General features: G+C 41.6%; 1 protein-coding gene and 1 pseudogene across 1 annotated transcript; both read left to right on the top strand.

Moving 5' to 3' along the window:
• The first annotated feature begins 62496 nt into the window (after positions 1-62496).
• LOC124596876 lies at positions 62497-62614 on the top strand (annotated as a pseudogene).
• Positions 62615-74634: 12020 nt separating this feature from the next.
• On the top strand, positions 74635-264843 carry LOC124593895 (juvenile hormone acid O-methyltransferase-like). The gene is made up of 8 exons (XM_047132242.1): positions 74635-74750; positions 115553-115700; positions 165736-165916; positions 213109-213337; positions 217780-218000; positions 221765-221897; positions 238028-238175; positions 264659-264843. Exons 1-8 carry the CDS (start codon positions 74688-74690, stop codon positions 264841-264843), a joined length of 1308 nt encoding a protein of 435 aa, XP_046988198.1. The 5' UTR covers positions 74635-74687.
• Positions 264844-288358: the final 23515 nt, after the last annotated feature.

Raw genomic sequence — 288358 nt, 5'->3', positions numbered from 1 at the left:
CAAAAATTTGTGTGAGCACCTACTGATACGAATTTTATATTAGCATGTTGTTAGTTCATCACTTAAATAAGTTGATAATATCTCTTTATCCACTCCTAGCTTTCTTGGTGACCCTTTCACCTTTTGTGATCATTATTCCTGTAAAAGAATTGTGTTCACTAATCCCTCTGCTATTAATGACAGTTTCGAAAAGATTTGATCTGTTTGTAACTATGAAGTGTTGAGTATTTGTTTCACAAGTGGGTTGTCACACTAGGTATTCAAAACAAAGTTTTCAGTATTACTTTGCAAAACATATGCATAGTTTTTCCAGCTGATATTGGATAAGTCAGTCCACACCTAATATTACCATATGCTAGGGGTATCTCTGTGCTGTCAAGCTAGCCTACCTATAATTCTATGACCAATGTCTCTATATCTAGAGGTTATTAGGTTAATAACCTAAGCCAGCCACTGTGGCCGAGCGGTTCTAGGCGCTTCAGTCCGGAACCGCGCTGCTGCTACAGTTGCAGGTTCGAATCCTGCCTCGGGCATGGATGTGTGTGATGTCTTTAGGTTAGTTACGTTTAAGTAGTTCTAAGTCTAGGGGACTGATCACCTCAGACGTTAAGTCTCATAGTGCTTAGAGCCATTTGAACCATTTGTTAATAACCTAAGTCCACCAACCATAGTAACTATTGTCGTTATAAGTTCGTAATTGCTTTCGTCTTAGACTTCTCTTGATCTAATGATTCTGCTTGTTGCTATGAACAATCCTCCTCATGGAGAGTCTAATGCGTTTTTCAGGTATATACTAATGCACCAAAACTGTATGACTACCTGATTAATAACGTGCTGATTTACATTTGGAAGGCAATACAGCATCGATTCTAAGCAACATGAATTCGAGAAGTGGTTGGTATTTTTTGGAGGTACCTGATACCAGACAGCTAAACGCAAGTCACTTGGTTAGAGCAAATTGCAGGCCTGTGGTTACTGGCTTTGGTGCTGACGCCCAATACTGGCCAAGCCATCAATGTACATTCACTACCATGCTCCTCAAACCACTATAGCACGTTACTGGCACAGACCATTATCCCGCTGGAAGATGTTCTGGAAGGCACCAAGCATGGAGGGGTACAGGTGGTCTGCAATAATGTTCACATATTCCACAACTGTCTTGGTGTCTTAGATTACTGGCACGTGGACGTCCCATATAATATCAATCTGCCAACATCAGCTTACATGAGTGCTGTGGTACATGTTATGAGCAGCATTTCGCTTGGATGAAGGTGTACCCTGGCACGACTATCGATATGATGTGACAAGAAACATGATTCACTCAAGCAGGTGACACATTTCTATTTGTCAATGGTTCAGTTTCAATGATTCCATGCCCAACGCAATAAAAACTAATGATTTGTGGGAACACATACATGTCTGCTGCAGAGCACCGTTCCCAAGAATGTTGCTGAGCAGAAGACACGTTTCCATCGAACCACGATCCAAATTCGATGATCCCATACGCACTGCAGTCGTAAGTGACGATGTCGTTGAGTCAACATGGCAGTCTGTAGGAGTAGTCTGCTACAGATGTTCAGCATATCCCATGGTACAATGTATCTTCCACAGTGGTGACGCTCTGTTCCAAGATGACGGGGCCCCTGTTCAAGCAGCTTACATCGCCCAGTATTGGTTTTGTGAGTGTGAGGATAAATTTCCACACCTACCCCACACCACAGTCACCAGACCTCAGTATTATTGAGCTTTTGTGGTCTACTCTGGAGAGAAGAACGCCTGATCGCTATCCACCTCCATCATCGTTACCTGAACTTTCGACCATTTTGCAGAGCGAATGGCATGAGAGCCCCTTGACCATATATGACCTGTATTTCTCCTTTCCGAGACGACTGGCAGCTGTTTTGAATTCCAACGAATTTCCTACACCATACTGCGCATGACACCGTGCTCTGTTTGTGGTGTTTCCACGTTTTCGTCCAATCCTAAAGCTCGATCAGTATTAAACACCTTATTTCTCCCTCTTTCTGCCCGCTCCACGAAAGAGTATGATGCACCACAGTTGCCGTGATGTTTTCTGAACGTGTTCGGAAGAGGTTCCAGTGGCACCATCAACGGTTGGGAGACGCCGTTGCCAGAGGCTGTCCGGTAACATCAATCGACAACATGGTCACAGTGAGTCTGATCTCCTTCACCAGTTTGTGGGGAGCATATAAATTTTAGAATAAAATACTATGAACAGCTGAGGCACTGAAAGGGGAGAAACACACATCACATTTGCAAACCACCTTATACCCTGAAGAGCCAAAGAAACTGGTACACCTGCTCAATATGTTGTAGGGCCCTCGCGACCAGGCAGAAGTGCCGCAACACGACGTAGCTTGGACTCGACTAACGTCTGAAGTAGTGATGGAGGGAATTGACACCATGAATCCTCTAGGGCTGTCCATAAATCTGTAAGAGTACGAGAGGGTGGAGACCTCTTCGGAATAGCACGTTGCAAGGCATCCCAAATATGCTCAATAACGTTCATATCTGGGGAGTTTGAGGGCCAGCGGAAGTGTTTAAACTCAAAAGAGTGTTTCTCGAGCCACTCTGTAGCAATTTGGGACGTGTGGGGTGTCGCATTGTCCTGCTGGAATTGCCCAAGTCCGTCGGAATGGTTGGTTGGTTGGTTGGTTTGGGGAAGGAGACCAGACAGCGTGGTCATCGGTCTCATCGGATTAGGGAAGGATGGGGAAGGAAGTCGGCCGTGCCCTTTCAGAGGAACCATCCCGGCATTTGCCTGGAGCGATTTAGGGAAATCACGGAAAACCTAAATCAGGATGGCCGGACGCGGGATTGAACCGTCGTCCTCCCGAATGCGAGTCCAGTGTCTAACCACTGCGCCACCCCGCTCGGTGGCCCGTCGGAATGCACAATGGACATGAATAGATGCAGATGATCAGACAGGATGCTTACATACGTGTCACTCGTCAGAGTCATATCTGGACCTATCAAGGGCCCCATATCCCTCCAACTGCACATGCCCCACAACCTTACAGAGCCTCTAGCAGCTTGAACGGTCCACTACTGACATGGAAGGTCCATGGATTCATGAGGTTGTCACCATACCCATATACTTCCGTCTGCTCGATACAATTTGAAACGAGACTCGTCTGACCAGGTAACATATTTACAGTCATTAACAGTCCCATGTCGGTGTTGACGGGCCCAGGCGAGGCGTAAAGTTTTGTGTCGTGTAGTCATCAAGGGTACGCAGTAGGCCTTCGGTTCCGAAATCTCATATTGATTATGTTTCGTTGAATTTTGTTGCGGCGTAAATTGACGCTGGCACGCCAGTCGGGAACGACAGAGAAGATACGGCTGTGAGAAGAGGTCAGCCAATTGCATGCTGACCGACCTCCTTCCAGGACGACAACGCCACAGCAGCGGTCCCTATGTAGAGAGGACATAAGCGTCGTGCCTGACTGGTGACAGCCCACTTCAATAGCAGCTTCAACGTTAGCCACTTCGTTAACCAATGCATTGTAGCCTCTATCATTAGTGATCTCTATGTAGCACAGACTTTGTCTTTTCTGAAGGAGATCGATTATTTTGTATGTCGCCCTTTGCTTGCAACACATCTATCAGAGCTAAGTATTTCTACTTGTCTTGATATAATAAAACTCATTAATATGAGTTATTTGATTGTTTATCTAGCGAACCGAGTATGCAGGATTCCTAAATACAACAACATGGTGGCGAAGATGTCCAAATAACATGGTGCCAACGATATGAGAGTAATAACGTAACGACAACCTGTTAACTCAGCAGGGACACCAACAGCCACAGATTGTCTCTGTTTTCAGAATGGGATTTTCACTCTGCAGCGGAGTGTGCGCTGATAGGAAACTTCCAGGCAGATTAAAACTGTGTGCCGGCCGAGACTCGAACTCGGGACCTTTGCCTTTCGCGAGCAAGTGCTCTACCAACTGAGCTACCCAAGCACGCCTCACGCCCCGTCCTCACAGCTTCAATTCTGCCAGTACCTCGTCTCCTACCTTCCAAACTTTACAGAAGCTCGCCTGCGAACCTTGCAGAACTAGCACTCCTGAAAGAAAGGATATTGCGAAGACATGGCATAGCCACAGCCTGGAGGATGTTTCCAGAATGAGAATTTCGCTCTGCAGCGGAGTGTGCGCTGATATGAAACTTCCAGGCAGATTAAAACTGTGTGCCGGACCGAGACTCGAACTCTGGACTTTTGCCTTTCGCGGGCAAGTGCTCTACCAACTGAGCTACACAAGCACGACTCATGTCCCGTCCTCACAGCTTCACTTCTGCCAGTACCTCATCTCCTACCTTCCAAACTTTACAGAAGCTCTCCTGCGAACCTTGCAGATTGTGGGAGACGAGGTACTGGCAGAAGTGAAGCCGTGAGGACGGGGCGTGAGTCGTGCTTGGGTAGCTCAGTTGGTAAGTCCGGCTTTCGCCGTCGTGCAGTGCGGACGTGTTGTCGTTTCCGCCCGCGGAGCGCGCGCGCTCGCTGTTGTTTACATTTCAGCGGCCGTCACTTACGTGTCGCTTACGTGAACTAGAACCATGGCCAACCGTTTTCGAAAATCAAGATTACGATTCAGTTTCTGCAACGATTACGCACGCCCAAAGGCCTTGGAAGTGGAACGCTTCCTACGCGACGCTGCTAAGATCCCAGCTTCCGGCATCTTGGCCATTCATTTGTCCATACTAAGCAGTACGGTGTATGTCAAAGTCGTCAATGACGCGACATGTGAAAGAATACTTTGTGACACCAAACACGGACTACGCCTTTGCCACGCCGACGGTAATGTCGGTGCGGTCACTGTCGACCACGCAGGCTTATGAATGCGCACCATACGAGTTTTCGAACTCCCGTTCGAGCTCCCGGCGGAAGACGTTATCGCGACTTTCCGCCCCTATGGCACTCTACATGGCCACACTGCCGAACGCTGGGCGCAGTTCCAAATGTACCCCGTTCTTAAAGGTGTACGAAGGATCACCATCGATCTCCATCGCCACGTGCCACCTTACCTGCAAATTAGCGGGTGCCGCGCGGTTCTCATATACGACGGCCATCCCAAGACCTGTTCCGGGTGCAGCAAAGAAGGCCACCTCAGATCAAAGTGTCTTCAGCGACGAATCACCCAATTGCCAGCCGCTACCGTGGCACCTCCGGCTCCGACGACATTTTTACCGATCACCTACGTATCGGCGCTCTCTTCTCCTACCATCGGCCGCCGCCCGTCGGACCATGTACCGGTGACCCTTCCAGCTGCTACGGATACCGCCAGGGCCGAAACGTCGCGCTCAAAGCCTGACGCTACTCCGGCTACACTACCAACAGCGACGACTTCCGACCCCCACCCGCCCGATCATATGGACGCCCCTTCATTTGACGTTCCCACGACGGCCTTCCTCCCAGAGCGACGCGACTCCCTTCCGTCTTCCGACACAGAGGGACGAACCCGCAAACAACGTTCACCTAAGAGGCGCAAGAGGAGGCGCCTCACGGGTTCGGAACGAGACGGATCACCTCCCCCTGATGCTCCAGAGGACGTCCGACCCGACGAGACCTCAGAAAACCCGCACGACGATGCGAATGAGGACAACATGACGCCGACTGTGGCTGTGTCGGTCACTACTCTACTGGCTCGCCCAGGCCCTCCTGAACCAATGGACTCGACCATTGCGACTGTCGCCGAGACGTCCTCCGCCCCTACGACCGAAGTGGAAAGTATAACCACCACAACGACAGCGCCTTCAATGGCATGGAGTGAAGACGCCGATGAAGACTCGGACCACACACTGGGGAGAGAGTTACCCCAGACGGAAGCCTCGTTACGCCGCTGATAATGCCGTCAGGTGGCGCACGGGACGACTCGCCGTTGCCTTGCCCCTCTTCATCCTCCGCTGGTGGAGTTCCCCTCCACGGCGGGGTACGGCTCCAAACCTACCGAGTAGCGACGATCAACACCAACACCATTAGCTCACCCGTGAAACTTAAACTGCTGCGAGAGATGATATGGGCTTCGGACGTCGACATCGCACTACTACAAGAAGTACACTTGGTCACACTTCCAGACGTCGCGGGATATAACACTTATCCTTCTCCTGGTGACCAGCTGGGACGCGGCGTAGCCATCTACGCCCGAGAAGGCATTCCAGTGGCCGATATCACATACCTTCCATTTGCCAGAGGCATAGCCGTCTCCGTCATGGGGACGTGTATTGTCAACATTTACGCTCCGTCGGGCTCCACCCGCAGACGCGACAGGGCACTCTTCTATTCAGAGGAAATCGCTCCTTTGTTTCTTGGACGCTGCGACCATTACTTGCTTGGAGGTGATTTTAATTGTGTCTTGCGCCCTAAAGATCAAGTGCCCCACTACAACACCTGTCAAGAACTGCGTCTTGTCGTCCGAGATCTGTTGCTCCGCGACACTTGGGAAGTTCGGAACGGCGACGCGCCTGGACATACTTACCAGACGAGTCACTCCGCGAGCCGCCTTGAAAGGATTTATGTCTCTCGGAAACTCACACCTGCAGTCCGAGGTGCAGAACGTTGGCCCTTGGCCTTTTCGGACCACTGTGTCTACATCTGCAACATTCTCCTTCCCCGGCAAGTGGTCTGGCGTAGTCTTGCACCCTGGAAGCTAAACACCTCCCATCTTCATAATCCCGAACGTCTTCAACGTGTTACCGAGACATGGGCCACCTGCGAACGTCACTTACCTAAGTACTGCACGACCTTGACCTGGTGGCTGGAATGTGCCAAACCTGCAATTCGACGTACCTTGATTCAGTATGGCAAGGAAGTTGCTACGTGGCGCCGGCACACTACCGACTATTTCTACGCCGTTCTCCGCGACCTGGACGCCCAGCCGCCCACCCCGGGCACCCAGAGGGAACGCAGCAGAATTAAGGCGCAAATTGTTACTTTGACACGCCGTAGGCTGCAGGGGGCTATGGTGCGAACGCGATGTCAAGATTCGGCGGAACAAGAACATCCCACCATGCATCATATCGCCTCCGATAGGAAACATCGACGACAACGACTCATCACCGAGATCAACACCTGTCGCGGCCAGAACGTCACTTGCCAGGCCGAAATCGTCAGTGCCTTTGTCGACCACTACCGCACAATGTACCAGGAGGAGACTACCAACAACCACGCTGCGGAGTCTGTGTTACCACACGTAACTCGCACCCTCACCAGCGACGAAGTGGACGAGCTGATGGAGCCAATTACGCGTGCCGAAGCGCACGATGCAATCAACAAAGGTGCTCTGAATAAGTCACCTGGTGTCGACGGATTGCAGATAGAATTTTATCGCGCTTTCCTCACACTAATGGCGTCACGGTGGACGACGATGTTTCATGAACTGATGACGACGGGGAACGCCGTACCGCCGCCCTTTGTCACGGGAATTATTATACCCATCCACAAACCGACACCAGGTGTGACGACAGCACATTACCGTCTCCTGACTGTGCTTAACAAAGACTATAAAATTTTTACGCGCCTACTGGCAACGTGATCCCGCAAGGTCATGCCTAGCATTCTATTCTCGGAACAGACAACTCCGGGCGGCTCAGTTAATATACAAACGGCCACAGGAGAATGTCGCGATTTAATTGCACTGGCAGCGGCGTGCAGACTCCGCGCGGGGGTGGTTGCCATTGATTTTGACAGCGCATTCGACAGAGTGCAGCATCTTTTTCTGTTCTCAGTGATGAACCGCATGGCTTTTCCTCCAGCCTTTATCGACTTCAGCTGGAGCCTGTACGGCTCTGCTGAGTCGTTGATTCAGGTCAACGGCCGTGTGGCGGGACCAGTGGTGATCCGGTGTTCCGTACGGCAATGGTGCCCACTTTCGACCCTACTCTATGCCATAAACCTGGAGACACTCATCGGGAGTCTGACGAGCCACCTTTCTGGTCTCACTTTGCGACAGCACAGTTTTCGATGTCGTGCGTATGCGGACGACCTCCTCCTCTTGATCCGCTCACGGAGTGAAACACTAACGGTACTTGATTTGATATCAACGTACGGAACTCCAGCGGGCAGTAACATGAATGTGGCTAAATCCGCAGCGATGTCCATTGGACGCGGCCTCTCACACGACGACTCAGCACCTCTCCCGTGTGTACAAAAACTGCGATACCTTGGTATCATTTTCACCTCCACCGTGCGCCACTCCGCTGCCATCAATTTTCGGCGCGCACTCCAAACTATCCGCACGACGGTGCGACAAAACCTTCTCCACCGACTCGATTCTTTACAACGTGTCCAATACCTCAATCAACATGTGGCGTCCAGAATGGTCCACGTCGCACAGGTCCTCCCGCTGCCATCAACTATTGGACGCAACCTCCAGGCTGCCTTCGGATACTTTCTTACTGCCGGTATGCTCTTTAAGGTCCTCTACGACACGCTCACCCTTCCCCCGCGAGCGGGCGGCCTCGGCCTTGTCAATGTGCGACTCCGAGCGGCGTCCTTGTATATGTGCAACTCGGACAAGCAGTGGCACGGGGGCATCTTTCTTAAGCGCAGCTTGCTGGAAATTCTTGTGCTCGCGACCATAACGCCACCAGTACCAGTCGGACACATCAAGCACCACCTGACGCACATTTCAGATTTCATCGTCGACTTCAGTTATGCTCACACACACTTACAGACCACGCGGTCTCCTCGACCTACAGATTATTACAACCCACTGCTACGTTCCATATCCAGCAACAATATCGAACTCAGACGTCCGTCCAAGCGGTAGCCCACGATTTGGCGTCATATCCACCAGCCTTTTCTTCCCTCTAACGTCCGAGCAACATGGTATCAAGTCGCAAATGGAAAATTCGCCACAAATCAACGTCTTCATGCCATCGGACTAATGGACTCACCACTTTGTTCCATTTGCCACCTCATGGATGACGGTGTCCATCAACTGACTTGTGCTGCCACCAGTGACGTCTGGAAACTTGCTCGACAGTTCGTTGCCTGTTACCTCCGCATTCTGCCGGACTCGATTGGCCCATGGACTTTCCTCCATCCTGAGGATACTTATTTCCCCGCCACCAAAAATCATGCGCTTGTATGGGTCAAGGGATGGACGACCACCTACGTGTATAATAATGTCGACAAATCACGCCTTTACAAACCGCCCACAGTGAAGTCGAGCACCGACCGCGCTACCGCGCCTTCTTCGCCAATTACCTACACGCGATCTTTACGTCACCCCTGCTCAGCTGGATGTTGCCACACGCAGACAGCACTCCCGCCCACCCTGCTGACATCTGAGACTCCCTGCGCCACTTTCTATACTGTAACCCGCAGTGGAGTAGGCGCATGGACACGCGCCTCCTTTCTTTTATGCACTATACAGAACACACTGGTTTTTCCCCCACTCCACTGTATATTGCTTCACACCTCTTAGCTTACATCAGTATTATTATTCTTTTTTTCCTACATGTCGTTAAAACAAAAATTGCTCGCCTTGTACGAGTGTAATGCGTCGTGTTATTTCCGCCGGAGAGATGGCATTTCTGTTGTATTTAAGCTTGTACCAATTAAAGATATTTTGTTCATTTACCCTGTTCCTGGAAAATAAAAGAAACAAAAAAATACAATAAAATAAAATAAAAATAAATCAAAAAGCTGCTTTGAGGGAGTGATTCAGGGATGGGAGGGGGGGAGGCACCGCGGCCAGGCCTCGGGTTCCGACCCCTGCCCGCCTTGTCTCCACCTACTCATAACTTGAAACGTCCCCTTTTTAACAAATTATACACGACTGTGCTTAACCTGACACACAATATTTTTAGCGCAACGCAATCTGACTTTCAATAATCCTTACAAAAGAATGGCCCTGACTAACATTAAACTATACCGTCCAGAAATCACTTACCTCACAAAAATCTTCATTACTCGAACTACTGCAATACAGCGAGCGCCACTACTGCCAGATAAATAAAAGATTAAAACTACTGGAGGCACTAACTACTGATAGGGATAGTTAGCAAATGAAAGATATTAATAGAGAACGAACAATGTATTTACCTTGATATCATCATATATAAATATAGCAGTTCATGACAAATTACAAAACTCCGCCATCTCTCTCCCCACATCCACCACTGCTGGCGGCTCACCTCCAACTGCGCAACGCTACGCGCTGTTCACAGCCAGCTGCCTAACACTACAATGGCGAGTATTACAACAATGCAAAGCAGCCACAGACTGCACACAGCACAGCCAGTGATTTTCATACAGAGGTGGCGTTACCAATAAAAAACCTAAACAGCCTACTTACAAACTGACCACTCTTAAAAAAGAACCTCAAATAAAAAAAAAGTGGTCAGCGCGACCGAATTAAAAAAAAAAAGGTGCAATCGTCGTGCATAAAAAAAAAATGTTGGTAGAGCATTTGGCCCCGAAAGGCAAAGGTCCCGAGTTCGAGTCTCGGTCCGCCACACAGTTTTAATCTGCCACGAAGTTTCTGTCTCTGTTTTGTTTCATCGTTGGCTTTTGTGTTTTCCTTGTGCCTTAATTCTACCTTGCCTTTTCTTTGCAGGGGTGTGTTTACATGTTTTACCAATGTATCTTGTAGTGTTATTTTCTATTCAGTGTTTTTAGGTGGGCGTTGCAGAAATTTTCTTTGCTTGTGTGCCTACTTTTGTTGCTTGCATTGTGTTTTTATTGCATTTGGCTATTCCAAAATGAGCAACCGACCTGTCCCACCAACTGCTCAGGCACATCAGCTGCAAGCGAAATGTGAAACACAGCTAACATAGATGTTTCAGTTTCAGACGCAGCAGATTGTAACCCTCCTAAACACGGTACAGCAGTTACTGGCCAATTAAGTGCCAAACGCAGCACGACCAACCGACCAACAAGCAACAACTGTAGCTCCAAGTGCCATACCGCCTTTTCGCCAATTTAACGAAAAAGAAGAGGAATGGCTCGAGTGGTTGCAACGGTATGAAGCCGACATCATTGCTCGCAAAGTATCAGGTACTGTAAAACTACATTACTTTTTGTCAACGGTAGGAAGTGTAGTCTTTCACCTCATTCAGAAATTGTTCCCTAACGCCACTCTGAGTGAACTTCCCTGTGGTCAGGTTGTAGGTTCTCTAACTAACTATTATGACCAAGAGTGACTGTGGTGGCAGCTAGCCACCAATTCTTTTGTTGCAAGATAAGGTCAGAACTAACTTATCGCAAGTGGGTAACAGATTTGCAGGGTATGAAGTGCAAATTCAGATGCGCTTGTGGTGCTTTATATTCAGATGTTATGTTGCGTGATGCAATCGTGTACAATGAAACTGATGTCAATCTTAGAGAGCAGATTCTGAAACAGTCAGATCCATTATTTCATCACGTAGTGCAAATTCTAGATCAGTATGATTCGGGTGCCGTAGCGACCGATAAATTTGAGCAGCCGCCAGTTTATCGAGTTGAGTCTTCCCTTGCCCACGGCTGGACCAGTTGGTAGCAACAGCACGAGTACGCCAAGATGTGTAAACAGTTCTTTAAACAGGTGTGATACGTGTCACCAACCGGACACAATGGGAAGGACCAGGCCCCTTTGCTTTTTTATTTTATCACTCGTTTATTACATCAGAGAAATACACATTTTAAGACAAAATTTAACTACATGAAATATTACTCCCAGTAAAGGTTAACACAAGCAGTGACAAAAGTTGTCTTAAGGGTTTCGCCGGCCGGTGTGGCCGTGCCGTTCTAGGCGCGTCAGTCTGGAACCGCGGGACCGCTACGGTCACAGGTTCGAATCCTGCCTCGGGCATGGATGTGTGTGGTGTCCTTAGGTTAGTTAGGTTTAAATAGTTCTAAGTTCTAGGCGACTGATGACCTCAGCAGTTAAGTCCCATAGTGCTCAGAGCCATTTGAACCATTTTCTTAAGGGTTTCTGCTGGCAACAAATTTTAAGGAGGCAATCTAAGGTTTGTATCAATTTAGCTGAAACACGTAGCTAGTGATTGAATCACGACACAGACACTTCAACAATTTCGGTAACAAATAAATAGCGTGAATTTGTACTCACAGTAACCAACTAATCAACAGCCTTGCCATTGAATAAGTAGTAGGCCATCTGGAACGAATTAGCAACACTCCGCAGCTAGGGGCGTTAATACCAACAGTCTTTAAATGTCTTGCTCCCCATTAAATAAACAAACTTACAGTAATTAAATGAATAACAAACACACTACGCTCCACTCAAACTCTTCAGTGGAAACCAAGCCAAAATGAAGATTCCATTAACTGACTAGCACTGAAGTCACACTAAAGCTCATCTCTGTATTCCCAGACACACATGGGGCAAACTTATACAAGACAAGATTTTGAAGGGAGCACATCAGTAAAGCCGGTAGTGGAGCTAACTCGTGCCACTGAAAACTATGGTACTAGACCGGGGCACAAGGCGGTATACAATGAGGTTGCCTTAGTGCTATACTGCGCTCCAAAATATTAATTCAAATGGCCAATTCAAAATTAAGTACACATAAACCAGCATTAATTAACAAGGAGTGACACAAGGTCACTCGAAGGGATGACAACACTTAATTGAAAAGACAAATGGCGGAAGCGGCAGTAACATCAAACACCTTCTCCGAGTTTTAACCAGGAGTCACTTCCTGCTATACAAGTAAACATTTAACCATGCACAAGGAAGGAACCCCAAAGAGAAAATTCAAATAAAACCCCCAAAAGATTATAAAGGACAGGGAACCCCAACTATTTAAATTTAAAAGAATTAGCTCGCCCCAAAGGCAGTGTAAACGCGAAGGCCACCCTTCAGAGGCCACCAAAAGGTCCTTTTCTTTAAAGAAACACAAGGCTGCTTAACTTCTGCTGGCTTCTGCTGGACGTCCGGTATGGCTCGTGTAGTATACACCAGGCAGCAACCCAAGTTAGGCGGTCGCAAGGCACAGCGAGCAAAATCAGGAGAACAGAAAGGAAGGCATCCAGCACATATCCTCCATGCTGAACCGGCAGACCGTGTACAACCAACTCTACATATACGTGGTTGCTTCCCACCTCGTACCTCGCGGCGTCTCAGCAGGTAGCCCGAGCAAACGTCAGCTCCATTCGCCCCGCGAATGCGGAAAACAACAAGACAAGCAAAGATAAGAAGCATCGAAGGATCGATAATGGACATCCAAGAGACTGGCGCGCCAGTAACGAGCGCCACGGCTCAAGGTGGACACATCAGTGAACAGAGTTAAGTCATTTTCTCGTTTGCTATTCACGGCACAAACGCCATGATTGCCCGTCCAGACAGGCACAGTAATACGCTTGTGACAAGAAAGGTCACGTAAGTACAATCTGTATGTTTGCACTGGAACAAACATAATAATTCTGCACAATCACAAAAATCTAGTCACAAGGCCAAAGTAATCAGTGCAGTGAATTCAAAGCCTGCTGCAGGCATTAGCAAAACTGGCAAGCAGACAGTTCCTTCAGTGTTGCGTGTGAGTTGACCAGCATTTCGCTCTCATTTAAATATAGGGCCGAAAGAGTCAGCCTTCAGGAATTGTGAAACGAACCTGTCGTCCGGGACAGTGTGCCACAAAGAGTGCAGATTCGCCACGAGATGGGGAAATTCACAGGCGTCTATTGTGCTGAATGTGGCCTAGGTGCTTTAGTGTGCGAGCGAGACAGACGAGAACCTATGTGATATGGAAACCCCATAGAAGCTGTTTGTGGCCAGAAAGACGTATCAGTGTTACATATGGAGGACCAAAGATCAGCCATAAAGGGAAACATTTATGAAAACTATTTAATCCTGTAGTAATTCAGGGAATTATGCCACAGTGATGTTAATCTACCATCCATAAATTTTCGTGGTCATCCCAATAAAACTTGAATATTGATCATATCTACAATAGTTTAGTATTTACTGTTAAACTGAAATTAACAAGTTTTGTAACAAAGACCTGAATGCTAAAATCTGAACGCTTTGGTCGACCTTAACAATCGACATTTCATATAGAAGCGCATCATTAAAATGACGAATGTTATAAATATCAACTCTGTAACTTTATTTGTTTAAAAGAAATAGTGAATTTAAATTATCAATATATTCAGTTAAGCATCAGATCATCATTTCCTCCACACAAAACATGTTGAACGATGACAGCATGACACCTTATTGAATCATTAGGTAATAGAATATTTGTTGTAACGTTCAGTGCATAATCGTTACTTTTGTTCTTTATTTATTTACCAGAAAGCACATTGGTGCTAGGCTACTGGCCGTTACATTCAACCTTAAGAAAGATTTTGACGTTTATTATGTACTGGATATTATTGTTACTTTATTTCGAACGTGAAAGTGGTCAAGCTCTGATTATATGTTGAAATGTAAAATAATGTAGAATAAGCTGTAGCCAACCAGATGGACAGCTTCAGGAAAGGGAACTGCTCTACTCACCTGAGCGAGGATATTCGGCGCGCGGGAAAACGCGGCCGGAGACGGGCAGAGGGGGACAGTTCTGATTGAGGTGCGAAAGCGGACGGTCGGTCTTTAGGTAGCTAGGAAGTGAAACGACTTAGAAAATTTGGCGTTGTGTGGTATCGCGGGACTTTGTCTCTGATGGGTGAGCAGCCGCTCGCCTCGTGTGAACTCTAGCTTTTCGTGTAAACAACGAGGTGGAGATTGAACAGTTCTCGGGTATCCGACCGGGTAGCGTCGTAATTTCTCCACAATACTTCGGCATACGTACTCGCTGCCATCTTCAGGTGGTTCCTGACGAATGCTGTGCTGTTCCTCTCGGCGACCTATATATACTAGCCGTTACCCCCTGCACCGTTCCTTTCCTGGTGTCTTTGGTGCGGCCGGCGCGGCGGCTACTGGAGGTGGTGGGGGAAGCGGCGCCTGGGTCTGAACCGGGGTCTACAGTCTCCCTGCTGCCGCCATCAGGGGCGTCCTCGATCTCTGGGACCGCATCTTTCTCTCCAGGCTGAGTGCAGGGTTCCAAGCCCGAGTAAGTTGAAGGCCGCTGTCTTTATTGTGTCTGCCGAAATATTGTGGAGAAATTACGACGCTACCCGGTCGGATACCCGAGAACTGTTCGAATTGGAAATACGCCGGGAAAACTTCAGATCACATATCAAGTACCTCTACGGGGAGGAAATGCTACAACAGATGAAGATGCTGGACAAGCTGCGGAACTAGAAGGAGCGACTGCTGTACTCACTTGCGTTCCTGCTTAGATGCCGAGACGGTACTGTCGTGCCGCGCTTCGCCAAGATAACTCACCACATAAGGACTGCAGCGGCCAGGCGCATCATGAGACGAGCCAGCTTAGCGCTGGTAAGAGAGAGAATTCATTATACTCGCCGCTGCCTGGATGACACTCCGAAGAAGTTCTATCTCCCTTATCATGGGAATGGGCTAACGCTGCCACCTGGACACAAGCAGACGGTGTACGAAGAAAAGCTACGAGTAAGCAGACATCGAAACTTGAACGCCTTGCAGTTTGTCAGGAGACTACGCAAGAACTACCTAAGCGTACTGTCATCAACTTTACAGGAAGAACGATCAATGACGCAGCAATGTCGGTGCTCAAGAAAGGATTCAACTTCGCCCCAACCCCGACATCTCTATCGATTGTGGACATTATAAGCAGGCCACCTACACTCTGTCAGCCAATGAAGCAGAAGAAACGTGCTGTGCGCTCACCAGGGCCGCACCACTGAAACAGAACATCTCTAAGGAGGAGAGAGTAGCCATCCGCGAGTTACACAGCGATTCTGAGTAGGTGGTCTTGCCTGTTGACAAAGGCAATGCTACAGTACTGCTCCTGCACTCAAAATATAAGAGAAAAATGTACGCTCTTATCGATGACGCAGCGTACAGAAGGATAGAAGGAGACCCGACGAATCGCCTTCAAAGAAGATCCGTTGAACTTCTTCGCAGTATCTTTGATGGAAAAACTGTCAAGAAACTTCGACCACGAGCGGCTGCACCGCCACGACTGTATGGGCTATCAAAGGTCCACAAGGATGGGACACCTATGCGCCCAATAGTCAGCAACATAGGAGCAGCAACCTATGAACTGGGCCAACACCTGACGGGTCTCCTTAGTCCATTTGTGGGAAAATGCGAACACCACATCCGCAATTCCATCCACTTTCTGCAACATATACAAGAACTTCGGCTCCAGGATAGCGACCTGATAGTGAGCTACGACGTAGTGTCCCTCTTCACCAGGGTACCACTGAAAGACTCCATCGATCTGGTAAGCAAGAAATTCGGCAACAACCTAACAAGGCTCTTCGAGTTCGTGCTCGCCTCCACATACTTGCTGTTCGACGGAAATTATTATGAACAGACAGATGGCGTCGCCATGGGGGCCGGTTGTAGCCAACTTTTTATGGAGAATTTCGAGGAGAAGGCACTAGAACAAGCCAAACAAAAACCAACTTGTTTCTTCCGCTACGTGGATGACACCTTCGTTGTTTGGCCAAATGTACGGGACATCTTAAATGAATTTCTCGAACACCTCAACTCGCTGTACCCCAACATACAGTTCACGATAGAGGTGGAGCAGGATGGTGCCCAACCGTTTCTTGTCGTCCTGGTGGAACGGAAATCTGACGGGAAGCTGGGACATTGTGTATTCAGAGAACCTACACACACCGATTTGTGCCTAAATGCCTCCAGTTGCCACCACAACTCCCAGCGTGAAGGCGTTTTGCGCACACTTGTTCACAGGGCACGATCGATCTGCGATCAGGAGAGCCTTCCAACAGAGCTGCGGCACCTCGAGACAACGTTTCGGAAAAATGGGTACAACCAGAAGCAAATAAGACACGCATTCAGACAGACTGCGCCATGAGAACAAGAAGAAGAAACAGAAGAACACAAGTCATTGGTGTGCATTCCGTTTGTCGGAAACACCTCAAGAAAAATCGGTAGAATCCTGGGGAAACACAATGTGAAATGTGTATTCCGACCCCCTTGACTCTACTGGGTTCAGTGAAAGATGACGTAGGCCTTCGAAAACCAGGCGTTTATCAAATTCCCTGTCAGTGCGGAAAATCTAACATTGGGGAGACAGTCCGCACTGTAGAAGTACCGCGAACACAAGCGTCATACCGAATTATGCCAGGCCACCAAATCAGCCGTGGCTGACCATTGTATAAAGACTGGCCATACTGTGGACTATGAAAAAACAAAAATGCTCTGTCAATCCTCATACTTCTGGGACTTATTGTTTACAGAAGTAAGTTGAAGAATGATAACTGTTCGTGATCACAGCAAACAAAATTTGAAGAAAAGATTTATTTTCGCAGCGACCTTTGAAGGTACGTTATTATAAAGTGAAACGCTTCAGTGTCACTATGGCTTTTATTACTGTCGCAGAAAGACGGTATTAACATATATAGCTTGTGTAACTGCGACTGAGGAAGAAAGAGGCCGTAAAACAAAGAAGACAATATGTAAACTGATTAGAAATCCACCCACAGTCGTTCGAACTCTGTTCGTTCGGGCGTTGAGACTGAGATCGGTTGTAACAAGACCGCATACGTACTGGCGTATTTTTTTGAAAAGATCGGCCGTCTTCGGCCGATGTCGGTCGTGGGAGGAATGCAGTCTGTGCCAGTGCGACCGCAGCCCTAGGCTATACTTACACGTGATACGCTTTTCTGCCAATCCGATGTGAAGTCATTATGTGCCCCATTGTTGCCCGACGTCGTCCATCTGGCCTCGCTTAACATCCAATCGAGAAGCAGTTACAGTAGCCTATGTTGTGTTTGTACCAAGCTAGCGCCACTCGTTTGCAAATGACACAAAGTCCGAATAGACATCATCTTTCAGATGTAGAAACGCGCCTACCAACTTTAGTTTTCGTTGTACAACTCCTTCTTGCTATTGCGAGTTTTTTCCATCAGCGTGTGAGATGAAGAGAGAAACGTTCTATTACGTACTCGAGATTATTCGTGGTGATATTTGAAAAGGAAGGTAACGAACACTCGACACAACTACAAATAAATTCAGCAAAAGAGAAATATGTCATTTACACTTCAGTGACTGTCACTAAAGATACGCGCGACAGGCAAACACAAATTTTAGAATAAGATACTTTTAACAGCAGCTATAATGAAAAGTGGTAACACATGCACCACATTTGCAATCACCTCAAGTAAAAGAATGGCGACCTTGCTGGCGTAAAAACGCCAGTAAATAGCAACAGTAATTTGTAGACCGATAGTGCTCAGCTACCAAAACCCAAAAAACATCCAGTATGGTAACTTTAAGCGTAATATACGCCACTCTTTTCTCTTTAATGAATTATTTTTTGGGGTTATAATATACGCCTAAAATACCCGACTGTGATTTTGCCTACCAGTGGTTTCCAATAAAGCACCAATTTCAGTCCACAAATGCTGAGCTATATCCTGATTACGACAATTTATATTCTCAACATGACACAAATACGATCTTCCTTGGACTCAATTTATCAGTTTCTCACGATCCATATTTCGTGTGTGAGAACGTCGGGAGATTCGACCGAAGAAAGATATGAATTTCGTCGAATGTCGTCCGAATTCTGTACGTTCGGACGAGGAGACCGGCTGCATTTGGCCGCGCTCGCAGTGACGTACTGGTTTGAAAGATCGGCCGTCTTCGGGCAAAGTTGGTCGTTGCCGTAATCTGCCGGTGTCGGTGTCACCATGACCGCAGTCTCTCAGGCAGAACTTGAAGCGTCCGCGGGACACGTTCGCGACACGTGTCGTTCTGTTGCAGTAAACGAGCGCCCTGTTTTCGCAAACACAATGGGTAAGCACCACAAAATGAGAAACATGATTAAGAGGCAGTTAGGCGCCGCTCGTAAAACGCAGCGAGAAGCCAACTCCAGGCATGGAGGAAGTTAGCTGCAGCGGGCGGAGCAAGCACTAGGTGTTAAATGTAAACGTGGAACACGGAGTTGCAGCGGGATCTGACGGCAAAAGGATTACGACGTCGGAACCGACAGCACTTGGGAGATAGCACACATAAAGGTCAGAATACGGCATGGAGGTGAAAGAGGACATCATTTTAAATCTTTCGAAGAGGAAATTAATTTGATTAAATGATCTACACTGAAGAGCCAAAGAAACTGGTACGCCTGATTAATATCTTGTAGGGCCTTCGCGAGTACGCAGAAGTGCCGCAGCACGACGTGGCTTGGACTCGACTAATGTCTGAAGTAGTGCTGGAGGGAATTGACACCATGAATCCTCTGGAGTGTCCATAAATCCGTAAGAGTACGAGAGGGTGGAGATCTCTTCTGAATAGCACGTTGCAAGGCATCCCAGATATGCTCAATAATGTTCACGTCTGGGGAGTTTGGTGGCCAGCGAAAGTGTTTAAACCCAGAAGAGTGCTACTTGAGCCACTCTGTAGCAATTTGGGACGTGTGGGGTGTCGCATTGTCATGCTCGAATTTTCCAAGTCCGTCGGAATGCATAATGGACATGAAAAGATGCAGATGATCAGACAGGATGCTTACATACGTGTCACTCGTCAGAGTCATATCTAGACCTATCAAGGGTCCCATATCTCTCCAGCTGCACATGCCCCACATCCTTACAGAGCCTCTAGCAGCTTGAACAGGCCCCCACTGACATGCAGGGTCCATGGATTCATGAGGTTGTGTCCATATCCATACAAGTCCACTGCTCGATACAATTTGAAACGAGACTCGTCTGACCAGGTAAGATATTTACAGTCATCAACAGTCCAATGTCGGAGTTGACGGGCCCAGGCGGGGCGTAAAGTTTTGTGTCGTGCAGTCATCAAGGGTACACAGTGGGCCTTCGGCTCTGTAATCTCATATCGATGATGTTTTCTTTAATGGTTCGCACGCTGACACTTGTTGATGGCCCTGCACTGAAATCTGCTGCAGTTTGCTGAAGCGTTGCAAGTATGTCACGTTGAAAGATTCAAGAGTCGTGGTTGGTCCCGTTCTTGCTGAATCTTTTTCCGGTCGCAGCGATGTCAGAGATCTGATCTTTTACCAGATTCCTGATATTCACGGTACACTCTTGAAACGGTCGTGCAGGAAAAGCCCCACTTCATCGCTATCTCGGAGATGCAGTGTCCCAACACTCGTGCGCCGACTATAACACCACGTTCAAACTCTCTTAAATCTTGATAACCTGCCATTATAGCAGCAGTAACCGAACTAAGAACTGCGCCAGACAGTTGGTGTCTTATATAGGCGCTGCCGATTTCGGCATATCTCTGTATTTGAATACGCGTGCCTGTACCAGTTTCCTTAGCGCTTCAGTGTAAATTGTGAGACGAATGGCAAGTTACAAGTAAGAGCGCTGCATGTGGAAGGTAAAGGTTCGGGTTCTAATCCCGGTCCGACACACCGATTGCCGGCTGGTGTGGCCGTGAGGTTCTAGGCGCTTCAGTGTGGATCCGCGTGACCGCTACGGTCGCAGGTTCGAATCCTGCCTCGAGCATGGATGTGTGTGATGTCCTTAGGTTAGTTAGGTTAAGTAGTTCTAAGTTCTAGGGGACTGATGGCCACAGATCTTAAGTCCCACAGTGCTCAGAGCCATTTGAGCCATTTTGAACACACCGATTTAATTTGTCTGGAAGTTTCACTAACGTACGTTAGTTAATCCAAACTAAGTCACATTAAAATCGTATGTCAACGTGTCACTTTACAGTGCAAGAAGGGCGCTAGAGATAACATATTACACAGTGGGAGATCACTCGTAAATTTTAATGAGAGACGGAAAGTCTCACGTATAAGTAACTAACCTTGTTCATGTTTGATGACTGATGATGAATGTGTAATAAACGCAGATGTCGTCTAACAATGACGACACAAATAACAATGACTTATTCGGTGATAATTTGATTCAAGAATTTTAATTACGCAAAACTGTGAGATGTTAATATGTTAGTGACATAAGGAGACCAATGAGTAAGATTCCGCAAGAAAAATATTCTCAAGTACCCTATAAAATACTTATATTCTAAGTTAAACACTGAGCTTCAAGTTCTCAATGGCCACCTCGTTTGTTTTATATAATTTGGAGCATCATTGAAAGACAGGTCAAATGTTTCTCTAATTTGTATTATTTCTTACAATTCATTTCACAAATCATATTACCTTTTATTTTAAATTTTTTTTTATTTTCAAGTTTTGCTCATAAATCACGAAATAAAATATATTTCAGAGTCAATTGGTATTGTATTAAGAGTGAAAGCAAACTAGTTTCAATTTTTGCTGTCTTATACATTTTTGACACTTCATTTACGTAGGTGTTCGTTAAAAATTTCATGTTTTCCCTCAGATCACTAATTCTTTATTTTTTCATCAGTACTTTCAAGCAATTAAAACTTTTTTTTACAGAAATACATCTCACACTGGTCAATTTTGTACCACATTTGTCAGTTTCTCCTGAAATCACTAACAAAATTTTTCTTAATTAGCTGGGTTACTTTAATGTAATTTTTTTTTGCGCTAGACCTCACGCGCGTCAATGTGGTACCCAATTTATCAATTTGTCATCCATAATTTGGATATGAAAATTATGACAAAAATTTTCCCTCACCCAATCACTAATTGCTCTTGTTAATTATCATGATTAGTTTCAAGAATTAATTTCTTCCTTGTCAAACTAGACCTCACGCTGATCAATTTGATATCTCTGTTTTTCCATTTCCAAATTTCCGTTTCACAATGAAAATTCGGAGACTAATCCATTGTATAATTTTTACAGAACTCACAAAAATGTTTGAGAAATATTATTAATTTTCGGCAAAAATATACACGAGGAAATTATTCCAAGTATTCTGCGTAAAAGAAGGTATTAAAGTAGGTATCACGTTTAGTGTAGTAATAAAATTTACGCCATTTTTTATAGCTATGCGTAGGTTCATTAAATGGTTCAAATGTCTCTAAGCACTATGGGACTTAACATCTGAGGTCATCAGTCCCCTAGACTTAAAGCTACTCAAACCTAACCAACCTAAGGACATCACATACATCCATGCCTGAGGCAGGATTCGAACCTGCGACCGTAGCAGCAGCGCGGTTCCGGACTGAAGCGCCTAGAACCGCTCGGCCGTAGGTTCATTATCAGATATTAAATTATGGATCTCTTTGCGAAAAATCGTCTTTGAATTTTGCTCCACTTCCTATGATCAAAAGTATTATTTCTACCACCTGATATTAAACTTTGTTTTGTTGTAACTGTCTTTCATTGTTTCATCACAGTCTGGCAGACTTTGAAACTAAGAACGCCCCATTTAAGCTTTCAAGTTTGCCAGATTATGCTGAAACAGTAAAAAATAAATTGCAGCAAAATGAAGTTTAATAGCAGCTTTTTGATTGTATATTCAAATATGTCATCAAATCAATCACCAAGTGTGCAGCCAACAACATTTCTTTTAACACGTCTCATACAACGAAAAGTTAGAGATTGCACCGTTTGAGTGTTGCTGACTCGGTAACTTTTGAGGTGGGCGAGAGCGTCTAACGGGCCGGAGGGGTGGTGGGTACGTATAAAAAAACGCGGGCGCCCTCGATTCTTTCTGTGTCTATATCTGGGTCGCGGTCCACACGCCGTGGTCGGTGAGTTCTACGTTTGGTGCTTCGTCGTCACTTCAGGCACCGACAGCGTCTGTGGTCTAAGGCGCGGTTCATTCTAGGAAAACTCGTGATCAGGTGGGTCTTTACACTTCAAAGTTTTCTTACATTGTGGTGAGCAAATTGTACTTTTGAAAGGCTTCTCCGAAACAGCGTGTGGAATACTGGATATGATTTGAACAATATCGCAGTTAAAAACAGTTGAAATACAGTTTAGCATATACAGTCGCGATACACCTACGACAGCAGCGCACCAAGCGGACAGTCAGCTACACTGTTGAAGGAGATATCCGGTGAATTCAAGTTGTATCTATGACACTGACTTGTAACATGGTTTATACAAAAGGGAGCTTATGTAGCGCAACAAATTGCCGCAATAGCAAAAAGAGGATACCACATTTGTCATTCTTAAGTCTTGCAAGGACCCAGAAAGTGTGATACGGCAAATTACAGGGCTGTTCGAAGTCAATTCCCTTGAAACCTATAGACTTTTGTATCGTTCTTTTAAAGTATAAGAACGAATGTGAAAGGAAGGAAAGTGGAACGGAATGCAGAAAATACATTATGTGACGTAACAAATCAGCCACCGTAATTTAGGTAAGAAAGTTACATGTTCCGTAGACCATTGGAACGGCTCTTTTATCAAAATGATGTGGAAAGAGTCAGTTTACAGGATATGTACGCACGTCATTGTTGTTGTTGTTGTTGTTATTGTCGTGGTCTTCAGTCCTGAGACTGGTTTGATGCAGCTCTCCACGCTACTCTATCCTGTGCAAACTTCTTCGTCTCCCAGTACTTACTGCAACTTATATCCTTCTACATCTGCTTAGTGTATTCATCTCTTGGTCTCCCTCTCGAATTTTACCCTCCACGCTGCCCTTCAGTGCTAAATTTGTGATCCCTTGATGCCTCAGAACATGTCCTACCAATCGGTCCCTTCTTCTCGTCAAGTTGTGCCACAAACTCCTCTTCTCCCCAATTCTATTCAATATCTCCTCATTAGTTATGTAATCTACCCAGCTAATCTTCAGCATTCTTCTGTAACACTACCTTTCGAAAGCTTCTATTCTCTTCTCGTCCAAAATATTTATCGTCCATGTTTCTCTTTCATACATGGCTACACTCCACACAAATACTTTCAGAAACGACTTCCTGACACTTAAATCTATACTCGATGTTAACAAATTTCTCTTCTTCAGAAACGCTTTCCTTGCCATTGCCAGTCTACGTTTTATATCCTCCCTACTTCGACCATCATCAGTTATTTTGCTCCCCAAATAGCAAAACTGCTTTACTTCTTTAAGTGTCTCATTTCCTAATCTAATTCCCGCAGCATCACCCGACTTAATTCGACTACATTCCATTATCCTCGTTTTGCTTTTGTTGATGTTCATCTTTTATACGCCTTTCAAGACAGTGTCCATTCCGTTCAACTGCTCTTCCAAGTCCTTTGCTGTCTCTGACAGAATTACAATGTCATCGGCAAACCTCAAAGTTTTTATTTCTTCTCCTTTAGATTTTAACACCTACTCCGAATTTTTCTTTTGATTCTTTTACGTCATTAGTATTGACATTAATGAACATGCCATTTTCATTCCACTCATGCATTTATGCAACATAAAAGCCAGATCGTTTTTTTCCTGACAAACCTTCCATGGGATAAAAGACAGGATTACAGGTTACATTGATTTAAAATTTACTTTACTACCTGTCAGATATGTTAGTGTACAAATGATCAATAATTTTTGTTGCTGCATAATGAACTCCTATCTCAACCACTAACAGCTTCAGTAATGGCTAATAAAGGTATTTTTTCTCTAGTGTCGAAAGTACGGCCATCATATTCTTTTCAGATAACTGTGGTCGGTGTGCTGGCGTGCGCCTTCACCATCACACCAGTCAGTAGTAGCAAATATTGTATAGCAGGCGCTGAAATAAGCGCCCTTATGACAAGAGAAAACCAAAACAGCCCCAAGACTACGCGTCGATAACGCCCCCAGGGCAGCGTGCATATAGGCGACCGAGCTATCAATCAATCACAGTATCTCAGACGCCGTCACGGTAGCTCAGCGTGTTCGGTCAGAGGGTTTAGCAATCCTCTGTAATAAAGAAAACTGAGTGAACGAACAATAAAAAAGAAGAAAAAACGTACGTCGCGGCGGGAGTCAGTTCGCACTGTGATCTAGTCTTCCGCAGTGATAGTCGTCGCCTCACACCTTAGCGAGCAGTGAGTGAACTTCATTGTGTATAGTTGTGATATGGACACGGACAAGATTCAAGAATTAGTACATGTTATTTGATTGCTGTTAACTACAGAACTTCAGACTGGACATAATTGAAGTTAGTACACAATTGGTTCCTGTAATACAGTGTATTTTAACCACGTGTGCATTTTGTGTTGAAGTGAGAGGAAACCAGCCACCCACCTAGCATACCACCCTCTCCTCATGCAACCAGGAACCACAAAACATTACAAGAGGGCACAGCCACAACAGTGGGTTATTTACGACGAATTTCATTATCGAATATTTGTATTGTGATGGCGCAGTTAAAACGCCTAAATCCTTCAAGAGGTACTTATATGAAGACTGCGTGTGAACACCGTATATTATTCTTGCAGCTGTCTTCCGTGCAATCAATATTTCCTTTTAAATGTTCAGTTACCCCAGAAAATTATTCCGTAAGACATTACTGAGTGAAAGTAGTCAGAAAATGACAGGAGGCTGATTCCTTTGCTCCCAAAATTAGCAGTCATATGTAGAGCAAGTGTAGCTGAATGAGATATTGTGAGCAGCCAAGGAAAGAGCCAATGGAAAAAAACCTCTGCGATTTTTCGCTATCTCTGGTCGAATCAAAGGCAGTCCCCAGAATAACAATGGAAGTATAGTGTGAGACACGCAACAATTTGTTCACTAATTTGTCAACATTTGTTTTAAAATAAGTATTTGCCGATACTGAGCACTAATAAAGAATAAAACGAAACATAAGGATTCCGATTGTGATTGACTGCCTCAGTAATGATTTTTTTGTCTTTTGTTTGTTTTAATCAGGTAAGAGCGACGCTTTTTACGATTTCAGTGAAGTTGTTTTCCTGTAATCTAGCTTATTATCATTCTCCGAGAGATAATGACGTGGAAGGACAACGTAGTTTAGACTGTGTATAGGAAAGTTCTCATTTTCATAAAAAAGGGCTCTTACCGTGTCAACAGTACGAAAAGGGTCTACCGACCGGATGCCTTGGACAAGAACTCTTCGCCGGCCAAGAAGTTTCGCCGTTTTTAAACGTGGCACGATTACTGGACGCATGTGGAAAACTGTATCAACATTGAGTATTACCTCTTTACGTACTTTCGAATTCGAGCAGTAGGTTTGCTACTCACTTTGGATAAATTCGTCATACGTCTGTCGCCGTCATCATGGGCAGATTACTGACACTGAACACAGTGCAAAGCACGTTCAGTCAGAAAATGAGGAATCCGAGAACGTGTCTTCCGTCATCTCCCATAGTATAACAGCAACAAGTTTCAGACAGGTCGTATATCACGAAGGATGGAAAAAGTTGGTTTTAATTAAAGTGAAACTACTCGCCGAAATCCAACGACGCTTGGTAGGAATGGTAATGCATTAGTGCGGAACCTATTTACCTATTTGACAGGCCGTGACCTGAGTGAACAGAATGGTTATCGAGGATAGAGACAGTGCACTTTTAGTGAAACTGTTTTGTGTGAGCGGCGGCAGCTACAGTGCTGCGCTAAAAGAGTACCGCCGAATGAACGTTCTGAGGAGAGGTCAGGTGTCGTTAAATGTTTTAAAGAAGGTGAGAACGAAATTCAAAAACACAGGTGCACTTGGCGCGGTGCCTGGAAGAGGAAGGCGCCTTACCCCGGTGGAAGTTATCGACGGAGTTGCTGTTGCTGCAACCGACCGTTTAGAACTTGCCCTGCGTAGCGCTAGTGCGCGCGCAGTCTCCCGAGAATCATGCATCCCGTGGTCAACAGTACGGATATGAGTGCGTTCTGTTTACTAAACTGGTACCCCTACAAGATCCAGACGGTGGAGCACCAGAAAACCTCATGATCCGCGGCAAGGTTCTGAATTTGCTCTTCCGTTTCTGGCACGGATCGAAGTTGATGACATGTGGCCGGGCAATGTTCTATCGACTGGTTAGTTGGTTGTTTGGGGACGGAGACCAGACAGCGTGGTCATCGGTCTCATCGGATTAGGGAAGGATGGGGAAGGAAGTCGGCCGTGCCCTTTCAGAAGAACCATCCCGGCATTTGCCTGGAGTGATTTAGGGAAATCACTCTATGGACTGACGTGGGACATTTTACACTACAGGATGCAGTAAGTACACAGAACCACCGAATTTGGGGTACTGTTACACCGCGTGTTGTGCACAAAGAGCCATTACACTTGCCGAATGTGACTGTGTAGTGTGCATTCACAAGCACTTTCATTGTCAGTCAGTTCTTCTTTCGAGAAAATACACCCAGAAGACCTGTCAGGTGTACCGTGTCGTCTACACCTTATCGATACCTCCTTATACAGCATGTGATTCCTGCTTTGGAAGAGCGCAACTGTGTTGAAACCGCTGTTTTCATGGAATATGACGCAACTCCTCATTTCGTTCGCTCATTGAAAGATATGCTTAGTGAAGCTTCCAAGGTCGTGTTATCTCCCGAGGTTTTCCGGATGCATGGTCTGCAAGATCACCTGATCTGAATCCATGTGATCTTTCGTTTTGGGGATATGTAAATGAACGCGTGTTTACCAAGGACATGTTCGGCCTCGACCTGATCTGAAAGCCGTTATATAGGAACATGTTGCTGAGATTCCAATGGAGCAGCTCCGAGCAACTGTTGATCACGTCGTTTGACACATGCAGCATCTCGTCGACGTTCCCGGTGCTCGTACTGAACGAATTGTGTGGGCTGTGGTTAACTATAAAATCAACATTATGCCTTTCTCGCTTCCTTGATCTTTTCTGCACACGTCCCGTTCCTAATCCGTTACATATGGAAAAATTCCTGTACGTCTTTCTTGCATTTACAGTGCCAGATTTGCACTTGTTGGCCGAAATCACCAGTTGCTGCTGTGTAGAGCAGCAGATGCTCCTGAGCTGAATTTTTAGTTCAAAAATGGTTCAAATGGCTCTGAGCACTACGGAACTTAACTTCTGAGGTCATCAGTCCCCTAGAACTTAGAACTACTTAAACCTAACTAACCATGCCCGAGGCAGGATTCGAACCCGCGACCGTAGCGGTCTCGCGGTTCCAGACTGTAGCGCCTAGAACCGCTCGGCCACTCCGGGCGGCTGAATTTTTAGTTGCGGCGAACTACAATTAATGGGATTTCCCTGTTATGTAATGAATGAAATTGTCTCTCAAAATACTGTGGAAAAATGAAGGCAGCATATCACTTTTCCTCTTTGTACATGAGACCTCCGACATATCAGTGAAGGAATAAATATCCATATGCTTCAGATCTGTCTACAAAAATCTTCAAGTTGAAGTACAAGCTGTCGAGGGTGTTATAAGACGTTTATCCCTGTCGTGATCAGTATTATGATGGTGAGAGGAATGTCAGTGGACATTTAACAGGACTACAAAATAGAATTACTCAATTGGAGCCGAGAGCTATATTTGTTCATTGTTCGACGCATAATTTGAATTTGGTAGCGCAAGATGCAATGGAAGGTATTAGTTACGCGCAAGACTTTCTACAGTATTCGTAAACTCAAGTCAAGATATTCGCCAAAGAGGCTAGTGTTTCCCTCGCCACAAGAAGACAACGAAGACATTTTTGTAAAAATACATTTCCAGACTGATTTTGCAACCATTCTGTCCTGCAAGGTGTTGGGTGAGAGTACAATCAACAGAATCACTGGAAATCCATCATGACGTTCTCCTGGGTGTTTTTGAAGATCTGTCTGAAGAAAAAAGTCGGTGGTAAGGCTTGTGGACTGTTTTACACACCTACATCAACTCAGATTTCTTACTTTCCTGAAAATGTTAATTTCAGTTTCCGGCAGCAGTGAACCTACTTCTTTTCAGCAGCACGTATTTGTATTTGCAGATGATGCTGCCTTTTACCGTCTTGTAAAGTCATCAGATGACGAAATAGAATTGCAAAAAGATTAAGATAAGATATCTGTATTATGTGAAAAGTGCCAATTGACCCTGAATAAAGAAAAGTGTGAAGTTATTTTGAGTACTAAAAGAAATCCGCTAAATTTCGATAACGCGATATGTACCATAAACCTGAAGACTGTAAATTCAACTAAATCCATAGGGATTATAATTACAAAGAACCTAAATTGGAACGATCACAAAGGTAATGTTGTGGGTAGAGCAAACCAAAGACTGTGATTCATTGGCATAACAGGAGTTGCAACAGGTCTAACTAAAGAGACTGCTTACACCACGCGTTTCCGCACTATGCTGGAATACTGCCGTGCGGTGTGGGAGCCGCATCAGGTGAGACTGACGAATGACATCGAAAAAGTTCAAAGAAGGGTAGCTCGTTCTGTATAATCGCGAAGTAGCCGAGATAGTGCCACAGACATGATACGTGTATTTGAGTGGCAACCATTAAAACGAAGGCGTTTTTCGTTGTGACGGGATCTTCTCATGAAATTTCAATCAACAGTTTTCTCCTCCGATTGCGAAAACATTCTGTTGGTATCCACCTACATAGGGAGAAATGATCATCACGATAAAATAAGAGAAAACAGGGATCGCACAGGAAAATTTAAGTGCTCGTTTTTCCTTCGCGCCGTTCGGGAGTGAAACGGTAGAGAGACAGCATGAAGGTGGTTCACTGAACCGTCTGCGAGGCACTTTATTGTGAATAGCAGAGTAATCACGTAGATGTAGATGAATGACCCCTTCAAAGTAGTATCCTCCGGCAGCTATGCACTGGCGGAGTCGTTGTTTCCAGTCGTGCTAGCAGCGTTGAAAGGCTTCAACTGGCAGGACCTTTAACATCTCGGTCACATTGTATGGAATGTTCTACAGAGTCCGCAAATGACGTCCTTTTAAGACATGTTTAAATTTTTGGAAAAGAAGAACGTCACGAAGACTCAGATCAGTTGATGGGGGGGGGGGGAGGGGGGTTGTGGAACAACAGGAATGCCTTTTGAGGTTTAAAATTCCGTGATGAAAGCGGCCGTGTGTCATGAGGCGTTGCCATGACGCAGCATCCACTTGTCTGCAATGTCCGGCTTCACTCGATTCTCCCTGAGTCTTTCAGGGAAACACTTGGTTGACACTTTGTCCTGGATGTACAAATTCTTTTATACGGTGCTCCTATGGACAAAAAAGGAAATAAGCATTGTAATATCTTAGTCTTTCCCGGCGATTTTGTGGCATCTCGTTGAATCGGGTATACTGCCGGTGGTCTTCGTTTTTCTAATACAATGTTTCGAAGTCGTACCTCGGCGTCTTCATCAGGTGCTTCCTGTGACTGAACGACAGGCTGACAGTGTCCCGTATTTATGTATGGACGCTATCTGGCATTCCCTACGCCGTCCGTTCCCGCTGCGATCGTGTCGGTTGGTCGCCAGATGTTCCGTCTTCCGTCCTCGCCCGCTTCCGCTGTTTTCCCCGGTGGCGGCCGTTTCATGGCGTACCCTACTAGGTCCGCACCCGCCATGCGCGCTCCTAGCACTGTCGACAGGCTGAGTTCGCTGTTGGTGACTCTTCCGACTTTCTCCAGGTTCGCTCGCTCGCTCGCCACGGATCTTCAGTGGGGGTGGACTTCAACACGTGTGTGTATGGTGTGTCCAGTCCTGCGGCTTCTCCTCCAGAGTCTGAGTTGGTGAGACATAAGGACTTCGTGGTATGTTTGTCTTCTGGGCGATCCGTCAGTGAAGGTCGTCACTGGCTAACCGATCCGGTCGACTAGCAGGTCTGTTCGAAAGTGAATTTTCCTCCCAAGCGCCCGTATTTACGGATTGTGCGAAACTTGCGTCTTCTGGTAGAAGAGTTGCGCTGTCTCGCGGAAACGTTCGCGGAGTCGTTGTACTCCGGCCATCTGGTGTGCAACCGCCGAAGGGAAGTTGCGATCCACGTGGAGGGCAAGCCGGAGGGCTCGATTTTGTAGGGTCTGCAGCATTCCCCCACACCACCGCGGCTTACTCAAGGACAGGGCGGAGCAGCGCCTTGAAGAGAATCACCCTGAGGTGAGGAGGTAGCGTTGAGGTCGGGTTGAGGAGCGGATAAAGACGACTGAGTCTTCCTGATGCCTTTCGTCTGACATCTGCGATATGTTGGCGCCACGTAAGACGGCGGTCGAGCGTGACGCCCAGGTATCGTGCGGTGTCGCTCCATGGAACAGCACTGCCGGCGATTGGCGGTGGTCGGAGGTCCAAGGGGACGCGACGGCGGGTAACAATGAGGGATTGAGTCTTCGCTGCATTAAAGTGGAGGCGTCACCTGACCGCCCAACGGACGAGATCGTCGCATGCGAGCTGGAGCCTCTGCTGCAGAAGATGGGGCCCCATACTTCGGGCGAAGACAGCAGTATCAACCGCGTACAGAGCCAGCTGTACGCGGTCAGTCATCGGAGTATCCGCGGTGAAGAGGGTGTAGAGGATCGGCCCGAGGACCGACCCCTGTGGCACCCCTGCCCGGCTGCGGCAGTTGGTGACGTCCCAGTCTGGGCCCGCTCGTGGAACGTCCGATCTGCCAGGTAACTGCGGATGAGGTGAACATGGGGCACGGGGAGCCCCTGCACTAAGAGCTTGTACAGGAGATTTTCTCCTGGTGATCATCAGGTGTTCCGTCTTCCGTCCGCTCCCGCTTCCCCTGTTTTCCTCGGTGGCGGCCGTTTCATGGCGTTCCCTAAGTTCGCTCCCGCCAGGCGCGTTCCTCGCACTGTCAACAGGCTGCATTTGCTATTGATGACCATTCTGACATTCTACAGCACCCCTATCATTCTCCTGGTCTTGTGTTTTCTTCCGTTGTTTTTGTAATAGGTCTGAAGCCGGTTTCCACGCCGTGCTGAGTTGGTATGCAGCTTCCCGGTTTATCATGTTCTCTGTCATCTTGATTTCGATCGATTCAGTGATGACGCTATCCCAAAATTTGGGGATCTGATTTTATCATAATTCATGGTGTGCTCAAGTTCCAAGCAGTGACCTGCTATTGCCGATTTAGTGGCTTGTCGTACGTAGCAGCAGCGCGGTTCCGGACTGAAATGCCTCGAACCGCTCGGTCACGGCGGCCGGCGTAGCCAGGTATGCCTTTGGTGCTCTTTACATCTTATGTTCACGGTCCTGGTGGTCTCGCCAATGTAAGAGATACCGCATTCACATGGTATATGGTAGATATCAGATTTTCTCAATCCCAGACGATCCTTAACCTTTCCAAGAAGCGCCCTGATCTTGTTTGGTGGGCAGAACACACTCTTGACATTGTGCTTTCTCAGTATTCTGCTGATCTTAGCAGATATAGGTCCTGCACACGGTAGAAAGGCTATCCTCCTGGTTTCTTCTTCTTGTTCTTCTCCCTCAGTATCAGGTCATCTGGAGGGATGTAGCGCCTTGCGGATGTCCCTTGTTGAGTATCCGTAGTCTGCGAACACTTGTTGTAGGTGTTCTAACTCTGCTGCCAAGCTGAGTCGGACAGTGTTTTGGCTCGGTGAACATGTGTTCCCAGCACCCCGTTCTTTTGTGCCGGATGCTGCCAGCTGTCAGCCTGTAGGTGTAAGTCGGTGTGTGTAGGTTTTCTATACACACTATGGCCTAATGTGCCGTCTGTCTTCCTTTTCACCAGGACATCCAGGAAAGGAAGTTGACCATTATTTTCTAGTTCCATTGTGAACTTAATACTAGGGTGTCTCGAGTTCAGAAGATCAAGAAACTCGTGCAGTTTTTCCCAACAATGTGGGCAGATGACAAACGTGTCATCAACGTACGTAAAGAAACAGGTCGGCTTGTAGACAGTGGTCGTAAGTGCCTCATCCTCGAATCTCTCCATAAACAGATTTGCCATGACAGATTTTCCACTACCGGAGACAAGGGACTACTCATCGCCACTCCTTCAGTCTGTTCATAAAATTGGCCTCCACATAGATCGATGTTAAGATATGCAAACGCAGCCTGTCGACAGTGCTAGGAATGGCGTGCGCGCACATAGTAGGGTACGCCATGAAACGGCCGCCACCGGGGAAAACAGTGGAAGCGGGCGCGTACGGAAGACGGAACATACGGCGACCAACTGACACGGTCGCAGTGGGAGCGGACGGCGCAGGGAACGCCAGACACCGTCCAGACATAAATACGGGACACGGTCAGCCTGCCGTTCGAGGTGCGTGAAATACTGCGAGAATTCAAGCACCTTATACTGCAGCTTACTCAGATGATAGTACCTGCCCTGACTGCGGCCAACCGGGCCACCACCACACGTGCAACCCCTGCCCCACATCATGGCTAATACGCCAGTACTGGGGCTCAACGTTTGCATTTGGAATGCGAACAGTATTCGTGACCAAGCTGGCGAGTTTCGGCAGTTTCTGCGTGACGAGGCCGTGGACGTCTGCCTCGTCACCGAAACCTGGCTGAAACCAGGAGTGCAAGTGCGGGCGCCGAATTTCCCGTGCTACCACACCGACCGAGAGACGGAACGGCGGTGTATGTGAAGACATCGCTACGCCACCATCCGTTCCAGCTGCCTGAATTGACCACAGTCGAGGCCACTGGTGTTGTGGTCAACACCTCAGCGGGTCAGGTGAAGTTCGTGGCCGCGTATCGACAACGAGGGTGGCTGCTGCAACCGCGAGACTTCCACTCGCTGTTGTCGATGCGTGGCAACTTGTTCATCGGGGGCGACTTTAACGCCAAACACCCGAAGTGGAACTCTCGGGTGACGACCGCCAGCGGGAGGAGGCTACTGCGAGCGGCCCAGCTACACGACGCGACAGTGGTGGGGCCCTTTGACCCCACACACTATCCCAAACGCGGCCGCGCCGGCGTCTTGGACCTCGCTATCATCAAGAGTGCCGCACACGACGCCATCGCGACGACACGCGTGGCGCTACCATCCGATGACCTTCCTGTGATCTTCGATCTCGTCACTGACGGAATCGCAACACCGGAGGGCCGCAAGCAGTACCGCAACGTCGACTGGGACCACTTCCGGGACCACCTAGAAGAGACAGTCGCCGCCATGCCTGACCCAGAGGACGAGGGCGCCGATGCGGCCCTTGCCGCATTCACGCGTCTGACGCACGAAGCAACAGCAGCAGCAGCAACGCGCGCTCGTGAAGTTTTAGCGTCGGTTTTAGCGTACAAATAGCGCCTCCTACTCGAAAAACGGTGTACATCGACGGAAAAGTCTGATGTGAATACAGAGCTAAATAATATTGTCGTGTAATTTCAGAGAAATTTCAGAAATAACAACTAAGAAACGCTACTAACGTTTCTAGGAACAATTAACAAAAGCAATTGCCATATTTGAAGTATTACACTACTTGCCATTAAAATTGCTACACCAAGAACGAATGCAGATGATAAACGGGTATTCATTGGACAAATATATTACACTAGAACTGACATGTGATTACATTTTCATGCAATTTGGGTGCATAGATCCTGAGAAATCGGCACCCAGAACAACTACCTCTGGCCGTAATAACGGCCTTGATACACCTGGGCATTGAGTCAAACAGAGCTTCGATGGCGTTTACAGGTACAGCTGCCAATGCAGCTTCAAATTGATACCACAGTTCATCACGAGTAGTGACTGGCGTATTGTGATGAGCTAGTTGCTCGGCCACCATTCACCAGAGGTTTCAATTGGTGAGAGATCTGGAGAATGTGCTGGCCAGGGCAGCAGTCGAACATTTTCCGTATCCAGAAAGGCCATGCGGTCGTGCATTATCCGTCTGAAATGTAGGGTTTCGCAGGGTAGAGCCACGGGTCGTAACACGTCTGAAATGTAACGTCCACTGTTCAAAGTGGCGTCAGTGCGAACAAGAGGTGACCGAGACGTGTAACCAATGGCACCCAATACCATCACGCCAATATGGCGGTGACGAATACACGCTTCCAATGTGCGTTCACCGCAATGTCGCCAAACCCGGATGCGACCTTCATGATCCTGTAAACAGAACATGGATTCATCCGAAAAACTAACGTTTTGCCATTCGTGCACCCAGGTTCGTCGTTGAGTACACCATCGCATGTGCTCCTGTCTGTGATGCAGCGTCAGGAGTAACCGCAGGCATGGACTCCGAGCTGATAATCCATGCTGCTGCAAACGTCGTCGAACTGTTCGTGCAGATGGTTGTTGTCTTGCAAATGTTGACTCAGGGATCGAGACGTGTCTGCACGATCCGTTACAGCCATGCGGATAAGATGCCTGTCATCTCGACTGCTGGTGATACGAGGCCGTTGGGATCCAGCACAGCGTTCGGTATTACCTTCCTGAACCCGCCGATTCCATATTCTACTAACAGTCATTGGATCTCGACCAACGCGAGCAGCAATGTCGCGATACCATAAACCACAATCGCGATAGGCTACAGTCCGACTTTTATCAAAGTCGGAAACATGATGGTACGCATTTCTCCTCCTTACACGAGTGATCACAACAACGTTTCACCAGGCAACGCCGGTCAACTGCTGTTTGTGTATGAGACGTCGGTTGGAAACTTTCCTCATGTCAGCACGTTGTACGTGTCACCACCGGCGCCAGCCTTGTGTGAATGCTCTGAAAAGCTAATCATTTGCATATCACAGCATCTTCTTCCCGTCGGTTAAATTTCGCGCCCGTAGCACGTCATCTTCGTGGTGTAGCAATTTCAGTAGCCAGTAGTGTAGAGGTGGAAAGAAAGAAATTTCTCTTGTAATGACTCATAGGTGGTAACATACGGTAGGGGTTTTATTATAAAGGGTTGGTGAAATTTAAACGAAATTTCTGACAAAACAACAGTATAGTGTAGGGAAGTGACTGTAAAGGTTTCGGTAATTTCCAAGAATGATTGCCTATCGAAGTCACGGAGTCCAAGCGATACATATCGAACGTGTGATGGTAAATCGCTCATCCAACTCCGGTGATGAGTGTTGTGATCAATTATTTGTGATCGTCATTTTTATCTGTTTTCCGTCGTTCCCTTAGTTGCTCTAAATTACACACCTCGGCGAATTGTTTATAAGTTCCATCAGAATTTCTAAAATCATTGGGGGAAGTGGCAACAAAACGACTATTCACGTTGGTGTGTAGAATATATGAGTCTGACGATATACCATCTGACTTTCGGAAAAGCATCATCCACACAATTCCGAAGACGTCAAGAGCTGACAAGTGCGAGAATTATCGCACGATCAGCTTAACAGTTCATGCATCGAAGCTGCTTACAAGAATAATATACAGAAGAATGGAAAAGAAAATTGGGAATGCGCTAGGTGACGATCAGTTTGGCTTTAGGAAAAGTAAAGGGACGAGAGAGGCAATTCTGACGTTACGGCTAATAATGGAAGCAAGGCTAAAGAAAAATCAAGACACTTCCATAGGATTTGTCGACCTGGAAAAAGCGTTCGACAATATAAAATGGTGCAAGCTGTTCGAGATTCTGAAAAAGTAGGAGTAAGCTATAGGGAGAGACGGGTCATATACAATATGTACAACAACCAAGAGGGAATAATAAGAGTGGACGATCAAGAACGAAGTGCTCGTATTAAGAAGGGTGTAAGACAAGGCTGTAGCCTTTCGCCCCTACCCTTCAACCTGCACATCGAGGAAGCAACGATGGAAATAAAAGAAAGGTTCAGGAGTGGAATTAAAATACAAGGTGAAAGGATATGAATGATACGATTCGCTGATGACATTGCTATCCTGAGTGAAAGTGAAGAAGAATTAAATGATCTGCTGAACGGAATGAACAGTCTAATGAGTACACAGTATGGTTTGAGAGTAAATCGGAGAAAGACGAAGGTAATGAGAAGTAGTAGAAATGAGAACAGCGAGAAACTTAACATCAGGATTGATGGTCACGAAGTCAATGAAGTTAAGGAATTCTGCTACCTAGGCAGTAAAATAACCAATGACGGACGGAGCAAGGAGGACATCAAAAGCAGATTCGCTATGGCAAAAAAGGCATTTCTGGCCAAGAGAAGTCTACTAATATCAAATACCGGCCTTAATTTGAGGAATAAATTTCTGAGGATGTACGTCTGGAGTACAGCATTGTATGGTAGTGAAACATGGACTGTGGGAAAACCGGAACAGAAGAGAATCGAAGCATTTGAGATGTGATGCTATAGACGAATGTTGAAAATTAGGTGGACTGATAAGGTAAGGAATGAGGAGGTTCTACGCAGAATCGGAGAGGAAAGGAGAAGGGACAGGATGATAGGACATCTGCTAAGACATGAGGGAATGACTTCCATGATACTAGAGGGAGCTGTAGAGGGCAAAAACTGTAGAGGAAGACAGAGATTGGAATACGTCAAGCAAATAATTGAGGACGTAGGTTGCAAGTGCTGCTCTGAGATGAAGAGGTTAGCACAGGGAAGGAAAGGAATTCGTGGCGGGCCGTATCATACCAGTCAGTAGACTGATGACCAAAAAAAAAAAAAAAAGGAAACCCAGACTTTTATGTCGTTAGTGAGTAGGATGTCTGGTGTTCTTGACGTTTCTTCGGCGAATTCTCTCACATGGAAAAATCTAATTCCATGTTTTTATCCAGCGTAGGAATACTACCGGTCGAGGAAAAAAGGGACTGTTTTTTTTGTGGTTTTAGGGCGCACAACTACAATGGTCATTAGCGCACAGACTAAGTTAGGAACACACCGCGAGGCACAAGGTTAAAACAGCAACTGAAAGGGACAACACTATAAAAGACATATTAACAGGCATAGGATTAAAAAAACAGCATAATCAAATGACAGTTTGTCAAGTGGGTCATCCGCTGAAATGGCATCCAGAGTACATGGCAGGCCGAGATCAACGCGCAATGTATTAAAATTCGGACAAGACGTTAAAATGTGGCGTACCGTCAGCAACTTCCCACATGGGCAGAACGGCGCCGGCGCAGCCGTCAGCAGATGGCGATGGCTGAACCGGCAGTGTCCAATTCGTAACCGGGCCAAAACGTCCTCCTCCCACCGAGAAGGACGTGAAGAGGTCGTCCAAGCTGTGGGAAGAGGTTTCAAGGCCCGAAGCTTGTTGTCCGTAAGCGTAGCCCAAGCGGCATGCCACAGCGATAAAATGCGCTGACAAATGGCCCTGCTATAATCTGATGAAGGGACACAACAAGAAGCTGTCCGAGGCTGGAGGACCGCAGCCTTGGCCGCGCCATCTGCAGCTTCGTTCCCAGGGATACCGACATGGCCACGAACCCACATAAAGGTAACCGGAGAACCGTCGTCCGCCAGCTGCTGAAGAGAGCGTTGGATCTGGTGCACGAAAGGGTGAACCGGATACGGATCACTGAGGCTCTGGATGGCGCTCAGGGAATCTGAGCAGATGACATAAGCAGAATGTCAGTGGCGGCAGATGTAATGAACAGCCTGCTAGAGGGCAAATAGCTCAGCTGTGAAGACCGAACAATGGCCATGGAGCCGGTATTTGAAACTGTGTGCCCTGACAATAAAAGAACACCCGACACCGTCATTGGTCTTAGAGCCACCTGTATAAATGATGATCATATTAATGAACTTCGAACGTAGTTAGACAAAACGGGAGCGGTATACCGAAGCTGGGGTAACCTCCTTTAGGACAGAGCTGAGGTCAAGGTGAACGCGAACCTGAGCCTGGAGCCAAGGTGGCGTTTGGCTCTCGCCCACTCGAAAGGTTGCAGGGAGTGAAAAATCAAGGTGCTGAAGGAGGCGACGAAAGCGAACTTCAGGAGGTAGCAGGGCAGAGACATACAACCCGTATTGACGGTCGAGAGAGTCGTCAAAAAAGGAACGATAAGACGGGTGGTCGGGCATTGACAATAGCCGACAGGCATACCGACAAAGCAGTATATCGCGCCGGTAGGTTAGTGGCAATTCACCGGCTTCAGCATGAAAACTCTCGACGGGACTAGTATAGAACGCTCCGATCGCAAGACGTAAACCCCGATATTGTATAGAGTTGAGGCGGCGTAAGATGGACGGCCCTGCAGAGGAGTATACAAAGCTCCCATAATCCAGCTTTGAGCGGACGATCGACCGATATAGGCGAAGTAGGACAGAAGGGACTGTGTAGACTGTGGTGGTACGAAGTGTGTAAAACTTCGTATGAGCAGTTTCGATGCTGAAATACCGTTACAGTTTCATTACGTACTGTGTGGAAAACAAACGAGTATCAGGAAGAATACACGGTTCGACTCTTCCAAATTATCCATCCAGACCACCGTAATGACGACAACACCGACGACGAGTAAGGTAAGTCGTCTCCTTTACAATTACAAGTATTTTTGTAACGCTCTTCTTTTGTCGCCTGAGTCGCACGATAAATTTCCGACAGCACGTTCGATATTTATCGTTCGGACCCAGCGACTCCGGTAGGCAATTATTCTTGGAAATTACCCTTCGGAACGAAAACTTTAATTTCAGCCATTTTATAGGCAAAAAGTGATAAACATCAAAAGTAGGAAAACTTGCATAAAAGCGTTTAAATCAGTGACAACAAACCGTGTAGAAAGAAGATTCAATCAGATTTATAGTTTCTAAAACACAAAAGGATTGCATAAAGTCCATAGAGAAAATTCCAAAATTACGAAAAAGACAAACCGACGCTCCACGCTGAGTGACGGAGTAGCCTTCGCTGGGCGCAAATTGAGACGCGTATAGCGCGGGTGGCCCGGCGCAGCGCAGCGCGCTTGTTTGTAACTTCACAGGTTCAAATTGAACCGCGCAAATTGCCACGCGACGCGTTTGGGAGGCGAAACGCGCGTTAGCCAGGTCGCGCGGCGTTGAGGTCGTGGCACAGTTTCTCGCGACACGCGTCACGCGAGTACTGTGGGAGGGACATGGGGGGTAGCGAGAAGATACTCCTGCCATATGCTGACTTTGACATGACGCATATGGACATTGGAAGTATTGACCATCAGAAGAATACAGCCTTATGGGACACTGAATTTTATTGTCACTGAAGAGTGTTTCGTTTTTCGCCGTTTAAGCGTTCCACCTATTTTCGTTAGTACATAATTGTTTCCAGCTACCTATATCTGTATACTTTTTTGTTTAGTTTATTCTTTTGTCACGAACAGTGCACAGTTCAATAAGTGGTGAGCCATTACCTACTGGAATCGTATCTTCTGCCTCCACCATATTTGAGATCGTAAGAAGGTAAGAAGGGACAGACAATTCATCGTGAGGGTAGCGAATGAGGAAGTAAGGAATATTATAAAAACATGTGACCTAGAAGCAAGGGAGGAAACTAAAACAAGGTTATGTACTTGCTGCCTGTTATGCTGGCGTATCTCTGTTATCTGTTTCAAAAAGTCGAAAAGGCGTATTTTCCACAGGTATGACCCCTTTATGCTCCTGGTAAAAAGCGACCAACATATGAAGTACATAAGCTTCACTATCATTGTTTGGATATGGAGGTAATAAGAGACATTATACTACGTAAATGTGAGCGTCATATTTCCCCTGAAAGCTAGAAACAGTCGAGAAGCCCTCACGAAAAACGGTGTTTTAATCGTCTCGTCCTGACAAGAAAAAGCATTTCAGTGGTTGCATAAACAGTATCAGCAAAAATAAACTAATCATACAACAAGCTACAGACATGAGGTAGTGGTCGGTATTATTCCGAAAATACGAATATCCCGGACGAGTGCTGTGATTTGTTATATTTAATTTGTTGAAATATATTACTGACAAAGGCAGATCTACTTACATGACAATGTTTTTCAAACGACGTGAACTCTTCCTCTCACAAAGCACGCTTGGCTAGCTTCAGCATTGCTGCCGCGCGCATTATTCTCAGCTGCTTACGATACACTGACCATTCTGTTGTGCCACGTATCATTTGTTTACTTTTCTCAATAACAACTATCTTTTTCACGAATCACACACTGTCAGTTTGGCAAACCATAGATGAGTAAACAGTATCTGGCATGTGCCTGTCATTCCGCCTGAAGGGCAGTGGCGGATTCAAAAATTTTGCGCCCCTAGGCACAGCATATTATATGCGTCCCCCCTCCCCCTCCACAAAAAATGTTTTAAATAATAACTATTACCCGATCACTTCACAACTGTCGTTTTGGGTGGGAGCGCTGTGAGCTGTTTCCGTACTCTGCTATTCGTTGTTCTGAAGGACGCGCCAGCGGCCTAGTCGCGGTCAATCAAAATGTAATATGGTTCCTGAACTGTATTTGGTGTATGGCAGCGGATAAAACAAACTTATAACTGCATTGTGTTAACACAATCTTCTGTCGAAAGACAACAGAAACAGAAACAAGGAAAATAACTTTCCTTTTATGGCCTAAAAATTCAGCAGAGCGTGTAGGAGACAACGGATTTTTGTTATACATTCACTTTTAATATGTCCTTTTAAACGAAACCGTTGAAAATGAAAATAAAAAATTTGTGTTACGATCTAAAAATTGAGGCGAACGCGTCATACATTAGAAATTAATACGTACTTTTACATAGATGCGTGCAAAATTAAAAATAAACTGTCGTTTTACGGTCTTATAAGTTGAATGTGTAGAAGATAAAAAAAAAAAAAAAAAAACACGTTCGGTATTAATACGTGGATCTATGGGAAACAGTAAGAAATGAAATTGAAAGAGATTTCGGTAAACAAACTAATAACTAAATACAGATGAGCAAACACAGAACTTGATTGCTATTACATAATTTTACAGACCAGTGTGGAACAATCAAATTTGTTTTGTAATCTAATAAAAATGGTTCAAATGGCTCTGAGCACTATGGGACTTAACATCTGAGGTCATCAGTCCCCTAGAACGTAGAACTACTTAAACTTAACTAACCTAAGGACATCACACACATCCATGCCCGAGGCAGGATTTGAACCTGCGACCGTAGCAGTAGCGCAATTCCGGACTGAAGCGCCTAGAACCGCCCGTCCACATAGGCCGGCTATAATCTAATAGTAAAAGTGTAAAGCATTAGCGTCTGTGTAGCTAGATGCTGCATAATAAGTGTACAAAATACCTTTAATCCACGTGAGGGCTGAACAGTTTTGTACTGCTGCTACCACTCTCACCATAGTTCTTTCTAACGATGTTTATCGACAGAACTGACCTACGTTATTTATTAACACTTTTTCATATGAGCGTACTCTCCGATAACGTATATTTCCGTGATAAGTATACACCTCAGCAGACGCCAAGAATACGCATCAGTTGTGATATACTACGGTATCAGTATGACTTGACTGTACAGCGCCGAGCGGCCTGTGTCATTCGGGTATTTTTTAATATTGTCGGGCGGCTTGGTCACGTCTGCACGTAAACGAGATTTAGTTCCGCGTTCTGCCATCGGAAATTGTAAAATGAACAGGTAATACGTAGTTTGTAAATCCAATGAATGTGCTGTAAGTTATAGTAGAGTGGTAGAGCACTTGCCCACGAAAGGCAAAGGTCCCGAGTTCGAGTGTCGGTCCGGCACATAGTTTTAATCTGCCAGGAAGTTTCATATCAGCGCACACTCCGCTGCAGAGTGAAAATCTCATTCTGGAAACATTCCCTAGGCTGTGGCTAAGCCATGTCTCCGGAATATCCTTTCTTCCAGGAGTGCTAGTTCTGAAAGGTTCGCAGAAGAGCTTCTGTAAAGTTTGGAAGGTAGGAGACGAGGTACTGGCGGAATTGAAGCTGTGAGGACGGGTCGTGAGTCGTGCTTGGGTAGCACACATGGTAGTTTCATATCAGCGCGCACTCCGCTGCGGAGAGAAAATCTCATTCTGTTCTTAAGGTTACTGAAAACTGTGAAGGAGTCCAAGCGTGTTCTATAGCTTTCCTTCCTCCTCACTAATTCGGCGTACTGGGAGAAATGTTTCGACTCTAAATTTTTCCGTTCCAGTCAGAAAAACTTCTTCAGAGTCCGCTTCTTCGTCATCATGAAGTTTACGTTTTCCTCATCTTTTATAGGTGCATTCATAGCCTTTATCAGTCACAATATCTATGGATTTATTTTCATAATAGTCGAACATACCACGAATAGATGCAATAAATCCTACAAGTGATTCATATTATTCATGCACTATTTTAGTATCTATATTTACACTTTGTAATTTCAGGTTTACGCTATTAAATCTCTGGAGTATGCCCTTCCAAACAGTCATCACGAATATTGTTTCTAGTCTGCTGAGTTGATTCAATAAAGCTGAAGACTCATGTCGTAAGATTAGTTTTCCAAGCGTGTTATTGGCAAAATGTGCGAGGGGATTAATAACGCCCTCCCATTTTTCATATAGACTTACACACGCTTCCCCTCTTGCTGACCAATGTGTTTTTGATAAACTTTTTACCGTTTTGTTTCCTAATTTCATGAAAGAAAGAAGTTATCCCAGCACTGTGTAGAAGCAGAGAACAAATTATAAAGGTTTACCCTAGACTCAAAAATAAACATGCTTCCCGACAACAGCTTGCAGCATTAGTGCTGACTAAATTCAAAGAATGTGCTGCACACGACACATAATGTGCTTTTGGATTTCGTTCTTTAATGCCTGCCTGCAAACAAGTGTAGGTTCCTGAAATAACGAGTACAAATGAGGCCCTAACAGGAAAGCTGGGAAATCTGTAAGAGCCACCTGAAAAAGGATTTGTAATAAATCCGAAATAGGTAACGAACTGAGTCAACCAAAATCTATTAAGCCATACTCAGCGCCGACCGCTGTGGCCGGAACCGAGCGACTGCTACGGTCGCAGGTTCGAATACTGCCTCGGGCATGGATGTGTGTGATGTCCTTAGCTTAGTTGGGTTTAAGTAGTTCTAAGTTGTAGGGGCCTGAAGACCTCAGATGTTAAGTCCAATAGTTCTCAGATCCATTTGCACCATTTTGAAACCATATTTATGACAGGTAGCTATTTAAGTTATAAATCTTATAATTAATACGTCTTGCTTGATGCTGAAGCTTTACCACATAAACAATATACATTTACTAAGCGATAAAATGTTTTCCTTTCATTATTATGTAAGCGAGAAAAAGATCAGAAAAGGTTTGAAATAATGCTTAAATTTTGCTGGAAGTCGCTAAGACCTGTCAAATACTGATTATCGTCTTAGTAATTTGCTCTCCGTTACAAGAAAAGCTACTTCTTCACACACATCAGTGTTTATGGTGTCATCCAAGGAGCTCGAAAATTTGCTATTGTGCTGATCTTTGAACTATCCAGTATTATGACATCCAAGGTAATTAGGCGACCAAGGGACTTAATCTGCTCATGCCCAAAACGTAGAGATTTTTCCTGCTTTGGTTGGGGAAAGAATTAGATGATTCAGATGTATTCAGATTAGAATTGGGAGTTTAAAAAAATACCTGGGTGTAGTCTAAACTACACCAGGGAAACATAAGCTGGTGGACTCTAGTCCTAACTTCTATAGTCTGCTAGATAGACATCTATAACTGTGTTATAAACATCTCTTGTTTCTACAAGATTGCTCTTTCATTTTTGATGAATAAATGTGCGATTCGTTCAGCAAGCCACTCGTATGGAAAGTCTTTTTGCTGAGCAAAGTTAGATATGACCGTGTTAGGGAAGTCTGCTGTTACTACTTACATCACACTCCCTATGGTGGTTAAAAATCATTAGCAGATTTAGCATGGTAGCAAACCAGTGCTGCAATGGATTCCTCCCAGTTTCCAGAGCTCTAGGCATCACAAGTTTTACGCAAGGTCTGATGATATGTCAGGCAATGACTGTGCTCCGTGGAGTGAGATGTGGGAACATGTGAAATAACTAACCACTTAGAGCGATAGTGGGGAATAATAAGACAATATCAAGCAGGCATAGCTAGAATCTGCATTTATATTCAAGCATGGATTGCTTGTGGTGTTTCCATATATTTTTTTGCCCAAGCCCTGTGCCAAAGATCACTATATGCGGTGAGGTATGTCTGATATGGTTTTTCGCAGTCTGTCGACACTGAACATTAAAATGAAGTCACTGCCTGCATGAGAATGTGGTAATTGAATCAAGACACATGCTTGGCTAGCCTTTATAGTGTCAGAAGTCCCCAAAGGCTGGCTACATACCGCAACCTGCCAATGCCCGCACTTACCTCCCTAACGCTGTCCGCAGTTGATGTTAACTGAATTAAGACCCATGCAGCTGCATGTTGTGGCAAGTGGGTGGTGGCCACACTAGGCACCAGCCTGCCGGTGTGTGTGGAGTGTGCTCCAGACACTGGCTGGTCACACATAGGACACACACCGTGGACGCCAGCAGCATGTCGCTGTCGTCTTGCACGGCCAACCACACTGTCCGGCGGCAGCTGGACTCACAGCTCATTGTGTTTGTTATTAATAATAAAGGCGTTGTCATTTATAGCCTCCATACTTCCTGTAAGATCAGAATGGATTAGAGACACCTTCCAAAAATTGTTAAAACATGTATCTAGAGGCTATCAAGATGTCTTATTTGCGGTCTGTGGTGTATGTGGACAGTGGCTACAGTGGTTGTTCATGTGTAAATGCAATTGTTTTTTAAATAAAACAGCGGGATATCTAGCATTTTAAATTTGGAGCAAGCAGACTTAATTGGACAGAGGTGTACTTGATATGCTAAATAGAGTCACACGTTAGGTGCAGATGGCTTTCTGTACAGAAACAGTGAATTGCGGATCTCCACACTGTAAATTGTTTGGTACCTAGAGTGTGCTAAGTGAACCTGGTGCCTACATGGTGTGTGCTTTATTGTGTAACAAGAGTGAACTTTGTTTATAGCAGATACATGACTTCAGTATTAATAGACCATGTTATGTCACTTGGATTTTTTTTTAAATTGCCCATCATTTTAAACTTGGAATAACTTTTTATGGGCTGGTAGTGAAATTTAACATGTTTTAAAAACATCTGATAACCATGCAGGCTGCGCTCTTTCCTCCCTACAATAAGACAATGCATCAACTCCAGTCTTCAAATATCCATCTACTTTTGAAAGGAACCACCATTCCTAGGTCATAAATCATTAATAAATTCCACGATTTATGCTGATGTTGAATCTATGACATATAAAGTACGAGTGGTAGTGGAAAGCCGGCCGAAGTGGCCGCGCGGTTCTGGCGCTGCAGTCTGGAACCGCGAGACCGCTACGGTCGCAGGTTCGAATCCTGCCTCGGGCATGGATGTGTGTGATGTCTTTAGGTTAGTTAGGTTTAACTAGTTCTAAGTTCTAGGGGACTAATGACCTCAGCAGTTGAGTCCCATAGTGCTCAGAGCCATTTGAACCATTTTTTTTTGGTAGTGGAAATTTAGCGACTGCAGCCTTTCCCACCATTTTAAATCACCGAACTGATGTGGAGAAGTGGGGAGGAGGAAGGGGGGAATGGTTTGATAGCGACTTCACGTTCCGCTTTCTTTAGTGATGTCATAGTTACAACAGCCCATTGCTTGAAAATGGGGGGGGGGGCGGAGGGGGGACGAAAGACTAAGTGACAATGCACTTTTCAGGAGGAGTCGGACAAGGTATTACTTCTCCCCCCCCCCCCCCCCCTCCCCCACACATACCTTTCGCGTATTGACCACGAAGAGAAAATTCGAGAAATTAGAGCCAATATAGAGGCTTACCGACAATCATTCTTTCCACGCACTATTCACGAGTGGAACAGGTTGGAGGGATCAGATAGTGGTACCGAAAGTACCCTCCACCACACACCATCAGGTGGCTTGCGGAGTATAATGTAGATGTAGATGAGGTAACCTTGTAAGTGACAATTATTTAAACTAATTAAAGAGCGATGAATTGCGCCAACTCTCTATTTGCTCCAATAATAACAGCTTCTCGGATACACTAACTTCGCAATATGCTTTTGGGACATTATAGGGCATAAGTTAGTTTGGTACAGGTGAGGCTGTCACGGAGATAACGGAAAACGTCTTCTGGCATCTGTATCGCTCCCGTAGGGAGGCGATGACAGGTATATACCCTGGGCTAAAATTTTGGTTATAGTTATTACAAAAATTGCCTCCCGAGGTCGGGCCTGGCATGTGCGCTGCTACGGTGGGATCGACAAAATCCGCTTGTGACTCGGCCGCTCACGCTACATCGTTAACGCCGTACTGCGGCTGGCACTGCGGAGGCTGGTTGCCACCACTGCTACGGGAATTGTTTTGGTTGGTGTGGCTCTGTCTTGAATCTTCATTAATTAAGTCAATATAGTCAAGATAGATAGAAGATACTGCAAATTGTTTTTGGCTACTTGTACTAGCTTTTCCCGGATATTAAGCTGTAGTTTAGCTTTCAGAATGCGTAGGACGTCAGTGTATGTCACTGGCTCCTCCCAGAACCTCGTTTTATTTAAATATTTATCAAAATATTTTCGCAATGATCCAAATTTTGGATTATATTGCTCAGGGTTGAATAGGGCTTTTCTCAATCTCTCTTGAAAGCCATGTGACCAATACTTTGAAAGAAACGCGATTTCAAACTGTTCTAATGTATGACAAGTTTCTGACATTTCCATATTCCTTAACACTCCATCACCTTGAATGTAACCCATAACGTATTTTATCTTTTGCTGTTCCAACCATATTTTAGGCATTACATTTTTGAATGACTTTATAAATATTACCGGATGCACAGACTTCTTTTCAGGGATAAACACTTGAAAACTCCAGTGTTTTATAAGACTCTCTTCTTACAAAACTAATGACAAAATGGGTTCAGCTATCTGCTGTTTCTTTCTTCCATCACGATGTCGTTGGTTACCTAACATCTCATAATTTGGTGAACACACATGTACATTTGGGGTAGGATAGTCACTAATTGCACTATCACTCTTACCTGTGGGTATGTTGTCAAGCTCTTCTTCTCTGTCTTGGTATCGTTCATTCATTGTACTAAGTCTCCTGTTAAGTTGGCCGACTATTTGATTCTGCCAGCCTGGTAAGTCCTGTGTCAAAGTTTTCTGCATCTAGCTTATGTCAATTTGCTGTTTAACTGCAGATGTGTTTTGTGTAGTGTATACTTGTTCCATTGTGTTACTTATAGCTTTTTGTAGCTGTTTCTAGAGTACGGTTTATGTATGTGTCTTTTTCTTCTAGAAAATCCTCAAACTGCTATTTTTGTTGTTCTGTTATGTCCTCAACATGATTTGCAGCACACTGATTCTTTTTTTAATTTTTTTTTTTTGAGCTCGGTTTGCTGTACACTCATAGCATTGAAATTTTCAGTTAACTTATTTACTTATTTAAATATTCACGTACCACTTCTACTCGTATTACCTGAACTGCTTTTTTTTTGTTATCAGTCTACTGACTGGTTTGATGCGGCCCGCCACGAATTCCTCTCCTGTGCTAACCTCTTCATCTCAGAGTAGCACTTGCAACCTACGTCCTCAATTATTTCTACATCTACATCTACATCTACATCTACATTGATACTCCGCAAGCCACCCAACGGTGTGTGGCAGAGGGCACATTACGTGCCACTGTCATTACCTCCCTTTCCTGTTCCACTCGCGTACGGTTCGCGGGAAGAACGACTGCCGGAAAGCCTCCGTGCGCGCTCGAATCTCTCTAATTTTACATTCGTGATCTCCTCGGGAAGTATAAGTAGGGGGAAGCAATATATTCGATACCTCATCCAGAAACGCACCCTCTCGAAACCTGGCGAGCAAGCTACACCGCGATGCAGAGCGCCTCTCTTGCAGAGTCTGCCACTTGAGTTTATTAAACTTCTCCGTAACGCTATCACGGTTACCAAATAACCCAGTGACGAAACGCGCCGCTCTTCTTTGGATCTTTTCTATCTCCTCCGTCAACCCGACCTGGTACGGATCCCACACTGATGAGCAATACTCAAGTATAGGTCGAACGAGTGTTTTGTAAGCCACCTCCTTTGTTGATGGACTACATTTTCTAAGCACTCTCCCAATGAATCTCAACCTGGTACCCGCCTTACCAACAATTAGTTTTATATGATCATTCCACTTCAAATCGTTCCGTACGCATACTCCCAGATATTTTACAGAAGTAGCTGCTACCAGTGTTTGTTCCGCTATCATATAATCATACAATAAAGGGTCCTTCTTTCTATGTATTCGCTTGACGTATTCCAATCTCTGTCTTCCTCTACAGTTTTTGACCTCTACAGCTCCCTCTAGTATCATGGAAGTCATTCCCTCATGTCTTAGCAGATGTCCTATCATCCTGTCCCTTGTCCTTATCAGTGTTTTCCACATATTCCTTTCCTCTCCGATTCTGCGTAGAGCCTCCTCATTTCTTACCTTATCAGTCCACCTAATTTCCAACATTCGTCTATAGCATCACATCTCAAATATTCCGGTTTTCCCACAGTCCATGTTTCACTACCATACAATGCTTTACTCCAGACGTACATCCTCAGACATTTATTCCTCAAATTAAGGCCGGTATTTGATATTAGTAGACTTCTCTTGGCCAGAAATGCCTTTTTTGCCATAGCGAGTCTGCTTTTGATGTCCTCCTTGCTCCGTCCGTCATTGGTTATTTTACTGCCTAGGTAGCAGAATTCCTTAACTTCATTGACTTCGTGACCATCAATCCTGATGTTAAGTTTCTCGCTGTTCTCATTTCTACTACTTGTCATTACCTTCGTCTTCCTCCGATTTACTCTCAAACCATACTGTGTACTCATTAGACTGTTCATTCCGTTCAGAAAATCATTTAATTCTTCTTCACTTTCACTCAGGATAGCAAGAATCTCGAACAGCTTGCACCATTTTGTATTGTCGAACGCTTTTTCCAGGTCGACATATCCAATGAAAGTGTCTTGATTTTTCTTTAGCCTTGCTTCCATTATTAGCCGTAACGTCAGAATTGCCTGCCTCTCTCGTCCCTTTACTTTTCCTAAAACCAAACTGATCATCACCTAGCGCATTCTCAGTTTTCTTTTCCGTTCTTCTGTATATTATTCTTGTAAGCAGCTACGATGCATGAGCTGTTACGCTGATTGTGCGATAATTCTCGCACTTGTCAGCTCTTGCCGTCTTCGGAATTGTGTGGATGATGCTTTTCCGAAAGTCAGATGGTATATCGCCAGACTCATATATTCTACACGCCAAAGTGAATAGTCGTTTTGTTGCCAGCCGGCCGAAATGGCCGCGCGGTTCTGGGCGCTGCAGTTTGGAACCGCGAGGCCGCTACGGTCGCAGGTTCGAATCCTGCCTCGGGCATGGATGTGTGTGATGTCCTTAGGTTCGTTAGGTTTAAGTAGTTCTAAGTTCTAGGGGACTAATGACCTCAGAAGTTGAGTCCCATAGTGCTCAGAGGCACTTGAACAATTTTGTTGCCACTTCCCCCAATGATTTTAGAAATTCTGATGGAATGTTATCTATCCCTTCTGCCTTATTTGACCGTAAGTCCTCCAAAGCTCTTTTAAATTCCGATTCTAACACTGGATCCCCTATCTCTTCTAAATCGACTCCTGTTTCTTCTTCTATCACATCAGACGAATCTTCATCCTCATAGAGGCTTTCAATGTATTCTTTCCACCTATCTGCTCTCTCCTATTCATTTAACAGTGGAATTCCCGTTGCACTCTTAATGTTACCACCGTTGCTTTTAATGTCACCAAAGGCTGTTTTGACTTTCCTGTATGCTGAGTCTGTCCTTCCGACAATCATATCTTTTTCGATGTCTTCACATTTTTCCTGCAGCCATTTCGTCTTAGCTTCCCTGCACTTCCTATTTATTTCATTCCTCGGCGACTTGTATTTCTGTATTCCTGATTTTCCCGGAACATGTTTGTACTTCCTCCTTTCATCAATCAACTGAAGTATTTCTTCTGTTACCCATGGTTTCTTCGCAGCTACCTTCTTGGTACCTATGTTTTCCTTCCCAACTTCTGTGATGGCCCTTTTTAGAGATGTCAATTCCTCTTCAACTGTACTGCCTACTGCGCTATTCCTTATTGCTGTATCTATAGCGTCAGAGAACTTCAAACGTATCTCGTCATTCCTTAGTACTTCCGTATTCCACTTCTTTGCGTATTAATTCTTCCTGACTAATGTCTTGAACTTCAGCCTACTCTTCATCCTACTACGCACCTGGAAAAGCTGATTAGTCACTCTCTACTTTGGCTTTCCCTTGTTTACCCTAAATAGCTTGGTCTTACGTTATTTTATACAAGGATTCTACCTCTTCGTTTCTAATACTTCCCGACTCTTCTTGCTGTGGAAATATTCTAAGTTTAACTTTTTCTGGTGTTTGATCTACGTTTAGTTAGTTTGTCAAACATTGCATCCACTTCTTTTTGTGATTCATCTATCATTTTGCTCGCTGCTTTTACCTCTTTGCTAACAGTTTCTTTCTGTACATCCAGTTCTTTGTGTGATTCTTCCATTTTTCTTAACATTCTCTTCCGCCCTTCTATCAATCCCTCCGTCTTCAGTAACACCAGTTCCAACATCATTTAGATCGTCTTATTGCAGACGCAAGAAAAACAAAACGAACAGACAAACACGGAAGTGACACTCAGTTAATTCCGAAATTCATACTGAAAGACTGTCATATTTCGTCAAGATAGCATTAAAACAACGCTGCCTTCTCACTACACGGCGGTCTATGTGATGTAACAGGAACCCCTCGAACATTAATCTTACGAAAAGTGACCGTTTTATCTCCCATGACTATTAGATTTTCGTCCCCCTTTACATACTGCATTACTCTTTCAATATCCTCATACACTTTCTCTATCTGTTCATCTTCAGCTTGCGACGTCGGCACGTATACCTGAACTATCGTTGTCGGTGTTGGTGTGCTGTCGATTCTGATTAGAACAACCCGGTCACTGAACTGTTCGCAGTAACACACCCTTTGCCCTACCTTTCTATTCATAACGAATCCTACACCTCTTATACCATTTTCTGCTACTGTTGATATTACCCGATACTCATCTGACCAGAAATCCTTGTCTTCCTTCCACTTCACTTCACTGACCCCTACTATATCTAGATTGAGCCTTTGCATTTCCCTTTTCAGATTTTCTAGTTTCCCTACTACGTTCAAGCTTCTGACATTCCACGCCCCGACTTGTAGAACGTTATCCTTTCGTTGATTAATCGATCTTTTTCTCATGCTATCTATCTTTTTAGTGGTGCCAGCTATGTTGTCAGGGTATTGTGGATGCCAGTAAGGTTTCTTACATCACTGTCTATCTTGTTCATTGGAGTGGCTACACTCCCTATCTGTGTTGTGACAATGTCTACCTTTGTAGTGACGTTTCTCATCTGAGTTGTTACTTTTCCTAACAAGTATTTTGTGTCTGTTACTGATAGCATTGGGTTGTCAGGCTCAGTAAATAATGCAACGGAATATCTTAGACCAGAGCACACAAGCAATCTCAGTAAAATAGAACTGACACTTACTTCACCCCAAGAAATAGAATCCATCACGAAGTCCTTGAAATCAAAGCATTCTAGTGGTTATGATAACATATCAACAAAGTTAATAAAAGAGTGTTCATGTGAGCTTAGTCATATCTTAAGTTATTTGTGTAATCAATCACTTATCACAGGAACATTCGCGGACTGTCTTAAATATTGGTTGTTACAGCCAAGTAACTAGCTACTGTGTGAATGATGGATTTAATGAAAGCAGATGTAAGTATTAAACCAGTAAATATTAGAAGTTTAATTTTAATTCATGTACATAATTTTACTGTTTATTGACTGAGGATCATTAAAATTGATGAAACTAAAATTTTTCTATTTACATTTTTGTAATCTGTTTATCTGACATGTTCCACATCCAGGACGGTCCTCTGTTTTGTGGGTCTATGGAATGAATAATTAATCTAATCTAATATATCTGTGTATTAATTTGGGCTTTTGTCTGAACTACAAATTGTGACATGAAATCTGTCTGCATTACTCTAAACATCTGCATAACGACTGGCTCTACTGGACCTTGTACATTTGCGGAATCTGATACAGTTTCCACAGCTGAAATACAGGGCGATTCAAAAAGAATGCCACAACTTTAAAAATGTGTATTTAATGAAATAAACATGATATAACCTTCTGTTATACATCATTACAAAGAGTATTGAAAAAGGTTTTTTTCACGCAAAAACAAGTTCAGAGATGTTCAATATGGCCCCCTCCAGACACTCGAGCAATATCAACCCGATACTCCAACTCGTTCCACACTCTCTGTAGCATATCAGGCGTAACAGTTTGGATAGCTGCTGTTATTTCTCGTTTCAAATCATCAATGGTGGCTGGGAGAGGTGGCCGAAACACCATATCTTTAACATACCCCCATAAGAAAAAATCGCAGGGGGTAAGATCAGGGCTTCTTGGAGGCCAGTGATGAAGTGCTCTGTCACGGGCTGCCTGCCTTGAACCAATTTCAGACGATAAGGTTTCATAACTAACCTTTTTCGTAGGACTCTCCATACAGTTGATTGTGGAATTTGCAGCTCTCTGCTAGCTCTGCGAGTCGATTTTCCTGGGCTGTGAACAAATGCTTGCTGGATGCGTGCTACATTTTCATCACTCGTTCTCGGCCGTCCAGAACTTTTCCCTTTGCACAAACACCCATTCTCTGTAAACTGTTTATACCAACATTTAATACACCACCTATCAGGAGGTTCAACACCATACTTCGTTCGAAATGCACGCTGAACAACTGTCGTCGATTCACTTCTGCCGTACTCAACAACACAAAAAGCTTTCTGTTGAGCGGTCGCCATCTTAGCATCAACTGACGCTGACGCCTAGTCAACAGCGCCTCAAGCGAACAAATGTACAACTAAATGAAACTTTATAGTTCCATTAATTCGCCGACAGATAGTGCTTAGCTCTGCCTTTTGTCGTTGCAGAGTTTTAAATTCCTAAAGTTGTGGTATTCTTTTTGAATCACCCTGTATTATCGCCTGTCGCTTGCAACTGAGTATCACTAGCCGCTGCGACTGCGCTATCACTATCTGCAAAGTTTTCTACTTCTGTGTTGGGCATAGATTGAGAAACTGATTTCTCATGGGATGAGTTATCCATCGTTTTGGTTTGTGATCTTAATTTCGCCATAGCTGTGTATAGCCGTAAATCAGCGTGCAGCTGAACTTCACTACTATTGCAGCTCGTACTACATATAAACAAATCACAGATGACGTCGCGCTCGTTAGTCAAATTCAATGTAGTAAAATCTGTTTCTCGTGAAACAGAAGACTGGTAAGTGATTTCTACGCGCGCAGTAAATGAAGATGATCCACCGTCTCATAATATATCCTCGTGTAATAAAACTACTAAATTTTACGCAAATTCATAGCAAGAAATTCGGAAAAATTAATGCGTTCTACGCAGTGGGTGTCGGAAAAATGAAAAACTAGCTCACATTTACTGACAGTAGAAGCGTAATAGTGCTGTTATCCTTAACTTACGATCTCTCCTGCGTCGGACAGCTCTTTTGGTTGGTAAAAGTTAAATAAAATTCCCTTTTTCAAAATTTTCTCAGTTTAAATTCCTTTTAAATTTTGTTTGTGTACGCAGGACTAGTTAGTGATTTCCTCGTAATGTACACGGTTGGCGTAACATGCAACAAGAAGAAATTTATATAGCCACAACAATGGTTGAATAAAAATTACTTAAATACTTCAGTTGAATAGTTATTTATGAATTCTGCAATAGCAATGGTTATGGCATTCGGTCGCTATTTTTAAATTTTCCATTTGCTTCTGCTAATGATTATTGTTGTACATTTCGGCCAATCGACGCGGCAATTTGGGAACAGAAGGCTTTCCTACAAACCGCGTAATAAATTCCGCCGTTAAGCGGCGGTGAGATTAAGATATGGTACAAAAATTACTAAAATACGGCATCGAACTGGCTATAAGAATAAGAGAGGACGTACATTCGCGATGAAATGAGACCAAAAATAAAAAAATGATCCTATGTTTCTCAAATATTTATACTTGTTAGTTACGTGTCGCTATGTGAAACTCGCGATTCCAAGGTTGTGGAATTGCTGGACCGTCAATGAAAATCAGTGTCGATACGTTTTTATATGGTAATTATTCAGCATTTTGCTCACGTCACATTCTCATACGTCTTTACACGCACGGCCTGCCCTTGTGGCCTGTATAAAGAAAAGTTGGGGGAAAAATGCAATTATTTTATCTTTAAAGATATAGACTGGATTCGACTTTGTGAAAGGGAAATAGTTACACATTCCTGGTCGCGGCTTACCATGACCTAAGAACAAAATTAAATATGGTGGCCACAAAAGGAAGTAGATAAGTGCATTCACGTACCTCAGTTAATATGAAGCGTCGTGTCGAAGACCGGCGTCCAATCTTTTATGAAATTTTGGAAAGAACATTTCCAAGAAATAACTTCACGGGATTCCAAGGTTGTGGAATTGTTGGACTGTCAATGAAAAACAGTGTCGATACGTTTTTATATGGTAATTATTCAGCATTTTGCACAATTCACATTCTCATACGTCTTTACAATTGGACTGACAGATAACGAAAGACGGCTCTTCGCTGAGAAAAAAAAAACTGAAGGTGAAGTGGTTCACTCTTTTTCAACGTTATCTCTTCCTACAGCTTATATACATCTTTGAAAATAAATCTGCTTGAAAGTTATTATACTATTTACAGTCCGCCTGCTTAGCTGGGTGGTAACAAGCTCACCTCCCGTGCCAGTGGCCCGAGTTCAATTCCCGGCCGGGTTGGAGATATTCTCCGCTCAGGGAGTGGGTGCTGTGTTGTCCTCATCATTTCACCTTCATCACCGGCGCAAAAGTGGCCCAGTGTGGCGTCGGCTGAAATAAAACTTGCACATAGCGGCCGAACTTCTCCACATGGGGCCTCCCAGCCAACGATGCCATACACTCATTTCACTTCATATACTATTTACAGAAAAGAGAAACGGCAATAAATACAAATAAAAGAATGAATATTTACACAGTTCTTCTTCAATGACAAGACTGGTCTTTGCGGTGGGCAGGTACGTGTGAGTGTAAATGCTGGCGTAATCGGCGAGTTTGCAGAAATGAAAAAATGGGGAAGTCGGCGTGAAGTGTTCTAGACAAGTCCGATATGTGACGAAATCGAATGAAGAACCCATCAGACACCTTTTATCGTGCCACTTACATACAATGGTAATTTTATTACCATTGTTAGCAAACTGGTTATCGCCAGGCGTGAACGTGCATCGTTTTCCTTTCTATTCTTGCTCTAAAGGGAATAAGGAGGCTGCTAGCTGATTGATACACAGAATATCTATTAATAAATCAGTACTTAAATACACAGCTCTAAAACTGGCAGTGTATTTACAATGAGCTGCCGACATTTTTGTAGTCCGTCGAGTCGATATTTCTCAGTCGATATATCGATAGTGGAGCTGCCAGCGCATGTGCGTCCATCTAAGCGTCGAATGTCCTGCTCTTTGGGAGCACACGCCGAGGAAGATGGCAACACGTAGTGTAGACACTGTAGACCAGACATGGGCAACTTTTGATGCACTGTGGGCATGTTTCACGTACATATCTCGTGGGCCTACTCGTCACATGACACGACAGCAGCGCTCTTAGCGTATAAAGGCAGAGCTACAGCGTCCCTGTCGTTAATGTATATGGAATAACGCACCGCCATCTCTTTATTGAAACGCCACGTCAATAAATTATGTTTCAAAACAAATAGTTTTGGGGGTGCATTCACTGTACGTGATCAAGTGTTTACATTTCCTTACGCATAGTAAACATTATTTATTTACTTATGACGTTTCACAATAGCTGTCTGAAGAAATTCCTAACAAAATTCTGCAATGCCTCGCACTCTCTCCCACGAACTTCTTCCGCGCGCCAAATTGAAACCAAACGCTGGCCGGATTCGGTCCGCTGGCCGCCGGTTGCCCATCCGTGCTCTAGAGTGTAGATCATAGACGTATACAGGGTGTTACAAAAAAGTACTGCCAAACTTTCAGGAAACATTCCTCACACACAAAGAAAGAAAATATGTTACATGGACATGTGTCAGGAAACGCTTACTTTCCATGTTAGAGCTCATTTTATTACTTCTCTTCAAATTACATTAATCATGGAATGGAAACACACAGCAACAGAACGTGCCAGCGTGACTTCAAACACTTTGTTACGGGAAATGTTCAAAATGTCCTCCGTTAGCGAGGATACATGCATCCACCCTCCGTCGCAAGAAATCCCTGATGCTCTGATGCAGCCCTGGAGAATGGCGTATTGTATCACAGCCGACCCCAATACGAGCACGAACAGTCTCTACATTTGGTACCGGGGTTGCGTAGACAAGAGCATTCAAATGCCCTCATAAATGAAAGTCAAGAGGGTTGAGGTCAGGAGAGCGTGGAGGTCATGGAATTGGTGCGCCTCTACCAATTCATCGGTCACAGAATCTGTTGTTGAGAAGCGTACGAACACTTCGACTGAAATGTGCAGGAGCTCCATCGTGCATGAACCACATGTTGTGTCGTACTTGTAAAGGCACATGTTCTAGCAGCACAGGTAAAGTATCCCGTATGAAATCATTGAGCGTAGGTGGAAGAACATGGGGCCCAATTAAGACATCACCAACAATACCTGCCCAAACGTTCACAGAAAATCTGTATTGAGACGTGATTGCACAATTGCGTGCGGATTCTCGTCAGCCCACACATGTTGATTGTGAAAATTTACAATTTGATCACATACTGACGAAACTAAAATGAGCTCTAACATGGAAATTAAGCGTTCCAAGGACACATGTCCACATAACATCTTTTCTTTATTTGTGTGTGAGGAATGTTTCCTGAAAGTTTGGCAGTACCTTTTTGTAACACCCTGTATAGAACGTGTGCGACCCTACCTCTAACGTATCAAGTTTTGAAACTAAATGTAAGAAGTGTGATGCAGAGCAAAATGTGATGCAGAGCAAAATGCTTTATTTCTGCTATTGCTGACTGTAGGAAGTGGAGCCGACATTGACCGTTTTTCTCGTTCATGGCTGAAATAAAACACTGATTTTAAGAACTGAAGGACGTGTTGTCTTAGACTGACAGACTTGGGAGAATGTTTCCAGATGGATTTTCGCCCTGCAGGGGAGTGTACACTTACACGAAACTTCCTGGCTGATGAAAACCGTGCATCTCACCGGGACTGGAACCCAGTTCCTTTGCCTTTCGTGGGCAATTGCTCTACCTACTAAGCTACACAAGCACAATTCACGATCAGTCTCCACAGTTTTACTTTTGCCAGTACCTCATCTCACACTTCTTTCCAAACTTCACAGAAGCCACCAAATGGTAAGTGTGAAGAACAGGTGGAGAAGGGGGTAAGAGCGAGGGGGTTAGCTTCTACACTTCTCTCTCGAGTCACAGCTTTCGATGCTCCCTATGAAGGGACTCATACTATTGTGTTTAAGGGTGCTGTGGAATGACAAGGAGAAATAACACACAATAAAGTTAGTTTCGGTGTTGGAAAACAGGAGGCAGAGACCACAGTTTGTTTGCTTTCCTGATTAAGTCAAATCTCATCAATGTACATTTTTTGCCCCTATTTTCGTTTATTCTGGTCGATTAACCTTTGCAGTACCAAGGGGGTTTGAGGCGATAATTTGTATCCATCTTCTGAAAATATTGTAATGTAGTCAGGTAATTTACATTCAATAATTTTGCATAAAATATTCATCGTTTCTAATGTAGCATAAACCAGATTCCGTATTTATTTCAAATCTTTAAGTTAAACATAGCCCAAGAAACTGTTGTAGTAGCAGATGTAACGTTTCACAATGAAGGTCATATTCAGTATTTCCAGCTTCGCGACCATATGTACATATTAATATCTCTTTAAAAAGTATGTTGTGAATATGTCAATAATAATTAATGAAACATAAATTTTTAAAATTTTTTGTGGAGTTAATAAAGTAACCGACTACCCTTTAGTTGTACGCTTTATTGAAAGTTCACTGATATTGCTAAGTGTGTGCTAAAAGGTTCTAGAGCGTAGTTACATTCCAGTACCCGTTTAAAACTTATGTTGCTAATATGAGTCAACAACAGTTAACGAATTAATTTTTTTTTCTAGGATGGGCATAAGTATCCCCCTCCACAAATTGGTAATACCCGTTGTTGAAAATGCATTGCTATTGCTAGGGCGAATGTGCTGAATATCAAAATCGGCCGTGATTGAAGTTGTGTTGAGAGTACTACAAAGCGGATTGTACCAGCGGAAACAGCAGCTAACTTTACATAAGGGTGATGTGCTAGTTTTAATGGCCCTGCTGGTTATTTACTGAAATTGCGATATTATAGTAGTCAATTTTTAGTTAGGAACGAATTATTCAACGTACAGCCTCCTGCTATGGTTCATCTAATCAGCTCGAAAATGTGCATCTGCATATGTAATTTTATTTGCCCTATGCACATTATTTGGTCAAAAGCATATGGACACCCATATGTGATGTGAAATGGATCACCAAATATCACGAGAAGCGTACCTCCTAGTATAAATCCAGGTGGTGAGTATTGTGTTGTCAGCAGAGGATCAATAACAGCAGAATGGATCAGACAAGTGAACTCAGTGACGTTGGATGTCGACTGAGAAACAAATGAGTCACGTACTTTTCAACTCTTATAGGGCTGTACAAGAGGACTGCTGGTACTGCGACTGAAAAATGGAAACACAATGCAACATTCACAGCAAAACCACGACCACGCAAGCCTCATGTACTGACGGAGAAGCATTAGCTTGAGTCATTGTAGAAATTTGCATGAAATCAGCAGAAGGAATCACTCCTGAATTACAAAATGCTAGCAGCAGACCACCTAGCACAATTAGTTAAAAAGGATTGGGGGAAAATGGTCTCGCACATCCTCATGAACCACAAATTCATGTAGTCAATGTTGAGTACCTGAGAGGGATGGACAGTGGTTTACGCTAAGTGAGTGACTTGGAGCAATGAATCACGCTATACCCTATGGTAGTCCGATGGGGAGGTTTGGGTTTGGCAAACGCCCATAGAAAATTGCCTGCCATAGTATCTAATGTGAAGATTTATTTATTTATTTATTTATTGTTGAAGAGCTGCGAAGGAAGCACCTGGCTTGGCGTAGAAATTTGTTGAAGAGCTTTTAAGTTAGGAGGAAGTGGTATAATGGCATGAGGATGTTTTTCATGGTTGCGCTTGAGACCATAGTCTCGATCAGCAAGACAATCCAACCAAAAATAAAGCAGGATCTATTAGGCAGTGGTTTGTGGACAATAACATTCCTGACAACTGGCTGGTCTCCCCTGGGTCCTGACCTGAGCACAGTGGAACATCTTTGGGGTGAGTTTGTTCATCGGCTTCGCCCCACACGCCAACTTCTAACTTCCTTCTCCGGTTTCCCGATCTTGAGGAATAACGGACTGCCATTTCTCCCCAGACATTCAGACACCTCAGTGAAAATATCACCAGTGGATTACAAGCCGTCATGAGGGCGAATAGTGGACACAGCCCATGTTAGTGTCCACTAATAGCTGTCTGGATATGTTTGATCAGTTAGTGTAAAGGTATATAATTTGGAGTGCAACAACTAGTCATTACCGTAAGTACAGCTCGCGGCTACCAGAGGCTGCAGTGGAACACTACTACCTGGGCACAATTAACCGCCTATGTATAACACGAACACACAAACATGACAAATACTGGCGAACCCCTGTGGCACAACAAAATTAACGGGCACCACGAGGTGTAAAATAGTCGACCAATCGGCAACGCAGGGAAGCGGAACTGCACACTAAAAGCAAACAAACCTAGCTAAAGCCCTTATACCGTAATCGATTTACGACCAATTGACCACTTATATGACAGTCTTGGCCTGTCAAAGGGCCAGACACTGCAGTTGGCCCACGATACCTCGCAGGTGCCCAGCCCAGCGGTACCCCTTCTCGAACACTTCTTATGTCGACCAAAGCTATGACAACAGTACCGGGCATTGCACGAGACCCAAAACTAACAGCCACCCTATCTTCACATATTCTGTCACAGATAGCAAGCAATTCGCTACTGATCTTACTACCCGACCAAACAATCGCAGAAGTTTTTTGCCCTTGGCGCTTGCGTTGGCACATTTTCCCCTCTGCCCTTGAAACTACTGCCCTTGGCTCGTTTTACGTCCACCATCTATCTCCTCGATGCGACCGTGTTGGTGGGTAATCCTACCTACAGTAAAATAAATAAATCTCGTATGATTAGGGCCTCCCGTCGGGTAGACTGTTCGCCGGGTGCAAGTCTTTCGATTTGACGCCACTTCGGAGACTTGAGCGTCGATGGGGATGAAATGATGATGATTAGGACAACACAACACCTTGTCCCTGAGCGGAGAAAATCTCCGACCAAGCCGGGAATCGAACCCGCGCCATTAGGATTGACATTCTGTCGGGCTGACGACTCAGGTACGAGTGGCGGACTTACCAACAGTAGTTGTACGGGTAACGTCACAGGCCCACATTCCGTGAAGTCCTCTGGCAGTAATTAACAAATATGGAGGAGACAGTAGATTTTCTGAGATGGTCACCACGTCTTTGTGAGCGAGGACGGGCTCCACCCTTTGCGATGTTAAAAAGAAAATGCAGAGGATCTTGCGGTTTGGGACCACGAACTGTGTAGGATCCATGTCGGTTCGCACCATATTCCAGGCTGACACACCGTCTTATATTTGTGTGCTCTCAACGCTTGTAAATTTTTCAGTGTCCTAGTTCAGTCACCGAAAATAGTTAATGAGTTTTACTTTCCTCCCTCCTGTTATGAGAACTTGTGCTATTATTAAATAGTAATTGCTGGTTAGAACTTCGTAACTTTTTATGAGTGGCAACCCTCGGGAAATGAATTGATTAGTGGTTTAACGAACAGGCAGCGCTATTTACTGTCGCGAGTTAACGACACTCAAAAGTTGCACTCAGTTTGTAATTTACCTTTGATTTGTTATGATCTTTATCACCCCAGGATGCATAATGTGACAGTGGTGAGTACACTGTGTAGGGACTCTCGAGTCCGTCTACAGACTTTAGCTGCTACAAAAGATACACTGGGTGCTGAGTTGACAGCCTAGACTCACTATATGTGCCAGGAGCACGCAGTAGCGTGTGAAAACTTCAATAAAATTTTTAAAAAATGTTCGATAGTGTAAGCGTAGGCTTCTCCGCCCGCTGTCGCACTCAACAAAATTCTCTTGCGCTGTCGACAGCATTGTCAATACATAAAACTGTCCGACGTTTCGGCCGCTACTGCAAACGATCATCCTCAGGGCTTTGTACTGAGCTAGATTGTTGAATGAGAGAGACTGTAGACCTTATATAGCAGCAGAGGAAGCTGCTACACGTAATTTGATGGGGCGCTTGAGGATAGCAGAAGCGTTAGGCGTTCGTTATTGGTCTTTATATTATTCCTTGTAATTGGTGGGCAAAGACGTATCTCATTGGTGTTGAGATTACTTCTTGCCACTGGCGGAAACATGCGAATCAGAAACGGACGCTAGCTGTGACGTAGCACTGCTTATTCGTTGTCGGGTCCGGGCAGCGGCGTGCCCCAGCACAGTGCCCCGCTATCTTGTGTGAGTCGCTTTTCGCGCGCTGTCCGCTATCTAAGGTCTCTCTCTCACTCGGCAGTGTAGCTCAGCACGAAGCCCTCAGGAAGGCCGTTTGCAATAGCGGCCGAAACGTCGGACAATGCGATCAACAACTCAGCACAGTTTCATTGACAAACTTCAAGAGTATTAACAGAAAGGAATTTGTGTTGGCTACATAGATTTGTGCTGACAGCCTTGCCGCAGTGGTAACACCGGTTCCCGTCAGATCACTGAAGTTAAGCACTGTCGGACTGGGCTAGCACTTGGATGGGTGACCATCCGTTCTGCTGAGCGCTGTTGGCAAGCAGGGTGCACTCAGCCCTTGTGAGGCAAACTGAGGAGCTACTTGATTGAGAAGTAGTGGCTTCGGTCTCGGAAACCGACATACGGCCGCGAGAACTGTGTGCTGACCACATGCCCCTCCATATCCGCATCCAGTGACGCCTGTGGGGTAAGGATGACACGGCGGCCTGTCGGTACCGTTGGGCCTTCATGGCCTGTTCGGGAGGAGTTTAGTTTAATTTTTAAATAGATTTGTAGTCGCCTGCATTTCTATCACCACCCTAATGATGCATTGTTCTCTTACAGCTATTGTACTATATAACTCCCCCGGATGCGATAAAACACTTTCCGTTAAGGTTCGTGCTTTTATGTAGATTTTCCTGTCAAGTATCCTTCACTTAGACACTTACGCCGCCGATTTAATTTCTGACATTGTCTCATCTTCTCCAGCCACATGAAAAAAAGTGGGGGACAGATGTCATTTTTCTTCTGGTAAACGTGGAGCATAGTGGACGCAAAGATAACGCGCCATCATGTTTTTATAACAGATTTGCCAAAGTAAACGGTGGGTCACAATACACATTGGCGTGAACTGCGTTATTCATTTAACCCGTCGGTTTATTTTAAATTTTTATTTAAGAAACAATCAAAAGTTTTCTCTTCCGGCAGTCACAAAGAACGACCACAGATTATGCAAAGGTTGGAACTTAAATAGTGGCAACTATTTATTCACAACCGATACAAAATACTTACATGTTTGCACCTGTTACTGTCGTTCAAAGTAGTCACCAGTGGTGTGTAGAACCCGTTGCCAGCGATGAGGAAGACGTAGTATACCGTTAGCAGAGCCTGTTCTGTTGAGGGTGCGAATGGAGCGGTCTACTGCCTGCCGAATCTCTGGAACAGTTCTGAACCGAATGCCACGAAGTGGTTCTCTCATCTTCGGAATCAAATCAAAGTCACAAGAACGTAAGTTCGGGGAGTATGGTGGATGGTACAGTACTTCCCAATCCCATCGACCAAACAGAGCAGCCACAGATTGCGTTGTATGCGCACGTGCATTGTCGTGCAAAATGAAGGTTGGGTTGCGCAGAAAATGTCGACGCTTCTTTCACAAAGCTGGTCACAGCTGATGCTCCGAAACTAAAAGTAATACTGTGCACTGACGGTCTACCGTGGAGGAACGTAATGCGTTAGGATAACACCATCACACTCGTACACGAGAGTCACCGTAACTTTAGACCGCTCCATTCGCACCCTCAACAGAAAAGGCTCTGCTAACGGTATACTACGCCTTCCACATCGCTGGCAACCGGTTCTACACAACGCTGGTGACTACTTTGAGCGACAGTAACAGGTGCAAACATGTAACTCTTTTGTATCGGTTGTGAATAAATAGTTGCCACTGTTTAAGGTCTAACCCTCGTATGTGTCTATGCAGGAGCAACTTACATCCCACTTAGAACTGACACTAACAGATGCAGGCTCTCCCCACCACCAGATAACGAATGGCCAGACGCTTGGTGCCGTTTAGAGTGGAACCCTCGATGGAGCATTAACCACATTTTTATGAGACATGACATGATCAAGTTTGTGGAGTACCCTATCTTAATTTTCAATATAAAATTTGTCTAAATTTTCACGTTTATAAAAAAGGTGCTCTGTTTCGATTGCTAACTCATGATTTTCGTATTTAAAATAAACAGAAAAAATATTGTACTCTAAAAGTTCTACCTACTTACAATATTTACCATATAAAAAGAAAAGAAAATGGCAGGGAGCATAGCATCAAAATTTCGTTACAGTGAATAACTCGTCAAATGTAGTACAAACATGTACCATGTCATAAAAATCATTGTGCTTGTATGATGCTACTGTTTAACAAAGAGACAAACTCGCATCTGCTAGAAGGCACAACGGTGTGCACGGTCGCATGATTACAGTTATCGTATAGATAATCATACAAGAACACGGGAAAAGAACTTTGGAAGTTAAATTGTGTGCAGTTAAGGTTTATATGTTAACACGATTCTTTACGTTACCCGCAAGTGTTGTAGTCAATTGCAAACAAACCACGGCATCAGTTGCTACTTTGTTTTCTAATGCTAGCACCGGTTTCATCCAGCAGGGACGTTTTCCAAGTGAATATGAACGGCAAACAAACCACGGCATCAGTTGCAGCTTTGTTTTCTAATGCTAGAACCGGTTTCATCCAGCAGGGACGTTTTCCATGTGATTATGTATGCAGCGCCGTGGAGATTCGTAGACGCTGACCAGTCGTGGTGTTGAAAAAGGAAAACAGCAACTGGTACTGTAACCTGTTTGCAATTACTAATCAACTTGCCAAGAAACATGTAAACGTACTCGTTCAGTACACTGAGGTGTATATTATAATTTTCAGGCCGTGCATCACCAAAGACAAAATCAGTTTGCAACACTTACGCTAATCACATTACTGGCCTGAAGACGTGCAGAAGTCTTATTTTACGAAACACTCGAGTTATTTGCTATTACTAATGTATGAAAAGTGCACATCAAACGGTTCTAGGAGGGTTGACTGAAAAGTAATGTCTCCACATTCATAACTCTTCAACAGTTGGCAACATTTGTATGCGGCAGGTACTGGCTTGTTCCGTAACCTCTTCTCTACAGCTCCAGTTGGAGGGAAGCCTTGGCATTGAACGGTTGTGTTGTTACAGTGAAAAGTATGGAACCTTGCGGAGACGGTCAGTCAATGCAATTTAATCAAAGTGCAGTCACTGAATTCTTGACAGCTGAAGATGTCACCCAAAAGGAGATTCATCAGAGAATGAAAGCAGTTTATGGTGATTGTGTTGATGTGAGGTGGGAACATCTGACCTGCGTGACAAACAAAGTGTTGGACTTCCTGTGACAGCAACCACCGAGTTTCACAAGCAAAATGTTGACAGACTGATTCAGGACGATCGTCGTATCACTCAGAGAGAAATTAAAGCACAATCGGCATTTCACAAGAACATGTGGGTCACATTGATGCTGACACCTGCAATAAAAGCGCACATACTTGAAATTTCCCAGGAACTCCTCTCGCGTTACAAGAATGAAGGTGACGCTTTTCTCCATTCAGTTGTGACAGGAGACGAAACGTGGGTACACCATTACGACCCGGAAACGAAACGCAAAGAGTCGCCCCAGGAAAAGAAATTCAAGACGCAGCCCTCAGCTTGAAAAATCACGGCCAAAGTGTTCTGGGACGCAGACGGTGTTATCAATGTTGATTTCCTTGATCGTGGAACAACAATAAATTCAGAGCGTTACATCACAACGCTGCGAACTCTGAAATGACGGCTAACAAGGGCTCTAAAGGGAAAGGGTAATGTTTTCCTGCAGCATGACAATGCCAAACCGCACACTTAAGTGCCATTACAGCAGAACTTCAGAGACTAAATCTCAGCACCGTACGGCATCCTCCATACAGTCCAGATTTAGCACCGTCTGACTTCCATCCGTTCCCGATAGTGAAAGACGATCTGCGGAGACATCATTATGCTTCTGATGAAGACGTTGAGAGAACTGTGAGACTGTTGTTGCAGAAAATGAGTGTCGACTTCTTCCGTGACGGCTTCAGAAAACTTGTTAATCGTTGGCAGAAATGTATCCAATTGGCTGGTGATTATGTGGAAAAGTGAATATTGGTAATAAAAGATCATATTCTAAGGATTATTTCTGCGTTTGATTCACTAAAATATTCCCATCCAAACCCAATTAACGAAGATGAAGGCATTCTTTTCGTTCAACCCTCGTAGTAAGAAATTCAGGAATGAAGTAGGTGTGGGCCACCGATAAATCCCTTAGGATCCTCTTAAACTGAACTTTATTACCAGCTGAGGTCGTTATGACTGCTGGAAATTTATTGTTAATGTGTGTTTCTGGACCGAAGTAGGTGACTTTAAATTTTTTTGAAGATACTTAAAAACTGTTTCCATGGACTGAACTGTTGACTTGAAAATGAGATATATTATTTACCACAAATTTCATTAACGCATAAGTATGTGGGAAGCAGTGGTCAGTTTCCTTCGTCTTCCAGGAAACTGACTAATATTCCGTCTCTAATGACAAAAGGTTAACGTCCACCTTCCCATTAAACTGTATCTGATGTGGCGAAGATTTCTATAAAAAATATCTTTCTTCCAGGCATCAGCATCTTGTTCCTGGCTGTGATCGGTACAGACTTCTAACCAACTTGGCTGAGCAAGAAGTGTACACCAGCATGGATAAGCCGGACTTATACAACCTCGGGTGTGCTCCCCTCACGCTGCTAGCCGCCAAACAGGTTGACGAGCTGTGGCAGGTCCTCACGTGGCCGAGGCAGCCGCTGCCGGTGCTCGACATTGGCTGCGGGCCCGGTGACGTCGCCAGGAAGGTGGGTTCTTCACTTCCAGTCACGTTACTACTCCATCAGAGCAATCGACGACTAAGCAACTCCGATGTATTCTGAAAAGTACCGTCGCTCTTGGATATCTAGGACCATCGAGATAAGGAGGTATACAGAGTGTTCATTTTAACAGAAGTCACTGAAGTATTTCGAAACTACACATCGGACCAAAAAATGTTCAAATTCCAATTTGTTTGTCTCGGAGTGAGACATCCAATGATGCCACACTCAACCAGCCACCCAACCCTGTCCATGGCTGGCAAGGGCAACTTTGAAATCTTCAGTGGGAACCCCCGGTTTTTGTTGCAGTTTACGATTTTATGGCAAAATCTATATACTTTTGTCTGAAGCATTTCCTTCCTTTCGCCACAGGTGGCGCTGTAATCGGAGGAATAGAAATGGGTGCACTATCGCAATTTGTGACGTGATACTCAAAAGTCCTTGAATATCCAGTGGCATTTGGGACCCCACCTCCATGCTGCGACGTTAGGACAGGCCAGTATCTCCTAACTTTTAATTGGAAACCCCATTCGCAACGCTGTAGTCCTCCAACCCATCGAACAGGGGACTACTTGACGTGATACTGTGGCCATGGTTCGTGGTGAACACTACTCCACTTTTCCAATTCGAGTAGGTGTTCAAACGTAGTATCGTCAACTTCAGCACACTTAGTGATCCACTTTTCAGCTGACCGTAAAGAGGACAGAAGCATAGATGCAGGATTATCAGCATAGGTGTTTCCGATGCTGTCGACCATGTCTTCACGGCCTGTTGGCACTTGCTGATGCAATTTATCTTTTAAATATCCCCACAGGAAGAAATCCGGCGACATCAAATCCGGCGACCTAGCATACCAATTAATAGGGCCACTTCACCTGATCCATAGAACAGTGTAAGCAACGTTAATACCTCCGGTGTTTCAGTTGCGTAATGTGCCGGGAATCCGTCATACTGAAATCACATACGTTGTTGGACGTCCGGGGCAACGTCTTACAGTTTTTCCGATAGTTCCTCTTTGCGCCCCTTCAACATGCCGTTGATAAGATACGGACTAATGAGATTGTTCCCTATGACTCCACACCATACGTTAACTGACAAAGGACGTTGATGGTCAACTTGCTGCAACCAGTGGGGATTGTCTTCACTCCAGTAATGCATATTATCCCGGTAACGTAACCATTGTTTGTGAATGTAGACTCACTGGAAAATAGTATATGGGTAAAGAACTTGGGGGTCGGTTGCATTTGTTGACGTGGCCACTTACAAAACACTACTCCGTTATGGAAAACGGTGCCATGAAGTTCTTGATGCAGCGACATGTGGTGTGGATAATCCTTATGACAATGCAATATGGTGACAATACTACCTAAGGACATACCGGAATCGCGGTATAATTGCTTATCCGTGGACTGTGGCGCACTGCCGCTATTACAGCTATTTGAGTAGCTTCTCTTTCAAAAACAATTTTATATGCCAGATTACGAGTAAATGGTAGCTTTAACGCGTCGCTGCACAGATTGAGTAAATCAGATCATGTCAATGTTCAGTCCTCTCACAGAGAACTCATCACCACCAGCAACAAGGACTTTCATTTATCGCACCCATTTATGAATTTTAATAAAGAAAGCGATATGTAACATCCTATGTACAACAATAGATTTAAGACATTCTGTGGGGTTTCTATTTTACTTGCATATTCCTTGTTCATATCCTGATTTACAGAACCACCTCGTACGCAACAGGTGCACCAAACTTCAGATACCTATAATAATTAACAATATTATGAAAAGGATAGTTGTTACTCACCGTATACCGGAGCTAAGTCGCAGACAGCCACAACAAAAAGACTGTCAGAAAGTGAGCTTTCGGCTAACAAGGCATTCGTCGAAAATAAATACACACACACACACACACACTCCCGCAAACGCAACTCACGCACACATGATCACAGTTTCCGACTATTTTCGATGATGGCCTTATTGGTCGAAAGCACATTTTCTGACAGTCTTTTTGTTGTGCATATCTTCGACTCGGCACCTCCGCTATATAGTGAGTAACAATTATCCATTTCATAATACTGTTACGTTCTATCTTGAATTTTCCATTGTGTATTGAGCAACAGATCAACGTATCCTTTTCCAAAGCAAGAAAAACATGGTGCTCCCGATTACGCAGGGATTCTTCATGCAAGCTGTTAAAAAATTATCCCATAGTTTGAGTGGTAATAGTGTGGTCCAAACTAAGATAATAATATCCAGTAAACATGGGCTCCAAAATGCATCCATTAAGAGCTGTGACCACTTGTTCAGTATTAGAGATTTTTTTCACACGAGCCTATATGAACAAATGCTCATAGAACTTAAGGCATTCCTTTTGGAGCCCATGTATATTGGACTGTTTTCTTGTTTTAGTCCATACTGCAACCTCGCAATGCATAGTACGATTTTTTTAACATCCTGTATAGTGAAACATTGGCCTGTGCGTTCGGGACTCAAGCTGTGAGGGTTCCATACAAACTTAATTTTTATCCTGAACTGACGCGGCATGTACACCGAGAGATTTTTATTCAAGAAATACGTCGTGAAAGACTTCGTAGTCATATTGTATACAGATAGTTCATCCATCTTGGAAATCGAGAATCTCGGCGATTTTTGCCTGTTATCAACATTGATACTGGCAAAATATTGGTCCCAGGGATTCCAGTACCTTCGAGAATGTTTTAATTTCAAGTCTGGAGTCAGATAGCAAGCGAGAAAAAGACATTTTTTTCGTGTGATATAATAACAAATTAACAATTTACTGATTGTTTCCTTTTCTTGTACTGTGAAATCTTGCTTCTTGCCAAATTTCATGATTCTACGTCAACGGGAAAGAAGTATAGGTTTTGATGGATGAGTGTGCGAATGCCAAAAAATTTGACACAAATGGTCCTACTTTGGATTTCACTGACTTAGAAGCTTCATTGCTGCTGGTAAACCTTTCGGGGTATAATGTCGTGATCCACGAAATTGTTCTGCTCCTGGCGTTCCCTCCAGAATTGCGCTGGACATCTCCAGAGGTGTTGCTCCTCCGTTGAGACTTGAGTCGTGAAAGAGCAACGCCTCTAAAGACGTCCAGCGCAGTTCAGGGTAGAACGTCAGGAACAGAAGACGACAACATTATACCTCGAAGGATTTAACAGGAGTGTGTCATCCGGTCCTGAAAGCCTCCTTTCTGTCATTAGATGCTTCACTTTTTTACACCGTCAAGGGACAGTAGGCCTCAGTATGTGCCATAATGTGCGCTTGGTAGACCTTAGTATGTGACATAAACTGGAACTTGATATGTTTACCCGTTGTTGAGAAAAATGGTTTTTCACAGTAGGGTAGACAGACAGACAGAAAAGTAATCCAACAGGGGTTCCATTTTATCGACTGAAGAAGGGAACCCTAAAAAGAAACGAATTGTACGTACATTGTGTTTTCGACAGTTTATGGGCAGTGTTCTGACACAAAGACACACGAATCTGAAAACGAATACAGCTCCAACAAAGCTCAAACACATCCGATGTTCCGCACACACGCGTTAAACTCTTGCTGAGGGCATAGGCCCCACAACCACATCCCGTGTATTCAGGAGCCGGACACAACCGATGTAGTTCGCAAAATATGGGCGGGTTTTCAAATAGACACCGTTTGATGATGCGCCGCTTGAACTACCTGTTAGTTGTCGCAGGGTTGTCAGAAACAGTCTGAAAAGCTTGTAGGGGTGTTGCAAGGTAGGCTGTACTGAGGAATAATTGCTGAGAACAAAATTCATACATTGCGGCAAGTCCGATTTAATTAGCAATTCAAGCACTTCCACGAGGAAAAGTGCGGTAATGCACAGACATCTGTGAGTTAGCACTTCTTCAAATGCTCATCACCTGTTAAACTGTGCTTTTTCCGGAAGTTATAAATTTAAGCAAGGTGAGCAGAAGCTACGCCTGTGCTGTCTTTCAACGGCTTGTTTAGCTAACTTCAATAATAACAAAATTGGAAACAATTAATAATTATTTCTCAGAGCAACCTACCCTGCAACACCCTTACAAGCTTTTAAGACTGTTCCCGACAGCTTTGTACATCTTTCAGGCTTTAGCTGGCCCGGTGAGCTATGTTCCATGGCACATCGCGGCGAGCCACCCTAATGTACCAGGTCACGGCACACGAACTGGACGATCTGGAATCTGAACTGTACTCTCCATTCGACAACTGTGGCCTCTTCTATCAATTCCCTCTTTTCTCAATCCTCGACAAGTCTGGAAGTCGCACTCAGCACGCTGTTTATCGCTTTGTGTCCTCGAAGAAACGGAAGCGCCGATTAACTTTACCAGCTGTGTAGCTTAGAAGAGCAAATCAGAAAACATATTTCTGCACTGGCAGATTTTAGCTCCGCGGCTGCCACCGGGTACGAAGCTGGTGGCCTGCGACATCAGCACAAAGATGCTGGAGTTCTGCAGGCAGCACAACGCGCTGCCGGGCACCATCACGTACGAGCAGCTGGACGTGGTTCAGCCCGACCTGGAGAACTCCGCCGTGTGGCAGTACGCGCCCTTCGGCAAGGTGTTCTGTCTGCTGCTGCTGCATTGGGTGCCCGACAACAGGTGTGTGCTCAGTTTTTCGCCTTATCAACTACTGTGCAACAGCTCGCCTGTCTTACTTCTCCGACTGTAATACAAGAGGGGCTACACTCGATCACTCCAGCTATGGATTGCTGTTGTGGTACTTCCACCAGTAAGAAATACCATAACAATCAATCATACATTTTCTCCAACAATATTTTAAGTTTATCCATATTTATCTCTTTTGTTATTGATAAAACTAGGCTATGCAGGGCTTGTTGTCAGACTGCAAGAAGAATGTCTTATGTATTAAAACGGAGTCACAGAGCAGCATGTAACTACGAGTGCAAGTCAAAAGGTAAAGATCACTGTTCAAAATAGAAATAAACTATTTTATGTTCAGGGCAGCTGCAGCTGTTGAAATGTATGACGTTAGGAAGATGTCCGCTAACAGTAGGTGAAATTCTTGTTCATTAAAACTCAGTGGGTTTCGCTGCCTAAAGCCGCATCGTCAAGTGCAACATACGTTGTAAGAAGCAAAGTACAGTATCAGCAAATTTTGTGAATATTAAAATTAATAAAGGAATGTCTAAAATATAGCCACAACTTAAAAAGATTGCAGGAATATCCGTCGCTCCTAGTTAAAATTAACTGTTCTGTGAATATCGTCAATACTAGTGCGTGCTGTGTTCCTTAAAATTTGCCTGCATAAAGAAAGACGGAAGAAAATATTTTATAGTGAGTGGACGCTAAAAGTTTTTAAATAAGTCCGGATTGGCGTTGAAAAATTGTCACTGCTAACATGATTAGCCGCGACACTACGCAGATTACTGTGTGGAAAGCGTCAGGTGGCAGTGTCTTACCAGTGTGACAGCAGAGCAGGACAAAGCAAAAGCACGACCGACGAAGAGAGACTAGCTGGCTGGCGGAACGGAAGTTACCTATATGGATAGTGTGACGTCATGTACTGATGACTAGGAGCGGTAGGTCGATACCTTTACACACGAGAATAATAGACAATTTTATTAGGTACTAACATCTAGTTGTACAAACAGTCAAAATTAGCATGAATGATATGGTGCTTTAATTCCAATTGGTTATTCAACGTGAATTGTGCGTTTTCGTTTTTATATCTAAAAATGTCTACTCTTTCTAACATATTCAAAATGAGGCTTTTTTTCTTTCTTTTGGAATATTTTTAAATTTCTGAACGGCTTGTGATGCTGTGTCCCTCTTCGATAAGTGCGTTATTATTTTAGATAAGGTGTTCCTGAAATCTGTAATGGCCTACCGGTTTGTCCTATATATTTCTTACGGCAGTTATTGCATGTAATGCAGTATACGCCCGCCATTTTATGTTTATGTCCCACGGCTTTTTTCCTTGTGCCTGAGTTTTTTGCTTGTATCCGAAAATGTAGAATACGTAGAAGTAATGTTTTTACATCTCATACGTCTGCAAATTTTTTAGCGTACTGCACCCAGATATGGTATTCTAAAAAAAGAAAAATAGAGCGTCCCTTTGTCTCCTCAGCTGGTGTTTTGCTTTGTCCTTCACCGAGCTGCCCTGACTCACACCGGATGGACACTGCCACCTTATACTTTCCACATAGTAATCTGCATACTGCCGCGACTAATCGTGTTAGCAGTGACAATTTCTATCGCCAATCCAACCCCTTCTTGAAAACTTTTAGCGTCCGCTCACTATAAAATATTTTATTTTTTTATTTTTAGATGGAGACAGATTTTAAAGGATGGAGCACGCCTCTGCTCTCCCGTTAGAAACGACTTCCTTTTTCGAGAAGAGGGGATGGCACATGTTCGACTAGCCAACTGGTAGAAAAATAAAAGCTGCAAAGGCGTGCTATTTACTGAATATGTTCCTTCTGGATATGTAGAAAGAGCCACAAAAGTTCATCATTCGCTACAGGTTGTTCTGTAAGGTATCTTTGAACGAGAGACTACGGGGAGAGTAGTGTAGATCTAGAAGCTGCAAAACTACTTTGGAGGAAATAAAGTCCTTTGGTCTCTACGAGACATGAAAAAAATCTCATTCACGCTTTCAACTCAACGGAAAAAGAAGGAAAGGACACTATAGATGGGTACAGGGGAGAAGCTGCTGGTTTCATTAAAAATAAAACAACATATGCCGTTGTGGCTTCTCCCCCACCTCCCCCCGCCGTCCACAGTATCGGCATCTATTCGAGCTGTGTGATATAGCAGAAGAAAATGAAGACAACATGATCGTTATGAAGTAATATTAGGAAAGTTGTTGGACGTGAAAACGTATCCCTTTCATCGTGCCAGAATGAGAATGTCAAAGAAATCACAATGGGATGCAGTGACAGTAAAAAAAAAAATGCTATCGATAGCGCATTAGCTGCAAAATTCCGGAGCAGGGTCCTTCCCTGTCCCTAAGAGTCCATTAGAAGAACATGTGGCTTTAATACCGGGCTATGTACAACAATGGTATATTCGTATGATAAATTTAAAAACTCTTTCATTAATCGGTTGGAGGATAGACATCTTAAATTTTTAGAAAAACTGTTCTTTGCCCCTAAAAATTAGTAATTTTACAATTAGTCTATAATTTAACAACATTTGAAGCCACAGGAACAAAAAAGCTGTAGTCAGTAATTCTTTTTTTTTGGAATTAATGAAGTGCCATTCTGCTGGTTTTCAAATAGCACAAGGTATCAACAAAGAGCAAGGAATGGTTACATTGAAGACCTATAACGACACTGAATATACCGTTACATGTAATTTCATTTTTGTTCTCACATTTACAATGTTATCGTTCTCATAATGTGTTCGGCGTTGTGAACAGCAAGTTCAAGCCTGTTAATTTAACTTCGTTTGCATAATGTGAAATTAAAATCACCTTATTTTGTGTGGGTTTTTAGTATTATTGTCGTAAATTTTCACCACAAAATAGTTTTGTTGTAACTCGTTCATTTGATTCTTACAAAAATTCAGAAAGTCTTATGTATCCTCCACTGGGGCAACGCCACATAATACATTAATATTTTCACAGGCGCGCTGTCCAGAACATTCACAAGCTGTTGGTGCCTGGAGGAGAGGCTGTCTTCAGCATAATAGCTAACATGGTGTTTTACACAGCGTTTGAAGAAATGGCGAAAGACTCGCGTTGGGCGCGGTACATGCAGGTAACCCTTAGGTCTACCCGATATTCTCCTAAATCTTAGAAATACTTGGGAAATTATGTTTAATAATTCTAAAAATGCCCTACCTCAGGAGAAGTCAACTTGTTTAGCCTGCCACCCACTTTTGTTTCTGTGTTAGGTGTAAAATTTTCTAACCGTCCACCGATTACACAGTTAATATGATTTATGAAGTAGGGATAAGTTTACTTTACAAAATTTACAAAGCCAAGGTACATCAAGTTAAAACATACAATAGTCAGTCCCTTATTTTCCAAATTTTTCTTCAAAGCCTAATAAAAGTATTTTCAAAATCCCTACCGGCTACCGCCCACCACGAAAGCTGAAACGACCACTTGTGGGTGGGAGGGACCATGTTGGCCACCACTGCATTCTGCCTTTTCCTCAAACGAAACTAAAGTTACTAGCCACGGAGAATTTTCTTTTATAAATCTGAGGACTGTCGTACCCATTGCGATTGACTTTAAGATTCTCAGAGTTGTACAACGTTCTCGAGTACTCGACGTTTCGACCCCCTGCTGCGATCATCAACAGGAGTCTTCTGGTGTCCCGTGGTTAATGAGCAGGGCTAATCATAGCGCAGAGAGAGGCATCCGAGCACTCAGTCTTGCCGAGTTTCATGTACGATAAGAACCGGAAGATGCGGTATTACCGGCCAAGCTGATAACAATAAATTATACTGCACTATCCCTTGGAATATGGCTGAACTGGAATGCAATCACACTACTGTCTATGGCTCTACGTTGTCTAGGTGTCTGATTGCATCAGCCGGTTCTTGTTCAATTGATAATTCAAATGAACGCAGTTCCCTCAAACTGTACAAACAAATAAGTTACAATAAATTTTGTGGCCAATGCAAAGAGTTTGCAATAAATTTAAAAATTTATTTCGGCAGATCCCATAAACACTTTTTCCTGGTGCCTTTTGTCAGCTTCAACTGGTATTTAAAGCAAAATCGTGCACCAGATGTGCTTAAAAGGAAATGTGAAAGTCCATAGATCGTTTCGTGTACCTCCATACAACGTAGGTAACAATGTAAAATATCTAACTTGTGAGCGCTGATGCGTCAAGTAAGTCACTGTTCGACAGATACGAGGGCTTTTAGAAAAGTAATGCCTCCGAATTTTTAATTCTGTGCTCTATACTGGTAGAGGTACTAAAGGTCTGGCTTATTTCTCAGTCGACTGACGTAAGATGGTTTCGAATTGTAGCGTGTAAAATAGCGGTATGTACCGCAACTATGTCGGTGCGTAAGAAACAGTGTGTTGTAATGGAGTGTCTAACCGCAGACAACGTGCATCCAATTGAAATCCATAGAAGAATGAAAGCTATGTATGGTGATGATTGTATCGACATCACTAATGTCCGACGCGGGGCTGTTCGTGCTCGTAATGAAGCGAGTAAAAATCGTCGAAGGAGACCAAGAGGTGAATACAGTAAGTAGATTCAGAACCATGCAGCCTGCAGTATTTATTTGGTTATGAAGAGACTTGCACAGTATAGAATAGCATGGAGAGCTGCATCAAACCAGTCTTCGGACAGAAGGCCACAATAACAACAACCTCATTGTGAGTGACAGAGCACAATCTCTTTCCAAAGCTTAAAGAACAGCTTAGAAGACTTCGCTTTGATAGCGATGAAGCAGTGTAATTAGAGGTAAGGTTTTCGTTCCGTGGGAAAGTCAAGTAGTCTACAATGACTGATCAACAAACTGGCCTCTCGTTGGGGGAATGCCTTCGTCACCAAGGTGACTGCGTTGAGAAATAAGTCTATAGACATGAAAAATAATGAAGTGGATATTAATAAAGTTTGTTTTATTTAAAAAGTTTTGCGAGTTTTCGAATTAAAAAAGTTCGGAGTCATTCAAGTTCAGCACATCCTCGGAAATACGATTCTCGACTGAACTCAAGCCACAAACCTAGCGGGTATCCCGGGAGCAGTGATCAGTATTGAGGAATATGACAGGAGCGATCATTCGAAGCAACAATGCCCAGTAAGCAATGAATGTAAAATTCATGCTTTATGAGCTTTGAGCACCTGTTCATCTTCGATACTGTGAAACCAGTCGCACATCGACCATATAGTCTGCGACTTACGCAGAATCGTCACTGGAGAGTGGGACAAACTGGACCAGAGCAGGCTTGATAATCTCATCGAAGACGCATAAGCGAAGGTTTCAAGTCTGAACATATTAACGTCGGCCCAGGAATGCTGTGAAAAACCTCCAGTGGGAAGCAGAGGATTTTGTCCTTACATAAATGTCTGTGTGTTTGATTTGGTGATCTGAACACATCCCAAATGAAAACAATCGCATTCTTCAAGCCAATTTTTGTTTTCTGTCCCGTGAATTTCCAAATAAAAGGGCGATGCACAGCATTTGTTGTTGCGTATATTTTTCGAGAAAATAAATGCAGATGTTTCGAAGTGCTTGGGTGACAATTTGCCTATTCTTTCATTTCTCCAGAGAGTGGAGAATTCAGCGTACGTCCTTTGCCCAGAACATCTGCTATGAATTTCGCCTTGATCATTAATAATAAACTTTATCATCATTGCTTTTTCTCAGTTCTATTACAATATGTAGATTTTCTTTTAGTAAAACGGATTGCTCTTCATAACCTCACTTCGAGAGCCAAACTGCTGAGCAGACAGCTCTCACAACGCAAGCACTTTTGGCGCTGAGGTGTCTTCAAGAGCAACCACTCGTGACGGACGAGACTTGTTACATTAGTACAACGCCAGAGGTCCTGCAGTAGACTCACTTGTCACGAGTAGTCAATGGAGACAACAAAATCGTTCACGTAAAAGGGGCTTTAGACACACTCTGGCGAGACTTTCCAAATAACCAGTTCTTAGCAGCCGAATCTGCACTAGTATATCATTATGATTTCTACAGGGTGAGAATTATTGAACTATTTGAATAAAACGTAAATTAGGTACAAACTACGGCGTGCACACAATTTATTCAACATATGAACATCACTACAAAAATTCGGATTTAGATTACGACATGTTCGATATTGCAGCCGTCATTGGCGATGGTGTGGCGCAGACGAATAAGGAAATTCTGCATGACCCGCTGAAGTGTCGGAACAGCGGTGCTGTCGATGACCTCCTGAATGGCTGTTTGCAGCTCAGAGGTGGTTTTGGGGTTATTGCTGCAAACGTGTCATTAATATAGCCCCACAAAAAGATGTCGCATGTGTTCCGATCCAGAGGATATGGCGGCCAGTTGAGGCCCATGCAGTGGCTTCTGAGTACCTGTGAGCCATAATGTGTGTCCCCAAAGTGCTCTTCCAGAACATCAAACACTCTCTTGTTTCGATGGGGTCGAGCTCCGTCTCTCACGAACCATATCTTGTCGAAATGAGGGTCACTTTGTATAATGGAGATGGAATCATCTTCCAAAGCTGTCACGTGCCGTTCGGTAGTCACCGTGGCATCAACCATCAACGAATATCGAACCGACAATCCGTGACTGGACATTGTCCACCACAGAGTCACGTGCTGAGAGTGAAGAGACTTCTCGATCGCGAAATGCGGATTATCAGTCCCCCAAACGCGTTTATTTTGGTTACTGACGAACCCATCCAAATGAAGGTGGGCTTCGTTGCTAAGACAAACAACAATGCGCATGCTAATTCCCATCATGCTACGCAGCCAACAGTGCAGCAACAGTGCAGTTTCAACTTCCTAACGCAAACCATTCAGAGAAGCTATGACGATTTTATTTCATGTAGTTCAATAATTGCCCCCCCCCCCCCCCCCTGTATATCACTAAGGTCAGCTAAATTCTAATGCGCGCTTTTGCGCTGATTAATTCAAGATGTTACAATAAGATGTGAATGAAGTGTTTCTCGCTCTGGATATTTACACACTATCACAAGTAGACATAATTTAACTTTCTTTATTTGAACAAGTAAACTTCGAACACAAACAGTCACTGTTTCTGAAGCAGCGCAACAGAAGAAAATAAACGTTTTCCAGCGATTCTTCCTAGTATTGTGAAGGAAAGTTTCATCTCAAATAACTGTTCTTAAACGAAACCGGTATAGATTCTTGAGAGCTTAGATTACGTTCTCGTGAGCAATGAAAAGTCTGTCTTAGAAAACAAAGTGCGTATGCGAAGTTGTATCTCACGGGCAGTACGACTTGTCAACGGCGCGGAACACAAAGGCTCAGAGCGCAGGTCGCGGGTGACGTCCCATCTGAGGCTGTATCCAAATAGTGGTGTACTTTAGTCGCTGGCTGGCGAAGACAGAACTGGCTCTAGCCGGCTCCGTGCTGGGAGAAATACTCGCGCGGCGGAAGGTTATAATTTCCCTATTGGCTAGTGAAGCTGCAGGGAATGCAGCAACAGATACGTGTCTGGAGTGACGCCTGTTCTGCGCCCTCTAGCTGCTTACCGGGAGACCCTCTGTGGATTGAGCAAGATAGGCGGGAACCAGCATGACCGCAGGTGTTGGACTGACGATAACACGCTGAACAGAGATGCGTTGCGGGTTGGCGGCGAATCCGAGATAGACACCAGTTTACACGAAAGTTCTCCCATAAACGATAACAAATATAATTAGAATGACTGCACAGTCTCACTAAATTATTAAAACTGCCTAAAATTACTGCTAGGAAACCAAGAGGCGTATCATTCCAATGGTAAATTACGTCCTCTTTCTGCTAGCACAGACTTCTTGTAACTCATGCATCTGACTCCTTGATTGTTATTTTATAACGTTTCGTTAACAAGCTTTCTAAGATTTATCCGTTACCATTTTCTTCGCCTCAATGAATCTCTGTTAATTTTATATGCTACTGATACAATTATAATGAAATATTCGGCATGTGGAGTTCTTTAAGAGGATATATTATGGTTTTCTGAGCTTTTATGGTGCAGGAACACAAACACAAAAGTAAATCGCTTCGAATACGAGCATCACACATAATCAGATGACTAGTACACGGGCGTTCCAGCCACGTATATGTATGTGTCATGTAGTCCCATAAGTCCGCTTATTATCGAAAGTACGATCGCTTGGGATATCATGCAATATTTGTGACTGGAATGAAGATTTGTAGGTAGGGACGACGCACGTGCTACCTGGGACGGATGATCATCAACAGATTAAGAAATAAATAGAGCTGTGAACCAGGGACAAGACCTAGCTGTTCATATTTTAAAGTAACTACCTGGCAGAAAAATCTAATAGTAACTTCAGAAGTTATGCAGCTGTTGCAGTACCCCGTAACAAAATACTATCACAGAAAGGATTACAGATATCAGCCACATCTTTTTAAGAATTAATATTGAGAACTTGTTTCAAAAGTTCAGAGATGTAAAACAGTGCACCTCACGAATTGAAAAACGTGTTATCTTACGATTGCAGTATCAATGAGTCCCAACTGTAATGTTCTTGCACGAATATGTGGGTATCACAACTTCAAGGAGCACGAAATGGTATGACTGCATAGGTCAGTCATTTGTAAACTAGATGGCGGAATTCAGTTCATTGATAGGGTAATAGGAAAATGCAACCAGTCTACAGAGAAGTCTGTTTACGAAACTATTGTGTGACCCATCAGTAGTATAACTTGTGCCAGTTCGAGCACAACCTGCATTGTTGCCAGATTTCCCTCCCTTATGACAGTGTGCTCTTTTGCCAGGTATTCCCCTATCCCTACACCTCCACCTACTCCACCACCATCCCTTTTACCTCATATATGCCAATTGACAGGTCTATGACATCAGAATCCAAGATGGCAATCGAAGATGATGGACCTGGGAATACGAACACACTTGCTGGGTCACATTTCTTAGCTTGAAATTGGCGGGAAATGAAAAAAATCCTTGGTTTCTCCCACTCCTATGATATTACACTTCAGTTGCCCTACATTTAAGTCCATGTGTAATGTTATTAATCAACTGACGCCACTTCTGGGATAGGATAGGAGTTTTTATGCTTTTATTTACATAAATACCACGCTGTGGATGGCCTCTGCATGTCGGAAAGGCCGAAGTAGCAGGGTATACCGACACCGCCAGAGGGTTGGAGTGATGAGCACCAAACCCCACCCACTGGCTGGCTGATGACAGATGCCACACTCATACTACTGATTCAACTACCTAACGGAAAATGCAGAATAATAGCTCCAGTTTCCGCTACCAGCATGATATTGGCGATGGTGGAGCAGTCACAGCCGACCTAAGTTAAATTGTTCGGGAAATTTTGAAATGGAAGACGGTTACTTATACAAGAGCCGTTCAATAAGTATTGCATCACTTTTTTTCTGAAAACATGTTATTTTATTCAGGATTTCAATATACCGTATTATTCCTCTCTCTTTAGGCAACAAAACCCTATTTTCAGCGTAATCTCATTCAGTACAGTGGCTTTACGTCACCTTACTGGGAGGTCTGTATTCGTTGTTTTCAGAGCCAACGTCTTGCTGCATCAATAACCTCCGTATCAACCATGTACTGGTTCCTGCAGAGTACATGTTTCATTGGAAAAAACAAAGGGAAAGTGCGAGATTCGGGCTGTAGGGTTGATTAATACCTCAACAGGTAGACAAGTGTGTCAGCACTTCCGACAGAGACGCCCAGTTGTCCAGCGAGGTGTTTGCTTGTGAGCCGTCGATCACCTCGAGCGTGAGTGTTCGCATGTTTCAACACCGCAGAAGTAACAGCTGCGTGCAGGCTGCTGGCATGCGTTAGATCAGACAGATATACGTGACCATATTTCGATAATGATGGATGCCTTGCCCAGTGACTGACTGTGCGTTTGTTCACTGGCAGGATTAAGTAGACATTCTACAAGTGTCTATGAGTGTCTGCCATGCTCTGGTCTTCCACCAAAAGAAACTCTCTGCTGGGAACACACCTCTGTTACAGACGCCATTTTGAAGACTGTACATAGCGCCGCCACCGATGGGCGAGAATATTTCATGAAGTCCCACAACAAATTCCACATTTCTTTCCACCAAAAGTGACTGAGAAAAAAATGTGTTGGATTACGTGTTGAACAGCCACATTGAAAAATTGTGGGACTATTGGTCCTATGATTATATATCTAATTGAATTTTCGTAAAACTAAACCATGTTTATTTTTTAATTTCTGTTCCGGAATTCTTATTTTTGTTTCCCAATCTGTGCGACCGCTAAAACAGTCTTGACTGCATCTCATTTGTTTAAATACATTTTTTATTAATGTAAATGAAATACTTATTTCAATTGTGCAGTGAGTCATCTATTTTTGAAAAAAGATTAACCATTACTTACAACAATATTTCACTAATTGGCCTTTACTCAACATTTTTAACTACAATATTACATCGAAAAATAATGAATTATTTTGCCACACAGAAGCAACTTCCAATAGATGAGAATAGTTAAAAAAGTTAGAAAAATTTCTTCATTCGAAATATCCAAATATTCATATTAAGCCAGATGAAATTTTAAATAGAACTGTTACTGAGAGTAATGTAAAATTATGAATGGATATAAAAGAAGATAATATTGGAAGAGAGCTAGAATTTAATAATCAAATTATTGAAGCTAATAAAAAGACTGTTGCTAAAGATATTCCTAAAATTATTCCATTCGAATTAATTGATATAAATTTTAATTTGGTTGATGGAATGTTTGTTAAACATACTGATCGTTTTCGCAGAGAAACCAATATTATTGCTTCATTTAAACCAAATGCTTACTTTGGAAGACCAATAATTTATGAACCATATTATCCTGTAAATCTTCCTGTTCTAGATACCATTCAAGATTTGAAATTACTGTAAGTGATGAAAATGACAATTTGATTGATGTTAATTGTGCTTGTGCAACAGTTGTTCTTAAAATGTTTTAATAAATTTTATCCTTAATAAATCATGAACAAAATCGATTATCAGTTCTACTCATTCACTGCGAATGAGAAAAGTAAACATAATTTAAATGCACCCAACTAGGATACAGAGATTGAAATATATGTTCATGACTTCATTCAAATTATGCACAGTTATACATGAACTTAAGAATTGTTTTAGCTAACCCAGATAGATCAGAATCAGATAATCCAACATGTGATGGAAAATCCAATAAAAAATTAATCGATAAGTATGTGGCAAAACTGTTTGATTTTGTGAGCATAAAGAAAGGAAATGATATTTTATCTACAATCAAACATCCTTTTATTTCATCAGCAGCATTGTTATATTTGACTTCATGTGTTATGATAAAATAAGCTTATAAGGATAAACTAATAACGGAAAAATAAAGAGTATGAAAAATGAAGTACTTTATTCATTACTAATTCTTGGTGGATTTTTTATAGATTATAAAAAATTAGGTGGGAAGGAGATTTAACTGTAATTTTTACTAGGTCTTGTAGTTCTGAAGATGAAATTCTTAGATGGCCTGATTATAATGATGCTGGAGTTGAAACTAAAGATACACTTCCTAAGGAAGGAAAAATTCTAATAGAATCGATGGAAATTTGTGTAGTAATTGTTAAATATGAACCAACTCACAAGTTAGAACAATGAAAAAATATTCTGGAAAATCCATGAGTTCGGATATCTTTTCATGAAATAAAACTTGTAGCAGTTGCAGGATTGAGATGTAAGAAAAATTTCGAACTAGATATCACTAGTTACTAGAACTCTGGAGAATGTGATATAACTTATTTCGCATTTGTTACATTACAGACAAATCGTAAAAATAATCAGTTACTTGACTCTTCATTATTCGACCACGTTAACCTACCCTACAGAAAAAATGAAGAAACCTAATTTTCCCACAGGGAATGTGCAATACTAATCAACCAAATAGTTTTCTCAAAGTATACATTCCATTTCTCGATTTTAAACCACTTACACTACTCAAATCGGACACTGACATTTCTCCATATAACTTCATAAGAAACTGTCCTATCTATGCGATTAACATCATTCATAGAAAGAATATTGTAAGTTCACAGAAAACGAGTATGAAAGTTTGCTTGGAACGTTTAGTGAAAAATTTCTACAGATACACTTACTGAACGTTTTCAACTATATAAATGAATAAAAGATTAGAGAAAGTTTAAGAAATCTTTACATCATGTTTTCATTTCACTTTGAAATATTTTCAGAACGATAGAGATAATAAAAACTGAATAATGTTAATTAGAAAATGATTATTCATTGTATTTTTTTCTGAATAGTTCTTCTTATGTCGATGATTTTAGCATTTTGAATTTCCAAAATCGGTTAATATTTGCGTGAGATCGATGGACAGCACTGGCTGCAGGCCAAGCCTCCTTCAGTTGTCACTGGGAGCTTTCAACTCGTATATTATTCCGCAACGTGTGGCCTATAGATAAAGGTAATACTGACGTAGAGCAGTAATTTACGTCAGTGCAAACGAGGTCAAGCGTTTAGTGAATTTACGTCAGCATGACTTACGTAAAACATTCTCTCGTGCTGATATAAGCAGTTTATAACTTCATTCACAGATGGCGCTGATGGACTACACATTGAAAATAATAGTGGAACATGTTCCACTTTAAACACAAATTAATTATTTTACAATTGATTTCAGTATTTATACCATCATGTACAGTTGTGCTCACAAGTATCCGAACGACCTGAATTGCATTTCGCCTTATTCGCATGCAACCCACATAACGCAGCAGTCTAGCAGGTCCTCTAATCATTCCTCGGTACAGTCGTTTGACTATTGAAAATGGTTCCAACAAATCACCACTAGAAAACACTGCTCTGTATCGCAATAACTCAAGATGTAAAGTGAAACCAAGATACTACAAATGTCATTGAACCCTTTATCACAGATAAGACTGTCCTTAAGGCCTGTAAGCTCATATTTATTACAATAAATGACATACCTGAAATGCTACCACTCTCATTATTACTTCAGATAGGTAAAGCACGTAGTAAGTTCGTCCTATTCATGATTTCCTCTTCAAAGTAACATACCGTACTTATTGTTTAACACAAAATGACAACAAAGATTTAAGTTATTCACGAGCAGCTAGTTGAGAAAATGTATGAACTTCAAATGACAGGACGAACCGTCTCGTTCTGCATATGGATTCAAACCCAGGTCATGCAAACTAAACAAAGACTTCGTGACTGACGGAAACTAACAGTCATTCCTGACTAGGCATACAGAGAGCGATATACCTTGATTTTAGATAGTATCAGTTAGCAAATATCAACTTTAAATTACATAACGTAAACATTTTTAACGGACGCGAATTCCTACTCATCATCTATTTTCCTTTTTAACGAACTACGAGAGATGTTAAATATTGCTTCTTCACAAGTAACTTACTTGAAATGCCGTGAGGTAAAGCTTTGTGTGGGATAGGGATTCGAACCTAGAACCTAATCGGATTGTTATCGAAGCACAATCAACTGTGACATATCGGATTTTCTCGGCAGTAGCTAGATATTTTAATTGAAATGACTAGACGAAACATTAATTTTTTTCTTCCCAGGAAACCAACCTGGCACCTATCGCTGTTATATTCTACAGAAAACGAACGTTAAATATGGGTTTTTTACAACAGCAGCAACAGCAGAGGAATCTGCTGTTTTGAACAAACAACAAACTGTAGTCGATCTGTTTTGACATGAAGGGATCAAATTCCGAGTTAAGGGCGGTCTGAATTGCATCCCCAGTCAGAACCAATTTTATCGACATACAAAAGCTCAAATAAAATATGAAATAAGTGTCCTGTAATCCTACATGGCGTTTGTTCCGTCATTAGAAATAAATAATTAGTATAAGAAAGATTACTGCTGATAGAGTTTCTACATGACGCTACTCCTGACTTTATTGTGGTTCAATCTAACGTCTACTTGGTAGAGAAGGAATATCATGTTTAACGTGAATTGCAGACCACAATGCCATTATACCTTCTTCACTTGGCGTAGCCAGAAGACAACACAATCTGTCTCTACTTATCAAAACCCATAAGCAGAAGATGGAATCGAACCCAGACCAGAGGTATAGGTATAGGAGAAATGAAATAAAACTACCCATGATAACCTTACAACGAAACTCAGTTTCAATAAAACTGAGTATCTATACACAAGGGTGTCTTTATCTGCACGAATTAGTAAAATACTATTCACTTAGATTTCGATTGGGTTTGTGTTTGATTGGTATGCTGTGTCATACTCAAGTGGTATGCAAATGTGGTATTTCATAAATAAAGTTATGTATTCCTAGAAACCCAAAATTTGCTTGCCAGCGACGGAAAGTGGCGTTACCTGTTGTGCAGCATTGTACGTTTTTCACCATTGTACTATGAGCAGAAAGTATTTCCTTGCGATTTCCTTATCGATGTTTGATCTGACTGCTTGTAGCTCTTTCACAGAAGGGATAAAAACGTTAGAGTCAAGAGACTGAAACCGCAAACAATAACAGCCGCTTTTTTACAGCTCAGCACGTTATCATAGGGCTATGGAAGATGCATGTGTTTACGCTCCCTTTTACAAGGCCAATAGTGGCTAGAACTCATAAACCGCTATTTAAAGGACGAGATTAGTTGCGATTTTCACGTGCAACGACTTTCCTGGGCTTTCTCTTACCATCTGCTACGTGTTTGAATCTAAAATAAGGATTCAAATTTTTGTGCCTGAGCCACAATCGAACCCCACACATACCGTCCTTCTTTATAATTCACGAATACAACTTAAGTATCAATTGCTTAGTCACCAACAGTAAGATGTGTGCGTGTTTGACCAGAAATAACGACACCTAATGCGATTATTGGCAACACATGAACAGACATTAATAATGAACGTTAATTTTCACTACCAGGCCGGTGTGTACGTAATAGGGCTTGAAATGAAATTATGAATTTTTTTGTACTTCATCAGGATTCGGACCCACATTCTTACCTTTGGAGGAGATCTAGAGAAGATTGCAGTCTTGGGAAAAGGAACGAAATGATTGAACTATTCTGTTCCGAGAGATTCAGATCCTCGAAAGAGGAGATACGAATTCGAATCACAGTCCAGCACCAAATTTTTCAACGTCTCTAGTTCAATCGAGTGCCAGTAAAATAAGAGCCCTGTTCCTATAAATGCCTATCGGTTCAGCAAATAAAGCAAAATTTTCTAATGTAGGTAAGTTTACTGGTGACAGTATTTCTGTTTACCATGACTTCCGCCTATGTCATTTCCCAACGTAAAGCGCCTCCAACCACTTGGTAATGAAGGAACGTGATGTTTAATGCGGATTCCGGATTATAACGTCGTTCTCTTGATGCTACCAGTGGTAAAGTAAATCTGTTTGTTCCTCTTAAAAGTAAATGCCTGAACCCATGCGTTGCACCTGTCATAGTTCGTTCAGCCAGACCATTGTGGCCACATTGCCCAGCCCCAGCAGTGTGCTGTAACGGATGATGTGATTAGCTTATAAAATTAGTCGCTGTGGAAAAAATGCGAGTGTATTGAATGGTTAAGTAGAAGCAAGCTTCTGACGCGGAGATTATACTATTTTCATGTCAGCAGGATGTAAAGACTCTTCTAGGGATCATAGCCTCGATGTGAAGCCATTTTGAAATTTTCACTAATTCAGAAAATTTCTTGGTTCGAGAAAATCCACTGTGAAGTGTGAAGTTACCGGATAATTCGATTATTACCGTCATTATTACTATCATTTTCTTCATACCGCTGCTGGAACACATGTGCTTGAAGATAATTTAATGGCTTTTGGTCATTATAGAAGTAGCCGCCCAAGAAGAGGTTCTTTCCCTGTCTACGGAATCCTTTTCATGTTAATATCAAACATCAGCAATTACTCGTAGATTACATTAAAACTAAAGTAATTTATGAAGACGTTACTCGATAGCAAAAACGCGCTGCCTTTCTTCATTTACTTGCGCCTAGAAATGGCTGTCGAATACTGCGAAACTTAAATCCAAGGGATCTTACTGCCTTCCGATATACGTCGCTGTCAGTTCTTCCATATGATTTGGTCGACGTGACCTGTTACAAGTTGTATATGACAGAGACTGTTTTAGAAAATCAGTTGTTTTCCTTTGCAATAAACAGAAAGATTTTCATTCTAAGCTAACCAAGTTCAAAATTTAAGCAATATTAGTTCAAACTTAATATTCGCTTCTGTATTGTAGGAAAGTATTTCACAGTTGCAAACCCACATCCCACTCATTGACGTTACACTTAGTCGCTGACCATAAATTCTAGCTCAGAGTGACACTAGTTTAAGTAACCTAATGTAGCGAAGACTGTTTGCCAGTGCTCTCTCTCACCGGAAAATATGCAATTCACTGATTGGGCTCAGTACACTGTAACAGTAATTTCTGTGTGTATGCAATGCATACGGATTGTAGAATTTAGTGGTGTTCAGACTTCCACTTCTGTATACAATAAGCCTTACCTAAACGGGACCTTTATCATTACAGGCCCTGGGCAGTGCAACATCATACTGAAAATACTAATGTGCTTATACTGACGACCTCACTGTTCTTTTTAGCTGATTTTGTAATCATTTAACTAAAACAACATGACCTTGCAGTGGGAGACATTTTTCCCCCTTTTCCTTCTGTGAAATTTGTCAGCAAGCTTTTTGCTTTCCAACCAGCGAAATGAGAGTACGGCCAGTAAACGATTCACAAACCACGATTTAGTGCCTTTAAGACGGTTTCTTTAAACATTGTCGTAGCTGAAGGAATTTAGTTTCTTCGTAAATGGTCTTATGCAGCAACATTCACAGCTATCATAAATAGGAATAGGTCTTTGTCCAAGTATAAAGGTTCTAAAACGCAGCTTGTGTCAGGTTGATCTTTTCGTCTGATAGCACCGCTATCTACTACCTTTGTGTGTTATTTCTCGGTGTTCAAAAAGCAAAATATTATGCCTGCTCCCACGAGGTATTAGGACGAGGTCGCAAGAAGGCTAACGAATTATAATCAAAATGCACTGAGACGCCAATTTGGTGTTACGTCGACAGATATAGTTGGATATTATTGCCTGTATTACTGGCATCCAGTTGTCGTCTTCTCTTACCGAACTTTTCATATTAACCTGAACACAAGACACCGAGATAAATGTGTATATTCTCCGTGGCGAAACATCCCACATTTCAATCATCCTGATCCATTCATTACGTGTTTTGGCAGCAGTGAGTGATAGGAAATCTGTTGTGAGGTGACGAATAACAATAACAATGTTAGTAATAACAAATCCGTGATCAAGGGTGTTCACTGCATTACAGACAATAGTTAACGATTAACAAAGTAACCAAGAAAGGCTGAGTGTTTAATTGTCGCACGGCGTAGGTGCTCTAACCACTTTGTTACTGAATTCTGTTCTGATTGTTTGCAGAGAGAAAAGAAAGAACCCTGTATCCATACATTTCGCTAGTACAAAGAGATACTACCTATCAACTACCCTTGCTTTACATCACGAGACGAACATAGCGTCATCGAGCAGATATTTGAAATACATTTATATTTTCTCTCTCCGTCTCTCTGTCTCTCGCTCTCTTATTATTTTTCTTTTTATTTTCTGAGGAATGCTTTGAGAAGCGCGAGTAATAAGGAACTAGGCATATAATCTATTTACAGCTAATTTCATCAGGATGCATAACGCAAAAATACAACTTTTAAAATATTATTGCGTAATTCCAGTTATTGACAGTCTATTCGTGAGCTTGCTCGCATTCAGTGAGGCGAAACCTATCGCAGAAGCAAGCAAAACACAAATATTTCTTGCATCATGCGCAACACACAAACGATATCTCGCTGCACTGACGTGTTGTCCAGTATATTGCTCGGAAAATATATCTGATTCATGTTGCTAAATACAGCTCTATTAGATATCGATCAAGATGTGTACCTAGTGTATAAAAGTATACCTTGAAATACGCACAAAGGCACATAGAGCTATTCGATTGAAACATAGCCATGACCAAGATTGTAACTGGGCTCGACAGCATCGTCGTCTACCGCCTTGACAGCTCGAATGGTGACGGTGCTCGGACGGTTACTTACGTTAACTGGTATCAAAGCTACAGCATGAAAATACAAAAGTGTTAATAACCCGAAGATCATTAGCTTTGGAACCCATAGTAAAGTAAAACAGTCATCAGTCGGAAAATTGGTTTGTACACCACAGTACTTTAATAGGCACGGTCGTGTTGGAGGTTGTATGCCATTGCTTTCCTTCGACCTTTCAGTTGACTTACCTAGCCAGTCAATAGGGGAACCTACAGTTTAGAACCATAGTGCAACTCGGCATTTTTCACGTCAACAATCACTGCTGCCGCTGCGCGTAATGAATGGATCAGAATGACTGGAATGTGGTATGTTTCGTCACGGAGAATATGCACATTTCTCTCGGCGTCTTGTGTTCAGGGTAATATGAAAATCTCAGTAAGAGAAGAAGACAACGGGGTGCTGGCGATGCAGGCAATAATACTCAACTATTTCTGCCGAGTTAACAACATGACGACAGACTAATTGGCGTCTCAGTGTATTTTGACTATAATTCGTTAGTCTTCTTGCGACCTCGTTCTAATACCTCGTGGGAGTTGGCATAATATTTTGATTATTGAACACCGTGCAATAACACACAAAGATAGTAGATGGAAGTATAGAAAGAAACAATCAGACTCATTGGTGTGAATCCAGTTCATCATTAGAAGATTGAACAAGAGGGAAACATTACGAAAGCAATGAATATACTGCTTAGTATACATTATTTGTATAGATCTGAAGATGAAAAAGCGCAGATATGCACAGTGCCTGCATCTGTACTTTAGTTTCTGTCTTAATGGGCATGATTTTTAGTTTCTTCTCTTCTGAATTTTTAGATGAATTGATTATTACGTGGCACAGAATAATTAATTAACTGTGTTTCTTGTATCTTCCATTCACGCCAAAATTTTTCTGCATTCTCGTGCAATTCATGAAATTCTATTTGTATGTTCACAAGACTGCACATAGACGCAATCGATTTCGAGATGCAAAGTATTTGTTATCTTACTTTTCGTGACAGGTGGGCAAAGTTGATTTCCAGAGACTTTTTATTGTACTGAAATAATTTTTTGTCACAAAGTAACAAGGTAAGTGTTTCATTTGTATATATTTTGTGGGAAACTATAATCATGGTGGCAGATTACACACCTGAATGTTTCAAATAACTGGTAGGAGAAAACGCTGCATATTAACCGAACCCCACGCCTCATCTCCGTGTCCTCCTATGACACGAGCATGAGATTCTCCTCGCATACCACTACAGAGCTGTTCCTAGTACAGCTGAGAAATGGCAGCATCGTCACAAACATTTGGCAACACTGTCACAGTGCAATATCTTCAGCGTATGGTACTGAACTGACTCACTAAATTCACTTGATATTCCCTTTCCATTTGAATGACTCGTGTTATATAATCCTCATGTAAACTAATGCACTGAGACTAAAAATTCAATTTTTTGGCTAAAGAAGTGCTATTCATCACATAGTGACAACTTTTATTATCTTTCATGATGCGTTATGAGGTTGAGCGACCAATACCATGATGAGAATGGCGTGCTGGCAGCAGTGTGCCCATAGCCCTGTGGTACCGCCTTTGTCTGGTGTTGCAATGGCTCAATGAGTCGTCAGTTCTAACCATGGTAGGGGAGAGCGTATGCGAGCATCTTTTCTGATTTGTTTTATGGAGCTACGAATTTCCAAAAAAATGCTGTAACGAAATCAGAAGAATACCTTTACCCATCACGTCCTCTTGGTAGTTCGACTCAGTAAATTATGTTAATGGTGATAGATCTCGGCTTTCTGACTGCCAAGCTGCTTCACAATACAAGCGTCTCTGAAGAAATTCGAATCGACTGTCAACAATACGATTTTCCGTATTGTTCTTCACTTAAGACTCACCTGCCAGGATGATAAGTATGAAGGAAATGAATCTCTTTATTACTATAGGGCTTCTATGCTAAATTTCCACAGTAGCAATTAGCAACTCTCTGCAGACTTTGCTAACAGCGGCTCTAGGAATTTACTTTTTCTCCAGGTAGCTTCAAATATGGGCAATTTTGTCACCTTAAATACAAGTGAATATTTTAAATGTCACTTTTGTACAGCGTTCACTTCTTCATTAATGAATGTATGGACCTCAAAACAAGCAATTTGCCAGAGTAGCTGTAGAGCAGTTTCTGTAAGATATTGACACAATGTTTCGCATCCATTTACCATAGGGAATCAAAGAAAGAAACCAAACACATTACATTGCATTCACTTTCTGTGCCTTGACTAACACGCATGAATCCATGACAAAAATGGCTCTGAGCACTATGGGACTTAACAGCTATGGTCATCAGTCCCCTAGAACTTAGAACTACTTAAACCTAACTAACCTAAGGACATCACACAACACCCAGTCATCACGAGGCAGAGAAAATCCCTGACCCCGCCGGGAATCGAACCCGGGAGTCCGGGCGCGGGAAGCGAGAACGCTACCGCGCGACCACGAGCTGCGGACCCATGACAAGAATAAATAATTTGAAGAATCTCCTGTGAAAGGAAAAAGAACAGGATATGACACTTTAATTATAGTGCGCTGGTTCAAAAACAATGAAATTAATTTTGTGCCACATTGATGTATTGCATACTAGTGTAATAAAATACTCACAAAATAAAACCGGTTTTGTGTCTCCACTGCTATCGAGTGTGAAACACAAATCGTAGACAGATTCTATGGGTCACCACTCAACAACATTAAAGCATTTTACATCGTCGAGAGTGAGGAGTGGAGCAGACGTTGTTGGCAGAAGGCGAGGCAGCACAGTGCCTCAGCTCCTGCCAGTAGGCAGTAAACAGGTCCCAGAGAACTAGGACGCATGCGGTTTTCAGAGGCAGATGGTCGGCCAAGAAATCTCTAGCTAAAATATTGTTGAACCAAACTGTTATTACCAATGTGACAGAAACCGAAATATTTTGTAGATTCGCTTGAAATACACTCAGAGCTTCAGCACCGAGAGGAAAGGGGCGATAAGAATTTTGTTGATGTCCACTTTCGGTTGCCAGACCTCGTAGTAGCTAGTCTCGCGTTTTACCTCAAGACGGCGGTCGTAGACAAGAGTGATGTACTCAGACTGCAGTCAAGACTTCGTCCAGGAAGTGCCGCAGTCTACAATGTTGCCAGATCGAGCATATTGCCGGACATATAATTCTTAGGGGAGCACGACTGTATTGTCCACTTTACCTGAACAACTCGGCGGTCAGTTTTTTGTCTAAGGCTGTATCTACAGCTCATATTGCACAATGAAGACCCAGAAGAATTAAAAAAAAACTAAATTAGTTTATGAGAGCAACGGTAGCTACAGCGTTCGAAGTATTCATAGTATTGTATACATGTCAGTAAATGCCTTCCAATACCCACTTAAGGAAGACAACGAAACACAGTCTAGCTTCAATATTATAAATACGCCTCAGTTTTTGGATGAACTCAGACTTAGGTTGATAATCATTTTGAATATTTAGCAGTACTGTATCCATTGGTGTTAAACTCATTTTCAACCAACGGTTCCCACAGCTACAAGAACACTACCTGTGATACCTCTTATACAAAATACTTACGCAGTGCTATCAGATGAAAAGATCAACCTGACACATGCTGTGGGAATTTTGTTTAATAACCTTTGTACCTGAATAAAGAGATTTTCCTATTGTAGATATCTATGAACGTTGCTGCATAAGACGATTAACGAATAAAACTAAATTCCATCAGCTACGACAATGTTTGAAGAAATCGTCTTAACGGCACTAAATTGTGGTTTGTGAATCGTTTACTGGTCTTACTCTGCCGCATTTCGCTGGTTGGAAGGTAAAAAGCTGGCTGACAAATTTCACAGAAGGAAAAGGGGCAAAAATGTCTCCCACTGCAAGGTCATGTTGTTTTATTTAAACGATTACAAAATCAGCTAAAACGAACAGTGAGGTTGTCAGTATAAGCATATTATTGTTCTCAGTATGATGTTGCACTGCCCAGGCCGGCTGAAGTGGCCTTGCGGCTCTAGGCGCTGCAATCTGGAACCGCGAGACCGCTACGGTCGCAGGTTCGAATCCTTCCTCGGGCATGGATGTGTGTTATGTCCTTAGGTTAGTAAGGTTTAACTAGTTCTACGTTCTAGGGGACTAATGACCTCAGAAGTTGAGTACCATAATGCTCAGAGCCCTTTGTACCATTTTTTTGCAGTGCCCAGGGCCTGTAATGATAAAGGGCCTGTTTACATAGGGCATATTGTATACAGAACTGGAAGCCAGAACACCACTAATTTATACAATCCGTATGCATTGCATACACCCAGAAATTACTGTTACAGTATACTGAGCCCAATCAGTGAATTGCATATTTTCCGGGTGGAGAAAGAACAGTGGCAAACAGTCTTCGCTACATTAGGTTACTTAAACTGGTGTCACTCTGAGCTAGAATTTATGGTCAGCGACTAAGTGTAACTTCAATGAGTCGGATGTGGGTTTTGCAACTGTGAAATACTTCCCTACATTACAGAAGTGAATATTAAATTTGAACTAATATTGCGAAAATTTTGAACTTGGTTAGCTTAGAATGAAAATCTTTCTGTTTATTGCAAAGGAAAACTATTGATTTTCTGAAACACTCTCTGTCATATACAACTTGTCACATCGACCAAATCATATGGAAGAACTGACAGCGACGTATATCGGAAGGCAGTAATGGCTCTTAGTTTCGCAGTATTCGACAGCCATTTCTAGGTGCAAGTAAATGAAGAAAGGCAGCGCGTTTTTGCTATCGAGTAACGTCTTCATAAATTTAGTTTTAATGTAATCAACGAGTAATTGCTGATATTTGATATCAACATGAAAAGGATTCCGTAGACAGGGAACTACTTCTATAATGACCAAAAGCCATTAAATAATCTTCAAACACATGTGTTCCAGCAGCGGTATGAAGAAAATGATAGTAATAATGACGGTAATAATCGAATTATCCGGTAACTTCACACTTCACAGTGGATTTTCTCGAACTAAGACATTTGCTGAATTAGTGAAAATTTCAAAATGGCTTCACATCGAGGCTGTGATGCCTAGAAGAGTCTTTACATCCGGCTGACATGAGAATAGCATAATCTCCGCGTTAGAAGCTTGCTTCTACTTAACCATTCAATACACTCGCATTTTTCCCACAGTGACTAATTTTGTAAGCTAATCACATCATCCGTTACAGCACACTGCTGGGGCTGGGAAATGTGGCCACAATGGTCTGGCTGAACGAACTATGACAGGTGCAACGCATGGGTTCAGGCTTTTACTTTTAAGAGGAACAAACAGATTTACTTTACCACTGGTAGCATCAAGAGAACGACGTTATAATCCGGAATCCGCATTGAGCATCACGTTCCTTCATTACCAACTGGGTGGAGGCGCTTTACGTTGGGAAATGACATAGGCGGAAGTCATGGTAAACAGAAATACTGTCACCAGTAAACTTACTTACATTAGAAAATTTTGCTTTATTTTGATGAACCGATAGGCATTTATAGGAACAGGGCTCTTATTTTACTGGCACTCGATTGAACTAGAGACGTTGAAAAATTTGGTGCTGGACTGTGATTTCGAGGATCTGAATCTCTCGGAACAGAATAGTTCAATCATTTCGTTCCTTTTTTCCAAGACTGCAATCTTCTCTAGATCTCCTCTAAAGGTAAGAATGTGGGTCCGAATCCTGATCAAGTACAAAAAAATTCATAATTTCATTTCAAGCCCTATTACGTGCACACCGGCCTGGTAGTGAAAATTAACGTGCATTTTTAATGTCTGTTCATGTGTTGCCAACAATCGCAATAGGTGTCGTTATTTCTGGTCAAACACGCACACATCTTACTATTGGAGACTAAGCAATTGATACTTAAGTTGTATTCGTGAATTATAAAGAAGGAAGGTATGTGTGGAGTTCGATTGTGGCTCAGGCACAAAAATTTGAATCCTTATTTTAGATTCAAACACCTAGCAGATGGTAAGAGAAACCGATAATTAACATTTGATTTCTCTTAGTTAACAATCCGATTACGTGTTGGGTCCGTATCAACGTCACAGAACTTCACATAAAGCGCTTCATCTTTTAATGCATGCACACTTTGTCACTTCTGAATGGAGGTATATTATACATCTTTCGTGGTTAGTGAACAGAGACGAAAGGGTCTTGATAGTCCCAGTTTAAAACAAAAACTGTCGTCTTTTATTTTCAAGTTTAGGTTTCGTTACTGATATTGGCGAAATTTTCGGTAGTTCACGCCTTCTCATGGCTAGTCAGCAAAATGATATGATTAGATTTGATTAGATTAGTACTTGTTCCATAGATTATGAATACGACATTTCGTAATGATGTGGAACGTGTCATTTTATTGAAAGATTTCTTTTAATACCATGATTTAATTTATTTACAACAAGTATTTACTCTCTCTCATTCTTTTTTATTTTTCTCTCTCTCTCTCTTCTCTTCTCTCTCTTTCTGTCACACATACACACACACAATTTCTTTTTTTATTTTTCTTTGTTTGTTGCCCTCGACTATCGCCGAGGCACAAAAACGTCTGTCAACGAGTTTCTTAGTTTTGGGTACACTTGCGAAAGAAATATAAAAACAACTATAGAGTTACTGATTTATGTTGCTTAGTTTGCAGTCAGTTCTCAGTATTATTAGTAACTACGCTCCAGTCCGTAAACTTAGTTACAGAAATGTGAATCAGAAGGATTATGTTTTCCAGGCTGTAGCAGCCACGTCTTTGAGACGCCAGCTATGCTCACTTCTCAGCCCGCTGTAGGATCACATCGGTTCGTCTTCTTCCTGCTGGTAATGTAATTGAGATTTGGCAACAAGGCAACGTATGTTTGGCAACTCTGTGATCGACGATTTACTTCCTGGTGTGCACGGAATCAAGCCTCAAAGTTCACTTGATTTTTCCTGTCATTTAGATTGAATAATCTGAGTTATTATCGCTTGAGGTGTAACAAAAGATTGTAAATTTACGGTTTTCAGCCCAGGAAAGTCGTTGCACGTGAAAATCGCAACTAATCTCATCCTTTAAATAGCGGTTTATGAGTTCTAGCCACTATTGGCTCAAATGGCTCTGAGCACTATGGGACATAACATCTGAGGTCATGAGACCCCTAGAACTTAGAACTACTTAAACCTAACTAACCTAAGGACATCACACACACCCATGCCCGAGGCAGGATTCGAACCTGCGACCGTAGCGGTCGCGCGGTTCCAGACTGAAGCGCCTTTAACCACTATTGACCTTATAAAAGGAAGTGTAAACACATGCATCTTCCATAGCCCTGTGGTAACGCGCTGAGCTGTAAAAAAGCGGCTGCTATTGTTAGCGGTTTCAGTCTCTTGACTCTAACGTTTTTATCCCTTCTGTGAAAGAGCTACCAGCAGTCAGATCAAACATCGATGAGGAAATCGCAAGGAAATACTTTCTGCTCATAGTACAATGGCGAAAAACTTACAATGCTGCACAACAGGTAACGCCTCTTTCCGTTGCTGACAAGCAAATTTTGGGTTTCCAGGAATACATAACTTTATTTATGAAATACCGCATTTGCATACCAATTGAGTATGACACAGCATACCAATCAAACACAAACCCAATCGAAATCTAAGTGAATAGTATTTTACTAATTCGTGCAGATAAAGACACCCTTGTGTATAGATACTGAGTTTTATTGAAACAGAGTTTCGTTGTAAGGTTATCATGGGTAGTTTTATTTCATTTCTTATAATACAATGCACAATTTTCGTAAGGTTTCTTTTAGTGTTGTTAAAACAATACCAAACATGAGAGAGAAATTAATCATCAATGATATATGCGAATTCTCTGATGTTACCTATAACAGTCCGACAATGCACATGCAGTTAATTGATTACATGCATCTAGAAAACTTGTTCTGAATTAAAGCTGTCAAACAAGGTTTGATGAAGAATAAAATGCCATTACCACACGACAGTTAGTGTAGAAAATACCTTTCTTACGTATTTTTTCTCGATGTGGCCCGCGCGGGATTAGCCGAGCTGTCTAATTCGCTGCAGTCACGGACTGTGCGGCTGGTCCAGCCAGAGGTGTTTGTCCATAGGATAATTTAATTTAAGTAGTGTGTAAGCTTAGGGACTCATGAGCTTAGCAGTTAAGTCCCATAAGATTTCACACACATTTGAACATTTGGCACGATGCGTTCTCCCCATACATAATACAAAATTTTCGAGATGCGTCTACTGCCTGGCCGTCTATTAAACCTGAAAAGAACAAAATGTCGCAGAAGTTAGCTCTTTTTCCACATGTGACTACTTTGGGTTGAGAAGTGAAGGGAATTATGTTCAACGTTCCATTAGACTGATAACTTCTGAGAGACAGACAGTTACAATTTTTCTTATGCACTGCACGGCGTTTTCAACAAACAGATAGCGCAATAGAGTAGCTCAAGTGGAAAGGAACACTTCCTATTTAAATTTCTGCATCCTACACTGTTGGCAGTTCTGTGTAGGTGGCAGTTACGTGATTTTATTTCGATGATTAGAAAATAGAGTCGAATGTATGCACTGGGTAGCCGAGGCAGCTAGTTCATGGCGATTCGGTCAACCAAGTAATGGAATGTACTGAACATGCTTCAAACCACTACCGGGAGCCTGTGTGTTAGAATTCTCATCCAGTGTAACAGGACTCGAACCTGCAATCTTCGGATTTGAGGTTGTTCTGGACACGAATCTTGCATTGTGCAAATCTCGTAACAAAGTACTGGTTACGAAATGGTCGATACGTCAGCGAGAATATTAGTGTGAGGAATCCTAATTAGATTTGAGATTTGGCATTTATATTGAAAATTATTAAAATGAGTGAAGGCAACAATTACCAAAATTTGGTAGACTTGGATACGGAACAATCGGTCAAACAGTGGGAAACGCGCACCGCGGTACCCATTGTTCAGGGGCAGGCGGCTAGCATGAAAGACGCGACCGCCGAAACGCAACAAAGAGCAGAAATGGAATTCCAAACTTTAGAAAATGTTTCGGAATCGGAAGTGAAAATCAAATCTGAATCCTTTCATGGCGAATACGGGGGGACAATTAATGAGGCAGCCGCTACGGAAGTAAAACCGTTAGTTTCCGGGAATTTAACTGATTTATTGAATGTTTTGATTAACGAAATCAAGAGTCAATCGGCAGAAATTAAAGCTCAGGCTGCCAAGCAAGAAGCTCAGGCTGCCAAGCAAGAAGTTCAGGCTGCCAAGCAAGAAGCTCAGTCTGAAAATATTGAACGGAAGCTAGACAACCAGAACAAAGCTATTAATGTTGTTAACAACAATGTTGGAGTTGTTAATACAAAAGTTGATAAAATCAAAGAAGATATTGTTGTGATTAATACCGAAATCGGTAATCTTAAACAGGAAATGATAGGCGTTCAGGCGGAAATTGCGAGCATAAATGCTCGATTTTATTCCGAAATTAGCAGAATGCGAAAAGTGTAGGAGAAGCAGTTGCTCCGATCATCGAGAATAAGGTGACGGAACAAATTCAATTAGTGAAAAAAGAGGATCAAAAGAAGGTGGAAACTTTAAAGGCTTTAGTATCCGAAGTAGATACCAAAGTGACGAAGCAGGCTAATACCTGCGAAGGAAAAAAAGGGAAGTAGAAACGCTTGCGACAACCACTTGCAAAGTAATTACGAGAGTGTCGGAATTAGAAAAGAAACTTGACGAAAAACAGAGCTATCTGCCAATCTGTGCACATAGTTCGGAATTGTTGACGAAAGAGGAGCGGTTCGACCCCTTGAAAAAAGGTGGTATACACCCGACGGATTTCATTAAAAATTGTGAAAGAGTTTTACCCAGATCAAGGACTAATGAGAGAAAAATTAATGCGGTATTTGATGTGTTGGCTGGTGATGCCAAACGTTGGGGCTTAAACCTCAACATTACGAATCTGACTTTTGACAAGTTTAAAAATTTGTTTCTGGCTGAATACTGGTCAGAGCAAAACAGCAAAGTGTCTGGCGCGAATTTGTCGTATCGAGGCCTTTCGATGCAAATACGCGCGGCTCGATGAAGGAGTTTTGTGAGGGCTGGATCCGCAAGTTGGAATATTTGCGTGATCGCCGCACGGAATCCGAAATAGTCTGGGAACTCTACAAGAAGCTTCCAGATGATACAAAACGCTACATAGGAAGCAATTACAGGACAATCAACGATTTCCTGGAAAGAGTTGAGGGCGAGGACAATTGGCGCAATAATCGCGATAGTTGTAGAGGCCGTGGTAACAACAACGGGTACCACAGCTACCACGACAATGATAACTATGGGAATAATGCATACCGCAATCTTGGCAGCAATAACAATAGTGGTTCGAGCCGTAATGACAATCGGTACAATGCAAATAGTAACAGGAATTACGGAAACCAGTATCATACTAGCGTGATACGGGCTTCGCAGAATAGCAATAACGCCAGAGGGTGTGATCAGCCGCCTCAGCAGCATCCGGGGAGCGTTTCTGCTGGGACGAGACAGAGAAACCATTAGCCGCGCCGGTGAGGTGTCGTCGTTACGAAAATTCCGTATGGAATATTCAACGGTGGGAGAGTGTGCCAGTGTTAAGAGAAAGGAGTGCGCCCACAAGTAGTAGATCAGCTGTAGACACGACAGTAGAAAATACATTCACTGTCAGTGAGAACAATGTAAGTAGTGTTCCGGAAATAGATTATAAAGTGGCAGCTGTAACACCCACAGCAGAACTGGGGCATGTATGGGAGAAATGTTTATGGGGAGCGCGTACAGGATTTACCGCGTCTCGTCCCACAGGAAGATAGTGTTTGTGAAGTGATAGAAAGTTCTTGCCCTAACCGGCAGACTTTACCAGAAATAGTTGATGTTAATGGGGAGCACGAGCAAGATTCGTCGTGTTCCGTCCCGCAGGAGTTAGATGTTGAAGTAGGAACGGAAAGTTCTGGCCCTAACCGGCAGGCCTTACCGAAAGTTGTAGTGGTAGAAGTAGCCGACCCACCCGACGTAAATCTCCAGTTTAAACATTGCGAGAGTATTAAGGAGGATGATTACGAAAATTTTAGCGATAGCCGGACACGATTGGTAGAAAAGCACATAGATTACAGCGTGTATGAGGTTAGAGCTGACATTATACGGTCAGACGATAACAGTGTGGGTTGAGCAGATCTAGAGGAAGTAATTGCAGGTACTACTGGGCACATTCCTCCAGGTAGATTGGCAGATGAGATCAATCTGACCAAAGAGGAATTAACGAAGGTTACGATTAGCGAATTGATAGCAAAGCAACACTCACTAATTGACGAGTTACAGGAAAAGGTTTCGGTATTGGAGGCGAAGCTACAGACTAAGCCTCAGGACAAACGCGTTGAAATTAAAACTGTATGTGAACAGAGGCTGAAAAGGCCGCCAGATAAGCCGGATTTATGATCAAAGCCGGATGGTTTTTTCTGGAATGACCTGGATATAGACGAGGATTTACTGTGGGAAAATAAAGAAACAGTCGAGGACAAGTGTAGACAGATAGTAGTGCCTGTTAGTATGCACGACCTACAACTAAATGTGTTGATTGACACCGGTGCAGAATTGAGTGCTGTGTCTGGGAAAATATTTGAGTTACTGAAAGACAGACCGGGCATCGTAGTTATGCCGGGAACAGGAGTGAAAATTATCGGTGCTACTGGGAAGGCCAGTAAACCGGTCACAAAACAGATTTTTGTCAACTTCGAGACATGTGGGGCACGATTTGAACAAGAGTTTGTCGTCGTGCCAGACTTAACTACGGAAGTAATTATCGGGTTAGATTGGCTATTAAAGTACCGTGCAGTGATTAATTGCGAAAGTAAAACTTTGACATGTACGTCACAAGATAAAACAATAGTGGTTAGTTTTGACGAGGCAAGAGACGGTGTGCATAGGCAATACCAGCCTACACACGTTGTTAACTGTCCGGATGCTATTGACGTAGGTATGAATTTGAACTACTGCAACGTGAGGAATCTCGGCATCGACAATAGTGTAGAAAGTAAATTGCAAAGTATTGTAGATGGTTTGTCAAACGTAACACACGAACAAAGACGATGCCTGTATGAACTAATAATGAGGAATAAGAGTGTGTTTTCAGACAAACTGGGACTTGTGCAAGAGATAATCAAATTCCCTCCACGGATTGACATTAGTACTGGTGTGAAAAAAGATCGTTTGCGAGAAATAATGAAGCTAAAAGCCGATGCTCGCATACGTCGTCATGACGCTAAAGCGCGTTTTGCTAAGTTTGCAATCGGAGACTTAGTACTTGTAAAAGCCCATGAGAAATCGAGGGAGATAGACAATGAAATCTCTAAATTTAAGTTTGTTTGTAATGGACCATATAAAGACGTTGGTATACCTCACACAAATGCTTATTGCTTAGAGTATCCAAGCTCTGGAAAACTATTAGGTATACGAGCATTGTAGACTTGAAATTGTACCAACCTAGGATTGATTAATACCACAGAATGGGTAATTTGTACAGTATGTAAATATAGAGTGTAAGATTTAAACGATTTGCTAGATTGCCATGCTTTTGCCTGGCCAAGAGGACATTAAAGAAGTTGTAATTAATAAGTAATTAATTTTTACTTAATGATTTATGAGAGAGTGATTATTTACCAACTGAAAAATCCAAGCTGCTAGTTTGTTTTCAGCTGAGTCACAGTAGATTAAGGAATGTAAATATGATTTTGTAACTAGCTGTAAGATTTCATGAATGTGTGTTTTACTAGTCATTGCCGATGTATTTTGACGCAGTTTTAAGTTTCAGGCTAGTACAAGCGTGTAATGATGGACTGTGTGGAGTTATCCACTGTGATAGTATTAATGGACTCCTTGAGATTACTCGGGAGTGGGTTTTTCGGAAAGAATTCAGTGAAACGGACGTTCTGGAAATGCCGTTACACAGGCGAGTGAGATCAAGCGTGCCGCACAGGCGGGCGCAACAATACTGGCGAGGCGGAGTCGCTGTCGGCTCTTGTGCCGCTGTCGGCTCTTGTGCCGCTGTCGGCATTCTTTGTACTTGCGGGTAAGGAAGGCGGAGTTGTTTTTCTTCCCGGACAGCTGATGTGAAAGAATTCTGTTGTCAATATTTATGTTTTTGTCGATCTGCTGTATATTATTTTCTTGTTTAGCATTAAGTGGACTCTAATGACGAGAAAGTTAATTATGAAAAGGTTATATAAAATGTGTATTCTATGTAATTAATTATTAATTTGCGTATTTTGATATACCTGTTTTTTTATGACCATGTACTCTGTTTAAGAATTCCATTTCTTGTTACTGTTAGGAATTTTGATGTTTTTTGAATAGCTAAACCGTTTTCTATGTTTTCCATGAATTTTAATATGTTGTCAACCTGTCTTCTTTTGTGTAAGATGACAGAGTGGAATAAGATTAGGAGTGTCTCCACTCAAATATTATGGTCTAAAAATTGGTTTATGGTTAATTAGACGAATGCAAAATTTTGTTGATGTTTTGAGCATATGCATTTCCGTTGTTTCTTTTCACTCTGTTTAGGTTACACGAACATCCTCAGACAATGTGGGGCACGTGTAACGCCGGAAATGCATATCCTCCTATTTCCATCTGCTGCACTATACATTTTTTTTCTTATTTTGTTACCTGATAAAAATGGTTCAAATGGCTCTGAGCACTATGGGACTTAACATCTACGGTCATCAGTCCCCTAGAACTTAGAACTACTTAAACCTAACTAACCAAAGGACTGCACACAACACCCAGCCATCACGAGGCAGAGAAAATCCCTTACCCCACCGGGAATCGAACCCGGGAACCCGGGCATGGGAAGCGAGAGCGCTACCGCACGAGCACGAGCTGCGGGCTGTTACCTGAAGATACGACATTTCTGTGTCTTTATATATTGTAATTGATTTACTGATTATATATATATATATATATATATATATATATATATATATATATATATCCATTTATGTTGGTTTGCTTTGTGAATATTATTTGTATTTATACGCTGGGTCTGGCCTAGGGAAAACTATGCTATCGAACGAATACATCGATAGGTCGTGTGCAGAACCAAACTGTTAAGCATCTTTGGTAGTGTTAACTCTGTCGCGTGGACCGCGGGCAGAGGGGCAGTCTGGCTGGGGTGGTGCAGTGGAGCAGGTGTGTTGTGTGATGCTCCCGCGAGTTGCAGCGCTTTCGGGGTTGGGCAGCATGTAATTGCGCTCGACTTGCTATTATAGTTTCTGACACGGTGTGCGGACGGGAAGCATTAGCTGGCGCACATCAAGAGCCCGTTTCGCCTGGTGACCGTGTCGAGAAGAAGGCGCGCCAACATCCAGCTTCTGCAACAGCGACGGCCGACAATGAGTGACTGTCGCCACCTCCTCGATCGACGGCTTCAAACCTTCAATCAACTAACAAGGAAGACTGGAAGCACGTGAAGTTTTAGAACTGTATGGCAGCCTCAGCTTTTCAAACTGTTCCATTTTCATAACTGAATTACAACAACCTAGCATGAACCTTTGTTGCTCATTGTCCTAATTGCATTACCAAGCAAGGTTCCCTTCCTTTTCCGGAATGAACCCGAGTGTCGTTGAAATTCAAACGCCAGCATCACTCGATTTCACTGCTTTAATTTCAAAGTTCAGTTAAGGTATACATAGCTAGCTACAATATTTAGATTACACAAGCACAAATTAAGAGTGCGAGTTTTGTTACCGTATTTTAGTTTACCTGTGACTGCAGCTCAGCTTGGTACATACTAAGTTTTACTATTGTTAATTGTTCAGAATCATTTAATTCAAGTTCAAAGTTAAATCTCTTATTTCTAAATTGCGTAGATTCAAGTAGCTTTTGAAATGATTGATGAGGTAGTCCAAGACTAACCGTATTTTACTGAATTTCGATGTGAAGAAAGCTCAGTATTAACTTTCGATTTTCCGGTTTTGTTAATTCTTTTGCTAAATTAAGTCAGAGTGTAGCGAAATTTATTACTTCTGACAAACTTTCAGTTTTCACACTACACGTGTCAACCTTCAGTTTCCACGCTTCTAGTGCTAATTATATGTGTAATAACCTTTCTTTTTCAGTTACTATAGTAATTGTCCTTAGGACTGGCGACCGTAATTTCCCCCAAATCTCAAATATCTAATTACCGCTAGTTAATTGTTAACATAACGGCTGCACATTTACTTTCTTTATTAACTTTACCCCTTTTCAAAATTAATTTCCACCAGTTTCATTTGCAATTTTCCTTTCATTTAGATGTAACCCTTTACTCCCTCTTTACCGACAGATTAACTTCCCCCTCTCTTATAGACCTTAATGACAGTGAAAAATTAAACTGCGTGTACCTAATGGAAATTTGGGAAAAGCAATCGTCACCGAAGTTAATCTGTCGGTAAAGAGGGATGAAAGGGTTGCATCTAAATGAAAGGAAAATTGCAAATGAAACTGGTGGAAATTAATTTTGAAAAGGGGTAAAGTTAATAAAGAAAGTAAATGTGCAGCCGTTACGTTAACAATTAACTAGCGGTAATTAGATATTTGAGATTTAGGGGAAATTACGGTCGCCAGTCCTAAGGACAATTACTATAGTAACTGAAAAAGAAAGGTTATTACACATATAATTAGCACTAGAAGCGTGGAAACTGAAGGTTGACACGTGTAGTGTGTAAACTGAAAGTCTCTCAGAAGTAATAAATTTCGCTACACTCTGACTTAATTTAGCAAAAGAATTAATAAAACCGGAAAATCGAAAGTTAATTTAGTGACTGAAGTTAATAGTGGGCTTTCTTTCTAAAGCACATCGAAATTCAGTAAAATACGGTTAGTCTTGGACTACCTCATCAATCATTTCAAAAGCTACTTGAATCTACGCAATTTAGAAATAAGAGATTTAACTTTGAACTTGAATTAAATGATTCTGAACAATTAACAATAGTAAAATTTAGTACGTACCAAGCTGATCTGCAGTCACAGGTAAACTAAAATACGGTAACAAAACTCGCACTCTTAATTTGTGCTTGTGTAATCTAAATATTGTAGCTAGCTATGAATACCTTAACTGAACTTTGAAATTAATGCAGTAAAATCGAATGATGCAGGCGTTTGAATTTCAACGACACTCGGGTTCATTCCGGAAAAGGAAGGAACCTTGCTTGGTAATGCAATTGGGACAATGAGCAACAAAGGTTCATGCTAGGTTGCTGTAATTTAGTTAAGAAAATGGAACAGTTTGAAAAGCTGAGGTCTGCCATACAGTTCTAAAACTTTACGTGCTTCCAGTCTTCCTTGTTGGTTGATTGAAGGTTTGAAGCCGTCGATCGAGGAGGTGGCGACAGTCACTCATTGTCGGCCGTCGCTGTTGCAGAAGCTGGATGTTGGCGCGCCTTCTTCTCGACACGGTCACCAGGCGAAACGGGCTCTTGATGTGCGCCAGCTAATGCTTCCCGTCCGCGACACCGTGTCAGAAACTATAATAGCAAGTCGAGCGCAATTACATGTTGCCCAACCCCGAAAGCGCGGGAGCATCACACAACACACCTGCTCCACTGCACCACCCCAGCCAGACTGCCCCTCTGCCCGCGGTCCACGCGACAGAGTTAACACTACCAAAGATGCTTAACACTTTGGTTCTGCACACGACCTATCGATGTATTCGTTCGATAGCATAGTTTTCCCTAGGCCAGACCCAGCGTATAAATACAAATAATATTCACAAAACATATCAACATAAATGTATATGTATATATATATATATATATATATATATATATATATATATATATATAGTAAAACAATTACAATATATACAGACACGCAAATGTCATATCTTCAGGTAACAAAATAAGGAAAAAAATTTATATTGCAGCAGATGGAAATAGGAGGATATGAATTTCCGGCGTTACACCTGTACCTGTGGTCTGAGTTCAGTTCCAACTTCTGCTGATGAGTTTGATAAGGAGGGACAGATTCTCTTCTTGTGGTGTGAAATTCACATTAAACATGATGTTCTTTCTCTACCAAGTAGACGTTAAATTGAACCGTAATAACGTCAGGAGTCGCATCAAGTACAAACTCTATCAGCAGTAATCTATCTTATACTAGTTATTTATTTCTAGTAAGGAAACAAAAGCCATGTAGGGTCACAGGACACTTATTTCATATTTTATTTGAGCTTTTGTATGTCAATGAAATTGGTTCTGAACTGGGAATGCAACTCAGACTGCCCTTAACGCGGAATTTGATCCTTTCGTGACAATACAGCTCGACTACAATCTGTTGTTTGTTCAAAACAGCAGATTCCTCAACATCTCCACATATTGCGCGTGAATAGGTTCGAATCCTGGCTCGGCACTAAAGTTTCCATTATGTATTATCGAGCTCTAGCATGAGAACACCCATCTTCTGGTGGATAATAATTTAGATTTTGAATGTATTTTTATTCGTTGTCAACACTAACGATATCTGACGTTTTTGAGGCCCAGTGAGACACAGAACTATTTGCGAGGTCACTGTAAGTTCAAGGATGTTATTCCGAGCTGCAGGTTGAGAAAAATTCGGTAGCTGACGTCTCTTTGTGTGCAGTCAACAACAATATGTTTCAAATTGCTCTAAGCACTATGGAACTTAACATCTGAGGTCATCAGTCCCCTACAACTAGAACTACTTAAACCTAACTAACCTAAGGACATCACACACATCCATGCCTGAGGCAGGATTCGAACCTCCGACCGTAGCAGCAGCGCGGTTCCGGACTGAAGCACCTAGAACCGATCGGCTACAACGGCCGGCCAACTACGATATGTGTGGGGTTCGATTCCCAATCAGCACTGAACTCTTCGTCAGTTTCCGTCAGTCACGAAGTCTTCGCTTAGTATGCATGACCTGGGTTTGAATCCATATGCAGAACGAGACGGTTCGCCGTATCATGTGACGTTCATACACATTCTCAACTAGCTGCTCGTGAATAACTTAAATTTTTAATGTCATTTTATGTTAAACAATAAGTACGGTATGTTACTTTGAAGAGGAAATCATGAATACGACGTACTAATTACGTGCATTACCTATCTGACATAATAATGAGAGTGGTAGAATTCAGGTATGTCATTTATTGTAATAAATGTGTGCTTACAGGCATTAAGGACAGTCTTATCTGTGATAAGGGGTTCTCTGATATTTGTAATGCCTTGGTGTTACTTTATATTTTGAGTTATTGCGATACAGAGCAGTGTTTTCTAGTGGTGACTTGTTGGAGCCATTTTCAATAGTCAAACGACTGTACCAAGGAGCGATTAGAGGACCTGCTAGACAGCTGCGTTATGTGCGTTGCATGCGAATCAATCGAAATGCAATTCAGGTCGTTCGGATACTTTTGAGCACGACTGTACATTTCAAATGAAATACGAAAGTGTGAAGAAAATATTTTATTTACATCCAGAATAAACTGCTGAAAGTAATGCTTCTAGAACGTACGTTGTCACTCGAATACCATTTGTATATACAATCTTAGAGCCTTATTACTCTGTCAAACATCTAAACCAAGTATGAAGACTGAACGATTTTGGCCATTATCTCATAAAGGCATCAAAGCGTCATTTGTTGGAGGAGAGCTAGCTTCTATATAGTCTTCTGAATCGCAAACACATTTTTCCCAGGGACAGGCAGTGACTTGATCCCATTTTTTTCCTTAGCGCCAAATATGTGACCTCCGATTGCTTTCCTTAGTGTTCCAAACAAAAGAAAATGGTAGGGCGATAAGTCCAGACGGTAGGATAAGATATTCGAGTGTGCTCCACAACATTTCGTGAATTTTTGTTGATTTCGGGTAGCTGTGGACGGTCGAGCGTTGTCATAAAGCAGGATCACATCAAGGCTTGGAAAGACTGCCTTTCCTGACAAGACGCACGTTTTGTTCGGTAATAGTATGCACCGTTCGTGGTACGGAGGGCATGCAGAAAATCGATGAGACCTCCTTTAAAGTCTAGGCGCTACAGTCTGGAACCGCGCGACCGCTACGGTCGCAGATTCGAATCCTGCCTCGGGCATGGATGTGTGTTATGTCCTTAGGTTTAAGTAGTTCTAAGTTCTAGGGGACTTATGACCTCAGCTGTTGAGTCCCATAGTGCTCAGAGCCATTTGAACCATTTTTTAAAGTCAGAAAAGACAAATGGTTCAAATGGCTCTGAGCACTATGCGACTTAACTTCTGAGGTCATCAGTCGCCTAGAACTTAGAACTAATTAAACCTATCTAACCTAAGGACATCACACACATCCATGCCCGAGGCAGGATTCGAACCTGCAACCGTAGCGGTCGCCCGGTTCCAGACTGTAGCGCCTAGAACCGCAAGGCCACTTCGGCCGGCTCAGAAAAGACATGCGCAAGAATCTTAGACAGTCACACTGGTTCTCAGTCGGCGTTGGTGTGCTGTATTCTCAACTGTTTCTCGTCTTCTCAAAAACTGTACCATTTGTAGACTTGAATCTTCTTCAGGATGCTTTCACCGTCCGAACTGTGCCGCAAACATTTTCAAAATTTCGGACAGTTTTAGACCCTCCGTTCTGAGAAGCTTGATCATACAGGACACGTCGCTTAAATCCGGACAGACGAAGTGTTTAAAACCAAATTTATGAAAACAAAATATAGATGAAAACTAAAATCCTTTCACATATAATCAATGGTATCTTTCAAGAGTAACAGTACTTGATGCAACCTCCTTCAGCCGCAGCGACTGCCTCCAATCTTGCCCTGAAGCGACCGCAGATACTCTTTAAAACAGCGCCCTCCATATTCGCTAATGCTGCTTCGATAGCGGTGCGCGGAGATGCGACGTTAGGGTGCCACGTCTTATTCTTAACGTTTTTGACTGTGCTCCAAACACAGTAGTCTATGGGTTATGCGGGGCCCATAACTCTTTTGACCAGAACAAGTCAACGTCATGCGAGAACCAGTTTTGGACTAAATGGTTCGTATGAGATCCTCCCTTGCCATCCGATACATTATTCGCTCGCTGACAGTCAGTACTGACACCGGTTTACTCAGCGGTTGCCGCGGTTCCTCCGAAATCAGCGCCCCTCGCCGTTTCACCAGAACCTTCCCCAGAATTCTCCGAAGCATCGTAACCAGCAGATCTCGGATACCTGAAGAATCGAACTGTTTCAGTGGGCGAACGCCCATCGAGACGACTGTCGAAAATCGCGGCTCTTCGATTTACTCCGCACTCGTCCGTAACATCTCATTCGGCCACAACGTTCAGAACCTGTACACTGCCGAGGACAAACATTCTTATATGGAGTAACATTGCACGTTGGCTGTCATGTCTCTATGTCTACGTTGTGAGGAAAACGTCAGGTTGCTATACAGCGCTTAAAGGCCTGTGTCCTACAGACCAATGTAGTATTGCTCAGATGATTTTGCTTTAAAATTTGCATCTACAGTAGGTGGACCACTGTGTTCAACATCTTTTCAGTAGCTGGCAATAAGCCCTGCAGCTGACATCCAGTTAAGTTTTACACTTCGCTACTATTATGAAATGTAAGTCTTTTTTCATCATACATGTTTCTGATATTTTTGAGGCTTACTGTGCGACTTGATGCTTTGAATAAGTGTGCTTGATTCTCAGATGTGTTTGATTCATGATGGGTGCAGACAAGATGAACACGTTTCTGTGGCAACTGTGTTTTGGCTATGACTAAGGCAAGTTACTGCTTGTTTTAACAGCTGTGGTCCATTCAAGAAATAAAGTTTTATGGTGAAATTTTTAACAAGATCATAGCACATGTTTTTCCTTCAGTTTCTGAGTCAATGCATGTCTTTCCATAGAAAGATTAATATGCTTCTGTAATTTTTGTTTAATTTACCTGCATAATTTATATGTCGGCTGTTTATCATTTCAAACCTAGGAGAAATTTGAATTTCCAATAATTTTATTTAATTTGGGTTAAAGAATAAATATGCTTCCAGCATCTTAAAATTTCATAACAATTTTAATTTAGGTCACATTAGCTGTGATGCAGCTCCGTCACAAACAGTAGATCATTTTGTATTGGTATATATTATTCATATTGGTATTGTACACTGCCAATTTTCCAGCATTTTGGGCGTTCAGTATGAGATGGCATTACCATACTTTCGTCTACATTGGGTCTGAGAATTCCTTTAATGTAGGCTCAATAAATTCATGGTTGTCTCAATAAGAGCCCATATATGTGCAATATTCATGGCCAGCTTAAAATTTGTTATGCGCATTTTGTCACACTCGTCATGCTATGTCGTGCCACAAACCAGTTCATGCTACTCATTGACGGTTGTGATAACACAGATTACAGCAAATCTCTGTCATGTTGCATTATCTTCTACTAAACACACATTTCATTTCTTCTCATGTTTTCTTACTTGTATATTTGGTTGCGACGATGACGCAAAATACTTTGACTACTTGCTTAACGCAATACATCCGTGATTCTGCATGCCATGTAATTCGACAAGTCCTTAGTAGGTTTCCAGAGGTATCTGAAATAATATGTCTTCGCACAGATCATGCAGTTCTATGCTCTTGGTGGATTACCAGAGGTATATGACATAAGATATCTGTGCACCGATCATGCAGTTCCCATATATTATGCCGCTGGTAGGTTGCCAAAGATATCTGACCTAAGATGTCGATGCAGAGATCTCGCAGTTTCTGGAGGTATCTGACGTAAGATGTGTATGCTCAGGTCACACAGTTCCCATAAATTATGAGCTGGCAGTTTGCGGGTGCGGAGCTGGCGCCCTATGGATTCCCAGATGTGTTCCATTGGCTACAGATCAGGTGAACTTGGTGGCCAAGACATCAACGTGAGTTCATTATCATGCCCCTTAAACTACTGTAAGCATAATTCTGGTCTTGTGGCTCCGAAAATTTTGGTGCAAGAAACTATCGCCTTCAGAAAAAAAACATGAAGAATGAGGCATGGATTGATGCAGGTGGTACAAAATAATGTTCATTAGTCCAGAACTGTCGAATGCCTTCGATTAGCATCACAGGTCCCATGGAAACCCATATGAATATACCCCATACCACATAATTGCCTCCACTGGCCTACGTCTGTGGTGCAGTGCATGGTTGATGGTGTATCCGGACATGATCATATATCTGGTGTAACAGAAAAACGTGAATTATCTGGTCAAGCTTCACGTTTGCACTGAGCCACTGTCCATTCTCGACGATTCTGGTCTGTCAACAGATTCTGGTCTGTCAACAGATGAGATGGGTCAACTTAGGGACAAAATCCGGATCGTCTACTGCAGAGCCCCAAGTTCAATATCCTGCATGCTGTGCTCTGTAACACTTGTGCCTGTCCCAGCACTGTACTCTGCCCTCAGCTCTGCTACAGACCTCCATCTATTGTACATCACCAAGTGGGAAACCCCACCTCCAAGTCCTGTGATGTGGTGTGGACATGTAATACAACATCATCTACTTGTTCTTTTACTGACCTACAAGCACTTTCCATAGAAACTTGCGACAGTAGCACATCAACTGCCACCCAGCCCTGCTGTCTCTGGGATGTGGACTCTCCATTTTGTGGCCCAGATAGTTGCTGGAGTGACTCCCCCATTTGTGTCTGCTCCACTTATACAGGATGTAAAGAGTCTACATACAGACATTATTTTAATATGTAACTACTTCAGTGTGTTAGTTGGTTTTTCTCTGCATCTAATAATCTTCCTGCAAACAAATGACAATTTACTGCCTGATGTTTCCTGCATGGTCGTAACTGCATCATGTAGTGGACTACACCTGCCAGTATAGACAATCCATTTTGTCTCCAAACATCCACACTTCAATGCCTGAGCAGCTGCACAAACGAAAATAAACATCAATGACTTGCTTGTGTCACGTTTACTTGGAGATACTAATCAACCTAAAAACATGCTGCTTATAATACCTAAAATTATTAGTCTACAAATGAATTAAATACTGATGTAAAGTTTTTCAGTACACTGTCCTCAGTAATTGACAGAAACATCTGCATTTATACACCTAACATCCTGTATCCTTTTCTTACCTTGTCGCATGCACACAATATCACCAGGCGACCTTCAGTCTTGCGGTGGCCAGCGGTCATGTTTTGGCTCATCAGTGTATATATGATATTCTTGTCTCCACTAGACAGGTTGACAATAAAGTAAAACAATTTTTTAGTGTTGTTGATCTGGATTACCATCACAGCTTTTAACAGCTTATGTGTCTGTTGATATAGACCATGTCATACCTCACAATGCTTAAGGTTCCAGGTCACGATGGGTCATAACGAAATAAACCAAGGAATGATTGCCCATTTCTACATAGTATAGTGTTCTTTTGGAAGTTTCACTCTGTAGTCTATTTTTGCGATTCACATATATCATTTTGCACAGTTAGAAAGTGTACGAACCAATGAATCCACATATATATAATACATATATGTGTGTGTGTTTGCCGCATGACCTCCTAAACCACTGGAGCGGTTTCAACCACACTTGGTAAACATATTCTTTACTGTCAGGCAACAATAACTGTGAGGAAAAGAACCACCTACCTAAGATAGTTCAGCAGATATGACATCACAAAAATGAAATGCGTGGATAAACGCGGCATCATGCATGAAGTTTAAATTTTATTTCTTCTGTACTATTAACTGTATTCGCAATAACGTCCGCAGACGGTATCCACATACGCTGCTAAATGCACCTATAAAATTATTTCGTGACATCACACGTGGTTCAGGAGATATGACGTCATAAACACTGAAATTCGTGAAAAACTGCCTCATTGTGCTTGACGTTTAAACGTATTTCTCCTTTGCTACTAATTCTATTCTAATATATTTTCGAGACAATACCCATATACGTCACTGAATGTATCTAGTTAGATACATCATTGTACAACACATAGTTCAAGAGATTTGACTACATAAACACTAGGATGCGTGAGAAATTGCCTAATCATGCATAAACTTTTCATACGTTTGTTCTTTGCTATTGAGACACTCGTACAGTCGAGTCAGTTTGAGGAAATACCTTTGACAACTTTCAACTGCTAAGGGCAAACGACATAGGTGAAAACAGTAGCCATCTATAGAGCTATCAACAGGCATTGCAATAGAGACGTTTACAAAATAGCGTTGTAGACGCGCGAAGCGCCTGGGCCCAGTACGTTGAAACTGTACGGGATCGTTTCTTAATTAGGATACTGTAGTTATGCATTTGTAAATTACATATATTTCTTTATACGATTGTTTCATAACTTCGAAGCTGTTTTCACCAATACATGAAAATGAACTTTCTTCAATAGTTCACTACAAACACATTTTATTTTTTGTTTTCGTTTCTAATAGAAAATTGGGAAAATGGGTACGGTGTGAATGCCGGTTTTGTCAGTTAACACTGGTACAACACCTAACCTTTACATGCTATTAGTTGTATACCTCACTGTGGGAAGAGGAACTGTTGAAAGGTTCTTTTATTTTGTATACGTCTTTGCTATAAATCTCATTATAGTCCAACATGGGTTAATAACATGAAACAGATAAAATAAATTGGCTACGTGTGAGTAGGACTCACGTACTGAGGGTGGACTGCAAACTTAATTGCGTATATAGATAGTTTAAGCATTACGAGAACCAATGATATTGACGATTTTGGCCTATTATTGACATTGCTATTGACAAAATATGGTTGCAGGGACCCCAAGACTTTCAATAATGTTTTAGTTATAAATCTGAAGTCGAATATCAAATGACAAAAGAAATATTTTTCTTCGTGTTGTATAGTTACAGATTAACAGTTTCGGATTTTTCCTTTATTTGTACTGTGAAACCTTGCTTCTTTCCAAATTTCATGGTTCCAAGTCATCGGGAAATAATCTATAGGTTCCGATGAGTGAGATTTCCAGTATGAAAATATGTGATAAACGGCCGCATCTTTTCTCCGTATTCACTTACAAGCTTAAAATTTTTACACCGTGAAGGGACCATAGACTTCAGTATGTAACATAAATTTGAACTTGATACGCCAACCTGTTACAAAGGAAAGATGTATCAACAGACGGACAGACAAATAGACAGACGGATAAAAAAATAAAAAAATATCTTTTCATGTTACACAATTATTAGAAATTAAGAATTTTCGTTTTTTTTTCTTTGCTTGTACTGTGGAATCTTGTTTCTTGCCAAATTTCATGTTTCTAGGTCAACGGGAAGTACACTAGAGGTTTTGATAAGTGAATTTTGCGAATATGAAAATACGTAACATAAATGGCTGTATCTTTTGATTGCAGCGACTTAAAGCTTAAGGCTTGTACACCGCTGAGAGATCAGAAACCCTTAATAACTGACATAAATTTAACCTTGATACGTCGACTCGTTCCTGAGAAAATGTTCCTTAACAGTCGAAGAGATAGAGAGGCAACCGGACAACAAAACGGTATTGGCGCACTGAACCCTAGTATTAGTATCTGGAACATACAACAGAAGGATGCGTGTCAGCTATATTATTACGTTTCAGCAAGTATCCACAATTGATCCTGTTGTGTTGGTACCATTTATTAATTTAATGTCGAATCTGATAAGTATTATTGATCACCAAAAAATAAAGAGAATGTGACTTTTTTTCTGAAGACAAATCGTTTGCAAGCGTTGTAGTGGAGCGTCGATGTTCACGGATTTTGCCGTTCCTCTCAGGACGTGGAGGAGTTCGTATCTCCGTACCAGCACAGTGAGGACCCAGTGAGCGACTTCCGCCAGCTGCTGCAGAGCGAGGGCTACCAGGTGCTGCACTGTGACGTAGCGCCGCAGGTGCTCTTCTTCCCGAGTGAGATGCAGCGCAGAGGTGAGCAGCTCCTTTAGTGTCCCAGAAACAACTAGTTACACGTGTCTGGATGTAGCTAACACCCAAACCTCCAGATGTCAGACGCTCACATCTGTACCAAATGTTGTATGCCGATAGTGTGTCAAACAAAACTCCGATTTAGTTCGTACTATGTTCTGTCGTCGAGCAGAACGGCGTAAACGTAATTAAATGTAACACTAGAACTACGGGACACAAAAAGCAGTACTACGAGTAACTATCACGTATATTTCCCGTGGGGAAGTTGGTAGAGCGTTAGATTATCGTTCCAGGGATAATGGGTTCAGAGCCCAATGATATCAAATTTTTACTGTATTATGAGCGAAAGTGTTATATGGGACAACGTCATCTTTAGGACATGTAAAAGGGCCATTTGGAGTTTACAGCATTGTTCTCTTGGAAGTCTTCTTTCGCTTCGTTTCTTTGAAAGTAGTAAACCTATAGAGTGAATTTCTAATTTTACAGAATATACAACCAGAACTCAAAATAAAGAATCGTTGCATCACACGTGCAGAAGTAATAGTATTGATAATAATAATAATGATAAAAGCTGTAATAATAATAAAACTAATAGTAATAATAATAAAGAGTGTGATTCATTCAGGAACAAAGGCTTCACAATCCTGGCTGCGTACTAAGAGGTGTGTGAAGCAAATTGCTTTCGTTCACCAAGAACATTTGATGAATCTCACATCTGCGCATGCACCCTGTAGATTGCAGAATGAAAGCTTGTGTCTGAAACAGAACTTTGTTGAAGCTTTAAAGCCATTATCCACCGGTAATGGTGGGAATTAGGGAATCGTGGAGAACCCAACTGATTTTTTGTGACGGACTGCAGCTTAAGAAGATTTTTCCGTTGTTGCTGACTGATCTCTTCCGAAGAATCTCGAGCAGCATCAGACATTTTACGCGTCATATGCTCATACACTCTGAAGAAATGAAGATCGGACGGTTGATAAATAAAGATTGTGTTTGCTGGAAATACGTCAATTGCGATTTAGTTTCCTGGTAGGTTATTTTGTACGTGCTTCTCAAGAAAAACACTAGTGTCTTTGCAGGGCCCACAAGAAACCAATATTAGCAATAGTTTGTCCTATATAAATTTCACGCGTAAACACTCAACAAGAGTTGTGATCGGTGGGGTGCGAACGCGTGACCTTTGGTACGACGACCTCACGTTCTACCTACCCACCCACTCAAGATCTAGCAAACAATGGCTGATAGATAAACTTTTCCTGCGCTCCGTATTTCTGGTGTTATTTTTAATTACCGTTTACGCACTTAGCTCGAACTAAATCTGCGTTTTGGTTGATGCTCTATCGACATACAATATTTGGTACCGATCTGACTGTCTGACACCTGGAGGTTTGGGTGTCAACAGTAAAGGTTGATCAAAAATGTTAATCAAATGCCATTGTAGACAGCCTGCCTCACTAGTCGCTTATCTAGAGTGCATTCTTTGATGAGCATGGGTGTAGGTTAATCATAGAATGCTATTGGTGATGAACCCCTCAATGTGGTGTTATAATTACTTGACTTGTTGGACTGGCCTCAGGGGATGTCCTCAAGATGCTTGTCCTCAAGCTGCGATGGAGAAAAATTTTCTCGCTGCAAGATTGGCCTCTGTTGGTGATGAAGAGGTGAGCTGTCGTTAGGCCCGTAAGGAGAAAATTATTCTCGCAACTGTTCTGGACAACGTATTGTCACCCCGACAGTGCTACTGGTAGACCAGTTCCAGGACGAGCCTGTTGCAGGATCGACCCGACTACTCGTAGAAGGAATCATAGGGGCAGTTATTGAGCCCCATCTGTCCTCCCTCCATTGGGGATAAACAACAAAACACAATACCCAAATATCAAAACTCACAGGGAGGAATGGCGTGAGGGGTGAGCTGTACCAATTTACACAAAGGTTATACTTTTCGTTACACATTTATTTTCGAATACAAAAATGGCATTAACCTGAAGACAATCTTGATTAGGAAATTTTTGCTCTGTTTACAAATCACAATACTATCATGCACCTGGTAAACAAAGTCAGCTGCCACAATTACCAAAACATAAGCTCATTTAAACATTGTTGTAGTCGTCGTCATCGTGCCTAATCGAGGACCCTGAACTCTGTGTACTGTAGCTTATATAGCAGACTGCTTTTCCTATTTCATTCTTGGGTGTGCTTGTTGCATTGCTTACTTGTTGTTTTTCCTTTTTTTGCTCTTGTTGTTTTGGGCACTCGTAGCTACTCACGCAGCAGGTCCGTCCACATCGTTGTCGTTTGCCGTTGCACCTAGTTACGCAGGCCACTGACGAGACAGCAGATACTCTACAATTTTTATCCTGTCACTCCTGCTAAGCGAAAATATACCGATGTCAAAACACTCACAAACACACCAAAACACCATATGGCAGAACAACCTGCTCCCACATGACCACCTTCTCAGTAAGATGGTCACAATTCACTGTAACACTTCCACTGGTCTTGAGGAAAATCGAATTACGCGACCCGAGCTTGATGTTCGTGTTTTTTTATCTTCTGTGTGCTGGGGTGGTGGTGAAACTGGAGTGTCTTCCGGCAATTTAACGTCTTCGTTTAGCAAATATGCAGGTTTAAGTCGGTCGATGGAAATGTTTTTTACTTGGTCTTTCATTTTGAGTCCAAAAAAATTTGATGTTCTTTCCACGACTTCGTATGGGCCTTAATACGGTGGTTCTAACGATTTTTTAACTCTGTCAACCTTTACAAATACGTGTGTTAACGTGCTGAGGTCCTTGTATACAAATGGTGTCTGTTTTACTTTGTGAGCTATTTGCACAGGTTTCAGCCAGTTCCTATATTGTTTTAGTTCTGAAACAAACTGGGGTAAGTCTGAATCCCTTTTTGTTCCGTCTTCTTGAAAAAAATCACCAGGTATCCTGATGAGTGGATTGAAGATGATATGCAGTAGTTTGAGTTTGATTACAACCACATATTTTTGATAGTGCTTGAAATAGCTCAGAATTAAATTGTCTTCCACAATCGGTTACTATTGGTAAGGTGCACCAAATCTATAAATCCAACAACTGAAGAAAGCTTGAGCTACTGCTTCTGTTTGTACGAGTATATCCGAAGTGGTATTACCTCTGTCCAATTCGTAACTCTATCGATGCATGTTACGTATATTCATCAGAAGGAGGCATTGGCCCTATCAAATCAATATGAATTACTTTAAAACGTTCATCAGTGTCGGGAAAGTGTCCCATTGGTGAATGCATATGTCGTGGAACGTTGTCTTTTTGACAAGCATTACAAGCTTGTGACCAATTTGCAATGTCCTTTTTCATATTCATCCACACACATTTTGACGTCATCATTTTTACAGTTGTCTTGATACCTGGATGAGCCAAATTATGATAATGTTGAAAAATAACGTAACGGAATTGTTCAGGAATATAAGGTCGAATACTTTGTGTCGAGACATCACACCACAATTGCTTTCCTGTCTGAGTCAAACAGTATTTTAATTTAAGCGAAGTATTATTGCCAGGTTGCAGTTGATGAAGCACTTTATCCTTTTCTTGTGCTTGGGCTATCTCTTCATAGCTAATTGGAACCAATTCTTCAAGCCTTGAGAAGCTATCAGCCACAACATTTGCTTTACCAGAAATATGTCGCAAATATGTTGTAAGCTGTGAAATATTTTGGAGATAACGTAATTGGATTGATGTTGCTTTCTCATTCTTCTGCTTAAAAGCATATGTTAGAGCGGCACGATCAGTATAAATAATAAAGTATTTACCTTCTAACAAATATTTGAAATACTTGACAGCCATATATATACTAAATAGTTGTCTGTCATATATGGAACTTTTTTGAAAAGAATCCAATAGGTTTCCATTGTACATCTCGCCACTGTTGCAATACAGCACCAGCTGCAGGATCTGATGCAGCCATAAATAATGCGAGTTGGTTGTGCAAACCCGGAAATGTTAAAAACGTTGCATTTACGAGATCTTCTTTACATTTTTGGAACTGAGCAATTGCTTCTGCTGTCTAGTCAATATGTCTTCGGTCATTTTTAGTTGTTCGTTTTAGGTAATCATTCAACAAAGCTTGGTTTTCTGCAGCATGTTCTAAATGCTTGCGATCAAAATTGATGATTCTTAAAAATTTTCGAAGTTCGCTAACAGTTTCAGGTCGCTTGTAGTTCATCAGCACAGACATTTTTCCTGGATCCGGCTTCTCTCCTGCAGGTGTGATTAATTGTCCTAAGAATGTCAGTTCTTTCACTCCAGATACCGATTTTCCAACCTTTATTACCAGACCATACTGATTCAATTGTTTAAAGAGTAAATTTAGATGTTCAGTATCTTGTTCTGACGATTCTGATGCTATTAAAATATCATCCAGATATGGAAAGCAGAAATCCAGCTCTCTCACAACTTCATGTATAAACCTCTGAAATGTGCTACGTGCATTTCGAAGTCCGAAGGGCATATAATTAAATTCATACAGACCAAAAGGTGTAATAACCTCTGACTCTGGTTTGTCTAGGTCGGCTAACGAAATTTGATAAAGTAGGTCAATCTTGAAGAATACCTTCTTATTCTGCAGCACAAGATTTACCTCATCTGCTCGAGGGACTGGATACCGGTCTGGGAGAGTCCTATCATTAAGACGACGACAATCCCCACAAACTGGCCACTGACCATTTGACATCATAACAAGGTACAGTGGACTGGCCCATTGTGATTGTGATGGACGTATAATACCGTTATTCAACACAAACTGAAATTCTTACTTAGATATTTGCAATTTATGTGGGTCCAAACAACGAGCCTTACTATACACCAGTGGCCCATTATAAGTAGTGATGTAATGCTGTGCTTTATGCTTTAACACCTTTGGTACTATAGATGGTTTTGTTAGCTCAGGAAATTTTTGTAGCAGCTTTGAATACTGACATTTTGCATAGAGTGGGCTTACTGAATCGTTAGCATTCACAGTGGTTACCTTTGCTGAAATTTTTAACATATTAATGTTACCTACAGCTTATTATTTTTCAGATCTACGAGTAAACCAAAATGATGAAGAAAATCGGCTCCCAATAGTCCCTTTGATACATCTGGTACTATAAATAGGCATTCAAACTTACATTTAAGAACTAAATCAATGGTTAACAGCTTTGACCCGTAAGTTTTTATTTCAGAACCATTTGCGGCAGAGAGACTAAAGTCAGAGGGTTCAAGTTTTTTAGTTTTTGACACTGGTATAACATACAAATCTGCACCGGTATCTACCAGATAAGGTCGTCCATAAGTTCTGTCTTTAACAAATAATCGATATTGGCGGCTTACTGTGGGAACTGGAGTAGAACACTCAAACGCTTTTGACTCTACCCTTGCTTGTTTTCCTTGTTTTTCTATTGGCAAGACGGTACACACTTTTCAGGTTTACACCGTGAGCTAAATTTGAAGTGATAATAACAATATTTACCATTTGTTTTGAACTGTATTCTGTTTCTACTTCTGCTGCGCGATCTGGATCTATTTGTTTCTCGAAGCGTCTTAACTTCATTTCTAAGTCTTTATTTTTTACAAGAAGATCTTGGACTGATAAGGAGGTGGAAGGAACTGACTGGGCTGAGGTAATTTGATGCTCCTCAGCATATTGCATCTCCACTATACGATCGGCCATCTGCGCGATTTTGTCCGTCGTTCCTTGCGATATCACTAATATACTTCAACTATTACTTGAAAGTTTATCGAGCCACAATGTTTTTAAAGCGTTTTCCGACAAGTTGGTCCCAACACAGTTCCGCGTTTTTCGTAATAACTGCTAGGTTTCATATCGCCCAGTTCCAACCCGCTCAACAGTTGTTTTATTTTACGCTCCTCACTTTCCTTGAAAATAGTTAAGAGTCGTTCTTTTGCCAGCGAATATTTATTATCTTCATCTCTGGTTACCAGATCCCAGATGTTTTTGACATATTTCGGTTCAAACTGGGCCAACAGGTAATTTAACTTAGTTGCTTCCGTTGCTATAGCAGCGATTATAAACTGAGCTTCGGCTTGGTAAAACCAAATATCGGGCTTTTCTACCCAAAAGGGAGGACGCTTTACGCTTACCTTATTGATTTCCCGAGTACTCACGGGATTGCTCCCTCAAGTTCACTTCCTGTCGGCATTTTGAGTATTTTTATTAAATACTGTCTACGACGAATTCCAGCAGATTCCGCGTTGGACAATTCGCCCAATTCCCCGATAATTATGTTGCAGGTTTTATTTTTGTTTCCCCTCGCCGATCACGTCGGAGTCGCCATTTATTAGTGGTGTCTAACTAAGGTAAACACACACAAATAAGCTTATAACTTCTTTATTATATAATTTTATAAGACATGAATCAGCGGGTTACTTAGGCACAATACAAATAGCGAGCTTTGCGTGCATCCCATGCGCGATGCTAGCTGTTTTCACAAATTATTCAGCTGCCAAAATCATCGAGGATGGCCTCAGAACTCAGGCGGCATTGCTCGTCTAACATTAACAGATCTGCTCTCTGTACTTGTCCGGATTGGACAGGAAAGTCGGCCACTGGCCCATCAGGAAAGGCATACCGTACTGGCTACGCAGTATGATCAGGCATGGGTCTTTTGAGTCATCAGTCTTCTGAATGGTTTGATGCGGTCGGCCAAGATTTTCTCTCCTATGCCAACATCTTCATCTCAGAGTAGCACTTGCAACCTACGTCCTCAAATATATGCTGGCTGTATTCCGATCTCTGTCTTCCCTTACAGTTTTCGCCCTCTACAGTCCCCTTTAGTGCTACAGAAGTCAGTCCCTGATATCTTAACAGATATCCTATCACACTGTCCCTCCTTCTTCACAGTGTTTTCTACACGTTCCTTTCCTCTTGATACTGTGCAGAACCTCCTCTTCGAGCTTTACCAGTCCACCTAATGTTCAACATTCGTCTGTAGCACCACACCTAAAATGCTTCAATTCTCTTACTTCCCATTTTCCCACAGCCCATATTTCACTACCATACAATGCTGTGCTCCAAACGCATACTCTCAGAACTTTCTTCCTTAAATTAAGGCCTATGTTTGATACTAGTAGACTTGTCTTGGCCAGAAATGCCCTTTTTACCGGAGATAGTCCACTCTTGATATCCTCCTTGCTGCACCCGCCAGTGGTTATTTTGCTGCCTAGGTAACAGAATTCCTTAACTTCATCTGCTTCGTGACCATCAATCCGAATGTTAAGTTTCTCGCTGTTCTCGTTTCTGCTGCTTCTCATTACTTTCGCCTTTCTTTGATTTACACTCAAGCCATATTCCGTACTCGTTAGACTGTTCATTCCATTCAGCAGATCATGTAATACTTCTTCACTTTCACTCATGGTTGCAATGTCATCAGCGAATCGTATCACTGATACCCATTCACCCTGAATTTTAATTTCACTCCTGAACCTTTCTTTTATTTTGATCATTGGTTCTTCGATGTACAGATTGAACAGTAGGGGCGAAAGACTACATCTCTGTCTTGCACCCTATTTAATCTGGGAATTTCATTCTTGGTTGTCGGCTCTTATTATTCCCTCTTGGTTCTTGTAGATGTTGTACATTAACCGTCTTTCCCTATAGCTTATCCCTATTTTTCTCAGAATTTCTGACATCCTGCACCATTTTACATTGTCGAACTCTTTTTCTAGGTCGACATATCCTATGAACGTGTCTTTACTTTTCTTGTCTTGCTTTCATTATAAACCGCAATGTCAGAATTGCCTTTCTGATGCCTTTACCTTTGCTACAGCCAAAATGATCGCCATCTAACACATCCTCAGTTTTCTTTTCCATTCTTCTGTATACTACTCTTGACAGCAACTTGGATGCATGAGCTGTTAAGCTGACTGTGCGACAATTCTCGCACCTGTCACCTCTTGCAGTCTTCGGAATTGTGTAGATGATATTTTTCCGAAATTCGGACGGTATATTGCCAGACCCATACAATCTACTCAACAACGTGAATTGTCGTTTTGTTTCCTCTAATAATTTTAGAAACTCAGGTGGAATGTTATCGATGCCTTCTGCATTATTTGATCTTAAGTCCTCCAAAGAAATCTTAAGTTCTGATTCCAATACTGGAACACCTGTCTCTTCAAATCGACTCCTATTTCTTCTTCTATCACATCAGACAAATCTTCCCCCTTCTAGACGCCTTCTGTTTTACTTTTTCCACCTATACGCTCTCTACTCGGCATATAACAACTAAATTCCCGTTGCACTCTTAATGTTACCACCGTTGCTTTTAATTTCGCCGAAGGTTGTTTTGACTTTCCTGTATGCGGAGTCAATCATTTCTTTTTCGATTTCCTCACTTTTTCATGCAGCCAGTTCGACTTAACTTCCCTGCACTTCATATTTATTTCAGTTGTCAGCGACTTATATTTTTGTATTCCTGAATTTCCCTGAAATTTTTTGTACTTCCTTCTTTCATCGATCAGCTGAAGTATTTCTTCTGTTACCCATGATTTCTTTGCAGTTACCTTCTTTGCACCTATGTTTTTCCAGCTTCTGGGATTACCCTTTTTAGAGATGTCCATTCCTCTTCCACTGTACTGCCTACTGGACTATTCTTTATTGCTGTATCTACAGCGTTAGAGAACTTCAACCGTATCTCGTCATTTCTTAGTAATTCCGTATCCCACTTCTTTGCGTATTGATTCTTCATGACTAATCTTATAAACTTCGGCCTGCTCTTCATCACTACTACATTGTGATCTGACTCTACCTACATCTGCTTCTGGGTACGCCTTACAATCCAGAATCTGATTTCGAAATCTCTGTCTGACATTGATGTAATCTAACTGAAATCTTCCGGTATCACCTGGCCTTTTCCAAATATACCTCCTGCTCTTGTGAGTCTTGAACACAGTATCCGCCATTACTAACTGAAATTTATTACAGAATTCATTTAGCCTTCTCCTCCCATTCCTTGTCCCAAACCCATATTCTCCTGTAGCCTTTTCTTGTACACCTTCCCCAAAATTGTATTCGAGTCCCCCAAGACTATTAGGTTTCATCTACCATTGCGAATTTTAATTATCCTTTCAATACCTTAATGTATTTTCTTTGTCTCTTAATTTTCAAGTTGCGACAACGGCATGTATAGCTAATCTGTTAACTGTTCACCGTAACACATTGTCAGCGCTACCTTCCTGTTTACTTATTTATTTATTGTTCCGTGGGACCAAATTAAGGAGAAGTCTCCATGGTCATGGAACGAGTCAATACATGTAATTATAACACGATATTAGAAACAGATGAAATGAAATAAAAAAAACATATTCAGGTGACAAGTCATAAGTTTAAATGAAGAAAATCAACAATGTAACACTGGAATTTGCTTAATTTTTTAGCTCTTCCAGGAGCTCCTCGACAGAATAGAAGGAGTGAGCCACGAGGAAACTCTTCAGTTTAGACTTAAAAGAGTTTGGGCTACTGCTAAGATTTTTGAGTTCTTGTGGTAGTTTATTGAAAATTGATGCAGCAGAATACTGCACTCCTTTCTGCACAAGAGTCAAGGAAGTGCATTCCACATGCAGATTGAATTTCTGCCTAGTATTAACTGAGTGTAAGCTGCTAACTCCTGGGAATAGGCTAATATTGCTAACAACAAACGACATTAAAGAAAATATATACTGTGAGGGCAATGTCAGAATTCCCAGATTTTTGAATAGGGGTCGACAAGAGGTTTTCGAACTTACACCACATATAGCTCGAACAGCCCGTTTTTGAGCCAAAAATACCCTTTTTGAATCAGAAGAATTACCCCAAAAAATAATACCATATGACATAAGCGTATGAAAATATGCGAAGTAGACTACTTTTCGTGTTGAAATGTCACGTATTGTTCTACAAGATATTCTTATCCCTCTAGTCAGCAACCCAGGCTGCCTGTTTGTGCTAGTACCCTGTTTTAAACGTTCTAACGGAAAGCAACTTTCCAAGAGCATGAGAAAAGTCTTGAGAAAAGCATTATATTTATCGTCTACTGTATCAGCGCTATAAACATCTTGCCACTCTCGTTCCTTTATAAGGTTTACAGAGGTCTCTACAGCAACTGGATCAGCTTTCCTGAACAGCTGATGACTATATTTAACACGTGTTGCAGCACAAAAATCTTTTAAAGTTAAAATTTGTGCATCATGATCTGAAAGGCCATTTACCTTTTTGTTAACAGAATGCCCTTCTAGTAATGAGGAATGAACAAAAATGTTGTCTATGGTTGTTCTACTGTTCCCTTGCACTCTTGTTGGAAAGAATACGGTTTGCATAAGATTATATGAATTAAAGAGGTCTACCAGCATCCTCTTCCTTGCACAATCACTTATACAATTAATATTTAAGTCACCACATATAACTAAGTTTTTGTATTTCCTATAAAGTGAACCAAGAACCTCCTCTAGCTTTAGCAAAAATGTTGTGAAATCGGAGTCTGGGGATCTATAAATAACAACAGTTAGAAGTTTAGCTCCGTTAAATTTAACCACACCTGCACAACATTCAAACACCTTTTCAGTGCAGTACTTTGAAACATCAATTGACTCAAATGGGATGCCGTTTTTCACATACATGGCTACCCCCCACACCACAAAGGGCTCCTCGAAAAGCTGCCAGCCAACCTGTATCCTGGTAAAGGAAGCCTCTGAATTGTCTCCTTATTTAAGAAGTGTTCAGATATACCAATAATTTCAGAGTCGACATCTATAAGCAGTTCACTAACTTTATCTCTAATACCTTGTATATTTTGATGAAATATACTAATTCCCTCATTACTCGGATACCTAAGCTTTGTCAAAAGTGATTCCCTTGTTATAGAGGCTTCCCTTAAGCAGGAATACCTATCAGCTGACTTCAATCTAAAAAAGGTGCAGCTCTAACACCCACTACTGCAGGAATTTTCCCATGAGTGATCCCACCAACCCCACCTATGCTGTCAACTATAAGCTTTGCCATCCTCCCCTTCCCATACCTGTTGAGGTGCAGGCCATGTCTAGTGAAACCCGTCCTGCTGATAGACTCCACCGACACCACTGAAATGTGACCCATGCTTTCTGTCATCAGCGCACCCCCAAGTCTCATGTTATTACGCTGACAGCTGTATTAAGATGAGGCCGATCGTGACGCTGAAACAGTTCCACGAAATGCACATTCGTGTTGCCAGTCTGAGTGGCTATCTTTTCCAGGTCACCATCTATGTTATACTCCCCATGCCTATTAATATTATTACCAGCCCCATCCACAATCACAATCACCTGATCCTCTTTAGTAAAATCCCTACATAACCCCCCTATGTTAACAGTCACCTGAGCCAACCCTGCATTAGGCTTCACAATGCTGGTGACCTGGTACTCACTCCCCAGCACTTCCTGCAACTGCTGGCCTACACCTCTGCAATGAGAACTACCTAACAGCAGAACCTTCTTCTTCCTCTTCGACTTTGCAACTGTTCTAGGCACAGTAACTACTTAGGTCTGCTGCATACTTCCTACATCTACAGCTACTAGAGATTCCTCTCCACTAGACTCTGACAGTTGGTCATATCTATTGTAAGCACCAATAGTAAAACTATCTGAAAATCTTCTTCTCCTAGCAGATCTCTTGCCAACAGCCAGCTCCCATTCCCCAACCCCCTTCTCCCTCCCATCCTATCTATCTCCTCCTGTGCGTTTTTCAACTGCACCTGGGCACAGATCTTACGCTTCTGCTCCTCTATCAACTTACTCTTGCTACATAACCTGCAGTTCCAGGAGAGGATCTCACCAGAATGCCCACTGGCTTCCCCACTGCATTCCCCCCAGTGAAAATACTTCGAACAAGTCTCACACCGCAATCCACTACTTACGAACCTACGGCAAAGCCCACACTTCTCACTCATGGTAAAATTTTACTTTTTCTAAGTTCCGCTACTACGATAAGAAGATGTTAAAAACCTGACTACAATAATCACAAACTTACTCTACAAGGGAAGTAACTACTATTATTAACAGTATTAATAAACAACAAATGTGAATATAACAAAAGACTAATACAGAAAGAGAATCAAACGTCTAATGACACAGTAACGAAGCTGAAAACAGTTCCCAAAAGGTTCTTATGAAATTATTTCACTAGAAAACACCAAGAACACCGGTTGAAGACTACTAAAGTTCGTAAATAAACCACTATACAGAAACAATTAATTAGTACTTAGGTTTCGATGCGCCGCTACTGCTGCAACTGGTCAGCGCGGAATGTAAACACAGGCAAGAGGTTAAGTTGCTCGATACGAAACACTCACAACGAAACACTAATAACGAATCCTACTCCAATTATATCATTTTCTGCTGCTGTTGATATTACCCTATACTCATCTGACCTAGAATCCTTGTCTTATTTCCATTTCACTTCACTGACCCCTACTATATCTAGACTAAGCCTTTGCATTTCCCTTTTCAGATTTTATAGCTTCCCTATCACATTCAAGCTTCTGGCATTCCACACCCCGAGTCGTAGAACAGTATCCTTTCGTTGATTATTCAGCCTTTTGCTCATGAGCACCTCCCGGAGATCCAAATGGGGGACTATTCCGGAGTCTTTTGCCAATGGAAAGATCATCATGGATCTTTCTCAGTTACAGGCCACATGTCCTGTGGATCGACGATATGTGTCTTTAAGTTCCATTGCCTTCTGCATCCTCATGCCGTTGATCATTGCTGATTCTTCCGCCTTTGCAGGCACTTTCCCACCCCAAGGTCAAGAGAGTGCCCTGAATCTCTTTCCATTCCTCCGCCCTCTTTGACAAGGCCGTTGTCAGAGTGAGGGTAACCTCTTATGCCACAAGTCGTTGGCCGCCAATGCTGATTATTAATGAAAATTTGAGCGGTGGCGGGTTTCGAACTCAGGACCGAGGACGTTTTAGGTTATGAATCAAAGACGCAACCGCTAGACCACGAGAATTATCAGACGTCGGTAGCACCTCATAACTATTGCTATGTCGTACGGAGCCAGCCACGCGGTCTGTTCCGTCTGTCGCCTTCTGCTCAATGACATGCGAACAGACCACTGTCCACCAATCGCTCTCGAGTGATGATGAACAGGTCAGGTGTTGCATGTCAGCAGACACAGTAACAACCAGGTTACCAAGGTATTCCAACGGCACCACAGGTGTCACAGGTCTAATCACCAGTGCCATGATGTCTCCACAGCTTTGAGCGGCGCGCCAAAAGTCTGTCGACTGTGGCCAACACAGCGTCCAGCTGTTTATGGACTGCAGGCAGTTTTCTATGCTCCCGCTCACAAGATCTTACTGGGTAAAAGACTGAATACCCTCTCATAAAATACAAACAGAGCAGCGAGGAGTAACTGAAAGAGTACAGCAGACACCTGCAAAAGAGAAAATTATCCGACTGTGGCGCTTCTGGGCTGAAGAGCGCAATAACTCACTGAACGTATCTGCATAGCACATGGGCACACGACGTACTGAGGCTACCAACTGGCTGATCTAAACATGGCAGATTTACGTAAAGCTTGTCTAATTGACCTAAAGAACGTGATCGAAGCAGAATGAGCAGGAATCCAATGCGAAAGGTCTTCAATAAACCGTAAAATAAATCTATGGCACCCCATACGAAAAGATATTCGAAGAAACTTTTGTCGTAAGTAAAGTCAGCAAGCAAACATAAATCAGCTGTTCAGTCACACAGGGACTATAATGACATCAAAGCTGAAGATTACAGAGAGAAGATCAAATTACTGAATTCGGTCTTCCGAAAATGTTTCACCCCGCAAAATCATAATACTGACTTCAATCATAAGAACTTTCGGTCATCACACACACATCAAAATGGCAGATAAGATAATCGACCAGTGGGCACAGGTATTACAGCAAAATCTTCACACTGGCCATCATGTCACGGCACCATCACGCCGAGGTGTATTCACACTGTCCATCGTGCTATGTCATGTCATGTCACGACACATCAGTTCAAATCTCATGATATCAACTCTTGTGGCTGTCTTCATCTGTTTTCAGTCCATAACAAATAACGAAAAATAACCAATAATGAATAAAAAATAATTAATAACATAGCGCTAGAATAACAACTGATATCGACAGTGAAAACCACGACCTAATGGAAGCATGACGAAACGAAGTGTGGAGGCTGAGAGCAAGGTCGTGTATTGGGAAGAAAAGACCTGGGGTCACATGATTGGCAACAGACGATGACATCAACTGTTGAAACTTCGTATCGGAGAAACTTTGATGTTGCCATGATGTAACGTTATGTTACCAGTGTAAAAGCTACTAATTGAAGTTGAATGATTTCACATGACGTGCCATGACGGCAATGGTGAACTGGCCTAAAAGAGGTGTGCGAAATATGATATTTGGAAGTTGACAAATTACAAGACAACTTTCAAACACAATGTGAAAAGTCGACCTAAGTTCAAACAGTGTTAATGACTGTGGAATCAAGTGATTGCCTGATCTCATTAAGTATCCCCTAGACTGTCAATAATATTGGGCACTAATACTGTGCAACATATTGTCAGCTGGCTCCATACAATGAATCGATATTGCACAATACTGGTGTTAAATGTCGGATTGCAAACATGGCAGATCCTGATGCCAGCTCTTATTTGGCTCTTGGGCTGGCCTGCACTTGTGCAAGAAAACAGGTAGCCTAGATAAATAAATGAGTGGTATAAGAAGAGAGGAGAACTGACACATGTAAATTTACTGAGTTACTTGACTATAAGCGAGCCAAATGAGTATCGGAAATTTCTGAGGATAGATGCTCGCTCATTAGTTATATTGTTTCAGATGATGACGCCTATAATTCAGATTATATCTGACTAGTATTTATTTATTTACATCCGATTTTGAAAACAAGAAGTACACATAATTTTATTTAAATTTCGTTAAAAAATTTCTTGCCCTAGCAAAAATTTCAAGCCTCGCTTTTCAGTGCACTCTTAATTCTTTTCTGTTCTTTCATATAATTTGTCCACAATGAATTTAATTTCTTTGTTAAATGAAGCTTATCTGCTCCCAGATACGTTTCCCTATACTTCGACAACATCTAATCGAATTGCTTCGTTTTCTCATGGTGTTTGCTATATTCGTTTCATTTATGTTCGAATTTGACGAACAAAATATTTTTATATGTGTTGCCAGTGAGTTTATGTGTATAGACTTCTTTGTCTATTATATGTATTCTTAGGTATCTATGCTAGACGTTTGTGTTTTGTGATTTTATGTAGTATGCCTTTGCAAACTGGCAAAAGCACATTAAAAATAATAAATAAAAATCTCTGTTCCTGAACAGTATTCCTCTGGTAATATTATTTTACTGTGCAGGTATATAATCCAGTAGATTATGGGCCTACAAAGACTGAATTGAATAAGTTTGACCAGTAAATTGTGTTAAACTTAATATTGTTTGCGAGCAGTTTATAACGTAATATCGTATTGTAACTGAGCAATTAACTTCTGCCCAAATGAGGTGGATTGAGGCGCTATCTAAATATACAACTTGGAAGTTTCTAGCAGAAGCTTATCTGCAGTTGGACGACGCTTGGGATGTCGCTGATGGAATCTTAAAATCTACAGATTCAGATTTCCAGACCGAAAATCGTAAGGCAAAATCCAAATTAACTCTTCTAGTCGATCCTGTTAATTACTTTCACACAGAAAAGGCCAGCACGGCAAAGGAAGTATGGGACAATCTAACAAGAGCTTTTGAAGACGGAAGTTTGACTAGGAAAGTTAACTTGCAAAGAGAGATTATCACCACAAGTTTAGTCAGATGTAGAAATGTTGATGAATCAGTGAACAAAATCATCTCCACTATGAATCGTTTTAGAAATATTGGACTCGGCATTACTGATAAATGTATTGGTACCTTGTTACTAGAGGGACTACCTGTAAGTTCTCTCACATAATAATAGGCCTAGAGAGTTCAGGTAAATCAACTACAGGCGACAATGTATAAGTCACGGTATTAGAAGATGTTAAGAATGTACAAAAATATTCTGTCCCGGACAAAGGAACGGCTTCGTATCGAAAATACAAAAAGAAGAAACTTGTTCGATGTTATAAATGCAAAAAAAATGGGACATTTTGCATCGCACTGCATGGAAAAACAAGTACACAATAAAAAAGTCTTGTTTCAAAAGGAACAGAAAGGAAGGCAATCAGTAAAGGTAAGACACTGCTTATCGTTCTTATGGTAAAATTAGAAGTAAGAGTGCAGATTGGTGTCTTGATTCTGGAACGTCAATGCATATTACCAAAGACCAATGAGTTTTATGCGATGTTTCACCTAAAACACACATTATTGTTCCAACAATGGATGTTCCCAATTACAATGTGGATGGGTAGGAAAGACAAATTTTAATTTTAATGCTAAAGCACAATCACACGGTATTACAGCCCATAATGTACATTATATTAAGAATGTTGCTAAATATTTGCTTTCAGTTGGTGAAAAAGTGAATAAGGACTACAAGATAATTGTTTTTATTTAAATAGTTGAGTAACAATTGATCAGAGTGGCAGTGGGATAGCCACAGCTAGTAAATAAAAGGTTATTTATCAGTTAAATGTTCCTGAAGTTGGTAATAGTTATCCAATACATTCCACAAAAAGTGTTTTATGGCATAAAGGACTCGACGTCTTAATAGGAAAAGTATGGCCTTGTTAAAAGATATAGCAACAGGATTAAAGGAATACAAGTGTTTTAATTTGCGTTGTTAAATTTGTATACAATGAAATCAAGCCAGATTACAGTTTAAGTAATTAAAAATAGATCTACTGAGCTTTTACGGTTGATACACAGACCTCTTTGGGCCTATGGAAAAGGAATCTATGAGAGGCAGTTGTTATTTCCTTACCTTGATTGTTAATTTTATGAGATATATCCACGTTTATTTCCCTAGAACCAACTACAAAGAGAGCGAGATATTTGCCAGTTTCGGGTCATGGTGGTAAGAATATAAAAGTTATCAGGTAAGAAAATAGTACCGAATATGTCAATAAATAGTATAGACAACAACTGAGTGAACTGGAATGAGATATCAAACTGCAACTCGCTTTAGTTCTGATCATAACTAAGTAGCAATACAGGCTAACAGAAAAATTGTACAGAAAGCAAGAAACGTGATAAATGATGCAAAATTGCCAAAATGTTATTTGGCCGAAGCACTTTCAACTACAGCGTATCTAAATAATAAATCATCTATTAAAGAAGTACTAGACATGACACCATACGAAGTTTGGATTGGAATGAAACCTTCTCTAGATCATCTAAGAATTTTTAGAAACAAGACCATTGTACAAACTGCCAAAAACTTAGAAGAAAATGCGGCTCTAAATATGAAAAAATCCTTTTCGTTGGAAACTGTGAAGGTTCCATAGGTTATAGATTCATAAAGCCTGAAACCAAAAGGGTAATAACTGGCGGGGTTGTAGCATTCTTATAATCTGGTGAAATCGAAATGAATGGTAGAAAATTATTTGCATGTATTAATCCTGAAGCAGATGCCCAAGAACATGCAAGGCACCAGTAAGTTTAGAAGCGAAACCCCTTGAAGAAGTCCAGGAACAGTCTTATATGTTTATTGAAGATGAAATGGATAATGAGAACCTGGAAACTCCAACAGCAAAGGAAATAAATTTACAGCATTCAACATGTACAATGTAAGCTAAATTGTGTCCAGATTATGAGATGTACATGGCTTCTCAAACATGCAACAGTAAACCTCTTATAGTTGAAGAAGCCTTAGCCAGCCCCCATGCAGTTTATTTGAAGAAATATAGAACAGTAATTAGTCCTTTACATAAATAATATTTATGAATAAGTAGATGCACCACAAGGAAAGAAACCATTATAAGTGAGATGAATCTTCAGTATTAAAAATACTGAAGATGCAGTACGAAATTTTAAAGCTTGTTTGGTAGTTACAGGTATTTCTCAGGTAGAGGGCATAGATTATAAAGAAATATTCTCAACTGTAGTGAAATATGTTTCTTTAAGACATCTCTTGTGGCTTGCTGTAAAAGAAAACTTATTAATCCAACACATGGATGCATCTCAGTGGAGAAATGGAGGAAGAAATCTTTGTGCTTCCTCAAGAGGAAGCCAATAAAAATCTTCAAGAAAAGAATATAATTTATCATCTGGAAAGGATCATGTATGGTCTTAAAAAGGTTGGATAGTGTTGGAATCAGTGCTTATATAAAGCATAAACAGTCAGCATCTGATCCTTGTGTGTATCACAGAAAAAAACCTTGATTATCGCTATATGTGTTGATGATATCTTTATTTTGACAAGAAGTGAAACTTCAGTGAATAGTTTCAAGGGAAAACTTCAATCTGAAATTCATATGCATGATTTAGGTGAGGTGAAACAATATCTTGTTATGAAGATCATAAGAACTGACGATGAAGAAGAACTATTGACTGTCCAATCAATGTAGAGAAAGAGAATACTAGAAATATTTGGCCATGTAAGACAGTTTCCTCACACCTATGGAACAGAGGGTGGAGCCGAAGCGGGAATGTGTGGGATCGCCAGATACAAGTTACTGGTTCACTGGGCGCCGGCCGCTGTGGCTGAGCGGTTCTAGGCGTTTCAGTCTGGAATCGCGCTGCTGCTACGGTCGCTGGTTCGAATCCTGCCTCGGGCATGGGTGTGTGTGATGTCCTTAGGTTAGTTAGGCTTAAGTAGTTCTAAGTCTAGGGGACTGATGACCTCAGATGTTAAGTCCCATAGTGCTTAGAGCCATTTGAACCATTTTGCACTGGGGCAGTCTTATTGCCACACCAACACACTGTGCTCATGGTGTATGATGTGGTAGTGATGTGGCGAGACGGATGGCGCTGTATAAGTAATCCCCCATACGTTGTGGGGAACTCACGTTAAACTCGACCAGTGTGACCTGAGACAGGCAGAACTATACACCTGTATACTCGTCTACACTGGTCCGTTGCTCAACTCGCACTGCTCTCCGCTTTGTATTGAGCGCACCCATGTGCGCCGCACTGTTGCCAAAATTTAGCCTAACGGGTAATCTGTGGGTACGCTGGCGGCGAGCACAGCAAACTACGGCTGGCGCATTTCTCGGCGCGGCTGCCACAAAGTTGTTAGTAGCAGAAAAAGGTGAAATGCGTAAAAAGGAATTCCCTTATTTGGAGGCAGTAGGAAGTCTTTTATATTTAGCATAAACTTTCAGGCCAGATATTGGCTTTAATGCTAATACTGTGTGCAAATTTTGAAAAGACGTTAGAATGAAACAGTGGGTTGCGGTTAAAAGAACGCTAAGGTATTTAAAAGGAACTGTTGATTACCAAGTAAGTAATTGTAAGACAGGAAACTGGAATCTGGAATGTTATAGTGATGCAGACTTGGGAAAAGAACTGCATAACAGACATTCTACTGGAGGTAGCTGTTTCAAGTTGATGGGGCGATTAATCTCCTCGTCTTGCAAGAAATAAATAACAGTGGTTTTGAATACTGTTGAGGCTGTCTATATCATATTGTCTTTCACCATAGAAGAAGTGTTATGAAATCTAATAGGTGAAACTGAGCCACATACGATTTTTTAATCTACCAAAGTGTTTTCCGACAACATGGGAACTATCAAGCTAGTTCAGAAGCAAATAACAAGTTGCCATCCAAGCACATTGATATTAGGCACCATTTTATTAGGTATCCCTTAAAGCAGAAGGATATTACTCTGAGCTATTTGTGTACAGAGAAAATACTCTCTGATTTATTGACCAAGGCTCTCAGTAAGACAACTTCCAGAAATTGGAAAAACTGTATGGTTTAACAACGTAGAGTTCCATGTGCAGTGCTTTGAAACGGTGTAGTTTTCAAGATTATTGTCATCATCATCAGTGTTCTGCCTAAAAGCAGGTTTTCACATCGTAGTTCTCCAGGCTGTCCAGACTTCTGCCATCCTCTTCAGGTCTGCATAATTTACTCTTCCCTTTATTTCATTTATCATCTTATATCTCCTTCTTCTTCTCAGTCTTCTCCCACAAACCAATCCTTCAAAGCATCTACTAGCAAGCACTCCCTTCTCAATGAATGTCCCAACCAGTTCTTTTTCCTTTCTCTTACAGTCTTCGGCAGACATCTTCTCTCACCAACCCTTTCCAATATTCTTTCATTACTCACTCTTTCCATCCAGCTTATTCTCTCCATTCTCCTCCACATCCACATCTCAAATGCTTCTAACCTTTATTCATCCTCTCGTCTCAGTGTCCATGTTTCTGCCCCATATAGAGCCAACACTCCAGACAAAACATTTGCCAAGCCTTTTCCTTAGTCCTGATCTAATTCGCCACATAAGAGTCTCCTCTTTCTGTTGAATGCCTCCTTCGCTATGGCAATTCGAGTTTTCACCTCCTGGTGACATCTCAAGTCTTCACTTATTGTGCTTCCGAAATATTTAAATTCACTTACTTGGCTAATGGTAGATTGTCCTATTTTAATATTGGACAGTCTGCGTCTTGTACTTTGTTTTTGCTGTGTTTATTTGCATCCCATATTCCACACAAGCTTCATTCAGATCTTTGAGCATGTGATTCACTGTCCGCTCACTTTCTGCCACTAACACCATTTCATCAGCAAATCTTATACATTCTATTCTCTTTCCACCTATACGTATTCCTCTTTTCCCATCTAAGCTTTTCGCAACAATCTCTTCAAGGTATACGCTAAACAACAGTGGGGAAAGGCAACAACCATGTCTAACACCTCGTCCAATGCTGCTTCCTTCTGACATTTCATTTCCACTCCTTATCTTTACTTTCTGGTGTAAATATAGATTCTGTATCAGTCGTCTCTCTTTCCAATCTACTCCTTTCCTCTTCAAGATATCCTTCAGCTTGTTCCACTGAATTCTGTCAAAAGCCTTTTCTAAATCTATAAAAACAGCAAAGATTCTCTACCCTTTTCCATATGTCTTTCTCCTATAGTTCTTAGCAGGCCAATAGCATCTCTTGTTCCTTTTCCTCTTCTAAATCCGAACTGCTCCTCTGCAATCCCTCTATCCAGCTTGCTTTATAACCTTTTATTCAACACTCTCAGCAAGATCTTAGCTGCATGAGAAATTAGACTGATGGTCCAGTGCTCTTCACATTTCCCTCTCTCTCCATTTTCTCTATTTCCTCGCATTTCTGTTTCATCCATTTTTCTCTTGCTTCTTCAGTTTCTCTTCTTAATTCATTACTCAGTTTCCTGTACCTCTTTTTGCCTTCTTCAGTTTCTACACTTTTCCACTTTCTGCGCTCTTCCATCTTTTCCAACACATTTTCCATTCTTTCCTGGTGCTTTGGGATACTCTAATTCCTAGAACTTCTTTGGCAGAGTCCATGAGTCCTTCCCTCATTTTTATCCACTTGTCATTAACACTTTCATCAGCACTACCTCTTTGTCATTTTTCCATAAATCTGTTCTCCAAATCTGATACCTTTCCTACCTCTTTGAGTCTTTCTATGTTCAGTCTTTCCTTTGCTTTACCTCTCCAGACTTTTTTCAACTTCACTTGTATTTGTGGTCTGAATTTATATCTGCTCCTGGATAAGCTTTAGCATTCTTCAAGAAGTTCCTAAACCTTTTTGTATTAGGATGTAGTCCAGCTGATATATTTCCCTATTCAAATTTGATATCCATGTGTAACGTCTCCTTTTGTGGTGTTCAAATAATGTGTTATCCACTGCTAATGAATTTTCTTTACAGAAACTAATTAGTCATTCACCTCTCTCATTTCTTATTCGTAATCCAAATTTTCCTACTGTATCTTCATCTCTTCCTTCACCCACCACTGCCCACTGCATTCCAGTCCCCTATGATGATAATGCAGGCATTTCTATTTTCTTTCTCCATGAGTTCTTGTATTTTCTCATAATATTCTTCCACTTCCTCATCTCTGTGCTGGCTGGTTGGCACATATATACCTGTATTAATACCAAATCTTTTGAACTACCTTTCAGTCGTATCATCATCAGTCTTCCATCAATATATTGTACCTTCATTGCCTTATTTTTCAACTTTCGCCCTACCAATATTCCTACTCCGTTTTCACCACTCTTGATTTCCCCTGAGTAAAAGAGTTTATAATCTCCAGTTTCTATCTCTCCATTCTCTCCCCATCTCATTTCACGCAAACCTAGGGCATCTAATCTGTTCATTTCAATTTCCTGTTTTGCATTCTCTAGCTTTCCTTCTTGAAGAAGTGTCCTCACATTCCATGTTCCAGTCTGTATCTTTCCTCCTTTCACTGTCCCTTTCTTCCTTTCAAATATGTCTACTCTCAGTGTATTCCCCTCCTGGAGATCGGAATGAGGGGAAGTTTTAACTCCGGAATCTTTCACATGGAGAGACATACCATGTACTGCCTGGGAATGTAATGTGGTAGTTTCCCGTTACTTTCCACATAGGCAGTAGGATGCCCAGCCTAAAGTCAGCCGCTCAGCATGAGTCAGACGCTGTCTGTAGCCGCTCCTCTGGGGTTCAGTCGCTACTTATATTCTTTTTGTACCCAAAGAGAAAAGGTGCCTCTTCCACCAGCTCCGCCGTACCGAAGCCCATCTTCTCCGCCTTCGCTGCCGTTGAGGTCTTCACCGTATCCCTGGAAAGGGGCCCTCACAAGGTACTATCACCCGGGCCAGGTGAACCAAAGTTTTTTAACGAGGTGTTACTCCTCCCCCTCCTCCTTTCTCAACCGCTCTTGGGACCGGCTATGGCGGAATTAAGATTATTGTGAACACATAAAACTAGGGTGTTGAAATTTGGTGTACTAAGTATGTATTATGTGTACTGGCAGTGAGTTGGTGAGTATGGAACTCTTTGCCTAATGTTTGTACTCTTGGGTATGTATGTTAGATGTTCTGTGTTCCATTCTTTGTGTAGCATGTCTTTGTAACATACTAGGAATACATCAATTATAACAAAAGATATACTCCTAGGTTGTGTTTCTCCGTCAGTATTATTTTACTGTGTAAATGTGTAATGAAACAATTTGGTACTTTTTGAGGCTAGAAACCCCTAAATACTTTCAATAATAAATGTCTGTTCTTCTATTTCGAACCCATTTCCACTTCACGACACACCAAAGTGCGCAAATTAAACAGCTTAACAGACTGTGCTGACAAACATGTAATATTAGCCAGAGACTATGCATTCTAAACATTTTGCTTAAAATCTAATTTCAATAGATCCGTCAGTATACGTGCAATATGTTACATAACTTTCAGTTTTACCTACAGACAGCCAGTAATATTGCGCAATATGAAATATTGCATTGTTCTCTGACATTTAGTTCGCACGAGTATACCATGAAAATCTTGTTGAACAATATGGATGCAGGCACCTAGAAATATACTCATTTGCTTGAAACACACTGACATGCACAACCCTCAAATTTAGCGTAATATTGTGAATAAACCAATCCCAAACATATGTACACCAGCCGTCAAATCTGAATACTGTGTGGGCTATAGTTCTCGCCCAGTCAGAATAAAGCACACCTATAATAGGTGTGCGAGCACAGTGTAATGGGTTTGTTCAAATGGTTCAAATGGCTCTGAGCACTATGGGACTTAACATCTGTGGTCATCAGTCCCCTAGAACTTAGAACTACTTAAACCTGACTAACCTAAGGACATCACACACATCCAGCCTGAGGCAGGATTCGAACCTGCGACCGTAGCAGTCGCGCGGTTCCGGACTGAGTGCCTAGAAGCGCTAGACCACCGCGGCCGGCAATGGGTTTGTACATAAATTCATTTCATAAGGTTACTTATGTATTATGTCAGAAATAGGACTTTATAGAACGTGACGAATCCATTGAATGAATGGGAGCATGTGTGGCTATTATTTTACTAAATAGTAGAAAAATTATGGGGTGGGGAGTGGAGTGAACTCTACATTTATGTGTTCGTACCGTTGCAATGACAACATTGTCATAAAAATCAAATTAAGACAGTAGCGATCGCGTTTTCAGATTTTTTATTTGTTAGCAACGATTTTAGGCCCTTTCCTCGTACCATATTCAGGCTTTTTCTGGCAATATGGCTACTGGTGACGGCAGACGGAGCGAGATCCGTGGAAGTACGGTTGTCACAACCGTAATTCCATGTATCTCGCTCCGTCTGCCGCCACCAGCTGCCAATGACAAATATTATGACGGGAGCAAATCTTGCTTTAAAGAGAAACCAGATACGGTATTACACTACTTTTGCAACTAAGAGCCTTATTTACATATCAATATTTTTCAAAAATCTTGGCTTTGTGATTCTTCAATTTCTCCGGGCGTATTTCATGACGAAATAAATCTCGGGTAAACAGCCTGGTATGAGTGTGCATAGGACACAATATTTCGGCAATCGACCACGTTGCGCGAGTACATCAGCGCACCTGATGATGGCAACGTGGTCGATTGCCGAAATATTGTGTCCTATGCACAGTCATACCAGGCTGTTCACCCGATGTTTATTTCGTCATCTTGGCTTTGATTGCAGCTCACACCGTTGCAATGTACCAAGATAGTAGGCGAGTCTGGTATTGGACAGTAATTTGCTGAAAATATTTCGAGGTCCGTTATACATCAGTTGCAGGTAGAAATAGAACTTCGGTACTGGCGCAGCTGTCGGCGTGAGCTTGATGTTGTGGAACTGCAAGTCTAGATTATACACAATTTGAAACTTTCGGTACTAGCACTCTTACGGTCTACAAATGTCTATACACTGTCATACCCAGTGGAACTTGTGACACCCTTTCAGTTCAGTGACTTATATGACACAGTTTGAGGTTTACTCAGATAAAAGTACCGTCCTCAAAATGCTCAAACGAGGTACCATGCACACGCATTGTTCCACCAGTGGCCTATCGATTTGTGCCCAAATACTGTCTTAGTTTACTCAGGAATAAAAGCGCGACACACAGTTCACATAATATTACTCACTCTCTTTCTGCAGTTCCCATCAATACGCACACGTATTAATATAAATGATTTATCTATGACTTAACGCACGAAATCAAACGCACCAGCCATGCCAAATGTCAGCAGTCCGCGTCCTCATGTTACTAAGCGCCCTACTACTCGATTGTTCAGTCTCTACAGGGTGATTTTTTTTCCACCGTGTACAAACTCTAGGAATTGACCGATCAGAGGATCCTGAACAAATTAGGTCTAATGAACTTATGTCCGGAACTGCAGGTTTTCCATGCTACAGACCTTTTATTCAAGCGTACTTTGTTACAGAGACTGCGGTCTAGCACGCGCTGTACCATGCAGCCACAGCTACAGTATGCATGTTTTTCTACTGGAGGATGGTACAGTACTGTATCGTGCCCTAGAACCCCATTCCCGCCATAATAATTGGTAATGCTGTCACCGATTCACTTCTCTATGTGTCTCACTTTGTAGTGGATATGATACAGTGTTGTACACAATGGTTCCGGAATAGTGTTCACTTACGGAAAGGCAAATGACAACGGACGGGGGCCAGCAAGGTTGTATCAGGAGAGCTATCCTCATCGACAATAACCACAGCATTCAATATTTGCAACAGTGTTCCGCCATTTTTCTGAGACAGGGTCGATCATGAAACAGGAAATCATGAAGAACGTACCCGAAAAGTTCGGACACTAGACTTGGAAGAAAATATGATTAACACTGTGGAAGGCGACCGCCTTGTCAGTACCAGGCGGTTTGCCCGCAAGTACAGGGAAGGCCAAACGACCATGTGCAACATTCTCCATGACAGTTGTTATTTTCTTCAACACTTACAGCGTGTGCAGGGCTTACCAGCGACTGACTTTCCACATTGGGAGCAGTTTCGTCACTGGTTTCTTCACCAGGCAACCACGATTCTGGGATTTGTGTCGTCCATCCTGTTCACAGATGCGACCACCTTTACGTGGAGTGGAATGTTCAGTTTTCGTGTCAGTGATCTGTGGGATAATACGCAAACCCCCATGTTATGGTAACAGCGAATTATCAGCATCAGTGGAGCCAGAATGTGTGGACCGGGATAATTGGCGATCGTCTTTTGGGACCAGTCTTCTTTCTACATCGCCTGACAGGCCGGAACTACGTATCGGCGTTTCTTGCGGGTGGCTTTGCCTCCCGTGCTGGAAGAAGTGCCATTGATTATTCGAATGGTTATGTGCCTACCACGTGACGGATCTCCAGCCCACTTCGTCGTTAACGTCCGGACGCATCTCATTCGTGTGTTTTCTGGTCGATGGACCGGACGAGGGTGTCTAGATGCATGGCTTGCTCGTTCACCGGATCTCAAGCGGTGCAGTTTCTGGTTATGGGGCCATCTCAAAAGAATCGTTTACATAGAGGCCATTCCAGATATGCAGACAATGAAGCAGCGTATTCATCTGCCTTTGACACTGATCGGATGCAGCCTGGCAGAAATGAACGAGTGGGAGAAAACATGCTACGGCGCGTATATACACGCTTTGAGGCACACGGAAATCTTTTCCAACACATACTGTAACTGTGGCTGCATGGTGCAGCGTGCATTAGACCGCAGTCTCTGTAACAATGTACGATCGAATACACGGAAACCATGCATTTCCGGACACAAGTTCATTAGACCTTTTTTGTTCCACATCCTCTCATCGATCTGGCCATAACCATTGTACGCGGTGAAAAAAATCACCCTGTGTTGTCGAAAGTAGGCATTTTATGGCAAAGATATGAACACAAACAATGAAAAATTAATGTTCAGACAGAGGTAATACCTGAACATTTTGACATTTATTACTAAACACAATGAATAAAGCAAAACAATAAAGGGAAAAGTTATTTACGTAGACTCCTCGGAGTTATACCATCAAGGTATACCATCAAGGTATACTATTGTACTCATGAATTAGTTAATTTTTTAAAATTGTTTCGTTTTCCAATTAAGATGACATGTGTGACTTATTCTGTAAATTATCTATGGATGAGTAAACAACTAATTAACGGTGCCTCGATAGATAAAGTCTGAAGCATTGAACACACTGTAAAACATCCTTCTTTTGGGAACTATATTGTGACAAGGTGCTGCTTTCGATATATTAAACCATTACTCAAATATAATATTTGCGTGCTTTCTGATGTTTGATCATGACCTAATATTTGCCTTTCTATTTTATTAGATTTTCTGAAGTCGGTATGTCCATTCCTGAACCGCGTTCCAGAAGACCAGAAGGATAATTTGTTAGATGATTGGATACAGCGTTCGGAGAAACTGAATGGATTGTCAAAGGATGTTGGAAGCAGCGAAAAGCCGAAATACTACATCCACTTTAACATAATGGTGGCTGTGGCCAGAAAATTATAATTGGGAGTTTTACAGCACGGCTTGAACAAGAAACAATGTTTAATGGCAGAAATGATAATCTACGTAGGATTCCCCAGTTTGTCTTTTGTTAATAGAGAATTAAACTATAGATATTTATATGTACTTATCTTCCTATAAACTATGTGTTATGAGAAGCCTCTCAGATGTAAATGACATTATACGAGAGTCCTGATCTGGATAGTTTTGATGATACTTCTGTCAAATATATTCCAACTGTGCCAATGTTCCGTCTTTAATTAACAGGATGCCGACAATACTTTCCTTTGCTCCCTTAATTCGTTGGTTTCTCCCTCACTTCATCATCATGGTCATACATGATTCGTTTTTCATCCCTGTCGAAATGAATAACTACTAAATGTTTGCTGCTTTAGTGCAAACACCAAGAGAAGTATGAACAGAACTAATAAAGGTTTGTACATTTAGTAGTTCTTCATGTCGGGAAGGGTGGAGAAAGGAAGTGTATTGTGAAGAAAAGTTGTAATTTATGGCGTTAATGGTATTCGCTGAGAGATCCAGCTCAAATCATTACGAAAGGGGCTGCTATTGCATAATTCATTGTCATGCCAAATTTTGTAAAACCTGTAAATACCATCATGGCACAAGCAGTAAGTTTACCCATCTAACAGAGTGAAGTAACAGTGCGTGCTGAAAAGTAATGTCTCCGAAATTTTAATGTAAAAATTCTTAAAACTTTTTAAATAATCAAACTTTATGATCATTATGCATCTTTATTGTTTATGACTACGTATTTATTTCTCAAAGTAGTTACCCTGGCGACGAACACATTTCTCTCAGAGAGAGGCATGTTTGTTGATATCGTTCACTCAGTTGACGGGATCATGCTCTCACCTCGCGTTGCACGCTTCATCACTGTAAAACTTAGGTCCTCGAAGGTGTTCTTTAAGTTTTTGAAACTGCTGAAAATGGGTGGGGCCAAGTCGGGATTGTATAGATGATGGTCGATGGCGGTGAACCCAGGACGTCGGATTGTTGCAGATGACGCAGCGCTCGTGTGTGGTCTGGCATTGTTATGGTGAAGGAGAGGGTATTCTATACGTGGACGATCTCTTCGAATTGGTGCTTCACATTTTCTGAGGGTCTCGCAGTACATCGACATAGTTACGTAACACTTCGCCATGCTGCACACTGCAGTTCGCAGCCATCTAACGGCAGAGAGTTGCAACTTGCGTCAGCGAGCGGGAAAGTCGACCGATTAATACGCATGACATGTAACAAGCGATACTGGAAACAAAATAAAAAGATTCGGAGGCATTTCTTTTCAGCGCGCGCTCGTAATCAGACAGTGGTATTTGAAGGTAAAGGCTGATCAGAAAAGCAATCTTCACCGAAGCTGTTTGTTGCCCACTATTTAATATCGATGCGTTTTTAACGGTTTCAGAGTGGGCAGCAGTAGCATGAATTTATTCATATTTGTGAAGAAAGTGCCAATACGTGTTTACGTTGCTAAGCAAAAGCTGGAGAAGTGGCACAAAGCAAAATGACGACAGTCCTCTGCATTTACATTCTAGCAAATAATAGTAGGAGGGTAAGAGAAATAGTTTTCTGGTTGACACGCAGAAAGGTTTACCAACTCAAGGTTACAAAAGCAGGACAGTGCTTCACAAAAAGCAGAATATCTTTTTTTTTTAAAAAGGCTGACAGTTATTTATTTTATAATCAATAAACTGTTTGTATTTTACACACTGGGATAATAAACATGCTTTAATATCAGTATGAGGAGAAAATAATACGGGATACTTCGAATTAGTAGAAAACGCTCACATACAGCGACAGTACTCAGCCAAACTTCTCATTGAAACAGCACTTCTAAACACGACAGCATACAAAATTCTCCAACTTCAAAAGATTAGCTAACAAGCATTCGTATCAGAAAGTTAAAATATCGAGACAATGCTTAATAAATCAAAGATCTTGAATCGAGATAGCGCTCACGAATGCGTCATTTCTCCAAACAGTTGCACCTTTGATAACAAATCTTGTGAAAACCATACGGCAAAATGAGTGCAGCTTACCATTCAGTCTAATTACGAAACTCTGAAATTCGTTGGATGATGAAGTGCAACTTCGTTAGCAAAAATCTGGTCATTTTCTAAAAACAACTCTGGCCAGATTTTTTTTCTTTAAAGAAAAGAAGAAAAAAAGGGCATGACTGTAAAAGCTCCACCGTAGGTAACATTGGTAACTCTACAAACAGATGGCACTAATATGAAAGATTTATTTAGTTATTTTTACACAGGGTAAGTAGCAACAGAAGTGAAGCACCAACGTGATCCGTCCTTTTCAAGTAGTCTGGTGTGTCGTTCAATGGCTATCATATTATCATTTTGGACACTTCTTAGACTACAGAAATTGTAAACTGCGCCATATTTTACTAAATACTACAGTTCACTTAATTTGTAGGCAGATCCTTTGAAGGGGGACAACTTTCCAGCTTTTCACACCAGAAGTATTATGAAACCATGTGCCTACTGCCTTCGTTACTGCCACACAAAATTAATCACTGATGAGAATCATCTTCTGCAATAAAAAATGACTTGGTTTATTAGTATTAAAACGATATATTTCTCATTCACACTAATGTACACTCTAAGACAAGAGAAAAAGATGCACCACGAACGAATTATCCGAATGAGATGGAAATCGGTAGATCTGGTGTTCATGATAGACAAGCAAACAATTACAGCTTCAGCTTAATTGGGCGATTTATTTAAGTGAAAGAGCTCCATAAATTCAGTAAGCCAATAACGCATTGGTCCAACACTGAGACTTACGCAAGAAATTATTCGGCTTGGCATTGATTAATGGAGTTGTTGGATGTCCTACTGTCCAATTGGCGCGTTAGGTCGTCAGAATCCCTTCCCGTAATGCCCCAAACGTTCTCAACTGGGAAAAGATACGGCGACCCAGCTGAAAAGCAGGGTCTGACAAGCGCGAAGGCAAGCAGTCATCACACACACTGGTCGTGCGTGGGTGGGCATTATCGTGACGATATATAAGTCCAGGATGGCCCGCCATGAAGGGCGTAGATTATAGTCGACTTGCGCAGTGCTGAAAGGGGCCGCTCACTGATCATCAGGGTCCATTTCGCAGCAGGACACGTCACTGAACACAGTTCTACTCCAGTCAATGAGAATCCATAGTGGTGGATACCAACCTGACTCTCACCCACCTCACGTCGCGACAACCAGCAGTGACGGTCTGGGGCGCCATTTGTCTTCATAGCAGGACCCCGTTGGTTGTCAATCGTGGCATCCTAACAGCACAGCGGTGTAAGACGTAGCTCACGCCTCAGGCATTTGAAAATTAGTATATTCATTCAGTATGGAGAATTAATAAAAAAAAGTCTCTGTGAGATAGTTGCGGAGCTAGTTGAATGCTGTCCAAAAGCAAATACGAAAATAAATTAGACCGTTTTACAAGAAATGCAATAGACTTCGTAAATCAATTAACTATCGTGGATTAGATATGGGTCAACACTTCACGGCAGAAATAAAACGGCAACACTGTCCCTGCACCATAAAAAGTCAAGTCTGTATCTTCTGTTGGAAAGGTATTCGAGATGTAAAACGGTTTCTTTCTGACTACCTTATAAAGGATAAGATAGTACCTGTCAAATACTAGGTTCAAACATTTAGACCAACTGGCTGAAAAATTACGGAAGTAGTATGGTTATGAAAGGTCTGTCGCACAACCCAAGAGTTTACCATTAATCTGCACAGCAGTTGCTGAAAAAATCCAAAATGGCGACGGCAGAAAATTTCTTTAAAATCCAAGATGGCGCTGGTGATAAATTAAAAAAGTCCAAGATGACTGATACTTGGCACTGCTGGCGCCAGTCGCTTCTCAGTATCCGTTTGAGATGTCAGCTATTGACTCTGTACCGCGTGGCCGCGGTTTTCCTCTTTGATCGCTCTTCGTTTATTTAAACGCACGACGCTGTGGGGAGAGGGCTGGTTTTGGTCGGTTGGTTGGCGCTCCGGTATGCAGTGTGGTTGTCTACGGTCGCTCTTTGCGCATGCTCCGCCTCTTTCTGTCACGTGGGCAGTGGGGCTGCGGACGGAGGCGTGCGTGCGGTCGGCGAGTGTGTACTGCGTCGTGTGAGAGGTCTATGGGCCCGTCTTTGCTGCTAAACGATGTGAACTCGTGAAAGTGCCTTTCGTATATATCAGCCTGCAACCGCATTCGGTAAAGAATCAAATGGTGGGGATTATTCAGGTTTTTGAATGGTAGTTACCTGTGTGGACGAGGTTTCCTGTTTTGGACGCACTGAGATACAGGCAAGGAGTGTATATCTAAGTGCGTGTCTGCGCACTCCGAAATAACCACAGGTACGATATTCTGGGTGTCTACTGGTATTTAGCTAATGTGTTCAGAGGTAAACAAGCGGGGGTGTAATGGCGAAAAATTTATTGCATGTAGAGTCCTGTCGTATTGTAATTATTGAGTGTGTTTTAACGGAATATATATATATATATATATATATATATATTATAATTAATCGGCCCTGGGGTTATATTACGAGTGCCTGATTTAGCACTATGACCAACTTATTATATATTTGAGTATATCATCACTTCCTGCTCTGGCAGTAATAAGCGTGTCTGCACGTATTATTAATGACAAAGTAGTGCAGATATTTAAAGTGCTTGGCTTGGGGATCCCTTGTGGCCGTATTCCTGATTTGGAATTTTCTAATATTTTAGGGATTTTGTTATTCTAGATACTGCCCTGTTGCTGTGTGGTTTTATGTTGTTGTTCCAGTGGTATAATTAGCAGTGCGCGTCGTCCTTTATAGCTCTGGGGGACGATGCCTTGGCGGCGGTCAGTTTGAATTGTAATCGATACCGCGTTCGCCGTGTTTATCAGCAGACACCAGTTCTTCGGCTAATATGAGTTGAGTATTTTATTATTTGTTCCTGGTGACACTGAGGCGTCCGTCTTTCCTTTTTCACTGTTCTTTTCAGCTTTCATTCAGGCTCTATCTGAGTTGCAGTTTCCGTGCACCTCTGACGAGCCATTAGTTGTCACAGAATTTTTGTAATACTACTGTGTTTGTAATGTCTTACTGCTGTTATATCTTAAAAGGTGTCCTGCCTCTGTGGCAGTTTTTCTCAGTAAACCATTTATTGTTTGTATAGTTCTTAAGATTTATGTAAAAAGGATTCTAAAATTATTGGTTTGGTTTGTTTGGTGTGGGCTTTGACGCCCGTAGACATTTTGGCTGTTTAGTAATTTTTCAGTTTCTTGGGTAATTATGTATATTATTTTGGAGTAACAGCAGTCTGACATTGTCATGCAGTTGTAAAATAAAATCTGTTGGAAATTATAACCCAGTGTTTGTGTTTGATTGATAATTATTGGCTTGTCTTTATTGAGTTGAAGTATCTTTGAGCGTGTGTCCCACGTCACAGTGCCGTTGGACATAAAATCAAAAAAGGAAGGCGGCAGTGGTGGAAAATTCAAAATTGCAAGATGTGAAACTAACCCAGTTGTGCTAGTGGGCAATTAAAAAAATTAAATTTGCAAAATTTAAAAAGCCAAAATGTCGGAAGTATACCTGCTTTAGTTTGCAAGACTGCTGACGCTACAATCAAAGACGGCGATATGTTCGAAAGTATCTGAACGATTTGGATTTTATGCCACTTTCAAAGGCACTCGATTATACTAGGCAAAATGATTTTTGATTCTGTGTAAGTTTCATTGTGTTTGGAGTACTTTTTCATACTGATTTCAGATTTGTTATTAGTTTTTTTTGTAGTGTGTACAGCTTTTTCACAAGCCAAGTAAACTCATTTTCATTTAAATTTAAGATTCACAAAGAGAAATTTTATTGCAAGTCAGGAAAATTTTATTTTGATAATATGGAGTAGCTGGCTACACTTGTGGCGTGCATCTGACTGTTAGGGGGAAGCTTTAGTTGATTGTGGACATGCTACAGTGTCGTGAGACTACATTTGTGTTGTTAGATGTACTTTTCCAGTTTCTTGAATGAGTTTCAACAAGTGTTTGAATAACACAAACATGTATATCGTTGTTGTTGTTGTTGTATGGTTATTGTTGGACACAAAAAGAAAGAAGGATATAGAATATCATAACATTTCTTCGCCCTTACCACCAGTTATGCATTATGAATCTCTCCCTATTACAAACCTACATACGGTTTTTAAGAATTTGCGAGAGGAGAGCAGCTCCAAAAATGAATGCGATGATGGTGATGATTACAAGCCAGAAAAAGATTATGTACCACAATTATTTGGTTAAAACGATCTAAGTGATTTAACTCGTGACTTGACTCTGATAAGAGATCCTGCCAAACTATATGGGCGTAGACTGGAAGCAAAACACCTCCTATTACCTGGAGACTCATTCTCTTTGTACCGGAACAGACAAACAGATAGCTAAAAGATGTACTTTTACATAATGGAAATTTGTTTGGCTCAATTCCAGTTAGACACTCAGTGCACCATAAGGAGATTTACTGTGCCGTACTCGGCACTATTGCCTAGGTTTGCATTAGCAGCTCCAGGCCATTGGTTGGCTATACTGCCTAGTAGTTTGTGCTCTTACCTCTCTGTTGGCAGAAGTGGTTATTGGCAGTAGTCAAGACACAGATGAGATCAGTGAGTTGGTCGTTGGTCGGAACCAATAAGAAAGGCAGTCGCTTGTTCGCTCAAGAAGAGCTTATCCACCAGTACTCAATGTGGTTTGTTTATGGGGCCACCACTGAGTGATTGCTGCCCTGGAGTAATGTGAGCTCTAGGAATGGAGCAGCCTGAATTTAACGGCAGTGATCATAGCGCGTTTACTCAAGTTCGCAGTACGGAAGGAATCCATGTACGTTTCTGTTTGAAACAGGTACTTTGTCGTGGAGTGGCCATATCGCCATTTTCTAGTTACTATTTAAACGGATTGTGCACCGATAGAGTTTGAAAGTTGGACGTACATATCTTCGTTTGGGAAGTTGGCTGTTGATTCTGCTGTTGCGTGCATACACCAACTCTGAGTCTGAGGTATTATTATTGCGAGTAGTAGCGCGCGAACAGTTAGTTGTTGGTAGCAGTGGGATGCAGCCTGGCGTGGGGAGAAGCCGCGTGTCAGGAGAGGTTGCAGCCCGCCCTGACCGCGATGGTGGCGCCGGAGGAGAGCTCTGTATTAATCGAGGATTTTCGGTAATTTGCCTTTAGGCCGCTCCTTGTTGTTGCTTGCTTGTCCACTGCAGGGATGTTGTCATATTTGTGTGCGCATACATTGAATGAAATATTCGTATCTTTGTTGTGACCAGATACGTCATGAAAGACATTGTGGAATAATTAAAGTTTTTGGTAATACAACTGTTAAAGGAAAAGAAGGTCTGAGTAAAGTATGCAGGGTGTGAACCGTCAGTTTTCGGAATATAGCGAACTAAAATTTTTATTGATTCTTTTAATTTTTTACACCACTGAAGACTTATGACTAAACCACTCCTGTACATTTAATTTCTTTAAAAAAAGGGGAGTGGTTTCATCATTAGTGGTGGCCATGAGTTGCACTCTGCATGGATCGTAGTATTTCTTTTGAATTATTTTAGCATGTTGCTGGATGCAGAATATTCAAGCAATTGCAGCGGAAAGACGAGGTACGTTGTCTGTTGCATGCAGGAACATTAAAATATAATTCACTATTTTAAAAATTGCGGTCACATACAAAAGACTTAATTTTTCCTGGTGTAGCGCCAGCATCATCGGTCCCGTGTTCGAAAACTGCCACAGCTTAAATTTTGATTGACAATGACCGTTGACAAGTGAAGATTTCAGGCATAGGAAGTCACCCTCATTCTTCAAGCAGCAATTTTGAAACGTCCCCTTGGAAAAATTATAAATGACTGTGCTTAAACTGACACACAATATTTATAGCGCAACGCAGTCTGACTTTCAATAATCCCTACAAAAGACTGGCCCTGACTAACATTAACCTATACCTTCCACAAATCACTTACCTCACAAAAATCTTCGTTACTCGAACTACTGCAATACAGCGAGCGCCACTACTGCCAGCTAAATAAAAGATTCAAGCTACTGAAGGCACTAACTACTAATAGGCATAGTTAGCAAATGAAAGATTGTGATTGAGAACAAACAATGTATTTACCTTAATAGTGTTCAAAAGTCATAATATATATATATATAGCAGTTCATGACATCCAGTCTTACAAATGTACTGTCTCTGGTGGACACACGTCCAGATCATCCGCTCTCAAAACTCCGCCATTTCTCTCCCCACATCCACCACTGCTGGCGGCTCACCTCCAACTGCACAACGCTACAGGCTGTTAACAGCCAACTGCCCAACGCTACAATGGCGAGTATTACAACAATGCCAACCAGCCACAGACTGCACACAGCACAGCCAGTGATTTTCATACAGAGCGCTACGTGGCAGCGGCGTTACCAATATAAGAACCTAAACAGCCTACTTACATATCCCCAACCCTCCCCACAAAAAATTTTACAAATTTTTTTGGGCAGTGGCCAATAATGATTTGATAAAATTTTTCATAATTACAATAAAAAAGATATCAAATGCACACACTTATTGATACAATGCTGGTAGAAAGCTAAAATTTTCTCACAGTCCATAGAGACAGTCCTGATCATTCATTACAGTAAAATTGCAGTGTTTTTTTCTCAAAGTCTGAGCAGTAAAGGAGAATGCACACGGAAGTAGTGGATTTCCATGCAGTCTTGAAGTAGTGTTGTCGTTCCAACAGAAAGACAATGCTGACTCTTGACATGCAGACAGGTAATGGGCCACAACAGAGCAAACCCACAGCATAGTCAGTCGAAGTTTTGAAGAATATTGGTGGGTAGGTCATCACAGAGCGGACCCAATGTAGACCTGGTAGAGATTATTTTATTGGTGGGCCACCAGAGGCGCAGACCCACTGCAGTCCTTGTAGAAATAATGGAACTTGTGAGTCATCAAAGGTGTAGACCAACTGTAATCCGTGTAGAAATAATGGTATTGGTGGGTCATCAAAGATACAGACCCACTGTAGTCCTTGTAGAGATGGCCAGCAGCCATCTGTTGTGACTGTGCGGGTGCACAATCACCATTGAAGAGTCTTGCGGATAATATAGCAAGTCCATAACCACCACTTGAGCACTCACAAAGTTTTTGGAATTGTCCTTAGAACCAGCAATACTGTTATCCAGTCCCTTGCTGAATTATTAACACCTGTGCAAATACAAACAGTCCCTACTTCTCACATATTGTCCATATACTATGACCAACAGAAACATGTGCAGTGAAATGTAACTTACAAGTTACTTAATTTGATGAACTGGTGTCAATTACAATTTGATAATGTAAGAATACAATAACAAAGGTACAAAATACAGCATTAAAGAACATAACAATATAGATAAGATTTGTAGTAACACAGGCTTTACAAAAGAATAGAAATAAACATACACATCAGTGTTACAGGAATTATGACATAAGTAAATATATAAAATAATGAGAATAGTTTTCGAAACATTAATTTCACACATGAGCATTGAAACACAACAGAATTAATAATGTCTAAACAGCTTTACAAAGTAAATAACATATTATTAATGCAAATTATATTTGAGGATAACAGTATTTTTCATCATAGTGAATGTAGCTTAGTACTAGAAAAATTCTACAACATAAATCTTATTAGCTAAACACAAATACACAAGGGTACACAAACACATAGGGGGATAACACAATGGAAAGGACATGGTTCGTTTTCAGTGTAACATTTGGTACTGCAGTATTTTGCAAACAAAACCTTTTTTGTTCTTGGAGATCTCCTTTCGTTCATCATTATTCCCAAAAAGTCCTATCTATACCTCCTTTCTGTATTCTAACCATATTTCTTTCAAAATGATTGTTGTTCATTGTACAATATCCATTTTGGCCTAAATCTTTTTCATATAACTTCTCAATGCATTCTTTCCCTATTCTCCATAGTTAGGTTCTTATATAGTCTACCCCCTCTTAAGCTAACTTAAATCTACTGAACTCGTATATATATACTAAGGGACGAGGCAATGCAGCAGCACAAAACAATTAACACAAACAGCAATGACAAAAAAATGCAAATTGGCAAAGTTAGCAGCAGTAAATCTAAATTTGAAGAGCAAATGCAACATTATCACTAATATGAGCCAATGTGCAGCAAAAAGAAAAATAAATCTGTAGTAAAACTGGCTTCACAGAGTAATACAAAGTGAAGTTTAGTAGCACTATGCCTGGCAAGCAGCAGCAGCAAATACAATAACTTATACCTAAACATGACAAAGCTCAAGCAGAAAAAATAGTACACTAAAGACAACAATGCAGATAAGGGAAATGTCTGTTCACATCTTAATATCTATGTCATTAAAGTGGTGCACCACAAGAAGGTATTCTACCAAAAAAATTACCAAGTAGTTGAAAAGAAAATTCCGTATGCAATTCCTGGGAAGGGAAATGTCTTTTTGTGCTCCTTCATTTTTTTTTGAAGTAATCATAAAGTTATTATTTACTGGATCTGTAGGCATAAAATATTTACATTAGTACATCTATAAAATTTTATTTTAACCAATGCTGCAGTGGAGCTAGATACTACATATTAAACAAAATGAGCTATCTCTCAACTACAAAGACAATATATATAAAATGTTTCTCATCATTTCATTAGGCATTTTAGTAAATATCATAAATTACGAGCTCCACAGCGTAATCATATGTTTTCAAGTTTGAGCGTGTCGTATTTGCGATGCTTTCTACAAAGAAATATCAATAGCGAGGATAATGGCCTCCTTTTTTCTCCACCTGTGCCTCTGAAAGGCACACACTAATGGCTTTTTTCCAGGCGACTGTCGCGCAGCTGGGTGCCCACAACGCATTACGTGAAGGTGGTCACTTAACTTTCTTACCAAAATATTTACGACACCAGTTTGCACTACAGTGAAAGTATCATATAAAATTTCACAGGTCGAGAATTTGCGTTACAAATGTGTAGAAACAAAATCCTTTAAATATAATGGTGTCCAAAAAAATTTTATTGGCATTGTGATACATTCGTGCATTTACACACATTTCATAACTCTTTAAAGTACGATTCTTGGTTTCCATCATCCTTTTTCACAAGTCAGAGTCCCTAACCACTACTCCTTATTCCTTACCTTATTACACATATACATATTCATCAACACGTCTTCAAAATTTCATCATAATAAATACATAGCGTAATCAGATTCCTCATATAGCATCATCTCATTGATCATAAACATACCTCAACAGCATAATAAACATCATCGTCGTAATAATAACATCATAACAGATGAAACACATCTCAAAATAGTTGTAGCTTCTGAATATTTTAAAACCTAAAAAAAATTCTCTGCTCATTTCAAAAGTGTCATCTACCTCAAACGTACTTTAAAAATCATGATCCCATACCAAATACGACATTCTCATATTATCACAATGGTTCCGAAAAAATATGAACAGTACACAAAGTACAGACAAATACAATTTCATAAGTGTGAAGTTATCCAACGGTGTAATTACGTAAACATCTGTCACTGATGTAGTAAAATAAATGTTTGTCTCTCTGAGTTAAATAATCAGATAGCTGTGTAATTCTGTGTTAGAGAAACATGGTACCGATGTGTAAAGTTGTATAAGCAAATACCATATTAGCTAGGGCTCCTTATGCTTGCCAAACACGTGATACACAAAGTAAGCGTGTAGCCCCCTGAGGATTAATGTAATTATACCCTCAGGCGCTACAGATTACACCTATGGAATGAAATGTATCACGGAAAACTTTCTTTGTAATTCAAAAATCTTTAAAAATAAATGTTTTAAGTACAAAATTAATCACTCAAATGCGTGTCCTGTAGCGCAAAATTGTGCGTCTTGTTGCAATCTAATCTCTGTCATTACTTAAGGGTAAAAAATGTGCCAAGAGTCTTAATTATCGTCGTCCGTAAGCAAAGTTCTGTGGAAGTCAATGTACCTACCTCGTAATAAACAAAAGCAAAATGCTATGCGTATAGATATCGTAGTTATTACGTACAGTACCGTGATCAAGAAAGTACTACACTGTAATGTATTGTTGTGCTACAAAAAAGGCTGTCTTATTGTAGCTATACCACAAAGTAACTACTAAAACATGTTTTACTTCCCAGAAGAATTCAGAAAAACTGCGCAGATATAAAGCAGATACAGCACAAAAGCAACAATGTAAATTGTGTCACACATTATTAGCGTCGAGATATAATTGTGTAGCTGTCAAAGAAACCAAATGCTAAGTCATCTTTAATCCCACAGAAAGTACTTCAAATAAAGAACGTCTTTTCAAGTAAACCAAAATGTTGCACGAAAATCTCATTAGCAGTGCCGGTATATGTTCTAAGTATGTGAACCTTACAGTCGTTACGTGATCGTGCAACTAACAAGCAATAATGTACAAATAACAACACTCTGTCGTCTGTTCACATAACAATGCATTCGTAATTTCTGTTTGAATAAGTTCTCTTGGTTCTTGACTTGATATTTAACTTCAAACATTGCAGATTATCTTTCAATAAACGTTTTTACATGTGAAACATGGTGTAAACCTTTACTCTTCCTAGTACACAAAGTTTCAACTTCAATGCAATTATCATGTGGTATACGTCGGATTCTGTAAGGTCCATTGTAAACTAGAAAGAATTTGTGACTCAAGTGTTTCTTCTTATGTGACAATGAGTGAGTTTTAATGAGAACTTTCTGACCAATATACAGTTTCTTTGCATTTGTTTTACCGTGCAGTTTTCTCCTTTTGTCTGCAGCAGAATTTATATTTTTAATAGCCAAATCAATTATGTCTTTGTGTCGAAGTTTACGTGTATTCGGAAAAGGTACAAGCTCTCTGATTCTGTTCGGTGCTTCTTTATTCTTCAGTACAAGAATAGGCGGTAAAGCAGTGGAGTCATGAGGCATTTCATTCAGCACGTTTTGAAATAAGTGTAAATACCTGTCCCAATGCTGATGCTTTCTGTGACAATAAAGTCTGCAAAGCTTATTGATTTCTTTCATAATCCGTTCAGACGGGTTACAACGTGGTAAGTACAATGAAATAAAAACAGGTTTGATTGTATGGTTCCGAAGCATGCGTGACCAAACAGCAGATCTGAATTGCGGTCAGTTATCTGAAATGACTTTACGAACGTCTCCAACTCCACGTAAGAAATTTTTAAGAAAGGCATTGGATACAGACCGTCCAGTGGCTTTACGTAACGGAGTGAAATAAACAAATTTTGAAGTAAGTTCAACAGCGACTAGAACGTACGAAAATCCATTCGATGTACTGACAAGGGGTCCCAAGAGATCAACAGCAGCAAATTCTTTTAATTTAGAAGGAATGATAGGAAACATCGGAGCACGATGTGAAATAGACTTTTGACAAAGTTTACAAATAGACAAGACTCTTCGAATTCTCTTTTCCATGTCGTTAAAATAACAAGTCATCCGAAGAATATGATAACATTTTCGTGGACCAAAATGTGCGCAGCTGAAATGAATGTACCAAATGAGCTTATTAACAAAATCGTCTGGAATGCAAAGTACCCATAGCTTGTCATCAACAGTGCAGCGTCTGAAGAGTATGTTGTTTCTAACCAGATAATAATGCCGAATCTGAGTGTGTGTCTTTTCATGCCATTTACTTTTGATGTCTTTCCAAATCGGATCTTTATCTTGTTTATGAGCAATGTCCTTTAACGATGTGGTAATGAAGTTTTCAAAGGCGACTTTCTGAATGTAAAGAATACTGAAAATTTTCTCGGGGTTGCCTTCTGTGTTACTTTTCTCAAGCCCAGCCGGTGCGCGTGACAGTGCGTCTGCAACAATGTTCTCCTTGCCGGGAATGTAGACTATTGTGAAGTGGAATTTTTGCAGAAACAATGCCCAACGTTTTAACCTGTCATGATTTAACTTTAAAGACGTAAGAAATTGTAATGCACGATGATCACTGTATACTTTTACGTGCTTACCAGAAAGGAAGAAACGGAATTTGTTAAATGCCCAAACGATAGCAAAAGCTTCTAATTCAGTAACGGAATCATTTTTTTCAGATTTTGTTAGAACTCGGCTAGCAAAAGCAATGGTTTTCTGAACAATAGTGTCATTTTCTATGGCTTCTTGAAATAAATGGGCACCAAGACGGACATTAGAAGAATCCGTGCTAAGGCAGAAATCTTGTGACAGATCTGGATGAGCTAGTATTGGCGCGTTAAGTAGCGATTCTTTCAAAGAATTGAATTCCAACTGTGCTTGTTCGTCCCAGTTCCAAATAGTATTTTTTCCAGTGAGAGAACAAAGTTTTGGTGTCACTAGAATTTGCATATTCAGAAAACGACGGTAAAAATTTACGAGACCTAGAAAATTGCGGACTTGTTTTCTTGTGGATGGAACTGGAATGGCTCTGATTGCCTCTAACTTTTCAGGATCCGGCTGAATGCCTTCAGAAGAAATAATATGTCCCAAAAATCTCACCTTGGACCTACCGAATTCAGACTTTTCCAAGTTAACTGTAATTCCAGATTCTGCAAAAATACGTAACAAACTGTTGAGGATGCGGTTATGTTGTTCCCATGAGGCTTCTGCTATTAGAATATCATCCACATTTAAGGTGACGTGACGTTTTAAGAACTCAGGTAATACGGAATTTAGCCCGCGAATGAACGCTGCCGAAGAAATGTTGAAACCAAAAGGAAGTTTCCGAAATTGATAACAAACACCGAAACAAAGGAAAGCTCTGTATTTTCTACAGTCTGGATGAAGTTCGATCTGATAAAAGCTGGATCTGAGATCAATAGAGGACAACACTTTAACACCATTAAAATTTTGAAGAAGTTCTTCCACCGTTTGCGGCCTGTCTGTTTCAGGAATGATGATAGTATTGACTTGTCTCGAATCTAAGACAAGCCTGATCGATCCATTTTTCTTCTCAACAACATGTAACGGATCGTTGTATGAGCTTACTGCAGGCTCAATAATGCCCTCGTCAAGCATATATTGTATTTCTCTTCTAACACGGTCCCTACAATGTACCGGAATTACGTATGGTCTAACACAAAATTTAGTATGCTCACGATCACGAAATTGGTATTGAAATCCCTTGATTGTTCCTGTTTTGTGAGTAAAAACTGCGGAATGTGCTTGTAAAATCTCAAAAAGGTCCTGCCTATCAATGTCATTACAGTTCTCAGTTGTTTGAATTTTATTCTGAATTAAGTCATCAGTATCAAATACGCCGTCGATATCATCCCTGTCAGTACTTGAAGAGTGATTGTTAGTGTCAAGTTTCGTCGAAAACTCCGAACTGTTGTCTAACAGAAGGTAAAGCCGATTAATTTCTTCATCATGGTTTGAGAGACAATCTTCAAATTTCAAAGCTATTAACTTACCTTCTTTCTCTAAACTTATTTCAGCATCGTGAAAGTTTAAGATTGCTTTGTATTCATTCAAAAAGTCTACTCCCAATATAATTTCCGTCGACAATAATGGAACAATAAGAAAGTTCACAGAGTAGCTGTGACTGTGACAAAAGAATTCTACGTTGCTTTGTTGGCTTGCATCTACACTTTTTCCAAAAATTGAACCTTGTAATTTAATCTTACGTAAAGGAAGTGTGGGGCAATCGTTCGATTTGTTGCATTTGCTAAAAGCTGTTTCATTAATTACTGAAATGGGACTACCAGAGTCAAGTACTGCCGTAAATTTTACGTCATTTGCTGTAATGTGAATTACAGGATATGCAATGTTGTTATGTTTTACGTCGTGTTCCTGGAGTAAGATGTCCCTAATGTCTTCCATTTTTACCTAATTACTAGCAACGGCAGCTACGTCGTCAGCTTCATAAGTACGTTTTGTGGCTGCCAGCGGTGTAAGTCATTGCCTATTGTCTCTTTGTTGGCGCGCGTCGTTATTGGGATTTGGAGATCTAACTTCTACAAATTCACCTTGTCGAGAGGGCCCCACCCTGTTTGAATCCCGCCAGTTCGGATGGAATTCATGTCTGTCGTTTTGTCGGTAGTTTACATGGTTTCTTGTTTGTCGGTCATGTGGTGGAGAATTTCTCCCGGAATCATAACTGCGTGGTGGACCGTTGCGTCTGAAGTTATTCTGTCTCCCTTGATAACAATTATTTTGGTTCCCATATTGTCTGTTTCTCTGATTGTCTCTGTGACAGTCATTACTGCGGAGAGGTGATCTTTCCCTGTAATTATTACTACTCTGCCAACGGTTGTCATATGGGTGGTGTCTGTTTTGGTCACGATTTACGTTGTAAGAATAGACTTGTCGTGTCCAGTTATTATTTCTGTCGTCGCGGAATTGTGAAGGATGTGACCTATAATTGTTGTGTTCCTGTTTTCGCGTCCCGCGATTGTCAGTGTCAATTTCCAATTCTGGTAAGAGTCCCTGAAAAGCTTCAATGTCGTCTTTGCAACGTCCTGCCAAAATAATATGTCGTAAATGTTCCGGCAATTTGATTAAGTAAATGCGGATGAGTTCTGAGGGGCTGTAAGGGTTTGACAGGTACTGATTCCTGTGGCCGGCCGGGGTGGCCGAGCGGTTCTAGGCGCTGCAGCCTCGAACCGCGCGACAGCTACGGTCGCAGGTTCGAATCCTGACTCGGGCATGGATGTGTGTGATGTCCTTAGGTTAGTTAGGTTGAAGTAGTTCTAAGTTCTAGGGGACTGATGACCTCAGATGTTAAGTCCTACAGTGCTCAGAGCCATTTGAACCATTTTCTTTTTCTACGAATGATATTTACGAGTGCACCACAAGGTAAGAAACAATACGAGTGAGATGGGGATTGTACACTCCTTAACTATGGAGCACGTGATCCGATCGCGTAACGGCGATTAAACAATGGACGCGTGAACAGACCAAACCGATAACCGTCTTCCCACCCACTGTGCGCCGTGTACTTTGTGGTCGCGACGTAACGATACGGGTGGCGCTGTATAAAAGATCCAGATCGCGTTGTGGGGAACTCAGTTTAAGCTCGACACTTTGGTCCAGAGCTCGACGCTTTGGTTTGCGGCAAACAGAATTATACACATGGATACACGTCTATATTGGTCCGTTGCTCAGCTCACACTGGTCTCCACTTTGTCTTGTGGGAGCCCGTGCACTTCACACCATTCCCAAAATTGGGCCAAATGGTAAATCTGCGGGTGTGGTGGCGGGGGGCACCGATAGTTTGGGACGGCACTAGCTACAGTTCGCGCATTTCTCGGCACGGCTGCCACAAAGCTGTTAGTAGAAAACGAAGGTAGAATGTGGAAAAGCAATTCCCTTAGTTGCAGGCAGTGGCAATTCTTTTATAATCAGCTCAAACTTCCACGTCAAGTAGTGCCTTCACTACTAATATTGTGAAAAAAATTTGCTAAGACCCTAGAATTAAACGTTGGGTTGCAGTTAAAAGAAAATTTTTATATTTAAAAGGAACCGTTGTTTACCAATTAAGTAATTGTTAGACAGTGAACTAGAACCTGGAAAGTTATATTGATGCAGTCTGGGGAAAAGAACTGCATAACAGACATTCTATTACAGGCAGCTGTTTCAAGTTGATGGGAGGATTAATATCCTGGTCTTGCAAGAAATAACCAACAGTGGTTTTGATTACTGTTGAGGCTGACTATATGGCATTGTCTTTCACCATACCAGAAGTGTTATGATTAATAGCTCTAATAGGTGAAACTGAGCCACATACGATTATTGAGTCTACCAAAGTGTTTTCCGACAACAAGGGAACTGTCAAGCTAGCTCTGAAGCAAATAACAAGTGTACGATTCAAGCACATTGATATTGGGTACCATTTTACTAGGTATCGCCTAAAACAGAAGGATACGGCTATAAACTGTTTGTGTACGGAGGAAGCAGGTCTGATTTATTGACCAAGGCTCTCAGTAAAGACAAATTCAAGCTATTTGAAAAACTGTATGGTTTAACAACATAGAGTACAATGCGTAGTGCTCCGAAACGATGTAGTGTTCATGATTATTGTGAGCACATAAAACATTTGTTCAACGGGAAGTGTTGAATGTTCGTGCTCGAAATATGTGTTATGTGTGTCAGCATTGAGTTGACATGTATAGACTTCCTGGCCCAATGTATGTAGTCTTGGTATATATGCTAGATGTTATGTGTTCCATTCTTGTTGTAGCATGTCTTTGTAAATTACGGGGAATACATCAAATATAATAAAAAATATGTTCCTAAATAGCGTTTCTCCATCAATATTATTTTACTGTGTAAATGTGCAATGCAACAATTAAGTACTTTGTGAGACTGGAAACCACTAAATATTCTCAATAATAAATGTCCGTTCCTCTATTTCGAACCCATTTCCATTTCACAACACATCAAAATGCACAAAATAAACTCCGTAACAGACTGCTCTGACAGGCATTCAATATTAGCCAGCGCCATTAGCATAAGACATTTTACTTTTAATCTAATTTCAGTAGATCCGTCAGTGTGCCGTATAATATATTACACAACTTTCAATCTTACCTACAGACAGCCAATAACATTGGGCAATATGAAATATTGAGTCATTCTCTGACATTTAGTTCTCACAAGTATACCGTGAAAATGTTGTTGAATAATATGTATGCGTGCACCCAGAAATGTACTCATTTACGTGAAATACACTAATATGCACAACCCTTAAATTTAACATAATGTTGTAAACTAACTAACCTCAAACACATGTACACCAGCTGTCAGATTTGAATATTGCGAGGGCTGCAGTTCTCGACCGGTCAGAACAAAGCACACTTATAATAGGTGTGTCAGCACACAGTGTAATGGATTTGTAAATATGTTCATTTCATGAAGTTATCTATGTATTACGTCAGGAACATGACGCTATACAACTTGTTTAATCCACTGAATGAATGAGAGCAAGTATGGCTATTAATTTACTAAATAGTAAAAAAATTATAGTATGCGGAATGGAGCGAACAGTACATTTATGTGTTCGTACTGTTCCAATGACAACATTGTCTTAAAAATTAAATGAAAACAGTCCTGATCGCGTTTCCAGATTTTTCATTTGTTAGCAACAGATTTCGGTTCGTTCCTCAAACCATCTTTAGTCTCTTTCTGCCGTTATGGCTGCTGGTGACCGCAGACGGAGCGAGATCCGTGTAATTACGGTTCTTTAGCATTTTATACCGATCGCTATGCTCCATCTACAAAATGCTTTCTAAAATTTTGAAAACATTGTCGTAGATTGACCAAATATTATGACTGGAGCAAATTTTGTTTTAACGGGAAACCAGATTGACAAATAATTACGACAGGAGCAAATTCTGTTTTAAAGAGAAACCAGATACCGTACTACATTGAAACTTCCTGGCAGATTAAAACTGTGAGCCGGACCGAGACTCGAACTCGGGACCTTTGCCTTTTGGAAGGTAGGAGGCGAGGTACTGGCAGAAGTAAAGGTGTGAGGACGGGGCGTGAGTCGTGCTTGGGTAGCTCAGTTGGTGGAGCACTTGCTCGCGCAAGGCAAAGGTCCCGAGTTCGAGTCTCGGTCCGGCACACAGTTTTAATCTGCCAGGAAGTTTCATATCAGCGGACACTCCGCTGCAGAGTGAAAATCTCATTCTGGAAACATCCCCCAGGATGTGGCTAAGCCATGTTTCCGCAATATCCTTTCTTTCAGGAGAGCTAATTCTGCAGGGTTCGTAGGAGAGCTTCTGTAAAGTTTGGAAGGTAGGAGGCGAGGTACTGGCAGAAGTAAAGCTGTGAGGAGGGGTCGTGAGTCGTGCTTGGGTAGCTCGGTTGGTAGAGCACTTGCCCGCGAAAGGCAAAGGTCCCGACTTCGAGTCTCGGTCCGGCACACAGTTTTAATCTGCCAGGAAGTTTCATATCAGTGCACACTCCGCTGCAGAGTGAAAATCTCATACCGCACTACATTATTTATCCAGCTAAGAGCCTTATTAACGTAGCAGCCTTTTTCAAAAATCCTCCTTGTGACTGCAGCTCACACGGCTACAGTATTCCAAGATAGTATGGCGAGTCTGGTATTGGACGATAATATGCTGAAAATGTTTTTAGGTCCGGTATACATCTCAGGTAGAGACAGCACTCCGATACTGGCGCAGCTGTCGACGTGAGCTCGATGTCGTGGAATTGCAGGTCCAGAGTACGCATAAAATGAAACATGCGAACATATGTTCGTATATTCTTCTGCTCAGTGGAACTTGTGATACAATTTAAATTCAGTGACTTACACGACACAGTTTTAGATTTACTCACGTAAAAGTACAGTCTTCGAAACACTCAAACGAGGTACCGTGCACACACATTGTTCCACCAGTGACCTACCGATTTGTGCCATAAAACTGTCTCAGTTTATTCAAGAATAAAAGTGCGACACACAGTTCACATTATATTACTCGCTCTCTTTCTGCAGTTCCCATCAATGCGCTCACGTATTAATATAATTATCCGTGAGATAACGCACGAAAACCAACGCACCAGTCATGCCACGTGTCTGCAGTCCGCGTTCACATGTTACTCACCGCCCTACAACTCGTTTGTTCAGTCTCTACAGGGTCTTTTTTTTTTCACCATATACTGAGAGTACACTGAAAAAATGTCTAATGAACATACGTCCGAATGTGCATCGTTTCCGCGCTAGAGATCATTTATTCAACCATACTTTGATACAGAGACTGCGGTCTAATACGCGCTGCAATACCATGCAGCCACACTTGCAGTATGCATGGTTTTCTCCTAGAGGGTGGTACAGTTCCTCAGATGTCATGCCCTAGAACCCTCTCCTGCCATAGTAATTGGTAACGTTGTGTACGATTCACTTCTCTATGTGATTCATGTTGAAGTGGGTGTGACACAGTGTTGTACACAATTGTTCCGACATAGTGTTCACTTGCGGAAAGGCAAATGGCAAAGGTCGGGGGGGGGGGGGGGGGGGGGTGCATCAAGATTGTATCAGGAGAGCTATCCTCACCGACAGTAGCCAACAATATTTGCAACAGTGTATCGCCATTTGTCTGAGACAGTGTCGTTTCAGGAAACAGGAAACCATGAAGAACGTACCCGAAATGTTCGAACACCAGACTTGGAAGAAAATATGATTAACACATCAGGAAGGCGACCATACCATTCAGTTTGCCCGCCAGTAAGGGGTAAGCCAGACGACCGTGTGGAACTTTCTCTATATCAGTTGTTACTACCCTCATCACTTCAGACGTGTGCAGGGCGTTCTAGAGAGAGATTTTCCACATCGTGAGCAGTTTCGTCACTGGTTTCTTCACCAGGCAACCACGATTCTGGAATTTGTGTCGTCTGTCCTATTCACAGCTGAGACCACCTTTACGAGGAGTGATATGTTCAACTTACTTATCAGTGATCTGTGCTATAATATGCAGAACCCCCATGGTATGGTGACAGCGAATTATCAGCATCAGAGCAGCCCGAACGTGTGGGCCGGGATAATTGGCGATCGTCTTTTGACACCAGTCTTCCTTCAGCGTCGCCTAACGGGCCGGAACTATCGGCGTTTCCTGCGGGTGACTTTGCCTCCCTTACTGGAAGAGGTGCCATTGATGATTCGAAGGGTTACGTGGCGGCTACATGATGGTTCTCCAGCCTACTGGACGCATCCTAATCGTGTCTTGCCAGGTCGGTGGACCGAACGAGGGTGTCCAGTTGCATGGCCTCACGTTCACCGGATCTCAACCGGTTTTGTTTCTGGTTATGGGGCCATCTCAAAAGTATCCTGTACACAGAGTCAATCCAGACATGCAGACAAGGAAGGAGGATATTCATGCTGCTTTTGACACTGTTCGGATGCAGCCTGCCCCACGTGAACGTGTGAGACAGAGCACGCTACAGCGCGTACATACATGCCCTGAGGCGCTCGAAAATCATTTTCAACACATACTGTACCTATGGCTGCATGGTGCAGCGTGCATTAGACCGCAGTCTGTACAACAGTGTATGATCGAATACCCAGAAATCATGAATTTTCGGACATAAGTTCATTAGACCTTTTCTGTTCCGTATCCTCTCATCGATCAATCCATAGACTTTGTACACGGGGGAAAGAAATCACACTGTGTTGTCGAAAACGGGCAGTTTTATGGCATAGATAATTATAAACAGAAACAATGAAAAATTAATGTTCAGGTAGAACTACTATCTGAACGTCTTGACGTTTACTACTAAACACAATGAATAAAACAAAACAATAAAGGGAAAAATTAATTATGTAGGCTCCCTAGAGCTATACCTTCAGTTTTTTAAAATTGTTTTGTTTTTCTACTAAGATGACAAGTCTGACACGGTCTGTAAATGCTCTATGGATGAATAAACAACTAATTAACAGTGCCTCCATAGATAAAGTCTGATGCATTGAGCATACTGTAGAACATCCTTCTTTTGCGAACTTTATATTGAAAAATGCTGCATTCGATATCTTAAACCATTATTCAAATATAATATTTGTATGCTTTGTGATTTTTCATCGTAATCTAATATTTGTCTTTTTATTTTTTTAGATTTTCTGAAGTCAGTATGTCCATTCCTGGACCGAGTTCCGGTAGACCAGAAGGATAATTTCTTAGATGATTGGCTACAGCGTATGGAGAAATTGAATGGATTATCAAAGGTCGTTGGAAGCAGTGAAGAGCCGAAATACTACATCCACTTTAACATGATGGTGGCTATGGCCATAAAACTGTAATTGGGAGTTTTGCACCACCGCTTGAACAAGAAACAATATTTAATAACGAAAATGACAAACAACACAGAGCACAAACAGAATTCCCCGGCTAGTCTGTTGTTCACAGAGAATTAAACTATAGGCATTTATATGTAATTATCTTCCCGTAAACTATCTGTTTGGAAAAGCCTCTCAGGTGTAAATGGCACTATAAGAGTATCCTGATCTGTACGGTTTTGACGATACTCCTGTCAAAGATATTCCAACTGCAACAGAGGGACTACTAAAGGTTTGCACCTTTAGTCGTTCTTCATGTCGACAAGGGTGGCGAAAGGAAATGTATTGTTAAGAAGAGTTGTAATTTATACCTTCACTGGTATTCACTGAGAGATGCAGCTCAGATTATTACGAAAGGTGTTACTATCGCATAATTTATTCTCATGGCAAATTTTGTGAACCCTGCAATACCAAAAATGCCACAAGCAGAAAGTTTACCCCACAAATAGTGTGAACTAATAGGGCGTGCTGAAAAGTAATGTCTTCGATTTTCTATGTGAAAACTCCTACAACTTTTTAAATAATCCAACCTTATGATGATAATGCATCTTCATTGTTCATGCCTACATATTAATTTCTGAACGTAGGCACCCTGGCGAAGAACACATTTCTTCCAACGAGGGACAAGTTTGTTAATATCGTCACTGCAGAATGTTTGACTTAGTTGACGCAGCCACGCCCTCACCTCTGGTGGCAGCGCTTCATCCCTATCAAATTGAAGTCCTCAAAGGTGTTCGTTAAGGTTTTGAAACAGCTGAAAATTGGATGGAGCCAAGTCGACATTGAATCGAGGATGGTCGATGACGGTGAACCAAAGACGTCGGATTGTTGCAGATGTCGCAGCGCTCGTGTGTGGTCTGGCATTGTCGTGCTGAAGGACAGGGTGTTCGATATGCGGACAAACTCTTGGAATTCGCGCTTTCAGGTTTCTGAGTGTCTCGCAATGCACTGACACTGTTACGTAACACATCGCCATGCTGCATACTATAGTTTGGAGCCCTCTAGCGGCAGAGTGTTGCAACTTGTGTCAGAGATGCGGAAAAGTCTACCGGCTAATATCAGTGTCAGGTAACAGCCGACATCGAAAACAAAATGAAGAAAATTCGGAGGCATTACTTTTCAACCCGCCCTGGTAATCGGACAGTGTGGTATTTGAAGTTAAGGGCCGATCAGAAAAGCAATCTTCAGCGAAGCTCTTTGTTGCCCAATATTTGATATCTACGCATATCTAAATGTTTTCAGAGTGGGCAGTAGTGGCATGAATTTATTTAGCTTTGTGAAGAAAGTGCCACTAGAAGACTTTAAGTGTTTACATTTCTAAGCAGAATAAGCTGGAGAAGTGTCACAAAGGAAAATGACGTCAAACCTGTGCATTTACATTATCACAAATAATGTAAGGTACGAGGGCGAAAGAAATACTTTACTAAAACTTACTGGGCAGATTAAATATGTGTGCCGGACCGAGAATCGAACTTGGCGCCTTTGCCTTTCGCGGGCAAGTGCTCTACCAACTGAGCTACGCAAGCACGATTGATGATCCCTCCTCACAGCTTCAGTTCTGCCAGTACCTCGTATCCTACCTTGCATACACTCCTGGAAATGGAAAAAAGAACACATTGACACCGGTGTGTCAGACCCACCATACTTGCTCCGGACACTGCGAGAGGGCTGTACAAGCAATGATCACACGCACGGCACAGCGGACACACCAGGAACCGCGGTGTTGGCCGTCGAATGGCGCTAGCTGCGCAGCATTTGTGCACCGCCGCCGTCAGTGTCAGCCAGTTTGCCGTGGCATACGGAGCTCCATCGCAGTCTTTAACACTGGTAGCATGCCGCGACAGCGTGGACGTGAACCGTATGTGCAGTTGACGGACTTTGAGCGAGGGCGTATAGTGGGCATGCGGGAGGCCGGGTGGACATACCGCCGAATTGCTCAACACGTGGGGCGTGAGGTCTCCACAGTACATCGATGTTGTCGCCAGTGGTCGGCGAAAGGTGCACGTGCCCGTCGACCTGGGACCGGACCGCAGCGACGCACGGATGCACGCCAAGACCGTAGGATCCTACGCAGTGCCGTAGGGGACCGCACCGCCACTTCCCAGCAAATTAGGGACACTGTTGCTCCTGGGGTATCGGCGAGGACCATTCGCAACCGTCTCCATGAAGTTGGGCTACGGTCCCGCACACCGTTAGGCCGTCTTCCGCACACGCCACAACATCGTGCAGCCCGCCTCCAGTGGTGTCGCGACAGGCGTGAATGGAGGGACGAATGGAGACGTGTCGTCTTCAGCGATGAGAGTCGCTTCTGCCTTGGTGCCAATGATGGTCGTATGCGTGTTTGGCGCCGTGCAGGTGAGCGCCACAATCAGGACTGCATACGACCGAGGCACACAGGGCCAACACCCGGCATCATGGTGTGGGGAGCGATCTCCTACACTGGCCGTACACCACTGGTGATCGTCGAGGGGACACTGAATAGTGCACGGTACATCCAAACCGTCATCGAACCCATCGTTCTACCATTCCTAGACCGGCAAGGGAACTTGCTGTTCCAACAGGACAATGCACGTCCGCACGTATCCCGTGCCACCCAACGTGCTCTAGAAGGTGTAAGTCAACTACCCTGGCCAGCAAGATCTCCGGATCTGTCCCCCATTGAGCATGTTTGGGACTGGATGAAGCGTCGTCTCACGCGGTCTGCACGTCCAGAACGAACGCTGGTCCAACTGAGGCGCCAGGTGGAAATGGCATGGCAAGCCGTTCCACAGGACTACATCCAGCATCTCTACGATCGTCTCCATGGGAGAATAGCAGCCTGCATTGCTGCGAAAGGTGGATATACACTGTACTAGTGCCGACATTGTGCATGCTCTGTTGCCTGTGTCTATGTGCCTGTGGTTCTGTCAGTGTGATCATGTGATGTATCTGATCCCAGGAATGTGTCAGTAAAGTTTCCCCTACCTGGGACAATGAATTCACGGTGTTCTTATTTCAATTTCCAGGAGTGTACTTCACAGAAGCTCTTCTGTGAACCTTTCAGAACTAGCACTCCTGGTGGTGGTGGTGGTTAGTGTTTAACGTCCCGTCGACAACGAGGTCATTAGAGACGGAGCGCAAGCTCGGGTTAGGGAAGGATTGGGAAGGAAATCGGCCCTGCCCTTTCAAATGAACCATCCCGGCATTTGCCTGAAACGATTTAGGGAAATCACGGAAAACCTAAATCAGGATGGCCGGAGACGGGATTGAACCGTCGTCCTCCCGAATGCGAGTTCAGTGTGCTAACCACTGAGCCACCTCGCTCGGTAGCACTAGTGGAAGAAAGGATACTGCGGAGACATGTCTTAGCAACAGCCTAGGGAATGTCTCCAGAATAATATTTTCAATCTGCAGAAACAAGATTTTATAAAATGGATTAATGTGTTTAAATGATCTTTATCAAACCCCGAATGTCTTCCTGAACGTGGAGAGTCACTATATCTACCTCTACATCTACATCTACATGGATACTCTGAAAATCACATTTAAGTGTCTGGCAGAGGGTTCATCGAACCACTGTCACAATTCTCTATTATTAAGATCTCGTACAGCGCGTGGAAAGAGTGAACATATATATCTCTCCATACGAGCTCCGATTTCCCTTATTTTATCATGGTGTTCGTTTCTCCCTATCTAGGTCGGCGTCAACAAAATATTTTCGCTTTCGGAAGAGAAAGTTGGTGATTGGAATTTCGTGAGAAGATTTCTACGCAACGAAGACGCCTTTGTTTTAGTGCAGTCCATCCTAAATCCTGTATCATTTCAGTGACGCTATCTCCCCTATTTCGCGTTAGTACAAAAAATGCTGCTCTTCTTTGAACTTTTTTATGTACTCCGTCAGTCCTATCTGGTTATGATCCCATACCTCACAGCAGTAGTCTAAAAGAGGATGGACAAGCGTAGTGTAGGCAGATCTGTAACATTTTCTAAGTGTCCTGCCAATAAAACGCAGTCTTTGGTTAGCCTTCCCCATAACGTTTCCTATGTGTTCTTTCCAATTTAAGTTGTTTGTAATTGTAATTCCTAGGTACTTATTTGAATTTAGTGCCTTTAGATTTGACTGATTTATCGTGTAACCGAAGTTTAACGAATTCCTTTTAGCACTCATGTGCATGACCTCACACTTTTCGTTATTTAGGGTGAATTGTCAATTTATGCACCATTCAGATATCTTTTCTAAATAGTTTTGCAATTTGTTTTGACCCTCTGATGACTTTGCAAGTCGATAAACGACAGCGTCATCTGCAATATTCATTTAAGATCTCTGCCATCGATTCTGTATCATGTAGCCGTGGTTTTCCTCTTTGGTCGCTTTTCGGCTATTTAAGCACACGACGCTGTGGGGAGAGGGGTCATCTCCTCCAGCTGGCTGATGACACCGCCTTCCTAGCCCTTTATCCTAACCTCCAACTGTCCCAACGTACACTCCAAATTGACCAATTCACTGCTTGGTGCAACCAATGGTTCCTCTGTATCAACCCCTACAAGACCCAGGCGATCATCATAGGTCGAACCACCCGCTATTTCCATCCCCAAGATCTCTACCTCACCATTTATGGCCGTCGTATCCACCTCACTTCTACCCTCAAATATCTTGGCCTCAGCCTCAACCGCCACCTCACCTGGACTCCCCATCTCCTTACCGTCCAACACAAAGCTCACAACAGACTCCTTCTCCTGAAACTGCTGTCCGGCTGGACATGGGGTCTGCATCCTTCCACCATCCTTCACACCTACAAATCCTTGATCCACCCCATCCTCTGTTACGCCAGCGTGGCTTGGATTTCCGCCCCTCCCTGGTTCTATAAATCCATCCAAATCCTCGAACACCGTGCGCTCCACCTTGAATTCCGCATCGTCCTTCCATCCCCCATGAACATCCTCTACGACCTCATCTCCTTCCCTCACATTCTCCTTTCCCTTGAACACATCTGCACGCTATATATTGTCCACCACATTGATCCCCCTCACCCCCTCGTGTCTCCCTTCCTCTCCATCCCCAGCCCGTTGCTGTGCCTTTACCGCTGTGTCCCATTCTCTGTCCATCTCCACACCCTCCGCCTCCTTTCCTAACGCAACTTCAACCATCTACCCCTCCCGGATGATGAGGTTCGCCCTGACATGTACCCTTCCTACCAACTCTAACCCTATCTTCCTCCTTCCTCCTCCTCAGGGCTCCCTCTTCTCCCCCTCCCTTCTCGTGTCTTTCTCCTCCTACTCCCCCTCCCTCTCTTGTGCTCCCCTTCAGTGTCTCTGCACTCCCTCCTGCCTTGTCTTCCCTCTTCATCTCCTGCCCCACCAGTTTCCTGCCTCTTGGTGTAGCCCCTGACACCCCTACTCTTTTCATCCCGCCCCCTCCCCTGCTGCCCCATGCTCTGCCCTCCTTTTCCATCCTGTCTGGCCTCTCCCTCGGCAGGTCCCACCTGTCAGTTTTATTCTTCATCATATGTGCTCCAAGTGGGTTTAAAGTGTGTTGTTCTGGAGTGTTTTTAACACTGTGGCTGACTTTTAACCTGTGTGTTTGCCTTCAGTGTCTTCTTAGTGTTTTGAGAATTGCCAACTGTGTTTTTTAACTTTATGTCGACTTTTTTAATTGTCCCCCCATGAACGTCTCCATTTCAGTGTGTTTTTACCCCCATTATCTCCCCTTACTCTGTTTTATGTCCCCCTTTTTTATCGCCTTATATGTAACATTTTAGTCTCGTATTATTGTCATGTCACTCGGCTGAAAAGTGGCGGATTGTGCCGCTGACAGCCCTCCCCTACCCATATGGCGTAGGGGAATGAAATCACAATAAAGAAAAAAAGTGGGGAGAGGGCTGGTTTTGGTTGGTTGGTTGGCGCTCCGGTGTGCAGTCTGGTTGTCGACGGTCGGTCTTCGCGCGTTCTCTGCCTGTTTCTATCACGTGGGCAGTGGGGTTGCGGACGGAGACTTGCGTGCGGTCGGCGTGTGTGTATTGCGTGTTGTGAGAGGGCGATGTTCTCGTCTGTGCTGCTAAACGATGTGAAGATGTGAAAGTGCCTTTCGTATACATCAGCATGCAACCAGATGCGCTAAAGAATCAAACGGTGGGAATGATTCAGGTTCTTAGAGTTCTGCTGTATACATGTTTATTGAGTTTCGTGCTGTTTGCAGTTAAAGGATCTTATAGTGTTTGGACTCCCTTGTAGTCTGTTTCGTATTGACCACTGGTGCACAACGTATTGAACAGTGGTTACCTGTCTGAATGAGGTTTGCCTGTTTTGGTTTTATGTTGGTGTTTCCGTGGTATAATCAGCGGTGCGCGTCGTCTGTTGTAGCTGATCGTTTAACTGGGGGACGACGCCTTGACGGCGGCCAGTTTGAATTATAACCGATAGCGCGGTCGCCGTGTTTGCCAGTAGACACCAGTTCTTCGGTGAATCTAAGTTGAGTATTACGTTATTTGTTCCTGGTGACGCCGAGGCGTCCGTCTTTCCTTCTTCACCGTTCCTTTCAGCTTTCATTCAGGCTCGATCTGAGTTGTAGTTTCCGCAAACCGCTGATATGGTACTACTTGTCACTGAAATTTTGTAAAATATGAATGATGCCTTTCATTCTACTGTGTTTTTAATATCTTGTGTTTTTAATATCTTACTGCTGTTATATCTTAAAAAGGTGTCTTGCATCTGTGGGAGCGTTTGTCAGTAAACAATTTATTGTTTGTATAGTTCTTAAGATTTACGTAAACAGGATTCTAAAGTTACTGATTTGGTTTGTTTGGTGTGGGCTTTGATGCCCGTAGACATTTTGGCTTTTTAGTAATGTTTCAGTTTCTTGGGTAATTATGTATATTATTCTGGAGTAATAGCAGTCTGCTGTTGCCATGCAATTGTTAAATAAAATATGTTGGAAATTATAAGCCAGGGTGTGTGTTTCATTGATAATTAATGCCTTGTCTTTATTGGGTTGAAGTATCCTTGAGCGTGTGTCCCACGTCACAATGACGTTGATGGTGGAATCAAAAATTTAAGATGGCGTTGGCGGAAAACTAAAAATTAGAAGATGTGAAACTAACCCTGTTGTGCTATTGGGCAATTAAAAACAATTAAATTAGAAAAATTAAAGAATCCAAAAACGTTGGAAGTATACCAGTTATACCTTGCAAGACTGCTGACTCTACAGTCCAGGACGGCGCTATGTTCAAAAGTATCTGAACGATTTGGATTTTGTGCCGCATTCAAAGGCTCTCGATTATACAACCCAATATGATTTTTGATTCTGTGAAATTTTCACGGTTCTTGGAGAACTTTTTCGTACTGATTTCGGATCTGTTATTAATTTTTTTGTATCGTGTACAGCTTTTTCACAAGCGAAGTAAACTCATTTTTCATTTAGATTTATGTTTGACCAGGAGAAATGTTGTTGCAAGTAAGGAAAATTGTATTTTAATAACATGGAGTAGCTGGCTACACTTGTGACAACCATCTGACTGTTAGGGGGAAGCATTAATTGGTTGTGGACATGCTACAGTGTCGTGAGACTACATTTCTATTGAGAGATGTACTTTTCAAGTTTCTTAGAAATGAGTTTCAACAAGTGTTTGAATAACAGAAACGTATTCTATTATGTTTGTGTTAACTATGTAATTGGTAAGAAAAGACTGGTCATCAATAGTTTTGTGAAAAATGTCTTCTAAACAAACTTTTTTCGTATAAGGCTTGGCAATCAAGACAAAAGCTGAGCACAACACAATATGCGCAGTACATATGTTGAGGGACTGAGATTGTGGAATAATGTGAAGAGGAAATCAGTGATTTTTGCAATTCGCATAATGTAGAGGGAGTTGCAAAAAGATATATATCGTTGTTGTTGTTGTTGTTGTATGGTTATTGTTGGACACAAAAAGAAAGAAGAGTATAAAACATCCTAATATTTCTTCGCCCTTACGACCAGTTATGCATTGTGAATCTCTCCCTATTCCAAACCCACATACGATTCTTAAGAATTTGCGAGAGGAGAGCAGCTCCAAAAATGAATGCGATGATGGTGATGATTACAAGCTAGAAAAAGATTATGTACCACAATTATTTAGTTAAAACGATCTAAGTATTTAACTCGTGCCTTGACTCTGACAAGAGATCCTGCCAAACTGTACGGGCTTAGACTGGAAGCCAAACAGCTATTACCTGGAGACTCATTCTCTTTGTACGGGAACAGAGAAACAGAATAAGTAAAATTATTTATAGAAGAACATATGGCTGTTTGTTGTGACACGGAACGTTTATGATCCAAATCAGTGGAGGTTATTTATATTCTTGTCAAAACATAGCTGAAAGATGTACTTTTATGTAATGGAAATTAGTTTGGCTCAATACCAGTTGCACACTCAGTGTACCATAAGGAGATGAACTGTTCCGTATGCGGCACTATTGCCTAGATTTGCATTAGCAGCCCACGGCCATCGGGTACCTATACTGCCTACTGTTTTCTGCTCTTTCCTCTCTGGTGGCAGAGGTGGTTATTGGCAGCAGTCAAGACACAGACGAGATCAGTCATCTGGTCCTTGGTCGGAACCACTTGCTAGATCAAGAAGAGCTTTTCCACAAGCTCTCAATGTGGTTGTCTATGGGCCCACCGCACACACTGAGTGATTGCTGCCCTGGAATAGTGTGACTTCTGGGAATGGAGCAGCCTGGATTTAATGGCAGCTATTATAGCGCGTTTACTCGAGTTCGTAGTACGGAAGGAATCCGTGTATCCTTCTGTTTGAAACAGATACTTTGTCTTGGAGTGGCCATATCGCAATTTTCTAGTTACTATTTAAACGGATTGTGCACCGATAGAGTTTGAAAGTTGGACGTTCATAGCGTCTTTTGGAGAGTTGGCTATTGATTCTGCTGCTGCGTGCATACAGCAACTTTGAGATATTATTATTGCGAGTGGTAGCGAGTGAAGAGTTAGTTGTTGGTAGCAGTGGGACGCAGCCTGGCGTGGGGAGAAGCCGCGCGTCAGGAGAGGTTGCAGCCCGCCCTGACCGTGAAAAGATGGCGCCGGAGGAGAGCTCTGTATTAATCGAGGATTTCCGGTCATTTGCAATTTGGTGCGCCTAGTTGAGCGCTGAAGGCATTTTCTCAATTTTGTGTGTGCACACATTGAAAGTAATATTCATATCTTTGTTTTCACCAGATACGTAATTATTGATGTACGAAATTGTAGAATAATTGGTGTTTTCAAAATGTTCAAGGAAAAGAAAGGTCTGATTGAGGTTTGTCAGTGTGTGAATCGTCAGTTTTCGGAATATAGCGAATTAAAAGCTTTTATTGATTCTTTTAATTTTTTTCACCGCTTAAAAGGGTTGTTGACTAAACCACTCCTTACATTTAATTTCTATGAAAAAAGGGGAGTGGTTGCATCATTAGTTGTGAACATGCATTGCACTCTGCATGGATCGCAGTATTTCTTTTGAATTATTTTAGCATGTTGCTGGATGCAGAATATTCAAGCAGTTGCAGCGGAAAGACGAGGTAAGTTGTTTGTTGCGTGCAGGAACATTACAATATAACTGAATATTTTAAAAATTGAAGTCACATACAAAAGACTTAATTTTTCCTGGTGTAGCGGTAGCGTCATCGGTCCCGAGTTCGAAAACTGCCACAGCTTAAATATTGATTGATAATGACCGTTGACAGCTGAAGATTTCCAGCATAGGATGTCACCCTCATTCTTCCAGCAGCCATTTCAAAGAGGACGTAGGAACAGACAGAGAATCATGGCACTCTCTTGTCCTTGGGATGGGAAACTGCACCTAAGGGTGGAAGTATCAGCAATGAACAACGGCAAGAGGATACAGAAGGCAATGGAAACCATGCATTAAAGACACATAACGTGTATCCACGGGTCATCTGACCTGTAATTGAAAAGGTGTCATGATGATCTCGCTATTGGCAAAAGATTCCGGAATAGTCTCGATTCTGGAATAGTCTCGAATCTCCAGGAGCGGACTGCCAAAGAGAACGCGACAATAAGAAAAGATTGAATAACCAACGAAAGGATAACGTTCACGAGTTGGGGCGTGGAAAGTCAGAAGCTTGAACGAGGTAGGCAAGCTAGAACATCTGAAAAGGGAAATGCAAATGCTCAATCTAGATATAGCAAGGGCCAGTGAAGAGAAATGCAAAGAAGACAAGGATTTCTGGTCAGATGAGCATACGGTAATATAAACAGCAGCAGAAAATGGTATAACGTTGGTAGGATTCGTTATGACTAGCAAGGTAGGGCAGATAGTGTGTTACTGTGAACATTTCAGTGATAAGGTTGTTCTCATCACAATCGACGGCAAACCAACACCGATAACAATAGTTCAGGTATACATGCCGAGGTCACAAACTAAACACAAAGAGACAGAGAAAGTGTGTGATGATATTGAACGGGTAATACAGTACGTAAAGCGAGATGAAAATCTGATGGTCATGGGGGAGTGAAATGCAGCTGTAGGGGAATAAGTAGAAGAAAAGGTTACAGGAGAATGTGGGCTTGGGACAAGAAAAGAGAGAGGAGAAAGACTAATTGAGTTCTGTCATAAATTTCAGTTAGTAATAGCGAATACTCTGTTCAGGAACCACAAGTGGAGGGGGTATACTTCGAAAAGGGCGGGTGATACGCGAAGATTTCAGTTTGATTACATCATGGTGAGATAGAGATTCCGAAATCAGATACTGGATTGTAAGACGTACCCAGGAGCAGATATAGACTCAGATCGCAATATAGCAGTGATGGAGAGTAGGCTGAAGTTTAAGACATTAGTCAGGAAGAATCAATACGCAAGGAAGTGGGATACAGAAGTACTAAGGAATGATGTGCTACGCTTGAATTTCTCTAAGGCTATAGGTACTGCCATAAGGTATAGCTCAGTAGGCAGTACTGTTGAAGAGGAGTGGACATCTCTAAAAAAGGCAATCATAGAAGTTGGAAAGATAAACATAGGTACAAAGAGGATATCTGCGAAGAAACCATGGGTAACAGAAGAAGTACTTCAGTTGATCGATGAAAGACGGAAGTATAAAAATGTTCAGGTACATTCAGGAATACAGAAATACAATTCGCTGAGGAATGAGATACATAGGAAGCGCAGAGGAGGTAAGACGAAATGGCTGCAGGAAAAGAGTGAAGGAATCTAAAAAGAAAATAATTGACCGGACTGACTCGGACTATAGCAAAGTCAAAATAACCTTCAGTGAAATTAAAAGAGGAGTCGTAACGTTAGAAGTGAAACGGAAATTCGACTGTTAAATGTAGAGGAGAGAGCGGACAGGTGGAAAGAGTACATTGAAGGCTCTATGAGGGAGAAGATTTGTCTGATGTGATAGAAGAAGAAACTGGAGTCGATTGAGAAGAGATAGCGGATCCAATATTAGAATCAAAATTTAAAAGAGCTTTGGGGGAGCGGAGATCAAATAAGGCAGAAGGGATGGATAACATTCCATCAGAATTTCTATAATCATCATGGTAAGTGGTAACAAACCGACTATTCACGTGTAGAATGTATGAGTCTGGCGACATCAACACAATTCCGAGTACTGCAAGAGCTGACAAGTGCGAGAATTATCGCACCAACAACTTAACAGTTCATACATTCCGGTAACTGAGCAGAATAATATATGTAAGAATGAAAAGGAAAACTGAGGATGTGTTAGATGACGATCAGTTGCGGTTTATGATAGAAACAGGACTAAAGAAAAATCAAGACACGTTCGTAGGATTTGTAGACCTGAAAAAAGCGTTCGTCTATGTAAAATGGTGCAAGAAATTCGAAATTCCGAGAAAAATAGAGGTAAGCTATAGGGAAAGACTGGTAATATAAAGTATATAAAAGAGCCAAGAGGGAATACTAACAGTGCACGACCAAGAACGAAGTGTTCGGATTAAAAAACGTGTAAGGTAAGGATGTAGTTTTTCGCCCCTTCTGTTCAATCTGTACATCGAAGAAGCAATGATGGAAATAGAAGAAAGGTTCAACAGTGGGATTAAAATTCAAGGTGAAAGAACATAAATGATATGATTCGCTGATGACCTTGCTATCCTGATAGAAGGTGAAGAGGAGTTACATGTTCTGCTGAATGGAATGAACCATCTAATGAGAGTTTATGGTAACGATAGTAAAGTTTCGCTAGATAGCCTGGCAACTTCTGGAGAAAAAGTGCAGATAACGACAATATGGTCAGAGAGAGCTTTACACATTTTCGTGTGTGTGTTGCCATAATAATAATTTTTGATGTTGAAGCTATCACTAGCGCTACAATATTTATAATTTTTGATAATAACTTTCAAGTTATTTAAATTGCGTTAACAGATTCGGATATAAGCTAAGATGACTTAAATATGATACAGAATGAGAAAATTTGTCTGTACACTTGAAAGAAAAAGAGTAATTGTTTCGAAAAAATTGTAAATTTCAGAGAGTTTGCTTTAAAATAAATGTATTTAATTCTTTAAAGTTACAAATGCAGACTAGAAAAAGTAAAAACTGTGTATCATTTTCGTGGACTAAAATTCTTAGATATGATACGTAGTTCCAAAACATAATATAAATGTGATATTGTTATGTACACAGAAGAGGAAAATTGAGATCTTAAAAATGAGATAGAGAACCCACAAAACGATACATAAATGCAAATGGGATATTCCTATGGGGCGTATTTCTAGGAAATTTATGGCAAGAAATATATGTCTGACTGAACTACAGAAATGTCTATTTCTTTTTACTGTTTTAATGTGAGTACTATAACGTCATCCAGCAATGGATAGGAACTGTTTACAGTTGAACTGACTATACTGACAGTAATACAAAAATAGGAGATTCGCAAAAGATAATCACTGTTTTACATCAACAGGACCGTTAAACATGAAGCAGGTCCCTCGTATAATATGTTTACGACCCCTGTAGAAATATGAGAAATCGCCAGTTTCCGTATCAAATCAGTTTTATTAATAAGAGATATTTATTTTACTCTTTGTATGCTGTAGACATATCTGTATCTGTATGAATTCCTCTTTCCTCCTTGAAAGTTAGCCAAGATACAACGTCCTCCAACAATATGGTCTTGATCTGTCATTACAATAGGATCCAGTGTAGATTCTCCAAATGGGTTGACATTATCTACGCTGTCATCACTCTTGAAAGATATGTCAGAAACAGAATAAGTCTCCTTAGTTTCTTTTCTTTTTTGTGTACTTGTCGTAGCTTTGGTCCAAGCATAGCCTGGCGTAGTACAGCAACTCGACGTGGTATGGACTCAACAAGTCGTTAGAAGTACTCTACAGAAATACTGAACCGTACGAGGCCCAGTCGCCTATAATTCCTAAAAGTTCGCCGCTGCAGAATATTGTGCACGAACTGGCCTCTTGATTATGTCCCATAATATTCGATCGGATTCATGTCGGGCGATCTGGGCGGCCAAGTCATACGCTCGAACTGTTCAGAACGTTCTTAAAAACATTAGGGAACAATGGTGGCCCCGTGATATGGCGCTTTGTTACCCATAAAAACTCCATCGTTGTTTGGGAACATGAAGTACATGAATGGCTGCAAATGGTCTCCAAGCAGCTCATCGTAACCATGTTACAATCAGTGCTTGATTCAGTTTGACTAGAGGACCCAGTCCAATCCCTGTAAACACACGCCTCACCTTTATGGAGCCACAAACAGCTTGCACTGAGCTTTGTTGATGATTTGGGTCTGTATCACACTCAAACCCTACCATCAGCTCTTACCGACTGAAATCGGGGCTCACCTGATCAGCCCACGGTTTTCCAGTCGTCTGGGATGCAACGATTATGGTCACGAGCCCAGGAGAGGCGATGTTGTGCTGCTAGCAAAGAAACTGGCGCCGGTCTTCTGCTGCCAAATTTCATCGTACTGTCATAATGGATACGTTAGTCATTCGCCCCACATTGATTGTTAGCACTGACAGCTCTACACAAACGCCGCTGCTCTCGGTCGTTATGTGAAGGTTGTCTGTGACACCATTGTTCGTGGTAAGAGGTACTGCCTGAAATTTAGTATTCTAGCCACACTCTTGGCACTGTGGATCACGGAATGTTGAAATCCCTAATGATTTGGAATGTCCCATAGTCTAACTCCAACTACCATTCCGTGTTCAAAGCCCGTTAATTCCCACTGCGCGACAATAATCACGTCGAAAACCTTTTCACATGAAACAGGTGGGTACAAATGATAGCTCCGCCTACGGCTTGCCCTTTTATACCTTGTGTAATTTATACTATCGTCATCTGTATACGTGAATATCGCTATCCCATGACTTTTGTCACTTCCGTGTATTTTGGAATGAAGCGTATTATATTTAAGTATTATAGTGATTGCTTAACAATTATCTCATTATGACAAATCTGTAAATAATGAATAATCCAACCTACACAGCACAGTTATCTATGTAGCACAAATTTCGTTAATTGCGTAAATGTGGCAAGTATTTTAGAACTGTGTGCATATTTATTTTCACTATTTTAATTCAAAAGTGATGTTTCTGTTGAAAAAGCAAATTATGATTACCTATTCCTAAATTTTGGCTGTATAACTGACAGTAAGATGGTTTGTAGTAGGTATAGTTTTCTTATGAACAGACTCGATGTATCAGATAGTTGGAAAGTTTTGGCTGTATCATGTTTAGGGCACCTGACCCTACGTTGTGTCGTCTGGTTCTAATAGCGATAGACTTCGTGTGAGTGTGAGTTGTGGATGGACAGTTGTATGATTACTTACAACCATGTATGAATCGCACATATATTTTAAAGCTGTTCTGTAACTGAAGCTTTGCATGACGGCACGTTGTTCATGTGCAGCCAGCTTGTGAAACTTGCACAAAGTGTTGTTACACTCTCTTACCGCGGCAAGAATTCCTAGTTTAGTATTGGTACCACTCAGCTGTTTCAGGGTAGCCTTTGACCTTTCCTTATTTGTGTATTTACTAATGGACTGTGGCTACGGTACCAAGGCCTGTGTAACACATTGGGCTCCTTCCAATGAGAGCTTCGTGTTTATTGTAATTATTGCCTCATTCTTCTTAATTGAGTGATTATCAACAAAATGTAATCGAGTCCAGACCAGTCTGAACTTAAAGAACCTTATTGCCTCGTATGCTATGACACTGAAATGTTTTAACTAACGTTGTCTTAAGAGTCTTGTTGTATCTTGAATTTTGGAGCAAAACTATGTATTTAACTGCTGTCCTAAGTTCGCTGGACCAACATTTTGTTTAATGCTGCAATATTAAACGTGGTGCTAGAATTTAAATTAAAATTTTTTTGTAGTTATAATTTTTGGGGCTAATATTTTCATGGGCTTAATGACTCTACCTTGTTGTAAGTCCATACATATTATAAAAATGCAGTGTGTTTGTGTGTGTGTGTGTGTGTGTGTGTGTGTGTGTGTGTGTATGTGTATGTATGTATGTATGTAACTTTCACATTTCCTTCCAAGCCACCTAGATCAGTTTCAAACAAGTCTAGTACACGTAGCCCTTACTGTCAGGCAACAATCGCTGTGGGGGTAAGAACCAACTACCTATTATAGTTCTGGAGATAGGTAGGCACTGCGTAGGATCCTACGGTCTTGGCGTGCATCCGTGCGTCGCTGCGGTCCGGTCCCAGGTCGACGGGCACGTGCACCTTCCGCCGACCACTGGCGACAACATCGATGTACTGTGGAGACCTCACGCCCCACGTGTTGGGCAATTCGGCGGTACGTCCACCCGGCCTCCCGCATGCCCACTATACGCCCTCGCTCAAAGTCCGTCAACTGCACATACGGTTCACGTCCACGCTGTCGCGGCATGCTACCAGTGTTAAAGACTGCGATGGAGCTCCGTATGCCACGGCAAACTGGCTGACACTGACGGCGGCGGTGCACAAATGCTGCGCAGCTAGCGCCATTCGACGGCCAACACGGCGGTTCCTGGTGTGTCCGCTGTGCCGTGCGTGTGATCATTACTTGTACAGCCCTCTCGCAGTGTCCGGAGCAAATATGGTGGGTCTGACACACCGGTGTCAATGTGTTCTTTTTTCCATTTCCAGGAGTGTATTTTACTGGTAACTCAATCTATAGATGTCAGCCTTTTATTTATCCTTGGGCCTACCTGCTTCCCACAATATGAAAACCTCAAATCTGTGTTGAAGTACAGGAACTATGAGAAATATTTTGGCACAATATGTGGGGATTTGAAAGCAGTTCGCACGGTACTACGTCAACAATCCGGCTTCACAAAAATGCCTTATGTCATTTGTGAATGGGACAGCCAAGCGAAAAACAGGCTTTTGGATGCAACTAACTGCGGTGAAAGAAAAACCCTCCAATTGAATTCATAGAATGTAATAAATGAACTAGTTGTTCCACCAACCCAGATACAATGATCTTCCTTTCATATCACGCTTGGACTAACGAAACAGTTAACTAAAGCATTTCCAAGAAATGGTGACTGCATCATGTAACTGGTAACAAGATTTCCAAAAGTATCTTATGAGAAACATAAATAAGGGCTTCTTGTGGGGCCACAGATCAGAAATTTAATGAAAGATGATTTGTCTGAAAGTACAATGCATCCAGTGGAGAAAGGGCTTTGATTCTTTTTGAAGAAGTAGTGACCAATTTCGGGAGCGACAACAAACATCTAAATTACAAAACCACGGTTAAAACAATGTTGCCAGATTTGATGAAATTTGGGTGTAACATGAGTGTGAAGTTTCATTTTCTACCTTGACATACTGATTTTCTGCCCGCAAACCTGGGCACTGTCACTGAAGAACAAGTAGAACGGTTTCACCTCGGAAGGTGCAACGCAAACATTAAGCAAAACAGAGACAGCAGTTGCGAAGGGAGACAATCAGTGACGACAAGTTTTGCCCCTTGTCAGAAGGAACTTCATGCAGTGGAACCAGCGAAGCGAAATTAAATTGCCACACATGTGTTGTGCTTTGTAACAATTATTAGCTGGTTCAAATGGCTCTGAGCACTATGGGACTTAACATCTGAGGTCATCAGTCCCCTTATTATTAGCATTTTAAGTTAACATATGCTGTTATCTATTCTAACGCAGTGTGTAGTAATTATACACATGATACAAAATAAGTAATTTTAATGGAATAAAAACATCCCCTGTTAGAATAAAATGTGATTTCATCTAAAACATTAGATGTCATATGTACAAAAAGCTGACGTGGTACAGAAAAACAAAAATCAGAATGGAAAATATGTCAAATAACACCTTACAGTCGCAAAACATTCCTCTAAAAATGTTAAAGGCCAGTATAGTGCTATTAATTAAAAACAGATAAAAGTGTGACAATACTGGGGTAACTAGGGATTAAGGATCTAGCTTACACGTTGAACAACTCATGTGAACAAGCTTATTCCGATTAATACACCACACACTTAGTGTAAGATGAATTAAATTCACACACGCAAGCACAGGATTTCAGTTTTATACATTCTTCAGGCAGTGTTACGAAGACCACACTTTGGATGTTGCTCAGTAATGCTACACCTTACAAAGCATCATTTTAGGGGGAAGGAAGATTAGTTCTGCACTAGAAAAACGTGATCCAACTATACGAAACACATGTGGCTAAAATAACTTCCTAAGCAGACCTAAACGAGCTTCTGCCCAAACACGAACTGACCAGGCCTATAACAGTGCAAAACACATGTTACTTACAATACAAATCTCAGCATGCAAACATGCAAAAAAAATAGGCAGTCCGAATCACTGTTCTGTAACTGTCAGCAAATAGAACAGCTCAATTAATGTGCGATGCCTGTCACTTGACTGTGGACTCTCAAATTAACTGACAAATTGATATTGCCATGCCTAATTGTCATATAACAACATACAGCACATATTGCTAAAAATAACATGCTAAACAATTAGTTGATACTTCGTTTTTGGGTATACATGAGGCTGTGCACGAATATGATCTTTTAAGAAAGTCTGCGACATTTACTGATTGGAACTACGGCGCAGAGGGTTTCCAAAAGCATTTCAGCGTGTATTCCCTTTTCTTGCCCTAATCAACTGCTAAATAATACCGAGATGTAATCGTAACGAGAAAAATACGATGTGTAAACACACAAAATGATCAAAGAAAATGTTGGTCAAGGTTCCACACAGAGGAGAAAGTCTGTTCCATGTCTAAATTTTCTGTAACATGTAGGCATACTTGGACATATTTTAGTTGTGGTACACAAATCCGTTGCCTTGACTTTTCAGAAGTTTTTCAGTAACGCATCACCTCACAAAGCACGATGAATAAGGTTCATGTTCTACACTAGAAAAATATAATTGGTGTTACTGACTAACTAATATAGATTTTGTCACATTTGAACTAGAGCCTACCTGTGGTGGCATGGTCATCCACCAACGTTACATTTTTCGACACTTTAGCAGACGGAACCATACTAAAAAATGTTGCATTTTGATTATATAGTTAACAAAGTGTATCACTTAAACTACACATTTTCGTAGTACAGATACATGCCTTCATAATGTTCCAAATATGAGTTGTAAACACACAAAATGCCCACACCACCAAAGGCATTGGTGGAACAAACTTCCACACTGAGGTGAAAGTTTGGTATCTGAAAAGACGATCTTTGCATCAAACTAAAAGTGCTCATCATATACCTAATGATTTCTAGAACATACCACACATACAGGTTGCTTGTCACAGTATGTAAGTACAATTTCAGATCTCTAATGGTGAACCAAAATACGATCTTTGGACTAAAATAAAATGATTTATCAAAATGCCTAATATTTCGAGTACAAAATAAACATGGCATTCCCACCAAGCCTGATTGTTCTGTACTGTTAGAAAAATAGATGTGGCCCACTCAAAGCACTATTTATTTAACCTACAGGTTAAATGACACTTGTCGACGAACTTAGTACGATGTTGGTACACAACTTCAATAAAACCAAAACTGTGTGTATTATTTACCGAAATACATAAAAGTTTGTTCTATAACACGACAGAACACTTACAGGCGTTACTACTGATGTAACTTATAGATTAAAGCGCACTTGTCGACAAGAATAGTTTGACCTTCGCACAAAAGTAAACAATATTAGTCTAAGTCTAAACTGTCTGTTTTATTTTGTCAAAAATATATCTTAATTCGATTAAAATCGAAAAGTAAGTCAAAGAATACAGTGACCGCAATACATAATCATTAACTATATCTTGTTGTACAAAACACCTGTCATCTTCTGCTAATAATGCTGACATTCTTTATCACACGGTGAAGACTAAAAGACGCTTAAGTGAAACAGTGTAACGAACCAGTGTGATCTCACAATGGTAAGCCACATTTTCATATAGCTAGCTAGATCTCGTCATTTTTTAGTCTTACCATCAGATTATCGTGAATTTTGCCTACGTTATGGGGGCTGTTACATTGTTTCTCCCCTGATATATGGCTCTGCTGTTAAGTCACATTTTATAACAATATTTAGTAACTTTAACAACCTGATTATCAGGTGATAACAATAATTACTAACACATACCTCTTTCTTTTTTCTTCCCTGTGCAAAGATGAGCGTGTATCTCGAGATAGATATTATCTGCTATATCGATATGAAAGTGCAATAGCCGGCCAGAGTGGCCGAGCGGTTCTAGGCGCTACAGTCTGGAACTGCGCGACCGCTACTGTCGCAGGTTCGAATCCTGCTTCGGGCATGGATGTGTGTGATGTCCTTAGGTTAGTTAGGTTTAAGTAGTTCTAAGTTCTAGGGGACTGATGACCACAGCAGTCCCAAAGTGCTCAGAGCCATTTGAACCATTTTTAAAAGTGCAATATTAGTGCTGACTACCGGTCACTAGATAGTATCATCATCAGTTCAAGAGCTGCCAATATATGGGTCTCCCATCATCATGAAAAAAATAACTTACATCACAGAATAATTTTGTTAAATGAATATAAATGTTTTTTGCATTGAAATCGATACACAGTGAAGGCTGTAGTTATCATATCCATGGGTTCTGTCGCGTTAATCGATTACTGATCTTCTTTCACTAAATATTTCGTCTTGAGACTGATGGATGTTGTTCTTATTCAGAATTTGTTGCAAAAAAGTAATCTGTATTAGACATTCAACAAGATTTTATGGCTATTTATAGTAGCAACCAATTAATTATTTTTGTAATAGGAATTTATTTATTAAGCGAACTGTTTTATTCGTTCTGTGCAATGCCTAGTATCTGTACATAACTGGAAATGTGGTATGTGCTATCTAGCTCTGCATCAATAAGAAAAGGACACACAAGCATAGGTTTCTTTCTTGTTTGAAGAAAATAAACAAATTTTAACGATATTTAATTTATTCTGACTGAAAATACCTCAGAGATTAGTTATATTTATTACTTTTATTATCACACGACCGGTTTCAGGCTCTTATAAGCCCATCTTCAGGTGTCGTAACTTGGTGGTGTGACCCCGAGCGCCGCGGTAAAAGTGTACCACCTTGGCTCCTGGGAGTCACAGCACCACGTTACGACACCTGAAGATGGGCTTATAAGAGCCTGAAGCCGGTCGTGTGATAATAAAAGAACTTTACAACTGTAGCGGGATTTTCAGCCTCTGGTATAATGCTCAGTTGGGAATGTTCCACCAACAGAATTGTTTATAATTATTACCTTGTAATTGATATGAAGCCTCGGAATTGCTTTTGCATCAGATGCTAGTAAAAGTTTGTATGATCACTAAGCATAACCAAATTAACAGGGGAACATTTCATACTAGTGCAGTATTTGATCTAGTGTTCAATCAATAACATGATTTGCAGTCTGCATAGTAACACTCTAAGTACGACATATGTCCATATGAAGTTTTTGGTTTCAAATGAGAATTCCTGTAATATTCCTAAATGTTGACTATTCCTCCTGTGACACCCCGTACTATGTTGCGAATAAGGTGCTGAAATTCCTATTCTGTAATTTAATAATAAAAGGAGTTCATAATCGCTAAAGGGTTTTCGTCTTTACATCGCGAATACACAATTTGGTGAATAACTTGGAAAATAAAGGAACTAATTCAACAAGGTTATCAGAAGAACGTTTCCTTTCTAAAACAATAAGCTGTTAAAACTTCATGTTTGTGATTTTTGTATTTTGGTGGAACTCAAAATTACGAAAATACTACCTTTTAGTACCCCATTATATATTACTTCCTTTTTGTGTATGTTAAATGGCAATAATTCTAATGATGTGATATTGCGCGATTGTTGGTCGCTAAGCGTGGGCTACATTCATACACAGGCTCCAGGAAGAGCAAACAGTATGCAAAAAACACTATACTAATTTGCAAATTAGAATCTGTAGCAAATTCGTAGATCATATACAGATGCTCACTTTGTATCCTCTCATATTTTTTTAACTTCCAATTTCGATTGAGTAAACCTACTATTAGCTCAGAAATATATCTCATACTTATGAGCGATTTTTTTTTTCGTGCTGACCTCAGTAGAAAAGTTAAATGAAATTAATGTTAAGCCAAGGTTTGGGAACGTGATTGATGTTGTCCACACATTCTTACTTGTTACTGGTAGATGTGCCTACAATTAAGCACACGCCAGTAGTAGTTTCTGAACTTGTATAGATGTAATTGTATGGCTATTTACCTAGTGTTGACTAAAATCAATTCAGCTACGATGCTACATTTGTATAATTCTAATTACAGCTGAGGTAGCTGTAGTTAATAAATTTCACACTAATCAAAAATCGAAACTTTTCATTAAAAACATTTTCTTGTATTATTAATTAATAATTCATTGTGCTGTAAGTGCCAGGTATGATCGTCTCCTTAGCAGAAATTGTTTCCCTGAGCTGCTGAAGTCTGGCCCTTAGGCATGGTCTGAATGGAGTGGGGCAAGCAGCATGATTGTGATTTGCCCTGCAACAAGCAACGCAAACTTGGTTAGATGTAGTGTCCTTAATGCAAGCATTTTGGGGGGCATTTGCATTTAGCAATACCAGCGTCAAGCAGCGGGTGCACATGTGATGGAGCCCAATTTGTGTTTCTCGAGCGTTCAGGGAGCAATGAGCTATGTCCATTGAAAAAATTATCACAGTGGTACAATAAAGGCCAGAAATTTTGCAGCCTAGTCGCTGTCAATATAAAAATGGGTCGATTGTAAGCATTTAAGATTAACGTTAATAAACATTTTTATTGTGTCATACTGTTTTGACAAAAGTAATTCACAAACATGTCTCACACATTTCTTGCTACTAGTGACAAACTATTATTTCGTCTACCGAGATCGCTATGTTGAACATTACGAGACTGATGGATTATCTCAACCCACATCCTACCCATTGGCCTGTACAAAAAGGGAGCAATAAGACATTCTGGGATTCCAAAATCAAAAACTTTTACTGATGGAGAAAAGTTCAAGTGAAAATGAACCACATGAGAAATTAAAGCAAGAAGAGGGTCATATGTTTCTCATGAGTATTTCGTCTTCTGTGAAGAAGTTGTCTACAATACAGAAATTGCGTTTTCAGGGGAAAAAATCGATGAGTGGTTGACTGAAGCTGCGAGTGAGAATCTGACTGGTTATTCTTGTCTTCCCAGTCTATGACGGTATCAGACAAATTAGTCTTGATAATTTACACATCACACATTACTCAAATTACCTCTGTTGTGCCTGCCTTTAAACTATAAGATGTTATAAGCATTTGACATAAACATTTTCTGGGTTTGGTACCGCGTTGTAATGTGTAAAACTACTGCTGCAGGAGAAAAACCAACGTTTCGGCCACGGTTACAGCGGCTGTCGTCTGGATCTACTCGTGCGTTCTAGCTATGCAGAGTCCCTTATATTGTGTTGCTACTGTTCACTGCGCACGCCATTACGTCATAATTTTAAAAAGATAGTTCGTTACATTGGTCACTTAAGGAAGAAGGAGAGGGAACTTAATTTTAATAGGTTATTGCGGTGGAGGGAGAGCGTAACCCCTTTTGTGTATTGGCTCTTGTGTTATGTGCGATGATTGGTGGTCACCGTTGAATGAGAAGTTGGCTCCTATTTAGCAAATGCTGGACGTCTTCCCCGCGGCGGGAGTCACTCGCCGGTAGTGCTCGTTCCTCGTGTTGACAGGACGGTCTGTTGGGCTCGATCTACGAAACGAACTATTAAAATTATGACATAATGGCATGCGTAGTGAACAGTAACAACAAAACATAACGACACTGCATAGCTAGGACGCACCAGTAGACCCAGAAGACGGCTGCGGCAACCGTGGCCAAAACGGTAGTTTTTCTCCAGCAGCAGTGGTTTCATACGTTATGAAGCGGTACCACACCCAGAAAACTTTTATGTCGACTGACTCTGGCCGCGGAAACGTACGCAATTATATTACGAGCAATCGTTTAAACTATTTTCGTTAAAAATAAAATTGTGAAAAACCAACAAAAATTTCAGATCTACTTGTATCAAGGTAACTATAAGCTTTTCCTCTGGCAATATAGATGAATGGAAATTGGTGCAGGTACTCTCAAGTGTGCACCGAGCTTTTTCCAAATATAATCAAATGTAGGCTCAGATGTCCCCGTGTATTAATGGAATTTATTGGAATCTGATTGTAAACTGATTGTAAACTCAAGTACAACGTATTAAACTCTCCAAAAAATTCTCTCTGTTTCACTAGTATTCTTGGAAACTTCCTTACAGTAGATACATTTTCCATGATAGCTCTGTTACTGTTTTCCTGGTAAGTCCTTATAAGGTTCCCTGAATGCTTCCTGCGCTGGCCAGTCATGAGTCCTGTTCGGCATCTGACGTCAAGACCTACAGGGTGAGAACTCTCAGACAACCGCAGTTAACTGTCGAGCTGAAACTGAATGTCACGCGCCCCCAACCGACCTGCAGTCTGTCTCAGTCGATTATAAGGACATTATTTGGTAAAAAGTTTGATTCTCACACATCTCACAGCTTAATTCGTTAGCTTCATGTTGATCTGCCTATCGTTTCGTTAATGGTAGTTACTGTGATATATCCAGATAAACTAAACTACTGCATGAAACAATTAAACGGTCGCCAGTTCTCTAGGGCATTGAGTCCCCAGAATCTTAAGAAAGGTAATGTTGTTGTTGTGGTCTTCAGTCCTGAGACTGGTTTGATGCAGCTCTCCATGCTACTCTATCCTGTGCAAGCTTCTTCATCTCCCAGTACCTACTGCAACCTACATCCTTCTGAATCTGCTTAGTGTATTCAGCTCTTGGTCTCCGTCTACGATTTTTACCCTCCACGCTGCCCTCCAATGCTAAATTTGTGATCCCTTGATGCCTCAAAACATGTCCTACCAACCGATCCCTTCTTCTAGTCAAGTTGTGCCACAAACTTCTCCCCAATCCTATTCAATACCTCCTCATTAGTTACGTGATCTACCCACCTTATCCTCAGCATTCTTCTGTAGCACCACATTTCGAAAGCTTCTATTCTCTTCTTGTCCAAACTAGTTATCGTCCATGTTTCACTTCCATACATGGCTACACTGCATACAAATACTTTCAGAAACGACTTCCTGACACTTAAATCTATACTCGATGTTAACAAATTTCTCTTCTTCAGAAACGATTTCCTTGCCATTGCCAGTCTACATTTTATATCCTCTCTACTTCGACCATCATCAGTTATTTTACTCCCTAAATAGGAAAACTCCTTTATTACTTTAAGTGTCTCATTTCCTAATCTAATTCCCTCAGCATCACCCGATTTAATTTGACTACGTTCCATTATCCCTGTTTTGCTTTCGTTGATGTTCATCTTATATCCTCCTTTCAAGACACTGTCCATTCCATTCAACTGCTCTTCCAAGTCCTTTGCTGTCTCTGACAGAATTACAATGTCATCGGCGAACCTCAAAGTTTTTTCTTCTTCTCCATGAATTTTAATACCTACTCCAAATTTTTCTTTTGTTTCCTTTACTGCTTGGTCAATATACAGATTGAACAACATCGGGGAGAGGCTACAACCCTGTCTTACTCCCTTCCCAACCACTGCTTCCCTTTCATGTCCCTCGACTCTTATAACTGCCATCTGGTTTCTGTATAAATTGTAAATAGCCTTTCGCTCCCTGTATTTTACCCCTGCCACCTTTAGAATTTGAAAGAGAGTATTCCAGTCAACATTGTCAAAAGCCTTCTCTAAGTCCACAAATGCCAGAAACGTAGGTTTGCCTTTTCTTAATCTTTCTTCTAAGATAAGTCGTAAGGTTAGTATTGCCTCACGTGTTCCAACATTTCTGCGGAAACCAAACTGATCTTCTCCGAGGTCCGCTTCAATCAGTTTTTCCATTCGTCTGTAAAGAATTCGCGTTAGTATTTTACAGCTGTGACTTATTAAACTGATAGTTCTCACATTCCAGGATACTCAATGCAGTTGACACACTGTCCGCTAACGGATAACATATTACTAGGATCAACAACCCGAAGTCTACAGTTTGTAGAAGTCCTGACATGGTTGTCGAGACATATCAACGGTGGAAGGAGTAAAGAAAGGTAGTGAAGTTCTTCTGGTAAGAAATGAGAGCGTACATTTATAGGAAAAGATATGAGAGCAGCAGCAAAAATCAATTCTGTACACATGTCAGCTTCCTGTTGCATATCCCTACACGGCGGAGGGAGGGTCAGATGAATGTGTAGAGCTTTGCCAGACTTTGCGTTTCCACAAAGTGCATCCCTACATGAGTCTGCAGGAAAGCCCTCCGATGTTTCATTGCAGTACACTTATTTGTTCTCAGACTACGAGTTTCCAATCTATACCATTCGTTGACTCTCATTTAGGTACGAGGCAAGTGTTACTATACTTTTCATGAACTTTTTATCCAAAAATGCGTGTATGTAGATCATTGGTAAGGGGGGAATTCTTAGGATTTTTTAGTAGGTTGGTGTATATAACTCATACATATCCTCGTAAAAATCAAACAACGCATGGGTATGCCAGCAATATGACCATATACATACGGAAAACATGAAACAACAATCCGTAGCTGTGTTCTCACACATGCTGTCAAATGTAGATATTACTAAATTATAGTTGGTTCTCACAACCAATGTTATTCCTTAAATATTAAGAATAAGAATCAATGCGTTTATCAGATTTAACCCATTCCCTACAGTGTTCGGTAGAAGAGTGGGCTGAAGCCGCGAATACCACCTTCAGTAGTGTGAGAAGGCTGTACTCAAGATATGTGGAGTTACGACGAAATTTCTGTATTATCCCACACGAGCAAAACTACCTAACGTCAGACCAGGTCTTCTTTGTGCAAGAGGAATGGTACCAGAGCTGTGGTAATGCTACAATAAACAGCAATAAGACAGTTACATTTCCTTTGGCTGCTGATCGTGGTGCTTACTCCCTTGTAAGATGTTACGACTTCTTTGTGTGCAGTTTCGTGTAGCAGGGCGTGGGTTGTAGCTCAATGTATCAGCTATCGAAAATATTCAAGTCGGTTTTCTCTCACTCTGTTTCCTAGTGAGACATAGCTGTATCCATTAAAGCCGATACTAATACTAATAATAAGCGCAACTGAATCGGCAAATCTGATTCAGGGTACATACGTTGCCGACTCAGAACGGATTTTTTTTATATTTTAGGATTTTTATCTCATTATAAAATTTGTAATTTTCTGAATAAAATGATTATTTATATCTCAAACTTATAAACTCACATGCGAAGAATTTATATATATATATATATATATATAATCTACACCGATGGTGCTAAAATTTTTACGTGCATTACTTCAAGATCTAATAAAACCGGTATTTTCTTGTGTTGAAAGCTGTGGATTTCTGTGTTATAAAGGTTAAATTATGTGTTTCATTGGTAGCACTGTCAAAAACAGCATCGTGTCGTTTCGTAGTATAAACACGCGTTGTATGTCGAAGTGCTAACGTTTTTAAGAGGAAAAGTGACGAATATATTGGTAAATCTCTCAAAAAGTAAAGAATGACGCCAAAATGAAGTGTTTTTAAGAAACTTGGGTTTCATGGTAATAGATTTTCGAGTAAAGGGAATGAAAAACAAGTACGCCACCTTTGTCCTCCAGGACCTGATTCATGGTGCAATTACCGCAATGCCCACCTTGAAACAATTCATACAGCCATTATCATTCCATCCCAGCAGCAGTCATGGATATCATAAAACTTATTTACAGAGACCTGGAAAATCCTGGATTACTGAAGTGTCTGCATGGTGAGACTCAAAATCCCAATGAGTCGTTCAATAAACTTATATGGACTCCCTTACCAAAAAGTGTTTTTGTTGAAATAAAGACAATAAAGTGGGGGCTCAGTGATGTTGTTATTGCGTTTATTGATGGCAACATTAGTAGGGTGAAAGTGCTACAGCATGTGCGAATTAATGCTGGAGGAAACTGCATCAGACAACCTGAAAAGTAGACAAGATTTACATTTATAAAGCAGAGTATGCAGCACACTTGGCCACTAAGGAGTCCAGAAAGAAGAAAAAAAGAAAAAACTTGGAAAAAGATCAAGAGTATGATACACACTATGGTACAGGGTGCTTCTGAGTGACTAAAAATAAAAAATTAGCGTATATTAAGTGAATTACAGGCTTTCGAAACTTCAGAAGCCGTTCATGAGAATTTAAATTTTCTGTTGTATTTTTCACTTAATCTCAAAAATCACTTCGAATAGAGTATTCAAATTTTAGGGAGTAATAATATATATATATATATATATATATATATATATATATATATATATATATATATATACGTGCATTACTCACGTACATTACATCACGTATATTACATCAGTATATATATATATATATATATACTGAATCTACTGAACTAACAGAAGAACATAATGTTATGTACAACTAAAATTATATAGGATAACGTACAAAAAGGTACACAAAATTTTAACTGTGTAATTAAAAAATTGTATTTCCGAAAGCAGTGGCTGAAATGAAATTATTGTAGTTCAGTAAACTCAGAACATACAGTTTAATGTCCTGTAAAAGTTTCATGTCAATGGCAACAGGGGTTCCGGAAATACATTGAAGCCAAGTCATTAAATTTTACGTTGTCGGAATAGGGTGTTCCAACTCCCCTTAAAAAGACATATAAAAACCATTAATTTCATAAGATACAGACAGCAGTGTCCTGTCTTCGCTCTAGTTGGTTTTTAAGCTGCTCGAGCAGTGGTTATACACTGACGATGCCTTCCTAGGTCACCAGAGTAGTGCAAAAGGAAGTGGTCTTATCATTTTAAAGTTTGTCAAATTAGTGATTGGGGTAGGAAAATTGCAGAGTAACTGTCCGATGTCAGACAAATATATCGTGCATTGGAGTGTTAAGAGCGTTGCATTCCACATGATTAATACTTCAGAAACCATATGGCTTTAACAATATAGCATTTTTAGGTGCAGAACGTTGTAGCTACAGAAATGCGTGTTTATGCCCTGTAATCATTTCTCTCATGCTGGTACCTTCCTGGCAGTGACTCCTGACAGTGTAATAATACTTCATAATTGATAGCACAGTTGATATACATGAAATGTTTCAAACTCCGTCTGTCTGGAGCTCCATCGTGTATAAACTACACGTTTATTCTTAACCATCCGTTATATGATTGAAACACTCCCAGGTCTACTACACACCGATAAGAGGTGCTACCCTCCTCGATATGCACTGATCTGGAGACATCTTGTACATTTGGATGGATGCCGTGGGTAAGACTGATGCGGAACAGTCTTTACTGAATGGCAGTTACAGACACAGCTCGCCCTGTTTTTCACGAGACGTGGAATGTAGTAGGTGTCAACTGCAGATTCACAGGATAAAATTAAAACTACGTGGTCAGTTGTGAAGGAGGTGTCTGGTCAGTAGCACAAGGTCGACGATATAAAGTGAGTTCGCAATAAAAATATTTCTGTTACTGATAAATCATATATATGTATAGTATTTAACAATCTTTTCTGAGCATTGCTGGTGAATTAAATAAAAATTTAGTTTATACAGGAAATGATATAACTTTCTTGGCAAATGCCTTTCCGTGATTGCTGTCTGAAATACTGCTCTGTGATATAGACATGAGGGAGATTGAGTCAGTAATTAAATCACTGAAGACTAAGGACTCTGATGGTTATCATGGAGTGTCTAGCAGAATATTAAAGTACTGTGCTGCACATGTTAGCCCTGTATTTAGCCATATTTGTAATTTTTCCTTTAGGAGTAGTCAGTTTCCTGAGCGATTAAAGTACTCATTAGTAAAGCCGCTTTATAAAAAGGTAGAAAGGGATAATGCAGATAATTTTAGATCTATTTCTATGCCATCAGTGCCGGCCGATGTGGCCGAGCGGTTCTAGGGGCTTCAGTCTGGAACTGCGCGACCGCTACGGTCACAGGTTCGAATCCTGCCTCAGGCGTGGTTGTGTGTGATGTCCTTAGGTTAGTTAGGTTTAAGTAGTTCTAAATTCTGGGGGCTGATGACCTCAAATGTTAAATCCCATAGTGTTCAGAGCCATTTCAACCATTTTTTATGCCATCAGTGTTTGCAAAAGTTATTGAAAAGGCTTGTATGTAAGGATAATTGATCATTCTATATCACACGATTATGTATCAGATGTACAGTTCGGCATTAGAAGTCGTTTAACAACTGGAAATGCTATATTCTCTTTTCTCTGTGAGGTACTGGATGAGCTAAAAAAAAATGTTTCGAACGCTTGGAATATTTGTTGATTTTACTAAGGCATTTGATCGTGTTGATCACTAAATATTGTTCCAGAAATTGGGCCATTACGGAATACGGGAAGCAGCTCACAACGGGTTCACATCTTACTTTAGCAACAGGCAGAAAAAGGTCATTATTCACAATGTTGATAACGGCTGTGATGTAGGGGGTCTAAGTGGGGTACTGTCAAGTGGGGGATGCCCCAGGGATCAGTGTTGAGGCCACTCCTGTTCCTTATTTATATAAATGATATGCCCTCTGGTATTACACGTAACTCAAAAATTTTTCTGTTTGCTGATAACACTAGCTTGGTAGTAAGGGATGTTGTGTGCAACATTGGCTCGGTTTCAAATAGTGCAGTACATGACGTAATTTCATGGCTTGTAGAAAATAAAATAATGCTTAATCACAGTAAGACTCAGTTTTTAAAGTTTCTAACACACAAGTCAACAAAATCTGACGTTTTAATTTCACAGAACCGGCATATGATAAGTGAAAGTGAACAGTTCAAATTTCTAGGTTTCAGATAGATAGTAAGCTGTCGTGGAAAGCCCACGTTCAAGATCTTGTTGAAAGACTTAATACTGCCACTTTCACTATTCGAACGGTATCATAACTGAGTGATCATTCGACACGAAAATTAGTCTACTTCGCTTATTTTCATTCGCTTATGTCATATGGTATTATATTTAAAACGATATTTTTGGCTCAGAAACGAGCGGTTCAGGCAATAAGAGGTGTAAGTTCACTAATCTCTTGTCGACCCCTGTCCACGAGTCGGGGTATTTTAACATTGGCCTCTCTCAAAAAAAAAAAAAAAAAAAAAAAAAAAAAAAAAAAAAAAAAAAAAAAATATATATATATATATATATATATATATATATATATATATATATATTCCTTACTGTCATTTCTTGTTATCAATATTAGCTTATTCCCAAGAATAAGCAGTTTTCACTCAGTTAATATTCGGCAAAAATCAAACCTGTATTTGGATCGAATTTCCTTAACTCTTGTGCAAAAAGGTGTGCAATATACTGCTGCATCCATTTTCAATAAGCTACCACTCGAATTAAAAAATCTTAGCAGTAATCCACGCTCTTTCAAATCGAAACTGAAGAGTTTCCTCATGGGGCACTCCTTCTGTCGAGGAGTTCCTTGAAAAATTGAACTGATTCTTATTGTATTGTTGATTGCGTTTACTTAAACTTATGGACTGACGTTTTTCGGGTTCATGAACATTTATTTTCATCTGTTATTACTTTTAGTTGCAATTTCATGAACTGACACATTCCATGAGGTTGGAGATTTGTTTTTCAATTCGGTCCGACAGAATTTGATGTGTAAATAAATAAAAAATAAATTAATTAAATTGGCGACAGTGTTGCAGGGAGGATTCGTCAAGGAAAATGTGGGAGGGACCTGCCAATCTCCAATTTTATCCTACAAATGCGGGAAAACTCTGTGACACCCATCATACAGGGAAAGATGACCAGTCGTAACCATAAATTCTGCACTATGATCGATGTGGTGGAATATATAGATAATCCAACTGCATCGGTATGGAACACTGTCTAATATACTTTGGTGTATATGACCGAATGAATGTACAGCACAGTCATTTATTTGCAGTCACAATTCAGTATACGGTATTTGCATTGTAGTGGACGGGTGATTTAGCGATGATACAGAATCTGGTAATCATTCTACCGTGTGGCGTCGAATCTGTGGAACAAGTGGTATAGTCTGGTGTATGTGACTGAATGGACATACAGTACAGTCATCTATTTGTTTTCGCAATCTAGTATGCGGTGTATATGACCGAGTGGACGTACTGGACAGTCGTCTATCTGCATTCACAATCTGGTAAATGGTACATACAAAGTATTGGAGGGGTGATTTAGTGATGGTACAGAAACTGGGAAGCATTGTGCTGTATCACTGGCTGGAATTGAAATTACCGAACGATTGGTGAAACTGCAAGAATTCGCACACCGTCAACTGCAGTGTGTATTAGAGTACATCATCCCATATTGAACGACTTATGACAATCCAATCCATCCACTGATAAGCTTTTCATTGCCACATGATATTGAATGACACCATTTGGTTGAGATTTCCCCAAGGAACCGTACTGGCCCCATCACATTTTAATATATATACTAATGACCAGCCCGTCCCCCAAGGCACCGAAAGCTTCATACATGCAGATGATTGCGCCATTACCGCTCAAGCAGACAGCTTTGAAACTGTTGAACAGAATCTGTCAGAAGCCCTCTAACAACTTGCCACATACTATAAGGAGAACCATCTCAAACCCAACCCAGGGAAAACCCAAACCTGCGCCTTCCACCTAAAGAACAGACAATCTGCAAGAAGACTACAACTTAACTGGGAAGGAGTGCCCCTGGAACATTGCGAAACACCAAAATACTTAGGCGTCACCTTGGATAGAGCACTCACCTATAAAAAGCACTGCATGAACACTAAACATAAAGTAGCCGCGAGAAACAACATTGTGCGCAAACTAACGGGCACTACATGGGGGGCACAGCATGGAATAGTGAGAAACACAGCTCTTGCTTTGTGCTATTCAACAGCGGAGTACGCGTGCCCAATGTGGTACAATTCTAGCCACGCCAAGCAAGTGGACATACCGCTTAATGAATGCTGCCGCATCATCACAAGCTGTCTGAGACCAACCCCGACTGATAAATTGTACTGCCTGGCAGGCGTGGCCCCACCAGATATTAGAAGGAAAGTAGCGGGCAGGAAGGAAAAGATAAAGGCGTTGACCTCACCTGCCCACCCGCTATACAAACACCAGCCAGCCCGCTGTCGACTAAAATCTAGAAAAAGCTTCCTGCACACAGTAGAAAACATCGTCGGGACACCGCAGCAAGTGAGGCTGGCACTGTGGCGAGAAGAAAACGGGCACCTTGGGGAATGGTTAGTCCCAAACGAAGTACTCCCTCCCGGCCATATGGAAGGATGGACGACATGGAAATCTCTTAATATTCTGCGCTCTGGTGTTACACGATCCAGAGGGAATATGCGCAAATGGGGCCCTCTCAAATGAACCGGCGCTGTGTGACTGTGGACACACTCAAACCACCATCCACCTCACGCAGTGTGTGCTGTGCCCAAGCATCTGCACCATGAAGGATTTGATGAATGCCACCCTGGAAGCGCAGGACGTGGCCAGGTTCTGGTCCAAGACTTCATAAAATAAAAAACTACTTGACCCTGCTTACATATCTGCCGGCCGCGGTGGTCTAGCGGTTCTAGGCGCGCAGTCCGGAACCGCGCGGCTGGTACGGTCGCAGGTTCGAATCCTGCCTCGGGCATGGATATGTGTAATGTCCTTAGGTTAGTTAGGTTTAAGTAGTTCTAAGTTCTATGGGACTGATGACCACAGATGTTAAGTCCCATAGTGCTCAGAGCCATTTGAACCATTTTTATATATCTGTATACTTTTATACTCTTTTTGTATTTGTTATATACTTGATATGTATGTGTTAATAATTCTGATTTTATGTACGATGCTTCTGACAAGATTAAAAAAAAATTGGTTGAGATGGAAAGAGCCTTGGCGGAACACTGGATATCTGCTACTTGTCAGTGTGGAGCATAGTATTAAACGTTGGGTTCATCACCTTCCCAGTTATTTGGATGCGTTCCTCAATTCTGCAGACTAATCCTATTTTTGTATGCTACAATATCCTTCAGATGTTTTTTTTCACCAATAAGATAACAGTACCTTTTTTATTATTAGTGCCTCACATGTACTGTGAAAACACCTTCCAGCGAGGGTCAACACCAGAACAGTAATCATGTACATGACTGAAAAATGAGGGAAAAATGCTCTTCGAAACAGAACGCTGAGGCATTCACTATCCCATTACTGTGGAAGATGAGATTAACTGTACAGGGTACCACCTTCTGATAGCTGTTGCGAATGTTCTACAATCTCTTCCAGTTTTAACATGTTGCGATGTATTACCGACGTTTGTCATTGGGTAACATCACCTGTGCATTTTATTTCTACCAACCTGTATGTGGTGGTAGCTGCATAGTTACACCATGTGGTGTTCAGCTTTCTGTAAGAGCCAATGGATTGAAACGTAATGATGTCGGTTTAGCACGTGACACAGACCTTTAGGACATAACAGAAAAAGTGGCAGTGCACAAAGCTGTAATTGTATACTGCTTGGAACTGTTACAACAACAAAAAACACAAAACAATATACTAAATTGCTTATGAAGGAATAACAGAGGAACCCTCTCTCGTGATTGATAGTCTGTTGGATATGGTCTTCCTCTAGTATAGTTGAAAAACTTTGTGCAGATCTGCGCAAGAGACTTCGACCAATGCCCACCAGCTCCAGTGGAGTGATACGTATATATGTAATGTGCCTGGTGTCAACACAAAGATGATATTTGTTTTTTCATACATCAGGAGACAGAGAGATAAGGTAAAATCTTATAGGAGGTTCTATTATAAGGAGTCGTATAACTGATTAAAGTTTGCATGCATATAGGTCTCTCAAAACTACACCAATTTTGCTCATGAAACCAACAGAACTCCACTGTATCTATTCTCATGGAATCACAACTGTTTTTATTATTATCATCGCGACTGTGTGTTTAAAAATACGTCTTACCACAAGTCCTATGTTATTTCATACTCCATAATCTCTGATTATAAAGTAGACACCACCTTAATCATAGCTCGTTGTAGAACATCGAAATGATAGTGTTTTTCCCGACATGTGAGTATGTTGTGTGAAACAAGTTGACATGATCGAATTGCTGATAAAACTAGAACGCAAAAATCTGCTGCTATTGCAAATGATAGTTACTCTATGACAGAATCTTTACGGACAGGTCAGTAGAGCGCAGTTATGGAGTAAAAATGTCACATGTAAGCATGCAGACAGTATATACATTCGATGTATCGGAAGGGATAGACACAGTAAAATCTTATAGGAGTTTCTACTACAGTATAGGCTCTCATGAATTGTTTCTAAACGCCAGTGTGATATAACATTACACTGGCAAAACGGGTTCTGCCATAGTGTACAAAAGAGCACTGTACTCTTCAATTATAGCTTGTTATTGTCGAATGAAAAATGATTGTGTTTTCTCTGACGTGGAACAAATGGAGCGAAGGGCTGTATTCTGTAATGTTATTTCACGTGTCTGAAATGATTGTAATACACACACACATAAGTTTTTTTTTTTTTTTTTTTTACAGACACTAATTGGAACGTGAGGCTCTCAGGTTGTGTAATTTGTCGAGCAAGCTGAAAAACATTGCTTAACACAAATGTAGTTTCTTTGGAGTTTAAATTCTCGCTTTTTCTTTACTCCATTGGTGATTTCGATATAATTAGAACATTCTGCGGTAATCAGTAGTTATCGCAGCAACATAGTGGAAGCATTTTTCCCTCAGTTTTATGCAGGGTGCACATGTATAGGCCTCAGCAGTCTGGTCATCTATGATCGATGGCGGTGCTGTAGATTTTTTTCACTTCGTTAGGTGTCGCAAAATAATAAGATGCGTATTGTATCCTGCAGCAAACGTAAAAACTATATTGAGTGTGTTTTCCTTTTTAAAAGATGCTCGCATACAAGAAGTGCCTTGACATTAAATACTATTTTTACAGTGAAGCGTTTTCACGTTCAGAAAGGTAGCCACTTTCTGGGGTGGGCCTTCTTTGTGTGAGGCCACCAGGGCAGCTGCTCCACAACAGAAGGGGCAGTGTGAGGGGCAGTGCAGTGCAGCTACATTTTAGATGAACAAACAGTTTGTACTTGGGATGGTCCTGAGTTATCTCATACTGTTTAGTTGGCTTTACATCCTTTTGTGTTTGCGAAGGGCCGATGCCTAGACCATCACCTCAAGGCTGGGTGCAGCCAGCGACCAAGGAGAATGGCAGTTGAAAGCGCTTGTGAGTGTCCCCCACCTCGCAAAGGTGGAAGGAGGGGTGAGGGAGGTAGGGGAGTGAATTATGGGAGGTGGAAGTGCCTATAATTTTGCTAGTTCTTAGCTGTACTATGAGGAAAATGCATGTTCAACTGCCACCCCTCTGCCATCTTTAGGAACTACATTTTTCCCCATTGATTATGAGTGCTGGTTTTTCTTTTCGCGACCAATTCACTGTGTAATTAAAACAGTGAAGCGTTTTCCATCAGCTGCAGTAGCATGTATTGGCTTCGATTGCCTGGGCTGTAATGTGACTGTCGAGCAGGCATCTGTAGCGAACTCTGATGCCAAACAGCGATAGATACAGTCCTCAGCTGCAAGCTTACAAGTAATTCACTTATTAAACTCCTCTCTGTTGAGTGGTATTGTGAAATCTTTTCCCAGAGAGATAACATCAGTTGTATGGAAATGTTTGAGTCCTATTGCTATTTTCTGCATGACTTACGTAGTGCTATGCATATAGTTGTGTAATTAGGACTGATCTCTACGATTAATGATGTAATTAATACCAATCTGTAGTTCAATTTCCCAACCAAAATAAATAAAATACACTAACCTAACCTTCCTCTCCTGCATCTGGACAGTTTCCTTGTGTTGTGGGTGCACTTGGGCTTTCTGTCCAAAAGGACAAGAGTTCGAGTCCTGGAAATAGCAACATCATTTTGAATTTCAGACCACTTCCTTTGTGGGATGGGGGAGAGGTGGGATGTCAGGGTAGCGGTGGGAAAAACAAATTTCCACCAAATTTCGATATTCTCGCCATAATTCGAAATTGCCATCATATTTGCAATTCCCACCAATGGGAATGGGTGAGGGGGAGGCGTTGGGGAGCAATGTGCAGGCTGAGGGAAACACATGATGTCACCTGGGGATGTGGTGGATTTGGGGTGGGGGTATAGCTGGTAGTGGGTGGTGGGACTGTTATAGGGGTGGGTGTGGGAGTAATAATTGATCAACTGAATAAATTTACATATCAATTTGATATCAAAAGTGTCCTGGGAGCCTGAGTACCCTACTGCTCATATACTAGCATCTTAAGGGTCTTACAATTGCAGTTGCGGTAACCTGAATAAAGTGCCTGAAAGCAGCTGAGACGTCCTGCTAAACCCGCAGGGCAGGACAAGTAGTAGGAACTGTGGAAGGGAGCCAGAATGAGCGGCTGTAAGTTACTCTCCAAACATAACACTTTATGTAGTTATCCAAACATTACAGCGCAACTTCTAAGCTTGACTATCGACAGAAAACGCCTTTAATTCTAAAACGGCTGAAGGCCCATGAATTAAATACAACAACTATAAATATTTTTTTTGAGACAGAAGGCTCCAGGCTTTAACCTTAAGTAGCATTTAATCCCAAGTGATGTAAGACCTGATAAGTAAGAATCGAAAATTTTAAAGCGGCTGAAGGCCCATCATTTTAAGAACAATACAACTACGATAAATTCTCAACAGGCAGAAAGCCCACAGCTTTATCTTCCAAAGGATGATACTTGATAAGTAAGATCCATAAAACTTAAAGCGGCTGAAGGCCGGTGCTTTTAAAAACAACACACTACAATAAATTCTCAACAGGCAGAAAGCCCACAGCTTTATCTTCCAAAGGGTGATACTTGATAAGTAAGATCCTTAAAACTTAAAGCGGCTGATGGCCGATGCTTTAAAACAATATAGTAAATTTTCAACAGGCAAAAGGCCCAAGCTTTATCTTCAGACAATGTAAGACTTGCCCAATTTAGAAAAACTTACTTTTAAAACTGCTGAAGGCCTTTGATTTTAAAAACACAATTACAAGCATACGATTTCCAACCATCGGCTATGAACCATTAAAAATACACACTTAAACGAAAACAGGAAAGGCAGTATAGGCAACGGTGCTCATAAGTTTCCAGGGGGCTCGGTCTGCCCTTGAAATCGTAAAATTCGCTTAGGTGAGACAAGAAGTCGGCCCAACTATACTCTATCCGTCGGTAACACAACCAAGAGAAAGTCAGGGACCCACCGACAATACCACTTGCTAGCGACCGACCAGTATACGAGAATTCCAAAGCCAAAAAGTTACAGACATAGCCGCCCACAACCAAAAATACATTAAGCTGTCAAAAACTACACACCATGTTGGACAGTGACAACAGGTGAGGAAAGGACACTGCCTGAATTTACGTCAGCGACTTGGGCAGGTAATCGGAATGCTAACGGCCACAAGGCAGAAAATTCCGCTGGTGCACTTGAATTTCAAACCGACAAATGTAGTTAATTCCACCACACGGTGGCTAAATCTTCACTAACTCGAACACTCGCTGTTGCTCCCAGGAATACCACCAACAGCGAACCACCAACCAAGGGAACAACGTGAACAGACGTGGCTTCGGTAATTAAATCACCACTCAACTTTCATGCCCTGGGTCGGTGAGCCACGAACCTCGTAGCACTCGGAACAGCCCCCGCATGCTCCGACACTGCACAGAGACCGACAGCGGGCCCGGCCGAATGTGCCACGCAGACACTTGCTTGCTAATCCGCTCCAACCGACCGATTGGCTGCACACCGCCAATCCGGAACTATAAACACCAGACCGAAGATGGTATACGGTGCAAATATCGATACACACCGCTGCTGCCACACGTAAAAAGAGGAAGAACCACGGCATAACCGCAATAACCGCGGGAAACCAAACGCAGAGTAACAGCCAAGTTTTAAAGCAACGCATAAGCAGGGGTCAGCACGGCTCATCAACGACTTACTCGTAGACGGTAGTGTGAAACAAGCTGCAGCCATATGTCCACTCCTTCTGTCGTTAAGTATCTTTTAAGGAACAGGCCATACAGATACATAAAATGTGTACCTAACTCAATCGTCTGAATGTATTACAGTATAACAAACACGAGTATAATACTCCCGATGCCATAGTCAGTTAGTTCGATCAACGTCCCGTGTAAAGATCTTTTTGTGGCAGTTGCACCTGATGTAGGACAAATTAAAACTTTATTGAGCAACAAATATGTATGCTGAATTAAGGCCACTTTGTATGAAGTGTTCAGCCAATTTATAAGTATTTCACTATTAGTTCTTTAAATCACCAGAAGACGAAAGCCACTTCGTAATTACATTTACCAAAGAAAAACAAACAAACAAAACCTTAAAACAGCATTTTCTGTTAGGGAATAAAATTGTATAATAATTTCCACAGTGAAATTTAAAAAATTAGTAAAATACATAAGTTTATAAAGCCAGCTAACCATAAGTATAATACGAGGGTTGGAACTTAAATAGTGACAATTGTTTATTCAGAACCGATACAAATGAGTTACATGTTTGCACCTGTTACTGTCCTTCAAAGTAGTCACCAGCATTGTATAGAACCAGTTGCCAGCAATGTGGAAGTCGTAGTATACCGCTAGCAGAGCCTGTTCTGTTGATGGTGCGAATGGAGCGGTCTACTGCCTGTCAAATCTCTGGAACAGTTCTGAAGCGAGTGCCACGAAGTGGTTCCTTCATTTTCGGAATCAAGTCAAAGTCACAAGGACTTAAGTCCGGAGAGTATTGTGGATGGTACAGTACTTCCCAGTCCCATAGACCGAACAGAGCAGCCACAGCTTGCGCTGTATGCGCCCGCATAGATGCGAGGGTTGCGCAGAAAGTGTCGCCGCTTCTTTCGCAAAGCTGGTCGCAGGTGATGCTCCAAAAACGAACAGTAATACTGTGCATTGACGGTCTGCCGTGGAGGAACGTGATGCGTTAGGATAACACCATCACAGGCGTACACTAGAATAACCATAACTTTAGACCGCTCCATTCGCACCATCAACAGAACAGGCGCTGCTAACGGTACACTACGCCTTCCACATCACTGGCAACGGGTTCTACACAACGCTTGTGACTACTTTGAAGGACAGTAACAGGTGCAAACATGTAACTCTTTTGTATCGGTTGTGAATAAATAGTTGTCACTATTTAAGTTCCAACCCTCGCATCTATGGACCTACTAGTCCACTTTGCACTTAAATACAATGTTGAAGTATGTGATACCACTGAAGTCACAGTCCAAGATAGAGGCTGTTTGGCACTAAAAAAAAAAAAAAAAAAAATGCACGTGTTAGTGCGGGCTGCCTACATGGAGTAGCAAATCATCAACAATATAAATGGTGTCACCAAGCCACTCTTTCAGACTCCTTCTCTCCTGTAAAGCCAATTATAATCCAAAATAGCCGAACCACTTGTGCTATCGTGCAAAAATAAATTACAGATGGTAGAAGTAGCACAACTGTGTTTCGTACCATCTCCCCTCCTCCTCTCCAGGCAGTCACAGGGTAGTATTACAATGAGACAGTAAAATGTATTAAATTGCCGGCAAGTTCGAAGCTATGCATTAAGGAACTACATAAACTTTACTTGAATAGGTACCAAATTCAAGATATGCATTATTTCGGAGAAGGTCTAATGTAATTCTGTACACATACGTACCTCTGTTTTTAAGCAATGTGATATCAAAACTATCTGTAAAAATGGAGTCAACTTCCATTATTTTCATGGCAGTCATTGATTTTTGCATATACATACACATGTCTGTATTTCATCAACGTAATATTAAAATGATATGATAATTGGTATCATGTTCATAATTTCCATGAAAGTCAAAGATATTTACATAAAATGGTATAAGATATTTTACATAAAATGCTATATTTGCCTCTCGGTGTAGGGCACTGCTTAAAGAAATGGTGAGGGTAGCCATTTACAAATTCAGAATTGATCACTCTCCTTTTTTTTTAAAAAAAAGGAATGGGTAATTATTTAAAAAAAACGGATCGAGTAACCATTTAAAGAAATAGAATGGGTCATCAAAATGACTCTGAATCGTACCTCTAACGCGTCAAATTTTGAAACTAAATGTAAGAAGTGTGACACAGGGCGAAAAGCTGTGTTTCTGTCATTGCTGAGTGTAGGAAGTGGAGCCGACATTCACCGTTTTTCTCGTTTATGGCTGAAATCTAACACATATTTTAAGAATTGAAGGACATGTTGTATTACACATTAGACTGACAGACCTGGGGGAATGTTTCCAGATGGATTTTCACTCTGCAGCAGAGTGTACACTGATACGAAACTTCCCTGCTGATTAAAACCGTGCACCTCATTGGGACTGGAACCCAGTTTCTTTGCCTTTCGCAGGCAAATGCTCTACCTGCTAATCTACCCAAGCACAACTCACGACCAGTCTTCACAGTTTTACTTTCGCCAGTACCTCATCTCCCATACCTCATCTCCCACTTCTTTCCAAACTTCACAGATGCCGCCAGGTAGCAAGTGTGATGAACAGGGGGGAACGGGGAGGGGTTTAGCTGCTACACTACCCTGTCCAGCAACCACGTTCGCTGTTCCCTATGAAGGAATTCATAATAGTGTGTTTAAGGGCGCTGGCTGGCTTTACGGGAGTGACAAGGAGAGACACCACACAATAAATTCAGTTTCGGCCTTGGGAACGGGAGGCAGAGACCACGGTTGGTTTGCTTTCCAGATTAAAACAAATCTAATCAATCTACATTTTTTGTCATGTATTTCGTTAATTCTTGTCGATTAACCTTCGCGGTACCATGGGGGTTGGAGGCGGTAATTTGTATCTATGTTTTGAAAATACTGCAATGTAGTCAGGTAATTTCTATTCTAAAATTTTGCTTTAAATATTTATCGTTCCTAATGAACCCATATACCAGATTCCGTATTTGTTTTAAATCCTTCAGTTAAACGTGACCCACAAACTGTCGTAGCAGTAGATGTAATGTTTCACAATGAATCTCATATTCAGGATTTTCAGCTTCACGACCATATGCACAAATTAATATCTCTTTAAAAAGTATGTTGTGAATAAAAGTCAACTATAATTAATGAAATGTATATTTTTAAAATTTTTTGTCGAGGTCATAAAATAGCTCCGCACCCACTAGTTGTACACATTAAAAAGGGCATTGATTTTGCTAAGTATGTGCTAAAAAGTTCTACAACGTAGTTTTACATCAGTACCCTTACAAAAACTACGTTGTTAATATGAGTCAACAGCAGTTAATGAATTTTTAATTTTTTTTTTTTTTTTTTTTTTTTTTGTTTGTTGGCATAAGTATCCCCCTCCCGAAACTGGTAATAGCCGTTACTGAAAATGCATTGCTATTGCTAGGGCGAATGTGTTGAATATCAAAATCGACGATGATTGAAGTTGTGTTGAAAGTACTGGAAAGCGGATAGTATCAGCGGAGATAGCAGCTAACTTTACATATGGGTGATGTGCTCCTTTTATTGGGAACTACGAATTGTAGGCCTTGATGTTTAGTTACTGAAATTGCGATATTATAGTATTCAATTAATTTTTAGTTAGGAACGAGTTATTCAACGTACAGCATCCTGCAATGGTTCATTTAATCAGCTCGAAAACGTGCATCTGCATAAGTAACTTTATTTGATCAGAAGTATATGGAGACCTATATGAGATGTGGAGTTGATCACCAAATGTCACGAGAAGCGTACCCCCACCCCCCATCCCCAGTATAAATGCAGGTGGTGAGTATTGTGTTGTCAGTAGACGATAAACAACTGCAGAATGGATCAGACACGAGAACTCAGTGACACTGGATGTCGACTGCGGACTGCTGGTGCTGCAACTGAGAACTGGAAACGCGATGCAACATTTACAGCTAAACTAAGATCATGCGTGCCTCATGTACTAACGGAGAAGTATTACCTTGAGTGGTTGTAAAAAACTACATGAAATCGGAGGAAGGAATCACTCCTGAATTACAAAGTGCTAGTAACAGTTCACCTAGCACAATGACTGTGCATAGGGAGTTAAAAAGGAATGGGTTAAAATAACCTCGCAGGCCCTCATGAACCACAAATTCGTGTAGTCAATGCTGAGCACCTCTTGGGATGGACGGACTGCAGTTTACGCTAAATGAGTGACTCGGAGCAATGAGTCACGCTATACCCTGTGGCAGTCCGAAAGAAAGGTTTGGGTTTGGAAACGCCCAGAGAAAATTTCCTGCCATCATGTGTAATGCGAATATTTAAGTCTGGAGGAAGTGTTGTGATCGTACGGGGCTGTCCCTCGTGGTTAGGGCGTGTTCTGCTAATTGCGCTTAAGTCAATGCTAAATGCGGAACGATATGAACCAATTTTACAGCTCTTTTGACAGCACTATGTGTTCGATCAGCAAGCCAATGCAACCTGTAATGAAGTAGCATCTATCATGCAGTGGTTTGTGTACAATAATATTCCTGGTAATCGGCTGGTTCCCCGTGGGTCCTGACCTGAGCACAATGGAACATCTCTGGGGTGAGTTTGAACATCGGCTTCGCCCCACACTCCAGCGTTTAACTAACTTTTCCGGTTTCCCGATCTTGAGGAATAATCGACTGCCACTTCTCCGCAGACATTCAGACACCTCTGTGAAAGAGTCTCCAACGGAGTTCAAGCCGCCATAAGGGCGAATAGTGGACACAGCCCGTATTAGTGTCCACAATAGCTTGCTTGATCAGATTGTGTAAGGGTATAAAATTTAGAATGCAACGACTAGTCGTTACGGAAAGTACAGCTCGCGACTATATGAGGCCGACCAGAGGCTGCAGTGGAACACTACTACTTGGGGGCATTTAACTGCCTATGGATAACACTAACACATAAACATGACAAACACTGGTGAATCCCTGCAGCACAGCAAAATTAACTGGCACCGCCAGGTGTTAACTAGCCGACCAAGCGGCAACGCAGGGGAGCTGATCTGCACACTAAAACAAAATAAAACCCAACCACAGCCCTTACACCGTCATCGATTTACGAGCAGTCGACCACTTATATGACAGTCTTGGCCTGTCACAGAGCCAGACGCTGCAGCTGGCCCAGGATACCTCGCAGGTGCCCAGCCCCAGCGCTACCCCTTCTCGAACATTCTTTACGGCGACCTAAGCTATGACAACGGTGCCGGGCATTACACGATACCCAAAACTAAAGGCCACCCTATCCTCATATGTTCTGTCACAGATAGCAAGCAGCTCGCTACTGCTCTTATTATCCTACCAGACAATCGCAGACTCTTGACGCTTGCCTTGGCACATTTTTTCCCTCTGCCCTTGAAAACACTGCCCTTCTCTCGCTTTTCATCCAACATCTATCTCCTCGATGCGACCGTACTAGTGGATAATCTTGCCCAGCCCCATATTCCATGAAGTACTCGGTTAGTAACTGACAAATATGGAGGTGACAGTAGATTTTATGAGATGGTCACCACGTCATTGAGGGCGTAGACGGGCTCTACCCTTTGCGTAATAATAATAAAAAAAAAATGCATGGAACTTTCAGTTTGCGACCACGAACTGTGTAGGATCCAGTCGGTTCGCGTGGCCACTCAACAGCACATTCCCGGATGACACACTGTCTTAGATGTGTGTGCTCTCAGCGCCTGTAAATTTTTAAGTGTCCTAATTCAGTCTACGAAAATATTTAATGGGTTTAACTTTTCTCCCTCCGGTTATGAGAACTTGCGCTGTTATTAAGTAGTAATTGCTGGTTAGAACTTCGTAACTTTTCATGAGTCGCAACCCTCGGGAAATGGATTTATTAGTGGTTTAACGAAGAGGCAGCGCTTTTTACTGTCGTGAGTGAACGACACTCGAAAAATCTCGAATAATGCGCTTAATTTGTAATTTAACTTGACTGATTATGAGCTTTTTCACCCCAGGCGCATAATGTGACAGTGACGAGTACACTGAGGAGGGACTCTCGTGTTAGTCTAGAGACATTAACTGTTATGAAATACCCTGGGTGCTGAGCTGACAGTCTAGATTCACTATTTGTGCCAGTGGCATTCAGTAGCGTATGGACATTTTAATTAAAAAATTAAAAAAGAGTTCAATAGTGTAAGCTTAGGTTTCTGCGGCTGCTGTCACTCTCAATAAAATTCTCTTGCGCTGTGGACAGCATTGTCAATATATAAAACTGTGCGACGTTTCAGCCACTACTGCAAACGATCTTCCTCGTGGCTAGACTGTTGAATGTGAGAGACTTTAGATCTTATATAGCAGCGTAGGAAGCTGCCTTACGTAATTTGATGGGGCGCTTGAGGGCAGAAGGGGTGTTAGGCGTCCGTTATTGGTGGGTCCTTGTCATTGGTGGGTAGAGACGTATGTCACTGGTGTTCAGATTACGTCTTGCCATTGGTGGAAACAGGCGAATCAGAAACGGACGGTAGTTGTGACGTAGCACTGCGTACCCATTGTCAGGTGTGGGCAGCGGCGTGCCCGCGCTCAGTGTGCGGACGACCACCGCGGTGCCCCGCTCGCACGTGTAAGTCGCTTTGCGCGCTGTCTGCTATCTAATGTCTCTCTTATTAAGCAGTGTAGCTCAGCATAAAGCCCCGAGACAGGCCGTCTACAATAGTGGCCGAAACGTCGGACAGTTTATGTATTGACAATGCGGCCAACAATCCAGAACAGTTTGACTGACAAAGTTCAATAGTATTAACAGAAATGGGTTCGTCTTGGCTGCATAGATTTGTAGTCGCTTGCATTTCTGTCACCAGCCTAATGATATAGTGTTCTCTTACAGCTATTGTACTGCATCAGAAATCCCCAAGTTGCGATAAAACACCTTCCCTTAGGTTTCGTGCTTTTATGTAGCGTTTAATCTTCATATTTTCTTGTCAGGTATTCTTCACCAGCGATTAGAAGCTCGTGTGAGCGCCACATGGAAAAAAAAATGAGAGGCAGATGTTAATTTTCTTCTGGTGGACGCAATGCTAACGTGCCATCGTGTTTTTGTAACAAATTTGCCAAAGTAAATGGTGGGTCTCAGTACACGTTGGCGCGAACTGCGCTGTTCATTTAACCCGTCGAGTTACTTTAAATTTCCATTAAAGAAACAACCAAAAGCTTTCTTCCGACAGTCACAAGGAACGACCACAAATGATACTAGTCTATGTAGGAGCAACTTACATGCGACTTAGAACTAATACTTACGGATGCAGGTTCTCTCCTCCCCCGTCAACCCATCATCACCACCAGATAACGAATGGCCAGACACTTGATGACATTTAGGCTAGAACCCTCGAAGGGACGTTAACTACATTTCTATGAAACCTGACACGATCAAAGTTTCTGGAGTACTTTATCTTGATTTTTAATATAAAATTTGTCTTGGATCGCACATTCATAAAAAGATGCTCTGTCTCGATTGCTAACTCATGACTTTCATATTTAAAATAGACAGAAAAAATATTGTTCGCAAATACTTCTACGTACTTACAGTATTTACCCTATAAAAAGAAAAGAAAATGAATGAGCATAGCATCAGAGTTTCGTTACACTGAGTAACTCGTCAGATGTAATACAAACATGTACAGTGTCATAAAATTACTTTGCGGTCTATGATGCTACTATTTAAAATAGAGACAAATGCAAATCTGCTAGAGAGCAAAACGGCGTGCACGGTAGCATGATTAAAGTTATCGTATAAAAATCATACAAAAACACAGGAAAAAACTATTGGAAGTTAAATTACGTGCATTTAAGGATTAAATTTTAACACGAGTTTCTATGGTATCCGCATTTTGTAAACAATTGGAAACATACCACGGCATTAGTTTAACTATGTTTTTGAACGCTAAAACCGGTTTCATCCACCAGTGACGTTTTTCAAATGATTATGAACCCAGCGCCGTTGAGATACACAGAAAAAGGGAAACAGCAACTCGTATTCTAATCTGTATGCTATTAGTAACCAACTTGTCATGAAACATGTAAACGTACTCGTACGGTACACTGTGGTGTATATTATAATTTTCAGGCTGTTCTAACCGTGCACCACCAACGACAAAATCGGTTCACAACACTTACTTATACTGATCACATTACGGGTCTGGAGATGTACAGAAGTCTTATTTTACGAAAAGCTCGTGTTATTTGATGCTATTAATATATACAAAGTGTCCATCAAACGGTTCTAGTAAGAAATTCAGGAATGAAATAGAAGGAGTGGGTCACCAATAAACCCCTTAGGATCTTCTTCAACTGAACTTGTTATGGCTGCTGGAAATATATTGTTAAAGTGTGCTTCTGAATAATGGACACCTTTCTGGACCGGAGTAGGTGACCTTAAATTTTTGTAAAGATACTTAAAAATTGTTCCCATGGAGCGAGCTGTTGGTTTGAAAAATGAGGTATATTATTTACGATATTCATTAACGCGTAAATAGCTGGGAAGCAGTAGTCAGTTTCCTTCGGCCTTGTTTAAAAACCTCTTCCAGAAACTGACTAGTATTCCGTCTCTAACGGCAAACGGTTAACGTCCACCTTCCCATTAAACTGTATCCGATGTGGTGGGGGGTTTCTCTAAAACCGTTTTTCTTCCAGGCATCAGCATCTTGTTCCTGGCTGTGAGGAGGATAGACTTCTAACCAGCTTGGCTGAGCAAGAAGTGTACACCAGCATGGATAAGCCAGACTTGTACAACCTCGGGTGTGCTCCCCTCACGCTGCTGGCCGCCAAGCAGGTTGACGAGCTGTGGCCGGTCCTCACGTGGCCGAGGCAGCCGCTGCCGGTGCTCGACATTGGCTGCGGGCCCGGTGACGTCGCCAGGAAGGTGGGTTCTTCACTTCCAGTCACGTTACTACTCCATCAGAGAAATCGACGACTAAGCAACTCCGATGTATTCTGAAAAGTACCGTCGCTCTTGGATATCTAGGACCACCGAGAAAAGGAGGTACACAGAGTGTTCATTTTAACAGAAGACACTGTAGTATCTTGAAACTACACTTCGGACCAAAAAAAGTTCAAATTCCAATTTGCTTGCTCGGAGGGGGACACTCAGTGATATCAAACTCAACCCGCCACCCAACCCCGTGCGTGGCTGGTATGGGCGACTTTGAAATCTTCAATGGGAACGCCCGTTTTTTATTGCAGATTACGATTCTACGGCCAAATCTATATACTTTTGTCTGAAGCATTTCCTTCCTTTCGCCACAGATGACGCTGTAATCAGAGGAACACAAATGGGTACCCCATCCTAATTTATGATATGATACTCAGTGGCCCTTGAAAGGCATTGGGACCGCACCTCCATGCTGTGAAGTTGGGCCAGGCCAGTATTTCGTAACTTTTACTTGGAACCCCATTCGCTTCGTCGTATTCCTCCGACACATCGAACAGGGGAGTACTTGACGCGGCACTGTGGCCATGGCTCGCGACGAACTCTACTCTCCTTTTCCATTTCGAGTAAGTGTTCAAACGTAGTATCACCATCTCCAGTACACTTAATGATCCACTTTCCAAATGATCGTAAACAGGACAGAAGCATAGATGCGGGAATAGCAGCATCGCCGTTTCCGATGCTGTCGCCCATATCTTTACTGCCTGTTGGCACTTGCTGCTGCACTTCATCTTTTACACATCCCCAAAGGAAGAAATCCAGTGACATCAAATCCGGCGACCTAGCAGAACAATTAACAGGGCCACTTCTCCAGATCCACCGACCAGTGTAAACACGATTTAATAGCTCCGGTGCTCCAATTACATAATGCCCCGGGAACTGTCATGCTGAAACCACATACGTTGTCGAACGTCGGAAACAACGTCTTACAGTTGTACCGGTAGTTCCTGTTTGTGCCCCTTCAACGTACCGTCGATAAGATACGGACTAATGAGTTTGTTTCCTACGACGCCACAAGATATGTTAACCGACCAAGGACGCTGATGGTCAACTTGTTGTAACCAATGGGGATTGTATTCACTCCAGTAATGCATATTATCCCGGTTAAGGCAACCATGGTTTGTGAATGTAGACTCACTGGAAAATAGTTTCTCGGCAGATAACTTGGGGTCGATTGCATTTGTTGACGTGTCCATTTACAAACCACTACCCGGTTACGGAAATCGGCGCCATGCAATTCTTGATGCAGCGATTTGTAGTGTGGATAATCCTTAAGACGAAGCAATATTGTACATTACTACCTACGAACATATTCGAATCGCGGTGTAATTGCTTATCCGTGGGCTGTGGTGCACTGCCACTGTTACAGCTACTTCACTATCTTCTCCTTCAACAACAATTTGATATGCCAGACTACCAGTAAATGGTAGCTTTAATGCGCCGCTGCACATACTGAGTAAATGAGATAATGTCTGTCCATCCCGCTCACAGGTAACTCATCACCAGCAGCAACAAGGGCTTTACATTTATCACACCCATTCATGAATTTTAGTAAAGAAAGCTATACATACCGTCCTACGTACGACAATAGATTTTAGACTTGCTGTAGGATTTCTATTCTACTTGCATAATCCTTCTTCATCTCCTGATTTACAGTACGACCTGGTACGCAACAGGTGCACCAAATTTCGGGCACCTATAATAATTAACAAGAGAAGGATAGTTGCTAGTCACCATATAGCGGAGGTAGTGAGTTGCAGACAGCCACAACAAAAAGACTGTCAGAAAATGAGCTTTCGGCTAACAAGGCCTTCGTCGATAATAGACAACGCGCGCACACACACACACACACACACACACACACACACACACTGGCAACCCAACTCACACACACATGATCATAATCACCGACTATTTTCTTTGAAGGCCCTGTTGGCCGAAAGCTCATTTTCTGACAGTCTTTTTGTTGTGCCTATCTTCGATTCGGCACCTCCGCTATACAGTATCAACTATCTTCTTCACAGTACTGTTACTTTCTAACTGGAATTTTACATTGTGTAATATCTAACAGATCGATATATCCTTTTCGAAAGCAAGAAAAAACACGATGCTCACGATTAAGCATGGATTATTTATGCAAGGTGTTAAAAATTATCCCATAATTTGAGAGGCGATGCCAACGGCCTTGTCGCAGTGGTAACACCGGTTCCCGTCAGATCACCGAAGTTAAGCGCTTTCGGGCTGTGGTAACACTTGGATGGGTGACCATCCAGTCTGCCGAGCGCTGTTGGCAAGCGGGGTGCAATCAGCCCTTGTGAGGCTAAGTGAGGAGCTACTTGATTGAGGAGTAGCGGCGCCGGTCTCGTAAACCGACTTATGGCCCGGAGAGCGGTGTGCTGACCACGTGCCCCTCCATATCCTCATTCAGTGACGCCTGTGGGATGACGATGACACGGCGGCCGGTCGGTACCTTTGGGCCTTCCAAGGCCTGTGCGGACGGAGTTTTTTTTTAGAGGCGATAGTGTGGTCCAAACCAAGACAAAAATATCCAGTAAACATGGCTTCTAAAACGTATATATTAAGAGCTGTGACCATTTGTTCAGTGTAAAAATTTGTTTCACACGAGCCTATGTGAACAAATGCTCATAGCACTTAAGGTATATATTTTATAGCCCATGTATACTGGAGTTTTTTTTTCTTGTTTTAGTCCATATTGCCACCTTCCAATATACGGTACGATTTTTTAACTTCCAGTATAACGAAACATTGGCCTTTGTGTTTAGGTCTCGCGCTGTGAGGGTTCCATACAAACTTCATTATTTATACAGACAGTTCACCCATATCGGAAATCTAGAATCTCGACAACTTACCAACTTGCTATCAACAATGATACTGACAAAGTATTGGTCCCAGGAATTGCAAGGCGTTCGAAAATGTTTTAATTTCAAGTCTGAAGTCGGATTTCAAATGACAAAAAGATATTTTTTCGTGTGATACAATCACAAATTTACATAAACTGTGAAATCTTGCTTCATGCCAAAATTCATGATTCTAGGTGAACGGGAAGTAACTATAGTTTTGATGAGTGAGCTTTCGAGTGTCAAAATATGTCATAAATGGCCGTACCTCGTGACTTCACTGTCTTGGAAGCTTCACTTTCTTACTCCGTCAAGGGACAGTAGATATTAGCATGTGGCATAAATTTAAGCTTGATACGTTTACTCGTTCGAGAAAATGGGTTTTTGACAATTGGAGAGACAGATGGACTGACAATAAAGTAACCCAGCAGGGGTTCGATTTTTACCGACTGAAGTAAGGAACCTTAAAAAGAAACGAACTGTAAGTACACTGTGTTTTCATCAGTTTATGAACAATGTTCTGACACAAGGACACACAAATCTGGAAACGAATCCAGCTCAAACGCAGCCGATGTTCCTCACACCAGCGTTGAACGCTTGCTGAAGACGTGGACCCGACAAGCACACCCGACATATACAGGAGCCGGCCACAACCCATGGAGTTTCCACGATACCGGCGGGTTTTCAAACAGACATCGGTCGATGATGCGCCGCCTGAACTACCTTCCAGTTGACGCAGGCTCTACAGGGTGGTCATAAACAGTCTGGAAAGCTTGTAGGGGTGTTGCAGGGTAGGTTGTACTGAGATATAATTGTTGAGAACAAAATTCATACGTTGCGGCAAGTCCGATTTAATTAGCAATAGAAGCACTTGCACGGGCAAAAGTGCGGTAATGCACAGACACCTGTTAGTCCGTGAATTACCACTTCTTCAAATGCACATCACCAGCTAAAATGTGCCTTTTCCGGAAGTTATAAATTTAATCTAGGTGAGTAGAAGCTACATTTGTGCTGTCTGAGGAAACGAAGGAAGAACATATTTGGCAACAGCTACTCCGGTACACTGCTTGAATTCACGCGTTCAACTATTTGTCTAGCTAACTTCAATAATAACAAAATCAGAAACGATTAATAATAATTTCCCAGTGTAACCTACCCTGCAACATCCTTACAAGCTTTTCAGGCCGTTCCCGACCGCCCTGTACAGGCTTTAGTTGGCGCGGTGAGCTATGTTCCGCGGACAGCGCGGCGAGCCGCCCCCGTGTACCAGACCACGACACACGGACTGGACGCTCTGTAATCTGCACCGTGCTCTCCATTCGACAACTGTGGCCTCTTTCATCACCCTCCTCTTTTCTCAATATTCGACATGTCTGGAAATTGCACAGCACGGTTGTATCAATGATCTGCAATACCTGTGGATCGCTTTGCCTCTTCAAAGAAACGGAAGCACTGATTAACTTTATATGCTGTATAGCTTAGAAGAGCAAATCAGAAAGTATATTTCTGTACTGGCAGGTTTTAGCCCCGCGGCTGCCACCGGGTACGAAGCTGGTGGCCTGCGACATCAGCACAAAGATGCTGGAGTTCTGCAGGCAGCACAACGCGCTGCCAGGCACCATCACGTACGAGCAGCTGGACGTGGTTCAGCCCGACCTGGAGAACTCCGCCGTGTGGCAGTACGCGCCCTTCGGCAAGGTGTTCTGTTTGCTGCTGCTGCATTGGGTGCCCGACAACAGGTGTGTGCTCAGTTTGTCGCCCTATCCCATACCGTACAACAGCTGGCCTGCCTTATTTCTCCGATTGTAATGCAAGGGGGTTACACTTGATCACTCCAGCTATGGATTGCTGTTGTGGTACTTCCACGAGTAAGAAATACCATAACAATCAATCATACATTTTCTCCAATAATATTTTAAGTTTATCGATATGTATATCTTATGGTACGGACAAAACTAGATTATGTAAGGCTTGTTGTCAGACTGGCAGAAGAATGTGTTATGTATTAAAACGAAGTCACAGAGCACCATGCAACTACGAGGGCACGTCAAAGGGTAAAGAACACTGTTTAAAATAGAAATAAACTATTTTATATTCAGGCCAACCTCAGCTTTTGAAAGACATGACGTTAGGCAGAAGTCCGCTAACAGTTGGTTAAATTGATTTTCATTGAAGCACAATGGGTTTCTCTGCCTAAAGCCTCATCGTCAGGTGCAACATACGCGGTAAAAAGCAAAGTACAGCGTCACCATATAATGTGGATGTTAAAATTAGTAAACGAATGTCAAAAGTATAGTCACAACTTAAAAAGATTGCAGGCATACCGGTCGCTCCTAGTAAGGATTTACTATTCAGTGAATATCGTCATATGGCGTACCTTCATTTCTTAAAATTTGCCTGCATCGAAAAAGACGAAAGAAAATATTTTATAGTGAGTGGACGCTAAAAGTTTTTAAAAAAGGGACGGTTTAGCGTTAAAAAGTTGTCACTACTAACATGATTTGTCACGACACTACGCAGATTACTGTGTGGAAAGTGTCAGGTGACAGTGTCTTAGCAGTGTGACAGAAGGGCAGATCGGTGTAGGATAAAGCAAAAGCGCCCTGCATGACCGACAAGGAGAGACTAGCTGGCTGCCGGAACGGAAGCTATCCATGTGGACCGAGGCCCACTAGAAAGACAGGCCGCGGCGCGTACGTCACGAATGTAGGCGTGCGCTCGCTCGCTCGCTCAACTCAGCAGACGAAAACTACGTTTATACGTCTGTTAACTGGTAACTAAATGTGTACGTACTAACGAGAATTGCATCTTTTGCTGGAATCCGCTGTTATTGATTATTACTGTTATTAGTCCTACAACGATAGGAAGTCCACTACGGCTGTACTGGGGTACAATAAAATTAAAATCATGCCAAAATGATTATCAGTTGCATAAGGAACCACTTCTTGTATGAAATGAGGACTGTTAAGCAGAAGAGGCTAAATACGATAAACATTTATATCAAGTATTAGTCTTAAATTACATTTTGTTGTAGTACTGTTAATCAGTAGGACTTGGTTCAAATGGCTCTGAGCACTATGGGACTTAACATCTGTGGTCATCAGTCCCCTAGAACTTAGAACTACTTAAACTTAACTAACCTAAGGACATCACACACATCCATGCCCGAGGCAGGATTCGAAATCAGTAGGACTACATAATAGCAAATTCCAGTAGAAGATGCAATTCTCATTAGTGTGTTCACACCAAGCTGCAAGTTAACAGGTCTAGGAACGCATTTTGTCTGCTGAGCTGAGCGAGCGAGCGAGTTCAGGCCTACCTTCGTGACGTACGCGCTGCGGCCTGTCTTTCTCGTGGGCCTCGATGTGGACGGTGTGACGTCATGTACTCATGGCTAGGAGCGCTGGGTCGATGCCTTTACACACGAGAATAATACAGAATTTTATTACGTTCTAAAACTAAATCATACAAACAATCAAAATTAGACAGAATGATGTGGTGCTTTAATTTCAATTGGTTATTCAACGTGGATTGTGCGTTTTCGTTTACTCTCTCTAACATATTTAAAATGTGGCCTTTTTCTTTCTTATGGAATATTTTTAAATTTTCTGAAGGGCTTGTGATGTTGTGTCCCTCTTCGCTAAGTGCGCCGTTAATTTAACTCGTGGGTTATTTAAGATAAGGTGTTCCTGAAATCTTATTTGAAATGACCTACCGGTTTGTCCTTTATATTTATTACGGCAATCATTGCATGTAAAACAGTATCCAGCCGCTTCATTATATTTGTTTACCAGAGCTCATATATTGGCTCTGAGCACTATGGGACTTACCAGAGCTTTTTGCCTGGGTTTACTGCTTCTATCCGAAAATGTAAAACACGCTGAAGTAAAGTTTTACATCTCGTATGACTGCATTTTTTTCGCGTACTGCACCCAGATATGGTATTCTAAAAGAAATAGAGCGTTCCTTTGCCTTCTCGGGTGGTGTTTTGCTTTGCCCTTCACCGAGCTGGCCTAACTCACACCGGAAAGACACTGCCACCTTATAGTTTCCACATAGTAACTTGCGTACTGCCGCGACGTGTTAGAAGTGACGATATTTTATTGCCAATCCAGCCCCTTTTTGAAAACTTTTAGCGTCCGCTCATTAAAAAATGTTTTCTTTTCTCTTTTTAGATGAAGACAAATTTTAAAGTATGTAGCACACCTCTGGTCTCCCGTTAGAACCGACATTTTTTTTTTTTACCAGGAGAGGACATGGCACATGTTCGACAAGTCAACTGGAAGAAAAATAAAAGCTGCAAAGGCGTACTGTTTACTGAATATGTTCCTTCTTGATATGCATAAAAAACCACGAAAGTTCATGATTCGCTACAGGTTGTTCTGCAAGGCATCTTTGAACGAGAGACTACGGGGAGAGTAGTATAGATTTAGAAGCCGTAAAACTACTTTGGAGGAAATAAACCCCTCTGGTCTCTACGAGACATGAAAAAAATCTCATTCACGCTTTCAACTCAACGGAAAAAGAAGGAAAGGGCAATATAGATGGGTACAGGGGAGAAGCTGCTGGTTTCATTAAAAACAAAACGGCATATCCCGTTGTGGCTTCTCCCCCACATCCCCCTGCCGTCCACAGTATCGGCATCTATTCGAGCTATGTGATATAGCAGAAGAAAATGAAGACAACATGGTCGTTATGAAATAATATTAGGAAAGGTGTTGGACGCGAAAACGTATCCCTTTCATCGTGCCAGAATGAGAATTTCAAAAAAATCACAATTGGATGCAATGATAGTAAAAAAAATGCCGTCGATAGCGCCTTAGCTGCAAAATTCAGCAGAAGTGTCCTTCCCTGTCCCTTAGAGTCCGTTAGAAGAACATGTCGCTTTAATTCCAGGCTATGTACAACAATAGTATATTCGTAAGATAAATTTAAAAACTCTTTCATTAATCAGTTGGAGGATAGACATCTTACATTTTTAGAAAAACTGTTCTTTGCCCCTAAAAGGTTGTAATTTTACAATTAGTCTATAATTTAATGCAACATTTGAAGCCACAGGAACAAAAAAGCTGTAGTCAGTAATTTTTTTATGGAATTAATGAAGTGCAATTCTGAATTTTCACCAAGGTGTGCTCAATCTGCTGGTTTTCAAATAGCACAAGATATCAACAGAGAGCAAGGAATGGTTACATTGAAGACCTATAACGACACTGAATTTACCGTTACATGTAATTTCATTTTTGTGCTCACATTTACAATGTTATCGTTCTCATAATGTGTTCGGCGTTGTGAACAGCAAGTTCAAGCCTGTTAATTTAACTTCGTTTGCATAATGTGAAATTAAAATCACCTTATTTTGTGTGGGGTTTTAGTATTAGTGTTGTACATTTTCACCACAAAATAGTTTTGTTGTAATTCGTTCATTTGATTCTTACAAAAAATCAAAAAGTCTTATGTGTCCTCCACTGGGGCAACGCCTCCTAAGACATTAATATTTTCACAGGCGCGCTGTCCAGAACATTCAAAAGCTGTTGGTGCCTGGAGGAGAGGCTGTCTTCAGCATAATAGCTAACATGGTGTTTTACACAGCGTTTGAAGAAATGGCGAAAGACTCACGTTGGGCGCGGTACATGCAGGTAACCCTTAGGCCTACCCGATATTCTCCTAAATCTTAGAAATACTTGGGAAATTATGTTTAATAATTCTAAAAATGCCCTACCTCAGGAGAAGTCAACCTGTTTAGCCTGCCACCCACTTTTGTTTCTGTGTTAGTTGTAAAATTTTCTAACCGTCCACCGATTACACAGTAAATATGATTTATGAAGTAGGGATAAGTTTACTTTAGAAAATTTATAAAGCCGAGCTACATCAAGTTAAAACATACAATAGCCAGTCCTTTATTGTCAACCCCCTGCTACGATCATCAACAGGAGTCTTCTGGTGTCCCGTGGTTAATGAATAGGGCTAATTATAGGGCAGAGAGAGGCATCCGAGCACTCAGTCTTCCCGAGTTTCATGTACGATAAGAACCGGAAGATGCGGTATTACCGGTCAAGCTGATAACAATAAATTATACTGCACTATCCCTTGGAATATGGCTGAACTGGAATGCAATCACACTACTGTCTATGGCTCTACGTTGTCTAGGTGTCTGATTGCATCAGCCGGATCTTGTTCAATTGATAATTCACATGAACGCAGTTCCCTCGAACTGTACAAACAAATAAGTTACAATAAATTTTGTGGCCAATGCAAAGAGTTTGCAATAAATTTAAAAAATTTATTTCAGCAGATTCCATAAACACTTTTCCTGGTGCCTTTTGTCCGCCTCAACTGGTATTTAAAGCAAAATCATGCACCAGATGTGCTTAAAAGGAAATGTGAAAGTCCATAGATCGTCTCGTGTACCTCCATACAACGTAGGTAACAATGTAAAATTTCTAACTTGTGAGCGCTGATGCGCCAAGTAAGTCACTGTTCGAATGATACGAGGGCTTGTAGAAAAGCAATATCTCCGAATTTTTAATTCTGTTCTCTATACTGGTAGAGGTACTAAACGTCTGGCTTATTTCTCAGTCGACTGACGTAAGATGGTTTCGAATTGTAGCGTGTTAAATAGCGGTATGTACCGCAACTATGTCGGTGCGTAAGAAACAATGTGTTGTAATGGAGTGTCTAACCGCAGACAACGTGCATCCAATTGAAATCGATAGAAGAATGAAAGCTATGTGTGGTGATGATTGTATCGACATCACTAATGTCCGACGCTGGGCTGTTCGTGCTCTTAATGAAGGGAGTAAAAATCGTCGAAGGAGACCAAGAGATGAATACAGTAAGTAGATTCAGAACCATGTAGCCTGCAGTATTTATTTGGGTATGAAGAGACTTGCACATTGTAGAATAGCATGGAGAGCTGCATCAAAGCAGTCTTCGGACAGACGGCCACAATAACAACAACCTCATTGTGAGTGACAGAGCACAATCTCTTTCCAATCTTAAAGAACAGCTTAGAAGACTTCGCTTTAATAGCGATGAAGCAGTGTAATTAGAGGTAAGGTTTTGGTTCCGTCAGAAAGTGAAATATTCTACAATGGCTGATCAACAAACCGGACTCTAGCTGGGCGAATGTCTTCGTCACCAAGGTGGCTGCGTTGAGAAATAAGTCTATAGACATGAAAAATAATGAAGTAGATATTAATAAAGCTTGTTTAATTTAAAAAGTTTTGCGATTTTTCGAATTAAAAAAGTTCGGAGTCATTCAAGTTCAGCACATCCTCGCAAATACGATTCTCGACTGAACTCAAGCCACAAACCTAGCGGGTATCCCGGGAGCAGTGGTCAGTATTGAGGAATATGACAGGAACGATCATTCGAAGCAACAATGCCCAGTAAACATTGACTGTAAAATTCATGATTAATGAGCCTTGAGCACCTGTTCATCATCGATACTGTGAAACCAATCGCACATCGACAACGACCATATACTCTGCAACTTACGCAGAATCGTCACTGGAGAGTGGGACAAACTGGACCAGGGCTGGCTTGATAATCTCATCGAAGATACATAAGCAAAGGTTTAAAGTCTGAACATATTAACGTTGGCCCAGAAATGCTGTGAAAAACCTCTAGTGGGCAGCAGAGGATTTTGTCCTTACACAAATGTCTGTGTGTTTGATTTGGCGATCTGAATACATCCCAAATGAAAACAATCGCTTGCTTCAGGCCAATTTTTCTTTTCTGTCCCGTGAATTTCCAAATAAAAGGGCGATGCACAACATTTGTTGTTGCGTGTATTTTTTGAGGAAATAAATGCAGATGTCTCGAAGTGTTTGGGTGACAATTTGCCTATTGTTTCATTTCTCCAGAGAGTGGAGAATTCAGCATACGTCCTATGTCCAGAACATCTGCTATGAATTTCGCCTTGATCATTAATAATAAATTTTATCATCATTGCTTTTTCTCAATTCTATTACAATATGTAGATTTTATTTTAATAAAACGGATTGCTCTTCATAACCTCACTTCGAGAGCCAACTGCTGAGCAGACAGCTGTCACAACGCAAGCACTTTCGGCGCTGAGGTGTCATCAAGAGCAACCACTCGTGACAGACGAGACTTGTTACATTGGTACAACGCCAGAGGTCCTGCAGTAGACTCACTTGTCACGAGTAGTCAATGGAGACAACAAAATCGTTCACGTGAAAGGGGCTTTAGACGCAATCTGCCGAGACTTTCCAAAATAACCAGTTCTTAGCAGCCGAATCTGCACTAGTATATCATTACGATTTCTACAGGGTGAGAATTATTGAACTATTTGAATAAAACGTAAATTAGTTACAAACTACGGCGTGCACACAATTTATTCAACATATGAACGTCACTACAAATATTCGGATTTAGATTACGACATGTTCGATATTGCAGCCGTCATTGGCGATGGTGTGGCGCAGACGAATAACGAAATTCTGCATGACCCGCTTAAGTGTCGGAACAGCGATGCTGTCGATGACCTCCTTAATGGCTGTTTGCAGCTCAGAGATGGTTTTGGGGTTATTGCTGCAAACGTGTCATTAATATAGCCCCACAAAAAGATGTCGCATATGTTCCGATCCAGAGGATATGGCGGCCAGTTGAGGCCCATGCAGTGGCTTCTGAGTACCTGTGAGCCATAATGTGTGTCCCCAAAGTGCTCTTCCAGAACATCAAACACTCTCTTGTTTCGATGGGGTCGAGCTCCGTCTCTCACGAACCATATCTTGTCGAAATGAGGGTCACTTTGTATAATGGAGATGGAATCATCTTCCAAAACTGTCATGTGCCGTTCGGTAGTCACCGTGGCATCAACCATCAACGAATATCGAACCGACGATCCGTGATCGGACATTGCCCACCACAGAGTCACGTGCTGAGAGCGAAGAGACTTCTCGATCGCGAAATGCGGATTATCAGTCCCCCAAACGCGTTTATTTTGGTTACTGACGAACCCATCCAAATGACGGTGGGCTTCGTTGCTAAGCATGCTAATTCCCATCATGCTACGCAGCCAACAGTGCAGTAACAGTGCGGTCTGAACTTCCTAACGCAAACCATTCAGAGAAGCTATGACGATTTTATTTCATGTAGTTCAACATTTGCCCCCCCCCCCCCCCCCCCCCCTGTATATCACTAAGGTCAGCTAAATTCTAATGCGCGCTTTTGCGCTGATTAATTCAAGGTGTTACAATAAGATGTGAATGAAGTGTTTCTCACTCTGGATATTTCCACACTTTCACAAGTAGACATAATTTAACGTTGTTTATTTGAACAAGTAAACTTAGAACACAAACAGTCACTATTTCTGAAGCAGCGCAACAGAAGAAAATAAACGTTTTCCAACGATTCTTCCTAGTATGTGAAGGAATGTTTCATCAAAAATAACTGTTCTTAAACGAAACCGGTATAGATTCTTGAGAGCTTAGATTACGTTCTCGTGAGCAATGAAAAGTCTGTCTTAGAAAACAAAGTACGTCTGCAAAGTTGTATCTCACGGGCAGTACGACTTGTCCACGGCGCGGAACACAAAGGCTCAGAGCGCAGGTCGCGGGCGACGTCCCATCTGAGGCTGTGTCCAAATAGTGGTGGTACTTGAGTCGCTGGCTGGCGAAGACAGAACTTTCTCTAGCCGGCTCCGTGCTGGGAGAAATACTCGCGAGGCGGAAGGTTTTAATTTCCCTATTGGCTTTGCGAAGCTGCAGCGAATGCAGCTAGAGATACGTGTCTGGAGTGACACCTGTTCTGCGCCCTCTAGCTGCTTACCGGGAGACCCTCTGTGGATTGAGCAAGATACGGCGGGAACCAGCATGACCGCAGGTGTTGGACTGACGATAACCCGCTGAACAGAGATGCGTTGCGGGTTGGCGGCGTCGCAGGCGACTCTGAGATAGACACCAGTTTACACGAAAGTTCTCCCTTAAATGATAACAAATATAACTAGAATGACAGCACAGTATCACTAAATTATTGAAACTGCCTAAAATTACTACTAGGAAACCAAGTCCTTTTCTGCTAGCACAGACTTCTTGTAACTAATGCATCTGATTCCCTGATTTTTATATTATCATGTTTCGTTAACAAGCTTTCCAAGATTTATGCGTTACCATTTTCTTCGCCTCAATGAATCTCTTTTAATTTTATGTGCTACTGATACAATTATAATGAAATATTCAGCGTTTCGAGCTCTTTAAGAGGATATATTATGCTTCTCTGACCTTTTATGGTGCAGCAACACAAACACAAAAGTAAATCGTTCCGAATACAAGCAACGCACGTAATCAGATGACCAGTACATGGACGCACCAGCCACGCGTAAGTCTGACATTTCCGCGACGCTACCTATACCTGTCCATCGCGAGGTGACTTTTCTCTGCAGTGACAGCTTTAAGCGACTGTGCCACGCCCCCTCTACTACCAAGGGCGCCATGTTCGTTTCGGTCAGACGCTGCCGACTCATCGCTACTCGGGACAGCTTTTCGTGTGGCAGAGAATCCGTAACGTGTGCTACAACACTGCCTATCCTTTGCCATGCTTTGTGCAGTTTCTTGCAAAGTATGTGTGTATATGTCATGTAATCTCACAATTTCGCTTATTATCGAAAGAACTATCACTTAGGATATAATGTGATATTTGACATGACATCAGAATTGAATTCAAGATGGCGATCCAAGATGGTGGACCTGGGAATACGAACACACTTCCTAGGTCACTTTTCTTAACTTGAAAGTGGCGGGAAATCAAAAAAATCATTCCTTGCAAATGAGAAAAGTAAACATAATTTAAATGTACCCAACGAGGGTACAGGGATTGAAATAAATATTGATGACTTCATCCAAACTATGCACAATTTTTGGTGAGCTTAAGAACTGTTATAGCTAATCCAGATGAATCAGGATTGTATTATCCAATGTATGATGGAAAATCCAATAATAATGTAACAAAACTGTTTCGTTAAGTGACTGTAAAGGAAAGAAATAACATTTTATCTAGAATCGCACATTCTTTGATATTTACTATTAAAGACAGTCTTGATCACGATTTATTTATCAAGGTGACCGGTTTCGACCACAACTGTGGTCATCTTCTGACGTACAGGATGTATACAAAGCTTTAATTAGAGGGCTACATACATTAAAGAAGATACATAAAGTTATAAAGCTATAAAAAGATGAATTACTATTGAGTAGGATCCTCTTTCTGTTGGAGAATCAATACTGGAGAAACCAGTGCACGTGTTACGATACATAATGGAGGCTTCACTGACTTCAGACTGCATGATGTCATTACTAACCACTGAGTTATAAGTCGAATTACAATTTAAAATTTCTTAGTTAAAAGAACATTGTCAAGAACTAAAAATAAATACACACTATAAAATTAGCTTATTAAACAGCTATTGTCAATTAAGAAGTGTTAAAAATATTTAACCATGTAGGAAAAATGAACTTCGGTTTGGCTGTACATGGGTTGCCCTCTCAAGGCCTGTTAGTGAACCATTTGGAACCACTGGTTGCCATGGCGAAGTTGGACGCCGTTGCAAAGATGAGGCAGCAGGCTTCTTTCCACTGATAGTTGTTGTAAAGTCGATAGTCGAACTAGTGGTTGCCATAGTGAGGACAAACGCCAGTGCAAAGATGTGGCAGCAGGCTTCTCTCCAACGAAGTTGTTGTGAAAGTGGAATGGTGCGTCAGACGATGTATTATTGAGCAGCAACATGTCTTTATTGAAACGATTTTCAATGTGTAAGCTGCAATAATCTGTAGCTTATATGTATACTACATGCTGCACAGATACAATATGAAGTAGTTGTCCATATATATGAAATATTGTCTATGAAGTTGGTATGTAAATTATATGTGACAATTTTTAAAGGCATTGCTATTCCTCAAGTTATATTACAGTCTTATAAGCAAATAAAAATAATGAAAAAGGAAGGAAAATTATAAAATTATGAGCCATAGTGTCAAAAATAAAATGATGTGAATTAGCAATATGCAGTCTAAAATCATATAAGCAAAAATTCTAAAACAGATAGTCAGTCATAAAATAATATTTGGTGAATAAAATTACAATGTAAAGATAAAATATTTCCTAAAAGTCTTAATAATTTATTTAAAAAATTTTAAAAAACAAAGGACAGAAGAGTAAACATTCTAAAGAAGAACATCGAAAAGCTCAAAGAAATGTTTATCTTTGAACTGAAGTTGTTCGTTTAAAACATATAATGGATTACTTTTGTGAAGCGAAAAGATTTCAATTTCTTCTCAGGTATTTAGCAGTGGTCCTTTTGGCACAGTATGTAATATTTTCAAAGTGTTAGAAATGCAACCCTCTGAATTATTGTAACCATCAAGATGTTGACCAAATATTGATTTGGTACATGCAGTACCAGTAGTATGTTCTTTGAAACGTGTTAAAAAGTTATGGCCAGTTTGGCCAATATACTGTTTCTCACAGTCATTACATGTTATTTTGTAAACGCCTGACTTTTGGTATATATTTGAGTCTCCAATTGTGTGTTTCAGTTTCATCTGTAGGGGGTTATTAGTTTTAAATGCTATTGTCACGATTGTGTTCTTAAATAATTTATTTATTTTATCTGAAATAGGTCCCATGTATGTCTTTTTGTAAATCTCTTCTTGGAATTTGTAACAGCATCATTTGTTTCTTGTAAGTTTTGATATAACAGATCAATACCTGATGGGAATTATAATTGTTAGCAACTGCTATCTGTTTTGATGTATCAATCTCCTTCTGGATTGCATCATGTTGGAGAGGAAATTTCTGTATCCTATGTATCATAGTTTTAAAAAAATACCATTTTGTATCTTGATGGATGGCATGATTTAGCATTTATTATTACATCGGTTGATGCGGGTTTTCTATAAATAGAAATATTATGTTTTCCATTCTTATTTGTAATTGTGAGGTCCAGCAAATAATACTATTGTTACTTTTGTGTTCTACTGTAAATACAAGTTTTGGATGTAAATTATTTGAGTTGTTAGCGAAAGCATCAGTTTCTTCCTATAATTTAACTCCACAACTGAGCAATGCAATTATTAAACGTGTGATTGCTGACGTAAAGATTGCTGCAAAACATGCACAATTTAGTAAGTCTGAAATATGTGACATTGCATGTAAAACTAAAAATGTCATTACTAATGAAAAAGATAAAAACAGACATAATAATGAATTAAAACTCGTACAACAAATCAACCAGAAGTTAATAACTAATAAAGCTCTTGCAATCAAGGCAGATAAAGGAAATACTCTTGTCATTGTTAGTGAACATGATTATGTTTCTAAGACTTTACATCTTTTTAATGCTAATGGAACAGCTGAAGTTAATAAAGACCTGACTTCAAGATTTCAAACAAAAATTAAAAAGCTTATCGATGATAGTGACTCTTTACTTTCACCTAAAGATAAAATAACACTTAAAGTTGTGAAACTCACTTTACATAAGTTGAGATCACAAATCAAATTACACAAACCAATTTACCAATTCGTCCAATTGTTAATAATACCAACAGTCCCTCTTATCACCTGAACAAAAAGCTTAATCAAATCTTAAAATCCTTCTACATTTATGAAGAAAATTATAGTATTAAAAACAGTTTTGAATTAACTAAGTTAATTTATGATGTGCATATGCCAAAAAACGCAAGGTTCACATTGTTGGACATTACAAATATTTACACGAATATACCTATTCAAGAGACTATCTCTATTATTGATGATAACATATCACAAAATCATGAGCCCTGAAGAAATACTAGAATTCATCAAACTGTTAAGAATTACTCTAGATTTTAATTATTTTTCATTTAATAATAAAATATACATACAGGAAGATGGACTTGCAATGGGGAATTCCCTGGCTAGCACTATAGCAGATATCTTCGTCAATTATGTTGAAATTCAGTTTTTAAAAAATAATCCAGAAATAACAAATAAAATTATATACTACAAAAGATATGTTGACGACACACTGCTATTATGTAATGGCTCTAAGGAAGAAATTGATGCTTTAGCTAACAACTCAAATAATTTACATCCAAAACTAGTATTTACAGTAGAACACGAAAGTAACAATAGTATTAATTTGCTGGACCTCACAATTACAAATAAGAATGGAAAACATAATATTTCTATTTATAGAAAACCCACATCAACCGACATAATAATAAATGCTAAATCATGCCATCCATCAAGATACAAAATGACATTTTTTAAAACGATGATACATAGGATACTGAAATTTCCTCTCCAACATGATGCAATCCAGAAGGAAATTGATACATCAAAACAGATAGCAATTGCTAACAATTATAATTCCCATCAGGTATTGATCTGTTATATCAAAACTTACAAGAAACAAATGATGCTGTTACAAATTCCAAGAAGAGATTTACAAAAAGACATACATGGGACCTATTTCAGATAAAATAAATAAATTATTTAAGAACACAATCGTGACAATAGCATTTAAAACTAATAACCCCCTACAGATGAAACTGAAACACACAATTGGAGACTCAAATATATACCAAAAGTCAGGCATTTACAAAATAAAATGTAATGTCTGTGAGAAACAGTATATTGGCCAAACTGGCCATAGCTTTTTAACACGTTTCAGAGAACATACTACTGGTACTGCATGTACCAAATCAATATTTGGTCAACATCTTGATGGTTACAATAATTCAGAGGGTTGCATTTCTAACACTTTGAAAATATTACATACTGTGCCAAAAGGACCACTGCTAAATACCTGAGAAGAAATTGAAATCTTTTCACTTCACAAAAGTAATCCATTATATGTTTTAAACGAACAACTTCAGTTCAAAGATAAACATTTCTTTGAGCTTTTCGATGATCTTCTTTAGAATGTTTACTCTTCTATCCTTTGTTTTTTTTTAATTTTTAAAAAAATTATTAAGACTTTTAGGAAATTGGTGTACCAACTATTAAATATGAACCAACTTACGAGTTAGAACAACGAGAATATATTCTGAAAAAATCGAAATTTAAGCTATCTTTTTATGAAGTACAACTGCAGAAGTAGCAGGATTGAGTAGTAAGAACAATTTCGAACTAAATATCACATAACTGCAGAATTTTTGGCATATGTCGAATTTATTACATTTCAGACAAATTGTAAAAATAATCAGTTACTTCGCTCTTTGTTATTCGACCACGTTAAATGGAACAAATGAAATTTTACCACAGGAAATCTGGAATATTAACCTACCAAATAATATTCTCAAAGCATACAATCAATTTCTCGATTTTAAATGAGTTACACTACTTATATCAGATGCTGACATAATTCCACGTAATTTCATAACGAACTATCCTATCTATGTGATTAATGTGATGTGCAGAAATAATATTGTAAGTTCAAAGGAAAGGACTAGGAATCTTTGTGTGGATCTTTTAATGAACAAATCCCTTCAGATACTTCAACGTTTGTTGGAATGTATAGTAAGAAAAATTTAACATACAATGCTTCACACAGAATATTTACTGAAAGTTTTTAACTATATAAATGAATAAAAAATTAGAAAAAGTTAAAGAAATTTTAACATCATGTTTTCATTTCATTTTAAAATATTTTCAGGAAGATAAAGAAAACAAAACTGAAAAATTTAGTATGTTAATTAGAAAATGATTGCTCATTGTATTTCTTGTGTATAGCTCTTTTTATGTAGATTATATTAGCATTTTGAATTTTCAAAATCAATTAAGATTTGCGTGAGATCGATGGCTAAAGGACAAGTCTGCTTCAGCTGAACTACCAGTTTGCAACTCGTATTTTATCCGGTGGCAGGTGGCCTCTAGATAAAGATAATACTGACCTAGAGCAACAATTTCCGTCAGTGAAAGAAAGGTTGTGCACTGAGTGAACTTACGTAAACATTCTTTTCCTCTATTTGTAGTATGACTTACGTGAAACATTCTCTCGCGCCAATCTAAGGCAATTCAAAACTTCTTTCAGAGATGGCGCTGATGGACGATCCATTGAAAATAATAGCGGAACATGTTTTACTTAAAACATAAATTAATTGTTTTTAAAGTTGTCTTCAGTATTCATACTATCATTTACATGTTATTCACATTTCTTCACTTCAAATAAAACACGAAAATGTGAAGAAAATAACTTATTTTCATCCAAATTAACTGATGGAAGTAGTGCTTGTATAATGTATTTTGTCACTCGAATACCTAATATATATACCATTTTAGAGGATATTTACTGTGTCAAAGCTCTAAACCAAGTATGAAGGCTGAAGGATTTTGACCATTATCTCATGAAATCATCAAAGCGTCAGTGGTTAGAGAAGAACTAGCTATTTGGCAAAACTTTTTCTATTCTCGCTTCTGTACGATCTATCACCATGTAAAGGGCAAGTTTAAGACCCATCCCAAGGAGCGGGTGGTGTGTTTCATCCCGAAATAATGGAGCCCTCTGTTATCTCAGAAGCAAGATGCACTGACGTACGAGAGGTCAGAACCCGGAATCTCGGTTTATAGAACTAACACAGTGGAAGGTGTTCGCTAGCGAACGTTTTGCACTTTTTAAGAATGAAGCTAATTTTGTCCTATTAAATTTCATAATCTTTAAATGGACAATATCAAACAGCTACAGTAGTGTGGTGACTGTCTAGAAAAAAGAATATTAATGAATTTCATAAAGATAAGTAACGAAAAGATGGATTTGTAAAGAAAGTGCATCGAGACATCAGAAAATTAAAGTTACATGTGAATTTGGTAGAACTGTTGGTAAAACAAGAACACTAAAAAATCAAGTACAATCGACAGTTCATAAAAATCGTATGGCTGCTCAAGAAGAAAGAATTAGGAAAATTTTGAGCAAAGGATAGATTTCTTATATTCACCATAATTCATTACGTTTTATTTTCTTACGTTCACTTTTTATAAAGAAATATTAAATTTTATTTTCTTACATTTACGTTTTATATCAAATATTAAATTTTATTTCCTTGCTTTCACCTTTTGTATGAAAAAATAATAATTTGAAAATTATTGAACGTGATACGAAAAAATGTTCAGATTTATTAACTTTTCTAAGTAATTTAAAAGAAATTAAGTGATTTAGACCTGAAAAGTAGATGTTCTGTTAAGTTCTGTGTAAGTTCTAGTGAGCTAGCTCACGAGGAACGAATCAGCTAGTGAGCTAGAACTGAGATATAATCTACCAAAACGTCCTAATCTCATTGTCTATAGAAAATCTGACACCCACGCACATTGAACCACATGTGGAATATTTTTAAGCTACACTGAAGCGCCAAAGAAACTGGGAGAGGTATGAGTATTCAAATACAGAGAAATGTAAACAGGCAAAATACGGCGCAGCGGCCGGGAACGCCTACATAAGACAAAGAGTGTCTGGTGCAGTTGTTAGATCGGTTACTGCTACTACAATGGCAGGTTACAAAGATTTAAGTGAGTTTGAACGTGGTGTTATAGTCAGCCCAGGAGCGATGGGACGCAGCATATCCGCGGTAGCGATAAAGTGGGAATTTTCCCGTATGGCCATCACACGTGTGTACCGGGAACATCAGGAATCCAGTAAAACATTAAATCTCCGACATCGCCGCGGCCAGAAAAAGATCCTGCAATAATGGGATCAATGACGACTGAAGATAATCGTTCAGCATGACAGTCTTCCACAAATGTCTGCAGATTTCAATGCTGGGCCATCAGCAAGTGTCAGTATACTAACAATTTCCTCAAGTACCGTTGATGACTGCACAAGACAAAGCATTACGCCTTGCCTTGGCCCGACAACACCGAAATTGCAGTCTTGATTACTGGTAACATATTGGCTGGTCGGACGAGTCTCGTTTCAGATTGTGTCAAGCGGATGGACGTGTACGGCTATGGAGACAACCTCATGAATTCATGGACTCTGCATGTTAGCTGGGGACCGTTCAAACCGGTGGAGACTCTGTAATGGTGTTGGGCGTCTGCAGTTGGAATGATACGGGACCCCTGATACGTCTAGATATGACTCTGGCAGGTGACACGTACGTAAGCATCCTGTCTGATCACTTGCATCCATTCATGTCCATTGTGCATTCCGACGGACTTCGGCAACTCCAGCAGTTGTGTTCCACACCCCACACGTCCAGAATTGCTACAGAGTGGCTCCAGGAACACTCTTCTGAATTTAAACACTGACGCTGGCCACCAAACTCCGCGGACATGAACGTTTTGATCATAACTGAGACGCCTTGGAACGTGCTCAGAAGAGATCTCCAACCCCTCGCTCTCATACGGAATTATGGACAGCCCTGCAGGAATCATGGTGTCATCTCCCTCTATTATGGGAATCGATGATGATGCTGACTAGTTGTTCCTGTTATCGACACTGACATTAGCAAGATATATGTCTTACCTTCAAATTTGAAGTCGATAACGACAAAAGAAATATTTTTCTTCGTGTTATATAATTAAGGATTAATAATTTCGGATTTTTGCTTTAAGTGTACTGTGAAACCTTGGTTCTAAGTCAATGGGAAGTACCCTACAGGTTTTGGTGAGTGAAGTTTCGAGTATCAAAATATGCGATAATCGGCCATTTCTTTTGATAGTATTGACTTAGAAGCTTAAATTTTTACAATGCGAAGGGGCCATAGACCTTGAATATGATACGCCAACCTGTTACAGAGAAAGTTTGTCTTAAGGGACGGACAGACAAACAGACGGATGAAAAATGACCAAAAAATATTTTTTTGTGTTATAGTTTTACAAATTAAGCATTTTCGATTTTTTTTGCTTTGCAATTGTACTGTGAAACCTTGTTTCGAGCCAAATTTCATGATTCTAGGTCAACGGAAGTATCCTATAGTTCTTGATGAATGAGTTTTGCGAATATGGAAATATGTGACATACATAGCTGCATCGACTTATAACCTTACAATTTTTTTACCGTTTAGAGACCACAGCCCTCTCTGGCTGCTGAGGCAACACTGGGATAGCTGTGCGTAATGGGAGATGGGACTCTGTGGTGTGGGTAATGAGAAGCCTGGGGGCGGGGGGAGGGGGAGGGATAGCAGTGTGGAGTGGAGGACGCTAAAGTGCTACCTGTGGGAGCTCACAGGGACCATGGAGAGCGAGTAGGGCAGCTATGTGCAGCCGGGAGGTTAGACGGATGGTGGGGTGGGGGGTTAACGGGAAAGGAGACTAATAAAAAGACAGTGGGTACATTGGTGAATAGAGGTCTGTGTAGTGCTGGAATGGGAACAGGCAAGGGGCTAGAGAGTAGGACAAAGACTAACGACATACATAGCCAGGAGGGTTACAGGAACGTAGAATATACTGCAGGGAGAGTTCCCACCTGAGCAGTTCAGAAAAGCAGTTGCTGATGGGAAGGACCGAGGTGGTGCAGGCTGTGAAGCAACCATTGACATGAAGAAAGTTGTGCTGGCAGCATGCTCAGCAATGTGGTGGTCCAGATGTTTCTTGGCCACAGTTTGTCAGTGGCCGTTCATGCAGACAGACAGCTTGTTAGCAGTCACGCCCACATAAATGAAGAACAGTAATTGCAGCTTAGCTTTTGGATCACTTGACTGGTTTCACAGGTAGCACTGCCTTTGATGGACTAGAGTAGGTGATGGTGGAAGTGTGACGCTACAACGCAGTCCTTGCTATGAATTTTTTCGCTTACTTAACACATGAGCAAATGCCGGGATGGTTCCTTTGAAAGGGCACAACCGATTTCCTTCCCAATCCTTCCCTAACCCGAGCTTGCGCTCCGTCTCTAATGATCTCGTTGTCGACGGGACGTTAAACACTAACCCACATCACCACCACTTAACACATGAAACGGTTTGTATACGATGTATTGTCTAGCGTAAATATGTATTGTAAATACTATGTTTAAATTATGTAATATTTAACACTGGCAAGTCAGGGCATATTTAGTTAACGTTGAAGTCAGAGAGATTGTTTTGTCGTGCCGCTGGGCGCGGGAGCGCACCAGCGGGCAGTAGTAGCAGTGACGCCGTGCTCGGAGTAAGATGTACAGTCGAATGCTGCTATTCCTAGCTATGTTACATCTAACGGCTAGTGTGTGGATCTAAGTACGACGGGAAAGTAATGGTCGGCATATTTGGAAGCATGGCCGGGCAAGTCATTACGGATTAATGGGCATAGTGCTGAAGTAACGAGGGCTTAAATGTGAAGCGCACTGTGGGCCCAAGTCGCAACAGTAAAAGCCCACTGCCACATTGTGTCGCCGCTGTGGAGTTCCGTCGATCCACCGACAACGAGGGAAGTAAGATCTACATAGTTTTCGTAGGATTAAATTGTAGAAGGCTTGCCAGTGACTGTGCTTTTCTTCGAAGTTGAACAATTAATAACAAGATTTGTCTAATCGAAGTGTTGCATTCCACCCGACAATAACACCAAGTAGGTTCCTTCCGATCCTTATTTATCTAATTGATCCGAGTGTGTCACGCCATAATCAAGAGAAAATATGTTAATTATCAAATTATTAGCATACACGGTGAAGAGTAAATTTCAGACTGTTTTGAACGATTGGTTATCATGGTTAATTGTTGCACTTAATAAGCTTATGCGAACCGTAGTAACTTAATAACAGACTGAAGTAATAAAATTGATTATTAAGATTTATTTCCATGCATATTCAGCTTAAGTGGCCGGCCGGTGTGGCCGAGCGGTTCTAGGCGTTTCAGTCTGGAACCGCGCGACCGCCATGGTCGCAGGTTCGAATCCTGCCTCGGGCATGTGTGTGTGTGATGTCCTTAGGTTAGTTAGGTTTAAGTAGTTCATAAGTTCTAGGGGACTGATGACCTCAGATGTTAAGTCCCATAGTGCACAGAGCCATTTGAACCATTTTTTCAGCTGAAGTTAGTTCAAGGATATTTCATGAAATTATAAAGCTTATTCCACCTGACAATCGCCCAATTAATGAATTTTTATCATTAAAAACATAGTTAATCAATTATTGGCGATATATTTCATTATCAGTAGATCAAACTGTGCAAAGTACGTAATTTTAAAGACAGAATGACAGTCCATTATTCAAAATCTAGACAGATAATTATCTGTGTTGTCAGCATTGCACTTAGCTGACAAATTATGAACAAAATAACTATCAAAATACTTATTGAAAGTTGACCACTAATGTTTAAGTGTAGTTAGATTGTTATGACATTATTTTATATGACTACTGAGCCTGACACAGCACTCACGTAAAAGTTCACGTTCCACCTGCTGCGCTACAAACAGGTAAACTTTTATCTTTGACACAATTATTCACGTACTTAACAGTACTGTCGCTCATCAGTTGAGCTGGCGTCCGATTTTTTAATTGCTTTTACAACTTAATCATTTCTTTCGGTAAAATTTCCACTGGCAAAATTTATTTCCAAATTATTTCCATTATTTCATTTACCGATCGTTATTGAATGAAATTACTCATTCAGTAATGATCAAGTTATAACGTCTCCTGTTTCCCGTTGAATTATCATTATTTACTTCGGATTCGGATGCCTTATCCCGACATGGGTCAAAGTTCATAAGTCACGGTCATTGTTAACTTGTAATTTCGCAAATCCCGGGAGGCCATGAGGCATAGGGTTGGGAGCAGAATGTAATGTATTCTTTTCTGAAGACAAATCGTTTGCAAGCGTTGTAGTGGAGCGTCGATGTTCACGGATTTTGCCGTTCCTCTCAGGACGTGGAGGAGTTCGTTTCTCCGTACCAGCACAGTGAGGACCAAGTGAGCGACTTCCGCCAGCTGCTGCAGAGCGAGGGCTACCAGGTGCTGCGCTGTGACGTCGCGCCGCAGGTGCTCTTCTTCCCGAGTGAGATGCAGCGCAGAGGTGAGCAGCTCCTTTACCTTTAGTGTCAGCCAGTGTCTCACAAACAACGCTTTACATGTGCCTGGGTGCATCTAACGCCAAAACCTCCAGCTGTCCGACACTCAGACCTGTACCGATCGTTGTATGTCGATAGTGTGTCAACCAAAGCTACGATTTAGTTTGTACTATGTGCTGTCGTCCAGTAGAACGACGTAAACGTTAATTAAAAGCAACATGAGAACTACGGAGCACACAAAAAGCACTACGATCAGTAAATATCAGGTATAGTTTCCGTGGGGAAGTTGGTAGAGCAATAGATCGTTGTACTAAGCATACTGGGTTTAAAACCCAATGACTGCAATTTTTCTTTACTATATTACGAGTGAAAGTGTTATATGGAACTACGTCATGTTTATAGAACTGTGCACTTTGCAGTCTGTTTTCGCTTCGTTCCATTGAAAGCACGTAGTAAACCTACAGAGTACATTTGCAATTTCACAATATACAACCAGAACAAAAAGGAAGAAACAGTTGCATCACATGTGCAGAAGTAATAATAATAATAATGGTCACAATAATAAAAGTCATAGCCGTAATAATAAAGAGCGTGATCCATTCAGGAATTAAGGCTTCACAGTACTGGCTGCTTAAGAAGAAGGGTATGAAGAAAATTACTTTTGTTCACCAAGCACATTTGATAAGAGCTTACATTTGTGCATCCACCCTGAAGATTGCCGAATGAAAGATTGTGTCTGAAACAGAACTTTGTCGAAGTTTTAAAGCCATTATCCACCGGTGACGGTGAGAATTATGCAAATGTGGAGAACCAAACTGACTGTATGTGACGGGCTGCAGCTTAAGAAGATTTTTCCGTTGTTGCTGACTAATCTCTTCCGAAGAATCTCGAGCACCATCAGACATTTTACGCGTCATATGCTTGTACACTCTGAAGAAATGAAGATCGGACGGTTGATAAATGAAGGTTGTGTTTGCTGGAATTACGTGAATTGCGATTTTGTTTCCTGGTAGGTTATTTTGTGCGTGCTTGTCACGAAGAACACTAATGTCTTCGTGGGGTCCATACGAATCCAGTATTAGCAGAAGTTTCTCCCATATAAATTTCACGCTTAAGCACATAAAAGGATTTTCAATCAGAGGGGTGCTGTGGGGCGACGGGTGGAAGTTATTTGTTTTACAAATGTGATGAAGAATGTAGAAATTATTGCAGTGTTCCCGGCCGTTTTAACCATATGTGGGGCGGCTGGTGGAATTTATGTATATATTTATATATAATGTTTTGTGATGTAGAAACACTGAATTTCCCTGCCGTTTAACCATATGTGGGGCTGCGGGTGGAATTATGTTGTTTAAAATGTTCCTATTATTTATGCTGTCGTTTTGCCGCTCTCAACACTGGCTCTCTAACTACAATTTTGGCAACCAGAATGTGATTAGCAAAACGTGAAGCCTGTAATTAGAATTCCTAGTGCCCACTTCATCTGAGAAATACACTTATAGCTACAGCTTATAGCTCTGAGGAATTAGGAATTTGTCTGGGATTCATAATCAAAAACGATCGTGAAAAAAAAAAAAACGTTCTCTATATTCTGAAAGTCACAGATGAAAAAAAAAAAAAAAAAAAAAGAATCCACACAATCTAACAGAGCAGTGCAGAGTCTAATGCGCTGATGCAACTATAACTGTCCAAATTAAATGTTTAAGTGAATGCTCGCCATAATTTGATGATTAGGTTCATGAAACGCCACGCTAAATAATGGTAGAATGTCTGTCCCGCGGCGGCACGTGAAAATACGACATACAGGTACGCAAACTGAAGATAGATAATTAAAGTCATCCCAGAATTAACACTTCCCTCGAAAATGATTTCATGGTTACGCGTATCGCGAGTAACTTAATACGGCATCCGAAGCGGTTTATAGCAATGATACCTACGCGACGCGACTGCCGACACAGATGGTGTGCTATTCAGCGTCTGGAGAGAACTGGGGCCTTGCTTCTTCGCGTGGATCTGCACGGAGATAACTTGTCCTCCGATGTGTGATGGAGTTCGCAGCAGTTATTGCTTTGCCTCCCATGCATGCCGATGTAATGCGTCTTCACATGTAGGTTGTCTTCTTGAGTGTCTCCTCAGCACAGTTCTGCAGTGAGCTATGCAGCGAGCAGGTGTGGCCAGCGGGTGGTGACGCTGCGCGGCAGTTTGCGGCCCAGCGTCCGGATTTGGGCGTTGTGTGACCGCCTGCACGTTCGTAAAATGTGCGGGCGGTCGCTGTTAGAGGTCACGGAGCAGAGGTACTTCCGCGATGTCGTGAAGATAAGCGGTGGGGAAATCGTAAGGCAGGTGTAAGGCCAGCCGAAGGATGCGATTCTGCAGTGTCTCCAGCTTCTTCAGGTTCGTGTCGGCGGCGTTCCCCCAGACGACGGCGGCGTATTGGAGTACAGGGCGGAGCAGCGCCTTGTAGAGAGTGATGCCCAGCTGCGGTGGTAGTTGGGAACCGGGTTTCAGCACCGGGTACAGGATGCGGAGCCTGTTCCGCACTTTGGTCTTCACTTCGCGGATGTGCGGAACCCACGTGAGTCGGCGGTCGATGGTGACGCCGAGGTAACGCGCCGTTGGACGCCACGGGACAGGGCTGCCACCGACGGTGAGCGGTTGCAGACCTGCAGGAATGAGTCGCCTGGTGACGATCAGGAACTGCGTCTTGACCCCATTGAATTGTAGACGCCACTTGACGGCCCAGGCTGCCAGGGTGTCAACGGCGAGCTGCAGACGTCGGCGCATGACGGTGGCAATGAGGCTCCTCGTATATAGAGCCGTGTCATCCGCGTACAGGGCGAGCCGCACACGGTCGATCTTCGGCGCATCAGAAGTGTACAGCGTGTACAGGAGTGGCCCCAACACCGAGCCCTGTGGCACACCGGCATTGATGTGGCGGACAGAGGACAAGCCATGCGCGGCCCGCACATGGAAAGTCCTATCGGCAAGATAGGAACGGATGAGACGGACGTGCGACGTCGGGACCCTAAGTTCAAAAAGTTTGAATAAGAGGCCGCAGTGCCACACACTGTCGAAAACACGCGACACGTCCAGGAACACCGCGCCGAAGAACTCGCGATGCTCGAGGGCAACGAACGCATCTTCCACTAGCCGAAGGAGTTGGTGAACTGCCGAGTGGCCCTGCGAAAGCCGAACTGCTCTTCGGGCAGGAGGCCTTCCTCGTCAACGTGGCGCTGCAGCCGCCTGATGTACACCCTTTCAAAGACCTTGGAGACGGCCGGCAGTAAACTAATAGGTCTGTAGTTCGCAGGCTGACGCAGATCCTTCCCCATCTTCGGAATCGCCACGATCTCTGCGTGCTTCCAGGACTGAGGAAAACTGCAGGACCGGAGGATTACATTAAAGACGTCGGCAACTTCTGGAGTAGAGCGTTGGAAACTTCGTCTGGGCCCGCAGCTTTCCTGGGGTTCAGGGCACGCAGGATGGACGACACCTCCTCCGCCGTCGACTCTTCAATGACGTCATCGTCGTCGCGTGCCTCCAAGTAGCGTGGGAGCCGGTCAGCAACCAGGTCGTCGTGGACAGCGTCGGTGGGGTCTTCGATCGGCGTAAACGCAGCCTCAAAGACGTCTGCGAGGGCATCAGCCTTCGAAGCTGGTTCGCAGACAGCCTGACCATGGACCAGCAGCGGAGGGATACGTTGCGTGCGGCGTAGGAAAAGCTTCGTCGTCTGCCAGGCCGTGCCGTCGTCAAGACAGAGGGTGGCGACCTTGTTATTCCAGTCGCAATTGCGATGGTTGTCAATGGCAGCCCGAATGTCCCGACGCATCCTGTTGAGGAGGCGCTTGGTGTCGGCAGTTCTTGTCCTCTGCCACTCCCGGTATACCCGGTTCTTCGCAGTGATGGCCGCAAGGATGTCCGGCGGCAGCTGTCGGGAGTAGTCAGGTGGAGTGCGAGGTCGGGGCGGCGTTGCTATATTGGCAGCGTCGATCGTGGTGGCCGCGAAGTGCAGAAGTGCTGCGATCGCTCCAGCTTCCGCAGGGGGCGTCGCGGCGGCGAGTGAGTCCGTCACGGCTGCTTGAAACCTGTCCCAGTCGATGCCAGCGAGTGAGATGCCTCTCCTGGCCTGTTGGAGGGCGTCTAGGTCGATGTCAAAAACCACTGGGACATGATCAGAAGACAGTGCCGTCCTCGTCGTGGCGGTGATCCGATGAGGGATGCCCTTGACGACCGCTATGTCGATTACATCCGGGAGGCCACGGGCAGGGAAGATTGTCGGATCGTACGGCCCAACCACAAGTGCATGGTGACGTTCCACTACCAGGAGCAGGCAGCGGCCAGCGGCATTGGTGATCCTGGAGTTCCAGGAGACATGTTTACTATTGAAGTCCCCGGCGACGAACACCTGCAGCCTCAAGGAGAGCAGAGCATCGATGTCAGCAGGGTCCAGTGGACGAGACGGCGGTCGATAGGCAGCGACGAACGTGATGGCGGCCGCCGAGGTGTGAACGACGACACCAGTGACCTCCAGCGTTGCCAGTGGCGGAAGTTGTATCACATGGTGACGAATGCCATTGCGGACGTAAACGGCTGTCCCACCACCCGCCGTCAGTCGATCGGTGCGATAGCTGGAGTAGTTGGCCGCCCTGACGTCGACCCCAGGCTTCAGGTGGGACGCCTGATCAAATCGGCTCTCCCAACTAGCCGCTGGGCTAGTAAAGCACCACTTTAAGTTACTGAATAAATCATAGCTTCTTTTGCTGATGGCAGATGAAGCTCTCAATTTAAATGCGCATTCAGCACACAGATAAGTAATCATAATAACAGTCTGACGTGGCTAAGTAAAATATTTTTGGCGAGAGAATTAATTTAATTACATTACACGCAGTAGACGAGCTGTGAACTTGCCCTTCGGAGATACGCTACCGCTATAGTTTTATAGTTATTCAATTGAAACTTCTCACATCCTTATGATTATAGCGGATCTCCCTTCTACTTAAATTTAAAAATCCTAGCCTTATTTATTCGCCTACTTAATCAATCTTGCTTCCTTATTTTTTAAGACAAAAACCAGAAATCATGAATTTCCACTAAAATTTTAATTTGTGAAATCCAAAGTACTGTTTCTATTAAATTATTATGAAAGAGGAATCTAAATATAAATTTTTAAATCTCTAGCTCTTTTCTGTTGCGCCAATGATTTTTACAGAAAAACATCCAAATTTCGAAAATGGTTAAAGTTATTGAACTGACATTCAACACATATTGATTTAGTATTACTCCTGACATGCTAGAACCGTTTCAGGTTATTTACTTGATTTTTAAAGTATTGCGCAACATTTATGGTGTCAGATCTAGTTACAGCGGACTGGCTGGCACGCAATGGAAAGACTGAGTAGGCTGCTTCCCTACAGTGCGATCCCGGGACCTATGGTAAGACGACCTCACACTATACCAACACACCCCGAGATCCACAAAACAATCGCTCACAGATACGCTTTTCCAGTGCTCCGTAGTGTTACTTTTAATTACCGTTTACGCATCTTCCACCAGATGACAGCAAGTAGCTCGAACTAAATCGGTGTTTTGGTTGATGCTCTATCGACATACAATATGTGGTACCGATCTAAGTGTGTGACATCTTGGAGGTTTAGGTGAAAGCAGCAAAAGTTTGCCCAAACTATAAATCAAATGCCTTTACAGACCCCCTGCCTCTCTAGTCGCTAATCGCTTATCTAGTGTGCATTCCTTGCTCAGTATGTGTGCAGGTTAAACATTAGAATGTTATTCCTGATGAACCCGTCGATGTGATGTTACAACTACCCGGACTTGGTAGACTGGCCTCAGGGAATATGAACATACTTGCCCTCCAGCTGCTGTGGAGAAACTTTCTCTCGCAGCAAGATTGTCCTCAGTTGAGGTGGAGATGAGGTGTCCTCAGGGTTCTGTGGAGAAAATTATTCTCGCATCAGTTCCGGACAATGTCTCGTCAGCCCGGCAGTGTTGTTGGTGGCCCAGTTCCAGGACGAGCTGGTTGCAGGTTTGACCCAACTTCTCGTAGAACGAGCCATAGGAGCAGATGTGGAGAGTGTTTCATAGTGTCGTTGTTGGTTGGTTTTCTTGTCATAGGGAGAAACTTCAATTTAAATTAGATATTGAGTGCCAGTTGTCCTCCCTCCATTAGAGGTAAACAACATAACTCACAGAGAGGAATGGTGTGATTGTGGGAGGGGGGGGGGGGGGATAAGATTTAATGTCTGCAGAATTAAAGTCTGCTGCAAGTCAAGACACAGTTATCAAAACACAAGGTCATTTAAACATTGTTGTCGGCATCGTGTTGTCGTTGTGCCTTCTCGGGGATTCTGACCTACGCGTACTGTAGCTTATAGCAGACTGACTGCCTTACCTATTTCATTTTTGGATGTGCTGGTTCTTGTTGTTCTCTTCGCGTAGGTCATCTTGTTGCACCTCTTGCTTGTTTTTCTTGCTGTTGCTGCGTGTGGTGCTCGTAAATAATGAAGCAGAAGGTCCGACCGCCTCATAGTCGTTCGCCGGTGCACCTGGTTGCTCAGGCTACTGACGAGACAGTTTTCCGAGTTACGCGCTAACGCGCAAAATTTCCTCGCAAATTGCCCGAACCGATCTCTTAGCATCGGAATTCAGGCAATCATGTGAAGCTGTCCGTCAGTATTTATTAGTTCAGACATTTAGGACAATATTCAACAATTCTGTAAAACATCTTGTTCAGTACAATTACTAAAATCTTTAAATAAATTCTTGTAGCACATCGAGTCATTCCAAAATTGTCAGACATGCTCCCAAATCTCCACTATGGCCTCCAATTAAACAAATGCGAGCAAATTCTGACCGCCGTTATATATGGTGTACTGCAAAGATGCAGATTGAACCTTCAATAGCATTCAGTTCCCTTACTCTAATACGGTAAGTAATCCATCAGCAACAAAAGGAAGGCAGGTTAACATTTAGATGGGCACTTTGAAAACGAACATGTATTAATACCACGGAAAGTAGTAACTACTGCAACCTACATCCTTCTGAATCTGCTTAGGGTATTCATCTCTTGGTCTCCCTATGATTTTGATCCTCCTTGGACTATTGGATGGAGGAGGTGGACAGAGGGAGGTGGAGAAAAGACAGACAGAGAATAAGGAAGAGGAAGATGACAGAGAGAGATTAGGAAGGCAGAGACGAACCAGTAGAGGAATGGAACAAATACATACCAGGGAAATGCTGGGTACTCATCATTTAAACATAAGTACAGTTGCTGTTATTAGTCAATTAATCGTTTGCTGACACACAAGACAACAACACTTCGTCATGCAATTACAGTGTCACAACTTGGGGGTCGCTGAGGGTGGCAGTGGTCTTGGAAAGAGAACAGTCGACACGAAGTGTTCGAATGGTGCCAACTTCTAACGATGAAAAATTTTTTCTTTTTTTTTTTTGGGGGGGGGGGGGGGGGAGGGCGGCATCCAACTCATCATGCCCTTTCTACAGCTAGTCTATTGTAGGTGTGGTGTAACGTGTAGGTTACTGATTAATAATAATATCAGTACATATGAGGCCTCAGGTGCCACCTGTGAAGGAATCGATTCCTGGAGATTGACTATGACCGTGAATCTGTAATCAGGAAAGGTTTAAAGAAAAACTACATGAAGTAAATTAGTATTGTGTAAACCCCACGAACCCGTTTTACTTCCGGAAACTTCAAAAGCACACCTCTATATGAGAAGTTTCCCCACCCTGTTAAAATTATGATAATAAAATCCTTTGATATTGGAAAACAGTAAAACAATCTGAAGTTAATTTGATAAATAATGACACAGTGTACTGTAGCTTTGTTTACCAGTAACAGTTAAACCCATATAAATAGGCATCTAAACATGAATGAATGGAAATATTACAATAAGATCGCATACAATAACAGTTGTCAGATTCAAAGTTTCCTCTGTAACAGTTAAACCCAGATCAATATGCATCTAAACACGAATGAATGGAAATATAAATTAAGATCGCGTACTATGACAGTTGTCAGATTCAAAGTTTCTTCTAATACGCTAACTTGAACCAATGGCGAATAAGCTACATCTTTGTAATTGGTCGGTGTAAATACCTTCAATGGCAGATGCCTCAACTTACACGTCTGGCCACATTTCGCCAGTGCAACACATAAATTCTCCTGTCTAAATTACTGCATATACACATCGAAGTACACCCTTCCAAAAGACACATACAACGTATGCAACGACTAGTACAAATACACTGAAAAGCAAAACCAAATAGATGATGGGAGTAACTGCTGTTCGTGATCGCGTCAACAATCACTGAAGGTGAACAATCTTTACAATACACTACTTTTATTTACAGACATTAATCAATTACAGAGCATGAAGCAATTAAATTGCTTACAATTGTGTTTCTCGAAGAGGGGAATGTTTTTTGAGTCTTATCTTTTCTGGGTCGGCGTGCTGTGGCGACGGCGGTGTAAGCAGTGTGAAGTTGCTGATATGACTATTGTAAGTTCATCCAGTCATGTCCCTGGCATTAAAATATCCACGTTCTTTTCATGCTCTTTTGGCTGGCAGTGGTAATAAGTGACGTAGCATCCATTTGTCGTAGGCCGGAACAAAGTAACTGCTGATGTAGCACCTGAAGGTCGTATTAGTTCACCTGCAACTTTCACAGGGGATAGTTTGGCACAGTGCACATCGTGTTAAAAATTAACCTTCCACTTGCTATACTTTGCCAATTGCGAAGCTAGACAGTCCATCTACCATTAATATTCATGGTTCATAATAACACTTTTCTCACGAAAACAGTCACTAATATAGCAAAACAGTTCACAGTATCCACATTGGCAGTTAGTGTTTTAGCACATGTCATATATCGTAGTCAAGAAATTGCGCGATATTAAATTCACAATTTATGTAATGCTGCTCAATTCTAAACCGACGACTATACTGCCTGTTCACGAGTGCATTGTCACTGCCATAGGCATCGTTTTGCAAAACCAACAGCGTTTGCATAATACAACGTCCGTTTAGAACATCCACCATAAAGTCAGATTTCAAACCGGTCTAACACAAGAATGTCCGGTATAGGCACAGACACTTCATGTGCTACACTATATAACCAAATGAAAAATATTCTTTGTCACCAGAAACATATCTATGGAGTACAAGGTAGTAAAAGAAAGAAAAAAATATATATATCGTTATTAGTCATGTCATCACACACCCGACAATGCCAATATTGGCTCTTCTACAGAAAAGTATGACGACCACTAAAACAGAATTAACTACCGCCCAACAATGTAAGTATTGGCTCTTAAACAGGAATGTTTGCGATCACTCATCTAGAATTAAGTACAGGAAAAATCTTGAGGAAATGTAATTCATTCACGAAGCGAGTACCTTACAAAACAGTCTTAAGGCTTACTCGTGAGTTCTGCTCATCAGTCTAAGATCCTTACCAAGTTGGGTTAACAGACGAGAAAGAGCCAGTAAGGAGCAGCGTGTTAAGTAGACGCGAGAGCATTGCAGAAATGCTAAACAAACGCCAGTGGCAGACGTTGCAGGAAAGCCGATGTTTATTTATTCCATGGTGCTAAAATTCCAAAATGAATCGCATCTGCCCTTTGAATATTCCGTGGAATTTGTATTTTAGACTTCATTGTTATTACTCTTTGAACATGGTTATGGTCTCGTTAAAATAAGTGTACCTTTCCAATTATATGGCCGTGTTTGGTTCAGTTGATAGTGCATACATGTAATATAAACACGTCCGTTATGGCAAAAGCCTCGCCACTCTTGTTGTTATTGTTGTGATCTTCAATCTGATGGCAGGTTTGATGCAGTTCCCCACACTAGCCAATGTTGTGCAAGCCTTTTCATTTAGGCGTGATTACTACAATCTATGAACCTGCATTCTCTACTGAATGCTTGGGCTCTGAAAATGTTACTCTCCCATAAGTAATTACCAGACTAACTATTCACTAATACTGCAGGACGTCTCATATTAACTGATCCGCTCTTTTGGTCGAGTTGGGCCATTAACTTTTTTTCCCTCAGTTCTGTTCAATACCTCCCCTTTAGTTATACCTATCAAACCTGCAGCATTCTTCTGTAGCACCAGATATCAAATGATCTTATTCTCTTGTTGCCTCTACTCTTTATTGTCCAAGTTTCATTTCCATACGGGGCTACACTCCATAAGAAGTTCTTCAGGAGGGACTTCCTAGCATTTAAATTTGTACGATGTTAAAAAATTCCTCCTTCTGCAACACGCTTATCTTGCTATTGCCATTCTGCATTTTATATCGTCTCTGCTTCAGTCATCATCAGTTATTTTGCTGCCTGAGTAACAAAACTCATCAGTTTTTTGAGAGCCTTATTTTATAAATCTGATTCTATCAACAACAAAAGTTTGGATAGGCTTATCAAGAACAAAAGACAAAACAACTCCGTTAACATCTATCTGAAGCATTGTATTTACCACAGTATTCACATTTTCCCATCTCTCATCGAGCAAAAGTTACTCCATATCTTCAGAATTCAACATGTCTACCTGTTCATAGCTATTCTCTGTCATTTTTCCAGCATCGAAATCGGCTACGTATGGAAGTGTCAGTCCCGTGTTGGTGGGCTCTCCACATGCACTTTATTCCGTGGATCAGCTGACTGCAGCTCTGCAGTGCTCAGACCTTAGTTCCTATCACTCCAGTGGCCATCCCTGGTATATTCCCTGCTACCTTTATTGTTAATAAAGCGTCTACCATTCGAACCGTCTCTACCTGTCCTATCATCATGATTCTCGATGCTACCACTTCCCATTACCACATCTATATCGTCGTCAATATATTGCTCGCGGTCGTAATTTCTAATCCCTTGTAGACTTCAATCAAGATACACAGACTGATTATTACTCCTTCCAGGAGCATTCTCATCACTATTATCATATTCCAACATCTGTAATAAACTCTGACAACCTAAGTCATCTTTCACTCAAGCAGCTAAAATAATTTGATGTAAATGTGACAAAAGTTTCATTACACAGATACGAATCGACGTAGCAAGACTATAAGGACTGTATAAGAATTGATTTTTCAATAACATATGTTCAAATAATCAAGCAGGATTGTATAAACCACAATTGGAAAAATTTTACATCATTACAAGACCGTGTTTAAGTCAGTGTTGTGCTGCCTCAGACCAATAAGCAGGCAGGCACATAGGCCTAAACACCTTATAGGATTAACAATTTCTAGTCAATATATGTATCTGCACAGCATATTCACTTTCCAAGTAACCGTACACAAATTCAGTCTTGCAGCCAGCAGGGAGACTAGGCAGAAGTATAAAATCAAATTGCTCCAACAAACATGAGGATGAATGACAATTGCTGTATTCCTGACAGGTAAGGATTTACTATAAGCGAATTCAGACACACCCTCAGAAATCTCATTCTCTTGATAAAGCTCTCTATGACTACTCTGGGTTCTCCAACTCCGTAATGGCACAAAGGATCTGGTTCGTCTTCATGATCTGAATCCATGTCACAGTGCAGTACGTGATCCCTACTGTAACAGCGACATCCAGTACCTTCACTTAAATTAATATTTTCAAAGCACAGTATATAGTAATTAGTTACCCACAAAACAACACATGCATTGGGTAACACAACAAGTCAAGCTAAAATACTTGGTCTCTTACTAATGAGTACTACAACATTCACATCTACATCTACAGGATTACTCTGCAATTCACAATTACGTGCCTGGCAGAGGATTCATCGAAACCCCTTAAAGCTACTTTTCTACAGTTCTACTCTCAAACAGCGCGCGGGAAAAACGAACACTTAAATCTTTCTGTGCGAGCTCTGATTTCTCTTATTTTATTACGGTAATCATTTCTCCCTATGTAGGTGTTCGCCAACAAAATATTTTCACACTCTGAGGAGAAATAGGAGACTGAAATTTCATGAGAAGGTCCTGCCGCAGGTAAAATTGCCTTTGTTTTAATAATTGTCACCACAACTCGTTTATCATATCCCTGGCACTTTCCCCGTTATTTCGTGATAATACAAAACGAACTGTACTTCTTTGACCTTTTTAGATGTCCTTCATGAATCCTATCTCATGCGGAATAAATCGCAATCTTTGGTTTGGTATCCCAAGAACATTATCTGTGAACTCATTCCAATTTAAGTTATTTGTGTTGTAATCCCTAAGTACGAGGGCTATCCACAAAGTACGTTACGTTTTGGAATTAAAAATAAATACAGTATTGGAAATTTTTTTATTATATGCAGATGAAAGCCACACTTAAATACTACTTTTCTACATAGATGCCATTTAAATTAAGGCACTTATCTTAGCGATGGTCGAGCTTGGAAATTCCTTCGTCGTAATATTCGGCCGCCCGCGTAATCAACCACGTGGTTATCTCTTTTGGGACAGAAAAGGTGTGATTTTTGTGGATTTCCTGGAAAGAGGCACTACAATAAACTCTCAAAGGTATTGCCAAACTCTGCACAACCTCAGAAGAGCAATACAAAAGAAGCGCAGGGGAGAGTTGGGCTCAAAGATCTTGCTGATTCACGACAACACCCGGGCCCACAAGGCAAATGCCACTCGTGAAGTTCTAGAATCTTTTAACTGGGAGTTGTTTCCTCATCCGCCGTACAGTCCCGACCTGGAACCGAGCGACTGCGACTTATTCCCACCAATGAAGAAGTGGTTGGCTATGCAGCGTTTTGATGACGACGCACAGCTTCAAGAAGAGGTAACCACGTGGTTGAAGGCGCAGGCGTCCGAATTTTACTACGAAGGAATTTCCAAGCTCGTCCATCGCTACGATAAGTGCCTTAATTTAAATGGCAACTATGTAGAAAAGTAGCATTTAAGTGTGGCTTTCATCTGTATATAATAAAAAAAATTCCAATACTTCATTTATTTTTATTTCCAAAACATAATGTACTTTGTGGATAGCCCTCGTATTTAGCTGGTTTACAGCCTGTTTAATTTTGTGATTTATCCTGGAACTGAAATTCAGCGGATTCTTTTTAGTGATCATATGGATGATTTAGATTCAACTGCCACTTTTTTCGCAATACAGTTAGCTTGTCTAAATCATTCTGCAATTCGATATGATCATCTGATGACTTTATGTGACTGTAAATGACAGCATTATCTGCAGAAAATTTGAGGTGGCCACTCTGATATCTCCTAAATCGTTTATGCATGTTAGGAACAACAGAGGGCCTAATACATTTCCTTGGGGTACGCCGAACGTTACTTCTGTTTTACTCGATGACATTCCGTCAGTTATTACGAACAGTGAGCTTCCCGACAAGATATTACGAATCCAGTCACACAAATGAGACGATACTCCATATGGATGCAATTTAATTAGAAGTCACTTGTGGGGAACGGTATCAAAAGCCTTTTGGATAACTAAAAATATGGAATCAATTTGACGTCTCCTGTCGACAGCAGTCATTGCTTCTTGAGGATAAAGATCTAATTGTGTTTCACAAGAAAGATATTTCTTAATCTGTGTTGACTGTTTGTCAATAAATCGTTGTTTCCGAGGTGATTCATAATGTTCCAGAATTCTTCTGCAAGTTGCCTTAGGGATATTAGTCTGTAATTTAGTGGATTACTCCTATTTCCTTTGTTGGGTATTGGTATGACATGTTTAACTTTCCAGTCTTTGGGGACGGAACATTCCACGAGAGCGCGACTGTAAATGATTGCCAAGTACTGAGCCATTGTGTCAACGTACTCTGAATGGAATCTGATTGGTACACAATCTGGAGCGGAAGATTTGCCTTTCTTAAGTGTTTTAGGTGCTCCGCTAAACCGATGATATCTGCTTGTAAGTTACTCATGTTGGCAGTTGTTCGAGAGTACAATTTTGGAATATTTACGTTGTCTCCGTTGGTATGCTAGTTTCGGAAAACTGTGTTTAGTAACTCTACCTTAGTGGCACTGTCGTCAGTGACGTCAGCATTGTTATCGCGCAATAAATGTATGGATTGCGTCTTGCCAGTGGTGTACCTCACATACGATCAGACTCTCGTTGGATTTTCTCCCAGGTTTCGAGACATAGTTTCGTTCGGGAAACTATGAAGATCTGAAAATCGGTTAAGGAAAATGCTTGTAAAATTGCAATAACTAACAACATTCTGAAAGGTGTTTATATGAAGTGCTGCCTGATTGTACACAATAACTCAAATACTCTATACGATCCTTCAGTATCCTTAACATCACACGAGACCCTAAATCCTATGCAAAGCTTGTTAAGTTCTAGATGGCTCCAACCAAAAATTAAATGAGATAAATTTAATTAAATGAGATGAATTTAAAGTAACCAATGAATTTAGTATGCTTTAAATTATTTGAAAATTCCTCTTCCATCAGTCTTCTACACTGAAGAGCCAATGAAACTATTACACCTGCCGAATATCGTGTAGGGACCCCGCGAGCATGCCGTAACACGACGTGGCATGGATTCGACTAATATCGGAAGTAGTGCTGGAGGGAACGGACACCACGGAATTGCCCAAGTCCGTCGAAGTGCACAATGGACATGAATGATGCAGGTGATCAGACAGGATGCTTCTGTACGTGTCACCTGTCACAGTCGTATCTAGACGTATCAGGCGTCCCATATCACTCCAACTTCACACGACCCACACCATTACAGAGCCTCCATCAGCTTGAAGAGTCCCCTGCTGACATGCAGGGTCCATGGATTCATGAGGTTGTATCCACGCCCGTACACGCACATTCGCTCGATACAATTTGAAACGAGACTCGTCTGACCAGGCAACAAGTTTCCAGTCATCAACACCCCAACGTCGATGTTGATGGGAAAAGGCGACGCGTAAAGCTTTGTGTTGTGCAGTCATCAAGGATACAAGAGTGGGCCTTTTGCTCTGAAAGCCCATATCGATGATGTTTCGTTGAATGGTTCGCACGCTGACACTTGTTGATAGCCCATCGTTGAAATCTGCAGCAATTTGCGAAAGGGTTGCACTTCCGTCAATCTGAACGATTCTCTTCAGTCGTTGTTGGTCCGTTCTTGCAGGTTTTTCTTCCGACTGCAGCGATGTCGGAGATTTGATGCTTTACCGGATTCCTGATATTCACGGTATGATCGTCAAATGGTCGTACGGGAAAATTCCTACTTCATCGCTACCTCGGAGATGTTGAGTCCCATCGCTCGTGGGCCTACTATGACGCCACGTTCAAACTCACTTAAATCTTGATAATGTGCCACTGTAGCGTCAGCAAGCGATCTAACAACTGCGCCAGATACTTGCTGTCTTATACGGCCACTGCCGACCGCAGCGCCGTATTCTGCCTGTTTACGTATATCTTTATTTGAATACGCATGCCTATACCAGTTTGTTTGGCTTGGCACTTCCGTGCAGAAAAACTGCAATAAAGGGTACTTAGCGGGGGTGGGGGGGGGGGAGGATGCCCTCGAAATCGACACAACCGTCAGTAAAAACTGAATCAACCATTTGTAGCACTGTCTATGCTATCATAGAATCAATTGCTGAAACACATCACAGAAGTTCCAGATTTACTTCTCTTTATGAGCAGACGACTTTCAAAATGGTTCAAATGGCTCTGAGCACTAAGGGACTGAACGTCTGAGGTCATGAGTCCCCTAGAACTTAGAACTACTTAAACCTAACTATCCTATGAACATAACACACACCCATACCCGAGGCAGGATTCGAACCTGCGACCGTGGCGGTCGCGCGGTTCCAGACTGTAGCGCCTAGAGCCGCTCAGACGACTTTCCAAGTTGAACAAAATAAATAGTATATCAGCACCAATATTCTACACAGAAAACACACTTCCAAAGAACAAGCATCCAAATCCAGAAAATCACGTCACATGCCAAAATATACAATGATTAAGAATGAAAATTAGCAATGCAGGATCTAGTTCTTAAGACAAAGTACAACATTTCAACACACGGTAAGAAGAAAATGTTTATCAGTTTAACACTAAAAAAAAGTTAGCAAGAAAAGTAAATTAATTCACTCTGCAACAGTCGCAAACATTCTGATGCTTAACATCTGCCAATCTTCTATCTGAAAAAAATATATCAGTCCAAATTTAAACTTAAATAACAAAATGCTGATTATACTTTAAATTCGAGAAATTTTCACCAGTTTCGACAGTCTCTTGTTTCAGTATGCAGAATAGTGCAAGAAGTAATCATTAGCAACCGCCATTCGTGTTTAGACCACAAACAGCAAAAAATTACTTTCCATATTGTCCTTACTTATCACAGTAATTATTACATAATCATGACAAAGTACTCTTTACTATTCTCCCTCACAGTAAGTTATGTCAAGAATTAAGTGAAGAAACTCTTTTGAGCCACGCCAAGTATGCACTCATTACTGATCAATTAAGTGCTTAAAGAAGGTGAGAAGATAACGTGTATCATATGCTTTAACGCAAATTGTCCTGTGTTCTCAGCATAAGCAACGATATTCTGTAATAAAATGTATGCCAAACTGATAACTGTTTCAGAGAACAAAATTTTCAACAAATAGATGAAAAGATTTCTGAACATTAACAAAAATACCCATTCGATAGGTAAATTTTATTCGTTAGATAACTCTGGAAACTTACGTTCTTTCATCTTGGCAGGGTCGCCAATATGTACATCTGCTGTCGTGTTGTAGCTTTCAAGTGAGTCATCCGGCTGAAAATTTCCCCTTTCAATCATAAATGTTCACCCAGGAAATAATATTATGACGTAACCTGAAACGAAGAGCAAGGCTGAGTGTTGGGAAGAAATGACCTGAGGTCACATGGTCAACAACGGACGATGAAGTCAGCTGTCTCAAAACTTTGTACCCGAGAAACTTTGACGTTGGCTTGATGTGACGTTATGTGTTGGCCAGTGTGGTTGCAATTATTTGAAGTGGAATATTTTAACATGACATGACATGATGGGAAGTGCGACTTGGCCTTAAGAGGTGCGTGAAATACGATATTTGGAAGTTGACAAATTATAAGACAACTTTCAAACACAATGTGAATGGTCGACCTAAGTTCAAACGGTGTTAATGACTGTGGAATCAAGTGATTTCCTGATCTCATTAAGTGGCCTCTAAACTATCAATAATATTGGGCAGCAACATTGTGCAACATATCAACAGCTGGTTCCAGACATTGAATCGATATGGCACAATATTGGTGTCAAATCCCGGATGTGCAAACATGGCAAATACTGATGCCACATATGGCGCTTGGGCTGGTTTTGCGCTCATGCAAGAAAAGAGAAAGCGTAAACGAATAAAGGAGTGATATAATAAGAGAGGAGAATTGACACATGTAAACGTCCTAAGTGACTTGACAATAAGCGAGCCAAATGAGTATCGGAAATTTCTGAGGATGGACGCTCGCTCATTAGATATACTGTTTCACGTGATTACATCTATAATTCTGAATATATATAGTTAGTATTTATTTATTTACATCCAGTTTTGAAAATAAGAAGTACACATAATTTTACTTAAAGTGCGTTAAAAAACTTCTTGCCCTTGCATAAAGCTCAAGCCACCAACGCACCAAAGTGGTGGTTCCAGTAGCTCGGCACCACCAGCCTCGCTTTTCGATGCACTTGTAATTCTTTTCAGCTCTTTCCTATAGTTTTTCCACAATGAATTCAATTTCTTTACTAAATGAAGCTTATGTGCTCCCAGGTACGTTTCCCACTATTTCGACAACAACTGATAGAATTGTTCCGTTTTCTCATGGTGACTGCTATATTCGTTCCATTTATGTTGAGATTTGGTGAACAAAAGATATGTTATGTCTATTGGCAGTGAGTTAATGTGTATGGACCTTTTCACCTAATATGTGTATTATTAGACATCTATGCTAGATTTTTCGTTGTATGCTTTTGTGTGTTGGCATTTGCAAACTGCCAGGAGCAAATTAAATATAATAAATAAGATCTATTTTCGTGAACAGTATTTCTCTGCCTATATTATTTTACTGTACAGATATAAAATTCAATAGGTTATGGTCCTAGGAAGACCGAATTGAATAACTTTGACCAGTAAATTGTGGTATACTTAATATTACTTGTGAGAAGTCTATAACTTACAGTTCTTGTATTGCAACTGCGCATAGAACTTCTGTCCAAATGAGGCAGACTGAGAAGTTCATGGGTCGAGATAATTATACAGCTTCGAAGTCTGTAGTATAAGCTTATCTGCACTTGGGCGATCTTTGGGATGTCATTGATGGAACCTTGAATTTCACAGATTCAGATTTCCAGAACAAAGATCGTAAGGCCAAATCCAAATTAATTCTTCTAGTCGGATCATGTTAATTACCTTCACACAGAAAAGGCCAGTACAGCGAAGGAAGTATGGGACAATCTAAGAAGAGCTTTTGAAGAAGGATGTTTGATTAGGAAAATGAATTTGCAAAGAGAGCTTATCACCACACGTCTAGACGAATGTAAAAATGTTGATGAATATGTGAACAAAATCTTCTTCCACTTTGAATCGTTTAAGAAATATTGGATTCAACATCGCTAATAAATGGATTGGTACCTTGTTACTAGCGGAACTACCTCTAAGTTCTCCCACATAATAATGGGCCTAGAGAATTGAGGTAAACCCATTACAGGCGACAGCGTAAAAGTCAAGATATTAAGAATATATAAAAATATTCAGTCCAGGACATAGGAATGCCTTCGTATCGAAAATACAAAAAGAAGAAACCTGTTCGATGTTATAAATGCCAAGGAAAAACAAGTACACAAGAAAAAGTCTTGTTTCAAAGGGAACACAAAGGAAAGCGAACAGTAAAGGTAAGGTACTGGATATTATTCTTGGCAAAATTTGGGTAAGAATACAGGATAGTTCCTTGATTCTGCAGTGTCTATGAATGTAACCAAAGGCCAATGAGTTTTATACGATGTTTCACCTAGAACATACATTATTCGCCTAACAGTGGATGGTTCTCCACTGCAATGTGATTGGAAAAGAAAGATAAACTTTAATTTGAATGCTAATGCAGAATCACACGGCATTACAGCTCATAATGTACATTACATTAAGAATGCTGCTAAAGATTTTTCCTTCAGTTAGTGAAAGGGCTACAAGATAATTTTTCTATTTAAATGGTGGAGAAATAATTGATCAGAAGGACCAGTGTGAAACCCACAGATACTAAAGAAGAAGTTATTTATGAATTAGATGTTCCTGTAGTTTGAAATAGTTATCCTTTACATTCTGCGAAAGGTTTTTTATGTCATAAAGGACTGGACATCATAGTAGGAGAAGTACGGCCTTGTTAAAACACACGGCAACAGGGTTAAAGGAAAATAAGCGTTGTAACTTGCGTTGTGAAATTTGTTTACAATGAAATCAAGCCAGATTATCGTTTAAAACAAGTAAAAATAGATGTACTGAGCTTTCACAGCTGATACGCAGAGACGTTTGGACCCATGGAAAAAGGAATCTATCAGAGCACTTGTTGTTTCCTTACCTTGATTGGTAATTTTTCGAAATAAACCCACGTTTATTTCCCTGGAACCAAGGACAAAGTGAGCGAGATATTTGCCACTTTCGCGTCATGGCTGAAAGAAGCAGTGGTAAGAATATAAAAGTTATCAGGTAAGAAAATAGTACCGAATGCGTCAATACACACTTTAGACAACGACTGAGTGAACTTGGAATCAGAAATCAAACTGCAGCTTGCTTTAGTTCTGCAGTAGCAAAACAGGCTAATAGAAAAATTCTATAAAAAGTAAGGAGCATGTTTAAAGGATCCAGAATTACTCATATGTTATTGGGCAGAAGCAGAATCAAGTGCAGAGTATCTGAATAGTAAATCGTCTACTAAAGATTTACCAAATACGACCACATATGAAATTTGGACTGAAAAGAAGCCAGATCTAGACCATCTAAGAATATTTAAATGGAAGGCCATGGTACAAGTTCCCAAACTACTTAGAAGAAAATGGGGCTCTAAATTTGAAAATCATATTTATTGGAAACTGTAAAGATTTCCAAGGTTACTGAATCGTAAAGCCTGAATAAGAAACGGGACTAACTAGCAGAGAGGTAACATTTTTATAATTGGTGAGAATGAAATGTATAGTGAAAAAGTATGTGCACATATTAATCTGAATAAGATGTCCAAGAACGTTCAAAAGCACCAGAAAATTTTAGATTTAAAGTACATGAAAGAGCTGTTCAGGTAGAATCAGATATGTTGAGTGAAGATGAAAAGGATAATGAGAACTAGGAAACTCCAGCAGCAATGGACGTAAATTTGCGGCGTTCATCGTGTAGAATATAATCTAAATTGTATCCAGAATATAAAATGTGTGTGGATGCTCAAATATTCAACAGTAACCTCTTACAGTTGAAGAAGCCTTGGTTAGCCCGAGTGCAGTTTATTGGAAGAAAGCTACAGAAAAGGAATTAGAGTCTTTTTCTACTCCGGCCGGTGTAGCCGAGCGAATCTAGGTGCTTCAGTCCAGAACAGCGCGATCGCTACGGTCGCAGGTTCCAATCCTGCCTCGGGCATGGATGTGTGTGATGCCCTTAGGTTAGTTAGGTTTAAGTAGTTCTAAGTTCTAGGGGACTGATGACCTCAGATGTTAAGTCCTATAGTGCTCAGAGCCATTTGAACCATTTTCTTTTTCTACGAATGATATTTACGAGTGCACCACAAGGAAAGAAACGATACGAGTGAGATACGGATTGTACACTCCTTAACTATGGAGCACGTGATCCGATCGCGTAACGGCGATTCAAACCGATAACCGTCTTCCCTCCCACTGTGCGCCGTGTACTTTGTGGTCGCTACGTAACGATACGGGTGGCGCTGTATAAAAGATCCAGATCGCGTTGTGGGGAACTCAGTTTAAGCTCGACACTTTGGTCCACAGCTCGACGCTTTGGTTTGCGGCAAAAAGAATTATACACATGGATACACGTCTATATTGGTCCGTTGCTCAGCTCACACTGGTCTCCACTTTGTCTTGTGCGAGCCCGTGCACTTCGCACTATTCCCAAAATTTGCCCAAATGGTAAATCTGCGGGTGTGGTGTCGGCGGCCACCGCTAGTTTGGGCCGGCACTAGCTACAGCTCGCGCATTTCTCGGCACGGCTGCCACAAAGCTGTTTGTAGAAAACGAAGGTAGAATGTGAAAAAGCAATTCCCTTATTTGCAGGCAGTCGCCATTCTTTTATAATCAGCTCAAATTCCACGCCAAATAGTGCCTTCACTACTAATATCGTGAACAAAATTTGCTAAGACCCTAGAATTAAACGTTGGGTTGTAGTTAAAAGAAAATTTTTATATTTAAAAGGAACCGTTGTTTACCAATTAAGTAATTGTTAGACAGTGAACAAGAACCTGGAAAGTTATATTGATGCAGACTGGGGAGAAGAACTACATAACGGACATTCTATTACAGGCAGCTGTTTCAAGTTGATGGCAGGATTAATATCCTGGTCTTGCAAGAAATAACCAACAGTGGTTTTGATTACTGTTGAGGCTGACTATATGGCATTGTCTTTCACCATACCAGAAGTGTTATGATTAAGAGCTCTAATAGGTGAAACTGAGCCACATACTATTATTGAGTCTACCAAAGTGTTTTCCGACAACAAGGGAACTGTCAAGCTAGCTCAGAAGCAAATAACAAGTGTACGATTCAAGCACATTGATATTGGGTACCATTTTACTAGGTATCGCCTAAAACAGAAGGATATGGATATAAACTGTTTGTGTACGGAGGAAGCAGGTCTGATTTATTGACCAAGGCTCTCAGTAAAGACAAATTCGAACTATTTGAAAAACTGTATAACAACATAGAGTACAATGCGTAGTGCTCCGAAACGATGTAGTGTTCATGATTATTGTGAGCACATAAAACATTTGTTCAACGGGAAGTGTTGAATGTTCGTGCTCGAAATATGTGTTATGTGTGTCAGCATTGAGTTGACATGTATAGACTTCCTGGCCCAATGTATGTAGTCTTGGTATATATGCTAGATGTTATGTGTTCCATTCTTGTTGTAGCATGTCTTTGTAAATTACGGGGAATACATCAAATATAATAAAAAATATGTTCCTAAATAGCGTTTCTCCATCAATATTATTTTACTGTGTAAATGTGCAATGCAACAATTAAGTAGTTTGTGAGACTGGAAACCACTAAATATTCTCAATAATAAATGTCCGTTCCTCTATTTCGAACCCATTTCCATTTCACAACACATCAAAATGCACAAAATAAACTCCGTAACAGACTGCTCTGACAGGCATTCAATATTAGCCAGCGCCATTAGCATAAGACATTTTACTTTTAATCTAATTTCAGTAGATCCGTCAGTGTGCCGTATAATATATTACACAACTTTCAATCTTACCTACAGACAGCCAATAACATTGGGCAATATGAAATATTGAGTCATTCTCTGACATTTAGTTAACACAAGTATACCGTGAAAATGTTGTTGAATAATATGTATGCGTGCACCCAGAAATGCACTCATTTACGTGAAATACACTAATATGCACAACCCTTAAATTTAACATAATGTTGTAAACTAACTAACCTCAGACACATGTACACCAGCTGTCAGATTTTAATATTGCGAGGGCTGCAGTTCTCGACCGGTCGGAACAAAGCACACTTATAATAGGTGTGTCAACACGCAGTGTAATGGATTTGTAAATATCTTCATTTCATTAAGTTATTTATGTATTACGTCAGGAACATGACGCTATACAACGTGGTTAATCCACTGAATGAGAGCAAGTATGGATATTAATTTACTAAATAGTAAAAAAATTATAATATGCGGAATGGAGCGAACAGTACATTTATGTGTTCGTACTGTTCCAATGACAACATTGTCTTAAAAATTAAATGAAAACAGTCCTGATCGCGTTTCCAGATTTTTCATTTGTTAGCAACAGGTTTCGGCTCGTTCCTCGAATCATCTTTAGGCTCTTTCTGCCATTATGGCTGCTGGTGACCGCAGACGGAGCGAGATCCGTGTAAGTACGGTTCTTTAGCATTTTATACCGATCGCTATGCTCCATCTACAAAATGCTTTCTAAAATTTTGAAAACATTGTCGTAGATTGACCAAATATTATGACTGGAGCAAATATTGTTTTAACAGGAAACCAGATTGACAAAATATTATGACCGGAGCAAATTCAGTTTTAAAGAGAAACCAGATACCGTACTACATTGATACTTCCTGGCAGATTAAAACTGTGAGCCGGACCGAGACTCGAATTCGGGACCTTTGCCTTTTGGAAGGTGGTACTGGCAGAAGTAAAGGTATGAGGACGGCGCGTGAGTCGTGCTTGGGTAGCTCAGTTGGTAGTGCACTTGCCCCCGACAGGCAAAGGTCTCGAGTTCGAGTCTCGGCCCGCCACACAGTTTTTATCTGTAAGGAAGTTCCATATCAGCGCACACTCCGCTGCAGAGTGAAAATCTCATTCTGGAAACATCCCCCAGGCTGTGGCTAAGCCATGTCTCAGCTATATCCTTTCTTTCAGGAGAGCTAGTTCTGCAGGGTTCGCAGGAGAGCTTCTGTAAAGTTTGGAAGGTGGGAGGCGAGGTACTGGCAGAAGTAAAGCTGTGAGGACGGGGTGTGAGTCGTGCTTGGGTAGCTCGGTTGGTAGAGCACTTGCCCGCGAAAGGCAAAGGTCCCGAGTTCGAGTCTCGGTCCGGCACACAGTTTTAATCTGCCAGGAAGTTTCATATCAGCGCACACTCCGCTGCAGAGTGAAAATCTCATACCGTACTACATTATTTATCCAGCTAAGAGCCTTATTAACGTAGCAGCCTTTTTCAAAAATTCTCGCTGTGACTGCAGCTGACACGGCTGCAGTATTCCAAGATAGTATGGCGGGTCTGGTATTGGACGATAATATGCTGAAAATGTTTTTAGGACCGTTATACATCTGAGGTGGAGACAGGACTCCGATACTGGCGCAGCTGTCGGCGTGAGCTTGATGTCGTGGAATTGCAGGTCCAGATATGCATAATTTGAAACATTCGGTCATATGTTCGTATATTCTTCTGCTCAGTGGAACTTGTGATACAATTTCAATTTAGTGACTTACACGACACAGTTTTAGATTTAGTCACGTAAAAGTACAGTCTTCGAAACACTCAAACGAGGTACCATGCACACACATTGTTCCACCAGTGACCTACCGATTTGTACCCAAAAACTGACTCAGTTTATTCAAGAATAAAAGTGCGACACACAGTTCACATTATATTACTCGCTCTCTTTCTGCAGTTCCCATCAATGCGCTCACGTATTAATATAATTATCCGTGAGATAACGCACGAAAACCATCGCACCAGCCAAGCCACATGTCTGCAGTCCGCGTTCTCATGTTACTCACGGTCCTACAACTCGATTGTTCAGTCTCTACAGGGTCTTTTTTTTTCACCATGTACTGAGAGCATACTGAAAAAATAAAAAAAGTCTAATGAACATACGTCCGAATGTGCATGTCTTCCACGCTAGATTATCAATCATACTTTGATACAGAGACTGCGGTCTAATACGCGCTGCAATACCATGCAGCCACACTTAAAGTATGCATGGTTTTCTCCTAGAGGGTGGTACAGTTCTTCAGATATCAGGCCCTAGAGCCCTCTCCTGCCATAGCAATTGGTAACGTTGTGTCCGATTCACTTCTCTATGTGATTCATGTTGAAGTGGGTGTGATACAGTGTTGTACACAATGGTTCCGACATAGTGTTCACTTGCGGAAAGGCAAATGGCAAAAGGGGGGGGGGGGAGCTGCAAAATTGTATCAGGAGAGCTATCCTCACCGTCAGTAGCCACAGCATTCAATATTTGCAACAGTGTATCGCCATTTGTCTGAGACAGGGTCGTTTCAGGAAACAGGAAACCACGAAGAACTTACCCGAAATGTTCGAACACCAGACTTGGAAGAAAATATGATTAACACATCAGGAAGGCGACCGCTGTGTCAGTACCATTCGGTTTGCCCGCCGGTAAGGGGTAAGTCAGACGACCGTGAGGAACTTTATATCAGTAGCTACTACCCTCATCACTTCAGACGTGTGCAGGGCGCTCCAGAGACACACTTTCCACATCTGGAGCAGTTTCGTCACTGGTTTCTTCCCCAGGCAACCACGATTCTGGGATTTGTGTCGTCTGTCCTATTCACAGCTGAGACCACCTCTACGAGGAGTGGTATGTTCAACTTTCTTATCAGGATCTGTGCTATAATATGCAGAACCCCCATGGTGTGGTGACAGCGAATTATCAGCATCAGAGCAGCCGGAATGTGTGGGCTGGGATAATTGGCGATCGTCTGTTGACACCAGTCTTCCTTCAGCGTCGCCTAACGGGCCGGAACTATCGGCGTTTCTTGCGGGTGACTTTGCCTCCCTTACTGGAAGAACTGCCATTGATGATTCGAAGGGTTACGTGGCGGCTACATGATGGTTCTCCAGCCTACTGGACGCATCCTAATCGTGTCTTGCCAGGTCTGTGGACCGGACGAGGGTGTCCAGTTGCATGGCCTCACGTTCACCGGATCTCAACCGGTGTGGTTTCTGGTTATTGGGCCATCTGAAATGTATCCTGTACACAGAATCATTCCAGATATGCAGACAAGGAAGGAGGATATTCATGCTGCCTTTGACACTGTTCGGATGCAGCCTGGCCCACGTGAACGTGTGAGACAGAGGATGCTACAGCGCGTACATACATGCCTTGAGGCACTCGAAAATCATTTTCAAGACATACTGTAGCTATGGCTGCATGGTGCAGCGTGCATTAGACCGCAGTCTGTATAAGAGTGTATGATCGAATACCCAGAAATCATGAATTTCCGGACATAAGTTCATTAGATCTTTTCTGTTCTGTATCCTCTCATCAATAAATCCACAGACTTTGTACACGGGGGGAAAAAATCCTCCTGTGTTGTCGAAAACGGGAACTTTTATAGCACAGAGAATTATAAACTGAAACAATGAAAAATTAATGTTCAGGTAGAACTACTAATTGAACGTCTTGACGTTTACTACTAAACACAATGAATAAAACAAAACAATAAAGGGAAAAATTAATTATGTAGGCTCCCTAGAGCTATACCTTCAATTTTTAAAAATTGTTTTGTTTTTCTACTATATGACATGTCTGATACAGTCTGTAAATGCACTATGGATGAATAAACAACTAATTAGCAGTGCCTCGATAGATAAAGTCTGAAGCATTGAACATACTGTAGAACATCCTTCTTTTGCGAACTTTGTCTTGATAAAATGCTGCTTTCGATATCTTAAACCATTATTCAAATATAATATTTGTATGCTTTGTGATTTTTCATCGTAATCTAATATTTGTCGTAATCGAATATTTGCCTTTTTATTTTTTTTTAGATTTTCTGAAGTCAGTATGTCCATTCCTGGACCGAGTTCCGGAAGACCAGAAGGATAATTTCTTAGATGATTGGCTACAGCGTATGGAGAATCTGAATGGATTATCAAAGGACGTTGGAAGCAGTGAAGAGCCGAAATACTACATCCACTTTAACATAATGGTGGCTATGGCCAGAAAATTGTAATTGGGAGTTTTACACCACCGCTTGAACAATAAACAATATTTAATAACGGAAATGACAAACAACACAGAGCACAAACAGAATTCCCCGGCTAGTCTGTTGTTAACAGAAAATTAAACTATAGACATTTATATGTAATTATCTTCCCGTAAACTGTTTGGAAAATCCTCTCAGGTGTAAATGGCACTCTAAGAGTATCCTGATCTGTACAGTTTTGACGATACTCCTGTCAAAGATATTCCAACAGTGCTAGTGTTCCGCTTTTAATTACCAGGATGTCAACAAGATGCTCCTTTGCTCCCTTAATTCGTTGGCTTCTCTCTCACTTTAACATCAGGGGCATAAATGATTCGTTTCGCACCTCTGTCGAAATGAAGAACAACTAAAGGTTTGCTGCTTTAGTATATACACCAACAGAAGTGTAAGCAGAAAGCTTACCAATGGAACGGAGTGAAGTAACCGAACAGAGAGACTACTAAAGGTTTGCACCTTTAGTCATTCTTCATGTCGACAAGGGTGGCGAAAGGAAATATATTGTTAAGAAGAGTTGTAATTTATACCGTCACTGGTATTCACTGACAGATGCAGCTCAGATTATTACGAAAGGGGTTACTATTGCATAATTTATTCTCATGGCAAATTTTGTGAACCCTGCAATACCAACAATGCCGCCGGCCGCGGTGGCCGTGCGGTTCTAGGCACTTCAGTCCGGAACCGCGTGACTGCTACGGTCGCAGGTTCGAATCCTGCCTCGGGCATGGATGTGTGTGTTGTCTCTTAGGTTAGTTAGGTTTAAGTAGTTCTAAGTTCTACGGGACTCATGACCTCAGATGTTGGGTCCCATAGTGCTCAGAGCCATTAGAACCATTTGAACCAACAATGAAACAAGCAGAAAGTTTACCCCGCAAATATTGTGTACTAATAGGGCGTGTTGAAAAGTAATGTCTTCGATTTTCTATGTGAAAACTCTTACAACTTTTTTAAATAATCCAACCTTATGAAGATAATGCATCTTCAATGTTCATGCCTACATATTTATTTCTGAACGTAGGCACCCTGGCGAAGAACACATTTCTTTCAACGAGGGACATGTTTGTTAATATCGTCACTGCAGAATGTTTGACTTAGTTGACGGAGCCACGCCCTCACCTCTGGTGGCAGCGCTTCATCCCTATCAAATTGAAGTCCTCAAAGGTGTTCGTTAAGGTTTTGAAACAGCTGAAAATTGGATGGAGCCAAGTCGACATTGAATCGAGGATGGTCGATGACGGTGAACCAAAGACGTCGGATTGTTGCAGATGTCGCAGCGCTCGTGTGTGGTCTGGCATTGTCGTGCTGAAGGACAGGGTGTTCGATATGCGGACAAACTCTTGGAATTCGCGCTTTCAGATATCTGAGTGTCTCGCAATGCACTGACACTGTTACGTAACACATCGCCATGCTGCATACTATAGTTTGGAGCCCTCTAGCGGCAGAGAGTTGCAACTTGCGTCAGAGATGCGGAAAAGTCTACCGGCTAATATCAGTGTCATGTAACAGCCGCTATTGAAAACAAAATGAAGAAAATTAGGAGGCATTACTTTTCAACCCGCCCTCGTAATCGGACAGTGTGGTATTTGAAGTTAAGGGCCGATCAGAAAAGCAATCTTCAGCGAAGCTCTTTGTTGCCCAATATTTGATATCTATGCATATCTAAATGTTTTCAGAGTGGGCAGTAGTGGCATGAATTTATTTAGCTTTGTGAAGAAAGTGCCACTAGAAAATTTAAAGTGTTTACATTTCTAAGCAGAATAAGCTGGAGAAGTGTCACAATGGAAAATGACGTCAAACCTGTGCATTTACATTATCACAAATAATGTAAGGTACGAGGGCGAAAGAAATACTTTACTAAAACTTACCGGCAGATTAAATATGTGTGCCGGACCGAGAATCGAACTTGGGGCCTTTGCCTTTCGCGGGCAAGTGCTCTACCAACTGAGCTACGCAAGCACGATTGATAATCCCTCCTCACAGCTTCAGTTCTCCCAGTACCTCGTATCCTACCTTCCAAACTTCACAGAAGCTCTTCTGTGAACCTTTCAGAGCTAGCACTCCTGTTGGTGGTGGTGGTGGCTAGTGTTTAACGTCCCGTCGACAACTAGGTCATTAGAGACGGAGCGTAAGCTCGGGTTAGGGAAGGATTGGGAAGGAAATCGGCCGTGCCCTTTCAAAGGAACCATCCCGGCATTTGCCTGAAACGATTTAGGGAAATCACGGAAAACCTAAATCAGGAAGTCCGGAGACGGGGTTGAGCCGTCGTCCTCCCGAATGCGAGTCCAGTGTGCTAACGACTGCGCCACCTCGCTCGGTAGCACTCATGGAAGAAAGGATACTGCGGAGACATGTCTTAGCAACAGCCTAGGGAATGTCTCCAGAATGATATTTTCAATCTGTAGAAACAAGTTTTTATAAAAAATGGTTCAAATGGCTCTGAGCACTATGGGACTCAACTGCTGAGGTCATTAGTCCCCTAGAACTTAGAACTAGTTAAACCTAACTAACCTAAGGACATCACAAACATCCATGCCCGAGGCAGGATTCGAACCTGCGACCGTAGCGGTCTTGCGGTTCCAGACTGCAGCGCCTTTAACCGCACGGCCACTTCGGCCGGCTCAAGTTTCTATAAAATGGATTAATGTGGTTAAATGATCTTTATCAAACCCCAAATGTCTTCCTGAACATGGAGAGTCACTATATCTACATCTACATCTACATCTACATGGATACTCTGCAAATCACATTTAAGTGTCTGGCAGAGGGTTCATCGAACCACTGTCACAATTCTCTATTATTCCAATCTCGTACAGCGCGTGGAAAGAGTGAACATATATATCTCTCCATACGAGCTCCGATTTCCCTTATTTTATCATGGTGTTCGTTTCTCCCTATCTAGGTCGGCGTCAACAAAATATTTTCGCTTTCGGAAGAGAAAGTTGGTGATTGGAATTTCGTGAGAAGATTTCTACGCAACGAAGACGCCTTTGTTTCAGTGATGTCCATCCTAAATCCTGTATCATTTCAGTGACGCTCTCTCCCCTATTTCGCGTTAGTACAAAAAATGCTGCTCTTCTTTGAACTTTTTTATGTACTCCGTCAGTCCTATCTGGTTATGATCCCATACCTCACAGCAGTAGTCTAAAAGAGGATGGACAAGCGTAGTGTAGGCAGATCTGTAACATTTTCTAAGTGTCCTGCCAATAAAACGCAGTCTTTGGTTAGCCTTCCCCATAACGTTTCCTATGTGTTCTTTCCAATTTAAGTTGTTTGTAATTGTAATTCCTAGGTACTTATTTGAATTTAATGCCTTTAGATTTGACTGATTTATCGTCTAACCGAAGTTTAACGAATTCCTTTTAGCACTCATGTGCATGACCTCACACTTTTCGTTTTTTAGGGTGAATTGTCAATTTATGCACCATTCAGATACCTTTTCTAAATCGTTTTGCAATTTGTTTTGACCCTCTGATGACTTTGCAAGTCGATAAACGACAGCGTCTTCTGCAATATGCATTTAAGATCTCTGCCATCGATTCTGTATCACGTAGCTGTGGTTTTCCTCTGTGGTCGCTGTTCGGCTATTTAAGCACGCGACGCTGTGGGGAGAGGGGTCATCTCCTCCAGTTGGCTGATGACACCGCCTTCGTAGCCCTTTATCCTAACCGTCAAAGGTCCCAACGTACCCTCCAAATTGACCAATTCACTGCTTGGTGCAACCAGTGGTTCCTCGGTATCAACCCCTCCAAGACCCAGGCGATCATCATAGGTCGAACCACCAGCTATTTCCATCTCCATGATCTCTACCTCACCATTTATGGCCGTCCTATCCACCTCACTCCTACCCTCAAATACCTTGGCCTCACCCTCGACCGCCACCTCACCTGGACTCCCCATCTCCTTACCATCCAACACAAAGCTCACAACAGACTCCGTCTCCTGAAACTGCTGTCCGGCTGGACATGCGGTCTGCATCCTTCCACCAACCTTCACACCTACAAATCCTTGATCCACCCCATCCTCTGTTGCGAAAGCGTGGCTTGGATTTCCGCCCCTCCCTGGTTCTATAAATCCATCCAAATCCTCGAACACCATGCGCTCCACTTTTAATTCTGCATCGTCCTTCCATCCCCCATGAACATCCTCTACGACCTCATCCCCTTCCCCCACATTCTCCTTTTCCTTGAACACATCTGCAGGCTATATATTGTCCACCACATTGATTCCCCTCACCCCCTCGTGTCGCCCTTCCTCTCCATCCCCAGCCCGTTGCTGTGCCTTTACTGCTGTGTCCCACCCTCTGTCCATCTCCACACCCTCTGCCTCCTTTCCTAACGCAACTTTAACCATCTACCCCTTCCAGATGATGAGCTTCGCCCTGACATGTATCCTTCATACCAACTCTAACCCCAACATCCACCTGCCTCCTCCTCAGGGCTCCCTCTTCTCCCCCTCCCTTCTCGGGTCTTTCTCCTCCTACTCCCCATCCCTCTCTTGTACTCCCCTTCAGTGTATCTGCACTCCCACCTGCCTTGTCTTCCCTCTTCATCTCCTGCCCCACCAGTTTCCTGCCTCTTGGTGTAGCCGCTGACACCCCTACTCTCATCATCCCACCCCCTCCCCTGCTGCCCCATGCTCTCCCCTCCTTTTCCATCCTGTCTGGCCTCTCCCTCGGCAGGTCCCACCTGTCAGTTTTATTCTTCATCATATGTACTCCAAGTGGATTTAAAGTGTGTTGTTCTGGAGTGTTTGTAACACTGTGGCTGACTTTTAACCTGTGTGTTTGCCTTCGGTGTCTTCTTAGTGTTTTGAGATTGCCAAATGTGTTTTTTTTAACTTTATGTCGACTTTTTTAATTATCCCCACATGACCGTCTCCATGTCAGTGTATTTTTACCTCCATTATCTCCCTTACTCTGTCTTATGTCCCCCGTTTTTATCGCCTTATATGTAACATTTTATTCTCGTATTATTGTCATGTCACTCGGCTGAAAAGCGACGGACTGTGCCGCTGACAGCCCTCCCCTGCCCTTATGGCGCAGGGGAATGAAATCACAATAAAGAAAAAAATTGGGGAGAGGGCTGGTTTTGATCGGTTGGTTGGCGCTCCGGTGTGCAGTCAGGTTCTCGACGGTCGCTCTTCGCGCATTCTCTGCCTGTTTCTGTCACGTGGGCAGTGGGGTTGCGGACGGAGACTTGCGTGCGGTCGGCGTGTGTGTATTGCGTCTTGTGAGGGGGCGATGTTCTCATCTCTGCTGCTAAACGATGTGAAGATGTGAAGGTGCCTTTCGTATACATCAGCCTGCAACCAGATGCGCTAAAGAATCAAACGGTGGGAATTATTCAGGTTCTTAGAGTTCTGCTGTATACATGTTTATTGAGTTTCGTGCTGTTTGCAGTTAAAGGATCTTATAGTGTTTGCACTCCCTTGTAGTCTGTTTCGTATTGACCACTGGTGCACAACGTATTGAACAGTGGTTACCTGTCTGAATGAGGTTTGCCTGTTTTGGTTTTATGTTGGTGTTTCCGTGGTATAATCAGCATTGCGCGTCGTCTGTTGTAGCTGATCGTTTAACTGGGGGACGACGCCTTGACGGCGGCCAGTTTGAATTGTAACCGATAGCGCGGTCGCCTTGTTTGCCAGTAGACACCAGTTCTTCAGTGAATCTAAGTTGAGTATTACATTATTTGTTCCTGGTGACACCAAGGCGTCCGTCTTTCCTTCTTCATCATTCCTTTCAGCTTTCATTCAGGCTCGATCTGAGCTGCAGTTTCCGCAAACCCCTGATATGGTACTACTTGTCACTGAAATTTTGTAAAATCTGAAAGATGCCTTTCATACTACTGTGTTTTTAATATCTTACTGCTGTTATATCTTAGAAAGGTGTCATGCTTCTGTGGGAGTGTGTGTCAGTAAACAATTTATTGTTTGTATAGTTCTTAAGATTTATGTAAACAGGATTCTAAAATTGTTGATTTGGTTTGTTTGGTGTGGGCTTTGATGCCCATAGACATTTTGGCTTTTTAGTAATGTTTCAGTTTCTTGGGTAATTATGTATATTATTCTGGAGTAATAGCAGTCTGCTGTTGCCATGCAATTGTTAAATAAAATATGTTGGAAATTATAAGTCAGTGTGTGTGTTTCATTGATAATTAATGCCTTGTCTTTATTGGGTTGAAGTATCCTTGAGAGTGTGTCTAATGTCACAATGATGTTGATGGTAGAATCAAAAATTTAAGATGGCGTTGGTGGAAAACTAAAAATTAGAAGATGTGAAACTAACCCTGTTGTGCTATTGGGCAATTAAAAACAATTAAATTAGAAAAATTAAAGAATCCAAAAACGTTGGAAGTATACCACACATTCTGGCTGCTCTGATGCTGATAATTCGCTGTCACCACACCATGGGGGTTCTGCATATTATAGCACAGATCCTGATAAGAAAGTTGAACATACCACTCCTCGTAGAGGTGGTCTCAGCTGTGAATAGGACAGACGACACAAATCCCAGAATCGTGATTGCCTGGTGAAGAAACCAGTGACGAAACTGCTCCCGATGTGGAAAGTCTGTCTCTAGAGCGCCCTGCACACGTCTGAAGTGATGAGGGCAGTAACAACTGATATAAAGTTCCTCACGGTCGTCTGGATTACCCCTTACCGGCGGGCAAACCGAATGGTACTGACACAGCGGTCGCCTTCCTGATGTGTTAATCATATTTTCTTCCAAGTCTGGTGTTCGAACATTTCGGGTAAGTTCTTCGTGGATTCATGTTTCCTGAAACGACCCTGTCTCAGACAAATGGCGATACACTGTTGCAAATATTGAATGCTGTGGCTACTGACGGTGAGGATAGCTCTCCTGATACAATCTTGCTGCTCCCCCCCCCCCCCCCTTTTGCCATTTGCCTTTCCGCAAGTGAACACTATGTCGGAACCATTGTGTACAACACTGTATCACACCCACTTCAACATGAATCACATAGAGAAGTGAATCGGACACAACGTTACCAATTGCTATGGCAGGAGAGGGCTCTAGGGCCTGATATCTGAAGAACTGTACCACCCTCTAGGAGAAAACCATGCATACTTTAAGTGTGGCTGCATGGTATTGCAGCGCGTATTTGAGCGCAGTCTCTGTATCGAAGTATGATTGAATAAATGGTCTCTAGCGTGGAAAACATGCACATTCGGACGTATGTTCATTAGACTTTTTTTTTATTTTTTCAGTGTACTCTCAGTACATGGTGAAAAAAAAAAGACCCTGTAGAGACTGAACAATCGAGTTGTAGGACCGTGAGTAACATGAGAACGCGGACTGCAGACATGTGGCATGGCTGGTGCGTTGGTTTTCGTGCGTTATCTCACGGATAAATTATTTATGTTAATACGTGAGCGCATTGATGGGAACTGCAGAAAGAGAGCGAGTAATATAATGTGAACTGTGTGTCACACTTTTATTCTTGAATAAACTGAGACAGTTTTTGGGCACAAATCGGTAGGTCACTGGTGGAACAATGTGTGTGCATGGTACCTCGTTTGAGCGTTTCGAAGACTTTACTTTTATGTGAGTAAATCTAAAACTGTGTCGTGTAAGTCACTAAATTGAAATTGTATCACAAGTTCCACTGAACAGAATAATATACGAATATATGACCGAATGTTTCAAATTATGCATATCTGGACCTGCAATTCCACGACATCTAGCTCACGCCGACAGCTGCGCCAGTATCGGAGTCCTGTCTCTACCTCAGATGTATAACGGACCTAAAAACATTTTCAGCATATTATCGTCTAATACCAGAACCGCCATACTATCTTGGACTACTGCAGCCGTGTGAGCTGCAGTCACAGCGAGAATTTTTGAAAACGGCTGCTACGTTAATAAGGCTCTTAACTGGATAAATAATGTAGTACGGTATGAGATTTTCACTCTGCAGCGGAGTGTGCGCTGATATGAAACTTCCTGGCAGATTAAAACTGTGCGCCGGACCGAGACTCGAACTCGGGACCTTTGCCTTTCGCAGGCAAGTGCTCTACCAACCGAGCTACCCAAGCACAACTCACGCCCTCTCCTCACAGCTTTACTTCTGCCAGTACCTCGTCTCCTGCCTTCCAAACTTTACAGAAGCTCTCCTACGAACCCTGCAGAACTAGCACTCCTGAAAGAAAGGATATTGCGGAGACATGGCTTAGCCACAGCCTGGGCGATGTTTCCAGAATGAGATTTTCACTCTGCAGCGGAGTGTGCGCTGATATGAAACTTCCTAGCATATTAAAACTGTGTGCCAGACCTAGAGTCGAACTCGGGACCTTTGCCATTCGTGGGCAAATGCTCTACCAACTGAGCTACCCAAGAACGACTCACGCCCCGTCCTCACAGCTTTACTTCTGCCAGTACCTCGCCTCCCATCTTCCAAACTTTACGGAAGCTCTCCTGCGAACCCTGCAGAACTAGCACTCCTGAAAGAAAAGATATTGCGGAGACATGGCTTAGCCACAGCCTGGGGGATGTTTCCAGAATGAGATTTTCACTCTGCAGCGGAGTGTGCGCAGATACGAAACTTCCTGGCACATAACAACTGTGTGCCCGACCGAGAATCGAACTTGGGGCCTTTGCCTTTCGCGGGCAAGTGCTCTACCAACTGAGCTACCCAAGCACGACTCACGCCCCGTACTCACACCTTTACTTCTGCCAGTACCTCGCCTCCTACCTTCCAAAAGGCAAAGGTCCCGAGTTCGAGTCTCTGTCCGGCTCACAGTTTTAATCTGCCAGGAAGTTTCAATGTAGTACGGTATCTGGTTTCTCTTTAAAACAGAATTTGCTCCGGTCATAACATTTTGTCAATCTGGTTTCCTGTTAAAACAAAATTTGCCCCAGTCATAATATTTGGTCAATCTACGACAATGTTTTCAAAATTTTAGAAAGCATTTTGTAGATGGAGCATAGCGATCGGTATAAAATGCTAAAGAACCGTAATTACACGGATCTCGCTCCGTCTGCGGTCACCAGCAGCCATAATGGCAGAAAGAGCCTAAAGATGGTTCGAGGAACGAGCCGAAACCTGTTGCTAACAAATGAAAAATCTGGAAACGCGATCAGGACTGTTTTCATTTAATTTTTAAGACAATGTTGTCATTGGAACAGTACGAACAAATAAATGTACTGTTCGCTCCATTCCGCATCCTATAATTTTTTTACTATTTAGTAAATTAATAGCCATACTTGCTCTCATTCATTCAGTGGATTAACCAAGTTGTATAGCGTCATGTTCCTGACGTAATACATAAATAACTTCATGAAATGAACATATTTACAAATCCATTACACTGTGTGCTGACACACCTATTAAAAGTGTGCTTTGTTCTGACCGGTCGAGAACTGTAGCCCTCGCAATATTAAAATCTGACAGCTGGTGTACATGTGTTTGAGGTTAGTTAGTTTGCAACATTATGTTAAATTTAAGGGTTGTGCATATTAGTGTATTTCACGTAAATGAGTACATTTCTGGGTGCACGCATTCATATTAATCAACAACATTTTCATGGTATACTTGTGGGAACTAAATGTCAGAGAATGACTCAATATTTCATATTGCCCAATGTTATTGGCTGTCTGTAGGTAAGATTGAAAGTTGTGTAATATTTTATACGACACAGTGACGGATCTACTGAAATTAGATTTTACGTAAAATGTCTCATGCTAATGGCGCTGGCTAATATTGAATGCCTGTCAGAGCAGTCTGTTACGGTGTTTATTTTGTGCATTTTGATGTGTTGTGAAACGGAAATTGGTTCGAAATAGAGGAACGGACATTTATTATTGAGAATATTTAGTGGTTTCCAGTCTCACAAAGTACTTAATTGTTGCATTGCACATTTACACAGTAAAATAATATTGATGGAGAAACGCTATTTAGGAACATATTTTTTATTATATTTGATGTATTCCCCGTAATTTACAAAGACATACTACAACAAGAATGGAACGCATAACATCTAGCATATATACCAAGACTACATACCTTGGGCCAGGAAGTCTATACATGCCAACTCAATGCTGACACACATAACACATGTTTCGAGCACGAACATTCAACACTTCCTGTTGAACAAATGTTTTATGTGCTCACAATAATCATGAACACTACATCGTTTTGGAGCACTACGCATTGTACTCTATGTTGTTAAACCATACGGTTATTCAAATACCTGGAATTTGTCTTTACTGAGAGCATTGGTCAATAAATCAGACCTGCTTCCTCCGTACACAAACCGTTTATAGCCGTATCCTTCTGTTTTAGGCGATACCTAGTAAAATGGTACCCAATATCAATGTGCTTGAATCGTACACTTGTTATTTGCTTCTGAGCTTGCTTGGCAGTCCCCTTGTTGTCGGAAAACACTTTGGTAGACTCAATAATCGTATGTGGCTCAGTTTCACCTATTAGAGCTCTTAATCATAACACTTCTGGTAAGATGAAAGACACTGCCATATAGTCAGCCTCAACAGTAATCAAAACCACTGTTGGTTATTTCTAGCAAGACCAGGATATTAATCCTCCCATCAACTTGAAACAGCTGCCTGAATAGAATGTCTTAATTGGTAAACAACGGTTCCTTTTAAATATAAAAATTTTCTTTTAACTACAACCCAACGTTTAATTCTAGGGTCTTAGCAAATTTTGTTCACGATATTAGTAGTGAAGGCACTATTTGGCGTGGAATTTGAGCTGATTATAAAAGAATGGCGACTGCCCGCAAGTAAGGGAATTGCTTTTTCACATTCTACCTTCGTTTTCTACAAACAGCTTTGTGGCAGCCGTGCCGAGAAATGCGCGAACTGTAGCTAGTGCCGTCCCAAACTAGCGGTGGCCGCCGACACCACACCCGCAGATTTACCATTTGGGCAAATTTTGGGAATAGTGCGAAGTGCACGGGCTCGCACAAGACAAAGTGGAGACCAGTGTGAGCTGAGCAACGGACCAATATAGACGTGTATCCATGTGTATAATTCTGTTTGCCGCAAACCAAAGCGTCGAACTGTGGACCAAAGTGTCGAGCTTAAACTGAGTTCCCCACAACGCGATCTGGATCTTTTAGACAGTACCACGCGTATCGTTACGTCGCGACCACAAAATACACGGCGCTCAGTGGGTGGGAAGACGGTTATCGGTTTTGTCTGTTCACGCGTCCATTGTTTCATCGCCATTACACGATCGGATCACGTGCTCTATAGTTAAGGAGTGTACAATCCCCATCTCACTCGTATGGTTTCTTTCCTTGTGGTGCACTCGTAAATATCATTCGTAGAAAAAAAAAATGGTTCAGATGGGTCTGAGCACTATAGGACTTAACATCTGAGGTCATCAGTCACCTAGAACTTAGAACTACTTAAACCTAACTAACCTAAGGGCATCACACACATCCATGCCCGAGGCAGGATTAGAACCTGCGACCGTAGTGGTCGCGCTGTTCTAGACTGAAGCGCCTAGATCCGCTCGGCCACACCGGCCGGAGTAGAAAAAGGCTCTAATTCCTTATCTGTAGCTTTCTTCCAATAAACTGCACTCGGTCTAACCAAGGCTTCATCAACTGTAAGAGGTTACTGTTGAATATTTGAGCATCCACACACATTTTATATTCTGGATACAATTTAGATTATATTCTACACGATGCACGCCGCAAATTTACGTCCATTGCTGCTGGAGTTTCCTGGTTCTAATTATCCTTTTCATCTTCACTCAATATATCTGATTCTACCTGAACAGCTCTTTCATGTATTTTAAATCCAACATTTTCTGGTGCTTTTGAACGCTGTTGGACATCATATTCAGATTAATGTGTGCACATACTTTTTCACTATACGTTTCATTCTCACCAATTATAAAAATATTACCTCTCAGCTAGTTAGTCCCGTTTTTGATTCAGGCTTTACGATTCAGTAACCTTGGAAATCTTCACAATTTCCAATAAATATGATTTTCAAATTTAGAGCCCCATTTTCTTCTAAGTAGTTTGGGAACTTGTACCATGGCCTTTCATTTAAATATTCTTAGATGGTCTAGACCTGGCTTCTTTCCAGTCCAAATTTCATATGTGGTCGTATTTGGTAAATCTTTAGTAGACGATTTACTATTCAGATACTCTGCACTTGATTCTGCTTCTGCCCAATAACATATGAGTAATTCTGGATCCTTTAAACATGCTCCTTACTTTTTATAGAATTTTTCTGTTAGCCTGTTTTGCTACTGCATTATGGTCAGAACTAAAGCAAGCTGCAGTTTGATTTCTGATTCAAAGTTCACTCAGTCGTTGTCTAAAGTGTTTATTGACGCATTCGGTACTATTTTCTTACCTGATAACTTTTATATTCTTACCACTCCTTCTTTCAGCCATGACGCGAAAGTGGCAAATATCTCGCTCACTTTGTCCTTGGTTCCAGGGAAATAAACGTGGGTTTATTTCGAAAAATTACCAATCAAGGTAAGGAAACAACAAGTGCTCTGATAGATTCCTTTTCCATGGGCCCAAACGTCTCTGCGTATCAGCTGTGAAAGCTCAGTACATCTATTTTTACTTGTTTTAAACGATAATCTGGCTTGATTTCATTGTAAACAAATTTCACAACGCAAGTTACAACGCTTATTTTCCTTTAACCCTGTTGCCGTGTGTTTTAACAAGGCCGTACTTCTCCTACTATGATGTCCAGTTCTTTATGACATAAAAAACCTTTCGCAGAATGTAAAGGATAACTATTTCAAACTTCAGGAACGTCTAATTCATAAATAACTTTTTCTTTAGTATCTGTGGGTCTCACACTGGCCCTTCTGATCAATTATTTCTCCATTTAAACAGAAAAATTATCTTGTAGCCCTTTCACTAACTGAAGGAAAAATCTTTAGCAGAATTCTTAATATAATGTACATTTTGAGCTGTAATGCCGTGTGATTCTGCATTAGCATTCAAATTAAAGTTTATCTTTCTTTTCCAATCACATTGTAATGGAGAACCATCCACTGTTAGGCGAACAATGTATGTTCTATGTGAAACATCGTATAAAACTCATTGGCCTTTAGTTATATTCATAGACACTGCAGAATCAAGGAGCTAACCTGTATTCTTATCCAAATTTTGCCAAGAATAATATGCAGTGCCTTACCTTTACTGTTCGCTTTCCTTTGTGTTCCCTTTGAAACAAGACTTTTTCTTGTGTACTTGTTTTTCCTTGGCATTTATAACATCGAACAAGTTTCTTCTTTTTGTATTTTCGATACGAAGGCATTCCTATGTCCTGGATAGAATATTTTTATATATTCCTAATATCTTGACTTTTACGCTGTCGCCTGTAATTGGTTTACCTCAATTCTCTAGGCCCATTATTGTGTGGGAGAACTTAGAGGTAGTTCCGCTAGTAACAAGGTACCAATCCATTTATTAGCGATGTCGAATTCAATATTTCTTAAACGATTCAAAGTGGAAGAAGATTTTGTTCACATTTTCATCAACATATTTACATTCGTCTAGACGTGTGGTGATAAGCTCTCTTTGCAAATTCATTTTCCTAATCAAACATCCTTCTTCAAACGCTCTTCTTAGATAGTCCCATACATCCTTCGCTGTACTGGCCTTTTCTGTGTGAAGGTAACTAACATGATCCGACTAGAAGAATTAATTTGGATTTTGCCTTACGATCTTTGTTCTGGAAATCTGAATCTGTGAAATTCAAGGTTCCATCAATGACATCCCAAAGATCGCCCAAGTGCAGATAAGCTTATACTACAGACTTCGAAGCTGTATAATTATCTCGACCCATGAACTTCTCAGTCTGCCTCATTTGGGCAGAAGTTCTTTGCGCAGTTGCAATACAAGAACTGTAAGTTATAGACTTCTCACAAGTAATATTAAGTATACCACAATTTACTGGTCAAAGTTATTCAATTCGGTCTTCCTAGGACCATAACCTATTGAATTTTGTATTTGTACAGTAAAATAATATAGGCAGAGAAATACTGTTCACGAAAATAGATTTTATTTATTATATTTAATTTGCTCCTGGCAGTTTGCAAAGGCCAACACACAAAAGCATACAACGAAAAATCTAACATAGATAGCTAATAATACACATATTAGGTGAAAAGGTCCATACACATTAACTCATTACCAATAGCCACAACATATCTTTTGTTCACCAAACCTCAACATAAATGGAACGAATATAGCAGTCACCATGAGAAAACGGAACAAGTTGTTGTCGAAATATAGGGAAACGTACCTGGGAGCACATAAGCTTCATTTAGTAAAGAAATTGAATTCATTGTGGAAAAATTATAGGAAAGAGCTGAAAAGAATTACAAGTGCATCGAAAAGCGAGGCTGGTGGTGCCGAGCTACTGGAACCACCACTTTGGTGCGTTGGTGGTTTGAGCTTTATGCAAGGGCAAGAAATTTTTTAACGCACTTTAAGTAAAATTATGTGTACTTCTTATTTTCAAAACTGTATGTAAATAAATAAATACTAACTATATATAGTCAGAATTATAGATGTAATGACGTGAAACAGTATATCTAATGAGCGAGCGTCCATCCTCAGAAATTTCCGATACTCATTTGGCTCGCTTATTGTCAAGTCACTTAGGACGTTTACATGTGTCAATTCTCCTCTCTTATTATATCACTCCTTTATTCGTTTACGCTTTCTCTTTTCTTGCATGAGCGCAAAACCAGCCCAAGAGCCATATATGGCATCAGTATTTGCCATGTTTGCACATCCGAGATTTGACACCAATATTGTGCCATATCGATTCATTGTCTGGAACCAGCTGTTGATATGTTGCACAATGTTGCTGCCCAATATTATTGATAGGTTAGGGGCCACTTAATGAGATCAGGAAATCACTTGATTCCACAGTCATTAACACCGTTTGAACTTAGGTCGACCATTCACATTGTGTTTGAAAGTTGTCTTATAATTTGTCAACTTCCAAATATCGTATTTCACGCACCTCTTAAGGCCAAGTCGCACTTCCCATCATGTCATGTCATGTTAAAATATTCCACTTCAAATAATAGCACTCACACTGGCCAACACATAACGTCACATCAAGCCAACGTCAAAGTTTCTCGGGTACAAGGTTTTGAGACAGCTGACTTCATCGTCCGTTGTTGACCATGTGACCTCAGATCATTTCTTCCCAACACTCAGCCTTGCTCTTCGTTTCAGGTTACGTCATAATATTATTTCCTGGGTGAACATTTATGATTGAAAGGGGGAATTTTCAGCCGGATGACTCACTTGAAAGCTACAACACGACAGCAGATGTACATATTGGCGATCCTGCCAAGATGAAAGAACGTAAGGTTCCAGAGTTGTCTAACGAATAAAATTTACCTATCGAATGGGTATATTTGTTAATGTTCAGAAATCTTTTCATCTATTTGTTGAAAATTTTGTTCTCTGAAACAGTTATCAGTTTGGCATACATTTTATTACAGAATATCGTTGCTTATGCTGAGAACACAGGACAATTTGCGTTAAAGCATATGATACACGTTATCTTCTCACCTTCTTTAAGCACTTAATTGATCAGTAATGAGTGCATACTTGGCGTGGCTCAAAAGAGCTGTAAGTAGGCTGTTTACGTTTTTTTATTGATAACGCCACCTCTGTATGAAAATCACTGGCTGTGCTGTGTGCAGTCTGTGGCTAGTTTTGCATTGTTGTCTGCCATTGTAGTGTTGGGCAGCGGCAGCTGGATGTGAACAGCACGTAGCGTTTTGCAGTTGGAGGTGAGCCGCCAGCAGTGGTGGATGTGGGGAGAGAGATGGCGGAGTTTTGAAATTTGTCATGAACTGCTATATTTATGTATGATGATGTCAAGGTAAATACATTGTTTGTTCTCTATTAATATCTTTCATTTGCTAACTATCCCCATCAGTAGTTAGTGTCTTCCATAGTTTGAATCATTTATTTAGCTGGCAGTAGTGGCGCTCGCTGTATTGCAGTAGCTTGAGCAGCGAAGATTTTTGTGAGGTAAGTGATTTGTGAAAGGTATAGTTTAATGTTAGTCAGGGCCATTCTTTTGTAGGGAATTTTGAAAGTCAGATTGCGTTGCGCTAACAAAATATTGTGTGTCAGTTTAAGGACAGTCGTGTATAATTGTTCAAAGGGGACGTTTCATATGTCGACCCTTAGCCTAGGATACCTCACTGGAATCTTCTGATTTTTTTCTTGTAGTTTGTGTAATTAGTGTAGCTATTGTTTATTGCCAGCGCGTAATTATAGAGAGAATTTCCTTTGTAGTTGTAGTTTTTCATTGTTGTACAGTAAAACAGTTGTGGCATGCATGTAGATTTGCACCAAGTATTTCGCAGCTGTGCTGGCAATTAAGTAGACATTATTTCCATTGCTATGTTATTTTATTTTGCTCTTCAAATTGCGCTTTTCTGTGTTATCGTGTGAAATACTGTGACAATAATGGCGTGTGAAAAACGTAATACTAGGCTCCAAAGTAAACTGAGAAATGACAGTGAAGACGAAAGCAGTGTGTCAGCGCCGCAGAGTAATGAATTAACTAATGTTCAAAGTAGTAATTTGGTAATTGCGCATAGGGAAATGGAGCGGGCGGCAAACAATGATGTAGACAGTGAAACAGGTAGTGAACAGGGAAGCGTTATCGATCGAATTGGTCGGCAACAGCTCGCCTCAGGAATCGGGAATGACAGAACACAATATTGCAAATACTGCAGACTCAGGTTTTGGGTTCCCACCGTTTTCTCAAATGAGTCAAGACACATTTTCCACTTGTCAAAATGTGAATGTTGCCGGTGCAACTTCACTGCCGAAAAGCACCGAGGAACATGTTTCAGACACCAGTGCATTGTTATTACAATTAATGCAACAAATGGGACAAAAGCTTGAAAAGTTAGACACAATGGAACAACATCAGAGACAAACACACCAACAGTTAGACACAATGGAACAAAATCAGAGACAAACACAGCAAAAGCTTCAAAAGTTAGACACAGTGGAACAAAATCTTAAAAAGTTAGACTCATTGGAACAAACACTTGAACAAACATGTGAAGATTTAACTACTGAGTTACGTAACATTGAATCGAAATATCAAAAAGTCTGTAATGACGTAAAAACACAAATTTGTGAGCATTTTCAACCTATTTTTTCACGGCATGAAAATGCATTACAGAATCACGAAGCAGCCATAAAAGAACTGCAAATTATTGTTCATGAAAATCATGAGACCTTGCAAGCTAAATTTGACTCAGTTGCATCTACCGATTCGGTTACGCAACTTGCAAAAACTCAGGAAAACTTTAAGGACACAGTAGATACTCTGAAACTTGGTTCAGAAAAACACACTGAAGAAATAAGTACACTATCGGAGAAAGTAGCCGAACTTTCGGATCAGGTCACTAACTTATCTACAAAGGTAGATGATGATCTGAATGACACAAGACCCGTAGCCTTCACTGACACAGAAGAGTATGAACAAATAAGAAAATTAAAACAAAATCAGAATCAAATTAATACACAACACCAAAGAGAAATCCGGGAAGTACAAGATCAGCTGACAGAGGTAATACAAGAATTACGTATTTCAGAGGACACTCGCGCTCCAACACGGGAAGAGGGACTTAGAAACACGGAAAAGCCGCAAAATAATAACACAGGGCATTTCGGAAGTTATGAAAGAAATTGGCAATGTGCACCGAATTTTGAGATGGAACAGCCGACACGACGTAACAATGACCGACATGCGACTCGCCGACATGATGATTTTGACTATAAGCTGTTCATTACTACACGTAAATTCAAAACATTTAAGAATTCCGGCAACGACATTCATCCACAAGCGTGGCTCCATCAATTCTCTCATTGTTTTCCTCCCAACTGGTCATTGGAGCACAGGTTAGAATTTATGTGTGGCTACTTGGAGAATGAACCAGCTGTAAGAATGCGATCGGTAATTCACGATTGCCACAGTGAAGGAGAGTTTTACCATGCCTTCCTCTCAGCATATTGGTCTCAAGCCACACAAGACCGAGTAAAACATAGCATCATAATGATGAAACGTTTCGAACAATCTGAATTCTCCAGTCTTGTGAAAGAATCAGTACCTGTCAAACCCATACAGCCCCTCAGAACTCATCCGCATTTGCTTAATCAAATTACCTGAACATTTACGGCATATTATTTTATCAGGAGGTTGCAAAGACGACATTGAAGCTTTTCAGGGTCTGTTACAAGAACTAGAAATTGACACTGATAATCGCGGAACGCGAAAACAAGGACAAAACAATTACAGGTCACATCCGTCACAATTCCGTGACGACAGAAACAATAACCGGACATGACTGGTCTATTCTTACAACGCAAATCGTGACCAAAATAGACACCACCCATACGACAACCGTTGGCAGAGTAGTAATAATTACAGGGAAAGATCACCTCTCCGCGGTAGTGACTATCACAGAGACAATCAGAGAAACAGACAATATGGGAACCAAAATAATTATTATCAAGGGAGACAGAATAACTTCAGACGCAACAGTTCAGCGCGCAGTTACGACTCAGGGAGAAATTCTCCACCACATGACCGACAAACAAGAAACTATGTAAACTACCGACAAAACGACAGACGTGAATTTCATCAGAACTGGCGGGATTCTAACAGAGCTGGGCCCTCTCGGCAAGGCGAATTTGTAGAAGTTAGGTCTCCTAATCCCAATAACAACGCGCGCCAACAAAGAGACAGACAATGACTCGCGCCGCAGGCACCCACGTGCGCCGGCTGGCTCAGAGAAAAATAACATAGACGCTAACCTTGTGAAAAACTCCAGTATTCTTTACTGACGTATACTGCATGATAATTGCTCTCAAGTTCAGACTCTGTGTACTAGGAAGAGTAAAGGTTTACACCACATTTCACATGTAAAACCATTTATTGAGAGATAATCTGCTTTTTAACTTAGTCTTTGGTATAAAACTTTTCACTTCACATTTCTAGTATGCTTTGTCAGACGTAGAATCTGTTAACATGCAACAATGTTTGAAGTTAAATATCCAATCAAGAACCAAGAGAACTTATTGAAACAGAAATTATGAATGCATTGTTATTGTGAACAGACGACACAGTGTTATTGTGTGTGTACATTCTTGCTTGTTAGTTGCACGATTACATAACGACTATAAGGCTCACATACTTAGAACATTTACCAGTACTGCTAATGAGATTTTAATGCAACATTTTGGTTTACTTGAAAATACATTCTGGATTTAAAGTACTTTCTGTGAGATACCAGATGACACAGTGGTTAGTTTATGTGACAGCTACACGATTTTATCACGACGCTACTAATGAGTGACAATTTAAAATGTTACTTTTGCGGTGTTTCTGTTTTATATCTGCACAGTTTTCTGAATTCTGCTGGAAAGCAAAACATGTTTTAGCAGTAAGCTACAATGAGATTGCCTTTTCCGTAGCACAACAATATGTTACAGCACAGTACTTTCTTCATCATGGCAATAGACGTAATAACTACGATATCTACACACAAAGCATTTCACTTTTGTTTATCATGAGGTAAGTACATTGACTTCTGCAGAACTTAGCTTTTGGAGGACGATAACTACGACACTTCCACAGAGATTATATTGCAACAAGACGCACATTTAGCGCTACAGGACACGCATTTGAGTGATTAATTTTGTACTTAAAACATTTATTTTTAAAGATATTTGAAGTACAATGATACAAAGGTTTTCAGTGATACATTTCATTCCATTGCTTTAATTTGTAACACCTGGGAGTATAATTACATTTATCCTCAGGGGGGTACACACTTACTTTGTGTACCATGTGTTTGGCAAACACAAGGAGCCCTAGCTAATATGGTATTTGCTTATACAACTTTACACATCGGTACCATATTTCTCTAACACACAAATTACACAGCTATCTGATCATGTAACTGAGAGATAAACTTTTTTTATTACATCAGTGACAGATGTTTACGCAATTACACAGTTGGATAACTTCACACTTATGAAATTGTATTTTGTCTGTACTTTGTGAAATGCTCATATTTTTTCTGAACCATTGTGATACTATGAGAGCTTTGAATGATATATTTGGTAAGGGAGCATGATTTTAAAGTACGTTTGAGGAAGATGACACTATTGAAATGAGCAGAGAATTTTTTTTAGGTTTTGAAATTATTGCAGAAAGCTACGACGTTTTTGAGATTTGACTGAGGTGTTATGATGTTATTATTACGACGACGATGTGTACTATGCTGTTGAGATATGTTTATGATCAATAAGATGATGATACCGTATATGAGGAGTTTGATTATGCTTCATATTTATAATGACGAAATATTGACGAGTGTCGATGGATACGTATATGTGTAATAAGGTAAGGAGTAATGAATAGTGGGTAGGGACTCTTGACTTGTGAAACAGGATGTTGGAAACCAAGAATTGTACTTTAAGAGTTATGAAATGTGCGTAAATTCATGACTGTATCACAATGCTGACGAATATTTTATTTGGACACTTATATTTATAGGATTTTCTTTCTACAGATTTGCAACGCTAATTCTTGACCTGTGAAATATTTTTATGTGAGACTGTCACTGTAGCGGAAACTGCTGTCGTAAATATTTCCGTAAGAAAGTTAAGTGACCACCTGCATGTAATGCATCGCAGGCACCCACCTGGGCGACGGCCGCCTGAAAAAAAAAAAAGCCATTAGCCTTTCAGAGGCGCAGGTGGAGAAAAAAAAAAAGGAGAGACCATTAACCTCGCTATGGACATTCCTTTGTGGAAAGCATCGCAAATAAGACACGCTCATTACTTGGAAACATATGATTATATTGTGGAGCGCCTACTTTCTGCTACTTACTGAAATGCTTATAAACTGATGGGAAATATTCTTACATCTGCAAACCTGATAATGACAAGTGTCTTTCTACGAGAGTTGAGAGCTACTGACTTATGAAATGTCACATGACTATTGAATGATATTTGTATGCTTTGGTTTGCGTAATTGCTTATTTCATTTGATACCTGTTTTCCAGCTGTGTTACAGCATTAGTTTTATAAAATAAACTTAGATGCATTTGCTAATGTGAACACTTTCTGTCAACAGATCTATTAAATGATAGTTTTGTAATCCACATTCTTTAAAAAAAGGAGCACTTGGAAAGGAAAGAACAATAAGAAGGGACTAGTAACAGTAACTGGACACATAATTTTCTTTTCAAGTACATGGTAATATTTTTTTTACAATAAGTTGTTGTGGTGCACCACTTTAATTACTTAGACATTAAGATGTGATTATACATTTCCCTTATCTGCATTGTTATCTTTACTGTAATATTTTTCTGCTTGAGCTATGTCATGTTTAGATATAAGCTGCTGTTTGCCAGGCGTAGTGCTACTGAACTTTCATTTGTGTTACTCTGCTAAGCCAGATTTATTTTTTTGTTTGCTGCGCATTGCCTCATATTAGTTGTAATGTTGAATTGCTTGGTAATTTAGATTTACTGTAGCTTGCTTTGCGATTTTCCATTTTTTTATTGCTGTTTATATTAATTGTTTTATGTGCTGCTGCATTGCCTCATCCCTTAGTTTAGCATCTGAGCTCAGTAGATTTAAGTTAGCTTAAGAGGGGGTAGACTATATAAGAAACTAACTATGATGACTTGGAAGCAATGTGTTGAGAAGCTATATGAAAATGGTTTGGGCGAAAAAGAAGGATACTGTACAGTGGAGAAAAACTATTTTTGACAAAGGTTGTGAACGGAATACAGAAGGCAGGCTTAGATAGGACTTTTGGGAATAATGATGAATGAAGGGAGATCTCCAAGAAGCAAAGAAAGTTTTGTTTGCAAAATACTGCAATGAAACAAACCCTGTCCTTTCCTTTTGTGTTATCCCACTATGTGTTTGTGTACCCTTGTGTAGTTGTTTTCTTCCTGTCTCTGTGTAGTTTCATAGAATTTTTTCTTCTTTTAATATTAAGCTACATTCACTATGATGAGGAATACTGTTATCCTCGAATATAATTGGCATTAATAATATGTTATTTACTTTGTAAAGATGTTAGACATTATTAATTCTGTTCTGGTTAATACTCATGTGTGAAATTGATGTTTCGAAAGTTATTCTGATCTTTTATGTATTTACTTATGTCATAATTCCTGCAACACTGATGTATATGTCTATTTCTATTCTTTTGTAAACCCTGTACTACAAATGTTATCTGTATTATTATGTTCTTTAATGATGTATTTTGTACCTTTGTAATTGTATTTTCATGTTGTAAATTTATAAAATTGTAATTGACACCAGTTCATCTTATTATTAACTTGTAAGTTACATTTCACTGCACACGTTTCTGTTGGTCATAGTACATGGACAATATGTGAGAAGCAGGGACTGATAGTGTTTGCACGTGTGTTAATGATTCAGTAAGGGACTGGATAACAGCATTGCTGGTTCTAAGGACAATTCCAAAAACTTTGTGAGTGCACAAGTGGTGGTTTATGGACTTGCTATGTTCTCCGCAAGACTCTTCAATGGTGATTGTGCACCTGCACAGTCACAACAGATGGCTGCTGGCTATCTCTACAAGGACTACAGTGGGTCTGCATCTATGATGACCCACCAACGCCATTATTTCTACAAGGACTACAGTGGGTCTGCATCTTTGATGACCCACCAATACCATTATCTCTACAAGGACTACAGTGGGTCTGCACCTCTGGTGGCCCACCAATACCGTAATCTCTACCAGGACTACAGTGGGTCTGCTCTGTGATGACCTACCTACCAATATTCTTCCAAACTTCGAATGACTCTGCTGTGGGTTTGCTCTGTTGTGGCCCATTACCTGTCAGCATGTCAAGAGTCAGCACTGTCTTTCAGTTGGAAGAACAACACTACTTCTTCAAGACTGCATGGAAATCCACTACTTCCGTGTGCATTTTCTTCTACTGCTCAGACTTTGAGAAAAACACTACTATTTTACTGTGACGAATGACGAGGACTGTCTTTATGGACTGTGAGAAAATTTTAGCTTTTGACCAACATTGTATCAATAAGTGTGTGCATTTGATATCTTTGTTATTGTAATTATGAAAAATTTTATCAAATCATTATTGGCCACTGCCCAAACCAATTTGTAAAATTTTTTGTGGGGAGCATGGGGGCTATGTATGTAGGCTGTTTAAGTTTTTTTATTGGTAACGCCACCTCTGTATGAAAATCACTGGCTGCGCTGTGTGCAGTCTGTGGCTAGTTTTGCATTGTTGTCTGCCATTGTAGTGTTGGGCAGCGGCAGCTGGATGTGAACAGCGCGTAGCGTTGTGCAGTTGGAGGTGAGCCGCCAGCAGTGGTGGATGTGGGGAGAGAGATGACGAAGTTTTGAAATTTGTCATGAACTGCTATATTTATATATGAT

Source organism: Schistocerca americana, chromosome 2 (assembly GCF_021461395.2).
Source record: "Schistocerca americana isolate TAMUIC-IGC-003095 chromosome 2, iqSchAmer2.1, whole genome shotgun sequence".
Taxonomy (NCBI): domain Eukaryota; kingdom Metazoa; phylum Arthropoda; class Insecta; order Orthoptera; family Acrididae; genus Schistocerca; species Schistocerca americana.
The sequence above is the reverse complement of the archived record's forward strand: the minus strand, read 5'-3'. Positions and strand labels throughout refer to the sequence as shown.

What these genes read in the sequence shown, in the direction of transcription:
- LOC124593895 (XM_047132242.1), top strand. Translation starts at nt 74,688, where the DNA reads ATGGTGTTTTACACAGCGTTTGAAGAAATGGCGAAAGACTCGCGTTGG. An exon ending in CATTGGGTGCCCGACAACAG is followed by an intron (nt 218,001 to 221,764) that starts GTGTGTGCTCAG and finishes ATATTTTCACAG; the next exon opens with GCGCGCTGTCCAGAACATTC. An exon ending in GTTGGGCGCGGTACATGCAG is followed by an intron (nt 221,898 to 238,027) that starts GTAACCCTTAGG and finishes CGTTCCTCTCAG; the next exon opens with GACGTGGAGGAGTTCGTTTC.